Genomic DNA, 240,368 nt, shown 5'->3' with positions numbered 1-240,368 from the left:
TGTTCTGTGTGCGGTGGTGGGAGCAGCAGCAACGATCAGTTCAGCCATCATGCGCACGGTGTCTTTGGATGATGAAAGTCACAGAATGTCAGCCGTTTAGCCTTCACCTGCCCTTTGCCCCCCCCCCCCCACCCCCTCTGTTACTGTGGGACTTGTAATTCACAGAGCCACCACTTGCACCCAGGTGAATAGATATGGACATGGCTTGTTAATTCAACTGAATTTAATTTAAGCAGGAGCGAGTTTGGTTTTGTAGTCCTTACACAAAACGGCATGAATGTCTATTAGAGAATAACCAGTGAACCGTACTTGCCTTTTGTTTTTCAGCTGGTGTAATCAGTGTAGCTGCTCTGTGTTAATCAGTTCCACATCCCGTACCTCTTAAGAACACCAATAGTTTTTTGTGCATCCTCCTGCATGAGCCATGTAGTTATTCTTACAGAGTTTGTTTTCAAAAGACCTTGTCTGGTGCATATCACTTATCTCAGAGTATGCATAGCTATGCACTCCATTTGCCAGAAGCAACATGAAATATTATAGTGCCCAGTCGGATGAAATGTTAAACAACAGGCTGTCTGACCTCGAGGTGTTGTTTCAACTGCATCTGAGTCAGATTTGTTTTGCCAAATCACTTCCTTTTACTTTGAAATTTTCAAACCAGACAACTGGTTATAATGTATTTCCTTTTGTTTCTGCTTTGCTAATAGTGGGGTTACACCACTTAAACCTTTGCCTAACTACTTTCTCTGCTTTGATCTTGGGCAAGCACAGATGTGGTTAGTGACTCAATATTGCAAAAAGGCTTCATCAAATCCTTTTTCTGGCTTAGAAGTGCCCAAAGTTAACAACAGTGGAGCCAAGCAGGACATTCTTCCAGAAGAAGGCTTTACACCATTAAATGAATATTATGACCTTCTGGGAAATGTGCTTATTTAGGTGATTTGATCGGCGCCATGTATCTGTATATACAAGACCAAATCTAAGACTATAAGCCAAAATTCAGTTAGTTAGCAAAAAGACTAGAAACAGGAAAAGGCTACTCTGATAACAAAAGATTAAAAAAAGTAACAAAGGTAACAAAATCCACATGACCTTATCAGCACTCCAAAGCTCATAGCTCAGCATAAAAATTATAAATCAGTTTTAGGTTGGGCCATGTAACTGATTTTATTTTATTTATTTATTGTTTGGTTAGGAGTAAACTTATTGTTTGTTGAAGTTTTCTTATGAATAACAAAATTTAATGAGACATGGATTTGATCTCTGAACAGAACAAGTCTACTTTCTACTTTCTCATCTAACTCGCTTCCAGAAAACAAATGTAGCTTCACAAGTTGCAGCTACATTTGTCCAGTTCTTAAAGCTGCTTCTGCGTCTCCTCTGCAGGCTCCCAAACCATGTCTTATTGCTATCCTGATGTTCAGATTTCTCCAACGAGTTCATATCCACCAAGCAGTCAAGTCCTGTTTCATTTTTTTAACCCTGGGCAGGGAGGTAAAAAAAAATTGATATTCCTGTACTGTACTTCAATTTCACAACATGGATTATCCCTGAAGGAACGCTGGCAATCTAAGAGCGCCTAGGGCATAAGGGCTGCCACTTCACTGTCCAAAACCCAAAGCATGAAGTTCTGTAACTTTAATAGACATGTAGCAGTAGAGACTGTTAATCAATACAATGAAAAGGGTCCGCTTCAGCCGCGGTGATGTTAGAATATATTATATGGGAAATTAAAGGATGATATATTTTGATAAGAATCACTGATATTGACTGACCATGCAGTCACAGGGATGAATATTGTGTGAGGAGCATATTTTCATCATTTATTTGCCATATGGTTCAGCAAGGATGGGTGGAATAATTGCTCAAAACAGTATCTCATTTGCACATTTTAGCTAGCTGACAAATGGATAAAAATAGTAATGCAAGAGAATCAAAATATGCAGAAAATTATTTGCAAAGCTAATTAAGTTGGCTGTTAGTGACACTGATTTCATCTGCCAGTTTATGTGGATGACATACAGAATACACATTACAAAAAAACAAAAAAACAAAAAAAACACCTCAGGAATACAAAATGCTAAATAAATAATGAATGTGCTATCATTTGCTGGCTAGCATTGTGGTCTTTGTTGACTATCCTGGACTGAAATCTGGCTCTAATGTGCACATTGCATCCCAATGATTCCATATCTTTCCCCATTAGGTTCTGCAATATGTGCTGGGCTGATTAATGTTTTAGTTTTATTCAAAATATTAATTCCGAATATGAGGAGGAACTCAACTTATAACCCCCGAGTACTCCCAAGATGTTCTCTTTGGAAAATGGCTGCAGATTGCTGTTCTTACAAGCACCCCAGGGCCCCTTTTATTGACTGTGAAACAATGCTTTCACCAACACCCCCTCACCATTGCAGATTTACAAGACAGCCATCCTCAGCTCCTCGGTGTGTGTGTGTGAGGATGACTGAGCAAGTGTCACAGAGCCACCAGGCCTCCTTTGGGGGGACTGTCAGTAAACATGCAGAATACAGACTAGAATCCGATGCAAACCAGCTTCTAAGTTATGCTGCTCCTGACCTTTGGTGGACTTTGAGAAGATGGATGCTTCCCAGGCTATCGACAGAAATTTCAGGCCCGCAGCAGCAAGAGCCTATTTTTTATGTTTTCCCAGCCCTCGTATGCTACCTTTGAATGAATAAGTAAGCAGGCCGGATGACAGAGAGCGCACACGCAGGGCACATGTAGTCTTTAATGTATTTGTGTATAGATCTAGTCTTTTGTGTGGAATAAGTCACTTTCATTTGTACTCGGTTACCCTCTAAGTGTAACTTTAGATAAATTTGTTTGGATTGCTTCACTCACACAGAGTGGATGGAGCCTGCTCTTGAGTCCCAGGTTTTAGCTATTACACCAACATCCAGCCTTGATCTACAGCTCCCTGTGTTCTCACTGACTGCAGGCAGATATCTCTCGAATGGCTTACCCTCTGCTTCTGCAGATATTGTTCTGCCTCTGTTCGCAATGCTGATTTATCAGCTCTCATTTATCAGGCCCCATCCTGCCATTATTCTCAGTCCCCACACAGCAGCAGCAGCGCGGTCACAGATCACAGGGGGAAGGAGGAGGTTGCTGGATGGCGCACACTGAGATGAAAGTGACGAACGCTGTTTTTTTTTTTCCATAAGATGCATATCGGTTGAACATGAGATTTTCAGCTTGTATATGAACATTCAATGTCACTTTCTGCTGCCTGCGAGAGCAAGGAAGGCACTTCGCATCTTGCTGTGGTTTCTCTTGCATGAATGGTTGATGCACTCCACAAAAGACATGTGATCATAAACCATGCACACACATTTACTGACACCCAAGCCATCTCTTTCTTCTCTTACACACACAAGCACTTTTAGAATTATCTTTTTTATCACAACCTGAAAATAACTGAAAACAATTACATTAAACAACTATGCACTCTAGAGAAATATCTTTTGATTTTTTTTTTTTATTGCCCTGTAAAATAAAATATGTAAAAATGGAGTGAGGAAAAAAAAGAACGAAAAGGAAATAAAGGGGAAACAAAGACTCCCCCGAGAGCCTTTAGATTTATTCATGCTTTTAAACACTTGACATTCCATCACCCTCTTGTCATTAGTGTTTTATGTCCCTTGGCCGCATCCACACAATAACTGGATAATTTCTTCCGGTGAGAGCGAATATGTTATTGTGGTCTTGATGCTGACTAGTGAGGGACTTCCATGATCAGTAGCTAATAACCGTGCTACTGGCGAGACAGCCCTATGATCAATGTGCTGGAGATTGTACAATGGGGTCGTTATATTTTTGTCTATATGGAGGTGAAGAGGCCACTGAGGGAGAGGCCAGTCTTTCCTGTCTACTGACTCTATTGTTGTCACCCATTCGTATGGATAGCCGAGAGCTAGAGTGACAAGCCATCAACCAGGCAGGAGCAAAACTCCAGAGCGCAGTCAGTCAAGGATACATCAGCTTTCATTCACACATTGTCAAAGAATGCTAGATGATGATACGAGAGCACAGATCAATTCAAGTATGTTTTAATCAGCCCATTATTTGTTTGACATCTGTAAAATGTCAGTTATTACAAGAATTACAGCTCATTACATAGCAATGGATTAGTGATTCAAAATCATTAGTTAACTCTGATGTATATGTCAAAATGGAACTTGTGATAAACAGCAATTTTGAGCTCACTTTATTTCTTTACACTTTAAATTAAAAAACTCCATGAAAAAATAAATAGATCCAACTAGTATTTCTTTCTAATATGACGCTGCTCCAGCCACTCGCAAAAGGTGTAAAGCAGACTTACACCACGAATGGATGATGTTAAATGAGTTTTCACCCTGCTCTGGCTAATCTCTCTTTAGGCCATCGTTTTTGCAAATGCCTACTTCTCTTGATTTGACCCTTTACCCTCAATTCTAAGTGGAGAGGAGCTTCAAAAGCAGTGTGGCTTATACTGGGAACATCTTCACTCTGGGTTTCAGGAAGTTTTTACAAGCTGTGTTCTTTAGAAGTTTAAAGTCCAAGCACAGATTCAACTCAGGGAAGATTTCAGTGTCACATTGGGGGCCTACTGTTAACCTAGACTCTATGGCTCATTTACATTAACCATCCTGTTATTGCTGCAGGAAAAGAAATCTCCAGGCAGGTTGTTTTATATTAGTATACAGTCTGAACATTATCGAGCTAAATGGCTTTTTTGGTTGTATCCATGAAACACCTTTCTATTTTGCTACTGGCTGCTCCACTTTTCTATATCTAGCTCTAGAATATCTAATCATTCATCTTTTCTTTTGTTTTCTGTTTATCTGCACAAGTATTTTTAGCCAAAAGGAGCAGGACCGGCTAGCTGCACAAAGAAGGAAGGATCCTCAACTAACAAAAAAAAAAAAGCCTCCTTTATAGCACTGAAGCCTTGTATTATGATTTTAAAAATGCATACCTTAAACAAATACATAGACAGGTTAGATGATGCCAATTCCCACACTGCTACAGTAAGTGTTAAGTGTGTCGCTGTAGCGGAAAATATTACAACCCTAAACAATTTGGACTTTAACAACATTGATTGTGCAGAAAAATCTTTATATTCTGCTACATTATTTATATTTCTAATGTGTCTTCTTTATCAAACAGTTTTACAGTATATGTCTATTCTCCAAATCTATAAGAGAAAAGTGCTGCCTGCTACGTCAGGTTGCATCTTAAATCCCCTACACACACAACCTTTAAGATGCAACTCTTGGAAGGCTTGTTTACTCCTGCAGTACAGAGACTATTTCCTCAGTAAAAGAAAAGCAGTGTAACCAAAAGACAGATGTAGACAGCATTGCCAAAGCTTAGAACCCCATAAATTCTTCTGTTTATAAAAAATAAAAGCAGAAATGCATGCTTGCCAAGGCGGATAAATCATCTTCATGGATTTAAATCTCCAAACACAGAACTCAGAACTTCGAAACCAGTTTATTATCAGTATGTAAAACATATATTTTAGTCAGGTGCAGAAATAATAACAATGCACAGGACAAAGAAAAAACAAAAAATGTGTGCCTATTAATATTACTCTTTGAATAATGTTGTTTCTGACAGCAGTAGACTATACAGTGCGAGGCAGCAAAGAAGTACAAACACACAATAAATACGGTTGTGTGTTATATGCATGAACAGAGCCAGTAGGGGAGTGAGGTGCCAAAACAATAATTGGTTAATTGAATCTAAATTAGCAAATGGAAGACTGTATTAATCTATTAATTTGTTTAATTCAGTGCCTCAGAAAGCTTGTATATTTGTGAAATCACACATTTGTTGTTACATGACCTCATGAATCCCTTTAGATCATCAATTCCTTGTTCAATTAGACAGCTAACACTATTACAACAACACAAATTCATTCTAATTAAGTGTAAAATATGATACAAATCACGCACAATATTAACACAGGACAGCAGGATTTTAGCTCATTATCCTCATCTATTGAACCCACAGTGGAGCTGGTCAATTTAAATGCAACCCAGCATATAGGCTGTGTTTATTGATTCCCTTCATTTCAATATGAACTACAAATTGCATCATTATAGCTGATAATGTCCATACATAGTTGTGTGTGTGTGTGTGGGTGTGGGTGTGTCTGCATGAAGCTCCACAGCCAAATGCATTTTGACTTCAGACATGCTTTACAACCTCAGTGAAAAAGACATCAATAACTAGGTGTCCAAGGACTGAGACATCAATTGCATATGAGTCCAAGATCAATAATTAATTTAATATAACACACCACAGTTTGAGATCTGTTACTGCCCATTAATGTCTTAAAGAGAAACCACAGAGATGTCATTAAGACACATTAGTCAGGAAGTGACTTTGCAAAACCAACAGTTCCTTGGTTAGAGTTGGCAGGGAAAGAGTCATTAAGCTTTCATATGCATAAGCACATGTTAAACGATTCTAACAGAATTATTCTATAGGCAAAAAAATATACAAATGTGTAATGGCAGGAGTCAAGCCAAATGAAAAGATTTTGAAAGTATGAGTCAGAGGTGGAGGATATTGTCACCCTGTCAAGGAACAGCTCTGCATAATTGGAATCCTGATGTTTCCATGTAAGCTCCAACACCATAAGTGGCATGATACTGTTATCAGTCACTCCTTATAATAAAAAAGAGGCGAAGCTTGTCTCACTCCTCCGAATGATTCCCTCTTTTACGTGTTCCGTTCTGTTCTGTCTGCTTCGTGACGCATGCATCTGGTGTTACAGTTTCATTGTTCTGCACTGGGTTTTAGCAATGAGTCAAATATTTGTTACTCCACATTGTTTTTATGAAAATGCTGGTGAGACTCAGAGCAACATGTCTTGGTGGACGCTTTTATTCATTCAGTCATTTAAATTGTTTTAATGTAAGAAAAGATGACACTGCAAATGTTATAGAAAAACAGGAATATGGAGAAAGAGAAAAAGAATGATGTTAAAACAGTTCATATACTATAACATCAAAATGTCCTACTGACTTACCTCTACAGTTCATATTTTGATCAGCTGCAGAAAACAAAATTCGATCTTTGGTAAATATGTACTAGAAATGACTCTGTTTGTTTCAAATGTTCAGCACACAAATGTGCGTATTAAGCATATTTGGTGTATTTCATAGGAGAAAAAAGGGGTGACCAATAATCATATAATCTCATTTGACAAAATCTCCGCCAGCTCTAAAATGAGCCATTGTACAATACCACGAGATAATCTTATCTCCGACTGAATGCACACAGTGAAATTCCTTTAAGCACAGTGTAGCTATTCCATTTAATAAAGAACATTGTATGCATGACTGATCCTGATTACCAACAGGTAAACATGAATATGTCTCTTTATTTATTTATTTGCCCACTTGCATATGTATTTAATATTTTGCAGAGCCCCTGCTTTTTGTCCTGCCTCACAGAGAAACGGGACCTGAGTGGAGTGTTAATGCCCACAGGTGATGAGCCTATTTGGAGGGGCAGTGAATAACAAACGGGTGGATCACTGGCCATCTATCATCGTTGCTGGACTATTGGGCACAACCTTATCAAAGATGACATTCATATTTACACACTGGAAATTACAACATGATGAATGTCTGATACTGGCTTTCTCTGGTGTATTACTCCATATGCTTCACTGCTAACGATGATCCCAAAGATTACATCACAGAACAACTTCTAAAAACCTGTGACAGAGTGTTATAAACAGAAAAAAAAAATACATCATTTTAAAATGCCTTTATTTTATCTATGGAGTTGCATTTCTTAATTAGCTGGGTGCTAGTGTTAGTATCTTCATGTGTTTTCCAATCAGCCATATGGAAACACCCACACGCCTTCCAGGGCAGGAATGCTATCATGACAGGTCACTTAGGCTATATTGTTGATGGTAATGATGATGTTGCAGGAGCAAAACAATAATTTAAACACAGGGCTAGTTTTGATTGCGTTAAATTCTGACTACAGAATTAGAATGGTGATTTCTTCTACACGAGTAAATACGGAGCTGCAAAGTGGGGAAGCAAGTCATTTAAATGACTCAAAATATAAATGAACCAAAACAAACAAACAAACAACCAAACAAACAAACTATTACTAACAAATGTATTCAGTTAAGGGTGAACCTCTTCTTTTAGCTTATAGGAACAATATGTATATGGGTTATTCACTCTACTAAATTATAAAATGACATAACATATCAAGAGATTTTAAAGAAACATACTAAGCTTAACTGTTGGCTTCTCTGACCACAGTGCAACAGCTTGTATATTGTGCTGTGAGTTCACTCTTCTGTTGATTATTTTGTCCTGTGTCATTCTGCCCATTGCCCATTTGCCTGGTTGGTACCATTAACATCTGCAGCAACACACTGGCTCAACAGAGAGAGATTCTACCTCACCCAAAAAGACTCTGTAACGTTATTGTTCTAAAAAGCATTATGACCTGAGATGGAGCAAAACGCAAGTGAATATTAGAGCCCAGAAGGTTTTTTTTAAATACAGTTTGCTAACTTCTCCTAAAAAGGTAGGCACAGAAGTAAAGCTATTAGCTAACCTTAACTAGGCTAATTTAAGTACAGTTTAGTAATTTCAACATTTGATTAGATCTTATTCATTCCACTGGATACACACAGTGAAGTGATCCAGACTATAGTGCTAGTTAATGCTGTCATGCTTGCATGAACAACATGAACTATGAAATAAAATGTGACTTGAGATTGTTGAAAATGCATTTATAAAATAAAAATTGACTTTTGAAATAAAAGTTTAAATAATTAATTGAAATTATGATAGATTTATTATAAATATTTTAGTATTGAGTATTATATTTATAGTTAGTATCTGTTTAGCCCTGAATACTTTGCTTGGGGATGCATCAGAATAATGATTGGGCATCGAGCAATGGACACACTCTATTATCTAAATGGCGCATTTGATGTGAAAATATGGCTGGTAACCCCGTGGTTTTTTGGCAGGAAAAAGCCATTGTCTTCTGAGCAGCTGACTTGAATCATCCTCTGAAGTTTGATCATTCACCGTGTGAACGAAAGAGGATGGGGGACTCTTAAGCAGAAGCACTCTTCTTTTTTCGACCAATGGTAACATCTCTCAGCACCTGGGGACAGTATTAAGGTGGAGGCATTTCTTTGTGTTTCAGATACTGTGATGGTTGGCAGGGTTTACAGTGACTGACTGGTGAAGAGAGGAGACCCTTTGGATATGTGTGGGTAGGATGCTGTAGGAAAACCAATAGAGCTTCGTTTACTTAAGAGGACACCCACAGACTCCAGTGGGAGATGTTCTGACTGAGCTGCCTACAAAGCTGGAGGTGGCAAGAAGAAGAAGAAGAAGAAGAAGGAAAAAACAAAAAAAGCAAAAATAAATAGATAAAATAAATAAAAATAAAAATCTGTAAACTGTTTGCCCAGTCTACAGAGGGATACTATCTATCTGTTAAGGAATCTGCCCATATCCTGCTTAGCTATCTCAAAATAACCCAATTTAGACAATATTATACAGCACGAGAAAATTAGTCATTCTCAGGGCCCTGCAGGCAAATTAGTGGGGGACTTGTACCTGTGTGGCAATGCTTACAGGGATTCTGCTCAACATTCAGAGCAGAGTAAAACAGATGAAACAAGGTAACAGTTTCTGATTTGCAAATGCACATTTTCACACTTCGACACTATCGAATTGCTTCAGGGTATGTTATTGCACCTATAATGTTTTAGATATTCACACAGTTAGAATTAGTAGCAATAATCATGGACTGTAATAAATATCTCAACATCTAATATTCATGCAATATTTCTATAGAGTGGCTTTGAATACAACAAAACACAAATCCATATGTATAGCAGGACATGGTTGCAGAGAAAGTCTGCCCTGCTTCATGGGGGTATTAATACATGGGTATTACTACACCCATATGTTTATTTTGTTTGTTTTATTTTTACAGGTGAGCAGAGAGGTGGAAAGGCATTGACCCACTTCAATAATGAGGAACAATGAGATCCATCCAAAAGCAAGTAAGGGAAAGGATTTGACCATCCCTTGTGTGCAGTCTATATTTTATTCATATGGATATTAATACTGCGCTGGAGTTGGGATAAAGACAATGATTAATATAAATATCTTGACAAAGGAAGTGTCTCTAAAACAGTTTGCCAATTTGTGCTCTCTGGAACACTTTTTTAGAAAAGACAAAAACAGAGGGTGATTAGTTAGGGCTCATTGGTCTTGGAACAAATAAACAAATAAGTAATGTTTTATATATTCTTTCCTCTCATAAGCCCTCATCGCCCTCCACGCGGGCACACACACACACACACACACACACACACACACACACACACACACACACCCTTGCCTCCCACCCAAGAAGTGATACCCGCGATTAGAGTGCCGTTAGCTGAGCACAGGGGAGGTTCAGCTATGGACTGCACCAGATTTATGATGGCGGGGGGCCCACGCACCAGTGACCCTCTTCAAGCTGGCCCTTTGTAATGTTCCACCATAGATACAGTTAATGGATGCACACAATGAGCCTCAATGGCCCTGCAATGATGGATCTAGGGCATTGTGAAAAGCTCTACAGACAACCAGGTCTTTTAGACGCCTATCACCCAAACTTAGAAGTGGGTGGAGTGGGAGTGGAGCACACACTGCAGTAATGTTACTGTTTGGAGAAATATAATTGGTACACTGTAAGGTATTTCTGAGAGGTGTGTTAATTGTACATAGAGGGAACTGACTGGATTACAGTCTTGCCAAAGAACTGACCTAGAAGTGTCTATTGATCATGAACTGATATGCACTTATAAATTAAATATAAATTTTGTCAAAATGCTAAATACAAATGACACTGACAAAATGGATTGTTGATGCAAGATTACACTAGTAGTAGGTTTAGTAAAGTCTACCACAGAAATGGTTATGCCAATTATGTAAATAAATAAACAAAAGTCTAAGATATTAACTTTACTGTTAACTGTTTGTTTCTGTATTTGAAGTCTCTAATATTTTTAACCATATATTTTATTGTTTGCATTTGCATATATAATTCAAAATATAAATTTGTTAAGTGTTTGTCTATAAAATTATAGGCTATTGTTATCACATAGCAAGTATTAGATCAAGTGCTGTATTTTGAAATTATTTTTCACTTGATTGCAGGTTGTTTTGCCTTTTGCGCCTTTAATCAACGATCAATCAGATCCCTAATTGATGTGAATGAAAAATACACACCCAGAACAAATTCTGTGGCTTGTGTAATAATCACAAAGGCCTCAAGCTGCTGGATTATGAGTTAGAAAGATGACATCTTACAATGTGAGTGAATGAGCATTTTTTACTGATTTGCAGTACATTTTGGCTAACGCTTAATCACATCCACTTAACTACCTTTATTTAATTCCACCACCACATTACATTACATGTTTCTGCTTGCCCTGTCCCCAATCAGCTCCTCATCCCAGTGTGCAACCATTAGGCTAATACATGAGTCGTCTCCTGAACTTTGCCTCCACTTGGTGTGTAATGAGAGTGCTTAGTGGGTATGGGTGTCACATGCCTTTCTCCCTCCATGGATGCAGCTCCTACTGGCAATGCTCATTGCAGGGGAGAAATTTGGTAATTATGTACAAGTAGGCAGATTGTGAATGTGATACAGAATGGAGGTTGTTACCTTGTCAGTTTGATTACAATGTAGAGCAATAATTGGACCTCAGCCTCTGACGCGTTTTGTTTCGCATCTTAGTCACATATGATTTCTGCAGAAATAAAGGCTAATCTTTAAGTGTGATGCAGCCACAGCTATCACATAGCTGTAAAGTCATCATGAGCTGTGATATATGCTGCAACTATTGCTTGACATTTGTATAGTCGTTATGATTAATGGATTGTAACTGCATCCACATTCTATCCCATGAACTGCACCGTCAGAGAAACTTTATGTTGAGGTGATCTGTTTCACTACAGTGTCCTCCCCTCTCCACCCACCCACCCCTCTCTAATCACTGTACACAGTGTTCTCTTCCACTCAGCAGCTTTGATCATGCTGAGATTGTTTGCTCAAGCCTGTCACTGCTCTCTTTTTTTTTCCCTTCCAGTCAGTTTCAATGCCAACACTGTTGTCCTGAACTCTAGTGACACGGGTAAAAAGGAAATCAACAATAGGCCTTATTTGCAAAACAAGAGACACATAAATGTGTACTGAGAGCACTGCTAATAATGTGCAATCAAAAATAATTAAACTGCCAGTTAGACTGTGGCCAATCTTTACAAACATTTGGCAAGAAGGCTTTAGTGCTATGAGTCTATTTTGGCTTTGGATTCTGATGCCTGTCATGCACTAAACAAATGTTTGTCTTTCAAAGGCTCTTCCCAAACATTATGTAAATATAGACAAATTGGGTGTAATAAAAAAAGTCAGCGTATCATTATATTACAATGGGTATTACATTATTTATCTTTATTTTATTTCTCATGATTTTAAAAATGAGTTGTTCATGTTTTCAGAGAAGCAATTTTTTTCTTATCTGCTCTGTATTTATTGCATTTAGGAATGGCAGGCTAAGGCAAGCAAACACTACAAAAACTAGATTTACGTTTTCCATATAGCAACTGTTCTCATATAGTATGTCTGTGGAATGATAAGTGTATTTTTTTAATCAGGTTAAGTAAACACCAGCACCACTCAGCTCTTTCCTAGAGGCGTTCGCCAAATGTGTTAGTCCAAGGCACCGGATCAAGAAACACTTTCTCTTTTGAGATTGCTCTTTTTTTTTTGCCAATGTAGAAACGCTGCCAACGCCAAGAACCTTCCCTAATCCGAGTTCACGGTCACTCTGTGCATGCAGTCTGAGAAAAATACCAAAGCCTGGTGAAACCAAAAGTGAGAAGGAAAGAAGAATGACAGACAGAAAGGTCACATTGACTCCACAGCTAATCTCCATCCTCTCCAGTCAAGTATACGTGGTGACAGACAAATGAGCTCCTCTCAAATACATTAACACCATAAATAAATCCGCCATTATGCATCCCCATTTCAGTGCTCAGGTGCCACTGTAACCTTAAACAACAATCTCTCTCCCTTCTACCCTACTGAGCAATCTCTCCATTAGCTCTGTGATTTGGAGTCTGATGATTCTATCACCGTTGACAGTGACAAGGAAGGCCCTCATTATACTTTATACTCAACTGACATGAGCACAGCTGTGCACTTCAAAGAATTCCTGTATGTCCTTTTTGCTGCTTTCAGTTACTTTATCATCCAGACGCAATGACACCATGTGGCCAGTGAATTACAAGCAAAGGCGGATACTGTAAAAATATGTCTCATGAATTATTCTTCACATATATTTTGCTTAAAGGAGGGGTGGGGGTGTGTGTGTTCCATTTAAGAAGGAAGATATTCTCTTTGTGTCTCGTGAACCAAGGTAACTGACTGCGAGGAACCAGAGAACTAAAATGTGATTTGTAATGTCATAACAATTAAGCACCTGGAGCTGAAATGATGATTCATAAGCCACTCCGCTGAACTTAAACATTAAATGACCTTGATATTGAAATTACAACATTATATTTCTGTTCAAAGCGTCGTAGTGTCATCAATATGTTTTTCATTCCACATTAAGCTGCAGGTTTGCCTGACATTAAAACTAGTGGGCATGAAGCAGTGGATGTTCATATTTAAAAGCAGGAGATCAATCATATTTCACCTAACTAAGTGTGTGTATATGCGTGTGTGAAGTTGCGTTCTGGCACAGAGCATATGGTTGCTCTGCCAGTCCTACTTTCACAGTTTGGTAGGTGCCAAAGTAGTCAAACTGGTTTCTAACATGCCATGTGTCCCAATTGTTCTCAATTTGCAGCTAGTGAAACACAATGAGGAAAGTAAATGAGGAAAAAAAAAAAAATGTGTGGAGAGCACATTATCCTGTTGGTCTATCTTTGCCTCAGTCAGATTTGTTTAGCTAAGCAGCTTAAATTGCACATAGGGAAAACGTGTCCTACAGCATGAGCTGTTTGGTACAGGCATATTCTGACAATCCAACTATCTCTGTCTCTCCATTTGGCTTCAGCGTTGTGCTGACCTGATGCTTCTCCCTGCCGCACAGAGACCCAGCAGAGATAAATAGTAATTTTCTTCCAGTTCACTGGGCCCACATTTAAATTAAACAGCTAATGTCAAAAAAGGACTCAGTGGAGTTTCTGCCCTGCAGGGATCCTGAGAAACTTACAGCCCAAACTTAATTCCTGTCTCAACTTTTCTTTTCTCATGTTTCTTTTTCAGTTTTTGTCATAACTTCTACAATTTTCCATCAAAAGGTGTCAAGGTATCATACCAACATAAATTTGTAGTGCAAAGGTCACAAAAGCAACATTACTGTTGATAGAAAATTTGCTCACTTGTAGAGACCTCAGGCTCTAAATGACTCATTTCTTAACTCAGTACAAAGACTGGAAAAAAGAAAACACAAATCATTAAAACTCCCATATGAACCAATTATATCTTGTTTGTTAAACTGGCATAACAACAACAACAGCAACAATAATAATAATAGGTGTGCAAAATCATCATGCTGTCATTTTATGAAAGCTTATATGTCTTGCTGAACATTTTTTTAAACTGAGTCCCAGGCTTTGCTGAACGCAAACTTAAGGTCTGTGATCTGAGCTAACAAAACATGTATAGCTCCATATTTCTTGTACAAATGAGAGAGAGTACATTAACCTTATCACAAAACTCTCACCAAGAAAGAGAATGAGCAGAGTTTGAGGTTTTGTCTCCTAGCAGGAATTCATTTGACAAGCATATATAAAGCAAACACTAGCTCAACTTGGAGGAGTTTTGGAGTAGTTTTTTTTTTTTTTTTTAGAAAAGTGGAAGTAGTGCAGTGAGATAATGTGGGAGTGCAGTCTAAGACAGGAGGATCATTGGCTGAGCACTGGGAGCGACTGTTCCTGTCTCTCTGCAAAATGACCGTGTGTGTACAAAATGAAATCTTTCAGAAAATGTCTATTATGGCAGAGTAAAGTGGGGTCATATGACAGATGAGAGTATTGCTGTGCTTTGTGTTTGCATATGTATGAGATGCTTTATGTGCCTATATAGCAGTTAGTGTATAAGTGCTTTTTACAGAAGTGTATCCATAATGATACTCTGTCTTTCTCTCTCTCTCTCTCTCAGCTGCTCAGTGGAGATCAGTGGAGTGTCACAAGGGAAATAAACAGCAGCAGCTCAGCAGGATGGGCCTAATTAAACACAGCGCCTTAGCACTGCAGCCAGCAGATTACTGCAGCAGTCTAGACCTGACTAGTCCTGCCAAAGACCTGCCGTTGCCATGATTACCGGTTGCCACTGCAAGTGAATGCCAGGGAGGAGCAGAAGGAGGAAGTGGATGGCACCTACAGTTGCATACTGCATCCCTGCTCTGTGCTGCAGCTACACAGTATCGAGTTTCGCAGCAGTCAGTTAGCACAGCACAGAGGTAGTCTGGAGGAAATGGGGTGAGGAATTTGCTTTGTCATCATTTTACGAATGGAAAAAAAAAAAATCACTAAATGCAGAAAGATTACTGCCTGTGGGTCTGAGCAACCTGACGTGAGGCTTTGCTGCATTTTAAAGCTCTGAGTAGGGGTTATACTGAAGTTTATTTAACAAAATTAATATTGACAGAAAAATGTGAAAAGAACCCTATGAAAATACAAGACCATTTTAATAAAAACCCCTTAAACCCAAAATCTCTTGTTGTACAGCCAAGCAATGTTGACTGTTCCAGTTTCCAAAAATACCATACATGTCAAGCTGAATTTTGGAGAAATGTGCCTCTCACTCAGTGAAACCGCCATATAGCTTTAGTGAAGCACTGCAGCATGCATACATATTGATTTCTTTTTCAATCAATTTGGAATAAGTTTATTTTTCCAACTATAAAGCTAAAAAGTGGAAAACTGCATTAACTATTTTATATACCATTGGCATTGTTTTATATAAATTGTATAACACTCTATGAAAAATAACAGTATCACATCATACGCTGATCAAATATTTTAAATGTAAACTATTGATCTGCTAATAAAATATAACTGCTGCCAAATAAATACAGAGGAATACAAATACACAGTATATTGTATCTCCCTGAAATAGAAAAGTAGCGTTCAGTAAAACCAAAATGTAGTTCCTCAAAGTACGGTAAGTACCGTACTTTGAGGAACTTACTGAACGTACTTTCCACAACTGCATAATATAAATTATTTTTATACATCCACTACTTTTAACGAGAAAAAAGCTATTATATCTGTCAAAAATGTTACACTGTGTAAGTCCTATTTGCAGTGCAGCACAGGGTTTGTGTAATATGTCATGAAACTGGTTTCACAGGCTACTTTCTCCCACTGGTCGATGAACAGAGAAATGTTCAGCAAAAGTGAAATATCAAAGCTACCCTCGTGTGATTTACAATACCAGTCTGCAATGAGACCTATTCCTGACTCTGTTTTTTAAGGTCTCACAGGAAATTACGACTAGCTTTTGTGAATGTTTGCGTAAAGGTGTGAACTGGGTGGTTGAGAGTATGCCAAGCCTCAGCTTAGACCAATTGCAACGTTTCTGCAGCAGAACTCTGACTCAGGTCTCAGTTCCTCCTTTATTGAATAGTACATACTACAGAATGATGGCAGAGATGTTGGTGAGACAGAAAAACTTGCAGCTTAGCATTTCAATAAGAACAAAACCCACAACATATCTTGGCATGTACTATAGCTAAGGTATCTGATCTACTCGGCACTATATTTACCTGTTCTTATCTTGTATATTTAATTTGACCTTTTGACTCACTTAAACTGTCAAATAAAATAAGCAGTTCCGTCTCTTGCTCTATTCTTAAAACACTTATACTGCCAAATAGAGGGGAAAGGGAGGAAGCTCATTCCCAGTGTGATGTTTATCTGACATTTTCCACTGGCCCGTGACTCAGTGGGTTGTGATTGCTTGCAGAACACACTGGGCTGGCAGGGGCTCTCCAGCAGTGGCTATAGAGGGCACCACTTACCGTATTCTGCATTCCTGCATCCTGACTCACACAAGACCCAGTAATGACAAAATATTCCACCAGGATTGGGTTAAGTATTTAGACCCATTCATGGTCTTTGTTTCCTGCATCAGCATTGTGTGTGTATTTGTTTTTATGTGCATCTGTGCTTTTATTGTCCTGGCAAGTGCACTGTGAATTCTGTGCTGTTTAAATCCAGGGCCTAAAGGGTTTCTTTTCTCTTAATTAATAATTCACACCATCCAATGACTTTTCCTCCAAAGAAATCTCTCTCTGAATACTTCAGCAGTGATTAAGACATGCAAGAGATTATAGGAACCAGTAAATAACGAGGTACCATACAGTACATAGCATTTAGTGCAGCTGTCTAATGCATGACTTGCCCTTGTGTGGAGACATGTCAAGTCTGAGCTTCCACTGCAGATGCTTTAAAGTTACCGGATGATAATAATTATTCCAAGATTTTAGCTTTCATTCGAGCTCCTCTGATCATCTCACTGCTTGCCTGCTTAATGGTGAGTACTGAGAAGCTGTTCAGAATCTTGAGATGATTCTTGATCAAATAAAATGTATAAAAATCTATTTTCCTTTTCTTTTTTTTTGTACTTTCAGCTATTGGCTTGTGCTTCAGAATGAAAAAAGAGTAGGTCTTTCTGTGCTGTACAGTGTATATATCCAGACAATTATATGTGAGTTATGGAAGTCTTCACCCTTACATGTCATCCTGTGGGTGGGTTACAAAATATACTGGATTGTATGAGATAAAAACCTTGGTGCTATTAAGTGTAAAATAAAGATGTGCAACATACAAGGACAACTATGGTGCCAAAGCAACCTTGAAGAAACTTGCCTAAGTAGTAGATATGTGGCCCTGGCCAGGTGTCCTGGAACAGCAGGCGTGGATGGCACTCCTCCATATTCATACTTCTCATTCATTTATGTTTTACAGTGAAAGAGGGATTTGCATGCATATAATGTCACATCCACCTGCCAACTTTTCATTTCAAGTTTTATACTGGCCCCAGTTACTTTTAACAGCTCTTTCACCAAAGCCCAAAAAAGTGAAATTTAATGATTCCAGATGTTACCCACTAATGTATTCAGTAACTGTATATGCTGTGTGGGTTTTAGAGCATCTTGATGAGCATATTAAGATATTACAGAGCAGGCAGCAGAGCAAAGATAAAATAAACATTTTAAGAAGGTTATTTCCTCATTCCTGATTCAAGAACAGCGTTGAAGAAGTTGGGTCATTGCTGTTCAAAACCACAAGGCCTCTTATAATCATAGCCACATGTGGACCCAGGGCAGAGTCTGGCCACCAAAACCAGTAGTGTTAACAACCCAGAGCATTAGCCTTGACGCTTTTTCCATCAATTTGATGTAATTTTGTTTGTCTGCTTTCAGAAAAATGTTAACAGATAATTTGTCACATCAATGAACAGAAGAACCCCCCAACCCCTTCCAAATTCTCTTACCACATTCATACAGAGCAGCCTGCATGTGCTCTGTCTGCAACTGCATGTTACAATGTAAGTCAGCAACAAATAAACAATGCAATTAATGCACTATATATCATCTCTTTAGTAGAGAGAGTGTACCAATGGGAATGATCAAAAAGGAGTTACAGTTGCAGGATGTCCTTGCCGGTTGACAACAGAGCAATAATCATTTGCAGCACTGGAGGCTGTTTTATTTGAGATCATGACAAATGACATTTTGTACACATTTCACTAAAACAAGTTGTTGTCAAGAAGAAATCATATTTATTGCAATACAGATTCCAATTCATAATGATTAATGGTGCACTTGTCCGCACAGGATAAACAGTACTCCTAAATTTGTATTAAGTTGGGGAATTTTCTGTAACATCAAAAACCTGCATATCCATGATATCTTACATTAATATATAGATATTTATACACATGATATATTCTTTGGGGTGACTTTGAACACATACTATTATATTGATCAATATGCACACTGTTATTAGAATATACTAAAGCTGTAAGGTTAATTTAATATCACAAAGCCAATTCCCTGCTGATTCCACAGTCAAGTCTCCATTGTTATGAAGAGTCAGTCCCCTCTCATACTCCCTAATGATTTTGAAGAGCTTTTATAATTTTATTTTCAGTTTTTACTGATTTGTTTATTTGGAAGCTTCTATGACAGAAGTTATTTGATAGGATCAACAGGTAAGTAAGCTTCAACAGTATTAATCATTGTAAGGGAGGATTTTGCCTTTGTCCCTGGCTTTGTGTAATCACAGGGTCAGGCCTTTGTGTTTGCAAACTGAAACATGGCATTTAATGAGGATGTTGTGTCCCTGCTCTCCCGGCCACACTAATGCTGTCTTTATGTTTTCAGTTTTTACAGACCTTTGATTGGCAAATCTGTCATTGTTAGATAGCTAAATTTCTCACAATGTGCAAGAGCTGGTATTTCAAAAAAAGTCAGTATGTTTGTGTTATATACAAAAACTATACAGTGAAACAAAATGTCCCAGATATGGGGATAAACAGCACCTTTAGAGATAAATCAAATAATTCACAATCATCTAAATCACAGTTTCCTGATAAGTGCATATTTCTTGAATGTGGAGAGCTGAAAGCTAAACGTACCTTGAACTTACCTTAAACTTACATTTAAGGTAAGTTTACCATAAATTTACATTTAAACTAAACTTAAACTTACCTTAAACTTACATTTAAGGTAAGTTTTGGGTAAGTTAAACTTAAACTTAACTTACTCAAAATTTACCTTAAATGTCTCTTAAACTTGCCTTACCTTAAGCTTAACTTACCTTAAAGTTATCTTAAGTTAAAGTTACCTTAACTTAACTTAAAGTTATCTCTCCCTGCACTGTGAAACATTGTTTAAGGATTAATCATCCATTTATTATTGTCAGATAGGCTATTAATAAATTTTAAAAAGATCTGTGGCTCATAATTTAGTGTAGACAATTATAATGAAGGTATTCTTGGTCTGGGCCAAAATTGACCCAGACCACATTGTGAAGGCATGGAGTATGAACAGTATGTAAGGTCTAACCAATTGCATTCAAGGCATGGGTGTGACTCACGGGAAATAAATGCTGTATGCCTATATCCACAGCAAATTGATCTTTTTCCAAAAGAGGAACAATTCATTTGTGTTTTTATATCAATTATGAAGTTGAGGCTGTGCCAAACACCCACATAACTCATTCTACAGGCTGAAATATAACACCCTTATCTGCATGTCTTTGGACTGTGGGAGAAAGCACCCAGAAAAAACCCAGAAAGACATGAGGACAACACAAAAAGGCCCAAGGGTTGAATGGGATTCAAACACAGTTCTTGCTGTGAGGCAACAAGGCTAACCATCACACTGCTGACAAGTATGCAAACATTTCATATTTGGGAATGGCTGTGGCCCTACGCATGGGGAAAAACATATTGCCTGTCATTCTCATAACAGATAGTGCACTTCTTCTCTCCTGGGGAGACACCACTACATCCCACCATCCATCTATTTTCTATACCAGCTTATCTGGTTTAGGGTCCCTTTGGACTGGATGCTGTCCCAACCTGTAATGGCCAAGAGACATGTCACAAATTTCTATCAGATGACTCTAAAAATAAACAAGGTGAAAACATAACTTAAAAAAGGACCACTAAGGTTCTCCAGCCATGGATATCTGGCATGGATACACTAATGGTAGAACATGGCGAACATACAGATTTAAAGTTAGCAGACCTATTCACAAGAGAACAGAGAACTTTCTAGTTTTTGACATGCTTTAATTAAAGTTGGAATGGTTCCCTCTTGGCATTGGCAAATATTGTGTTTCTGCAGATCTAAGTCAGTCAGAGTAGCTGCTGGTCTTCACTGTGTGCTGACCTTGCCATGTTACACTCAAACCTAAACCACTGTACATTCACACAGGCTCTTGTTTGGACTAAGTAGTGGCAAAGGTCATCTGTGGAGTAAACAACTGGTAAGAAACTAGCAAACGCTTATTTAAAGCCTAAAACAAAAATATCCTATCATTTTTCAAGCTTTCCAAACATTTCCATGGTGAAACAATCACCCTTAAGGTGACCATAATAATAAAATAAGAAATACTGGTGGTTGAATTAGTTAGGCTAAAAAGTTAATGTTTAAAATGATAAACATAGGAAAGTGGTACAGTAACTGGGCTTGTGCCAGAATTCAAGCAATTACTGTAGATACATATATGCAACTATTTATCTTTATATGTCTCAGTGTTAATAGAAATGCCAGGCATTCCCGAAGGTATGGCCAGATAAACAATTATTTTAGATTTATGTGAAGTTATTTTTATTTATCTTATTTTTTTTTCTACATCATTAAATCTACCATATGTTCATAGTGTCCCAACAGGTATAAAGCTGATGCGTCTCAGTAGAGTTGAATATCAACTTGGACAGGATGGAGGAGAAGATATTAAGCTAATGAGTATAATTATAATTGTAATGGCCTCACTATTGTACTGTGTTATTAAGGTTCAGTGTTCTATTAATTCTGACCTCTACCTCTCTCTACATCATTCTCCTGTTGCTGTTCTCTTGGTGTCTGTGCTGAATGTGCACGCATACGGTTTGCATGTTTGAGTAATGAACTCGTGCATGCATATGTGTAGGTGGTTAGTGGGTGGATATGTAATCATTGTCAAATTGTACTCCTGCTGACCTGTCTTACTAATACAGCCGTTAAAGAGCCTTATTGTGACTACATTGCAGCATAATGGTTCGTGTGGATGTATAAAATGTATAAAACCAGAATAGAACGGCATCTCAAGTTCATCAATAAGTGTAAAATTATTCTCACACACACATACAAGTTAAATTTAGAAATTTACAACCAACAATAGACTTAGGAAAATTAATACCAGGTACCCCTTCTAACCCCGGGTCCACCTATGGTTCCAAAACTGTATTTCCAGATATATTACCAAAGATCAAACAAATTTGACAGATCAGACAAATTTGAATAAAGTCCGACAAAACTATATTTCATATGAAAGCAGAAAGTCTCACGATTCAAATGGTAGCAATTAAGGATTGAATTGTCACAGCAACAAACAGTTTCTTGACCTGTCCTGGGTGTACCCTGCCTTCCACCAGAAAGAAAGCTGGGATAGGCTCCAGCAGATCCCTGTGACCCTGGTTAAGGAATAAGTGGGTATAGATGATGGATGGATGGGCAACAGTTTCTTACTATTGTACAAATGCTGAAAAAAACACCACTTCTTACCTTTGCTGATGTGTACAGATCCACACCTGTACTGAAACAGCAAGTGTTGCATATCATTTTTTTCGTTACAATCCACAGAACATAGTGCATCCAAAAGACGTATTATCCTTGAGTAAAAGCCATAAAATCATCGTCCTTCACTTTTCAGTCCTTATTAAATAGTTTTAATCCCGCTTGTTTTACAGTTGATTTCGCCGTTTATTCACTACAAACAGAAGGTAGATTCATCAGGCTTCTGTGAATCACATGAGCCCTCACTTAAACTTGTTCGTTACGTTTTTCAGTGTAAGTCAGTACGAAAACCAATGGGAGTCACGACTCAGAGCAAAACCCAGTCAGGGGGAGAGAACAATTCCTAATGACAGTAAAATCAGTCAATCGCATTGTTTGTCAACAATGACTGACATATGTTGTAGCCAATGAAAAGCCCTTTCGAATGAGACGTCACACTGTATGGTTGGCAAAGGGGAGGGGGGATTGTACTCTTACAGTACTGTTTCCCTGACAACGCTGGGCACGCAGTGGGCGCAGCTACGGGGGAAGGGGTGTCATATTTCATATTTTATATATTTATATTTATATACATTTTTTATGAGTAGTTTATCTAGTTTTGTTGATTTGTATTAAAAAATCTGGTGTTTTACAGTTCTAAACATCCATAAAGTTATCTGGTTACATTGTACCAATTTTGGACTGTCCAAATAGTCCGCATGGACATAGTCTTACAAAAAACAATGCAGAAAGTTGAATTTTACCTTCTTTGTGACAAAATCTGGACCTGTATTTGTCCACAAGTGTAACATCCAAACAATTAGGCGAGGATTATTCAATAATTTTCATCAAGCTTGTGTCTGTGTAAGTTTAGTACAGTATGACCTATCCATACTCTGACCTTTTCACAATAAACTACAAAGTGTTTCCGTTCCAATGATACCAAACTCATCAATATAACCCTTAAAATGTAACGTCAACAGCTAGTTTAATTTGGGTATGTAGTTTTCCACCTTGTGCACAAAAAGGAGGGGGTACCTAGTGAACAGTTGGCTAAACATTATATCGGTATATCATTTACAGCTCCATAAAATAAGTTATGCTGAATACGCTGAATAAAATGACTTTAGGGCTAGCTGCTAATTAAAGCTAAAATCATCATAATTAAAATTGCCACATCCAACTCATCAACAAGCTAACAGACTGTTGCGTCCAGTATAAAATCAGATTGGGGTTGCAATTATTGATTAGCGATTATTTGGTTGCACTGTAAACAAATTAAAAAAAGGTTTTTTTGTGTGTGTGTGTGTTTGAATAAAGAAGCTTCACAAGGAGTGCCACCTGCCAACATCATCACCAAATGAACCAGAGCACAAATCTTAGTATAAAAATCAACATCCAGCATCGTAGCTTTTGTTGTTGCTTTCAGGACATTTACAGCTAAGCATCTCTAAAGCCAAGACATTTTTGTTTCTCAGGTGTTCATGGACCAAATAAGGGTTGAAATATGTTCGACCTACATTTGAGTCAAAGACTCCAATGGGATGGTTGTATTGCTCTGTGTCAGTTTTCTACTATTACTTTAGCCCTAAGTACTCGATAAGCTGATGGTATATCAGGGTGCTGTTGCTCAGAATTTGTTTTGGAATCTTTCTTCTTTCTGGTGAGAGAACTGTGCATGTGTGTTAAAACTTTATTCAGGTTTAATAGACATGCATTAGTGCATGCCAACACATGACAGACTTTCCTGAGGGACATCCTATTTGTACTCTTAAATTGCATGTTTATATCATCATTACACAGGAGACATTTTGCAATAGCAATACTTTCAACAGAATACAGTAACTATAAACAGACAAGACTGGAACCAAAATTGATCCTGTTATGGCCTTTTGAGTACTGCAGAAATCAAAAAGGAGAAAAATGAAACCACACCAAAATGTTAGTTTTTATAAAGTGCACAAAAACTTCATGTGTTAGAACACTTATGATTTATGAAGCCTTCACAGTATGGGGCCAGTATAGTTCATGACAGCTTGCAAAATCATTAATCATGTGATGTGTGTCTTGTACTTCCCACGGGGCTGATCTACTGTCATTGATCTTTTTTATGTCAACAGCAATAGGCCCCAGACACAGCCTGGAAATATTAAACTTTAAATAAAGATGATGGGGACATTTCCTAACATGGCTTAGTGGGACTGACTATTAAAACTTGTGATTGGATCATCCTATAACTCCACATGCCCTCTGAAACTGAGTCATCTTACCTATTGCATGAGTGGTCACTCTCAGTCAATGTAGATAATCCCTTGTTGGATTAACCTGGATGTTCACTGATGTAGTAAATATAAAAAGGCATCAGTTTGAGCTTTCATCTTAATTAAAGATCTGGCTCTGATTTCAGGCAGATTGGATTGAGGTGACTCTTTGATACGCATCACATTTATCATGCCCTTGTCCTCAGGTAACTTCAGTAGCACTGAGAAAAAAATATGATAAAACACAGGCATAATAATAATAATAATTATATTTGTTGCTGTTTGATGTGCTTGGCTCTTTGAATGTGAACAAGAGGAGCAATGTCACACTCTGTAAACCACACCACAGGGCCATTTATCACAACCAAATATTAATTCCTGTCACATAGATGGGCACATTGAAGCTTATGCATACAATGGATTACTAATTATAACTGTCTTCCACAATATAGCTCTTAGAATGAATCAACTCATGCCAGAGATAAATAAATTAATTAATTAAAAAAAGATTATGGACACACAGTGAGTCTGACATGCATAAATACATTGATCAATACCTCATGCAATCAACAACAAATAAGAGTTTCACCAAGACAGACAACAAACTGCAAGATAAATGCCACAACAGGTGCAGCCCAGAGTGTAGAACTCATGTATGCTTCTTTGCTATGTACTGCAGTGGCAGTACAATTTATTATTTTATTTTATTTTTATTATTATTTATTTTGCAAAGTTCACACTGCTAATGTCACAATTTCTGTATATATATATATTTATATATATATATAAATAATATATAAGTCCAGGCTGCACAGTCCCATTATGATAAGGTTTGATGTTTGATAAGGGTCAATAAGCGTGCAGGATGATGTAAATAAAAGTAAGTATATGCAATATTTCTTTTGTATGCTGATGATAACATAAAATACACAAATATAATTTACACTACAGTAATTCTTCCTTAGTGTTGTATTAATTGCATTTTGTGCTGTGCCCAAACTAATAAGCTAATAACCATTTTTCCTTCACCAATCAGATAATTGATAATTGCCTGACAGAGACTGAACTAAACGTGTTGCCATAGACTGTTGCAGAATCTTCCAAGCCCTGTTAAAGTTCAAAGAATAGCAATAACTCATAGAAACATGATAATCAAGTTTCACACTGTACACAATATGGACTGCAACCAATTTTCGGAGGAGATTGTGAGTAAAGCCTGCAGCGTTCAATGGCAATAGTGTTTTAATCACTCTGTCACAGACTTGAGGCCAGCGTTAAGAGCACAGTAAGACATGATGAATGATGGTTTAGGCTCAGCACAACTGGTGTGGTGTGCAGGATCGCTATGTGAAAAAGGCTGATTAGTGGCATCTGAGGGGATGATTAATTGATGCAAACACATTTCAATTTAACGGCTCTTTGATCAATTATTAATGAACAGATCCCCCCTCCAGCCTCCCCTTCTTTTATTATGTACAACTTCAATTAACAGCCTCTCTGCTTTGACCTATCAGTGCCCTCTTCTGCAATCCTGAAATGCTGGAGCTCAGGAAAGTATATCTTGTTAAGCAAAAACTTCATGCAGATTCATATGTGGGAGAATAATCCACTTTCACCTATGTGAACCTCAGTGAGAGGAGTTAAGACTGAACGAGAAAGACTATATTAAGATTTCAGAACATATACATTCTTGGGGAGAGAGTCACTGAATGTTGTTAGGTTTCTATCCTGTGATCCCCCTGTGAAGTGGATGGTCTCTCCTCCAAATTAATGGAATGTAACAAAACCTTGAGTCCTCATTTCAGTACAGTTATTTCTCACATTCCTGCAGAAGCTATAAATTGGTGCACTGATTTCTCTGCGGACCTCTAGGTAAGAGAGTACTCATTAATGTGCTGCCGGTAAGTTGGATATTGTTCCCCTGAAGGCATCACTGCCTTCATTCGTGTAATCTTGCTTGTCTTGTCGAGAAAAGAGCAAATCAAAAAAAAAAAAAAAAAAATGTCCTGGGGTCTTACTGTTAAAATGCTTCCAGTACCAGAAGGTTTTTTTTTTTTTGTTATCAGTGTTTCTGATTACCAGGTAGTCATGGTTAATATTTGACTCTCATTTGAAATTGGAAGAAATCCGCAACCAGAGGAGCAATGTAATGACTCTGTTTGCACTTACTCTAACATGGAGGTCAAACTTCATTAGAAAATGGAATATTTAAGAGGATTTAATCGATTCAGTTTATACAGCACCCAGGATTATTACAGTTAAAATCAATTGTTTGAGCATCACAAATTATGTTGGAGTTTATAACAAAGGTTCGTGCAATACTAATCCAGCTCTTCTGATTCAAGGTTTCTATAGTTTCTCTGACACCTCATGTGTTTCCCAAGAATTATGTTGCTGAAGAGTCTGGCTCTTTTTTAATTTTAAAAAATACCACCTAACCAATGATACTTCGAAACACATTTTAGTAAAAGGGCAAATGATGCCCTCCATATTATTTTATCGCAGTCATCTTGCCTTTTATTGGTATGTTTACTCTGAGGGAAATGCTTTCTACCCCCTGACTCTCCCCACTATAAATAATTCATTATGAGCCGGGGATAACAAGGGTATAAAGAAAAATATATGTATCGCTAGTGATCTGGGAGAGAAGCCAAAGGATATGTCCAACACAATTATGGGGAAAGAGGAGAATAATTCCTCCCATGTACTATTTTGGCCCCACTTGTCCCTTTGGCTGTGTTCTCAGATCATCTAGCCAGTGTGGATGGGTGCATTAAGATACACAGGTGGACTGATGGGGGTTGAAAGTGACCCTCTGCTCTCAACACTGGCGCAGAGCTGCAGAGCATCAGGCTAAGCCACTTTGACTCTCTCAGCTCTCTTAATTGCTCAGCGAACCTGGCCGCAGCATTGAGCTGCCTGACTTACTGGTCTCCTGAGAGTGTATTACGAGTACTCTGTCCAGCTAATCGCCTCCTTTGTCCCCCATCATCTCCACACAGTTTGTCCACACATAGTGACAGGCCAGTCATGATGTTACTAGCAACATCAGCTTCTACTCCTTATTTCCTCAATACACTATCAGCTGATGAAAGGATACTGCATTTTCTCTTTTCTGAAGTAATAAAAATATCCAACATGGATTTCTACAAACACTTAAATGAGACTTCCACTCTAACACACACTGGCAGTTGCACTTATTTGGCATCCCTTCCTTTCTGTAAAAGCTAACATCAACATTCAAGGGCACTGGGTAATTTAATTTATAAAGACCTGGTCAAAGTGCTCTTGTAAAATATAAGGAGATTTCACACTAAAAGGTGCACAACAAATACTTTTTTTTTTTCTGACAATGTACTCAACTCTTAGGGCCAGCACAGTGTCTTTTTAAAAGCATACAATGTGACAAATTAGAGCAAATGCTAATGCTAAAAACATTATGTGGTAAGAGCCAAAATGTCTCATCAGAATGATAAATTCAGTATTTTACTGTCATCCCTTGATCCAGACCAAAATGTTCAATGTTGGAAATGCATGTTCACTATCAGGTAAAAAACCCTTCTTTATTTGCAAAAGCAAAGGTATCTATCATAAAACTGTCTTTGGCACTGACAACACTCAATATAAAATGTTCAAACTCAAACTGTGACATTAACATTTATAGCAAAAACATATAAATGTAAATCATTTTATATTGAGTCACTCAAGGCAAAAAATTGAAAGAAAACATGCTGAAATAGGTAAAATCCAAACAAGGCTTGGGGCAAATTATGATACAATAATATTGTACGGTATGTTAAGCTGACTTGGTGAACTAGCAGTCTGAGCTTACAACCACAGCAAGGAGCAATAAAAAAAAACATTTTCTATAAAGTCAATGTCCTTTCAGAACCCTTTTCAGGAAGTGAGCCACGTTTGTTGTTTTATGATCGGTATTATAGATTTGGTTTCTTGGTTTAATGGTGTGTGAAAGACTTTTCATATACTAATTTAATAAAATAACTGTTTAATGCCATGAGACTGGTTCTACCCTGTTATTTTTTAGACTTTTCTGTGAACTGATGTTCCCCACCTAGCCTTTAAAAAGACTTTGTCCACGGACCTTCCCACTGGCTTTGCCCTGCACACCTGCTTCTCATTCCCTAATTACCCTGAATTCCACGCGCATCCCACCTGTTTGCATTTCCCTCATCAGCTCCTTGTATATCATATTGTTTTGGGATTTCTAACCACAGTCTTCGAGTCATCTGTCTTTTACCAGCTTTCCCTATGTTTATGATTTTTACTTACCTGTTTTGGACCTTACCAGCTATGTATTGTTGGTGTTCCCTGTTTTCCTCTGTTTGTTCTCTGACTATGCCTCCCTTTCTTTCTGCCTGATGTTGTCTGCCTGGACTCAAAATAAGCCTTGTTTTCTTGTGTTGTAGCAATAAACTCTTTGAATCTATCTGTCACCCTTCACCAAGTCATTCAATCCCTGGTTGCTGTTCTTTCAGGCTTTCTATTGTGCAGCTCATCTCCAGGACTTCCAAAGCCATAAGTTTCCTCTGTTGCTACCTCAATAAACACACACTTTCAACTTGTATGTTACGGGTTACACTAAAAAAAAACACATATTCACAACTAGCATATTCTATGTGTATGGAGTTGCCATCCATTATTTATAATATGAGATCATCACATTTTAATAAATAAAATGCATTATCTTTGCATAAATAACATTTAACACACATTAAATCAGTTTGGAAAAGCTGAAAGGTCAGAGGTAAAAAGGCAGCCTTTGTCATATTAATGCATATGGAACAGTGGTTCACTGTGGATTTCATCTCCCTAACTATAGTCGGCTTGGTCCCTTGGCTCTGCTCAGCATTCAGGTGTTGGTAACTTTATCATTATTAAACAATGAGGCAACAGCAGTGGAGTGTTGCTGAATTGTTTTACATGAATAACAAAGTTAAAAAGGGAAATGCTAAAAGAAAATAAGTTACAAAAAAAATCAAAATATTTCAAATAGTGCAGAAACTGTGCAAACGACAGGGAGGTGGAACAGAGCAGCAGCATAGATTCAGGACCACAGCTCCCAGTGAGTCTTCTACAATCACCAGTCAAGTCTTACAATATATCTGGTAGGCAGAAGACAACTGGCAGCTAGTCTGAGTTTACTTCTCATAATAATACTATATGGCTGTGCTCTGGTTGCATCACAAACATACTCAAAGTTTGTGACTAACTCAGACTCAGAATTTGAATACAGAAAGATCACATGAAAGAAAAAAACAAACGTCTGGCTCTGTGCTGTTCTGTTGATCTGTCCAGTGTGAATCTCACACTCTCTATGCCTCAGTATAGGTTTTCTGGTCATTTTTGAGACAGTTGCCGCATTGTTGTAGTATATAACTTAACACATTTATCATTCAAAGAGTGCCTCAAAAAAAGCAGTCTTCATTTTAAAGATAATGTTAGTTGGACTTAGCAGAGCAAATTTTGCAGTCTAGTAGAATGCTTAGGTTAATGCTAAAGTCACACATAGCACTAACATCACACAAACCTTAAAGTCCTCCATAGCTGTTCAAAATGATAATTTGTGCTTTGTAAACTGCTTCTTATAACCTTCCCTGTAAGTGGCAAGCAGGGCTGGTTTATGGACCAAATTTTGTCAGCTCAGATTAGAGAAATACTGTAGGTATAAGGGTACAAGGGCTTTAGGTAACCAGAGAGGGGTAGTATAGCTGAGGGGCACCATGTACTACTGTATAGATGAAAAACAGATAACATGCATGGATTGTTAGAACATTATGGATAGCAGATACGCTGTATGGATGAATGCTATTCTTTGCAAATGACCATAGCTCAGTCAAGACAATCTGCCCTTTTACATGAGCTACAAATCAGTATTTGAGATATGACCTTTAAAACAATGAGATATTTAACCAAAGGAAGTTGTTGGCATATAATCAGAAAATATGCCAATACATTATGAGATTGGCTGAAAGCATTAGAAGGAGAATAATGACAGCCTTGATGGCCCTTTAAACTGGTAAATCTTATAATGCAAACCCACAATCACATTTTTAATCTATTCCTTTTTCTTTCCCATGCATCAACAATTTCCACTTGTATCTCTGCTCACTCTAAATGTTTATGTGCACATAATTTATTCATCTGTGTTTGTTCACTTTTTAAAATGACCCCTCCCCCATGACAACCACCCACCACAGGAATGAAGGACAATGTTGTTAAAGAGGAAATTGGAGTGTAATTACTGGAAGCTTTTATTGCACAATACACGGTCTCCTCTTTTCATTTCAGTCTTTGCAGAGCTAAGAGTTGTTGATAATGTCTGCCAATGAAAAGTGTTCTTTGTGCTTTTAAATGAAGCTGTGCTTAGAATCAACAGTGCTAATGAAGACTCTTTTTTTCCTGCATATTGCCACACATCAGTAGTACATGGGTATGAGGGGTTTTCCTCTTTTATCACTGTGTGGCTTTCTGTCTCTTTGTATTTCTTTCTTTTGCATTTTCCCTCCCTTTCTCTATCCATCTCCTCCTTCACCTCCGCATGCTATTTCTCCCACCCCAACTTTTCCTTTCGTCTCCCTCTGCCGGCATCAAAGAGGTGCATAACCTGAAATGAATGCATGTGTTAATCACTATCTCCTAAGAATTAAATGATCTTCAACCACTCTGACAATTCATGTGCAAAAGAGAGCTCTCAGTATTCATAAGCACTGCGCTGAGCATTTACATGGATAACAGTGTCAAAACATTAAGTAGGAGGTTCAGAGAAAATGGCTCTTGCAGAAGATCAAAACCTTTCAGTCTTCTGTGTGAATTGGTTTTCCCCCACGTCTCCATTGCAGTCTAGAAATGTGTTTTGTAACGTAGATATGTTTATAAAAATGCACTGCTTGTATTAGATTTTTAAGTTCATCCTCTTTTCTTCAAATTTTCTCCATCCACTCTTTGTATGAGTCAATCACAGCAACAAACACTGACATCTAATGATTAAAATGATGAGCAGCGTTTCTGTGTGTTATAAAATATAAATAGTCTTATATGCTGGTTTGAAAATGAAAATGTGTACCACTAAAAAAAATCTGTTTTGATCAATCACATAAATATGCAATTACTAATTTTTTGGTCACTTGGAGGAAAAGGTAAACATTGGCATATTTAACTTTTACATTGTTAGTAAAATTATTAACAGTTGAATAGACAAAGAAATGTTAACATTCCTTTGGAGTCTTGAACTGAAGGATCAGATGATCTTTGTAGTTTCACTACTAGGATTGACACAAACAGATTCACGTGGCCCATTGTTTAAGCATAAATATTGATTGTAGCTGCTTTAAGTACTTCATCAGATGTTGCTGATTTAATTTAATGTTACATTTGTTAACATTTACTATATTTGCCTGAGAAGCCTCTATTGCATTAGGAAGACATTTATATTATTTCTTGTTTTCCTGCCATGTTGTAGCAGGTGCAGCCCATGCTGTTGCAGTTTGATTAGTCACTTCTAAGACCAACTGTGTAGAACAATTGAAACCTTGTCAATGAGAATCTGCCAATCTTGCTGTGTGCAGAGCACAGGAAGAAGTACCTCCTTCAGCCCTGCTCTCCTTATTGGATGGGGAAAAAATTCCACCACAGGATTCAAATTGTAATCAGAATTGTGATACAAAGATATGAATGAGGGAAAATCCAATTCTTAAGCAGGAGACATGTACAGTATATCATATAAGATGTGTGTGCTTTGCATTTGAATTGTTTAAATTGCATTTCTATCATTTAGGAGGAGCAGCAGTAGGTAAATGAGAAAGAATTATGTGGTCTGATGTTGTAGAAAAAGCAGATGTAACCTGTGCCTTACAGTGATAATGCTTGTACTGTATGCTTTCAAATGTGCAAAACTAGTCTGAACCCAAGGGAGCCCAAAAATAACGTCTGATGCAGATGAGCAGTCACGAGTAATTGAAAACATTATGTCAATTTATGATATAACATTAAGCCATCCTCTCTACACGGCTGAAGTGGTTTCATTTAGTCAAGGCAGGGATTTTTGTTGTTGATAATTTTGTTTTAAGGGAGCAACAGCATCAAGACTCAAGAAACAGCCTTTAAAGCAATCAAGAAGCTCTTCAGAACTGAGTGAAAGCACTGAAGTAGTGCTGGATAAGAAGAATTTGCTGGCAGACACAGAGTTAAAACTATAGCAGTAGACATGCACACAACACCTGGGAGAGGCTGGCCAACTAGACTATAAAAATAAACATATGGCCATCTATACACATTTTCAATATTAACTTAAGTGGCTTGAAAGACATTACTGCCAAATATCATTACCTTTAAATAATCATGATATGGCCACTAGTTATTAGCAAAATAAAAAGGCAGAAAGATTCATAAATTCCAATACAAAATAAAATGAAAAGTAAATAGAAATGCTGAAAGTATGAGCCTTTATAATTGGTATACTGGGGGGAAGATCGTTTTACAGAGCTGATACCCTCTTTCTAATAAATTCAAGTACAGGAAAAACAAACCATATCAAACACTATTCTCTCCCTTCCACTACAGCTGAGCATCTGAGCTGAATATTTGATTTACTGCAATCTGCTCTAATATTATTTACCTTATCAAAACCCAGTGGCATAGAGAGTTAATCTAATTGTTACAGCGTATCTCTCTCTTTAATCTTTTTGATGGCGATAGCTTCTCTTTTGGAATCTTTTCTATTTAGTATTTTGTTCTTAATATTTTCAGACATCTGATATTTTTATTAAACTATTCAGGATGTTTACTTTTGTACTAAGGGAATGTCCACTATGCAGTAAAATAGGCTTTGCTAACCTGAAACGTTTAATAAGGAGAGCTCACATGAAAGTGCACAGCATGTATTGAGTTTAGCAACACAGAGATTTGTAGGCAATTAGAGTGCGTCAGTATGAAGTGTCTTCGTTAGGTATAGGCCCATATGAAGATTGGAGAAATGACGGATTATTAGGGTGGTGTCAGCGGTGGAGTAGGCAGCTGATGGAAGCCTTGGACAGTGACGTTGGACATCATGAAAGTATAAAGGTGGTGAGGAAAGACTGGGTTGAAAGACAAATGGGCAGAAATGCAATTATAGTTAAAAGATGACCATCAGTGATTGATTGACTTGAGGACCACGGGAAGAAGGATCACTGGTCACATCTGGCAAGTGATGAAGTGAGATTTTACAGTGAGAAAAAGCAGATGTGACAAAAAGAAATAGACCAGCAGTGGACAGCAGCCTATAGCCCACCTTAACCCACTGAGGAACAAGTGGAATGTGAGGGAGATTTTCATTATTGAACTATTGCCTAAGCTTCATTAGAACTGACCTTGCACAATGCATTTCTGCAATTCACAGTCTAGTGGATAGGTTAATTTGAATTCAATATCATGCTACTGCTGTGAATGCCATTACACAGTAATGTTGTGTGATACTGTAGTGCAAACAAACAGTCTTCAACCTTCTCGTTGGCAGTGGATTCAAGTACTTCAGTTCTCAAGAACAGATTGTTGTCCTTGGAAAAGCACAGTGCTGATGCGCTATACTTTCAGAAAATCCAACTCAAAAGCCTAAACAAGCAAACTGTTGTGAAAGGGATGATGTGAAATCGGGTTTATTATCACTGGATTTTATTTTGAAAGATTTATGCTCAGTAGTTGACTTGAAAGTCTGAGCTATTAGAGCATTGTTGAACACACAAACTACAGTTTTCAGAATGGTTTCTGCTCCCTTATCACAAAAAAATTGATAAAGTTCTATTAAATATATTCAACTGATAAAGACCAATCATAAAAATCTTGAAACCTATATAAACAATTATTTTGATATGAGTTTTTACTTTACAATATTTATTTTTTAAACCTAATCTCTGAAGTTTGGCATATCCACCAAAGTTCCACAACATTAAAATGAATAATGGGCTGTTGAAGCTCACACAGTGGCAGGCTCCTGAGGCAGTGTGTCTGTTTATTTCCCAGAGTGCAGTTTGTAAAGGAAATTGGTTTATACTTATGAGCCATTGATCCACAGAGAACTGTACAGTTTGTCATTCAGTAGGTCTCTCAGACTGAGGATGGAGAGATAGTGCAGAGTCCGGAGAGAGATAGATCCAGATAAGTTACTTCCACTATCAGCGTAGTCTAGGAGGACATACTGTTAGAGAGGATATGAATGACTCACTGCAAAAAAGATTCACCAGCAATGCTAAATAAAGTACAATTCTTTGGATGTCCAAAGGTCAGGATGTTCACTGCTTGGACAAAATAACAACTTTTTTTTTTTTCCCACAGTTATGAAGTGGATTTAGCAGTATCGGATATTACATAGCATTTTTATAGTACGTTAAGGAATTGCCTCTGATATAAATTTTATGGCACCTTTTGAAGCTCACTAGATGTGGATGAAGCTGTTTAATAATCAGCCTATTCTCTCCACTCTTGGTAAACTAACAAATTTTCTTTGACAAAAGTGTTATTTTTCTATAAATATCTAGTTTGCTAAAACACATTAAAACATGTAAGACTTTAGTATACCAGCCAGTACAGGCCATATTTAGATGAAGAGATGATTTCTTGGAACATACTGAGCTTACAGATGGAAATGCATTCCCTCAATGGAGGTTTGAGATGATCATATGACCTTTTGATGTGTTATCCGCTGGAAAGACTTAAAGGTCGACACAACTGACTTTTAACAGCTGCCTTTTGAGCCTCCATGGGCTGAATATTGATACATTTTTGAATGGAGCATCACTTTAGAACAAAAATAATTGCCACTACCCTATGTTGTTCTGAATCAAAGATAGAGTATTCAGGAAGCAGGCCATTTATCAAATTATGAAAACACAAAGCAAATGAACCTGATTTTCTAGTCCCATCAAAAATATCTTTCCATGAGGTGCAATAAAGGAACAGACCATCATGAAAATATGAGAGACCACACTCAGACACTGGACAGTTATTAAATTTGTTTAAAAAAAATCAATGCACAGATTGCAACACTCATTGGAGGCATGACATTTTGGCCACTACAGTAGATCAGTGATGAAAATGCAGCATGAATATGAGTGTCTTTTCATTTTTTTGGAATAGGCAGCCAGGAAATTGTATCCACCTCAGCCTACATTTTGCCCAAAAGGGTAAAGTTATATCTGCACATATATTAGATTTTTCTGCTTTGATACTGATGAATTAACTCGATAAATGCCTTATTTGCAGAGAGGCAGTGCAGCCTTTTAAAGGAAAAGATTGCAGAGCTCGTAAAACCCATGCCCGACTATTTGCATTCACAATATGTCATTACTAACTCAAGCTTCAGAAGAGCAATTCATGCTAATGGGAGTAATTACACAGAAATTATAACCTGTCTGAGTGAAAGACTACAAATGAGCAGGCATGTGGCTGAAATAGGTGCTTCTCTTACAATCAACGAGTCTATCTGTGTACGACATACTTAACCACGGTGCTCTCTAAGTCAGTGTTCTTAACTACAGAGTTGAGGGGAAGGGAAAAGACTGACATTTCCATAATCTTACACTGCATTTGACCTTGTGTTACTTAATACCCAGCGCAGCTCAACACATTAAAGAACTCTTATCTCCATTTTGATAAAGTTGAGAGGGGGGAAGTGGATTTATTTTTTTAAAATTTTTTTTTCATGGAAATCCCAAAGGTTAAATTCTGCTTGCTCGATATTTAATGTAAGATAGTGAATTTGATGTAAGTGATAATAAATATATCCTTTCTGAGTGATACTGAGTCTAGTCCATGTTGAGGTTACTAGAATTTTCTCCACTGGTACTGCATTTTAGGGCTTAAATGATTACCAAAACATTTTTATTACAACTCCTAGAATCTCTGCTTTAAAACTTTCATCATGGAGCAGTTCTAATACACGAGCAGACACCATGTAAGTGAATGGAATCAAAAATCTAGGCTTGTGTTCTTGAATCCAGGGTTGCAAGGGTTACACCTGTTCAGTGTGTCCTCCCTATAAGACCTTAAATAACCACCAGTATTCCCTGTCCCCACTGAAAGAGCCTCTATTAGTACATTTGGACAGATGCTTGTGCTGTCTTGTAGTTCAACTTCCATCTTGTGAGAGGGATGCCTGCAAGGAAGCAATGACTTTAAGTCTTATCTGATATAGATATTCAATCTGTTACATCCGAAATACAGCTTGTTAGTGTGGCTGTGGCCTTACTGAAAACTAACATTTCTCATCCATAGGCCTATTCAAGATGGCTCTACTGAGATTCTTGTGCCAACCTAGTTTTGGCCAACAATTTCTTCCAGTTTGATAAGCGGTTCTATTTACAGTCAAGGGATTTCAGTGGGTTCAAGTTTTTAGACGTGAAGATAAGCTTCTTTCTTGTTGCAAATGTAGGGCATATGAGAATATTAAGAAAAATTACCACATTTGCAAGTCACATAACAGGCAAAACCTACTGGCTCAGGCAGTTTCTTAGCTGTGGGTCTGTTGGTCTTATTTACCTTCTCTCTCGGCCATGTGTGCATCAGTGCAATGCCAAAACAAGCAGCCCTGTTAGAACATGCATATTGGAGCACAGAGATTGCCTTATGCAGAAATGATTTGAAGTCATCTGTTGCAAGATATTTTAAAAAAAGCTGGTCACTTAGTCTCAGTAGTGCTATTACTGTATGTACCACATAACAGATTACAAAAGCAAGTAGATACCCTTATTTTACAGTACTTTTTTTGTTGTTTTGTACTTGAGAGAGATTTTAAGGCTTGTGTGTGGTGATGTATTGTATGAGTGTTATAGTGTATACATGGAAGAACACATTTTGGCTGTTGCTTCTCTTGTCCTGATTGGGCTTCACTGATAGGCTGACAGTCTGTTTATGCCTCTAGAATTACAGGTTCTGTAAGTTGTACTGAGGATGAACTTTTGACTGAAACTTTTACTTTTAGTAACATTTTTTCACTATGCCACTTTTCACAAATCTCTTTGCATCTGTGAAGCCTTTTCTTTGTCAACGTGCAGGCAGTTTTCTATGAATAAGCAGAAAAATCAGAAAGAGTAATAAAGGGAAGGAGAAAAAAAGAAGAGATAGACAGTATAAAGGATAAACAAAACACAAAAAACTGTCAAAGTTTTGGGAGTATTTTGTTTTGAAAGCTCCAGCACCTGCTGCATAAATCATAATTTTAAGTGTATTATGAATTTCATGCCATTTATTAGAAGCGTTATGTTTTGCCTACAGCATTGTTTCACAAACACACGGTTATTTGTATGTAAAGGTTGCTTCTGAAAACAATTCACATGAGCCTTTTTTCAGCTGGTGCCCCTGTTGGCAGGGCAGTGCAATTTGTGTCTATCCTAATGTGATTTCATTATGTTTAATGTGACTCTTTTCTGACCTACCACAGTTAGGCACAAACACTAGTTATTATGGTTAGTAGCCTATTGTTTATTGCAATTACTTAAAATTATCTTTCTGAAACATTAATGATGTCATAAATAAAATTCAAAAAGAGCCCTCATTGCAAGTCAGGCTATACAGAATCCTTTGAATAGTTGATAGATTTATGTTTTAGGTCATGAGGGGTTTTGGTATTTATGAGGACCATAAAAGCCATATACCTATGTGGGGGTTACCCCTGCATTGATGTGCTGTATGGACATAACAAAGAAATACAATGGCATATTGGAGTGGAATACACACTCACTGTCAATAATTTCAACCGCAACCCTGGCATTTCCAGAGAAAACAATCTCTGGATCTAATCCTGGACCTTTTTGGTAGGGTTGTGCAGTGTTTTAAAGAGCTTCATAATAAGTGGTTGGGCTTAAAAGCTGAGGGACCAGGGCACCACTGAACCCCCAATCCTTCCTGATATAACACAGTTAAATTATTCATTTGAAGTAATAGTCTTGCTGATGAAATATTCATCATTCTGTAATGAGGGATGTATTGATTTAAATAGCAGCACTTTGTTGAAAGCCTCTGCTTCAGACTGAAAAAAACAGAAAGATTGAAAGGTATTCTGCAGATCATCGTTTTGTCTTTTCTCAGCAGTGACACTTGTTCTGATTACTAATTAGGCACTTTTGTGTGGGGGAAATCATAATACCTTCATACAGTAGATAAGAAATCAGCGGTTACTGACAATGAAAACATTATTACGCCTTATTGCATCATTTCATTCACTGTGAACTTCATTTGCCCGAAGCACAAAAATGTGCAGACTATTCAGTGACCACTTGTATTATATTTTAAAATTGGGATGTTTTTTTTTCTACCACTTCAGAATATTTCATTACTTCAAAGACATGTTAGTTGTGACAGGAGTCCTACATTTTAGTTAAAAACAATGGTCCATTTTTGTAAGGGAAAATTACAGAACCATATAAATATAGACTTTTTATTATAATTATAATTTCTGAATACTTGTTTTGTTTTCATTCACTTCAAGGCCACATTAATTTGGTTTGGTTTGGTTGCAGTGCAAACTCTCTTTTGATAAACTTTCCCTCCGCTTTTGAATCTGCGTGAACAGCAAACAGAAACAAATGCAAGAGTGAAGAAGATGACAGGAAACCAGAGGTGGCTGAAAGCTAAGGAGGAACTGGAAGAAGAGGCAGCAAAAAGGGAAGTTTCTCTATCAACTTGGATGAAACTAGGTACACTACAATACCAATAACAAAAACAACATAGTATAATAATAATAATCAAAACAATAATAGCAGTCTAAAATGATTGTGTCTCTGTAACTATCTAGTTGTTTTTAATTTCATAATGTTTGGTTATAACTTCAAGAGATTTGATCTCTTCAGTAAATTTCTTATGCAAAGCTACCTCTTGTAATTATTTCTGTCAAGGTAAAATACTAGTAATACTAGTACTATTCAGAATGTCTACCAAGGAAATAAGGAACAGAATGAATATCAGGAAGTGAGTGACTTTAAATTACAGCCTGTTTAGTCTCAAAGCTGTACTTACTTCAGCTTTACATCAGCTTTTAATAGCATTACAGGCAGAGAATGCAAGTTGTAATAACAAATTGCTATTATTGTGTTGCCTTGGTCAGTGATTTGAAATTCAATTGATTTGTCTCTACAATATTTCAATACAAGAGAAAGGTCCATTGTAACAGAAAGGCAATACATTTTCTTTTCTATGATGGAAAAGTCATAAACATCTGTCGGTGAAACATTGAGCATGAAAAAGCTTTTTTCCCTCATGTGCAGAAGCATAAACAGTGTTACTGTGGACTGAAATACTGATAGTAGCTTTAATATTTATGCAGTATGGCTGTCATTGCAAGCAAGTCCTGTCAAGAAACTACTTCTTGTGTGACACATGATATTGGACAGATTGTCAAACACTTTATGGCATGGAACAAATGCGTTAGGATAATTTTGTTTATGGCAGTGGAAAATATGCAAAAGCAATGAATGGCAGTCTTGTGGGCCAAACTTAGAAGATGTAAGTTAAGGATGTAAAGAGGCACCATTTGTCTTAGGTAAGCACCAGCCTACTTCTTTTTCATGGCATAAACTGCTGATTAAACATGACATATTGAGGGGGTTGAACAGGGCCTATGAGAATTATGGCACTATCATAAACAAGTGAGAAAACGTGTCCCTTCTGGGTAGAATTAATTAAAATACAATGCTGTGGCATTTCTTTATTCTGCTGAATCAGTGTGCAAATTTATAGTTGGAAGATTTTACAGGAGCATGTGATTAAAGAGAATTATAGCAGACTTAAAAGCAGAAGTTTGACCTCTTAGTATGGTCATTACTGTAAGTAAAGTTCACTTCACATGAAACTGGGGATATAGGCATCCAGTAATACTATACTGATGGCTTGATCCCTCTTTAACTGAAAGTCATTATGAAATGAACCTGAATTAAATTGTGCAGAACATCATAGATAGCTCAACATCTTTGTAATAAGTGTAAAATAAATCTGGCAGATAGAGGATACTACTAACTTGCAGATGATGGTTGAATTTAGAAGGGGATTTTACCATGCTTCAGGCTGAATTAAAGTCCAAAAAACTTTCGTTTTAGCTACTGGGAAAAGTTATGTGCCCTCAACTCCAGTAAATATCATTATTTATAATGTGTAACTTTGTTTTACTACTGTGCACTGAGATTGTTTATATGCCTTGGTTTTTAGAACTACTGTGGCCATACAAATAAACTCATGAATGAATATGTAATAGCATATTCATTTTACTTTACAGCTTCTGTTAATCTAAAAGTTCTCTAAAACTGCATCTATTATTCAATAAGAAACATGGTAAAAACCTACATGTCACCTCCAAACAGAACACTGAAACAATCTTCCACAGTTGCTGTGCTTTATCTGCTCTTGAGGAAAGTGTTTCCCACACTCAGCTGTTGCTATGATGAACCAAGTTTATGTCTTCCTCCCATGGCCATTACAGGAATTTCAGGAAAAAAAAGTTAATTCAGGAAAAGAAAAGTGGAGTATTTAGTTCTTTTTTATCTTAAAATGTGGAGACAACATTTTGTGGGATACTGTAATTTTCATGGAAACAATTAGCACAGCATGAGATTTTATAGTCTTCCCCACAAATAGCCAAAAAAAAAAAAGCCTCCTTCTTTTCTAATCTAACAAAAGAACATTTTTGATATACTTTATATGACTTGATTATTTTTTCTGGCAGTATCCCTTATGTATTGTTGCTAATACAAATGTCAACACACTTTGCAATGTCAGTACAGCTCTCCTTTTGGAATATTCCCTGCAGCTGTGACAGAGCAAAGCTGCATAAAAAAAAACAAAAATAACCCTGCATAATAATAAATAATATGCAGAGGGCACTGTAAACAGTCCCCCAATGGGAATAAACAGAGAATAAGAGAAACCAGGGGAGCATAAAAAGACTGGGATGGAGGAGGATCCTGCTAATAACAGCAGAAGGGCAGTTTGGACTTTTGAGCGGGCGGCCCTTTGATATTAACAGCTTGTCAGAAATTTGTTGATGGCCGGTGTTGTGTTTTGTCTTGCAGAGTTGTTAACTCCATGTGGTTGCTGTGCTGTGGCAGAGTGTGTTTCTGTTTGCTGGTGATGCCAGGTAGTCTGGCTGCTAATTTGTTTGACATTTCAGATGAACTCCAGGGTCACTCAGGAATGGTTTAGGAGACTAAATAATGATCATTTCATTCATTCTGAGAAAGCTCACCACACGGTTGAGCAAAAGTAGAGGAGGCTGAGTTGAAGAGCCAAATGATGAAGCATGCTGTAGCCCAGTTGATTGATATTCTGCAGTTAGAGAGGTTATGTGGTTGCCGGACAGAGTAGAGAAATGGCACAGCAAATACAACACTCAGAAAGACAGTTGAGGGATTACACCAGTGTATTGGTGTTCCGAGGTTAAATGGATTGCAGCACAACAAAGAGATGAGCCAGTATTGAATATATGCACTTATACACCCATTTAATAAGAGTTCTGTTGAGATTAAAGCTCAGTAGGTAACACACAAGTATATTTTTAAACATGAGTTTCGTAAAAGGAACTTTAAAAACTTTTAGAGTGGAATAACAAGGTTTATATGAAGTGTAACATCAATAAAAAGATAGAAATGAACCTGTTTCTCATAGTTAAATCCTATAGACAATAGATTTAGGCCCTTTTCCTGCTCTGTAGAGGGACTGAGCTCTGATAAATCTCATTTATTTGGTAGGTGCCCAAGTGAGAATCAGTAATATTCGAAAGAATAAATAACAAAATCTGCATTTTGCTGTATAAATGAAGCATGAAATTAGTGATAAAGAAATGCTGTCTAATACAGAGTGATTTTGCAGCTATAAGCCTGGCCTTTTATGCCCAGTAGCTTATGTTGCGTTTTTTTTGTAGCCTGTGCTAGCAAAATCTAATATTAGCAAACTTTACATATATGGATACTGCTGCATAAGTTATTACGTTAGCTGACTTGGGCTACTTTTATAAGAGCATGCCACACATTGAGACAAATTAGATTTTTCCTATTTGTGGTCCTGTTTCATACATTCTGAGTAAGCTCACCAAACAGTGATGTATTTAAAATGACACTCTTAGTAAATGAAGAGAAACTCAATATACCATTATTCTAATTGCCTCTTGTGGCCACAGTGGCTGCTGTTCAATTCAAGTTACATATATGTGCACAAACACAAACCATAAATACAGCACTAACAGACAAAACACAGATTTCAATGGGGTTTCATACACTTTACCTGCAAATTGTTTAATACAGAAGAATCCGCATTCACCTATGGTTATCTGTTACAATATTGATCCATTTTTATTTGTGCATGTGCAATTGAAGGATTTAAAGGTTTTTGAAAGATATTTAGTATCTGGGGTATTAGAAGAATTTCCTTATTTCCCTTCCCTATTATTGGTGACATATGTTGTATATATATTTATTACATATGTCATGTAATTTTGCTTGTTCGTACATGCATGGCTAGGCCCTAATATGACTAATTAGTGTCTCAAACGGTCTGCTCTCTTATTTAGGTTCATCTTTTCTTGAGCCTGATTGTACAAAGAAAAGGGGTTTTCTCAGCAGAGATCCTTCATTTTTGCAGGTATGCAATTACTCATTTATGGCTTATTTTATGACTGCATTCATGTTCTTGTATTCACTGTGTATTAAAGATACATGTGTCAAAGCAATTTTAAGATTTTCTTTTTTTATTTCAGTTTTTTACAAGTTTGGTGGATGTTAACACACATATTTGCACCAGGAACTTCATAATTGGTATCTGCATAAAAACATAACAAGAGCAAGTAAAATACTGGGCACTGGAAATAAAATATATGGCTCACTATGATTACAAACTGCAATTTGATATGATTTTGCAGAATGCAAACCCATTGATGCATTGCTGTAATGTCCATGTTAGTGTTTTGTGACAGCTTGGTGGTTATGAGTGTGCTTATGCGATGTCTGGAAACACATTTTGAGTAGTTCCAGCATGTCAAACAGGACCAGAGTGCTCATGAAAGGAATGGAATTTTTCCTTGTCAAACCAAGTCGAACATATTTTCATCCAAAAGCAAGATATGTGTGTCATGTTCATTTGGTTGGAGCCATGATAATTTATGCAGTGACTGAGAAGATGCTACAGACTGTGGCATGTAGTCAGTTATACAACGTGTGGAAAAAAAAAAACAATGTTACAGTATAATATACTGAATTAGTGTTGCAATTCTGCTGCTTGGTAGTTTGCTTAGGTAATTACATAGACTTTCAAATCCCTTCCCTAAAATTCAAACGAAGACACAGGTTTAGTTTAAATCTATATTTTTTTTGTTTTTTTTTCTGTTTCTTAAACAGCAGTGTCTTGGAAGCAGCTCTGTGTGGGCAGAGGACACAGCAAAAGTGGAAAATATCATTTCATCTTTTAAACTGCTTGTGAAAAGCGAGGTGTTATCTAATGAAATCTAATGAAAACGAGAAACACTATTCCCCCTGCAGAGTGTCTGCCAGAAGAATGTCAGAACAACTGAGCTCTTGCCCCCACTGTCGCCTCTGCTTCCCTCTTTCATAATGAATTTAACAGGCTTCCATAACGAGGCCATTATAGACTCGAGCCTTCCAGCCGAACAGAGAATTAGATAAGAGGGCACCTGGACACTTCAGCAGCCATCAAAATAGATGCCAATCAAATTAGCCAAGGGCTGTGTTTATCCCTTGTTTTTCTCCCGAAAGACAAGACTATACAACCATCCCCAGAAGGTTTCTTCAACCCAAGTTACTGGTTTCTTTTTTTTAAATTTTATTTTCTGTTAAACAAGCACACCCTATGAAATATTCAAATCTATTTTTAGAAGAGAAATAAAACTTTAAACAACAGCCTTCATAAATCCAATACAGAATGATAACTCATTTCTAGGAGTGCACATACTCAAAAACAGCAAAGAAGGACAGCCTGTGAAAGATTTAATAAAGAAAATGCTCAGAGGATTTGTATCAGCAGTTAGGCTTTTCGATAAACCTTCAAATAAATGAAAACCTAAAAGAAGAAAATAGCAATAATCCACAGACAAGGCAGCACTTCTGTGAGGCTGAACTTTGAGCTAAAATCCACTGCTCGTATGGCTACATGCTAACAGTGATGATGCTAACACGCTTTAGTTGTTGAGGTATAATGTTTACCATGATCATTACCTTAGTGTAGTGTTAGTATACTAATATTTTGTTAGTTATTACTAAACAGTGAGCTTAATAGGAATGCCGTTATCATTGCATGTATTCAGTATTGGCCAGTTTAAATTTTGGACTTACCAATGTCTTTAGGATATGGACATCTATGATCAAGCAAACATGAATGACTATAGTTGACAACATTTCATGGTAATCCCTCAGATAGTCGATGAGATATTACTTTCCATTGTCAGCAGCATACCTTAAAAGGACGTGAGATGTAAAATGAATGTACTCTTTGTTGGCTTCCCCAGTATCAACTACAGAAACTTAGGAAGAGGAAGAAGCAAATGAGAATTTGACTTTTTAACCAAAAGTTTTCTAGGTTATCATTAGAAGCCATGAGAGAAAGAAAGAAGGGCAACAAACAACACAAGGTTTTGCCTGTAGGGCAACACAGAATCCGACAATTCCAAAATATCTGTCACATTTTGGGTTTTTTGTGTTAAGGCAAGTAAAGGTGGAAGACAGAGAGAAGCAGGAAAAAAAAAGAAGAACACTTAGAAATACACCTCTTGACAGTGCTTGACACCATATATTATTAACCACAGCTCTGAATCACTCCGTAATTAAGAAAGGAAATGGTCTTCACAGTAGCATGGGGCTTTCACATGTCATTTTTTAGCCTCCAGGTTTTTGAACAGTATCTTACAAGGAACTGTCTCCTAATAATTTCTCGATATCTCTCGATATGGTATTAAGTGGGTTTTATCAAACTGTCACTGCCTTAGTGATTGATTATATTCTCTATATTGATCCCAAATCTTACCTCTTCTTCAGGGTCCCTTTGTCCTGTGTAGCCCTGTAACCTCTGTAGCCACCGCTCACAGCTTATTCATGGTCATTGCATCCTCTCTTTTTTTCCCCTGTTTTCAGGAGGACTTGATTTCCTTCGTTAATGCTTTATAACCCTGACACTGTCTCCAGGCAACTCAAAGGCTCTTGAGCTCGTTAAGTCTCCATCCTCTGAGAGGCTGAGCTCCTTTAAGATTTTATGCAGTTCTAGAACCTCTGTGTGTTTCAACTGAAGATCAGATCATGTTCACACACACCAAGCACTTTGAGAATAATTAGAACAGTAATAGTGTTATGCAGGCTGAGCCCTCATTAAATTGCTGTTAATGTAGCTATTTGAAGCAGTTGGTTTTGACACTGCTGTGATGTTAGAGAGACAAGAAGCAAGAGAGGCGTATGACTGGTGAAAACCTCAACCTTTCTCGTGCACAGCTATATTTGTATTTTAGTATTTCTAACAGAATACATTTTGAAGTGAAGTAAAGCCACCTTGGATAAATTTTTTGTACAGCCTCTAGTACAGTATCATGTGGAACATTCACATTGAACACATCTGCACACGGATCAGTTTTTCAATTTTAACTGGCAGCTATAGTTACAGTGATGTTTTAAGATTACAGAGTTCAAGCTGAGGAAACATTGTGGTCCTGACAGAGGCAGAGCATGAAAGGATGGGTTAGATTAGAAAATAAAATCATTTGGTAAGGGTTATGAAAGAACACCATGATGGATGGATAATAAAAATGTCAATTATGCTAGATTTGTTTTGCCACATGATCATCATTCCTGTATTTGCACTGAAAATGGCTATATATCATACAATAAAGATTTATTGATCAGTAGTTCCATATGAACAAACTGTCAATCTTTTAGAAAACACATAAGGTCGTTTTCTAGGTGTGTTTAAAATAGAAACTTACCTGGTCTGTCAGATAAAGATCACATCAACACTGACAAATTGAGGGTAAAAGGGGTCTGGGTCGGGCACATGACCAACAGTGGGCCTGGCCTGGTTGTCAGATTGACCACATGCCTCCTCTATTAAATAAGGGATTTCCCTCTCCTTTTTTATTTTCTAACAGTAGTGAATGTGATTTGTTTTCTGGAAATATCAACAGTATGTTATTGCCAATTAAAAGTTTGGAACATCAGCGTAGGTGAGGTTGACCTTTATTAGTTGCTTTGAATGTTTGTGTGCCTTGTGCACTCTTTGTTGTAAAATACCTCTAGGCAAAGCAAATATCCATAGTAAGATATTTAAAGAAACCACAGTTGGGGAAAGTAGCAGTAAACAAAACATTAGATTTGTGTAGCTTAAATGAAACTAAAAGAGTAGAGGAGTTTTCTACAACAAACAGGATTAAGGTTCCAATCCAAATTCATTGGAAAACGATAAAATCATCTACATATTGAAATGCAAGCCATACTGCCTGTGCTTTGTGATATATGATGGCAGCACCCCCCTCTCCAAGTATGGTAAAATAAAATGCTGCTTTAATGGCCATCACTGAGTGATATAATAACATGGACATTAAAAATCAGGTTGCTGCACTGGATATCACTATGTTTTAATGAAAATAACATGTTAATACTAATGGTTGGTTAAATTATTTCCTGTTTATATGAGGATATGAAATTGTAAGAAGCTTTATTGTATTGGACTTTTAGGTTTTTTTCATATCTGGTTGGTTTTCCTTTGACTTTATTTAGGCCTCTATACCTCAGCTGTCATTTTTTCCTCTGACCACTTAACTGTTACACCTGCCAAGTACATGTTAGGGCCTATTGTTTCAAGCCTATGATGTGGTAGCAATAAAAAAAAGAAGATATTTAAGCTTCTTTTGTTATCACATTGGTAGTTTTTTGATAGCAAGCTGATCATGGTAAATCTTGACAAAACAAACTGTGAATGTGAATTATCTAGGACTATCCATTTTTGACAGGCCTCCCCAGATGTTTGTGTAAAAGCCATCAAAAACTCAATTGTTGCTCTCAGGGCATAATCACAGCAGTTGCAGTATTCTGGAGACAAGACAAAATACATCTAGTTTAAAAATAAAATGCAGTTTTGTGTTTTCTACCATTTCTGTGCAGTATATTTATATATTAGTAACTTTGGGTAATATTTCTGGACTTTTGTTTGTTTATAATATACTATATCTCATATACTGTATGGTAGGTTTCATCCATCAAGAACTGGGAAACAAAGTCTCCAAGATTACAGTGCCCTTTAGTTGTAAACCCTGGTTTCAAGCTCCACCGAAAGCAAACATCCACCACGGGAAGTGTTCTTGAGCAAAACTCAGATTCTCTACCCAAGAGATTGTTGTTTACACTGCTTTCTGACCTTCTTCTGGACAGGGGCAAGCTATAATTGAATTCCTAGGAGATCAATGCAGTGGAAAAAAAAAAATCATACACCATTACTGTGTGACTGTGGGAAATTGATAACAGAAGTGAAGTGTGTGAAGTGGCTAAAGGCTTCCTCCTGAAGATACTGATAAATCATGAGACTCAGCAGTGAATACTTTGAAGTATCTCACAATAGAATAGAATAAATATAAAATATATATCATGCAAATTGTCAACATGTCAAAAACCTTCAAAAACTCGATTTTACCACATACATTAAAACATTCATGAATATAAAATGTAGTGCAGATGGTGAGCACTGTTTCTGTTTATTACATTTCAGGAATCGATGTATTCATTTTAAACACTATACATCATGATGTTAGGAGAAAAATAAAGTGACCAAGCCTTTCAGGTATACAGAGTAAAATCCTGGAAAGGGCACTGGAAACCAGACAGAAACTAAGATCAGAATGCAATTCTACACTTATCCATAATAGTAAACAGTAAAAAAATTAAAATTCAAAGCCAGCAGTGATAAAGAACTGCAGTGTATGCTGTTTGGTCATGCTTTTTATTCATATGCAAGTTACAGTATCCTTGTTCCTAGCTTGTAATATCTCGTTTTTATTCAGGAATTGATGAGACTTGACAAGTCTCATGGGCCATTAGCAGTTGAAAATATGTCACAAGTATGGCAAGGATGTTTCACAAAAGATATTGATGTGCATGCTTTAATGGCACAAGTTTAATAAGTCAGGAACCAGGCATCCTTGGAATTGTTTTCTTAAATATTCTGTTTTAATTTTTTTTAAAAGAAAATGTTCCAAGGCAGTTTTGAATAAATAATGAGACACCCTCCTGGTTCCATGTGGAGTGAATAATACTCAGCATTCAAAACCTTCAACTGTGTCTGCCATTCTCCCATGTATACACACACACAAAAAAGAATCAAATGTTTCACTTGTACCACATTTTATTTTTCACTGACAATGGCACAATAAGAATCAAAATCAGCTTTATTGGCTAAGTACGTTGGACACATGAGGAATTTGACTCGTGTACAGCAAGATAAGGTCAACTCTTTGTTGGTGCGAGGAGAGTGGCACATTAATTAGTGCTCTTGAGAATCACAAAAATAATAATTCTGTTTTCTGAAAATCAGCCTTTCTCTTCCTCAAGTTATAATGTTTCACTCTTAGAGCCACAAGGTACCGTACACCTTAATGTAGTCATGGTCGTCTGCATCTGTCACAGAAACAAATGAAACCTGTGTAGTATCTCCTCGTGTATTTCAGAGAAAAATAAACTTTATTTTATAGGCTCTACATATCCATATTAATTTTTTAGACTATAAACATTTATAAGGGTTACATATTTTAAAAGTAAAGTATGTGCTTCTATCACCTGCAGTTCTAGCGGCTATTTTTTTCTACAAACAAAATACCTCAGCCTGATCATTTCACAAAGGAACCATTTGGCTCACTAAATATTCTTTAACATATCTTTGACATATCCATTTTCATACATAATCCTTCAGTCTCACCTGAAAAGTTATGTGATCTTTGCAGCGTCTACTGTTATACCTTGCCAACATGGAATTTAAACATTCACCACCACAACCCTTTCTTTAATCCCACATATCCATGCCAACAAAGACTCCTAGAACATACTGTATATTTTTGTAGTAATATCTTTGTAGTTTTTTTTGATGTTTGTCTGTTCGGCTTGTGCATCGTGCCACCAGCATTACACGAAACTTCAAATACTTCTGCAAGTGTCTGCAGCACGGCCCACATTTGTTTACACAAACTGAGTGACACAAATGTCCCTGGCGGTTTCTGGCAACTCAGAAAATCAAAGTTCATCCCAGATCACTCATATCAGAGATGTGTGAGTGGCATTCCTATTAAGAAAATATATAATTTCATGTGAAATTATTTTCCAGGCTAGACAGTCAGCATCTGTTTCCCCAGAAGTGATTGCATATTGTTCTGCATTTCAATATCAGAATACAAGCCATTAGACAAGGGCAATTGAATGGAGGTGTCAAATTCAAGAAGATCTATAGAGTTGATGGAGACAGAATACATATTGCTATTCTCAAAAGACCTAAGGGAGGAAGGAATCTGTGTCCCGCTTTGCACCTATGGTGTGATTTTATGACGTGCTATTGGTTAGATATTATTTTAAGAGTCTTGATAATAACACAAAAGTGCTGGAATAAATTTACTGTTACCTGATTTTCAATGTCTCTCTTTATCATCAATAACAAGTGACATTAAAGCATTTTTAGAAAAAATTTACATTCGCAAATATAGGACTGATAGCAGCATTGTCATGTGACCATATTTAAATAACCAGATATGCAAGTGATGCAGAATACACTAGGGGATCCCTGGATATTGCAGACATTACAGAGATAGCATGCAATCGCTGTGGCTATATTATCTGGGGACTGGTGGCATGCATCTTTTCTGACAACCTCACCAGTGCAATACAGTTTCATTACTTTCTATTCACGAAATTGTGCACATTCAAAACTTGTAGCAAATGTGCCTATTAAGATAACATCCAAGTTATGATGAGTTTTAAAATATGAACAATTGGTGATTGAAGCTTTGATTATTAGTCCTAATTAGATCTCGACAAATTCCCATGTCATGCAGATAAAAAGATGACTTGCGAATATTTCCACAGCTTGGAAATATTTTATTACTAACAGCAGAATTGTAAACCCTCTTCAGGCAACCTGATGGGATTTTGCAGCAAAGCTTCTACTGTGTCAGACATATTTCTTTATAAAAAGCTGTCCCACACCTTTCCCAAGGCTGTGCAGTCTGTCACCCAAATGGAGCGTGTCCATCTGTCCCTTCCCATTCACACTCTGTTGTTCTCACCACGGCTGAGCCCATCACATAACGCAGAGATAGTTGACAGCTGTTTGTTGATTCAATGCCACGGCTTATTTCCTCTGTCTGTTTGTTTTGATGTCAGCATTCAGCAGGATCAGTGGGTGAGTCAGCGTGTCTCTGTTTCAGGGGCCACTTTTGACATGAGGACACAGACACCACAAAGTAGTTGGTCTTTTTCTGGCATATCTGGCAAATTTTGAGTTGACTCTATAAGTGACTGGCTGTATGTGTTTATCATCAGTGGGGTTGAAATCACTTATGCAGAGGATGAAATAATAATAAAGTAAAATCATTTAATAGTGTTTTTTTTCTACATTAATACAGAATCCTAAAATGCTACAGTATGTACAGAAGTGATGTGTGTATTTTTAAGTATCTGAACGAGGCACAAGCACGCACTATGAGGCTGCACAGTTAAATGCTAACCTCAGCAAGCTAATAACAGCTATTTCAGTCCATCGTCGGGGGGAATCAATGCCAAATTGTATGGCAATTCATCGAATAGTTGTCAAAACATATCACTCAAATGCTGGTGGTGTTAGAGGAAAATTCAGGTGAACATCAGGTGCAATGGGACTCAAAAGGTGTGTCTCAATTTAGGGCTGCACCCTTTGAAGGCTGCATTTGAAGATTGATTGTGTCACAGAGTCATGACAAGTCACAGAAATAGCTGGTGATGCAAATAGGAAATCCTCTGTAGACTGGATTGTCTCTTTTTAGTTCAGCCCATAGTTCGGCCTATGTAGTCTACAACAGCTACGAAGGTTACGTCTTTCTCACCTGCATCCTTTGAAGGATACCGCCCCTGAACTGAGACACACACACTGTGAGCAAATCCGTGTTCGAAATGCAAAGATAGTCCACTGGCTAATTAAACCTTTGACCTGCTGCTGGTGATAGATGAAAAGTGAAGGAATTACTGAAGTTATTAAAATACTGTACATCCTCTAATTGTCTGTCAAAAATGTCAAGTCAGTTCAGTCATTTCAGTCTAGACCAAACCAACCAACTGAGTCATCCAGAACCATGTTAGAAATAAGGCTAAAAGCAACTTGATTTTATTTATTATTTCACTCATTACAGTTTTTTATTTCCAACTATTGACAGCGAGGACTAAGAGAGCCCATAGATATTTAAAACTATATATCATTAAAGGTTTTGTGACTGTGACCCTTGGAAAGGATACAGTACACTTACTATTCACTTTATTAACTACATATTCTCCTTTACACAAACGGCTCGCTGCTCTAAACAGTGAGTCATACTGTACCTAAATAATACATGAATGTAAAACATGCAGACAGGGTTGAGAGGTTCAGTAACTGTTGGACTAAATGGTTGAATGGACAGGATATGATCTAAGCAACTTTGAATGTGGCATGATGGATCCCAGATGTGTTAAATCCAACATTAAAACACATTCATGACTCTGAGAAATCCACTCATCACAGTGCCTTCACTCAATGTTGAATGGTCCCATGAGCAAAAAGCATGAACAAACAATCAGGTTTGTGGGAGAAAAACCCCTTTTTGCTGGGAGAGGTCACAGTTGAGCAAAAAGCTTTCCTCGGGCTTATAGATGACCCACAAAAAAATTCAAGTAACAGCTCAGTATCACAGTGATGTGAAATCAAACAATTAGTCAAGTGGTAAAATGGATAGACCACATCAGCAAAACACCATTTCAGGTTCCACTCTTTGACCACTAAACAAATGAGAAGAAGTGACTGTGGGGGATGCCATGAGTGAAAAGCTCCAGCTAGTCCTGAGGTTTTTAACGTAACAAGAGTGACAATTTAGATTAAACTGCATTAATGGGTGAATGAATGGCACAGCTAAAGATTTCTGAGAAACTATCATATCATCTTAAGACATTTCCATAAACATCAGTGTTGCCTGCTCAGTCCTCTATAAACAATGCTTGGCATGAGGTGAAGCCAAATGTTTACAGCATGAATATAGCATTGTGTTTTCAGACAGAAGTGAAATCCTATCCAGCTCTAAGACCATTAAGGCCTGAGTAGCACAGATATGGATGAGAGTCTGCTTCAATAAAATTATCCAACATGGCTGTAGTCAAAGTACAAAGGTACGATTTAATCCTGCCTCAAAGTACTCCATATTTTATAAAATTTACTGCACATAATGTATTTACAACAAGCAGAACATTAATAGCAATGCTATGAAACCATTTTGTGCTCTAAGGCCAATAATTATCCTTAATTGTACATTTGCTGATATGGTTACAAAAGAGCTTTTGGTGGCCAGTTTGTTTTGCATTTCATCAGCACAAAGAGCTTTAATTAAGAAGCTGTGGTTTGTGTGGTGACTTTTTAAAAACTGTAAATATTGCCCGATGAAAAATGCTCTATATTCATCTATATTCTGTACTACATCAGTCCTATTGCAATTTGGACACACAAGGTATTTGATGACATCTTGTGCAAATGAAAACAGATTTCAGAAATAGAACTTGGTACACTTTCATATCAAGCTATTCACAGCTCACGAAGGCTATTCTATGAATATGAGAAAGGCATGTATGACAGATACCACTGCCTTATTGTTACAAGACATTTACAATACCACATATCTGGCATTTTTTTCATTACATGGAACTGTCATCAGTGTCTGATATGAATGTGTCTTTTGTTAACAGATTTCTTGAATAGGAAATTTGCTATATTGTGGAGGTATAAAAAGAAAGAAACAGTCTTTTGAACATACTGCAGCATCCTGACAAAGGCTTGGGAAAATTAAAGTGAACACGACTTGTCTTCCCCAATAAGTACAGCTACTCCATCTTGCACCTTGATGCCCCTGTGTTTCATGCGAGATGAAAAGTAGAGCCACTTGCTGCACATCAGATTCATTGTGAATGACGTCTCCTGCATTTAAAGGAACATTCAATCTATCATGTGGAAGTGTTTCCACTTTTTTAATGCCGGGTTGTTAATGTTCTATACCAGTATTCTTAGTTCCCTCTGCAGGTGAAATCACTTGTAATTATAGCAGACCAACAAACCATTAGGCTGTAAATAACTTCAGCTGCATACTTCATTTTAATTTACAGTAAATTTTGTATTAGAGTAGATGATCAGATTTTTTTGGATCGTTTGCTGTATACTGCTGTATCGTGAGGAACACAGTTGAGCTACATGATTACCCTACTTAACTGATAATGCTTCAACCTGCAGACTTAAGCATTCTCCTCTGCTGAGGAGCATATTGAAATTCAGCCAGTGAAGACAGACCCACTGACTCTGGGCTATTTAAATGCCCATTTTACCATGCCATACCAACTACTCTGTAGTTTCCCACTTTATGAAAACTGCTTCAAGCAAATGTGGCAGAGCCCAGTGCCCTTCTGCATAGAGCTTTGGCTGAGTCGGCCCCAGCATTGGACCATGCTGGTTTTCATTTTAATAATTCTGCACCAGAACATCTTTCTCTTGTTTTTTTTTCTCCGTTGTTTATGCATAGCAAAGCCACTTCTAGTTTATGTACTTTTACAAATTTGCAGTTTTTTTTTTTTTAATTTATTTTAATAATTTCTTAAAAAGAACTGTGTTGCCAAAAAATAAAAAGCTGGGTTGTATTTGAGGGTAATCATCTTTTTAGGCTTATACATTGTAGTTCTCTTTTTGCTTAAATTAGTAAGGGCCAATATGTTTTTTACTAAGGAACAAGATGTGTTGCCGTTGTGGGGTTTTTTTTTTTCACATTTTAGTCACTCTCAAAAACTGACCCTACTAACACCTTGTAGAAATGGAAATAGGAGAAAAAGTTACAGTCCTCAAACTTCCTCCTCCAAGTGTTTGAATTCGTGCACACTGTGAAGTGAGAGGTCAGTTGCAGCAGATGAAGGTTTCTTAAGTGCAGCCAAGAAGATTGTTTTGATTTCACTCCTCTCACAAATGGTGAGGGATCTTTTAGATCCACCAAAACTCCTATAGGCAGGGTGTTAAAACATATTAAGCTCAGATCTTTTTCATCCTAAAAGTGGTGCAGGGTAGATTTTAGCAGAAGAGGTGGACAGAGAAACTGAAAATATGGAAGTAATTACATAGTCTAAGGTGTTAAAGTATCAAAGATCGAAAGGAAATCTTTCATTTATGCTTTCCACATTTCTCTGTACAAATTATTGAAAAAACTACGTTACATTATACACTTAGCCATTCATAATCAGGCAGTGCTTTGGACATGTATAGTACAGTATAGTGCTCAGTTCTGTGTTAATGAAGTCATTACTTATCCTAATGTTTCAAAGCCATTTCATTTAGCATTATCCCCTGTGAGTTTAGTTTTTTATTAATAATAGGTTAATATTAATATGGGTTTTTACCCCCATTCTTTCTGTCACTCAGTTCATATTGGCTATTGTATTCTGGTATTGTATCCTTGTAAGCACAAAATGTTAAGTTAAAGTATAGCCTCTACTTTGGTCCATGATTGCAGGACAAGTTGCTCATTAAAAACAGATCTTTTTATCTTTAAACTGGGAAAATGCAGCACTTTTATCAGTATGTATGCTGCTTTGTAACAGGCCAATCATGGTGACACTCAAGGTCTGGAGGGGGCTGAGGATGTAGTGTTGGATCTCAGCCACTTTGAAGCCTTCTTTGCAGCTTCCAAACTGTCCATTGTACAGTATGTCAGTCCTAAAGAGTTAGGGAGTCCCAGGAGAGCAGCATTTTAAGCCTTAAGATAGGATGAAAAAGAGGCACTCCCAGTGTCTGAGTTATATTTTGTTTTGAACTGAATTTGTAGTGCTGCTCTTGGGGCAGTCAGCACAATATTGTAAAGTGCTGGAAAGTTGAGTTGTGATACCACAACACCACAGTTCATCAATTGAGAGATGTGCACTCAGAATGAACCTTTACTGCACATTTAAAATGTATGAATATAATACCATGAAATCGAACAGTTCCACCTGTTCATTGCAGATGGAAACAAATTACTGATTTGTAGTACATAATATGCAAAGCCCAACTTGTAGCCACTGGCCATTGTTGTGCATGAAGAACAAAAAGAAAAAAAAAACACCATGATGCACATATTGATTTTGATATGAAGTACACACTCACAGGGAGCATTCAAACAAAAGGTCAAGAAAAAATGAGATGGAACTTTCTTATTATAATACTGACATTTTCCATTACATTCAGAGTCATGAACTGAATCCTTAGTCACCACTACTCCTTAGAGTAATGCAACACGTTTCTTCCATAACTACTTGTTGCTCAAGGACACTCTTTCCCCCTTATGGGTGAAGTGAGGCACAGTAGTTATCTTCTATTACAATGACAGCATACTATGCATTTCTATGGTGTGATGGGAGGAAAAGCCAAACTGGACAGATTTGAATATAAGGGGAGAGAAGCTCTTTTTTATATGCAATGTTTAAAGGCAGAAGAAGATATAAAGAAAAAAGAAGGCTTATTGGTCTGGATTATTACTGCCCTACTTAGTGAGACTGCTTTTGGAATATAAATACGGAATGGGCTCTTCCCTTGATGAGAATAATTATGTTGCTTTTTATTCAATCAGCTTTCCAGCTCAGCATGGGACTCAGGAGTCTGACTTGGATAGATTTTTCATAGCCTTTCAACTGCATTCAGCATCCAGCTAGTGGGAAACTGACATAAGAGGAGCAGGACATTTAGCTAACCCAAATAAACAGGATTACTTTGCAGAACCCAACAGGAGGACACAGCAGTTAATGTGCTGCTGTTTTCTGATATTGTTTTCCTGAAGAGAAAAGGATCCTCCACTCTAACCATTATGTGCCATAACAACATGTTTGTTTGCTTCACCCATGATCCTTCTTGCCTCTTCCCCCATTCCCATCAACAAATGACTTCAGGAAAGAGTGAGTTTAGCTACATGACACTGCTACAGCCATGAAAAAGGAGTAAAAAAAAATACTCCCAGCTCTCTCTGGCACAGCCATACATGCATTTTTACAAGGGCCAGATCTAAACACTTACTGTACATAATGAAGAAATCCACCATTACAGGTAGATGTTGTGAATTAATGAAATCCAGTGAACACAGGTCAAGCCACCAGAGTAGAAAGGACCATCCATTGTGCTTTATAGTATTAGCAGACACTATTTGTAGGGCTGTAAAAAAAAATGCCAAAAAGGTGTTGTAAGGTCATCTGTATAATACCAGGACTTCTCAGCCAAAGCCTAATAACTGACGAATTTCAAACTGGCATTTTCCACCTCATGAAACTGGCTATTTGAAATTACAGTAGGTAGCTGCCTGGCTAGCTACTGTAATTTCAGTTGTTATTAAAGCTAAAGTTCAATATTAAATTTAAGGCATTTACTTTGCTGTTATCAACCTTTGAAACAATCCTGAATGACAAGATAGTGATGTAGGCTAAACCAGCACTGTAGCCACAGTAAAACACAGTCAGTACTGGTGCTTCTGCTGTTCATTTACACTAACAGACTTCAAATAAAATGACTTTCCAAAATTATCCATTTTTTTTCCCGATCGTTCACCCCCACTTATTAGACCAAGACCATGTAGTACTGATAACACATCAATGCATTACAACTCATCACAAACAAATGTATTGTGGGTAATTGCCCACACAAAGTTTGTACAGTACATTTGTTTTATATAGGACATATATCGTCATGCAAACATGGCGTATTGTGGAAGAACTTTTCTTTTTTTAGGTCTTGGGTAACATATGGTTCATTTGATTATTTATTTATTTATTGTTGTAAAATACAAAGACAAAACGGAAATTGCAATTATCACATTGCTGGGCACAGTGACTTTCATTTGTTTTGACATTATTCCTTGTACTATGTATAGAATTGAAAGCGTTGCCATAATGTGTTGCCATGTGGGAAGAGTCATGGAGCCAGAGGCTAACAGACAAGCCAGTCGAAGCCAAAGTCAGAGCCATGTCCGCCCTTCACATGCACACCCAATGCACACATCAACAAGCCTACAGTACATTTTCAGCTACTGACTTTCATTGCAAATGACTGTTCTCTGAATGTGTCCAGGCTAAGTCCATTTATCACACAAAAGGGGGTTTACATCATGTGTTTTGCAGATTTATTAATAGTAATGAAAACTGTGATCTATATGCTCATCATTTCTCACAGTTTTTTGCCTAAGAAGCAGGTTTTAGCTCATAAATTTGAGTACAGTAGCTTGTGCCTATGGTGCATGAAGAGGAGGGTTTACTCCTACAGGGACTGGCCTTAGGCAGACTCAGTAATAGGATATGGTCTACAGCTCCACCTTTTCCTATTTCTCTCCTTGGATCAGCTAGACAGCATAACATGAGAGGCTGCAACAGGGAGGTAATGGGGAGGTAGTGGTTTGAGAGACAGCAATGATCAGCCCCGATTTCATGGGTATTATTCCAGCAGCCATTTAAAAATCAAACATCACCACTATTCTCTCCAGTGGGAGGAAGCAAGAATTTGAAAAATGACAAAAGGCTTCAAGGACAAGACCAAGCAAAAGGACCCTGACAGCCTAACTTGTCGTAGTTTTCCAGAGGATGCGGCAGTGTCAAATATGATTATTTTTTTTGACCCCAACAGAGTGACAGTGTGGAAAATTCCTATGGCGATTCTATTCCAGAAGGGTATCTCTGCACATTAAGTGACCTATATTAAGTATAAACAGTGTTTGACAGGTAATTATTTGAGACAATAAAATGGTAAGGAAAAGTTGCATGTATGTGAGTGCAAAGCTGAGTCAAGCCTGCAGTGTGCCTTGTGCTTGGCGCTCATCTGAAATATAGATCATTTTTATTTCAACACTGAACCCCCACTTATCTTTTCAAATACACTGTGCATTCATGGCAGTGTACATGGTTTAGTGCAAATCTATCTTGATAATTGTCATATGCCAAGTGGAGTGTGGACAGAGTGAAACATGGTCACACACCACCTAATATATTAAGATGAAAATTTAGTTTCATCGGCATTCACAACATCCGTGTACTGTAAATCATGTAAATTGAAAATGTGCTCTTTTGAGCAGTGATATTGCAGACTGCAGTGACAAGGAGGATATAATCATGAGAATGGAAGCATTAAAATGAGCATTAATATTGAATGGATCCGTCAATCTATTCTTGTCCTATCTTCACCATATTTATAGTCTTCTTACCTAATCACTCCACGTAGTACAATATGCATATTGATTTTTGTCAGTATTGTCAAGTACGCATGTGTATATGTGTGTTACCTTGGGGTGCTTGTTCACTAATAGAGTTCTTTAGTCACAGATCTGTGTGACAGGTGGACCTGCTGGCCTCTAGTGTGTGCTCAGTACAAGTGCTCTCCTGGGTGAGAAGCTGTCACATCCACTTACACAAGGGAACAATTCTTCAGTCTCTCTTCCTTTAAACACAACTACCTTCCACCTTCTTCCAAAAACACACCACCTTTACAGTTTCACTCTTTCAGATTCACAATTCAGCCTCCCGCACCTCTCAGCAGCACGCAAACACACATTGTTTGCATAGCCTACAGTGTGCACAAATAACCCTAACAAAAATATCAGTATGGTGTAAAGTTCATTGGAGACTCTGCTACTGGAGAGTTGAAATTTGCTGAAAATTAACTAGCGCAGATGTATGCTGGTGTCTAAAGGATATTTTGGCTTTCACGTTTGACCATAAATACACCCACACTGAGTAGCCTACAGTACATAATATGCATGCTTTTGCTAGAGAAAACTGTGAAGTGCATTATGGTCTATGCTGTTGAGAGCTGTCTCAGCAAAGAAAAGTTCTTTTCTGTGTTTTATACTTGGCAGACGAACCACGTGGGAAAGAAAATGTCATTTTTGTTCTGCATCAGCTGTATGTCACCATAGGGAAATATTCCTACTACGCATGCTTTCCAGAACACTCACTGTAGGCTACTAATTATGTAGTTTGAACTCAGGCATAAAGGAGAAAAGAGGCCCATGAATTTATGAGTAATTGCAGCCACATATTGTGCAACATGATTAAAGACATGAAAATTATTTTTTGAAGTAGCAGTGGCAGTATGTCCTTGGACAAGTGGCCATTGAGGTCTATCTCAGATCATGTGCACTGACACTGGGGATTATACAGTACATCTGATTAAATAGTGGTTATGTCGAGCAGGCACCATATATCTTTTCTGTTACTTCATATTTTTTTCAAAGACAGGAAGAAACAGCTAGACTGGCTGTGTCCAAAGGTAACAAAACCCACCTAGCAGAACCTCTAAAGGCCACTAATTAACACATTATATGTTCTTTGTTAAATCCGCACAAAAACCACAGTGTCAAAATAACATGTTTATATTATTTGCTTTTTCAGCAGGCCAGACAAGACAGTACAAAGTAATTGCACATGGCCAATAAATAGTTTAGCACATAAGCCCCCAAAGCATTGCAATATGTTTTGTAGGTGAATTTTGTTATCTGTGGACAGAAACAGGCTCGCTGTGTCCTGTTTTGTTTTTTTTTTCTACAGTCTTTGTGCTAAGCTGACAAGCTGTTGGCAGACCTCCTTTTATACCGACAGTAAGAGTCCTTCTATCAACAGTAACGTTTGACCACAGAGTGAGGAAGTATATTTCCTGCAATGTCACACTATTATCTTAATACAGACTGTATCCAATTGACCATAGTGTGATGTTGTTTGTTTGCCCCTGGTGCTGCTATTATTTGGCTTATAGCAAACAGCGGTGGTCTTGGATGTAGTATCTGGATAGCGAAGAGAAAAGATGCTTTATTAAATTTTAATGTCTCTCAGTTAGCTACCTAACAATGCCCCAAGCCAATTTTATAAGACTGTTAATAGAGGAATGACTGATAGAATTGTGAATAGTCTCAGACATTTGGTGGAGAGCTCATACTGTGACAGTGCATCCAACATTAAGTTAATATTATATAATGTCAGTAGGATTGTCAATCAGAATGTAAAGATGTGGGTTCATGTGAAATCTGTAGTTGGCAGGGATGTCAGTGTTTCAAAGCACATTGGCACCATCCTGAGGCATGTCAATGTACCTGCAACTTTAAAAAAATAAAAAGACCAGCAGCCTTATTCTTAAGGTATCTTGTACTAACAACGGGGGAATATAGTCAAATATGTAAAAGAAAACTAATTGAAAGACCTAATTTGTGTTACACTCATTGTTTATAAGGGTTTATAACATATTACTGTATCTACTGCATTACCATATAACTGCATCTATGTACAGTGCCCAAACGTGTCGCATAGCTAGACTTTATTTTAAGTACTCCAAGTCCTAGCAGTTCGAAAAACACTAGGTCATCCACCTCCCATAATGCAACTCAAGTGCATCTTTCAACACGTATGCTTTGCCTGATAAACACCTGTGTCTTTCAAACTTAAGTTCTCCAGTGTGTATGCATTAACTATGTAATTCTATTGTAAGGCTTTACTAAAATAACCTTAATGATTTTATCAGGGTTAAATTCTTTGATCCCTCCAGATCCACAGTAGCCCCTACCTGACCGTTTCCACTCACTAGCATGAACTGATCTCTGTGTCTAAAAATGGTTGAATGCCTTTTTAACAAACTGATTTTTCTCTGCTTTCTTTTTATTTTGTCTTATTTTCATGTCTTCTGTTGTTTCATCATTGCTTTGATTGTCTGGTAACAGGGACATCTGTTGTCTCTTGGGTACCCTTTGTATGGCCTTTAATACTGGTCTTTCTCTTTTAGGCCACCAGGTGGCTCTTCATTCTGCCAACAAGGTAATAGAAAGAATGAGCAGGTGCTTGTTTCTTTCTCTAGGCCCAGCTCCAACACCAGCCTATTTTTGGAAAATGAAGAGGAATAAAATGTTTTCAGGACTGAACTGGTGTGTGAGTGTCTATTTAAGAGTGAATGGGTGAACAGAGTGCAATGAAAAGGACGTGCTTGGCACTAAGGCTAAAGGGGCAATATTCAATGGCTCTTTACCAGAGGCTTATTTATTAGTGGAAGTACACTAACAAAAGGGCTGCATCAAGTAATACTTTATGTTGTGGATTCATTCAATTGGTGGAAACAGTTTTTTTTTTTTTTTTTTAATTTGAAAAAAAGTGCTCTATTCCTGTCTCGTTAGAGAGATTCATGGTAATCATTTATGGCAAAATACAGCAAGGAGAAACATCCTCATTCCAAAAGAAAAGAAATGCAGTCAAAAGCCTATATGAAACCACACTATCTGAAGTACATGGTGATATGTGTGTTAGTTTAATTAGTTTAAATAGTCAATTGTTTTTTTGTAACAAGTGTTATCAACTTCCACATTTCATTTGACCTTTTCTTAGGATTTTTCCTATTTGGAAATTCCATATACAAGACCAGAATCAGATAACTGCATTATTAGATGATGCTGTGCAACTGGAGACTTGTGATTCTGCTGTCAAAGAACTAATTAATGTTTCCTTAAGGGGGTTGGTGGTGGGGGTCCTTTCGCCTCAGTGACCAGGATTTGGCAGAAAGTAATTGACACAAAAGAGTGTTTGGGATTTCCTCTGTATGCTGGCTTTGGTTTTCAGTTGCAACTTGGGCACTACGGTGTAAAGTAAAATGTGATTTACCTGTGGAATATGTTATAAACACACTCTACCATAAATATCACTAATATCTTGTCAGCTGACATGACCGATGTTGATTTTTTTGGGTAGTTTATTGTGATTCATGCCTGTGAAGGATCTGGCCACACAACTCTTGTTTTAGTGTTGCCACATTATTCACCGTGATATGTGATTCAGTGACTGACCTTGGTCTAAACAAGAATATGTAGACATGTTGATCAATATTTATAGTGAGGCAAGTGCTATGGCTCATAATAATAAAATATTGATCATACTGGTCAACATAATAGTTGGAAGTCTCGAGGGATTTCTCTCTCACACCCTAATTTTATGTTTAGTGCCAATGCTGTGTTTTCTCCTCATCACTGATGAGTAGTGCCAGTGCAAGTTGATGGTTATACTATCTAGACTTCGAGATATCTTTCTCTGAGTTCAGCCATATTAGTGAAATAGTTATAGCAGATTGTAAACTCAAACTGAACCCAATGGACAAACACCTTGTGGAAGAGATGGGTTATAATCAAAAATTCAGTTTGAATGCTTTGCCTGTAAATATTTTCTTTTCCCTCTAATGTTGATGCTAGCAGACATCCTATTTCCTTCGCTTTGGGAGTTGAGGCTGATGGTTTGCAGCATCTGCAGTAGGCTCCTGTGGGTTTCAACCTGACAGCTTGTCTCTATGAAGGCTTGGTAATGAGAAAGACTGTGTTCATTCTGTCTACATGTGTCAGAATGACACACACACAAGTGTTTTAGGAGCTTGTGTACACTGTGGTTTCCCTTTAACTTTGCTTGACAAGTATAGCAACTGAACACCAGTAACAACATTCAGACATTTATCCACTCTCTACTCTATTTGTCTGAATGTGAAGTTATGATCACCAGCTTTTAGGTGTTTCTTTGTTGGCTTATGGCACATAACTTCATGTGCATGACAAATATGTCAAAAAAATGCCAAGCAACAACTTCTTTGGGTGCTGTTTTCAAAAATCCTAGTGGTCACAAAACTGTATCTTGAATAAAAAGGATTAGCACCCATGATAGTGATTTTGAATGTAGCGGTTGCAGAGCTATGCATATGAAGAACCAAAACACATATAGGGTCAGTTTTGTTCATTAAAACTTCTTTCATTTAAGCATCAATTGATTTTTTAGCACCTGGGAGTAGTACAAAAAGTTATAAAGACAATACAGAGTCATTATCACCTACCAGAATTGATATGGAGCGCATCTTAGCAAATAGCGCAGTATTAGCATTCATTTGACCAAATGTTTTTATTGAACTGGCAAATATATAAGTTTAATTTAGTTGTTTTGGTTGGTATTTCCTAAGGGAAAGGGCTCTTTAACTGCTGAATCCTATGATAAGGTTGATAGGTGTGGTGGGACTGAACCAAAACTTTGAATTTGCAGTGTAGAACCAATGCAATGAGCTCAGAGACATTTAAAACCTCAGTAAAATTGCAGGCACTTCAGAGTTTGTGATAATCCTCTGTGGGGTCATCCATACTAGTGTCGGCTTTCACATTTCACACAATCGGGATCCATAATTAACATGGACATATTAATAAGCATAATTTTAAAATTAATTTGAGGAAATTAATAAATAGTAAAAAAATATATCAAATTTTTTTCATAGTCTTTCAAGTTTCTGGGATCAGTTTGTAGTAAATTATAACATGTTTTTTTTTTTTTCTAATTATTGTGATTTTTGCCTTGTCTTGCATCTACTACTAGACTCTTGTCTACTAGGACTCAAAATTCAACAGGTGTAATGGGATGTAAGTGGCAATCCTGCCTGGGCACTGGGCAGGATTGCCACAAATTATTTTGATTGTGTGATAGAAGACCCACCAAAATGTTCTCTAGCTGTTTTTGGTTGGTTCTTGGTTTTAAGACTGCCACCATGTAAACAGCTAAATTATTATACTTTCTAACTAAGATATTTTTACTAAAGATGTCAAAAGGAAAATCATCAGTGAGCTAAGCTTTGAATAAGAGTATCTCAGTATATTGCAGGAAGTATAAGAATAGAAGTATTCTGTATTTCAGTGGTCTAATTATGACAGTTACAACCTGATGGCATGATCAGTTTGAAGCCTGTAGTGCTGTTTATTTGAGGTGAATGAAAATCCAACCTAATCTAAAGGCAAGGCAGGCACAGACATTGAAAGCCTTACTTGTATTCTTTTTTTTTTTTTTTAGATTTTTTTTTTACTTAATGTGAACCCCCATCTAACCATTGTTAAACATCATTTAAAACCCCACAAAGTGCTGCAAAGTGCTTTTTTATTTTCTCTGTGGTTGAAAAGGGATTTCAAAATGTCATGTCCTTGAGCCTGCCTTGCAATAAAGGCTGAAACTAAGTAATAGTGATCACTCAGTGGCTTCTCTGTGTTCTAAGTTGGCCCAGCATATAGAAAGCCTTTTAATTAGTCAGCACTCTCAAAGAGGACAGCTTGTAGCTGACTTCTTTCAGTCTATGATCCTACTCAACACACATATGAATTGATTGCATAAATAACAAAGCATTTGCCCTGTCCCGTGGGCATTTTTTGTATATTTTATTGAAGACCTTTGTAAACTGCTAGATTATTACAGTAGAGTATTATAGATTATCTAGAGGTTCAGTCGCGGCAACTGGACTTCTAGTTTTTAGGTCGAAACGTTTCATTACTCGTCCGAGTAGCTTCATCAGTTTAAGAGAAAGCTGGTATGGAAACTCAATTTATCTTTCAGGTTGGTTTCACTCCACCCCTAGCCCAAATAGACTCATTAGGTGAGCTATGTAAATCGGGTGAGTTGGTCTCTGAGTTGTTTTCACGTCACACCTGGCCTGAATAGGCTCGTTAGGTAAACAATAGAAGTGAGGTCAGGTGAGGGTCATTGGGATCTTATCGTAGCCTCATGTGACCCCCTCTGATTTGCTAACTGGCTGCAGACTGTGTCCTCCCTGGAAAACATTTGATGTGTTCCTTAATTTCCTGGGAACAGATGAAAGGGCAGCCTGGTAGATTGAAGAAAGGTTACGTCTGAGCCCTCCACCCCTGTTAAGTGAGGGTTTTTCCACTTGAACATATTTAGCTTCTCTGACTCCTCTCTCAAACCACCTATCTTCTCTGTCTAAAATATGTCTTCAAAAGAGTGTCCTGTCTCTTTTAAATAGAGGTGCACAGCTGACTGTGGTCCTGAGGAGCTGCTCCTCCTGTTAAGTGAAGAAGAACCCTTTTTTTTTTTTTTTAACTAAACTTTACAACTTTTTTTTGTTGTTTTGTTGTTAAATGTTTTATACCCTATTTTTTTCATACTTTATTTCTGAAAGGATCTGAATACTTCTTCCACCAATTTTTCATAGACCGTATTCTCTAGAAATTTAAGAGAGCCAGTCTCTCAATATCCATAATATGGATTTGCAATCACCAGTTCTGACTTGTAGTATTTTAGAAATAAACAATCATATGACATGTCAAACTTGAATGTTAAAAGCTAAAATTCCTTGAGCTGATGTAACAGGAGGCTGTAGTTGCATGAGACTGTGGATGCAGTCCAAAAACCCTGGAAACTACAGTATGTGTGTTGACTTACGCAGATCCTTTACAATCATTCCACAGTGTTTAGTTGCTATGAAAGCAAGATATTTATGATCTTGGTTTATCAGGGTCAGATCACAAATTGGTCTCGAGACAACGGTAGCGTGCCTGGTGAGGCTGTCTTTTCCAGGAAGAACAGGCACCAAATGGCATTCTCATTTTACAGGTGGACTTGAGGGAAGATATGCCATATGGAGGTAGACTGGTCATCCTTCGGTTTAAGACTCCACAACAACAGGGTATTAAAAACTTAGAATGCCACTGTACATGTTGGTCACATTTTACATAAATATGCAACACACGGCTGAGATTCAGTGTAAAAAGTGTGTGTGAGATAAAGAGAAAAGATGGTTGCTTGTTTACCATTGTGACAACAGAGGAATACAGACAGTGAGAACCAAAATGCATATACACAGGAAAGTGGGCAGATGCAAATAACTAACTAAGGCAGGCAGGTAGGCAGATACAAAACAGGTAACAGACAGATTGGTAAGTATGGACGCAAAATGTACAGCATGAAGTAGAGCAGAAGTCCACAGGATATGAAATATTTCGGAATACTGCAACTCATGTGTGAGAATTAATAAGGGAAATGTCAACAGGTAGTTTTTGATGTGTACAGATGGAAGATCTGGTGACTGGGAAAAGGAGAAAAAGTTCAAGGATAGACAATGGCAGGGGATAGAAAAATAGGTCAAAATCAACATGGCTGAAACAGGTATCATGACAGCCAATTTTCAAATGAGTGATTACACTGTTTTGCTACAGGTAGCTGCTTTGTGGGTTTTTTGCATACCTGCTGTCTTCCATTTGTTAGATTAATGTGAATAGCTATTTCCCCAGATACTCTATAACAGTATTAGCAGTGGAAAACTCTTATCTACCCACTGAATCTCTTTGAAGTGAAACAAATTGACTGAGATGGAAAGTGAGACAAGAGAAATGGTCTTAAAATTAAATCCCCAGTAGGTGACTGCAACTGGGGACAATGACTTATGCTGAAGATGATGCGATTTCCCCATAAAGGCACCTTTTGCCATTGGGTATAGTCACATGATACTATATGATATTATTTGGGTGTGTTCAAAAACCAATAAACATTTTGTTTTATACAGTGAAACATATGACTGAGTAAAAAAGGTACATTGGTTTTTGCCCTGCATTTCTACCCCAGCAATGAAGCCCCTTGCTCAAGCTAGTCCAAGTAGAAAATGTACTTCCATACTCTCTGGATGACTGAATAGGACTAATGAAGCTCACATTTCCTCTCTCCACAGCAGAAAACATCCAGATCTCGTCAAGTTGTTTTGTGCAACATCACTCTAATCTCCAGGTCTTCTGAGTGCTTCTGAGAGACAGCCAAGAAGGCAAGAAGAGTGGAAGAAAAAGAAAGTATGTGTGTGTGTTCAACAGATCATAAGATTTGCAGAGCCAAGGACTGGTCAGACAATACACAGGAAAAAGTTGCACTAATGGGGAAACTGAGTATATGCAGTTTGGACTCTGACATCCTAATTTCTTACAGCATATTCTTTAAACCTCCACACAGAGGTACTGGAAGTGTCCATAATATAATCAGAACCAAGAGGGAGACTAGAATCAGAGCCTGCAGGTGGGGTTGATTAAATACCAAGCAACTGCAGTAATGATGCAGCGATGTTTGCAGTGTGAAGTGTAGCTGCAGTCGCAGTGAGTAAAAGAACACGCAGTCTAAACAGATTAAATATACAGTACATTATTTTAAAAAGTATATTGATAATGCTGTAAGGAAATCAAATTTGTCTCAATGAGACTTTTTTTAAAAATCTTTTTTCTCTATTAACTTCATTTTGTAGTTTTTGATAGCAAATATATATAAATATTTAGTAATTGCCAAACAAAACTTCAGTAAGTACATTGCAGTTTTTTTGTGTTCAGTAATTTTGATGAAGTAATAAAGATTGCAAATACACACAGTTGAGTGAACAGCACTGCAACTGTGTATTTTTAGGTTGTCATGGGAATATTGCAAAACTTTATACATTGCCTTGGGTTATTATTTAATTTAGGACATTCAAATGATATGCTGTAAGTGAATAGAGAAAAGTAGAGTTAGAGTGTAAGCCCATTGTCAGTTTGGTTGTCTAAATTCTGCATTTCTCTCTGAGTGAGACTGAAGAATGACCCTGTACTTCTGTATACATTAGTTGCAATGCACCAAATGATTAATAGTTAAGCACCAAGCATCATAATCCCATTACCTAGGGGTTCATCTGCCTGTGGTTGTTGATATTGATATTGCTACTATATTTAAAGTAAACCAGTAGAAATCAAATTAAACAGACAACTGAAAACTTGGGTGTTGCAGTCAGAAGACAAACCTATCAAGGCTCCATTCTTGTATCAGGTTACAACAAGGCACAACAGAAGAAATGATTCAAACATTGTAAGTACCTTTATGATCTGTTGAAATTTGGCTGTACCAGAGGACAGGATACACATATACATTGTGTCCCATTCATGAGCTTATTCAGCCTAATCTTCAGTGACTAAAGTGACTCATTAAGGGCTCTGCTGGTGATCGCAGAACTTACTGTGCCTTTAGAAACCTGTATAAAATCTGTATTTGACATCTGATGAATGCCATGATATGAAAAATAGCAAATAACCACTTGTTATTAAGCAGCTAAAAAAAGTAAAGTGTACTGTGCAATATAGTATAGTATTATATATATATTGGCTTTATATCAAGATATAACATTTTCTATGCTTTTTTATGTGGGCTGGTTGGTTTAACATATTCCAGGTGAGGTAAGAATAGAGACACAGTGAACTAGGTAGGAAAAACAGAAGATGCAAACAGACACCAGGCACTTTATTGCTGTTTTATCACTGGTGTACGCTTCTGCCTCATATGGAAGAAATTATTACTTGGAAAATCATTCTGGTTGCATGAATGTTGGATGCATTCTATTCGTGCCATCCTCATGCATGAATGCATGATTACGAGATCTTACAGTTAGTGGCTTGTTTTTCTCTCTCTGTCAAAGGTCAAATGAGCTTTCAAAGGCAGATTGTTCCCATTTGCTTCATTTACTTCAATAAGAACCAACCCTTTAACAAGTGCTGTCTATCTGAAAGAGGCCACTGATTTGGCTCCTTGTCAAGCCTATAGATTATATAACAGCATTGGGATTCTCTTCACTGTGGCATGTTAAAAACTTGGCATGGTGGAGGGCTTAACAAAGGCTGTAGCCTGTGTCTAATGAAGCACAGCAGAGTAAGGAAAACATGTTTGTTACCAGAGACAGTTTGCTTAGTGCTGCCTTTGGTAAATCCCCAAGCTTACAGCTGGGGTTGAATACTGAAAAAAGTATAATTGACTGGTTGTGGATTACCATTGTATGAGTTAAACATTTGTCATGGTATATTTTTATGTATTTCTATGATTGATTTTATTATATGTATTTTTTTTTTTTTTACATATGAGTGAAAATCACAAATGCACCAATGTATTTTGACAGTGGCAAATTAATGTTGCTCTTTGTTTTACCAGAACAGTTGGTGTTGTAAAGCACATTTCAGATTATCCTACGCAGCAGCAGCCTTGTTGTTTTCCATAACTGCCAAAATATTAAATGAGACATTTTAAATTCAATATCGTGAGAAGTTCTCAGAATTGCTCTAAACAAGGTGAGCTGCGCCAAATTAAGACATCCTTGTAAATGCACATTAAGAATTCCCTTTTAACAAATTACTTCACTTTAAACTAAACAGCCTAATCTGGAAGACAGTTCTCTAATCAAACAGAAGTCACACTGTATCAGCAAACATTAATTGATCCAACTGTAATTTAAATGCATGCAAATCTGAAGAATTAAGGCAAGCTTTTAATTAGTAAAGGAGGGACTCCTCTGATGTATCTGAGCTGCCTGGAGGAACTACAGAAAAGAACTTCACACGATACAGAGAAACTGTTTTTTAACGATTTATGTAGCTCATTAATATTAAGGTTTGTAAAGAGTGCAGATTTAAATTTCACTGTGAAAGGAGTAAGCCTAATGGCCATATTTACCATTGTAAATAAAACTGTATCACATACAGTACATCATTTTCAAATTATGCATATGGCACAGGTTGCAATGGAAGGCACTTGTGTTTATTGTCTTATCCATGGTTTTTGTTTTGTTTTGTTTTACTTATTGAAAAGATATTGCTGAAGAGAATTTTCAGATTTGTATGAAAAAAAAAGCTTTTATGTTGTGTTTCCCTGAAGTGAACAAGAACTACTGAAGATTTCTTATTTATTTTAGGGAAGCAGATAAAAAAAGATCGTCCTGCCAACTGTGCCAGTCTGTGCTGTTGTTTTTAATGGACATGCAAGGGGACACAGTCTGGCACTGGTGAAGACTGATGACAATATATCTTCCTCTTCTTTCAGAGTAGTATGTCCTTGCAGCTTAGCTGAGACTACAACATCTCTTCTTTACGTAACAAAAATATTCACCTCTGTAATTTATGGTGTCCCAGGATGGATCACATTACTCTGATGTGCAGTTGTTTGCAGTATGCATCCATGATACCCCTCACAGTGACTCTACGTGTCAAAACTCAAGAGGTTACTGTCTTACCACCTTCATGTGTATCCAGTAGAGTACAGGTTAAGCCTAACCAACATTTGACCTTCCATTTTATTTAAAAAAATGTAATGCTACATGTTACATGTTATTGCATCTGCATTACATGTCTTGTGCAAGTGAGTAATAGGCATATTATTGCACTCACATGGAGGACAAACATAAGTCACCAAAGTTTGTTTTCAGCATTGTGTTCAACTGCAACCTAAGCTAGATTACTGATAGTGCAATGTCAAAAAAACACATAAGTAAATTAAAAGAAGGATAAAGGAAGAAGAGATTAAAAAGAGTTTCCATTTTAACAAAACTGTCTTATTAGGAAACATTTGTGCGAATAAATAATGTGATAAAAATGTATTTTTAAAATGTTCCTTCTTTGTTTTTTATTTGATTTTGATGTTATACAGGGCCCCATGTTATCTCAAAATCATTGTGTTTTTACTTATCATACTCCACTTATGTGGGGTATGTAGATTTGGCCAGACAAAATATCCTGTATGGTGCAAGTGTATTTGATTAATATAATCATCAAAAATATTGAGAATGAAAGAAAATTACATTTATAGCTAGATGGTCCACACCCTAAAAAAAGAAGTTAAGTGTGTTATGAGTTTGTAGGAAGAAGTGTCTCAAATGCTCACTGCAGACCAAAACGTTGATCTGTATTGGTCACTTACAGTAAAGTGTATAACCCTTCACAGGCTAGCAGTCCCTGTTTCCTAAAGATCAATATCAGAAGGGGATTGAAAAAAGGCAGGTGCAGTTTTTCCCTTTAGTACTTGAACTGACGAAAAATACTGTAGCAAAGTACTTTTATTTTGGTGATGTGAGGAAGATTAGATTTGATTAGATAACAAAGTCAGCTTAGATAAACAGATAAACAGAATTCCTCCTGTAGGAGCCTTGTACAAACACTAAAGCACTCGATCCGGATTGAACAGAACAGGAGTTTTGTTTGTTTGTTTACATCAAAATAAACATAGTTTACGTTTGGTCGATGCTGATGTTAATTCTCAGATTGTCAGTTTGTTGGTTGTGTTTTTTAGTGAAAACACAGAGAACAAGACCATATTTTAATAAGCTGCACAATAAGAATAAGCTGGAGTATTTTTAACCTCTTCACACAGTGTTGTACATTTTAAATGTGCATATTTTACAAGTAGACAATGTATTGTCTGAAAATATTTTATTTGTAAAGTAACTACAGTTGCTATTTTTTTTAGAAGTAATACATGTAAATACTATAATAGTAGTAATAGTAAATAATACAAATAGACTAAAAGGGAAATATTTGTCTAAAAATTTGAAGTTCACTAGTTCATTACTTGTTAAAATATTATCCAACACTGATTTTTATCCCATGGTATGTTTCCTCTCTAATGATTTTGCAGTAGTAGTGCTATAACAGCTGCATGTTGCTGTTCTAAAGTCGTTTAGAATGACAATAATTTAATATGTTTGAGAGTTTTAAAGTTGAGTGAACTGAAATAGTCAATATGTTTTTTAATATAGAAAATGTAATCTAAGGAGTATTTTTGCAGTCCTCCAAATATCAGTGCTTTTGTAAACATTGTGCTTACCTCAGCAGGTTTTCAGAGCTTTGAAATAACTAAGATGCTCAGTCTGAGTCAGTGTAAGGTCCCACTTCATGCAACAGCACTACTGTTTGCACAGCAAGCAAATCTTATGACTCCTCCCCCCTAGAAGACTGTTCAGTTCCCATGAGGTGATGCCCGGCTAGCAACTTAATAAAGCTGCTGGATGCAATCCCAGGGCACAATGTGTGGATCATGTTTGTCTGACAGATCTGGTCTCTGCTCCACTCCTGCGTTCACACATCCTGCTGCTTTTCTGTAAGTACTGCAGGTCACAGCAATTTCAGATTTTTAAATGTGATGAAGGGAGATATGTCTCTGCTGATTGAATAACTCACAAGGACTATTGAAAGAAAACACATCACACCCTATGGAGACAGAGAGAAGGCGAGCATGTTATTGCATTAGGTAAGTTTTAGCATTGAAACCCAGAAAAAGAAATGACTGAAGTTGTCACTGCAGTGTTGTTGCCTTAGTGATTTGCTGCATAAACTGTAATCATAATAATTTTTTATTTTCAACATGTACCGTAGATGCTAAGTACTCCTTAGCATTCAATAGTTACAAAAAAAGTCAGTTTTTCTTTATCTTGGTTAAAATTCAATGAGCGACAACAATCAAACTTTAGGTGTAATAATTTGCTCTATAGACAATGTTTAAAGAATGCTCTTTATGGTATTTGGTGATGGAAAGTCACTTGCTTAAATCCCTAGTAGAGTTATAAATGCTGTGCCCAGAGGCAGCCGTCCTGATAGGGTTCAGTACATTTTCAGCCACATACACTCACCAGGAATACATAAGTAGGCTAATCATTTTTGTCATTATTCTTTTTGCCAGGAGGTTCCTGTCCCGGTGTAACTGTCAGAGCATAATGGTGGCATTTAAAGGGATCTGGACCAAGGACTTCTGGAGGGCTGTGTCTGGAGAATACCTGGCCACTCTCATCTTTGTCCTTCTTGGTCTGGGCTCCACAATCAACTGGGCTGCAAATCAGGAGACGTCTCCCCCAGTTAACATAGTCCATATCTCTTTGTGCTTTGGCTTCACCATTGCCACTATGGTGCAGGGTTTTGGCCACATCAGTGGTGGACACATTAACCCAGCTGTCACAGCAGCCATGGTCGTAACTAGAAAACTGAGCCTAGCAAAAGCATTATTCTATGTGATGGCTCAGTGCCTGGGAGCTATTACTGGAGCTGGGATTCTCTACCTAGTCACACCTGCTGCTGTTAGAGGGTCCCTTGGATTGACCACAGTAAGAATCTGACCATATTCATCTGTATTTGTGTGTATGATGATTATGATGTTTTCTTACATTTTATAAGGAAAATCTTCTGTTTCCAAGGTGAACTCCAACATCTCACTGGGACATGCCCTTCTTGTGGAGCTTCTTATCACATTTGAACTGGTTTTCACTGTTTTCGCCACCTGTGATCCCAAGCGGTCAGACCTAAAAGGCTCTGTTGGCTTGGCCATTGGCTTTGCTGTAGTGATTGGTCACCTTTTTGCAGTAAGTACCTCAGTGGGTTAGATAAGAGATACTGTAGCTAGGAAATAACAATTAGGATAAGAAGACTAGGAAAATATTTACAAAAGGAGTTCAGATATTTTGGCTTGTTACCCTGTCACGTACTCCAGCAAAATTAAAAAATGACCATCAAGAGGATGTAGATTATTTACAGTGAACTTATACTTAGGTATACCAGCAGTCTATGTACAATACAACTAACCAACCTTCTATATTCTAATTGACATAATCATATGAGTCAACTGTAACACCAATTTAAAGAAAAAGATATTATATTTGACCCAAATGTCACTTTATCATGCACAGAAAGCTGAAGAAGCAGAATTATTGTGAAACAGTAGCAGCACCAAAGCATCTATTCTTCAGTGCGTGATATTGCACACTTAGTTATTCACACCCGTGTGCACATCTTTATTGGAGACTACAATTGCATGGCAACCATTCTCTTGGGGTTCCCTGAACCCTGCAGAGTAAATGAGTGCCCCGGGAAATAGATGTTACCTCATTCACTGCACAACCGGTTGTTTCTTTGGTCTGTTTATCAAACGCATACATACATATATTTTGACTTACGTAAGATATATTCTTAATGTATACGATATTCTCACACTAATTATGTTTAATCATTTAGACTGAAAACTATGCATTTGTGTGTCTTCTAGATTCCTTATACAGGAGCCAGTATGAACCCTGCTCGCTCCTTTGGGCCTGCAATGATCACACTTAACTTCGAGAACCACTGGGTAGGAGATACTTATCCTAATTTTATTTTCATGAGTTTGCATAATCAAAATATTACCCAGTAATAGTGAACATGTTCCTCTTCAGTATCAGTGATAGTGCTGAAGAGTTTTTATATGTAATAAATCAGTGTACTGTTTCAAATATTATGTCACGGTATCATGTTAAAATTCTTCTAATTATTTTGGACCTCTTATTTTACTGTCATGAAGAGGACAGGCTCTAGCACAGTAAGTTAGAATGGCATGTTGAAACCTGGTAAGGCCACAATTTCAGCACCATTGCCAGAACAGTAAAAACAGGTGTGGCCTTAATTCAAAATCAATGAAAAGCCTTTCACCCCTAGCAGTAAATTCAAAGGTGAGATGGCTTAAATGCTTACTAAAAACCATTCCTTTGATGATTAAATTTACCCCAAAAATGAAAAAAACTTCACAGGGTTATTAAAACATATTTAGAGGTATATTAGAAGTGCCTCTTGGGAGCAAATGCTACAGACACTGAGCTTTCTGCGTTGGATAAAAGTTGGCCCTCTGTTCTCAGCCTGTTGCTGAGCAGGACAGTTTGACAGCTCTGGTAATAATGTCAATGCTGCATTGTGTTGACAGCACTAAAATGTCACCCATGGGTACTTATTTACCACCTGACTATTTAGGTGTTTGTCTTGCTGTTTATGGTAGGTGTACTGGGTAGGACCCATTCTGGGCGGCATCCTGGCAGCTGGTCTGTATGAGTACCTGTATTGCCCTGACCCCGAAATAAAGAAGAGGCTAAAGCAGGTCTTTCAAAAGGATGAATCAGGGAAATACCGGGAGGTGGAGCAAGAGGACATTGCCATCATGCCGGGCTCCATCCACGCAATCGATCTGGAGAAAAGTGAGAAAAAAGATTCTTTCCAGGACTCGACAGGAGAAGTTTTGTCCTCTGTATGACTATCACGTGCACTGGAAATGGAGACCAATCTGTAGTCTCAATGACAATCAGTTTTGAAGTATCCATCTTGAGCCTGTCTCTCTCCAAAGACTTTGTCCTCAAAGCAGAATATGATTTCTGTCCCTGAGGCTTCATATCAGGGCTGAATTACTCCCGTCATTGTCATAAAGTGAATATGATGCTATGGCTCAATCCCACAAACATCTACACCCTGTTCAATATTACTCCAGAGGCCCTGAATGATTTTGTGGCAGTGTTGGCATGCGGCGCACGTTGTATGCTGCAAAATGACAGCCTGCAATACATTGTGTTAAGGAAATATGTGGAGGGTCAACCAATTATGGGGGGGGGATTGGAGAAGTGAAGAAGAAAATGCATGCTTGTTATTTTTGGATTAGTGTCACAATCCGTCCATGTATTGCATATGTAATAACAGGGAAGATTTTCCTTCTGATCATTAAGTACATTACAGGTTCCAAGTAATGTAAGACAGCTCTGACAAGCTTTATTATTACAGTTATATTACAGTGCTCTCTATTTTCAGTGCATGAGTCAGGGAAACATCAAGTTCAACCTTATGGAAGCAGTGTTTTCTGTAAATGTTTATCATGTCTATTAATATCCATCTCTTTTCAGTTTTATTTTATGATTTGACTTTCATCTTTAGATCCAGCTTTGGTTCCTGTAACAGATGTCTTATTTTTCATCATAGTGTGTTGTATTTCATGCTTAAATATTTAATTTATTGATAAGATATTTGGCTGATCTGTCTTTGTTTTATGTCCAAAAACTGCTAGTGTTACAAGATATAAAAATGAAAACAATCATTGTAATATTATATTGTGTTGTAATAATAAAGTTCTTTTTTAATTTCTGAGTTATCAGTATTTCTCTTTAGTATATTATGTTTTGAAACATGCAAACAGAATAACCCAGAGCCACTAAAGCCTCCACATATTTTTAAGACATTTAGTGACCACACATTTTTCACTTGACTCAATGATCAGTGATGTATTAGCTCATCTACCTTTAGATTATAACTCCCTGGGGCCAGATAAATGTCCATAATGTGTGTTCCTTATGAGTCAGACCTCTGAGAATAGATTCGTGTAATTCCATCAGCAGAGAGCACAGGAAATGATACCACTTTGTAATAAGAAATAGAAGTGATCTGTTATGTCTACATTTCATTTGCTAAAAGAACTGGTGCAGGGCAGAAATTATGAGCCCCGATGATCCTGCTGCATCAACCGAAGTCACCTACATCGTGAAACAATATTGTGTTTGCAAGTTGAGAATGTCGGTGTAATTCAAATGCTAAATCAAAATTTCTGTTACACATGGATGAGCTCCTCCTCGTTTCACCTTCTTCCTCCAGAAAGTGCAGTTTTTGTATGTTGCAAGAGCATTCCCTACTGGCCACAGAGTGAATCACCTACTGTGTAATAATTTGTATTTCTCCATGGGAGGGCAGCCACGAGCCTTGGATGTGCAGGTTACCCTGTAGACGCTGGTTAGACACAAGTCAGTTTTATTTATAAGTCTGAGCCACATTTCATTTGAAACTAGTCCATGCCCTTAATTCAGAACTGCACATGAGGATAAGTGTTGCATACAGTGGTCCCATACCAGGGACCTGGTACTTGAATAGAAAACTAAACAAATGATTACTAAAGTAATTTTTTTATAAACCTTTGTGTTCTTAGTAGTTTTATAATTTGAGTCAAAGAATATATTGGAATGGTTGTTTTCATTTGAACTTTAAATTTCAATTGTGTTTCCAGTACATTTCTGTCTTTAAGATTAAACATGTAACATGAGTACTGTGATTGTTGAGATTTAAATGAATGCTGTTCTGCAAGGCCTATTGGAGTCGAAAATGGACAGTACAGAATTTCTCAGCAGCACTATCCTGTACCTGCAGGCATGCTGCTTCTATCCCTTAAGGCTTCAGCAGCTCGAGGCCAGCACCCTCTCAGCTTCCCTTAATCATCTTTATGGCCCAAATAAAAGAGTATATAAATCTGGTGTTTCATGCATTGACTATTTCCCCTTGGGACAGATAATGGGAAAGGGCTCACCTGGTTTTGATTTACTGACCCTTGCTCATCTGCTCATCTGAAGATTAAACAGAGGAGGACAGGTGAGGATAGCAGTCCCTGTTGGATTAAGATTTTGGCAATTTTTCATATTGGCAATGGAGAGTAAAAAGTTGAAAACTATATTTTATCTGACTTGGCGAAAAGATTTTTAAGCAATTCTTTGAGGTACAGCTTCTAACTATTATATGAATAGATGCTGCAAATAGCCAATGAAATCTTAGGATTGTTGTCAATGTTGACAAGCTTCCACAGGTGCTTTAGTCACCTTACTGAGCAAAAAGTAACTACAAAGTGACAGTAAATAATAGATGGAGTCTCTTTTCAGCTCTCTGTTTGTTATAATCTTGCATGCATATCCTGATAATGTATGCATGAACAGACTTTACAGTGTCTGACGCCCTAATTCATTCATTTACATTCACATTTCTTGCAAATATAAACAATGGCTTTATGATGAAAATTCTACTATAACTAGAACATTGATTACACACCATGCAGATGTCGGAAAAGCATATCTTGAAGTGCATCTTATTCTTATCTATCTGAGAGCAGACAGATTTCTTGTGACATGAAAATTCAGATTCTAAATTCCCAGCATAAAACAGAAGGGGCAAAAGATAAAACACACACCTTAAAGATCATTAGCAATTAATATTTGGGGATTCATGAAGAAAAACAGCGTTAAACACTTGTTTAATAATTCATACTATAAACAAGAAAGTCTCCCACTTCCTTAATAATTTAGACGTAAGCTAATGTTGATTTATTCAGGAAGGTCTCTGCCACCAGCACCGCCTGGAGTGTCCAAATTTGAATTAAAGTAGGACAGTAGCAGGCGAGTCTGTAATAACATTTGTATAATTTTATTATTGCTCTGGGCTCAGTTCATTTCCTCCTCCAGTAGCTGCGTGAAATTGTTTGATTCTGGAAACTGCCTTGAGTCTGCGGCTCTGGGGTTGGAGGGTGGTACAGGAACAGGAAGGCATGCGACACTCTCCCTCTCCCTCTCTCTTTCTGTCTGATGCTGTCAGACACATAAACACACACACACACACACACATGCACAAACAGAGATAAATAACTTTGTTATTCAGGGTTTTGTAATACTGTTACATTGGCTCACTTAATAATTCAAGCTGTCTTGAGAATATGATTGATATTCTCACTCACCTTGTCACTTATGATAAATATTTTACCGCATTTATGTGAGATAGCTAAGAAGTGGAATAACTCATTCATTACATTATCAAATCATATAAATATGAGAGTTTTGTGTTTACTTCCCGTTCCAGCAGAGACTGCCATTTCTTGTTAAAATTAGTCAAAGAAATCCACTTCCATCGTTTCTGTGAAAAGAGTTGTTTTGTAAAGCAAATCATCTGATGAAATTCCAGCTTTTTTAACTTTAAAAAACATTTAATTGTATTTGGCCCACAAGGAAGAATTAAAATTCATAATCATTTGGGGGGGGGGGGGGGGGGGGTCTACTAAAACTATCAAGTCTTATCATGTGATTTCTAGTTTGTAGTGTTACTCTACTATATTGTGATTTTGTTTATCAACAGTAGAACTATCATTTCTAAAATGGTAATTTCCAAAACTCTGATTACTCTAACACAAACAATCAAGTTTGGGAGGTATTAGCTCATGTAACACACACCTGAGACCCCAGTGGCTTTGACACAGGAAAGAGGGGGGGGGTGTTCTGATTGGTTTCCTCGGGGCTCAGCTTCCAACTTCCCACCCGCACACATTCCCTCACTCCCTCCCTGCTCAATTCCTTTATGCAGAGCGACCCAAACTGCAGTTTGATGAAACACATTTGTTTGACTTAACTCTTGCTTTGCCATCACAGCTGAATCTCGAAGGCCTGTCGGTGTAATTTGGCCCAACAGCAGTTGGGTTAATGAGAGGATATATGTACAAGTGTGGGACTTGACCGGAGGAGCTGTTTTCCATTTGGGTTTGGTCTGCTCGTGTTATTAGGGAAACCTTTATTATTGTTGCCCTCTAGTGGGAACCATATAATAGGATTACATTTTATTAGAGCCTCCCAGCCTTACCCAAGCAGCCCCCCCTCTTGTCTCTCTTCCCCTCATAGGAGTGTCACTGACTTCTCTGTCCACTGTGGGTGGGATAGGTGCATTTGGGGCTGAAGCGGAAGTCAACAAGTGATACATACAATAGGGATTTTCATCCTTTCTTATAAACAAAAAAAAGTGACTTGTCAGTATGAAATCTTCATTTTCAATCACTCTGCAGATAGACCACGGTCTGATAGCAAAGTGAATCAATTTAATAAACATGACAGACACTTCTGTTTGCCATGCTTGTTTCGTAAACAGGAATAACTCCATTGCAACAGCAGGGCAGAGACACACTGGAAGTTTCTGGAGAAAAGCATGAACTCAGACATAACTATAGTGCACAGACTTGTTTGTTAGTTTTACTGTTAGGCATTACTAGCTGAACAAACGCGCTCCTCTGCAGTATAATTTCCAGTGTTACTGTTTAATCTTCTAGGGCCATACCTGATGGCATGATTTGGACTGCACTGTAGCAATAGAGATATTCTCTACAGCTAAATTTCACTGTGCCAAAGATTACATTTGATGAAAACTCCTGGCCTAAAACTGTGCAACCCTGCAGGGCAGATTGAGTCAGGCTCTGGAGCAACTTCAGCACTTTCCCTTATCCATCCCACTCCCTTACATAACCACAGGCCATTAAAGGGGTGTGGCAAGTATAACAGCAGTTATTAATATGGTCTGAGACTTGAACATCTCTCTCGGTCCACACTGACATTCATGGAGCAGGTAGGTCAGTGTCATTCAGTAGGTGCTGTAGCTGTTCACATGGTTTCGCCATATGAATATTATCTGATAATAGAAATGAAGGTTACAAAGGTGTTTTGCCAAGATGCTTAGGAGATTTCAAACTGCACATACCAGAAATTCTGGAGTATGTTAGAATAATGTTTCGACAGCACACAGCCTTTAGTCTTTTAACTATATCAAACCCCAGCTTGTGAAAATCATTTTTTGATAAAAATATTTACATATTAGGATAATGGTAAATTCCCAAAGACAACTTATATAAAGAAGAGACAGTAAATTGATGTCTATTCAACACCAAGTTCTATTTAATGTTTGCATGTATTAGACACCATACACTACTGGTCAGTCCAGACTAGGATAGGTGTATCTGCAAAACAGCTGCATGTAATAACTTGAGAAAAGGTGTGTTTTATTGTTTTTGAATTCAAGCTTTGACTCGTAAGAGGAAGAATGAGTTATTATGCATTAAGCTGCAACTAATAATTATTTCTTTTAATTACCGCACTCAATTCTACAAAATTCCAACAAGCCAAATATGTTTTCTAGGGTTCCTCTTACATTTCTTCTGTGTATGCTTTTATAACCCTATGATGTCATTCATGGTAGGAAGTTTCTGTTTGAGGCAAACTCACATCTGCAACCAATCTGGATAATTTGTTCACCAAAATATGGCGCAGCCAGCCAGTGTTCGCCTGCTGCAACAGTTAGATCCAAGGAAAATACTACCCGTCCTCAGCAGCACTAAAACAATGGCTTTGCTTTTTTGCCATTAAGCGCCACATGCATTGAAAGATCTCTACTGGTTAGTTTCAACAACAATTTAAATACTAAAGTGAGAGGATCCCCTTATGAATGGGCTCCATTTGCATAGAAAATGGATAACGTATGAGATTTTAAGGCCTGAGGCGTTCTCTGTTCACTATAGTTTATCTAATGGCATAAATATGTGTGCCTTGGTAGTGGAGGCTTGGTTTATCATGCACCAGCTGGTAACCTCAGGGGTAAATAACTTTATTTTAACACTTCAATCCTGTGTTTGTCTTCCTGTGGGACACGCTGGTCAAAAAGTGGAAAGTTTAATGGTCTCAGGATCGGATGGACAACTGATAGCTGGCTCTTCCTCAAAAGTAGTTCTGTTTATCATCTGTTAAAGATGCTCTGAGAAGGGAAATCTTTTGATGAAGAGAACTGGAAAAAGCTTTCGTTTGTTTGCTTGCATTCATCATTCCTTCATTCACTGGTCCCTTGACGTGGCATTCAAATGCCACTGTTGCCTGAACTTCAAAACAAACTTGGATTCAGTTTTCTCCCTGGATGAACATTTAAATACACAGCCTGTTTTGTAAATATTTGTCTCAAATGAATGTTTTCCCCATGTTCTTTTCTTATGTTTGATAATGTTACAATAACATGGCTAAACTGATTTACTCTCAGGTGCTGTTATAAACAGTAGGGGGCGCAAGAGTGGGTATTTCAAAGGTTTATTTCTTTTTTCCTATCGTGCATGACTGAGGATAACTGCTGAAAATGTCAAGAAATAACTGCCAGTTCTTTGTCCAGGTGTGCACAAAATAGCACTCTTGCCTCAGACAGGGTAATTCTTTATGTTTACATGAAGAGATCTTTAAAACAAAAAAGGAATGACTTTAAACGTTTAATTCCTTCACTGTCTACATTCCCCGTGTAATTCTAAAAGCTTCAGAAGTGCCTCAATCTTCCTGAAATCATGCATGGCTGAACATTTGAAATGAGCTCGCACATCACCCTCAGGCACTGATTCAAACTTGATTGGGGCAAGACAAGCTGCAAGTGCTTATTTATACAACTACGTCATTTGGAGGGTGTCCAAAGAGAGGAAAGGGACTGAAAAGAAGGAGAAAGGAGAAACTACAAAGTGAGAATTTCATTAACCACATTCTGTTAATGTAATAAGTTGATTCCAGGCTAATCAACAAGTTGTCTGATGCACATGTAGGCCTAGTGTGCATGGCATGTGTTAAAGAAACAGACTAGATAGGTTAGATGTTTGAGAGGTAGTGGGGGGAAAAAAATCAAAGGACTCCACCAACAATCTATATAATTATCATCATCTGCTGCTTTTCCTCCCTGGCAAAGAAACACTCCATCCATTTGTAGAAATCGCCTGAGGGAACGTTACATCAAAACTAATCATAACGATTAAAATCAGCTTCTCTGCGAGAGGGAGGCAATAGGCAAGTTGGAGGCAGGAAGAGTGAGGGTGTTGTAAAGGCAGAAAAAAATGATTTCTTTATTTGATTTTATAAAAACATAAACTCAACGAAGACTGAGGCACTGCTGCTGTGATCTCTTCCTTTGCTCGCAGTTTTATTCTGCAGATTGGTTTAGACTGGGGCAGAGACATGAGCTAATTGTATCCTGATCTTTGCCTTGAGGGGTTTCGGAGCCCTGGAGCAAGTATTCTCTGTATTTTGTTCTGTCTACCTTAGCCAAGCTATTGCATTTCTCACTGGTGTAGGAAGAGAAGCAGATCGTTGGCCAAATCGGAGGGAAAAGGTGCACAAAAAGATACTTTATGCCACTCTATGTTTCAGGTAAGCGGAGATTTATTTGGTTTGCTATTATTTCCGAGGCTGGATGGACTGGGACATTGAGGCGCAGCAGCTTTTACGCATGTGCCAAGCGATTCGAGTGGTACAGTTCTTAAAAATATTTAACCACTTCCTGGCTATTGTTCCTTAGTTACTGTACATATGTATACGGGTGACTACAATATACGAGGCTTTAGTGCATCTGATCTAAACGAACAGCGGATTAGACTAAGATCTTGTCGAGCAAACACTACTTATCCACCGTGTGAATCCGCTCCTGGCGCGTTTCACCTCCCAACACATCACCGTCTCCGTGCCGCTGTTGCGGTATAACTTGCTCTTAACTTACTCAAACCTGCGTTTGTCTCCTCCATAAAGATTTCTGAAGTCAGTTTTGTCGTGAGTTCTATTTCCTGGCTGCCCCAGATCTTCTGATGAAAGACGCCATTGTGGAGTAATTTTGCCGCAGGCGTTTTTCTTTTTCTGTAATACAGGGTGTACCTTTTAAACACGCCAATGCAGAACCTGAGGATTTTCCTTTAACTGAAACGGTAGCCGTGTCAAGAGAATCCTATTTTTGTAAACGAAGACAAAAACAGGAGTAAATTTTGCCCTTTCCTTTCCTATCTTGGCTCCGTGACCGCGCCGTGCGTAATCAACTCCAAGGTCCGGATGCAAATCGGCAAATATAGTTTACTAAGTAAGAATCTGGACCTATTTTATCTATGGGTCCATTTATTGTGTAAATAAACCTCTACTATTCTTTATAAAGTTTAAAGTTCAAAATTGTATATTATAAGCCAAGCAAAAACTGATTGCATATTCGGTTATTTCCACTGCGCTGAGAGGGATGAGACTTTAAAATATATTTATTAAGATTATAAACAAAATCCTCTAAGTTTAGATCACCTGTACTGAAAACCTATAGTTTCAGGGGGCGCCTGAACAAATGGGATGTTGAGATGTCAGGTCCGATCACTTGATGGCGCTGTGATAACAAAACTATACTGCCCTACTGTATGTACAGGATCTGTACATCTGTTTCCCAGTCAAATTGCACTTCAAAAAACAGACTCTGGTCTGGCAAAAGACAAATATTTATAAGACAAATCTGTAAGTCCACATCACATTTGTCACACTGCACCATCTGCTCTGACTTAGAGTTGCTTAACTTTAAGTGGAACTCCTGGGAGAGAAATACTGTTATTATATTTCATGTTATGGCTCTGCCACTCCCGTGCCCTGGGACACTTTGGTCTCTGCTAGTGAACATGCGCCACCGTCTCCAACAGCCTGGAGCAACACAGCGCTGATCAAACTTCCTTATCTGTGATGTCATGCTGATGTACTGCTACAGTAACTCCACAAAGAAGAGGCCTGCTGGTAATAGAACTGTGTCTTTCCCTTTGATGGGCCTATATGGTGTAGCATTACTATGATTTCAGACTTGGATATCAAATATGAAACTTTGCATCAGTTCTCCTTTTAGTCATTGTTAACAATGTGGCTGAAGTTCTATGACACTGCTGCTTCTGTGTATTCAAACTGAGATTGGATCATCCAGAGCCATCACAAGTTATTATTTCTCTTGTATGTCAGCTCTACTATGTAGATATTCTAATTTCACTTTAGGGAGCAGGTTTGTTTACTCTTGTAATGTTTTTATGTAGGTAACTTCTTCATTCTTTCATACCAAGCAGTTTTTACACTGAATATTTCTGCATTTGTTACCACAAACTTACAGAGTGACCTTTCTTACTGAGAACATCCATCCATCCATTATATATACCTGCTGGTTCCTATTCAGGGTCTTGGGGATCTGCTGGAGCTTTACTGAGAACATGATTTTAAGAAAAATGATCAGTTTGAAGTTGGGATTTGTTTGATTTGTTTGATGCAAAAATGAGACAATGTTGTACACATCCCTGTGATACCAGAACACTAAAAGTATATTTATAAAGTCCATACATTTTTAAAACACCAGAAAGCACCATCACTGCTGCAGTTTAAGATGTATATCACAAAAAGCGGGAGAAAAAATACCGATGATAACATCTTACGTTTTATTAAACTGTTTTTATTAGCAAATTACAGGTGTGCTTGGGCAATGTGAGTGGTCACTTTATAATGAGTAATGTCCATTTATAAATTACAAGGTGATACATACATGACCGGACAACAACCTTACATTATTTACCCCAGTCATTCTGTTATATGACAGTCACACTACCTGGTATTTTCCTGCTTCTATGGCTGCCAGTGACTGAAGTTAACCCATAGTCTGTAGTTGTCTGCGTGTGGACATTTGAAACAAATGGCCATGGGCTCCAGAGCAGAGACATCCCATCCAGATTATGTAAATACCAGTCTGCCTGCCTCGAACTGAATGTTAATGCTCTGATCTGAAATGCTAATTGTGTCTTGTGTGATATGTCGAAACACTGAAGAGCTGCATTGTGGGATAGAAAATTGAAAGCTAGTTTGTTGCTTATGCTGATCCCAACAGGCCCTTTGATTATTTCAATATCAGACAGATACTTGCATTTTTACCAACCCACACTAGCCTACTATACACTGAACAAGAGCTACAATGTTTCTTTCTTGATGTATAAAGGAAGATGTTAAAATGATGATTTTGCATAAAAGGCATGTAAGTGAAAAACCACAAGTGAAAAACAAAAGCTGTAACTGGAGCAGCCTATGTACTCCAGGCTTTGATGCACTCTGCATGTTTTAGATTTGTTTGTGCATACCGTGGTGCAACAAAATTACACAAGCTTGAAAAATGAGCAAACTCTCTAAACACGTATACGTTCCGTTTGTTTCAGAAAGGCTGGAACCTTTAGACACGTCAACAAACATTGTCGCATTTGTAGCATGGTGCTAAATGGGAAATGGCAACAGGTAGGAAAGGAGCTGGTGTGGAAGATCTGCAGTGCACGTGTAGATAAATCTGCATCAGCGGTCAGTTCTCTATCATGTTTACTGATGGTGATGCAGAGACCTTTGAACTTTCCTTGAGCTAAATAGGCAAATGACAGATAGAAGATGCGGACATCAGATCAAGAAAAAAACAATCTACAACACAATATCTTTACTTTCACCAACTCGGAATGATTTTGTGATATAAGCGCACATTCCGACAACCACCCACCCAACCACTCGTTCTCTTTCACTCACTCTTCTCTCTCCTCTGCAATTTTCCATAATGCCTTACAGATTTTACACTCAATCCACCTTTGCGATGACAAGGCTTTGAGGAAATCCAATTCCACCAAGCTGTTTTCAGAACTTACTCTCCACAGGCACACTCTCGTTTTTACACTCACTCACTCTCTCTCTCTCTCACACACACACACACACACACACACACCACCATCTCCACAAATTAGTCAGGGAACAAATTACCTGCATTCTGAGTGTGATCCCACGCACTTTGCCGGCTGCCTTACACAGGTCCCCTTTTGAAGAGCAGCCATGTGATTTCTCTCTCTTTTGCCCTGCAGGCCCCTTTGCCTTCTGCGAGGGATTCTGGAGTTGAATTTTAAAACTATGTATGGCTGCTGCCTGCGCTTATCAGCGCGTGCACAAGCGGCATGCAAATCAGACCAGGATCACACACCGCATTGGAGGCCTACACTCAAAGGCAAGCTTAATTGCTAATTGGGTATCTAGGTGTGAAACTCACACTGCCAATGAGAATCAGGAATGTGGATGTTTTAAGGCCAGTGGTTGAACTAATTAATTTTAATCTGAATGTTATTAAAAATTGTGGATTCCCTGCATTTTCTATGAAAAAACAGACCAGAAGAGTGCTGTGGCAGTACTTTGAACAGAAATTGGACATGTTGTGGTTTGGTTTTATATGATGTCATTAGCGTGGAGGTGTTGCAGTGCTGATGTGGTCATCGAGATAGTGTTTACACGCTGCAGTTAAAACACAGTAACTCAGACCTTTGTCAGACACAAAACCAATGGAATACTGATCAAAAGATGGGCTAATGGCTATAATGTGGCTTTGTGCACTTAAAGGACAGTTATATTTTATATTTATGTTGAAAAAAATGTTATTACCTCTCAACATATTCACTAACTGTGATTTTAGGCAACTAAAAATGCAACTGTTAGTGGTTTACTATGATTTACTGTCTTTATGTGGACAGGTTAAGGGGCATTTTGGTCCAGGAGCTTGGTTGAGTTTGTCACTGATTGAAATGTGGACTTCGTGGGACTGCTGTGTTGAATCAGGGTTTGACCTGCTAAACAAATGCTGCTGAACAATGGGTAGTAACATCCGGAGGAGGTGACGGAGCGCGGGAACATTACCACAAAAGGGCAAAGGCCAGCTGTGCCTGTGCAGGTCCAGATGTGCGCGTTGACCCGACTCGCATAAACGCACGATCACATTTTGTTAGGCAGGATTTGTTTTATTCTGAAAATGCGACACACATACCTGCCACTGAAGCAGCGACAGCCCAAAAGAGCCGCAGGCGCTACAATGCTAATGTTGTCGGGGGCTTTGACTTCTTCCAGCCATTGCAAAGAAGCTGCTCCGTGTGACAGCCACGGCGCCGCTCTGCCCCCGCTGTTCGCTCTCCCGCTTTTCACGCCTCTCCACATTTGGCAGGTGTGTTGGAAAAACTCGATCGCGTCCTATCTCTTAAACTTATAGTCTGAGCCGTAATGGACGAAACGGATATCATGGACTTAACGCATCAGAAAGCGAGAAAGCGACCGCGTCCAATCACTTCTGTGGATGAGTCCGTGCACGCTTCTCTCAAGCGGCTCCCGATCCGAGCAGCGGAGTGCAGGGAGCCCTCACTGATGTTCGCAGTCAGAGGAGAGCCTGTTCCCGCAGCATCGCTCAAGCAAAATGACCATTCGGTGACTTCCTCTCCAACCGCAGTGATGCCGGCGCAGGTAAACGCGTAAAGTGCTACACTGGCTGTGGAAAAGAGAGAAAAGACTGGAAGACTGAGGTCGACCGGTCACTTTTGCTGGAGGAGCGACCTGATACACTTCGCTTTTACTGAATGCACTGTGCCAATAGATTCTCTTCCTGCTAGTTTGTAAATTCAGAGTGCGCACTTATTGTCACGTTATTGCAATATCATGCGCGCACAGTCCTCTTGTTTAATGCTTTCCGGCTTTCATTTACCTTAAACCCATTTGAAGTGTTTCCCGAAAATCTTTGTAGTATCTAAATCTAGATCTAAATCTAGTCATCCTCAGCAGTATTTTCTCACATCTTCACTCAGGGTTTGAAACTTTTGGGTGTACAGTAATTCTCTTCAGAGAGCAGAAACTGTCTCCTAATGGTGTTTGTAGGTTAACAGGAGACAATTCTCCAAATCCTATTACAGTATTCAAATCAAGACTTGATTATTAAACGTTTCCAAGACTGTGAGATTGATGCTCCAAATTAATTTGGTTTTGGAGATTATGGCCCACAGGAGTGGATGCTTGTGCTTTGTGGCAACATTCAGGTCAAGGTCAGGCTGCTCTAACTCACAGAGAAAAAAAAAAAATCTTCCCTTTCACTCCTGGCTGTGGGATGTGTTACACTGTCGAAATATTTTGATTATTGAACTGTTACGATAATTAAACCCTCATGTGGTTTTTCTAATGGTTATCTTTTATGTGATAAATAGAATTGAAAGCATCTACTATAATGTGAACCTGCCTGTGTGATAGTATTTTCTCCATTCTGTTGTTTCAAACAGGATAATCGCTCCAGCATGTCCAGGCCCATGATCACACGGTCACCAGTGTCTCCCTTGAGTAACCAGGGCATCCCTACACCTGCACAGCTCACCAAGTCCAACGCCCCTGTGCACATCGATGTTGGTGGGCACATGTATACCAGCAGTCTCGCCACCTTAACAAAATTTCCAGAATCCCGGTGAGTCTGCTCTACTATGTATTTGTGTTTTAAATGTGTGATGGAGATAAAGTTTGTGTTTTTTTAGCCAGTAGCGAATGTGTGTGTGTAGAATTTTGCATTTATAAGGCGAAGAAATTGTGTTAGATTCTGGGTCTCACAGGGAGTTTAAGCCAGATGTTTTTGCCACCGTCAGAATTTCCTCACAGTTTAATGTCATCCTGTTTAATGTTTAATGTCATCCTGTGACATTAAACAGTCAAATGTCACATCACATCAAATCACACAAATACCTCATGGATGCGCTTTGTAGAAACACAGAGTTAATTTGAAATGTTTTCTACACATCACTTCTTTTCTCAGTTGCTTCAGGATTTAGCAGGTACTATGACAAAATGTCTCCTCTTTAAGTAAAAGCCCATAGTTATTTTGTGCAGTAAACAGTTTCTAGGAGTGCAGAATGCAGTGCATAGACAAAGCAACTTGGTTATTCTGACAGATGTCACAGCAGTAGTAAAGGCCCAAAGGGCATGAGGCCATCTGGAGGCTGGGAGGCCACACTGTCGCTCTGAGCTCAGGCCTTAGGGTGACTGGCACCCTGCCTGAGGCAACCAGCTACCAGCTGGCTTGGACCTATTCAGACCACCTCTGTTTTTAGTTTTTCCTTTCTTTTTCTTTCTTTCTGTTTGTCTGTTTTTCCTCATGTCTTTCTTTTTATGTGTTTTTCTTTCTGGCCGAGGCATGTATTGTGCTCGGTAATGTGTAGGCTAAACATCTGTGCGAAGGTGTGCAAAACATTTCAGAGCCTGAGAAAATTGTGTGAGTCACATCCTTTTGTACACTCTTGCTTCACTGTATCATTTTGGCCTCTCTTTTTTTCCATCCCTTCTCTCCCACTACACAGGGTGCAGGAAACTGAAACATAGTAGTACTCTAGAGAGTATATTTTTAATCATGTTATGAAACTTTCACATGGAGAATCAATAAATATGAGATTGTTAATCTTGACATGTTGCTCCCTTCCTTTCCTTTCTGCTGAACATGCCACCCCTCCCCACTCTTTGGGTAGAATTGGTCGTCTCTTTGATGGCACAGAGCCTATAGTCCTGGACAGCCTGAAGCAGCACTACTTCATTGACAGGGATGGACACATGTTCCGCTACATCCTCAACTTCCTCAGGACGTCCAAGCTCCTCATCCCAGACGACTTCAAAGTGAGTGGATGTCCATCCTAGAAACTGTAAAGTCCCATCAGCCAGTCAGCAGTCCTGCAACTTAGCACACACAATGAATGCTAAGGCTGTGGAATGCCTTTGGTTACTAGTCTCTCTTGAATTGCTGAAAATGGTTCCCATGCTTGAAACAAAATATGAGGGATCAATCCTAATGCATTTACTCATCACAAGATGCAATTTAATCCCTTCCAGCTAATAGTGGACAGAGATTCTTTGAGATATCTAAGACTAACAATAAGCTAAAGCCATAGAAATAAACTCTCTGGCACCGAATGACCACGTAGTATGCTTTCTGTTCTCGTGCCAAGTGTCCATCCAGGGTGAGTCTCACTGCATGCGACACATTAGCATTCCTTCTTTTTTACTCTTATGTGTCATTTAGTCAGTAATTACTTAACTTGCCCTGGGAGAAAACAAATAACCACATTATCTGATGGACTGTCCGCAGTGTGACTCAATCAGTGGAAAGTATGTCAGTTAAAATAAGCAAAGACAAAAGACAGTCTCAAGTTCAGATTGAGGCCACATTCACATTGGGTAGATTTTGAAAGGAGCATGAAAAAACTCCAGCGTGGTGCAATTTAGACCCTGCAGTCCTGCGGGTAAAGGATCTGCTCCTCTACCCCACACAACCCTGTGTTACTTGTCGTACTACATCTCCACTTTACGCCATATCTTTTGGAATTTTAGCTGAATGGTGTATTTGCAAGGGTTTACTGCTGATTTTTTGTAAAATTGTGGCTTTTAAACTTCTTTGTGTTTCTTTTCTGGTTTTGACAAAAAACATCTTAACCTTATTTCCTTATTCTGTTGTTGGTTATTCTGCTCTATAGTCGTCAGGTCTCAGTTCAGTCTACCTTAAAATCCAAGGCATAATGTTTTAATGCTTCTTGTGGAAACAACCTGTAAACTTTAAACCCTCACTGTGAGGGTGAGGTGGTAAATATTCTTCTGGTAGTTGTTGATTTATCAAAATTGTCATTAGACTAATATGAATCTACATCATATTTAAATGTGGCCCTGTTGAGTGAGCATTTGTTGGACATTTTTGCCTTTATTAGATAAGAGACAGAGTATCGCTGGCAGGAAATGGGAGAGAGATGGAGCCCCAACTCTAACCAGACATTGCAATTACATGGTCGACCTTAAAGCTCTGTAGGCCACCAGCAAGCCCCGAGCCTGTTCTTTAAAAATCAATTGGTATTGATGTTAAGACTGTTACTAGTTGCACTGGCACAATAAGTGGGCATAAACAGAGCAACAATATCCAGTAACAACATTTAAGATAAGATACAGTATTTTCTATGTTTCTATGTCAAAATTCCTCTTTTTTTTTATAAAGGCTGATGAACATATGTTTGTTTTAGCTGGATACAACACCTTTCTCCTGTCCCCTACAGGACTACAGTCTGCTGTATGAGGAAGCAAGATACTTCCAGCTGCAGCCCATGCTTGCAGAACTGGAACGCTGGCGCCAGGACCAGGAGCTGGGCCGTGTGTCCCGCCCCTGTGAGTGCTTGGTGGTGCGTGTCGCACCTGACTTGGGCGAGAGGATCACGCTCAGCGGCGATAAGGCCCTGATTGAAGACGTGTTTCCGGAGATTGGCGATGTCATGTGCAACTCCGTTAATGCTGGCTGGAACCATGACTCCACGCACGTCATCCGGTTCCCACTCAATGGGTACTGCCACCTTAACTCTGTCCAGGTAATTGTACCTTGTGGTAGCTGTTGGTGTGAGCATTTTAATATTCCTGAGCATTATTCAATAAGCCTAGACACTGAAAAAGTTAAAGTAACAGTTTCTATATTTTTCCATTCAGTTGTGTGCCTAAGTAAGTGACTGAGGTGATCATGTGTTCATTCAACTTCTTTTCATCTGCTGTTATAGTGTAGACTTCTAAAAGTCCCTGATGTCTGATTGCAAAATTTGATCTTTTTTAATCTAATCGAATCACAAGAACAGCCTGGCAGAAAAATATGCTCTTTGATGAGTTCATCAAAGCATCAAATCAGCAAACCATCATTACACAAGACAACCACCATCTTTACTTTTCTGTGATCTGATTAGAATAATGATTTCCACTTTGGTGGCGTAGCTGGTCAGATTCTGTAGTTTCTTCTTAAGTAACCCTTTGCCACACTTATAATGTGGTCCTCACATTATTCCCAATCGCATTCTGTCCTTCATGTGGATGAAAAATAGTTGCATTTGAAGTTAAGTGGTTTTGACTGTTTTAAACTTTTGATGTTAAGTGGGCATGTATATGCAAATGGTTGTCTGCCTGTACCCCTAGTGTGTCAGCCCATACTGGGGATCCTCTGAAGGATAGGCAGGATAGATAGGCATTATCAGCCTGCTGAAAGGATACAGTAAAGGGGCTAATTGTTGAATGCATCCCATCAAATGAAAGATTGACTGACACCTTGAATCATGATAGAGCATCACATGAATGTGCAAACTGTGGGGAAACTGGCTGACAGCAAAAGCAAGTGTGCAATTCAGGATGCAGTCAAACCCTTAAGACATGAGGAGATGATGCTTCTGATAAATGACCAAGCAAGATAGAGTTGGGCAGATCCATATGTACATGATGATGAGAAATTTTTTAAAGCTGTGCAGACTAGAGGTTGTTCTACATCAAAATAAATCAAAGTTATAAAAGTAGCTTTATCTAATAGGTTACTTTTTGTTGAGTAAAGACACCTCGAACTATTGTATTAATTAACACAGTTAAGGTGTTGGGAAGGTTGTATTTTCTTGGGAAGCAAGACTTTGACTTAAAGACTTTATTATACAAAGATGGATCTATAAATCCCTTAAGAACTAAAGGCCAGTGTACTCTTGACCAATTTCTGGCACATTAATATTATCTAGAAAGGATTTCATATTAATTCGAAGCTAAATTGTACTTGTAAAACTCAAACAAGTTTTTATAAAGAGAGCTGTTAAATTCAGAAAAAATAGTTAACATCTTTATTCTATATTCCTATATATTCTCCATGTTTTTGGCAATATTGTATTTCCCTGATTATATATTAATATTCCATTAATTCATTGATGGCAAAATCCTCAGATACTCATCAATAAATGGTTAAAGAGAGGCATATTTGAAAAGATTTCACAATGATTTGGACTGTGTCACCATCCAAGGAAGTCAAATCTCTATCTCCTTCCCAAAAACACACAAACAAACCCGTCTCTGAAGTGAGTGAGTCGTGGAGAACGAGAAAGAGAGTGAGCATGCTCCCTGGCAGGTTGTCCCCAGGCAGGGCCCATAATCCTGTTTGGTTATTAAAGCACGCCGGTGGTGGATGCTGTATCTGCAGCTAATGGAGGCAGGGCAGGGGTTTTGAGAAAAGGGGGGTTGGGGGGGCAGAGAGAGCTGCCAGCAGTAGGGGGACCTTTGTAGTTTTGGCGGAGGCTTGGGCCTGGGGGCTGGGGGAGAAATGGGGAGAGGGGGGTCTTGCTAAGCAACCAACACAGAGCCAAGTGGCAGAGAGAAAGCCTCACTGCTCCCTGGGGCCTCTTCGATGGAATGTGATCCTACAGCCCCCCTGGACACGTCTGTAGATGTCTGCAAGGCTGCGAGATCAGGAACAGCTACGCACACAAACACACATACACCAGTAAACAATGGAAATGAGGCAAAATGAGAGGATCTTGGTTTTGTGAAAGTCTCATCCAAATTCCAGTCAGGGGTTGTATGTTGCTGCAACTTACTCCCAATGCTGTTTCCAGTGCTGGACTTACCATTACAGTAACTTAGAAGTATATACCTAGAGGAGGGTCAGATGATTCACTGCTTTCCCACTTTGTAATAATAGACAAAAGGTTAGAGGGTAATGTTGTAGCACAAATTTTATGGTGGCTGGTGGATCTCCACAAATGATTTATCAGGCATCTTACCAGGTTGTAACTGACCATCAGAGACAAATGAGTAAGTGCTGCCCATCACTGGAGTGCTAATGAAGGGTGCTGGTGATGCTTTTCATCACTCTGACTGGTGTCCTGTATTACATCTGACAGTTTTCCTCTCTTTTTCTATTCCATCTTTTCCAGGTTCTAGAGCGTCTCCAACAACGTGGATTCGAGATTGCTGGCTCCTGCGGAGGAGGCGTGGACTCATCCCAATTTAGTGAGTACGTCCTGAGGAGGGAACTGAGGAGGACAAGTCAGCGAGGACCCAATTCAAACAGGATAAAGCAGGAGCAGCTGGACTAGAAACCTCCCAAGCAGTAGGAGGTGCTAGACTTTTCCATGGCAGCCAAACGCTCGATGCTGCAGAGCTCTGTGGACTCTGTTTTTCTTTGTTTTCTTGTTGATGTTTTTGTTTTCTTAAACTTGAGAACCATCTAGAGAATAAAAAAAGAGGTGCAACAGGAGATTTTTGCCATAAGAAGATACAAGACATTTGATAAGTTTGAGATTGCAAGGACATTTGTGATTGTCTAGCCCCCATAAACCAATTTAAAAAGGATTTATATCTTCTGGATCCCCAAAGTTTGTTTTAAAACTTGGAGCCTACATTAGGTTGAATATGATTTGTTGTTTAACCATATAAATTTAAATGGCTTTTATTGCTGAGTAGTATGTTGGATAGCTTCTCACCAGCGACTTGATTTAATTGTGTCACTGGCAAATTGGCTAAGCCTGTTTTTATCCCACATTGTAAAAAGGTCAGTAATGTGTTGCTAACAGTACAGAATGTCTCAGTTGTCTTAAACACTTAAGTTTCAACAAAGCATCCTTTTTCATGAACAACATGATGTTGAAAATTGTGATACCAATGAAGTGTTTTTTTTTTTTTTTTACTTTAATGGAAGTTATTTTATGCCATAAAACATAGCTGACGTTAGTATCATTCAAATTTGACACCACAGACCATTCTATTCACAGTAAAGAAAATCATTTAGTAAATTATTATGTCACATCTTTTGCATTATTTAATTGGATCATAATATTCCTGAGTCATGACTGTAAATCCTTTCATTGTATATGTGTTTGTGTTTTTTACATTGAATATTTTTAAAGCAGATTTGTTGCTTCAGACATGACTGAACAGATTTAAAGCGTATTGTACTACCCACTCCAAGATCATGTTTACTTGTAGCACATGTTGATATGAAGTTGAATATAAAGTATTTCTAAGATGACTGACCCACCTACGCTCCCTAGATTTGAGTAAAGAGGAATGTAGCAAAAATGTGAAATAAATCTCAACTAAAGTTGTCATGGTGTTTTGTTTGCTGTTTTTATTTTGCTGTAGGGACTGCTTTCACTTTTGCTACTATATGTCAGCCCAGTGTTGCACTTGAAGCACAGTGGTTAGATAGTAATTCCATCCATCCATCCGTCATCTACCACTTATCCTGGAACATTCGGGGTCGCCAGAGGCTGGAGCCAATCCCAAGTAGATAGTATTTTAGATAGTACATTTTAATTTACTTCACCTATTCTAACTCTTAAGATACTTTCTTGCATGCTAAACATGTCGAAAACAAGAGGCAAAATCTTTTACATTATGTAGTGGTTAAGATCTCTAAAACCAGAGAGCTAACGTTCACAAGACAATATTGTGCCTTGGAGGGTTTATGCCGGTGCATCAGTGACTACATGGGGCATTCTTTACTTAGTTATATTGAATAGAGCCGACTTCTCCACACAAGTGCTGTCAGTTGTGCTTCCACACATCCCTGCAGGGCCAAAATCCAAAGTGAAATCCCACACGGAGCCCTGTCGTCTTCTCTTCATCCCTTTTGGCAGAATCTCCACTTTCTTTGGCTATCTATGGTTTATGCTATATGTCTCCCTTTCAGGCCTTTTTGCCCTAGATTCCCTTTTGACTGACTGTTATTCTCATAGGCTAGAGGTGTAACTCTGTTGTGAGTGGTATACAGCAATGCTTTGCTCTCAATCATAAAATCAAAAATTTCTCTGCCTGCGTAAATAAGTATTCAGAGAGAAGGTATGAAACACATCGACTCTCAGCTAAAACTGTTTGACTGAATTAAACTCAGCATTCACTGACGGAGCATATTCTTAACTGAACTATGATAATACAGTATTAATTTTCAATTCACATCACATGTAGTTCATTTTTTAAAAAATTCTTTGTAAACAAAACACATTTAAAAGGGCATTTTCAAGAATTTGTTAAAATTCACAGGAATAGCTTGAGAATTGTGAATTGTGCTTACTTGCTTTCTTGTTGAAAGCAAAATGTAACAACATGGTATCACTCATCACTCTCATATCTATAAAATAACTATGATGCTACAGCCAACAGCTGATCTGATCAGAAACTCTTGAAACAGGGGGAAACTGTTAATCTGGCTTTGTCCCAAGGTACCAACATCCACCTATCAACACCTCTAAGGCTCAATAATAAGTGTGTACCAAACTAACCCAAACAAAAAGTGAAGAAAAAAGTGAGCAATTTCCAAAATATGAAATTATCCCTTTAATAAATACTATAAATAATAAATAAAAGAAAATATTGTCAAAGATTGGTGTAAAAGAGGGCATGAACACGTGCTTAGTTTAAAATTCAGCAGTACTTTTTATGCACCCTATGTGATTTTTAACTTTGTTACCTGTGGGGCAGCCTGAATATAATGAGACGCTGTCCAATCCCATCTCCTCTCACTTCCTGGATTCAGACTCACTTGAAACGGAATTAGAGATATCCTTTTCTCAAGACTGAGCCTGTTGGAGAAAAGATGAATAGCATTAAGAAACTGACTTCCAGTCCATTAGAGGACAGGGGTTTTGAGGAGAATAAAGTAATTTGAGATCCTCCTCTTCACTGTGCTCTGTCTCTGATCATGTCTCTTTCACTCACTTTCTCTCCAGTGATTATTTCCAGTCATCAAAAGGCAGAGTAGGGCCTGCAGAAATCTTTCCCTTTCTCCCCAGGCTCTGCTTACTCACCACTAGTGAAGGTCATTGGATGGACTCATTCACCTCATCTTCAAATCATCAGCCCTCACGGTGCTCAGTTCTACAGCCAAGTGCAAGCAGTGACTACTATTCGTAATGAATAACCTAACTAAATACACTTATTAGATGATATACTTTGTACTTTGGATCAAGTCTTCTTCTGTCTGCAGTTTTCTTTCTTTGTGTTGATCTGTAGGCAATATTTTTGTACTGTAGGTGCCTCCTACCTTTATTGAAAAAGCCTCTTGGCCATTTTATGCCAGCAAGATAATTATAAATGTTACCTTTGGCAAAAAAGCAAAACACAACTCCCACATCTCTCCCTTGCCATTGCTCTCTCTTTCTCTCTCTCGCTCTCTCTCTCTTTCCTTTTTTCTCTCTCTCTATCCTCTCCTCCCCCACCCTCAGCCGCAGGAGCTGATTTCAAATTTTCAAAGATATCTCATAGTGAGGCCATGAGATTGAAGGCTCATAAATACCTTTATTATAATATAATGGCCACATATTTCTAGTCATTATTTCTAGTGGGAAAATTAGTTCATCTCTGTGATGAATGCCTCCACAGTCTTTGGTGCTCTAAATGTTCTTACATGGACAATCGCCAGTAGGATAATATTTCAGTGGACACTCACTAGTGGTATAATATATCACAGTGGTGTTGGTTGAGTTATAGAAATACACGTCTAGCTCAGCGCCTGTACTGACAGGTTCTTGAGCTTCAACTTGTTTGAGAAGCATGTTGCATGCAAAGAAATCCTTGTTACTTTTGTTTCTGAGGTACCATTTGAACATATGATCCCTAATAATCCCAAATTTTCTATTTTGTAAGAGCCCAAGGCAACTTGTATAATGGCATTTATTTATTTATGTATTTTTTAGCATACTATAGTTTGTTTGACTCCTTAAGAATAGTTTTTAATATCCCAGGATACTCCGGTGAGTTATTATTACACTTCCATTGGGAGAGTTGGGAGATTTGTGAGAATTTTTTCATTCATACAGGACAGCCTGAGATATTCTGATTGAATTCCCCAAAATGAGTCCAGCTACTCATGAATCCTCCAATTCCCATAGTGCAACTTGATAGTGTCTTTTGTTAGACACCCCCTGTCAAACTCCACACTTCAAGTGTATAACAACAGCTTTCTGTTAAGACTTACAGCCACGCTGCAGATCTGTGAGGGTGTCCTTAATGCTAATGATAATGATAACTAATGTGATGATGTTAAGCAGGTATAATGTAGAGCATGCTCACTAGTTAGCTGTTTCAGCATGCTATTGTTATTGTTAATAAAATAAGATTTTGACTTGATGGTGTACAGAAAATTTAAGGAACTGAGAGAATGATAAAAATTAATCCTGAGAGGGACATAAACGCCTCTGCTAGAATTTCATGGCAACCCATTCAACTGTTGTTCTGAATTCACTCAAAAACCAAGCAGGCACTGGAGAAGACAAAAGAGGTCTGGCATACCCTTGTCTGAGAGGATATATTGTTTGAGAACCATTAATGACTGCACAACATTTTTTGCCAATCCATCCACAGGGGATAAGTGGAAATTATTGAGTTGCTGGTGGCTTTAGAGGAAAAGTCAGGTGACCACCAAACGCTCTAGAAAGCATCCTACAGGCACCAAGTATCTCTATATCAAAAGTTGTAGTAGAGAGTTTTCATTAAAAAACAAAAACGCCAACATGCTGGTGGCACGACAAGGGTTCATTCTCTGAGGACCATGAATGTGCAAAATTTTACTGGCATTGGAGTCATGGAGTCATGCTGCTAACATGGCTAAAAATCTGTAGGCCTCAAGTTCAAGCTGCAACTACTCAAGAGATGTCGCTTAAATAAATTTGTCAGGCTTGACAAAGCTTCTCTAGAGACAATATACAAATGTTCTATTAGGCTTTGTAGTGCTCTCTGACATGTAAAATCAGTAAATTTCCCCTTGAATAAAATAGGAAGTGAAAAAGAATCTTACTAGTTACTTAAAATAATGCCTTCTATCAGTTATCCATTGTTAAAATTAAAGGTTTCATCTGAATAATTAATAAAGGTCCTGGGAGTACATATTCCACTGGTTTTGCACAGTGATATATATCCTGTGCCATGCTACAGAAGGACGACACCATCATACCTTATGGTGCCTGGGCTGTAATATGTGACAGTGCTCCAAGTGGAGGATTTGCGGTAGTGTTCCACAACATGCCTCACTTTCCATTGTTTATTTATCAGTCAGGCCTTGAGTTATGGTGTGCTTGCAGTGAGGAATTTTAGACCGGACTATGGTCGCTTCAGGCCCCTTGGCATACACTGTACAGTGAGAGGGAATCATTTATATTCTACTCCGGAGGTAACAGAAGAACATGAGATTGGGAAACAGCTCAAACACCACTCTGCTTGTGAGGCTTAAGGCACAGAAAAGTCAAGCTGTTTTTCGGGAGGCTGCAGAACATATTCAAGCAAGTTCTGTTTTTCTTTTCTATTTTTTAAAATAGTTTCTACAAAAATCTCCTAATATATATGCTGCACTAGGCTATAGCTTATTGGTCACACATTTTATACTGAAGCTATATGGCTTGGTGAAGATGTGATGGAATGCTGGCTATTGCAAAATTTTCAGCACCAGTGAAATCTGACCAGTGAAGCTGCCTGTAAATGTTATAGGTGCCACATACTAACCTGTACTGAAAAAGCCTTGAGGGCGTTTTAACCCACTGAGGTAATTGCAAATGTATCCTTTGGCAAAAACATAAGCGAACTTGCCCCTTCCTTAGCTCCTTTTTCTTTTCTCTTTCTCTCTCCCTCTCTTTGTTGAGAATTAATAAAGGCTACCTAGTGTTGATTAAAAGGTCTCAACTGTACTGTATTGCTCACCAGTAGCACCCCTCCCTGCACCAACCTTTCACATGGGTAGACCTGCATGTTAGGAGTGCTCTAATGATTCTGGAGCTTGCCATTCGAGGGCCACCCATCCATCATAGCGGTAAGGGCCAGCGGCTTTATTATAATACAGAGGACAGATGTGCTCTGAGGCTATGTGGGACACAATAGAGGTCTTTCAACAGACCTATAAATACATGATCTGTCAGAGTTGCTGTCCTGAGGGCGCTCTCAGCCAGGCTCTAGCCCTCCGGTTGGCCATCACTTATGCTAAGATATGCGCCAGCCCCCGGGCTAAGGCTAAGGCTCAGTTCATTTCAGCCCCTCATCAACCACCACATTCTACCTCCAGCCATGAGAATAAATAAGAACAAGATGAAAAAAGTGATTCATTATGATGGAGAGCAAAACCTTAACAAAACAAACAAATGGAGGGAGTGAAAACAAACAGTGATAGTCTACTATTGACTCTTTGGCAGAAGCTTCTGACAAGCTGTTTATGAACCATGAGAGGATTTTGATCAAACAGCACACAACAATATGGGGGAAAAGGCTGATGATGTGTATTTGTTTTGTTGTATCACTAATATAAACAACTATATTCAAATTATGACAAAAAAACACTGCACATGCATTAAATAAAAGACATGTCAAGTGGATCGGTGTCATTTCAGAGGGAGACATAAAGCATCATGGTTTTCATCAGTGTTTCCTCCAGTATTATGTTTTTGTAAGTATATTTGAAGTGATATATGCTGTTCCTCCACCTCCTGCTCCTCTCCTCACCTTATCTCAGGTGAGAATCTCCTTTCACCGTTGCCTCCAAGCCAAGATCAACAATCTGGGAGTTGGGTGTGTTCTTTTGGAGATTAGTGTGGATGGAGGCTGTTGCATGTATAAGAATAATAAACAGGTGAACACTTTAACTCTGCATAATTCTTTATCTCTCTACCACCTTAATGTATTAAAATCATATTCTTCCTAGGGGCAGAAAACCAGCAGCAGATTATGTCCAGGGTATGGTGAGTGGAAATCCAATGACAAATCCCACCACTCTCACAACAATGATCACCTGGGCAAGAAGTTGCTATTTTACATGCTTTCACCAAATCCTGACATTTAAGGTTATTGATAATATGACTGGTGATGTGGTAATGCCATGTTTACACTGGAACACACTTTGCTGTATCTGCAAACAACACCTTACTCCAAACATATGTTCATGCACACACCCCCTAAGTTTTTCCTGTTCCCATCCAGGGGATACCTACTCCACCAGCCCCCTGTTTTGAGTACTCCAAGGGTTATTCTGTTCCCCTTGACAACCAAGCCAGGTTTATAATGGCTGGTGTTCACAGCTTTAGATTTTAGTGCCCCCCCCCTTTGCACACACATGCACACAACAACGCCCCCTGCACCAGTCTCATCCACCCCCCAGCACTCCCTCCCCGACTCACTCTTCTTCTTCTTCTTCTTCTTCTTTCCCCAGATCTCTCTTTGCCACAGCTGCTGCCTCCTGGCCTTGCCCAGAGGCTTCAGGAGGCTTCCCAGCTCCCTCTCCTTACCCCTGCAGCCAAGAAGGAAAAGCAGGCAAAGGAGGAAAATAAAACTTCAGGCATACCACGCAAGGCCATCTGGGTAATCTTGTTCAAAAGGCTTGAGGTGATAGCTGCAATTTACACAGGCAGAAAAAAAAAAAAAAAAAAAAAAAAAAGAACAGACCTCATTTCCATACCTACTAGCCTCAAGGAGATGAAATTGAATAAACTAAGAATTAGAAAAGAATTACAGTAAAACCAATACGGAATATTCAACATTAGTTCGTTTTGTCCTTGCAACACCCCCATCCTCACACATACATTTCCTTGTTTCCTAAGAAAGAGAACAGTTCAGCTGACATGAAGGTGCCACGGACAACTAACAAGAAAACGAGCGTCCACACTCACATGCACGCATACACCAACACAGCTCCCCTCAAATAAACGTGCAGACACACACAGCCGAGGGGAGAAACAATATTTGTGATGAAAGCAAATCAAACTGAAATCCAACATGTTAAAGTCAAGTTGATTAGTGTGAAAATGTAACAGCATCTTCAACTGGCATATCCCACAGTCATAAAGATATGTTAATTTGCAACTTAATGGCTGAAAGCATAATTTTGCTTATATAAACCTTGAAACATGCTGCATTTCTTAAATGTGCCTTAATTTAATGAAGTAAACAGCACCACAAAACAATAAATGCCCCAATTAAAGAACAGCCATGAAGAGAAGTGTCTATTTCCCATTTTGCCCCTGCAGACATATGTACTCAAGCGTGTCTGTGCATTTACCCACACACAGAAGCATATGTATTTGTGCAACTCATAAACATCATGCCTTCATCTTTCATTTTAGCATATGTGCCATGTTGTTTAAGATGTAGGTTATCTGGTGTGAGAACCAGTCTACATGGATAAGGCAGTATCACTGCATATTCAGGCATGTGCATGTGCTTGAGGGGTAGGAGTATGTGTGTTTCCATGCCGCAGCATGTGTAATTGTATGGTAGTGTATGTCTGTGGTGGTGGTGTTACTGCATTATCAGTACATAATGTAGTCAAGGTTACAATTTGCAAATGTGCGGTGTTATATGAACATATTGTGCATTAAAGGCAGAATGTGCCATCCTCTTTTCTTCCTTCTTTCTTTGCCTGCCCCTGTGTCTGTATGTCATCTGGCCTGCTTCGCACCCCTGGGGGGCATATCCCATCAGGCTCGCTGTGCTCCAATGTGTCCCGACAGACCTGATGTGATCTGAGTGGCTGACGGGTTTGTCCCTGCTGCCCACTGTCTTTTCTTTTCCTTACTTCACTCACACATGTGCCTAAGAAACATACAACCTGATGCAGGCTGACTGGAGTTTGCACCTAATCTAGAAAGCTTCCAATTGGTACATGTGTAATTATCTAGTCTAAAATATCTTCAGCATGCAGATGTCATGCTTCATACCTCACAAGAATAATCATGGGTTTAATCTTGAGTTTCACTTTCGCCATGGATAATTCAAGTGTGGAACATCATTGCGTGCTTCACTTCTACTTTTAGTATCCATTTGAATGAGTGCGTAAATGTGAATGTTCAATTATGAAACCCCGCTGGAGAGAAACAATGCCCTCTTGGTTCAGTAGCCATCTTACACACACATACACACACACACGAGCCTGAGGGGATGCAGAAAAAGTGGGGGTTGGATACCATAAGACGAGGGCATGAAACTGGGGCTTAGAGACAGAGATATACCAACTGGAACCTTCTACCTACAGGGTGTGTTTGTGTGTGTATCTCTGTGTGCGTCTGCTTGCATCCTTGTGTTAACACAAACTCACACATATGGAGGAAGCAAGTGTCATACTGAGGAAGAGAGAATGCTGCATTGGGGGGAATACAGTCTGTGGAGGCTGTGTGTATGTGTGTATGTGTGTGTGTGAATATAATCTAATTGCTTACTAGTGGAGGACAAAATTGTTCTGCCTGCAGGTATAAGCATGGGTGGTGCTGATGAGAACTGGTCTGATATCTCAATCCACCAATCAGCTATGCAGGGCCACCAACACAGCCTACCTCTTAAAATCATCTTCTTTATGTACTAATATTGTGTCTATGACCATAACATTTTTGGTTTAAAGTCACCATTGAAATACAACAGCAAGAGGGAGCATCAGGAATTTAACCTTTAATTAAAAAAAAAAGATCAAGGGGACTTTTATTGATATTTTTCTGCACACTTCAGGCATAGAGGCATAATGCCCCAAGTCCACAGTAATGTTTTTTTTTTTTTTTGATCAATGATTAACTACCTTAGACCTTAGATCAGCTTTAGGTGCTCTTCCTAAGCTAGTTTGTCTTGTGGCTAAAATGAACCACAACATGGAGGAAATGGCTTAGGGAGGACGGTGACGAAGCAATGTTATTATCCTGCTTGTGACCATTCAAGCAGCACAGCTCAAGTTTTTTTGCTTGAACTCAAGGTAAAAGTCCAACCAGACAGGTGCTTTCTATCACTAATTTGCTCTCAGTGACTATTGTAGAAATGATGGATGGTTTGCTTAGTTTTACTGTAGTGCTCAAACTTTTTCCACATGAATAATATTGTAGCTGTACCGCTTTAAGATGACACATAAGGTTGGCCATTTCTGACATGATGTTTTGACACTGTCGACTCGGAAAATTCTTCCTTCGAAAGCCCAAGGACATAACCGCCATTTTGGGGGGGCACATGTGACCCTTACACTGTCTGTGATCATTCCAACTGACTCGCCGACAGGAGGGGAGGGGTTGCAGGAGGCCAGGCAGGTCAGGAGTCACTCAAGTCATGTGACGACCTCAGGGCGTTGTTGGGAGTGACAGGGAGACCAAGAAGCAGAACTGTGGTGTAGCAAGCCCACGGGTAAAAAAGAGGTCAGTGGCCACAGGAAGTAATGCAAAAGTGCCCAGAGCTGCTGTCCTTAATGAGAGCACATCCCCTGGGGTGTATATCACATCAACCTAACTGCCACATGAAAAACACCAATCTATATAGAGTGCTGCAGGCACAGGAGAGCAGCCATTTTCATGGTTCATTCCCTAAGCCAGGAGCCATCTTGTGAGGTAAACAAACCCAAGCACAAAGATGTGCACCTTGGTACAGGGCCGTTGTTGTTCCATCACTCACACACATTGTGCTCTATGAGTCCTTGTTTGTTTGGTTTGAAAGATCTTGACTGCTTGAGTCTCAACAGGAGCCTCTCCTAAGCATTGTAAATTGATTTATTAATAAAGTTTGTGTGCTGCTGAGGAACAGAGGCTAATAAAATAAGAGCCCTATAGGGTGAGTGGGAGAAATACATTTGAAAATAAACTTTGAGTAACTCATTAGATTAAGAAAATTATAAGAATAATAACCCTGAGCACTGCCTGGGGAGGGAAATCTCATTAACAGGTTTTTCGATTCCTCCTTTCAATACATTTGTTAAAAGTGCCAGGGAGTGTTCAATTATCACCCGCCCTCTCACCTCCAAGACATAGGGTGACAAGAAACCCCAGAGAAACCTGCAGGGCCAGGGAGGGGCCATGCACACAAGAACGTGCACGCATACTCTGCACTCATAAGCACACACAGTTTCACTTCATTCCTCCTGATTAATGGGTTTCCTGACCATTTGTTTAATACTGTCAACAAACAAGAGAGCTGCAGGGCTACATAGGCAACACAATACTACCCTTGAATGAAACACACACGTATATTCTCAGGTTTATGTATGTCCAACTGTTCGCATCTAAAAGCAGAAGCTTTTTCCTATTGAGTCTTTTACAAAAAAATATTTCTGACATTCTAAAGAAAACACTTTCATCCAGCTGGGTTCGATAAGAGCAACCAAAAGCCGCACCTATTTTTTTTTTTTCTTTCATGTGTTTCCAATCTTTGTATTGGCCTTTGGGCTACACCCTCAAGGCAGGGGGTTTGGAAGGCTATGTTTGCTCTGGAACCATTTACCATACCTCCTCCTTCTCAAGACATGGCAGAGTGCCTGAGGGGTTTGCAACTCACCCCACCTGTAGTGCTGTCCCCACCCACAGCGCCCCCACACTCACACTGATACACGCCCCTGGTGGCAGTCACCAACGCTCTGCAGCATTGGTTTGTGCCTTTCAGGCCTCCAGCTCCAGCAACTGCTTGGACAGACATCACACTCTGGAGCACAAGATTCACTAGTTTTACGTCTCATACACCACTTTGCATGGCACAAAGCTGGTCAATTGAAACTTGAGAACATATGTTATAGCAATGTCCATCACCAATTACAAGCTAGATATTTAAAACTAGAGGTGAAATGCTAGGTAAGAAGAAAGGTGAACTGTCTGCTCTATGTGAAAACTGTATCATTTCCATGATTATTTCTGGTACCAACTGGCTAACAGTTACCTTCACCAGAGCAACACCTGGAGCTAACACATCTTGCCAGCTGATATTCCTTAAAATAACATCTAAGAACCATGCAGAAAAGGCATAAAATGGACTTGTAATAACTAAAAAAAAGCTAATTAAAAAGTAAGTTTTATGTTGAACCATATGTGGTTCAGTCTATGAATGCCATATTCTGAATGTCTTGTACAATAAATAAACAACTTATGTTGCGTATTAGAAAAAAGAATAATTACAATTGTTTATACTGTTACATCAGTTAAAATACAAATTCATTTCTAAAAAATGTGAATTGGATACATTATACTGCTTTTGACAGTTTGACTGATGTGTTTTATGTGTGAATTACTTTGCGTCTGATCCAAACAAAACTACTCAAATGGAAGCTGTTGTGGAGTTGAGAATATGTGGTGTTTTCAAAGCCATGAACCTCTAGAAAGGGCAGATCGGCCATTCTGTCCTCAGGTAAGACTTGAATTGTGATATACGAATGCAGATCAAATAAAAACCTCTAGGAAAAAAATAGGAATGTTCCTATGTTGAAGAATGTGATTAAATAAAACATTGTAGACAAAGATATATGATGGCTATTTGGTATATTTACACTCTGTGGGTTTATGCATCTGCTTGTATGTAAAGAGGCAAGATGATTTGTAGATAAGAAAAATATATAAAAAAAAGAAAATCTTTTAGCTGGAGGCAAAAGAGAAGTCATTTCTTTTCTAGCCCTCCAGCAACAAACCTGGCATCATTCATTTCCATTTCTCTGTTGCCTACGCAACTGTTGAAACTGCAGCATATGCTTGGCTTGTTTCATTTTATATCCAATGGTTATAAAAAAATGGCATTTAGTGTGACAGAGGGAAGGGGAATAAGTAAAAAAAAAAAATCAATCCTTTGAAAATGGATTTCCATCAGGGCTACAGTGTCTGATGTGGTGGTGAGTTAAAGAACAAGGGCATTCTGTAGCATTGATGCAAAGTGCCAGACCAAACTAAGACTAGACAATGTCATCCAACTAAAAGCTGCAGCGACAATATTTTCAGACAGGCAGTGGCAGCCAAACATCTGCCACCTATTAACAAATAAACTATTTTTGACCTGTAGATGTAGTTTCTTTCCTAGTTAGCATTTTGACTTGTTTTGGTAGGAAAGGCATAATTCTTATTAATAACATTAATGATGGTTCTGTTCTATTCAGACATTGTGCCAGAGTTAGCCGTGACAGTAAGCCAGCATGAGCAAACAGGACCCTGAAACTGAAGAAACTTGAAATAGAATATTCTAAAGGGAACACATTCGATAGCCTTCGAAAGCTAATGTGACACAACCCTAAATTGTTTAGTTTAGTTTATTCCATATAAATGGAAAAACAAACAAAAACAGCAGCTATAAAACAAGTTAAAAGTTAAAAGCTTTAACGCTTTTTGCTTGTAGATGGTGCGAGTTAAACAACTCCCTCTGGTGGAGAATCTACAGCATGCAATATGTGAATATGACTGTGAGTTTTTTTGATTGTTTGTATGATTGTCAGAACTGTTAAAAAAAAACAGATCTGACAAAGCAGTGTTGCTCGCAACTATTTATGCCCTGTTTAAAAATAAGGATGTGTTGTATAGCATATAAGGTAAATATCAAAACACTAAACCAAAGTGAGTAATGGTGCATTCATGTTAGAATGTAGAGCAAAAAAACACAGGCATCCACATACACACACACAAGCACAGTCAAAGTTTTAGTGCTTAGTTTTGATTCAGCTCTTCATTAGCCACAGGGCCCAACTCCGGTTAGCTCCAGTATTAGGCTCAATTAGAACAAGATCCAATTAGAGGGCTCCTTTCCCCTGGGGCAAGGAGAGGCAGGAAATGGAGACTGAGAAATGTATAAGTCGACAACATGCGGACACAGCCAACATAAACAAACTTACTTTGTTGATCTCTGCTGTTGCTACGCAGGAGTCCTCTGGGAGTTAAAACCCTGCTAGTCTAAGCTATGAGATAAAACAAAATAAAAAAAAAAAAAAGCCCTGCAGCAAAACATGAACTCTGTGAACACAAGGGCTCCGACACCATGAAGGGAACGTCTGGGCCCAGAAAATGAAAAGCCCACAGGCGTTTTCCATTTACAGCTAAAAATCCAGCACTAGCTCCTAGCCAGGGTTAGTATCAGACTCTCAAAATGAACACTTACACTATGGGGGGAACAAATGAGTAGCTTTCTATTGTCGCTCTATTAAATCTGTCGGTTAATAGACATATACCTTACTTCTGACAGAAATCAATAATGTACAATAAGATAAAGGGCAGGAATGAAAGGAAAAGAAAAAAAGGTATAATTTGTGGAAGAAAAAAAAAATAAAGACAAAGATCCAGTTGTGTGATTGTGAGCTCAGTATTTCTGTCCTTCTATCCGTGTGGTTAGAGGTGGTGATGGCGGCAATGTTGTGTGAGCTGTTTGGGCTTGCCCTTGCCTCAGGCTTCTAGTGTTCCTCCCCCAGGCGGTATGTGAGGGAAATGGTGTGTGGTGCGAGGGTAAACCTTGACCTGCCTGCCAGGAGGCTGCACAGAGAATAAAATGAGCACAAACAAAGCAGGGGAGAGAGGAGGAGGAAGAGGAGCTGGAGGAGGAGGGTTGTCAGGCAGCAGCGGAGGAGGTATATGGCTTTACTTGTGTCACCGCCTTTTCATTGCTGTCTGAGCTGACTGGCAGGATACACATCATACATCCATGGCAGGACACACACATCTCGCTGATTGGGAGTGCTCAGGTGTTGTGGGTGGCATCCTGGTACACGGCAAAGATGGAATGTGAAATGTTCCATTTCCCTTCATGCTCTGCCAAGTTGTGTTTCAGGGAAATATGGAAATCCCATTATGTCACATGCCTAACTTGGCCCTACAAACTCTGAAACTCATTTGTGAAATTGGGCTCAGATCATAAAGAGTTGCAAAGTGGTTTTGGTCTTATAAGTCTGCAGAGGACATATTTGTTGAGACATCAGTGAAAGCGAGGTTATGTTTCATCCCTGATTTAAAGTTAACTTACAACCAACACACAAAACGACAACTGAAAGTTGCAGATCTATTGTGTTGTAAGTCTTGATTACGATTACCATAAATGTATAAAGACATGATAATATGCTCCTCTTTATCTGGCAAGGATTACATGAATTTCTAAAGAATTATCGCTGTAAACCAGTATGTTGACAGATGTGTATATGCTATATCACTCTGCTTACCTGTGAAAAGCCCAGTGAAATCCATTACATACTTTAGAGACAACTCATGAATGGAATAATTAGCACAGCATGCTTTCCGCCCGGCTGGAAGTCTCTCTCGATAATGAACAAAGGAAAGGAAATTAGCTTTTGTCTCATAAAGTCACAACTTCAAAGATCCCTGCCATTGCATTAATACAGCCATAGCCTGCAGCAGCATGGAACAGAATAAAATAAGCGCTCTCACTCAGACCCCATTCCTATCAAGGTCTTTCTCAGGACAAATACTGGGAGATTGGCTCTCATAGACCACACACACTGGCTGGATCAATAAAAGAAATTAGAGTAAAGAAAAAAAGTTATGCAAATTTTTCTAATCCAGCTCTCGTAAAACAGTGAAAGCCATAGTTTTTTTTGTGGATTCTGACACAAAACATGTTTCACATCACTAAGACAAATCTCAAGGTGTAACACTATTTCCATGCAGCTGGATGTACATTTAATCACATCAGGTCAGCACGTTAGCCTGGGGATTTCCAGCTGTGGCCTGGGCGACCTGCAACCGTCGTCTCGCCTAACCACTGTTCACGTCAGCTGCCCTCAGGAGTGTGAGTGGTACACTGATCTGGTGCTGGGTCAGCCAGCCTGGCTCTACTACATTACGGGACGATGAAAAAACACCCAAACAGCTAAGTGTTTGTGGTTAAGCTGACACATTTTTATAGTGAAGGATTCAGTTTAAATGAGAAAATGAATCAGTGTGAGGGGGTTGTTCAAACTCTATGCAGTGGAAAACATACCTATGCAAAGAGAGACCACATTGCTGAGAAATTGTAATAAATATGTAGCATTTCTAAATATAATATTATTCAAATGCTACTGCAAAATGATTGGTCTTTCTAACTGTATGAGCAACACCCTCCCATCATCAGCAACATTTTGTCCTGACAATTGTTATTACCATTGTCTCAGAACCAAAGGAAGCAGCAATAAAGACCAGGGCGAGGCAAGCATTGTCCAAGGCACTCTTCCCTTCGCCTATCTGCTCCTTTATCTGCCAGGATCCGTTGTTAGTGCTGGCAGTTTTCCTCTTCTGTCCTCTGGAGAGAGGTGGCTCTCAGCTGGAGAGAGGTGCCAGAGGCTATGCACTGTCTCCATTGTGTGGAGAAACACACGGAGGACTTGAGAGACTCAGTGCAGGTGCAGAGAAGAAGAGTGAGAGGGAACACACCTGAGGGGGGTGTTTTTTTTTTCCTCACAAATTTTTCTCTCTCTCTCTCTCTTTTTTTTGTTTTTGAGGGGCCTTTTTAGTGTAGGGACATTTGTTGTCAGGAGGACAGATTTACTGGAGGTACACTATACTGGAGGGAGGAAAAGGGCCCTCAGTTAAAATGCTTTCTCTCTAACTGCCAGAGACATTTGGTTACAGACGCAGGCTGCCAGAATAAATAAAATGTTCAGCATTGAGGACAAAATGCAGGACAGTGTTATCCCTGCCAAGCTACAAAAACAATCTTATGAATGCAATAATTCAAAGCGGCACTTAATATGAATGTATAGTATAGTATGATGAGGTTTAAGGCTGGTTCCATGAATAAGGTCATGTTCCTTACTTCAATCACACCATAGGTCTACCAGTAGAGTCAGGACACAGCAAGCCAAAGCTGATAACCTCACCTCAGACTGGGAGGTTTCCTGTGAAAGTGATCCTTTTACTAACTGTTTGTTTAAAAGCTGACAGGCTACAAGAGTCTCAGTGACAGCATCTATTCATCTCAGGGTGTCAGAATGAGAGAAAGAGGGAACGAGGGAGGGATAAAGAAAAAGGGTGAGAGGAGTCAGATGAAGAGAGATGGTGAGAGAAAGGCCTGTAAAGAGTAAATGGCAGGCTGGCGTGCCTTAACAACAGTCTAGATTTACCTTTAGCTTTGAAACATCTTCAGATCACCCTAATAGCAATTTCAGAATTTCATCTGGTGAGTGACTGAGTGAGTGCTGATGTTTTCATCACTTTGGTTTTAATTATATGTCTCACTCAGCACAGTCTTCCTTCTACTCGGCTAATTTAGATTGAGATCCTTCCAGGCTTTCCCCTATCTTTCATTTCCCTCCCCTCCTTCTCTCCTCTTTGCATCCCATCAGCCCCTTTGTAGAAAAAAAGAGGAAGGAAAAAAACCTTCATGTCTGTGACTTTCTTGCCCTCCAGCATATGAAGCCCTCTTTTATTTTGATCATCGCAGCACAATGGATTCATGCCATTCTGGCAACTTTATTCAGTATCAGCCCAAATTTACATACTGCTTAACAAGTTTGTGCGTGACTGTTGATGCCTCTGATCAAAGTGCTTTTGGAAATCTTTCTCATCTGATTTTTTTCCCGTCCTTCATTTCAAATGCATGCTGCAGACAGGCATCTTTAACTCAGAGGCAAAGAAAGGTAACCTTAGTGCTGCACAAGCCTAAATGTCATCCAACAAGGAGGGCTCATGTCCTGGGGATAAAGATAATGTAATCTAAGCAGTATACAGTGTGACTGTGTGTCTCCGAGTGTGTGTGAGAGCGTGTATCTATGCTAGCCTCGGTGTTTGTTGGAGGCTTGGGTTTGGGGGCGGAGGGAGACAGGGGATGACAAAAGTCAAAGCAGTCATGTGTCATTTTCGGTGCTGAAGGGCTAGGACCTGCCTCCAGGGCTGTCCTCCCTGTCAGACGCACTCAGATATCTGCGCTGAACTCTTTCGCTGTCTCTTTCTTTTGCTCTCTCCATCCTTCTCTGTCTTTATCAAATGCACGCGCATATATGCAGCTGCATGTTCATGCCCTAACACATGCACCGATTCTTTGCTTCAAAGTGGCATGCAGTAATGAGGTAGCAACAACAGCTGTGTTACAGAAATCATGATTTAAAAAAATCCAACCATAAACAGTTTTTGATGTGCAACCTGCAGTGACTCATATTCCTAAATAATTGCACCTTTACCACCTCTGCCACAGGAGCAGGACTGGAAGGGACAACATTTGTTCCATGACCAGTGATACAACACGTATCCCTGTGAGGGTGCATTAGGACAAGTGGGAAGAAATTTTTGATAATGATCAGGTTGTAAATCAAGATTTCAGAGGCCACACTACAAAACTAATGGTCCATAAAATTCCCATGGGGATAAAAGAGAAGACTGCACAGAAAATGCACTGTAGCAAACCCACTGCAGGAGCACAGTAACCTCCACAATAATCTCACACATGCATAAATATACATGGCTACTAGAGCAAACAACAGAATTGAAAACATTAAATAACTGAGAAAGAAAATGGATTCAAAAATACAATGAAAAGGGGGTGTGGGTGGAAAGAGAGGAATCGTGGGAATGCAAGATTGCACATCCCTCAGGCAATCGAATTATCCTATGGGCCGATGGTTCCTCCTTATGCGTCGGCTGACATTTTCCTGTAACCCCATCCCCAGTAATGCTATGTGATGTGAATGACTGGCTTCTGCCACAGCCCTGAGAGGCCATGAAGCCCTAGGGCCATTTGTTTTTGGCCTGCAGCATCCTGGGAATTGTTTATTTTAGCTCTGTCTACTCCTTTTTGCCTCTCCCTCTCCTTTTGCTCACTCCTCCCTCGTCTCTCCTGTTCTCTCCATTCTCCTTCTCTCTTTCTGGCCTGTTGGTGTCGATTTTCAATTAGAGGAGGATACACTCATATTCTTCTGCGAGACAAAACGCCTGACAGTTGACTCTTGAGGGGTAACTCAAAACCATGCCTTTAGTCTCTTCCCACAAACTGTTCGTATCTCAACACCATTCAGAGGGCACAAAGGTAAATGACAACTGAAGCTGACGTCGTCCCTCTGTATATGTTGCTCTGTGTGATGATGATAAGAGTGGTGGGTGTGTTCATGAAGAAAACAGTCGAAAATCAAGATGTGCTGCGTGTTGTGCATGAGAAGGAGAGAGAGAGGAAAGAGATTTAAGGACAGAGAAGATGAGATGTGTGATATGAGATAATAGAATGATATTCATAATGTATCCCTGGAGGTATAAGTTAAAAGAGAACATTAAAAGAGAACATATTTTGATCGCTTATGGATATCTAAGCCAGCACATCAATATGCCCAAACTTTACTTCATACTGCAGAGCCCTGAGGGGCATAAGTGGGGGCAGACCAAACCACTATACACAGTGTATGTGTGCAACTGTTGACATGTGACAAGCAGAAAAGGGACAGTGTTGAGAGCGTAGCCTTTTATGACCCAACACACTCTGACAGCTTGGCCATTGCTGGAGGACATAAGCAATGTTGCTTTTTCATCTGACAATTTTAAGCAAAACAACTCTCCCTCGATGGATTCAACTGCTCAGAGAGCCTTTGTAGCTGTGTACTAAAGCACAGGAGACAAAAACATGTCAGTCTCTCGCCAATTCTGCTCTCTATTAAACATAAGAGTCACACTGTCAATCAGTAGGACAAAAAGTGAGATGAAAGAGTAAGCGATATGATGTGAACACTGTGTTTATGCAACACTGCACTCTGCTGGTAGAAGGTGATAATGAGACTGTCTTAACAGAGGACCAACGTAACCTTATAGAAGTACCCAGAGAATGGTAGTATCTGAGTGCTTCTACCAATGAAGCTGTTGACTTATTTGGACCTAAGGACATTCTGCACTGACAAATTTGAAACATCCCAGGAGGTGCACACTTTAAAACACAGCCACAGGGTGGCACATTAGAATGAAAAAAAAAAAAGAAGACCCTCACAGTAAAGTCTGCCTGTGACTTGGAGAGGAGAGCAATGCATATTGTTAGAAAAGGGTCAGTGTGCTGATGTTAAACATAACCAAATACATAAATCAGTTATGAACATGTGGGATGTTATTTTTTTCCCCATGTATTGAGAACACACTTTGCCTAAAGTGTATGTGCATGACAGATGAAAGGAAAAAAAAAAATGTGGGCACTATTTTAAAAAAATCTGTTGTGTGCTCACATTAATAGTGTTCAGTACTTGTATGTGCAATTGGCCTGTAAGCTGTGTTTGTGTGCATACAAACAACGCACTCAGTCGAAAGCCTGCAGCAGCGTGCATACTTGCTTGGAGAGTACATGTCCTCAGGCCTCGATCCTCCGTCGATGACCTCTGGTGAAGCCATTATTTTCTGCATTAATGATGAGCAGCAGCTAGCGATATGAGAGATGGACTTTGTCCTGAGGCACAGAAGCACTGATTATGGGCAACAACAATGCCCGCAAAAAAAAAAAAAAAAGAACTCAAACACAGAAAAACTCTTCCCACAAGCATTTCAAAACACTACGAATCTTAGCAACAGCACAGAATAAGCTGCTTTTGCTCAATTGACAAGATGGATCAGATAGCCTCTGTGACTAGAGGATTACCCAGTATAAACTTTATTGAAGTTTACCTGTAGCTTGTTTTGTCATCCAATAGATCCAGTATCCCTGTGTCTGCAACCTGTGCACCAACAAACCAACATCATAATCTTATGAATCCTGCCACATCACTGTATGGCAATTACTTATTTACATAAGACATGATGGATTGGTCTCCTAGGATTTAATGACATAACATACGGAAGTAATGTCAGATGTTTAATTGATACTCTGACACCAGCCCAAACACCAAACTCAAAAAAGCCTCACAAACAAGACAAATTGCAGACAAAGTGCAATTGCTCCAGTCAAGGCAGCCAGGGCACCCACTCAGGAAATCCTGGCTTGGGGAGATGACTCTAAATGAAGGACTTTACTATTCACCATTATGTCTTTGGTGAGAGTCAGAGGGAACCCCTGGGGCTCTTCAGCACAGCACAGCACAACTTTTCAAAGGGCTCCAGATTAAAGTCACTGAAAGTTCCCACTGGGGTCTGAGGCCAGGATCCCATTAAGCAGCCCTACCACACCGCCGGCCATAATTGTGTCGTTGAGAATTCAGAGGAGCGGTTGCTTGATAAGCGAATTTAGGGTGAAATAAAAAAAAGAGAGGCAAAAAAAGGGTCTCGTTGGGCCACCATTAGACACTTCATTCGCTCATCACTAATTTGTTTTAAATGACTAAGGGAGAGGTGAGCACTTTATAAAGCAATCCAAGCTACTTTTTTCTTTCCATTTTCAGGTCTGTGCGACAGAATGCTGATAAATGAAAAACACTGCAGTTTATAGCCTCACACTATACTGCCGCTAGTGGTGTTTTAAACTGTAGTTATCTTTATCGCAGTACTTGCTTTGCAGTAGGATAATCAATAAAGGGGTGAAAAAAAAAAAAGTAGGAACCCATTTTTAAAGTGCCACTACTCTCATCTTGAAAAACCCAGTCAGTTCATCTCTACTAATTATTATAAGTAAAAGTACCAAGTAAAGCCATTTTGTACAATTGACTGTTTAAAACTACTTTCACAAATCACAAAATTTTTACAAAATCAGATTTTTATTAGGTATTCAGTTTCATTATGTTTCTGACTGCTGCAAATTTTTCAACATTGAGACTGATCGCCACCAGAGTTGCTTGATGAATGATATAAAAAACATCCTGTAAGTATAGCTTAGGATATAAACTCTAACTTGAGATCTATTTATGTGCTTTTACACATCAGTCAACTCAATAGCTGGAAGTAGGTGAACCTGCTATTCTTTGCAAATGGTACAGTAGCATTCAGAAATGTATTCAAAACATTTCTGATACATCCACAGATCTCAAGTTATGATTCAACTCTTTAAAATGAAATAAATGAATAAACCCTCTGAAACTGTTATTGTCATCCAAGTGCAATAAAGAAAAATTCTTTGTTAACTGCTTCAAGTGGATTTTTTCTGCTTCTTCTTCTCTGCCTCTTCCTCTTTTTCCTTTTCAATCTCAGCAACCAGGGTCTCAATTTCCTTGGATTCCAAAATCTGTAAATAACAAAGGCTATTAGCTTATAAAAAAAAGAAAAAGAAAAAGAAACAAAATCCAAACATTTTCAGCATATCACCTTCAATGGCTGATTCCGTCGGATAACAGCAAGTTCAATATTCTTTCCTCCTGATTGGACAACCTGTGACAAAATAAATAACTGTGAAGTAGCATATCTGAGCCTCAGACCTCAGATTAATAATAGTTTGTGCCTCCCGCCCATCCTTTATTTGTCATTCTTTATGTAACAACATTATAAATATTTGGTTGGCAGTGAGGTCATCTTATTGTAAAGAGATTTAATTATTCAATAAATAGCATAATTTTGAGCTTACCTCAAGCAAAGCTTTGATAGCCAACTTGATTGCCTCATTGTCCCCAGCAATGGCTTCATCTGTGTAATTCTTCTCCAAGAACTCCCTCACAGTTTTTGCACTACGACCAATTGCATTTGCCTGATATTTTTCAAGAATAACACAAATGTTAAATCATATAAAATTTCAAACTAATGGGGTACATGTTGCATAAACATATTGCATAACCTATGTACAAAGAGAAAACTCACTGACCTTCCAGGCATGGTACGTTCCTGATGGGTCTGTCTGATACAGCCTGGGAGTTCCATCGTAATCAAAGCCAACAATTAATGCAGAGATGCCAAATGGCCTGCGCCCATTGCTCTGAGTGTAGCGCTACAAATATGACCAACAGACAGATGTGACAAGCCATTCTTAGAAATCTGGTGTTAGACATAATATCAAAAACTAGACAAGAAAATATAAAATTAACATTCTTGTCAATTCAATTAAAAATCATTTTTAGTAATAAACTTTGGAAATTAAGAAATGAATGGAAGTACCTGTTTCAGTGTAGCTATATAACGTGTGATGTATTCCACTGTGACTGGGTCCTCAACAGTTAGCCTGTGGCTCTGGCACTCAACACGAGCTCTGTTTATCACTATGCGGGCATCTGCTGTCAGACCTTAAAAATATTGACACAGGTTAATAAATGAGTACACACCAGACAAGGACAGTACAACAAAAGTGTATATGATAAAATCCTAATGATTGATGTTGATCTGAAATGATTGGTGTATCTGAAATGACTTTAAGAGTGGTTCGTCAAAGTGAGCTGTGAGATGAAATATTAGGTGTTACAAATGATTTAGGTTTAGAAAATGCTTGTTTGTCTTAGTTACCCGCAAATGCCATGCAGACATGCTCATCCAGGGCACATATCTTGCGAACAGTTCTTTCCTCCTGCAGCTTTGCTACAGATTTCTTTTCAACACCAAGGACAACAATGTCTTTACCTCTGATTCCCACCTGCACAGGAAAACAAACAAACAAAAAGGATCATCAAACCTGATTTCCTAAGATTGCAAATTTTGAATAGGTCTTTTTGCTTCAGCTAATCTTTGAATTGGGTAGGTTGCTTTTAAGAGAAACAGTAGTTACTGAAGTGTTTCAGGCTTAAAGTTTGCATTGTGAATCCTTAAATGCCCTTCCAACATATTAGTGTGCCGCCTAGTAAAAGACTGTTTGACACAATCCTTCTACTTCCATGCCAACGTGTTGTTTGCATTGTTTTGTAGTATAAGCATTGGTGTATTTTATTGTTTACACATTTTGGGAGAAAAAGATTCAACTTATGTAATGGCTGAAACAAACATTTGAAACATATGAACTAGCGTTAATGTTAGTTGAGGTTATCACAATGAAACTGAAAGTACTGAGAGTGACACAGCGACAAATGCTTGCTAACATTAATAATACTTTAAATTGACACTAAGTGACATAGGTTCGGTACATTACATGTGGAAGTTACAGACTTACAAGTCAACAAGGCTATAAAAACAACAGTTTCGTGTAAAACTAGCTAAACAAATGACGTAACTGTTACAATGACTGCTAGCTTAGCAGGCTGGCTAACTAGCTACCGTTTGCTTATGTTAGCATTAGCATTAGTTTCATTGCGGGACTTACCGCTGTGGAACCTTTCTTTACTGCTTCTTGTGCATATTCTACTTGAAAAAGATGACCATCGGGAGAAAAGACAGTAATCGCTCTGTCATATCTTGCCGCCATTGCACCGCAAGACACGCACACTCACAGAAAAAACCGGAGACTTCAGACAGATGATTCAGCTAGTTAGCAACGAGCCGCTCACACTGAAGATGCCGTGTATAGAAAACAGCGCCTGCGCATGACCTCTGAACTCGGGTGATACCAAAACTAGGGTCCACCAGAGAAGAATTGCTATTAAGAATACAGTGGAAAATTGCACAATTTGCTCAACTTTTCTGTAAATCAATTAATTTAATTCAAAAGTTAATACAAGCAAGAGGTTATTTCAATACTAAGTTTTATTTATCCTGTATATACAAATTCGATGCTGAATAACATGGAATATAGAGGCAATGTGGAGTAATTTAAATATATTAAACTAAGGACTAATAAACACTGCTATCAGTCATTATGCCTAAAGCTGCATCTAGTGTAATTTGTATTTTATAGGAACAGTAAAATCTGATGTGCGTTTCCCCTTTTTTTCGAGCAGTCCATTTCCCGTGGCCTTTTGGATTAGAGCTAGACTGTTCCACTATATAAAAAATGGGTGAAATTTCAATTCAATTGAGCCACAATGCTTAAACTTTCAACTAAATAAATAGATTGGCTAAAACAATACAAATTACCTGAAATAAAACTGAGCGCCAAGAATCTCAGTGTGATTAAAATAAACAATATTTATCAACTATGTTTTCAAACGTGCTTTATCCCCCCTAGAACGGACCACTGCATTACGAAATTGCATCCTATTCTGAACTGCTTGATCTGAGTTCTACCGATTTGTTAAGTGTGTTAGCTACTTTTGACTTTTATGCTCTAGTTCAGTTTAATTTCATGCAGTATCACCATGTCGATGACGTTCGCACCTCACAGACAGCGTGGGAAGGGTGATATAACACCCGCTGGAATACAAAAGGTAATTCATCTTTTTAGCGCGTCGCAGAATGGAGGCTATGGTAGCACACACAGTTAGCTTGTGGGCTAATCAGTGCCCATCCAAGTCCAACTGTGACTAGATCGGAAACAATGTTCAGGGTCAAAGCGCGGTGAATATGAACCTCTCTGGAGTCAGGACGCCATGTGTAGATGACTGGTTGAAGGCCGATTTACCGGACTAATGTATAATTGTTTTTCAAATGAATGGAGGCCCGCGGTTTTGTTAGCTGAGGACAGCTAGCTGGCAAGACGCGTCTTTTGTTAGCTAGTAACGCACACTCACATTTAACAAAAACGCCCCCATCTTCTCTGTTCTTTTCAAACTGATTGAATCACACAACACCCATCCGAAATAAATGGAATAATTGCACCAAAGTAATTTGTGTCATTCATTTAAAATACAGTGTTGTCTCATAACAAACGTGATATAAATATCTCAATTTACGATTGCAGTTACTTGACGAAAACAACCAGCTGATCCAGTGTATAATGGATTTCCAGAGTAAAGGCAAAACAGCAGAGTGTTCACAGTAAGTTATGAAAAACACGTCACAGTCATGTTTATTTCATTTTGACCCAAAACCTGCATTCACGACTCTCCACCTGTCCAGGTATCAACAGATGCTGCACAGAAATTTAGTATACCTGGCCACGATAGCAGACTCCAATCAGAACATGCAGTCTCTCCTCCCTGCTGTGAGTATTGATCCTCCTACAGCCTGACAGGTTTTCATGTTAGATGTATAATTTTCCACTTGAAATATTCAAATCTGGCAAAAGAAATTGCCAATGTACAACATCCTTTTTTGTTATGTGATCTTCTGCATCTACCCTCAGCCCAATATTAATGGCGAACAGGTTTTCTGCTGGCAGCGTTATGAAAAATGTAGTTTAGTGTTTTTGATTGAAAATCCTTCATGTGTTTTTTTCCTCTCTTGCAAGTTCAACAACTATATGTAATTAAATGACTGTGTTAGTCCTGCCTAGTTTGGCATTTTAGTTTTTAATAGATAAATATTTAGTGGCAAATTTTCTGTACAAGTGTCATCCTAACACATCATAACGGCTGCAGTAGCCCAGATGAGTATTACTATTGTTAATGTAATAATAGTATGTTTTCAGTTCAGTTTCCTGCTGCTTAAAACACTGTCTGTAATGCTTTTTGCAGTTTGATGGTCACTGACTGTAACTTAAGTGAGTGTGGTTTGTTTACTGATTGTCTATTAAACTACATGGCTGTTTTTTCCTTTTGAATATGTAGTGTCTTTTTCTCATTCTTGATAAAGGTACCTCACAGCTTTATGTGAGGTACCTTATTATGTTGTTTTCTACAAAGATTTTAGCTGTTATCAGTTGGTTTTCCATGTGTTTTCTCTTTTGAGCAGTTGAGGCTCAGATGTGTTTCTACCCAGCTGATGTGTGTTTATGTGTCCATGTTGTGTGCCTGCAGCCACCCACTCAAAGCATGCCCATGGGTCCTGGTGGGATGAACCAAAGTGGACCTCCCTCTCAGCCTCCACATGGTCACAACATGCCCTCTGAGGGTATGGTCAGCGGAGGCCCCCCAGCCCCACACATGCAGAACCAGATGAATGGACAGATGCCTGGTATGTGACCCTCATACACCCCCCCAACCTTCTCTCCCTCATCTTTCTCCCTTCTCTCATTCCCCTTCTTCTCCCTCAGTCCCTGTCTTACTCGTGTTGCCTAGCAACACCAAAGAGCTGTGAGGGAGGTCGCTTAGCTGAAGGATGATGTCACCCATTTACCAGCTCTGGTGGTCTTGGACATGTACTGTTTGATTACAACTGTCCTGTTTGTCTGATTTATCATGTTACTTTTTAGTGTGCGCTGTAGTTTGCAAATTTATTTCATTATGTTCTGAAAGCAGTTTGATATTGGGTTTTGTTTTATCACACAGTGATTGCAAATTCTAAAATGTAAAAGTCTTGGAGACTGTGTGGTTACCTACACTGGTTGATGAAAGCTTCAGTTTGAAGGATGCAAACATAATTAGAGTTGCTTACAGTTTGGCTGAATCCCAAATGTCCAACATGTCAGAAATGTAAATGATTTGCTGGTCATATCTGTTGTATGGGAACACAGCCTTGGATTACAGTTGTCCACAGATTGGCTCAGTGCGCATACACTATTGTTTTTTTTGTTTTTTTTTTTTTTTTTTAAAAGAGAGTTATGGTTATCGCTGCTATTGTTTTGCAGGTCCTAATCACATGCCCATGCAAGGTCCTGGTCCAGGTCCCAACCAGCCCCCGAACATGCCCACTGGCTCAATGAATATGCCTCCCAGCAGCCATGGCTCAATGGGTGGCTACAATCATACTGTGCCTTCCTCCCAGGGCATGCCTGCTCAGAGCCAAATGAACATGACCCAGGGCCAGCCCATGGGAAACTATGGGCCCCGGCCAAACATGAACATGCAGCCCAATCAAGGTAAACACCTCATTTATTAGTTCGTACTTGGCTGTATTGATTTCCAGTACCTTCTCGCCTTTGTTGTTAGTTGTTGTTGCATATCATTTACTCACCTTTGATAAAGTGTGTACCTCTTATGTGGGTTTTCAATCTAGCACAGTTTGAGAGTCACCTATTTGCTGGTGTACCACAGGTCCCATGATGCACCAGCAGCCTCCCTCCCAGCAGTATAACATGCCTCCTGGTGGTGGCGGACAGCATTACCAAGGACAACAGAACCCAATGGGCATGATGGGCCAGGTCAACCAAGGGAACCATGTGATGGGCCAGAGGCCAATGCCACCGTACAGACCCCCACAGCAAGGTATACTGCTCAAAGCGCATTTGTTCAGTGTGCAGTTTGAGAGCGTTGGTATTCTTCTCCCTACCCTACCCTCCTGCATTTCTTACTATTCCTCTATTTCTTCTATTTCCTCTTTTGTAGCTCACAAGCATCTTGATGACTAAAGGTGTAACCTGAAGCCTCCAATTATAAATTTAGTCAAGTGACCAAAACAAAGCTTTTTAACAAGAACTAGCAGCAAGGAATTCATCCTCTCAACTCTTCCCCTCACACAATCAATCCAACACCACCTTAAATCTACTATATGTTGTGTGTATGTGTATGTAGGACCCCCTCAGCAGTACCCAGGGCAGGAAGACTACTATGGGGACCAGTACAGTCACGCAGGACAGGGAGCCTCAGAAGGTAGGAGAACCGTGCAGTCACTTGGGAGAAAACGAACAAAAAAATGAACCCAGGAGTTGTGTTAAAACACAAATGATGCAAAGAGACTGTGCCAAAAACCAAAATTTCAGTTTCTTCATTATTTTCTGGGAAATCAAAGTGACTATGGGCCATAACAAAAAGATGGTAGCTGATTTGAGGAAACATCCACATGCCACAGGGCACCATATTCCACAAGGTGTTTTAGCCCCCTAGACAAGTTAGCACCCAGTTTTGTAATTCCACCCCCTCAGCTGGTACTGTACCTGGTTTCTGGAAAAAGTCAGGGACAGAGTTTTGTGAGTTTCAAAGGTCAATGCTGTATCAAAGAGGTTATACAGTAAAATGTCCTTCAGATTCTCATTAAAAAAATGCCACATGCTGATACAGGGTTTATTACTTGCTTGCATTTTGGGGGTAGTACCAGTGAGCCTGTTTATATTGTTACCACTCCTCAATATGCCAGTTTTGACGGACGTGAAGCACATTCCCCTTTTTTATGCAGCGCTAGTGACTTAGAAATCACCAGATACTTTTGAGAATGATAAACTGCTGATGTTCTCCAAGTTGCTGTGGTTATGAGTAGCATTACACAGGAGCCACAATAAGATTGCAGATTCATAATATCGCTTTCTCTTTCCTTGTCACTTCTCACTGTCCTTTTGTCTGTGGTCTCCAACATTTTTAAAATAGGTTAAGATTTGAAAATGGTTTAGTGTGATACCACCTTTTGGCTTCACATTTACATAACTAGTGTCAGATAGTATCAATTTCTAATGTGTTTTTGCTGGGTATGCTATAGACAGCAGTTGTTTTTTTTTTTGTTTGTTTTGTTTTGTTTTGTTTTTTTAATGGCTGTATGTGCCAGTTAATGCTGTGTTGGCAAATTTCATGTGCACCTTAAGCACCATCTGAAATCAATGGAAAATGTGGACAGGTAATGTTAATTTCTCTTTATTCAGCCCCCACCTGTCTTGTCATGCTGTATATGTTGACATGATGTTCACGGTCCCTGCTGTTGCCCCCTGAAGGTAACGCCCAATATGGCCAACAGCAGGAAGCATACCAGCAAGGCCCTCCCCAGCAGCAGGGTTACCCTCCTCAACAGCAGTACCCAGGTCAACAAGGCTACCCACCACAGCAGCAGGGTTACGGTGAGTTAGATCCTCTTGAGCAAGAGGCACCTATTTGGCCAGTAGGCGGCACTATCATCTCTATTTTTTTCACTTGTTAAGTAGTTGATTGGTGGTTACTGCCCCTTGGAAGTGTAACTGCCAGATATATGTCAAGACATCACCAAGAACAAGGAATTAAAGGACCACCTTAATGAAAGGTTAGGGGTTGGAGCTTGGTGGAAGAGAAATTTAATCAGTAGTAGTGGCTGGTACCACATTAATATTTCTCCTGGTGATTCAGCTTGATATGACACACTGTTCTGAGAGGGCAAAGTGTTTGTAGACTTTCAGCCAAACTTTTTGAACTTGCCTTTAATCTTCTTGGATTAATAGTTAAAACTGTTTAAAAGAAGTTTTAATGCTTTGAAACATTTTAGGACACATTGCTGTCATCACAGAAAAAGCCAGCTGCAAATTATAATAAACACATTTCTTAGCTGGCTTATTACTTTTAAATTCTAACTTGAGGGTATTTACATTGAGTTCAGGCTTTTGAGATTAAGCCAATATGAATAAACTGTACAGTGTCTAAAAATGTTTTACTCACAATGTAAGTATTGGAGTTCTTACAACTCTTTAGGCTTTTTTCTTCATCCCATTTTTCACTGAAACTTTCCATCACTCACCCTCAGTCTGAGCCAGAGCTCATGTTAGTAATGAGCCAGCAGAGAAGCAGAGGCTGTGAGGTGAGATCCATCTGGCACACACACATCCTTTCTCTCGCAGGCCCCCACAAGGTTACGCTCAACAGCATAAGGCATTATGAGCGCCTAACGATGCTGCGTGGGCCTCATTTGACTTCAGCCCCAGTCAAGCTTTTCTCGGTCCTTCACAGCATCTGCGTGGATAGCTACAGTGTATGGGGGCTGATGAAGTGATCTCTTTTTTTTTTTTTTTTTTTGTTTTGTTTTTTTAATGAAGCCTGGTTCTCTAATGAAGACCAGCAGAATCTTGCTGATGTCTCCTTCCATTAGGGAACCACTGCGTGGCTCCAACCTGACTGACTTATTCTCATTCATTCCTCAGTCAGGCGGTGTGGAGGCAACCTAAACAAATGGGTCTGACACATCCACCATTCTCTCTATGCCATCCATGAGCGTTTTTCATCGCAGCCTATTAGTGATAGTAAAATAACAGGGACTCCCCAGAGTTCTCAAAATAACAAGTAGGAAACGTAGGAAATGGTTAATGAGAAAGCAAAACTTGGACCATTTTGGCACTGGGTTCCTTTGTGTGAATCTAAACCCAAGTTTGATTGTCACACCTCTTTCTAGGGAAGATAATATGACCTGTGTTAAAAGAAAAGAAATGCCCAAGGGAAACTGCTGGCTAACCAGTGAGGTCTTTTTAATGGATATTTATGTTGTTGTACAATGCAGTACAAATTGTTCTGTGACTACATGCAAACAGATATTTCAACTAGAACTGGTCTTTTGGGTGGGCTGATGTATGTGGTTTTCATCCACGTTACCAAATTTTTATACAAACTGTTCCTAGGTTCAAAATAAACTGCCAGTACCGGTGTGGTGCCAGAAACACAACATCCTGATGATGACCGATTAGAAGCAGCTGAATTCACAGCTTGTGTTGGTTGTTTCCAGCAGCATTTCAGATGGTTTTAAGTTTACTCAAGGCTGTACAACAGCCAATATTTTATGAAGTAGTATAAGAATTAATTAGATCATTGAGTCTTTTGTTAAAGTAGTAATACCATAGTATTAAAATACTACATACTTGGATTCGGTACAAAGGTATTAGCAACAAATACCAGATACTAAAAACATATGCCTCAAAATTGTACTTAAGAGTAGTACTTGAGTAAATGTACTAAGTTACTATCCTCCATTAATTTTAAGTTCTCATTTTTGTCATAGGTCCCTCCCAAAGTGCCCCAGGACAGTATCCAAACTATCCTCAGGGGCAAGGACAGCAGTACGGGGGCTATCGCCCTCCTCAGCCTGGACCCCCACAGGGTCAGCAGCAACGCCCTTATGGTTACGACCAGGTGAGTCTACCCACAACACTGGACACTCACAGAGAGTTGGCTCTACATTGACCTTAGTTCGTCCTTTATTATGTTCATTGTCAGTTAGTTGTAATTTTTATGTAGTTCTAAGTGAGACCAGATAGAAGATAAACATTAAAAGGTAGTATGTTATGCATGCTATCATCATATTGGGGGTTAATTCTGTTCTTCCCAAAAAGAGTGTATGTGTTAGTATTGTCTTTCATTTGTTAACTCAGTTTTGTATCCTGGCTAATGTGGTGTGCCATTCCAGTGAAATATGAGGGCATTAGGAGGATTCTTCCTTAAACGTTATGCAGACTGCTGTAGTGTTTAAAGGGAGATCTGTTTGTTGCCCTGTATTTCCTGTGGTCTTATGTGGGGACCACAGCTACACTTTGATATCTTTATCTTTGAATATTTAGGGGCACATGAGGAAATAAAGACCCGGGGATTTGAACCCCTGACTAGCTCTGTAAGAAGCAAAGGTAATGGTTGCTGTGAAGACCTCAAAGTCCAATCTAGATGTTTGACCACCTAGCCTTAATTTGCGTTTGTTTTTTCTGTCTTTTTTGTCTTTATCTTTCTTCCATCTTTCTCTTTTCCTTTTTTAAATCTTTTTTTTTTTTCTGTTTACTCTTATGTTTTGTTATTAACCAGGGGTCGAATTTTAAGTCTTGAGGTCCAGAAACACAGCATGCTTAGTCTGCAGTAAGACAGCCGAAAGCTTGCCTGTTTTGGCTGTATCCTTAATAACTGCCATTTTATATCACTGGTTTTGATTATTAATGTGTTCATGATAAAACTGTCAAAAATATTTGTAAAATGTTGTGTATTAGAGTTGTTTCCAAATTTGTTTCCACTGCACTTTTCATTAATGTCTAACACATACTTCGACCCCTGTTTAGAAATGCATCAGTTACTCCTGTTTTTACACTGAATTTGTCTCACTTTGACCTAGTGTCCACTGTTAATAAGGAATATTGTCCTCAGCCATGCTGCTGTAGAAACCTGAGGTATCCACTTAGTCTTTAGCCCTCACAAGCTGTGAGGTTTTGCTGCCACCTGCTGGTCAATACCAGCAAATGCAGCCATAAATTATGGTTTGCAGTACGATATGGTTGAAATCACAGATGTTTGCCTGCACCCTATTGAGATGTGTACATATAAGTTTTTACTCCATGTTTTTTGAGAAGAGTAACATAAATCTATCACATTTCTCTCCACAGGGCCAATATGGAAATTACCAGCAATGAGAGATGGTCACAGCAACCCACACTGCTCCGCTCTGATATGTCTGAGCTTTGACCTCTGGTCAACCATTAAGCAGACTTTAATGATGGTTGCAGCTCACTGAGGTTCTCTCAGACACGACACTCAAAAATTACAAAATACGTTTCCCCCTGTTTTTTGGGCTCCTATAAAATGTATTCTGTACACTGACTTGATAATGTCATGTTAATGACACCCTCTGATGATCTCAAAGCAGCAATGCCTTAAAAATGGAACTGCCTTATCCTATAGCATTGCAGAAACGGGCTAACAGCATTTTGGATATCAGAGATGATTTAAATATACAGTTTCAATCTACTGTGGTGCATTGTTTCTTTATCCTTCAGCACCCTCTTCATAAGAAGCAATAATGCCAGCAGTAGGGAAATGTGTGGGGGCTTAGAGATGAAATAATGCACCAGATGAACTTCCCGCTAGGCCATGGTACATGTCTTGATGTATGTGATAATGTAAAAATATATTTTATGCTTTTTAGATCAAGCTAACTTTGTATAAGATTGGAAACTAGTACTAAAGCTGTGTTATTTCATGTGTATGTCAGTGTTTTTTAAAGATCTGTAATGATCCCATCCAGCAGATTGTCCTTTTTTTTTTGTTTTGTTTTGTTTTTTTCCTTGTGTATTGTATTCAGTTGAATCTGCAACTTCATTGATGTGGACATGCACAGAAATTCCTTGAAGACAAATACAAGCAGCATACCTGGAATTCAAAAATTGATGTCTGAAACCAGTTAACTGTTATATTCTGTGTTGAACTATGTTTTTAAGTATAAAATTTGGATCATGAATGAATTTTTTTTAAAACCAAAATCAGTCAGAATAATAGTCATTGGCATTTGACATATGTGCCCAAAGAGGTGATATGTAGCAGATGCCGGTAGAAATTGTAAAGTTAATACTCTCTGGAGCCCCTTTTTCCTATACATAAACCTCAATCTTGTCCATTGACTGCAAATTGGTGAATGGGAAAGAGCAAACATGCTATAATAAAATATTTCTGACAAATACTCTGTTTTGCTAGTCTTGTGAATGCTGGAATCCCTTTTCCCCCTTTTGACTAAATGTCTAAGTTGATGTCATTCAAATAGTGTTGTGTGTGTGAATAATAAAGATCGTTACTGTCAAATATGTACCATAAGATGTGAAAATAATGTTCTGAAATTAATTCCTTGACTTCACAGTAAAGACTGGTTGTGCAGTTTTATATCACTGGCTTGATATCTGTTTTATGGTGCATACTTTATTGATCCTATATGTACAGCAGCATAAAGAAGGGGAATTCAATGTCCTCTGGTATTGTTTATATGGCTGTTTTAATATTTTGCATTCTGCACCCCATCAAAGTGGTGGTCACATTTGTGTCATGGCAATGTATAACTGTACATTATAATAAATTGGAAGCATCTTTAATATGTTTTGACTTGTGTTATTTTTAGCATTTAACCATTTATTGAGATGTTTTTATTGAACACAAAAGTGCAACCATTCATTCTGAGAGCAACATAAACAAGATGTGCACTATTAGCGCTGTCATAATATGACAGTATGATATAATTGTTTTGTCTTCATCTGCTATCCGGTAGTAAGCTTCCAACTGATAATGACCCTGCCCTACTCAGCAGCAGGTCTGCTTTGTCCAGATGCATCCAGAGAGGTCCAGAGCACATTTACACCCAAAATTACCTTCCGTGTCCCTCTTTCCCTTTCTACTCCCTCCAGAGAGGGAGAGGGACTACCTGTCACATTGGGGGGAGTGATACAGATGGCACACCAGATGTGTGGCCAAAGCACGTGATGGGAGGGTGGTGTTGGTGTTAAGAAGGCCACAGACTTGGGTTGCCTTGGTGCCAATGATGAGTGTTAGTGTGTGTAGATGAGAATGAGTGCAGGAGGAGCGCTTTAAGAAAAAGAATGAAGTGTGAACTTTTAGAGTTGGCCTGTATAAAATTTCCGTGCATGTGTGTGCATTTGTGTATCTCTGCTCAGGTTTAGTGGCATCTCCTAGTCACCCCACCATCCTGCTGCTCCACAGCTGGCCGCCCCACCCTTCCCAGCTGCCACTGGGGCTCCCTCCGGCCCCTCTGCTTGGCAGAGCTGCCGATTTGGGCGCTCCCCCACCAGTCCTCCCTGGCAGCTGCTGCCCTCAGCTGCGCTCTTGCAGACGGGATTGGGGTCGGACAAAGTCACTCCTCCTGTGACTGTGTCTGGGGCCGTTCAGGGAGGATGAAGAGGTGGCAAGGAGACTCTTACATCCTATGAAAGATCTTCTTTAATGCTCATTAATTTAACTCGGTAACGTAACATAAAGTGAAGCAGTAGAGGAGTTCTGATCAAGTATTTTTATAGTAGTTTATTAATGACTAACATAACTAACTGAATATTACAAAGTGTGGCCTTGCAAAAAAGATCTTTTTACCTGTGTAGAGCATACATGTTCTGTGATTGTCAGGAAAATAGTGAAGGGGCTGAATCATTTAAGAGGATGATTATCTTGTTCAATATTTTGATAATTATAATTCAAGGCACCTTTCAGAGGAGGCTCCTAACCACTGAGGGGAAAATGACATTGTGATCATAGCTGGCAGGCAAGATGTGATCTCTCTCTCTCTCTCTCTCTCACTAACTCTTCCTTTCACTCTCTCATACCCACACTCTCAGTGTGACAGAAAGTCTATGGGGAGGTATAAGAGGTAGTTATGGGGGGAATGCAGCAGCCTCCACAGTTTAATTGGAGATGTGTCACACTAAATAAATGGTGCAAAAACAAGCGCTGACTGGAGGCTTGAGGGAGGGGCCCTGGGGATGCAGCCTGTTTTATTGGGCAGGAGCTTTGCACCGCTCCAGGGTGAAACAGGGCTATGCACTGCTGAGATACCCTCCAACCACCAAACCACCAGGCCTCCCAAAGACTACGGTGGAGGAAAAGACAAAGGCATTTCACTCTGCAGAAAAGCATCTTATTGGTGCAGAGCAGAAGGCGTGGGTGAAATTGGTGACCCGATTGTTCCTCATCCAATAAGGAGCATATCATCATCCTCATCTGCAGTTTCAGTTTCTGCATCTTGGCAAACAGTTCCGTAATTGTAAAATCTTGAGTAAGCGTGGTCTGCCTCACTTGTTCTGAGAGCTTATGTATTATGTTTCGACAGGACGCCAGCCAACTGCCTCCAGCCAATACCATTTCCCCGTGTGATCCATATATGACCCAGGGAATGTGTTTTCCAATATTTTATCAATGTTGATATAACTGTTGTCTTGTTTTGTTCATGTAGTGAGTGTGTGTGTGCACCTTAGATTGCAGAGTTCATGGCACGAGTTTTGATTTACCTCTACAGTGTGCTGCAGTAATTGGATGTGACACAATTCTCTCTGCTCTCCCTGGGGGATATAACAGGAATCTGACTATTATGGCCCGAGTCATGAATATGTCACGACAGCTGCAAACAAAGGCCTGTGATTTGGATAAGACTCCTCTGTATGTTGTCTCTGTACTGATATATGAGATAAATGCTGCAAGGCTAAATGAGTTTTCTGTAAAGCAATTTGCAGTGTTTACAAAGAATGATTAATTGCCATTGTTTGTAAAAAAAAAAAAAAAAAAGACAATGTTCAATATTACATGTTCATCATTATGCCTGCCAGATATATACTTGCCTCACAGATATTTGTGCGAGCTATTATATCTAGTTTCAAAACAACCGAAAAGAGTTTTTGGACCTACATACACAAATAGGGTGATCCCCTAGAAAGACATTGTTTTGCATGCATCTGATGTGCAGTGCTTTGTTTAAATCCCATCATTTGTTGAGGGTTTAGCCATCAAATCAAATTGAGTGTGCTGTTTTGTATGTGTTCTAGCCTCATAAAAGCAGTCTCTGGGTGAAATAGCAGGTATGCTGATATCAGTATTCCCACAGCCTGCATAATTGCTGTAATTTGCTTTCCCTTTGGGTAATCTGTAAACATGGCTGTTTTGATGTTTTTGGCATCCTCCATTGGCTGAGCTCTCTATTCCTCCAGTGGAGCCCCCATCCCAGCCCAGGGTGACACAAATAGATCCTTCCCCAGAAGGCGCACGTAGTTCCACATGGGCACAATCAATACAGCCCAGCCATCACTAGAACTGTGGCGGTATTAAAAGCACCCCGTGTGCTGATTCTCACCTCGCCGGCGTTTTAGGGAAATAAAGCTATTGATCCTCCGGGGCCTCTGTCAGAGCATTAACCTGGGCTCACAAATTAGAACGTGTTCATCTGGACACATCTGCCTGCGATGTTTCCAAAAAGCCAGTCCCAGGGAGAGAAAAGGAAGGCTGCGAGGCCTGCTGCTTCCAGTGATGAGTAGAGCGCTACTTGACGCCCATGTTGGAGAGGGGGAGGCGCCTCAATGCCCAGGACTTCCATTAGAGGCCCAGGATGGTGGCATGGGTCGATGTGGTAAGGTTTGGTTGGGGGTACTCCATCTCAGATCAGTGTGATTCCTTCCCCCTGATGTGGAAAGAGAGGGGGATGACCCACAGTAAACCTGAGCTCCTGACTGGAAGGACAATGAGGGAAAGGGCTGCTTGTTCCAGCAGTGCCCAAAACATTGCCTCTTTTATACAATTTCATATCAACATCCAAAATTTACTGTACATCATGTTCTGTCACAGAAAAGCCAAAGAACTATTCAAATTTTAGACTTCTAAACTGAAGATCCCCTCTAAAGAACATTACAAACAATAAATATCGCAGAATTTATCCTCTTATTTGAAATACTATATACAACAACTCTTGGCTTCAGTATTACAATAAGCTGCAATTTCCATTTTCAGAATATGTTTTTATTTGTCTGAAAAACCTAGGCTTATACCTCCCTCCATGGACACTGTAAGGCTATACGAGTCACTGATTCAAAGATGTCACTTGCTGGGGAGTCATACAATTCAGTAATTATATTTGACTAGAAGATCAGAAACTGGATACACAGAGATAGAAACACAAACACAGTTTTGTGCAACTACGTGCACAAACAGTATTAGCTAAGATCCAGTGACTGCTTCCCTTTTATTCTAACCATGTCTCTCTGGCTGCAACCCACCTGTATTACAGGGGTGACCCCTTCACATTTTATTTTGACACAAAATATGCCAATTCTCCAGTTTTATTTGACCTCTAAGCCACCTTCAAATTTCACACACTTACCAGGGAGCTGAGTTTGCTGATGAAGAGGAGCTGTGTATTTCTCTAAACAACACAATTCACCAGCTACGTTCACACAGAGACACTTTGGAAACTTTCCCTGTTTTTCTCAGCCTGCCCTAACAGTAGGAAGCTTGGAAGTTCTCTGCCCCAGTTCTCCATGTCCTTGAGAGTTGTGCCTTCAGGCCAGGGCTGGTGGGGTCCCGTGGTGCACAATGTGTGCTTCTCACTCAGACTCCCGCTGTACTCCGCCGCCCCTGCATGGCTCTGGAGAGTTGCCAAGCTCTAAGGGATTGTCCATGCAAGTAGGGGAGCGTGCATATTACCACTGAACAGCTTCAAACATCTTACTTCCTTTCCCCATGACAGTCGACCGGATATAAATCACTTTCCTGGATTGGCCCAAGATAATGGGATGGTTGGGAAGATGTTATTATGAATAAACAGAGTAATTGCCATAAACACTTTGACGTAACGTGCAAATGACTGAATACCTTGGTTTTACACATTTTGCTTTTGTAAAGGTCAAATACTAAAATGGACTATGTGATGTCAACTCAGTGAAGTTAACAGAAAAGTATAATAATTTGTATCTGTATAGGTTTGACAAATCTCTTTATATTTTATTCAGTACATATGCATTATTTTTTTCTCTTTTTTGTAATTAATATGGATACTGGCCGAGAGCAAAGATAAAAATCCATTTTCTGATATTTTGTCCTTGGATTGGGCAACCAGGGAATTCACTTCCCCTTTTCTCTTTCGTTTCCCTGGCAAAGGCATGGGGAATTGGTGGGATGAGAGGCTATTCCCTAAATAGCCCATGGCAAGAGGTATCCTGATTAGCATGCTGCCTGCTCTCTGGCAGCAGTCCTCCAGGCCACCAGCGCTATCACTTACGTGCTGTTTGTATTTGTAGTTGATAGTGTGTGCTGTTATAATTGGAATGAGCTCAGGAACCTCGTTTGCTTTTGATCCGCTGCCAGCCACTCAGAGTGCTACTGGGCCACAGCTCTCACCTCAAAACTCCCAGTGGATTATGGGAAACTGCAACGCTTATGTTCTAAAAAGCGCCTGACAGCATCTCACTCAAGGTCGAGCAATACAATGGCAAGTGTGGGGAGTAGAACAAAAAAAAAGATGGAGGGAAAAGTTGAGGAGATATTTGATGTAACACTGGGCATTGAGTCGAGAAGTGGGAAAACGGTATTTCAGACTCGTGAAACTAAGAGCCAAATACCAAAGGACCTATATGATTGTTTGGGATAGTTTCAATAACGCAGAAGGATATGGAGAATTACTACTCTCTGAAGACCATAGTGTAAATCTGCATTTTATGACCACCTGTGGTAGTTATATTCAGGGTGGGTCTGTGCAAACAAAAAATATATAAGCACCACATCACTCATTTTCATAACAGGTATTTGACTTGTCATTGCAGCACTTTACTAATAACATTATTATAATAAATTTTAGTTTTTAGTCCTGGTTGATTTGGCACCACCTGTGGTTGTTGACAGGAACAACAATTATAAATGCATTGTTTTATTTCAGGAATTTTATCATTTGCATGTGTGCTTTTCCTTACTGTGACATGTTAAAATGTCTTCAGTGAAAAGGGCCATCACAACAAATTCTATTTCTGGCTTTTATTAGAAAAACTTTTTTTTTTTTATGCATCACAATCCTTTCATTCAACAGGCATGATCCAAGTTTTCTTTCCACAGCATCACTCGATGGATTGCATCAAGAGCTGTAATGTCAGATGTGTAGAGGACTTTCTAATGATGTATGCTTGTGGTACATTTCCTTTCACTCGCTGACATTTCTACAGTTTGATCTGCTGCCTCAGCACTTTCCCAGAGTGGACCAGCTCCAAAGACGTATGAGAGTTTGATGCTCCCTTGCTGCCAAATGCCAGCAGACCAATGAAAAAAGATATCTGAAACTACTAAGCTCAATATTTAATCAAGCGCTGGGTTACATTTGCTGTTTGATTAGGTAAGAGAATTCCACCTCCCAGAGACTGTGATTGCTTTGAAAATATTTGGCCAAAAAATTAATACTCCTTTTTTGAACTGTGTGCTCTCAGCACCAGTAACAGTTTATAATTGTCACCCTTGCATTTATATTCTGTTATAAAGGTCACTCATTTTACTGTTTTTCTTTTATATCTCCTCACTTTTCAAATTAAATTATCATTATTATTATTATTATTGCTACTGTTCAGATTTTTACCATTACCACTGATGTTTCTGTTTTGTGTTGTTGATATTATTGTCCTATTCAGCATTACTGCCTCATTATTGCCCATGTTTTTTGACCATAAGTCCATCTTGTCGCATAATAATCACCCAGGACTGCAGAGGGTCACCTGAGAATAACCCTGATGAGCTTGTTTCAGGAGGGCATTACCACTGGTTAAGTACAAACACCTGCTAAAATATTGGCAATTAGGACATAATTAGCTGCTAATGTATTTCTAATCCGAAGCGGGCCATAGATTTGTCTTTTTTTGCGTAGACTCTCTTTTTTAATGTTCTCCGTTGTTATTGTTTTCCTCAGGTATTTGTATCCCGAGAACATTGACTAAGTGCCCTAGTTCATCATATGCAAATGGCTTATTAATTACACATGCATTATACCCGTATTCAGAAGACATCAAAGGGCCTGCGAGTCTTCAGATGGTCCCCCTCTGTACCACATTCAGGTTACAAATGCCTGCGTGAGCACTTTTCTGCATGCCTTTTCGGGCAGAATAACTACATCCTCAATTAAAAATTTTCACAGGAACCTCTCTCTTCTTCCCTCCTAATATTTGAGAAACACCTCCGGTGGTCTGTGGTTGTTTGGTAACCGCAAATTGCAAATAATCGTATGAGTCTAGATTACATAGCATTATTAGAAAGCAGTGACACAGTGAGTGTATCTCTGTAGCAAAACCAAACAAATATTTGCTTTACTACATGAGAAATGCATATAGTTGTTTAGTATATGACCTAATTAAGCTGTACCAAATCTCTCCATTGATCAGCTACTTGATCACCATAATAGTGTTTTGCTATCAATGCTTCAGCCTGTGCTTCAGACATTTCTGTTCTGTGTGTCTGCATGTTTGTTCTATCTATCCCTCCCTGGTGAGTTCTCTGTTAATGACCCATACAGCAGGTGTCAGAGTGTGATTTATACAACCTATAATGCCTCACATTGATTAGCAGTACAGCTCTAAAGGGGTGCCAGTTCCAAAACTCAGGTTAGAAAGAAAAAAAAAAAACACATTGCACACCTTCTTAGTGCTGTTCTATACAACTGTGCATCCTATTTTTGTATGAATATCAGCAAGTCAACCTGTCCGATGGCGTAGAGGGAGCTGGTGTGTGCAATCACTGTAACCCTGGGCAGTCCTCTGTTATCAGTCTCTGGTGGGCTGCTCTGACTGGGTGCTGCAAGCATAATTAGCACAGCACTCACTTTGATGATAAAATGGGTAATAGAGCATTCCTTCCCTCCCCTGCCTACCTGATTTCAACACCGTTTATTGATCTAATTAAAATAATTCAACTGTTAATGGTTTGGTTTTTTTGTTATGGAAAGGAAGTTTTGATTAAAGATACTCAAAACTGATGATTAACAGCAGACACATAGAAGATATTTATTTCAAAGGTATATTTCTTGTTTCTGTTGTATTAATGCTATCAGTGCTTAAATGTGTTAACTTAGTTCTGAAAATAAATGCCCTCTGAAGTCATTTCCATACTGATATGTTCAAACTGCCTATGGCAACTGAAAGAAATCTGACTAAAGATACTCCAATGATACAGAAGTGCTGTGGATTACTGATACTAATGGCGAGCAAATTTTCCTTTTCATGTATAGGGGTATATGATGTACATCAAAGCCACCAGGTGGGGCTGATTCTTTCAAAAATAAATCCCACTTTTTCAATTTTTTTTCTATTTCTGAGAATCACAGTAGAAAATGCCAAAGTGAGGTGTTAGTCTATGGCATTTTGTATGGCACCTTCAAAACTATCATTTCTCATTAGAAGACCAAACTGTTTGTGGTTGTCCTCATTACTAAAAAGGTAGAGCTCTACCCCCAAAGGTAATTCCATCAACACCAGAGACAAATCTATCTTAGGTGCTCTATTTATATTTCTGACTCTCTGCCACAAAGATTTATTCTGCTCTCCTGTCAATCCATCTCTCTAATGGGCAATGGCATCCCTTTTAGTTTAGATGGCTGCTGTGTGCGTGTAACGTATTTGTGTGTACATATATTTGTGTGTGTGTGTGTGTGTGTGTGTGTACATATGCACATTCTTTACCACTAGGATTTTTTTTTGTAAGAAAAAAAAAAAAACAAGTACCTCGAAGTCATAGAGCTCGTCTCATCTCTAAAGAGAGTCATCTTTAGATACAGAGCTCAGATGTCATGTAATTAAGATGATAAAAAAGCCTATTTGCAAATCCATGGGTTATTAATGTGGACTAATGATGCTCAGATCAACTATAAGATGTCTGCTAGTTATGGGGTTAATCTCCTCATTTTGGAAAAAGCCATAAAGATAAACATCTTTAAACAGAAATGGGCTCATGAAAATCCCTAGAGATCTGCATCCTAACTTCATAAGAAAGTTTGAAGGACCAAAAATAAAACTGCTGTGCAGACTAGCATGGCCATTTTTTGTAAATTCTTAAAACAAAACAAAGCAACCCAAGTATTGCAAGTAAAAAAACAATTATTAAAATTTTGGCTAATTGTAATACAACATCTATTATTAAATACATAATACACATGAAAAAATAGATTTATGCCCCAAAAAAGTAGATTTAATCATGAACTAACATAGCACTTATTACAGTTCAAATACAGATTAGTTGTAACAGAGATAATTTAAGGCAACTAATTAAAATAAACTAATAAATAAATAAAATTCATGAACCTGAATTAAATCACAGTTAAGCTATGAAAAGCTGATTTTTGTAATTAAGCTAGCATATTCTTGACTTTTGTTAGTATATCTGTGCCAGATAACAGGTCAGATAAATGCTGCCTTCAGGGGATTATGTCATCGTAACATAAGGCTCATGAAGCTAAAAAAGTTTTTATCTAAGAAATGAAGATACACAAAGTTGTTTGTTATCACTTATGGTGACTGTTCTAAACTCTAAATTAATATGTTTAATCACTTCTGAATTTCTCAAATGGGTAAATTCATGAGGAGGAACCTGGGGTTCAACTGAGTGTATGGGTGGTAAAGATCCTCCTAATACAGTGAACGTGTAAATGTCATGCCTTCTGATGACTTTATCATGAATGCTCTGATCATTACATTGTCATTAGTTAGCAGACATGGTTGCACCTCGTTAATGCACACAAACAAACTGAGGAGCAGCAGATAATGTGTGGTGGTGGTGTTTAATGAGGGTCCACATTTGCATACTGGCCTCCACCCCCACTTGCAATCCCACCCCACTCTCATTTATAAAAATAAATCACATTAGAACATCACCAGCTAATAAAGTCGACTGCGGCCCACATCCCACGTCCCAGTGATAGCCAAGTCTCAGTGCAGAAAATACATAAAGCAGTCTCTCAGGATTAGAGAAAACCTATTATACAAAATTCTCATATGGCACTGGAACATTCTTCATATTAACACTGTGCTGCTGAAGTAAATTATGCCAGTTGTTGTGCATGCTACAATCAAATAATCTATCGAGGAATCTCCTCTGGAAGTTGCAGTAAATGTTGAAAGTCAGCCTATCCAATAATGCAACTACTTAGAGAAGTCAGATTTAATTACATATCCCATCACTGAAAATAGAAGTAAAATAGGAGTGTGTTTGATTTTGAAGTAGTTTGTAATCTTGATTGCGCATAATTGTACAGGATACCACCTGAGGCGAGCCAGTTTCACTGCCATTTCTACATTATTGAAAAGCTTTGATTTGGTGAAGAAAAGATTGCTCTTTGATTATGAAACAAATGCAATTAATAGCAACGCTTGCATTTTGAAGTCTGGAGCAAAGCTTGCTAAATATGCTTCCCTGTTACCATGTAGTGCTGACGGTGAACATCACTGCCCAAACTAGAGAGGTCAAGTGCTACACCCTTGTAAGAGTGCTTTGTCTTGTGCCGATGTGTCTGTGCCAGTGTGCGCACATTTATGCCCCCAGGTCAAAACCCACTAAATAAACAGTGTGTTTCCTGATGCCTAACGGTGTGCACGGCCCATGCACCAGTGATGTCAATCCACCCAGGACTTCCAGTGGCCCCACTTCGCTCACTTACTTACTCTTTGGCTCACTCCATCCTTCCTTCATGCTCAAATTGACACTTGGTGCAGAGGAAGGCAGACAGGGGGCCTCTCCGCCCTGCGCCTCCAGAGATGTGGCCCAGCTGTCAGCCGTCTAATCCAGTCCAACCTCCCTCTGAGCCAGGCAGGAACTCCAGGCTGCTCCCCCTCATCCTCACGCCTAGAGGCACAGCAAACAGCCCTCGTCAACACTACACACAGTAGGCTAGGCTGTGTGTGTGTATGTGTGTGTTTAGGGGAGGGTAGGGGGGCACTTTGCTAGTCAAATTACTCTTGACCATTCTTTATGAAAAGCACACCCATGTGTAGAAGGACAGACAACAGGTTATTGACATTATTTTGACATGCTGCATACTGGAATCTGTTTAATCATTTGTCACACATCCGTATTCCAGGAAACCACTGAAAGAAATTAAGGATTTTTGATTTTTAATGACACTGTGTTGTTTGTAGCACTACTACGAAACAGCCACAGGCAATTTAATTATTTTTGTTTCCAATCAGTTCTCACAATCTGAACAAAAAAATCCCCTGGCAGTATCATCTCCTTTTACATCATAGGTGTTACTGTTGGCATCGTTACTATGGAAACAACTGTACAAAGAAACTGGCATATTGACAGATTTAGATACAGTAGCACAGGCATGAAGAGTGCTCACTACTGTCTTTTCACATACAGCACTTTAACCTGACTTTGAAACCATGTATTCATGTATTACAATCATAGAAAACTTGATAAAACATAGAAACAGCATTTTAAAAACATGGATTTATTTTTGGGTGGTTTGTGAGTGCTCATGGCACAGTTGTGGGCATGTGTGTTTTTCAGGAGTGTGAGGGTGTGTGTGTGTGTGTGTGTGTCTGTGTGTATGTGTGTGTGTGTCTTTCGTGTGGCTCCCTATGGCATTCCCAATATCAGTATTCATGTAGATGTGTTTGATGTGTTTGAAGCCACGTAGCATACCTTGGAACATGACAGTAAACATGGCAGAGGCTCTCCCTCAGTGGAGCAGTGATGCACGTCACCCCTCAGAAGTGTGTGACGGGTGTACAAACCAAACCCACCGGGCCAGGTCGTCCCCTGGGATTATCCCCTACTATGCTGCTTTGACTGGCTGCATGTTGCTCAGTGCTACAGTGTTCAGAATAATCCCACCCTCAGCCTGGAAAATAAAAGAGCAAAGTAAAACAGGAGATAAATAAAGAAGACAAATGCAAAACACAGACCTGTGACAAGTTATGGAACCCACTTAACTAGTTATCTGACCCACCAGCAGTAGATGTCATGATATATCCTGTTCTAATGTTTTCCCACTGTTTCATCCCTGGAAAATCACTAGTGTATGTTTCCTGCATGCATCCCTTGGGAAATTAAAAGGCACACTATGCATCTCAGGAGGATTCCCCCAAGAATGAGAATAAAGCAGGCAGCATGAAAGAGTAGTGTTGGTGTGAGGAAGTTATTGGTCTGGCAAAGAGATTGCCAACACATCAAAATAGCATCGATGTTGAACAAGACAGAAACTTGCACCATTTACACCTGCCAGAGAGAGCGAGAGAAGCCATCCTGACATCGAAAATTTCCATAGCCACGTACACACCACATGATGTGAAGTGCAAGAGTTGACGCTTCATGTCAGACAGAATTTCGTGAAGTGACATGTACAACATGTTCACATGACAGAGGTGCTTTGAATGTTGTTTCGGGTTGGTAAGATAAGTCATTTGTATACAGCAGCAGTTTTATAATATCACACAGTAAAAGCTTTGAAAAGAGCATCTTGTGATCTGGGACAGCAAGAAACTGAGTTATTCAACAATTTGACAAAACAGTCAGTCGGTCATGCAAAAAGTTATTAAGCTTATTCATGTGTATGTTACATTGATTATCAACGGCGCCAAGAGTGATGTTATAACATTATTACTCCCAGTAGTGGAAAATCATCTCCAGTCTCACCTGAGACATAATGTAAGAACAGATATATGGCACAGATTGGAAAACACCTATTCCTTCAACACTTTAAAAACAATAAAAGACCTGATTTTAAGCAGTAAATCCTATTTTGTTTTCTGCTACAGCATAGATATCAGAAATCACAAACCAAATTAAAGAATTAGATTTTTTAAATTTTGGTTTTGTGTTGGCATCCACTTTCTTTGGAATACTGTTAGTTCTCAGTCTGCAGATGGAGAGCTTGTTTCCATACAGCCAATCAAATTGCTTAGTTCTAAACCACATTTGCATTAAGCAGTAACCTCTCAACTCTATTACAGACAGCCATGGTGACTAACAGCCGTACAGGAGCTGGCCACACAGCAGAATGAACCAGAGCCTTTGAATATAACCTATATTAGCTTTGCTGCTAAAGTCTTCTTCTTCCCCACTTTGCAAATGTGAAGACATCTTTTCCAGCACCCTAGCTTGTTGGATGAATTAGCTGCTCTTCTGCAGCACATTAACCATCATCTAAACTAACTGCAAATGTGACTTTGGTTGTTTACATGCTGCTGTGAACCTTACACTTTAATTTACCCACTGCTAACAACATACTGTCTGCCCATGGCTTATAAACTGCAGTGCAGGTTTGTTTAGATTCACTTGAACATTCACATTCACAGGTTTTAATAAAAGCTATAGCCTACTGCATATTGACCACACTATATGTGATTAGATTTTTTTTGTAGCATACTGTATTTCAAGTTAGTATACAAGAAATAAACAAACTTAACTGTTTTATACTAAGAATAAATGGTAGAATAGTTCATCAGAGTTCATCTTTTCAATAAGTAAGCCAATTAGTTTTTACAAAAATGTTATTCTATGTGTTTTCTGTTCCTGGAGCTGTTTTGTATCACCCCAGTCATGATTATAGTAGCTTGTCTATTTTCTTCATTGTTGAAGAATAAACAGCACATACAATTATCATGTAGTACGGATTTTGGACACAGCTACAGTTTTTGCTGTAATTGTTTATAGTGGGAAATTCAAGTTTTCTTTCTGTTTTCAAAAGGCTTTTTAGCATTTCTAATGTTAATAGAATTGCCAAGAAAAAAGTGAAAGCGGGAAAGAAAACAAGACAGAGTGAGGTGAAGGGATAGAGAGGAGGAGTTGGTGGAGGAGGAGAACAGTTCACTGAGGTCAGGATGACAGTAAAGAACAGATGAGATGGGGCTGAGGAGTGTTTTGTAGGTGGGATGTTGTAGGAAGGTGGGAGTGAATGGAGTGGAGTGAAGGGGGGAAACTAGGCCAGTGTCCAGACTCAGAGCACCAAAGGCCCAGCGTCCCTGGATGCCCCGTGTCAACCTTCTGACAGGAGAGATGGGACTATAACACAGAGTTTTTTACCACCAGACGCTCCCTGTCTCCTCTGAAGAATACCCCTCTTCCTCGACACACTCACCAGCCAGAATTTGAGGAGAGAAATGCACTCGTTACAATAAGGAGGGCACATGGCATGGGACCTGAGGCTTTGAGTGCCGCCTCCTCCACACTCTCAGTAGAATTAGGATCTTTCCTGCAAGTACAGTGAATTTCCAAAGTTGATGTGCAGTAAATAGAATTTTTGAGGCAAGTTCACCCAACTGGGGTGTATGACCAAACAATATTGTTCTCTGCTTGTTGACCACATAAAAACAACAACCTTATTGAGCATGAATACACGTCTCTGTGACAGCTGAATTTGAATATTCCTCCTCACCCCGACAGCCTATTCACTTCCCATCTATCCCAAAGATAAAGAGGACTTATTGTCAGGCTTAATCAGGTGGTCTGTTACCTTGGCAATTAAAGCCTTGTTAGAGATATAAAACCTTGAGACTCAAATGGAGAGTCCCTGGCGAGTCAAACCACTGAGCAAATCCTTAAACCAAACAACCTTCCACTGGGAACACTCCTTCTCTGAGGATAGATGTTTAATTATCTCTGCTTGTTTGGGGCGGAAAGGAAGAAAAAACTGTTTCACTCCCTCTTGTTTGTCTTGAAAGCTCATGAGTATTTATTGGAATTAATTGAAGTGGCAATCAGTGTGCTATATTTGATTGCCACAATGTATTGACCTAAGATTTGAAATATATTGAACAGTTTGTGCAAGAAGCGAGAGAGCCCATCACGGTGCTCACTGACCGAACAGCACAATGAACCAAAATACAGAGATTAAATCAAGGTTTAAAATATTTCCTTAAGAAAAGATAAATCATTTAGATGTATTTCTGAGATATTAAACAGATTTTGTGTTCTTAATTTACCTAAATGAATTAATCTTTAAAATATGGTTAACTATGAACCATTTATCATTTATTCCCAATTGATAAAAAAACACCTATTTTACTGTTAGCTTTCCTAAACTAGGCCAACTATTTTCCCAAATGAATATTCCTTTTTTGGGGGGGGGAAATAATGCTACATATTTGAGAAACATGGAGTGATAATTCATCATTATTTAATGATCTTCCACAGACAGTACATCACACAGCACAGGCAGCGACAACAGCTGTGCAGGTTCTTGATGGGCTAATTCTCAGAGACTCAACTTCTCTGCATGTTCAGGAACACATAAACCTTTGACCCCTTCTTTGTTGTACAGTGTAGTTTTTTTCTTTCTTCAAAGATGAGTTCTGCTCCACCCCTTGCCTCCTTTCATCTCACCTTTTTGTCTGTTTCTTCTTACCTCTCTGACATACTCCTCTAAATGGACTTGGCATGCATCCCACTGTCTAACAAAGGTATGTGTGTGTGGGCGGTGTTTAGGGAGGTGAGACCTTCACAGGGACACACTAATCAGCTCCAAACCAAGGCCCAGACAGGGAGGTACTGGACAGGTGAGTGGAACCACTCACTACACCTCCTGGCTGATCCTTTTTGTGGTGGGTCAAATCAGCTCCATCTTTTATGCCCTAGTGAATCCTTCACCCTGCTGTCGCCAGTCACCTGACGTCCATCCCTGGTATCTGGGCCCTCCCTTAGGGCCTCACAGAGAGGATATAGTGAGCAGCTGCTCTACCATGGGAGCCTCCTGAATGTACCTTCTGCTGTGCCCCATGTGTGTTAACCTTTTCTTTTAATTAACGTGGTTTCAACTCCCAACTCCCACCACCATGGTCTGGAGAGAGGTTCTTGGGGCTTATGCAACTGTCAGTGAAGTGGGGGAGTTAGCAGGGAGCAAGAAAGGTAGTGGGCGGGTGGGAGTGATGAAGGTGAGATGGGTGAGGAGGAGGTAGGATGAATAATGTGTGCTTGGAATGGGATCGAGGGTTATTCTAATCCTTCAGAGCCTTCCTTATCCACATGCCTTCACACAACTGCAACACATTCTACACAGCTGCCTATTTTCTAGAGAGGATCTCGAAGTAACTTGGACAGGCCAATAGGAAGCTGGCTGTTCTTAATTTGCAGTACAGCTCATTATACTACACAAAAGTGAAAGTGTGTGTGTGTTTTCTTTCTCCAGGTTAGAATGTGTGTGTATATATATCATTCAATCTGTTGAAACTGTTAATCAGACATTGGTGCCACTTCAAGGTGAGTCTGGCTGAATATATATAATGTTCAGGATGATATTCAGCCCTGCAGAACAGTTACATGCTGTAGCATGGTTAACAAACAGCATATAGAGATGTGAGCAGGCTTGATCTCATCTTAGACTGAAGATCTCCTAATGAGAGAGTGGTAATGTGCAAAAAAAAGTCACTCTCATTCCAGTTAAAAAAAAAAAGTGTTGAAAGGTTTGCTAGCTTGTCCTTTCATCTTGTGTGGTGGTGCCAAGTGGAAAATGGCCATCTTTCACCAAGAGGTTTTTATGATCATCTTGGCTCATGGTAAGGCCCCCAGGGGACCTTCTTTCTTGGCATGTTCATAGTGGTCACCATTTGCAAGAGGCTGTGGAGGTCAAAGTCATTTGAGAAACACATAAAACCCCTAGAATGATTTTTGATCGCACTATGAAACTGCCCCATTGTGGTTAAATGATATTCTTCATGCCAGTAACATGGAATGACATTTTCGAGAATATATAGTTATGCAGTCAGTTAATGAGTGTAGATGTTATAGTTCTTTGAATTTGATTGTGCTGACTAATGGTATGAAATGGGTTTTGGTGCAGGTTCCAGAGGCACAGGTGATTATATTGTCACTTAAGCCAACAGCTCAGGACATGATGTTGCAAGTGAGGGCTATGTGAGTCTAACATCTTGTGACCTCAGTTTTATGATGAAGTAAGTAAGGGGAAAACTGCCAGGACCTTCTCCTCATGAAGACCCAGAGCAAGGGCACTGTCTCCCCAGCCCCATAGATCAGCCAGCCCTGAATGTCAAACCGCACAGCAACCGCTGCAGTGCCAGGAGTCCCCCTCTTCACTCCCTCTCTGGCCCGTGATCTGCTGTCTGGTGACACCACTGTGCTAATGACCCGGTTTGGGAGTCGCTCCACGGGGATCCTTGGCTTGGGAAGATGGAAGTTGTGGATATCCAGCTGGAAGGTCACAGTTGACAAGGACCGCTCGCTCTGCATTCCCTCTACTTTGTTGACATCCCTCAATTTGCAAGTATCTTGAAACAAGAAACCTTTCACTGACCCTTCAATTGTAGCAGGCATGCCTTTAGTGACTGTCACATTAGAAATATTCTTATGTGATTTCCATGCAATTTTTTGAAATTATATGCACTATTTCTTGGTAGTGAAAGCTACAGTCTTTATGTGAGCTGCATACATACTACATGATAATTTTTTGCTCCAGTGTTTAATTGCTCAACAATCTGGATAACAGTGAAGTTGGAAAGCAGCACTCACGCCTTGCTTGCCAACTCTGAAGCCTTCTGATTGTTAGCTCTCCATGTTGTTTTTGTTCTTTTTTTAATCAGTTTACTGTGAGAGTATGCCTCATTGCTCAGAGAGGGCAATGTTTTCAGTCACTCTCTATCTTGACTTTTTTTTTCCTCAGCCTCAGGAGTTTGGCTTGTTGGAGCAGAGTGTAAAGTCCCAGGGGAGCGCTCCTCTGGTGATGGGGGCACTGCCTCGACCTCACTCATGCTGGGTGTGGGTGGCATCCAACTAGGGAGACACACAATGGAGAGCAAAACTGAAGATGGTGATGCTTCTGGTGGACTCTCCCAGGACTCAGCCTTATTCTCAGGGTCATGCATTCCAGCAATCTCTGTAATTATAAGCAAGTAAGAAAAAAGTTGAATCTTCTGCCTTTCTCAAAATGAACGTGCCCCACTCCTCAAGGGAAACATTCACATCTCTGAGTTCTAGTAGCTGGATGGGTTTTAATGAGGCAAATCAAGAGTGTGTGTGTGTGTGTGTGTGTGGAGGGGGTGGGGAGGGTGTGTGTGTGTGTGTTGGGGGGGGGGGGGGGGGGGGGTACATGCATGTCTGCGTATCTGCCCTCTTCTAACGAGCGTAATTGACCGACTGTGCTTTTAAGCCGCCGTTTTTCACCATTTGCGAGAGTATTCCACTAAATAGCCTTCAGTGATTATTATTTCTACAGGAGACACTTCATTGGGATTAAAACTTTCTCTGACTTTTAAAGTTCAGTTACTACTTCTGTTTTTGGACAATGTGCTGTTGGAGCCAAACGGACAGAGGGTGAGCAGGCCACAGGTCAAGAGTAGCTGCTGACGGATCCCAACACCTGAGGGCCACAGATTCCACTGAGGAACATTTCACCCTGCTGAGAGGCAGAGTGAAATGTCTGATGCTGCGGCACACACGCTCGCCATGTCGCCTCTATGTCTAACTAAAAGCTATGGGTGGTGAAAACATCTCCACATAACTGCTCAGTTTAACTACAAATACTGCAGTAAGAAGCTTAGGTGATCTGAAAACAGACTGTGCTTTTGTGTGTTTGACAGCAAAGCCTTGAAGTCTAAATGTAGCGTTTTTGCAGGGCAGCACATGAATATACTAAATATGCACCTAAACAAATAAATCAATGGTTTTTACTATTAGTCTTTTGCAGGATCATATGGGTACATACGCAAATTTCTGGCTGACATTGTTTTTTTATTGCAAACATGTAACGTTTATTTATTATTATTATTATTATTATTATTATTATTTATCTTTACTTGATTCCCTTTTCCCCCCTGCTCAGAGGTGAGGCTTGAAAAAACATTTTTGTTGATTTTCATTGTGCCTATTTGCTCCCAAAAAATTTATATTTGATTCTCCTTTCCATATTTATAAGGTTATCCCTGAGGGACAAGCTATGTCAGACAGTTTTTGGAGCATCATGAGCAACATCTCACACATGAGGTTTCTTCCACTTGAAGAGATAAAAAAAAAACAACAACTTCTGAGCAAGAGTGTACTGTAACTTAGAGACTGAACTGTGCAAGCACCGAGTCAAGACAAGCCTTTTCCCAGTTACTTTGTCACTAATGAAAGTAGCAAAGAGCCCTGGAGGACTGAGGAGCACTGTTTGTTTGTGTTTGAGAGAGCATTCGAGAGGTATGGGGAGTGGGGGGGGGGGGGGGGGGAAAGGTGGTAAAACTTTGGGAGAGCCGCCTGACAGAGCACTGAGACAGAGAGGGGGAACTTCGGAGCATTGTTAAGATTGAAGTTTTAAGGCAGCTGAGACCTCCTGACAGATTCCAAGCACCTACAAATAGATGTTTCATATGTGTGTGTTTACCAACTTTACTGTAGTTTGTGAGCGCTTTGAATTTACCAAAGCACATCATGTCAATCTGTGTCATACTTTGTTTTATTGATCTTTCGCACACATTTCATGGCAGCCTGTGGGTGGGGAAATTATTTCAAAAGCAAAGCATGTGAATTAACTTACAAGTTACAAATTGAGCAAACAGAATGAAAAAGCCTTGACATCATATGTAGGTCTGAAGTCCCTACTTATTATGTTTAATTCTCACATCTATGACTGATTAGGGACAGAAATGAAAAAATAACAAATCTGTTTTAAAATTAGAGTACGGTAATGGCAGTCAGCTGGTAGATATCGCTTCTGTAGCTGTGAATTTTCTATTACATTTACATTACTTTGTGCTTTGTGAGTACCTTAGATGTCTGTAGAAGTATATGGCCTCATTATGAACTGCAAAGTAAAAGGTAGGAATACCCAATAGAATAAAAGCAGCCTTATTATGTACTCACATCATTAACTTTTATAGTTACAGTTAACTTTTATAGTGAATTTTCTTTAACAAACACAGTGAAGGCTATCAAAGGTTCTTGTTAATTTTCTTCTTTTACACCAGACTGTATTTGGGAGCTGCCCTATCGACTGTTTTTCTCCTTCCCTATAGGTCTGCAGCAAAAACTTTGGTTTCCTATTATTTTTTGTCTGTGTGAATCAGTAAGACTAGAAATGCACTGAAAGTGGGAAAAGCAGTTGCGTGACTGTGATTTTTAGATGGGGCCCCTGGCAGAGGCTACCTCCAGGCTACGGAAAGGGAAGAGAGCAGAGTGAGAAGCCCACTGCAGGACTCCTCTCTGGATCTCATTTTCACATAGCAGGGGTAGTAAGAGGGCCTGGACATCCACATGCAGGTGAGGGTGTGAACCAATTCTCTGTGCTGAACATTTTTATAAAGAAAGAAAGAAAAACATGTGCAGCTATTTGCACACGGGGCCTTCGAATTAACTCCAGGGTTTGCTGGTTAAAATTAGTCTCATTGAGGTGCATTTAAATTCTAATTTGAAGCTGAAATAAAAAAAACAAAACAAAAAGGAAAATAAAGACTAGAATATTACTATTAGAATATTATTAATGAGTATGAGGTTTATTACTATTATTTTTATTTTACTCATGTTGAAATAATCAGTACTTTATTTAAAATCTGAATAAAAACAAAAAATAATATTCAGATGATCAGGATAATAATAATCAATAATCAGGAGAGAGCATATTATAATCTAATATGTAACAATCATATTTTTTAAAGCTCCAAATAAACTGATCATCACAAAATTCTATGTGAGCCATTACATGTCATACATGTCAACAGCCCCAAAGAAAATGTCTTTCTGCTTAACCATTTCTACCAGAAGGGGGACCAGTCCGTCTGCCGTAGACGGAGAGAGGCCGACGGCGAGCTGAGGCAGAGGAGACGCCAGGGTGAGCAAGCCGACTTTGGGTTTAGAGTTCGACTCCGGATCCGGGGACCAGCAGATCCAGCAATCCGCATCTTGCCATGATCCCTAGGATTTTAATCATGCCTCTCTGTCTGTGTGTGAGTGCAGGCAGGCTGACAATGATTTCCTCAGTGATTACGTACAGAGCGAGTCCCTGCGGGGTAGGGGCCCCCTCTGGAGCCATCCTGATGGCTTTGGGGGCCTTGCTTCCATTTTCCATTATTATGTGGACTACCGGAGCGACAGCGCAGTCCAAGACCTTGCAGGTTTGTGATGAGGAGGGAGCTTCCATCTTCTCTCTGCTTCTTCATCCTCTTTTTAAGAGCAATTTAGACGTAGACTTAGATCAGATTCCGAACCTATTTCATGATTAGCTGACTGGAGTGAGAAAAGGAAGAGTCTATAATAGTTTTGATGCTGTTAGGTGGATATGAAGTGAAAAGTGTAATTATCATTTTTCCTCTTTTTTTTTGGTTTTGTTGCAATTTTTTGCACTCTCACAGGAGGCGTTTTGCTGATGTCTTTCTCACGCGGATGCATTTGAGATGAGAGGCGAAAAGCAAATATTCCGCTTTTATTTCTAAACGAACATCATGCCTACACGCGTGTGTGTTTTCCCGGAGAATGGAAGCGCATGACGGGATTACTATATTCTCACACTTTTCCCGATACCCAGCTCAACTAAACAGAGTCGCCTATACCGATCGGGCTAATTGGATTTTCTAACATCCACCTACTCATCACAAAATAAACAGCACATTCGTGTTTAGACCTGCGCGGCCAGGGCTAAGTTGCTTTCTGTAATGGTAAAAAGGCAGCCGCGATTTTGGTCAGTGAAATTTAGAGAGACTACACCTTTAGACTATCCCGTCTTACACAAATTATCAGACAGAAACTGAGCAACTTCAGCGTTTTTCTATAGGATGTCGCGCCGCAAGCAAGCTAAACCAAGATCACTGAAAGGTAAGTGATAAGCATAACGTTATGTTTGCTGGCTCTCAGAACATTTGATTTATTTATTTATTTATTTTGAGCTGATGCCAAGTCTAGACCAACATCAACTGAACTTATCGCTCACTGAAATGTAACTGTCTTCCCCTCTTTTTTTTTACGCATTTAGAAGTGTCTCTCCGTGTTATGTTGCGCATGGGATCGATTGCACACACGTACTACTTGGCATCAGGGGGGGTATGTGTGTTCGTGTGGGGGGGGGGCGAAGCTTTAGTTCAGACTGGACTGTAATGATAGTTAAAGTGCAAGGGCAGGGCATGGATAATTTAGAGAGCAACAGCGCAGCGCGACGCTGGCAAACATCTGGATATGTTAAAGACGCTCCTGCTCGGAACTTAAGCCGTCTGATGGAATGGGGTGTATAGTCACGTGACCCCCCCCCCCCCAACTAAGGAGGAAACATTTTATATGTTGGGGAAAGGGAGAGCTGTTTGGTGTGTTTATGGTTTTGCGTCTATAATGTACAAAAGATAAATCAGAGGTGGGATAGGTGCTTTTTTTTTTTCTTAATTAGACTCATTAACAAGTTGTGACCCCGAATGTATCAGCTCCAATCTGAAAAAAAAACCCAACAAAACTTTATGATGCTTTTGTTTCATATCAAATCTCTGCACTGCGTGCCATTATATAAACACTACATAATGTTTATTGTTTTTGTTTTTTTGTTTTTTCTTTATTATTGCTTTTTCAACAGTTTGATTGGTGGTAATTTGATCATAGGTTTGTGTCTGAGTGTGCATGTGTGTGAGCGGGTGAGAGAGGGGGAAAGAGAGAAAGACAGCAACATGCACATGCACACACACACACACACACACACACACACATACTGTCACACACACATGCATGCACACTACTTTTCTCTCTGTAGCATTTTGGTGGGGGATCTGCTGGCTTTTGGAGGTTGAGCTCCAGTTCATCTGGCAGGCATTGTATTTTGCTCAGCAAATAATTGTCCACAATTTCACATTCCCAGCTTGTGGTCTGTGGAGCCCTTTCTCGCTCCCCTTTCGTTCTCGGAAGTCTTCATCTCAAAGGAAGATTACATGGTCTGCAGTAGAACATTCATGCAGCCACCATTTTAAATCAATACCCAGGAGAGGGTGGAAATGTGAGTGCATGCACATCTTAAAATTGTCATATTCTGTTTCCCGACCTGCACTGCTCTATTCACCCTAAACAGCTGTATACAAAGATTTCCTATTTTCTCAAACCAGATTGGCATTGACTGTTTTTTGTTAGTCGCTGTGACATTTGCTATTCTCAAAAGACACATCACTTATATATAATCGTCTCCTGCCAGCATGCCTACATGCTACAAGTGTGTGTGTGCGTGTGTGTGTATGCATTCAGAAGAACATCTGTTAAGATTTGTGTACATCTATGTGTGTGGCAGAGAGGGATAAAGAGTGAGCAAATCAGTATGCAAATCAACTCAGAGTGATGACATTGTTTTGTTATTGTCACAAAAATTTAAATTAGAAAAATGTTGCGCGCAAAACATTCAGACTTTCATGTCTTCATTCTGACATGTCTTCATTCTGGGCTTAGGCAGAAACACAAATACGTCATAGATATTTCCCTGTCCTGGATCAGACCCAAGGAAGGCCAAGCAGATGTTATTTATTGTTCTTTGTCTATCTCTGTCCTCAGGGACAGAGATACACTTATACAGATGTCCACAATAACTTTCCTTTCCTTTTTTCCAAATATCTGGTTGACACTGCATTCTCTACTATTGTTTGTAGAAGACATGAATTGTCATTATATTTCTATACCTTACTCATTTTTTTAAAAAAAAGTGTCATCTCTTAATTTGTTTCTCTGTTTCTGTATGCGTCTTCATGTGCATACACGTGTGTGAGCCTGTGTACTCTATGTTTTTACAAACAGAATAGGGTTTCAGAGTTCCGGTTTCACTTTTATAGGTTGTCTTCTGCTGACTCGTGGCAGTGGTCAGTGGCATGTGGACGGTGCTCTTATTTTGCACAGAAAGAACACGTTGTTCTGCGGATGGGAAAGTAAACAGAGGTGTCGATGGAACATGGAGGCAAGGTAGAACAGGCAACATGTGTGGTGGTTGAGTGACTGCAATGGACATGCTGTATGTGGAGGAGATGAGAAAATAATGCTGTGACAGTTGGCACTCTTTTTGTTCCCATGTGTACCCCAACACACACACCCACTTCCTCAGTATTGGCTGCTTGTGGGAGTCGAAGGTTATGTTTTTGGTCCCATCGAGGAAAAGGGCAACATTACAAGTCCCGTTTCAATTAAGTCTGAGAGACAGATCCGGCTACGTTATTGCTTGGGGGAATAAATGGCACAGGACGAGACCATACATCATTCGCTTATATGCAAACACTTCACCCAAGCCACTGGCATTTACTCAATCCTGAGCCTTCTACATTTCTCAGCTGTAGGCACATTGTAATTTTGTTTTGATGTGCGGAGGTCAGCACATTGCCTCAGTCAGTGGTGAGCAGCGAGGACGGAGGATCTCACAGCAAATCCTGCATGTAGCGTGTGATGACTGCCACGTTGCCTGTCCTACAGCACTTCCTGAATAAAGTGAGACTGGGTTGATATTTTCATTTGGAGCACAAATGACACTCTCAAGCCTCAATCCTGATGTGTTTATTGGCTGAGGAGGAAGTTTCCAGGTCTGTCATCTCCATATATAAATATATTTTCGCCAACATTTACTTCAAGTGGTGGTCATCATGAAATCAGCGCTGTGTCATGTACAGCTTAAATATTTGATGTTTTTCCAGAGCCGATAATTAGGTCTTTATGTGATTTAAAAGTCTTGCTTGGCGATGCAAGAAAACAAATATTATTTCATATTTTAGACGGTTAGTTTATGAAATCTGTGAAGAGCATATTAAAATAAAAGATTTCATAATTCACTGTTTCAAGTTAAAAAAAATTCTGCTGAGACAGATCAGATGTGAAGTGCATTTTTATTCTCCTTCATATCAGGGAACTGTGAGTAAAAATTGCTGTTGAATTTTGACCTGTCAAGGAAAACTAGAACAAATGTGTATTTTTTTAAGACCACATTTGTCATAGTTTTCTTTTTGGAGAAAAGAAATTTGATCATGCCCGTTATGCCCACAGATGCATAGCCACTTTCCTTATGATAAGTAAAGGCCTGTGTAACTAAAAAAGTGTGATGGCACCTTTGAGCTTGAATAATTTTGTCAGAGAAACTACTCAAAAAGTAATTTTGATGTTTTTAATACATGCTGTATTCAGCGTGTGTAACCGTAGGTATGTATTTATAGCTTCTTTTTTATTTGTACGGTTAAAAACACAGAAATATACTATTTTCACCCTGTTTTTTTAATCCCATCTATTAACAATTGCGTCATACTTCATTTATAGTAAGCTGCAGCACTCCACTCTGTTCACAATTAATGATCTGTGGCATAACACCCATTAACACTTTTCTAATGTGACACAAAAATATGGTTAGTATTATCATTAAGGAAATTATGATGGAGCCGTGGAAAAATCCCATTAGCACGGCTGTCAGTGCTCTTGACATGCAACTCAGTGTGTTGGACTGGGTGTCACGGGAGCTGGCCGATATCTCTTCTTATTCCATGGCATGTGTCTCTCTTCTTGTCATGGATTGTCTGCCACATGGTGATTCAGAGACAATGATTGATTTCCACCAGTGCTGCAAATGAAATGATATGTTGCTGGGCTTATTTGCATGTGTTTCATTAGCTCGTATGAATAGCATATATATATATATATATATATGTATATATATATATTTTTTTTTTTTTTTTGTAATTTTGCAGTAATGGTATAATGAGATTATCAATTCATGACATTTTTATATTGTTAATAGTGGAGATATATTTTTAGAATTAGTGATCTTTGATTTGCTTACAGTAAATGGGAATATATGAAGGATTACAAATATTATGCAATGTGATTAACATGCTCCTCTATTGCAAATTATTTATGACACTAATCACCAGTTCAAATAATGCTCATTAAGAAAGTTATTCATGTGCAGTGTGTGTCCTCCTCTGTCCCTTCCCAGCCCTAATTGAGGAGGGTTGACCTCTTGACCTGAGCTAAATTGAGTTGTAGTCCCTGTGGCGAGCGTCTCCTTCCCGGTCAGTCAGGGCGGATTACACAGCCATTGTGTTCGGCACTGTATCGTCCAAGCTGGCTGTAACCAAGCAGATGAGTCACGCATATCCAGGAACACGCTCAGGGCTTTTTTTTTATGTATGAGAAGTGCTGCGATATACTCATACACACTAGCACACACACACACAGAAAAGTGTCTCAATTCTCATATAAAAGCACAAGGTATGTAGAAGATATACACATACGTTTGTGTATATACACACTTTTGTGTATATATACACGTTTCGCTCTAGTCTGTTACACAGCAGGGATTCATTTGATGGATTAGGAAAGGTCCAACCTGCTGAGAGTTTGTCATGTTTTGCTTATCAATGTCTATGAAATCATTAATTTTTGCATTTGATATTTCATGGTCCGTGCACGTGTTGATCAATGTGTTTTATACATTTTAGTTCTGATTAGTATTTTTTTTTTTTTCATCTTGCATTTTGTTTTTGCTTCTTGTTTTGCTGTCCTATCTGTAGAAAAGTAATTCATCCCTAAAAGGAAATCTTATGTCTTGGGGATTGTCACTCACCATATAATGACAGTTACTCTACATTAATTTTTGTGTGCGGCCAGTGTGTTAATTAGTGCCCTTTAATGCTGTGCCACTTGTTGTGGGATTATGTTTTTCCTGCTCCGCATTTTGAAAATCAAAGGAGCAGTACTGAAATGGTCCCATGAGTGTTTGGTATTGTATCAACAGAACCTAGCAGCATGATTACAGTTTGTCACCGACTGAGTGATGCACTATACCTTGTCAAACATTAATTAACTGATAGCAGCGATGCATTAACAACAGTGTGGGCTGAGTTGTATTCACTTGAAGTTATAGTCATTATGAGGTGATCATGAGCTTTAGAGCACATTAATTAAAACTGTCCAGCTATTTGTATTTGTACTGTGTTATGATTGTTGATCAAATGTCCAGCTACTATGAAATATCACAGGAGTTTGCCCTTACTTGACAGCTCGCACTCTATGATCGCTCCTAGCTACCTATTAATTATCTAGAAGACAGGTGCAAATGAGAAAAGAATTTGCACCGTGATGGAAGTTGTTTACTTTAAATGACAAAACTTTTAATAAGTTCACAGTGGTGACAAATCATCACAAACTGCCGTTATGTTTAAGTTCTTATGGCACTGTAAAAGAGAATTTTCTGCCTGAACTCCTTCATCTCACCAACAGGGACGGTAATCAAAACAAAAACTCCAGCTTTCACCACCAATCTCTGATAGAACCATGGGGGATTTATTAGGACCCCCTATCCCTAGCCCATTTAAATGATCCGAGATTCAAGGCGCTCAACAGTGCTGGAGAAACTCATTAAACTCTCAGGGCGTCAGTCACTGAGGCCTCCTTTAACAGGACAAGGTTTTTGTGTTGGCTGATACAACCCTTTTTGGTTGCTCAGAGGGATGTAGCACCATACTGTCCAAATATGTCTATTCCATCACTTTTAATTGATTTTGCTAATTAATTGCCAGACCCATGACCATTTGTTTTGCATATTTTCTGTTTAAGTCAGTTAGATTTGTTACTAAGAAAAATGTTTTTTTTTTTATCAGAGACACTATTATATTTAATATTGGCATTTATTTACAAAAGTTTATTTTATATAAAAGTTACTTGTAGAAAATCCCTGGAAACTCATTTTGACTGGTCAAGGCCTGACAGTGGAACGTAGTTGCTCCGTCGTTTGCATCTTCATAAGAAACAGCTCGACACTTTCCTCTTCATTTTTCACTGAGGTTTGACACCCTGCATGACACTGACTCTTGCTCCCCTGAGGGAAAGGCTTCTGCCACCATAGGATCCTGCCTTAATTATGCAAAGTACAGGATATTTTGTGCGATTTTAAAAGTGCGCCAGTTTCTGCTTTGGCAGTCACTGCCACACTCCCCTACTGGGAGGTCCTGTCAGACTCCCCCTTCCTCTTTGCCCAGAAAAATGAAAGGCTAGAAAGAAAAGACATAATGGAGAATGCATTTCAACTGCAGGGGTGGAACGCAGAGGCGTAAGAAGTCCTCAGTGAGACCCTCATTTTACATGGAACAGGTGGGAGACTCTTTTGTTCTCTTCCTGCTGTTAAAATCCATTTTACTTCTTGTACTTGACATGCCACAAGGAACTCTCACCAGTTTCAAAAAACTACAATGTAAAAGGTTCTTACCTTTTACTAAACAGAAGTCATGTTTTTCAAGGCCAATGCTGTTGTCAAAAAGTCAAAAGTGGTTTAGTTGCCATGCACCTAATGAGTGGATCTGAGTGCCGATCAAGCCGTCACTATTTTGTCAGGCACCCTGTTAAAGAGCAAAAGCACTTTGCAGCTGCTTTGGCTGTTAAAACACATAGCGTGAATATATATTTTACAAAATTTATGTTTTTTTTCCATTTAAGTTTGGATCAGAGTCAGCTAGGAACGTCCATATTTATAGTACAAATCTTCTTTTTGATATTCATCTACTTTAACTAACCAAGGCACTATAAAAACCTCTTACTAATGCAGTCATCAAGGTGTTTTTCACTTGGTCACTGTTGATGTTGGGAGGACGTTTCATGGGAGGCGTTCATAATTCATCACGTCATTACCCAGTCCAATATGTTATTTACGTGGGTGGCTGTTTGCCTTGTTGCCAAGTCTCATACATATGAAAGGCTTGCGTGGATTCCCAAACCACAGGTTGAGCTGTCGAAAGCTGTTGAAATCTCTTGGAGTTTCCATACAGAAAATCTCAATAGTAAATAATAAAAAATAAGGAAATCTCAATGTGTCTAACTTGTTTTTCACTGTTAACTGTTTCTTTTCTTCTTTTTCTTCCCCTTCTCTTTTTCTGGCAGTAGAAGACAATGTGACAGAGGACCAGCACAGTCCTGGGCAGACTGCCATTCCAAGCGGTAATGCTCCAATTCATATTTCATCATTTTCAGCTGGAAAGTGGATCATGTGTCTGTGTGTTTGTGTGTGTGTATCTGCCTGTAAAATCTTAGGTGGGTTCAGAATGATATAAGGTATGTTTCCTGTTTTTGAGGTTTTGATACTGTAAGTGGTACAGTTGCGTGGGTTTTTATAAGAGAAGGTCTGAACACTGCATGCATACATGCAGGTGTGCTTAAAACTGTCCTTGTGTTTCTGTGTGTTCCTGCCGTTTTTTTAGACTCTTTGTTTCCCAACCCTCTGTATGATGTAGAATAGAGCTACCCAGATGAATGTGTCCTGTCTCCACGTGTGCCATTCACAGTGGCCCTCCAGGAACAGAGCTGTAATTCAGGTCAGGCTAGCAGAAAGCCCCCTATGAATGAAGGCTGCTCCTGATGCACCACACTGTATATTTTCATTTCATTTGTCTCTGGTAAAGGTTAAGTCTCAGGCGTGGTTATTTTAAACCCGATATGGATGGTTTTGCCCAGCAGGCTGGGGACCCTGGGTACTCCTAGGCTGCCATATTAGTCCAGCATTTACCCATAGCTTTCTGAGTGCTCCTGTGAGATATACAGGGGCTGCATGCACCACTTCAATAGATTCCAACTTTTCTCAGGTGCTTATGAGTATAGTAGTATGCTCTGAATTCTTGTGTTTGTGATTGCTTTACAAACCTACACTTTTGTGCTGAGCAGGTATTTAGAGGTAGATTTGAGAATCTATATTATATTCGAACTGATGCAGAGTAATGCCTCCGATTTTCTGCTGCAAACAAAGTGCAGTGAAAGTGTTTTTGACATTTGGGATATCTCTTTCCTATGTGTGCAAACGACCCTTTAGTATAATTGATCACAAATCGCAGTAATTTCTGTTGTTATAATTTTGCTCATCCCTGGAAAAGCAGAGCAATATCTATCTGCTGCTGTGTTAATGTGTATTGATAGATATTGGTGGGTGGTTCTGTGGAAAGAAACTGCTTCCTTAGCCCATCTAACCCCAGCTCAAGGGATGAAGGACTGGGCATAAGAGGCAGTCTTGCCTCAGAGACCTCCTGTCATCCAGAGCCAAAGCAGAGCTAATGAGTGTGCCTGATTACAACGACCCCCTCAGACACACGAATCTCCCCTCTCCCCATCCCTCCACCACCTCTATCTCCAGAGTGAGGGGAGACAGCCGCCACATGATCGATGTCTGCCTGTGGAGAAATCAGGAGGGCGCACAAATTAATTTCTCACTTTCCTCATTTGACTTCGTCTGACTGATTTATTTTTTAACCCCCTCTCAGGATGCAGCTTGACGAATGGTCAATGAGAAAAGAGTTGTTTGTGACAGTAAAATTTTAAGTTAGTGTGAGGTTTCTCCTGCTATTTCCCAGTATGTCATTGCCAACTTTTTGAATGTTTCATTGCTGCTTGTGTGCCACAAGGTCTTTATCGTAACAGCAGTATGCATTCTTATGGTTAAAACACTGCCCAATCAAGCCCTTTTTAACCTGAAATTGAAAAGCAGTGGAAAAGCTTACCTTCTTTTCATGCATTTGCCACTTTGACAGATACGGCCACAATAGCCATTAGACTCCTGACAAGCTAAGGGCTTAATCAGACATGGTGTCAAGATCTGCCTCATAAGTACACCCCCAGATGTGCTGTTCTGTGACTCTGCAAGCATTCTGCAGGCCCTGCATCCTGTTTCTCATTCATGTTTGATATGTAGCAAAGGCAAAGGAGAAATGCTAACAAAAGAGGTCCTCTAAAAGATAGACAGTATTATGCATAGTATACAGGGGCTGAAACAGTGTGATATCTGAGATTTAATGAGGCAGTGTGCTTTTTTACCCAGAGAGTGTCGAGTAGGCTTAAGATCTGCAGCTTGGCTTTACCACTGTGCTGCCTGTGTGTAATTATAACCACATGCTTCATGCTTTTTCTTCTCTCTTATATATACATCCCTTTCTTTCTTTTTTTTGCTCTCGGCTATGTCAGATTGAGGGTGTTTTTTTGGAAGAGGGTGTCTGCTCTGCAAAAGTGGAGTGGACTGAGGCAAATAGAAGCATTACAGATAGATCTGAAGGGGTGTCTGGGTGGCCATAGTGCAGAGTAGTGTAGCGTAATGGTGCGGTATCTGAGACTCTGGCTCTGGCTGAGGTTGAGGCTGCCCACAGATCAATGTACTGCAGGGCTCAGTACAGCAAGAAGAGGAAAGGACCCTTTCACTCCACCACTTCAGAAAATCATATTCTCTATTATTCATTTCCTTTGATGTTTTACTGCACTAATGGCATAGCAAGGCGCTCCGTTCAATATTATCACTCTCTGAGAGAGAGCGAGTGAGACAGGGTGAGAAAGAGAAAGAGAGCATTTGGTATGTTCAAATGTTGTTTCTCATTCAAATTCTTTGATTTCTGTTCTTCTTTGTGAGCTCATATCTTTTTTGGTGCCGAGATTTTAATGGTGGATGATGTCGTCTATATACCTGTGATTATATGTGCTGCTTCCTTCATGTAGTGCTCTGTGTGTTGTCTTCATTTTCTTGCATGTTCTTAGTCCTCCTGCAATTTTTTGGCATCTCTTCTCCCTTATCTTTACCTCAGCATGCATCATAATGTTTTCATAAATATACTGCATGTTTATTTGGAACTATAACAAGGTGAGACACATTTTCTGGCAGTATATCACTTTAAGTCTTGTAATGTGTTCAGCGTTTTAAGAGAAATTGCTTTTGACAAACACCTCTGCTAATCTACTTTCAAATTTCAAATACATCAAAATACTAATCAGTAATTACTTCCTAATATGAATCCGGGGATTTGAAGCAGATATCAAATTGTACACGGCGACCATATGAACACAAACCGCCCCCATACAAATTTTTGATGATCGTTATCAGTTTGGCAAGTGTCAAACTCACAGCCTTGTTGTTGGAGCTTGACATTCTTTAATAATGGGGGCTCATTGGATGTGACGGTTTGGAGTGGAGAGCTCCAAATCCCATTCACAATAAGAAAGATACACATGGAATCACATGTGGCATTAGAATGTAGTGTGACCTATATATGGTGGTGCTCTGCAAAAGTTTCAGATTTTTAAATAATGAGGTGCCGGCAACCGTGTGAAGGTTATTCAATCTTAATGTCCTCCTATTTCTGACAGCCTCCCTCACTCTGATAAAGGAGCGTACTCACCTTTGATCAGGCCCGCCGACATGTGTCGACAGAAGCTGCTCGCTGGTTAAAATAAATTCTTAATTCGAACTTGGGGGTGGGCGGTTGTAGGGTGGGTTGCCGGGGAGCATCATAGGATCAGGGTCTCTGGGAAGTGATGGGGAAATGAGGAGATGGGTGAGCTGGTAATGATGTTTTCGACACCAAGGTCTTTCGTTACGCAAAGAAAGACTGAATCGTGATGGAGCTAGACATAGTGTATCTACAGGCATGTTAGAACATAGCCCTGAGTGATTCTTTGTGTTTCGTGTTTTGGAGGCAGGAGGCTGACAACCAACACATGTTGTATTTCAAAAATTGCTTAATACCCAACAACAACTTTTCTGTGTCTATTTCCCTTGTTTAATGCACTCAATATTACATTTAATCTTTAATCTTAAGGGTAGCCATAAAATCTCCAGGAATGTTAAAGGCAGTGTGTGAGTTACATTTTTAGAAGAAAATTCTACTCAGTTCAAACTCTGCAGGTTGGCCAGACTCTTCAGTCAACCTCTTTCTGTTTTTGTTCTTTTGAGTTTTCCTACATGTTCATGCTCCTCACCCTCTGGTCTCCACTGGTCTCAGTGTGTGGGCCAGACAGGGGGGGACGGGTGTAGGCTTCTCTGCTAGGGACCACAGGTCCCTGGTGGGGCTAATGGAGCAGAGAAGAGGGTATCAATTAAAAGGTTATAAATATTTAAGAGCAGAAATATTCAATAATATAAGGGTGGGGGGTCCAAGGGACTCTTCAACTCACAAGATGAAAGTTGTGGGATGATAAATGTCACTAGGCACCGTAAGAAAGAAGTGTTTATGATGGATGGACTCAGACTCTGACAGGTATAACATGGCTCTAAACATGTCAATCACTATTCAGATTTACACATTTTATTAGTACAATACTAATGTGTTTTAATACTATAAAGAATCAAAATTCATCTTTAAGACTCTTTCAGTCATATCTTCATTATATTGCCCTCGCAGGTTATTTCTTGCCCTGAATTACAATCATCTTACTTCAAGCTGACCTTATCAGAATATGGATCAGGGGTCAATGTAGCTTTCCTCTTGTCCATGCCTTCTACACGAACAATGTCAAGATGATTAATAAAATGAACTGGAGCGTTAGGCATGATAAAAAAAAAAATCTCAATATGCCACACATATCACATATTCCACATGTGATCGTCAGCCATTCTAAGCATGCATATTGATCTGCTGTCCAGGCTGTGGAGACTGGCAGAGGAGGGTGTCCTGATCTGATGGATTACTGTATAAGGCCCAGAGGCCCAAGAACCTCAGCATTGATGTGGCGTTTTAATCCCATGGTTAGACGTGACCTTGGCGTACTGACCCCCCCCCCCCCTCCCGGCCCCCTCTTTGCAAACATGTAGCTGTTTACACCTTCAACGCTTCATCACAGTGATGCATTTCTATGGAAGTATATAAAAAACAAAAGTCCAAACAACCCTTAGAGTGTTACTCAGTCTACACATCAACATTTGAGGCCACATAGGAACAAATCTGTAAGAGCAAAACTAGACTGAGTGCAAGAAAGAACAGAATAGTGAGCATGATTTGAATATGCAAGATGAATTAAGTAGCATTTGAGTGAGCAGTACTGATTCTCACACTCCTAATGTTCATAATCACTTTTTGCACTTTTGACCATGAATCACCCTGACAAATCATTGTTCCTATTCTATTTTCTGAATCAGAAATTTTAGTTTTTACACATAATTTTGTCAAAAATATTTTTTGTGTGTAAATGTATAGTAATATTTATTATTATATAATGGATTATTATAACAAGAAAAAGATGGAGTCAATTCCATATAACAACATGACTGATGTATTAGGCAGGAAGATGTGTATGTGTGAACAAGGTGCTCAGAAGCTATCAAAACACGTAAAGAAAACAGAGACTCAGAAATCAGCCTGCACATGATCAAGATTGGGTGCATACGCTCTTAAATGTTAACTTGCAGAATGAATAATGCTCAAAATTTGGTTTGTGCACTCTCAAACCTTTGGCATCAATGTACTTCCATATAATGGAAGTGACACCGCTTGACCGAGAGCAATGACCCAGTTTGGATTCATTGGAATTTTTGTTTTTTCACTTGAAAAAAAAACAAAAACCTCAACAGAGGAACGAAAATTCTATTTCATTGTATCTTTCCCACCTTGTCTGATATTTTTTTTCATTTAGTTTTTAGCATAGATCGATTACCCTTGAAACACATCAACTTAATATGAAAAAATAGCATGAAATGCATCAGCATTGGGCTACTTCAGATAAAACAGGAAATGCTTAAATGTAGTCATCAATTGGACCAAGGACCGAGATGTAATATAAGAAAAGTTAATGATTCATAAAGGCCATTGGAAAAGAATATGAAAGTCTTAACCTACTGCACAGCCACCCTGTAAATAATGTGTTCACATTTCAGTGCATATTGTGAATTCTGTCTTTTCAATTCTGTGTGTGTGGATGAATCATAAGTCTATATTGTGTGGCTTTTGGCCTCAGTCAGAAGTGTTTCCCTCAGAGCAAGAAAGGCCTGCATCTGTGAGGATTGGGTTGGGATTTTCATTTTCTTGAAACACCTTCTGTTCTGTTCTGCATGGTCCCACTGGGGACCACAGTGCTGATATTTTTAGAGGGCATGTTCCGAGAGCCTCAGTCGCCAAGAGGGAAGGACAATGGAGGGTGTGATGTTACATCAATACTTGGCGCAAGTGGGGGAAAGGAAAAATCCTGGGTGGCCTTGATGAGTTCTGGAACGCCTTTCCTCAAGGAATTTTACAGTTTAAGTGCACCCTTACAGGAGGTGGACTTAAAATGGCCGCCCATGTGTATATACACCTGATATATATACACCCACACCTGCACACACTGGTGCCGCACACTCCTTGTCCTCAGGTACTGTTAACTGTGTGCTAGGTGAAAAAAAAAATAGGCTTTCTCCTGTCGCTCCCCTCTGGAGTTTCAGGACAGGCTGAGGAACACTTGCATCAGTGGGGCTTAAAATGGCTGCCAGTGAAGTGCAAAGGCTCTTCTTCCCCACAAAGCCTTAACCAGGATGACATGATTGTTTGATTGTAAGTATGGCTTTTTAATCAGTCTCATTGTGAAGTGTAATGGTCACAGCAGGGAATGAAAAGGGCTGCAGGCCAAGCTGCCTATTTATAAGATGCTGTTCCAAGCCAGAACTGCATTACTGTGCCTCTGAATGAAGATGTTTATGATATACTGTGAGTGAACAATGCGTGGTTTGATTTGTTGTTGGAACATTTAGGATCATATGAAGAACTTCAGATTAGGCTGGTATTTTGAAAGATGATTTCTAGTCCTGGTTCAGGCTAGTCAGTTGCCCACCCTTGGCACTGCTGCAGCACAAAGCCAACAAGAGACAAAACTGCAGATGGATTGAAGAATATTGATGTGCGCGACCCGCGGCTGCCTGCGAGCAAGGCTGAATAATTTAGGGAAGTGTGTCGTGACGACAGCCTAACACACAGCAATCTCAGTTTTGTGTGACTTACTGTGCTTCACTCTATACATCCACAATTCTGGCCGAGATGTCTGGATCATATGGCAAAGTCTGCCTCCTTTGATAGACGCTGACTGATGCAATTCAGCACTCACTGGCAGAATTTCATATTTCTTTGGTCCAGCCAAAACTACAACCCAGGATTTATTAACTACACATATTCCCATCAGTCTAGTTTCATATACTGAAGTTTTGCTTGGGTGAAGCAGGGCAAACACAACGTAAAACCATTTCTAATAACAGAAGTGTGTGTGTGGGTGTGTGTGTGTGTGTGTGTGTGTGTGTGTGTGTGTGTGTGTGTGCATCGTGCCACCCTCTCTGTGTGTGCTTGTATATCTTTCACCCTCACCTGCCCAACAGTTCTGTTATGGCATGAGTGGTTGAGTTACAGAGGCCCAAATTGAACCTGCATTTTTATTACAGCTTTTATTATTGTTTTTATTAAATCCAGAGTCTAGAAATCCATTTTATTGTCACCCAGAGGAAGCTCTAGTACCTTACTGTGTGGGTCACCCCTCTGACTATGTGGTGCTGTCATTTCCTGTGGCTTGGCAGATCCAGAGTGCGCCCTCGAGAGGGCGGCGGAGGATGGTGAGACCGGGCGTCTGAGGAAGAGGCTGCTCTCTCCAGAGGAAGGAGAGGAGGGAGAGGAGGAGGACGAGGAGCCTGCGCTGCACAGCTGCGACAGCTGCCGGCAGGTGTTCGAGTCGCTGAGCGATCTCACCGAACACAAGATTAATCAATGCCAGCTGACAGGTAAACAACGTTCAGCCCACCGAGCCTCCCCTCCATTCTGCCACTCAGCTCTTCTCCCACTCCCACTCTCGCTCTATGTCTTCACCAGAGAATATGCCACACTATGTGTGTTAGTACACTGTGCCAAGGGGAGCACAACGCCAGACTACCAGTTTCCTTGGTAGATATCCAACACACACAGGCTTCACCCACAGCACATGATTTATATGTGCTGTACATCAATATCTACAGACTTGACATACAAATAGACCTCATAATAGATGACTGTATAGTATAGTATGTATATTTATAATATGCACATTATGACCTTGCCTTTTTTACTGTAACATTTTATACAGCGCCATACCAAGTTTAACATTTCACTGGTGTAACATAGAGCGATGAGTTCCAGCAGTAACAAGACCACCAAGTGGAAACAGATCCTTGCTCCAGGAAAGTCCCTCAGTTGGTCCCAGTGCTAGCTAGCTGCAGTAGTAACACCTACTGGGACTGAAAAAAGAAGGATGCCATTGGCAGACTGTGTCATTGACCTGTTGATGGATGAATGGTGCTATAAATACCCTGACAAGGTGGCAGACAGAACTAATGATGTGAACTGAAGGTTTGCATGTGCTTCTCTTGGACTTGCTGTCCTCTTTTACACATCCTGACAGGCTCACATAGAGAAACACCATCTGATACACATTTCCCAATGTTTGGTCACAGACCTTATCTATTCCTATCTCATGTAAAAACATAAATTGAACAGGCTGAAATGTAATAATGCTCTTTCTGATGTAGTACAGAAGCTACATCTCAAAGTATTGTTCAAGAGAAAGCTAGTGTAGTCTCTGTTCTGTTTACATTCAAGCACAGTTTGATTTCATATTTTGCAACCCACAATCACCAAACCACAAATTATAGGGTAGATATCCCATGAGTTTTACAAAGATTTTCCATTAACTGTAAGACAGTCTCACAGACCATGTCCTGGTGGTTGTTGTGTGTGTGTGTATATGAGCAGTCACATGTGTACTCTGTCATTACCACTGGTTTTAATTTAAGCAGTAATGCATGCATGTTCATCGCAAGAATGAATTTGTGTGTACAGACATGCTTGTAGGCATGCATGTATGTGTGCATTGGGTGTTTGCATGCTTGCAAATTCACAAAAGGTTACGCCCAGTAGACTAAAGGTGTGAAAATCAATGTGTTGTTCACTTTCACATTATTGTCATCCAACAAAAGCATCCATTGGTTTGAGCAAAACTAAGTGCGGAACCCCGTGTTACCCTTCTTTCAATATAATCCCCCAATTCTATCAAGACAAAACAGATTCATGGACAGACTGGAAAACCTAGGAAAGAAAAACACAAAGGGCATTATTTAAGACATAAGGGGACACATGCTAACACTGTTTGAGTTAAAATTCTCTTTTAATTATACTTATTTAGTGGTGTAATATTTAGGAAATAGTCAGTAATGTTCTAAGAATTATGTATTTGATTCCGGGGCAGGCCTTTTATGTTCAGCACCCTTGTAATGTGGTCATGACTGACTCAGCCATATTTTTCCTATAATTAAGCCTAGCTTTTATAAATGTCAATCTTACGGACAAATAACTCTTAATTGCTCAATGATGAAAAAAACACAGTTTGGATAAGAGCCCCTGTGGAAACCAAACAAAAGAATCTAATTGCCATTAGGGTATTGTGATTGTGCAGAAACACTCTATTAGTATTCAAACACAGTGGGAGAAAAGAAACTTCTAGATGGCATACTAAGTACTTTGAATGTGTGTGCGTGTATGTGTGTTTGTGTATTTTCTGGAATATGGGAGGAGATTTCCTATGTGGCATTATGTAGACATCCATGACCAATTAATCTGCCTTACATCAAGTCTCTACTCACAGATGGATCCTTTATTAGAACCATTTTCTAATCAACCACCAGCACCTGCTAAACCCTCCATTTTTACAATTTCAAATGTTTTATTTTTGGTAAACAAATTGCAGAGCTTGACTGGAACAAATCCACATATGGAGATTTGCTTGCTGTTCCCCAACACAACTCAGCTCGGCTTTTTCTCCCAGCCGATATCCCATAAGCGTACACAATGTATTACCATTACCAGATACTGTATACACATATAGGCTACACCCTCTACCTCACATGTTTTTTCTGGGCCTCATTATATTTTGAGCCTATGCTCTATAGAAAATACAACTTTCACAACAAGAATGAGGCTGAGCAGACTAAATAAAGTCTAAACAGATTCTAGCTGCATGTTGACTACGCCCAATGGACAGAGAGAAAAAGAAAGATGTTACATGTCACAGCGATCAATGGCAGCCATTGTCTCTCCCCTGTCTGGCAGAGGTATAACACCTTTCCATGCACTTAAGCCGTGACCACTGCAGTGCGCTAAGGGAGCGCATGGGTATGGATTGCCTCGTGTCCCCGATGCGATCGGTGCTATTGATCGTGCTAATGCTGGACTGCAGAGGAAGGCGAGAGCCTGAGAATGGGAGCAAGGGAGAAGGAGGGAGATGGGGAGAGAGAAAGAGTGAGAGTGCTGCAGGAATGCATCCCCAGGGAGCTTCTCTTGGGCTGGGGCAGGGCTTCAGGAATGCTCCCCTGGAGATCCTAGTGAAGGCTAGGGCAGGGCTGGAAGAATGCTCCTCTAGAGAGTTGAGAGTGGAGGCTGGCTGGGGAAGGGCTAGAGGAATGTTCCCCCAGAGCACCCCTTTAACTCTGGGGCAAAGTGGAGGGGGAGAGTGCTCCCCCGTCCCCCTCTGGCTCCAGGATGGCTGCAGATCAGGTTTCCGTGTGGGGATCAGCATCCTGCCGACAGGGCTTTAGGCTGCCCTGGGGAACAGACAGGAGGCTGGAGGCACTGCTATTCCACAGGCCTTTCCAAAAACACTTCACAAATGCTTTGTCTCACTGTATTGTCTGTACACCCTTTATTGTTACCAAACCTTCTTTGAGAAATAGAAATAGAGTCTGTAGTTTAACTTTTGTTCTTAGTTGACACAAGACATGGTAATATGATAGATATGAGATTGCACTGGTAGGTAAGGAAACATGCCTTCAAACCTACTCACTAAAAAAAAAAAAAAAAAATACTATCTTCCTCAGCTCATTTCCACTAGTGTTTACTAGCTAGCCCTCACTGTAAATAAAAATAATACCACTTGCTCAGACTTTATTTCAAAAGATTGTATTTTCACAAAGCCATTCACTGTCAGTCCTCCAATTCTGTGTCTCTGAAAGTATTTGAATAGCCTAGTGCACACATGGGCTGTCAGCCTGGTGGCCATTCTTTCATTACGGGTCCAGCTCCCTTGAGCAACACCTTTTCTTGTGTCCTTCACTAGAGGAGGGGCATAGCTGCTCCCCCCAGAGAGATCCGTGCCCTGCTATTTTAACCCTCTGTGAGATGACCTTTTTAATAAGTGTCTTTCTCTGTTTTCCTGCCGGCCACTGTGAGAGCAAACAGAGCATGTCTTCTGCTTCCCTCAGATAAAGGAATCAATCAGAGAGGGTGCAACAGAGAAAGAGAGAGAGATAACTGGGCCATATATGGATTTATATTATGTAGATTTCCCCTTTCTTCTTCCCTGTAGACATTACAAAATGCACTCAGCTTCAATAAAATACATTTCAGATTTATGAGAAAAATACAAATGAAATACTAATGCTCAGTGAAAAACAATAAGATCTGCTCACAAAACAGAGGATGGTAATATGATAGACAAATTTCTAATATGAAGTGTGTCTTTGCGATGTGAAATCAGACGCATTTTTAAACCCACTGACATGTTTTCCCTCTTCCCCTCCCAACCACAACATGTTTCTCTGAAGTGTTTGAATTCATTTACATCAAGTCTTTGGGTCAGCAGCATGGAAACATTCAGTAATACCCTCAACTATGAACAGGCTCCTGGCAGTCCGTGTTTTCTACTAACTGTTTCCAACAGGCTTCTATTGGCTATACAGTTTTTTTTTTTTCAACTAACTTTGTGTATTGATCCAACAGCTGCTTTGTGGCTGCCAAGAAGAATGTGCCAAACTGCAAAGACTTTATTTGCTTCAAAAGGGCTCACATAAGAGGAAAGAGACATGAGCAAGACCTGATTAGCCGAACTCTGAGCCACTGCCGTTCATCAGAAATTCTGCTGTGTCTTTGCTGGGGTGTCTTGCGACATCCTGGTACAAAGAGCAGCACACTGATTACAAGGCTTTGAAAGGAGGAGAGGCGGTCAGGGGAGAATAGCTACTTCTGCCATACGCAGCCACTGAAAAGAGACCTCATGCTAGAGTGAGCTCTCAGAATTGGGATAGAATTTTTTCTGTGTGTATGTGTTTGTGTGGGGGGCATGCTCAATCTGAGTGTCTGTGGAAGAAAAAGACATAGGTAGAAAGGGAAAGAGAGTATTAAAGTAGATGTTTGACTCCACTGCGTAGCATCCCTGTGCATTTCCTCTCTGTGCGACAGTGCCAGTAACATTAACAGGAGTGTCATTAGGAATTCAAAGCATATGCCCTCGTGAGGACGCCCTCTTTCTTTCTCCCCAGCGCTTCACACTGCACACATTATGCACTGTATAAAGTATTTATTGGTCTTTGTCAGACGAGGACGATGTTTTCTGTGGAAAAACAATCAAAATTAGAATAGAGGAACCTGCAGTTTATGCTTGTATTTGTGTGTTCAAGGTAGAAAAGACAATGGCCAGCACTGCAACCCTAACACATTCCATCTTGCTCAATCAATCATCTGCCCAGGCATGCAAACACACAAGCAGACGCACATTACCATGCACGCGCTCACACGTGCGCCCTCACAGCACCTGCGTGCTTGCACTGTGTATTTCAGATGACATGTAATTCATTGCAGAAGAGGCTAAACACATGCTGTGACTTCATCCAGTTGACCTCTTTCTTAAGTAGGTAGCCCCAGTAGCAGGGATGACATGTGGACAAAACAGAAACAATCTCATGTGCTCACCCAGAACTACATGCACTGAGTGAAAACACTATATCAATGACACTGTTGTTATTTCCCCTTCCACTATGTAGCATCCCTTTGAAACTACTGACTTCAGTTGTGTGACAAAGACCTGGCCATGGAGTGGTTGTCTCGGTTACGCTTGCTCTCTTCATCTCTCCCTGGCCCTGGCTCTGACTGCTCTTTGTTCACTCTCTTCCTCAGCCTGCAAGTCTTTTTCAGCGGCACAAGCAGAAGAATGGCACATTAAATCTTAATAGGACTGCGTCTGGCCGTGTTGAATTGCAGAGCGTGTTAAGCCGGCGCTTTCCTCCCCCTTGGCACACGCTTGTGGAAGTGGAAAACAATTGAATAAAAGAAACCGCTCCCTCCCTTTGTAACACAAGTGACTTCGGCTGCTCTGTTGAAGCTATGAGACTGAACTGACTCCGGCTCACAATTGGCTTAAGCCCTTTCTGACAAACTGTAGCATAAATTACATTAGTCCTTTTCAAAATGCATAGGTATACATGGAAGGCAGACACAGAAGTTATCCGGCCACCCATAATGAAGCTGTTACATATTCGCTTTTCAGTGACTGTTGGAAAGTACTGCTATAAAATGCATAGTACTTGCTGGATATTGAGCAAAATAACCTGTTCGCTCAGGCAAATAAAATAAAGTAGAAGAGGACAAATTAGCCAGGAGAAACACATGGAATGTTAGGAAGAGACAGAAAAGGGAAGTTGAGCAGGAGAAAGGGTTAGGTAGAAAAAGGCAAAGTGCAGAGAGACACAGCCAAGGTAGGGAGCCAATTGTAGCAGCAGCGAGGTGAGTCCAGGCCTGCTTTGTAAGGCAGTCAGAGGTGGTAATTAGCCAGTGATGAGTTGACTGGTTGTGTGTCCAGTGCACAGCACTGCTGGGTGGGGCTGTGGGAGGTAGATAAGGCCAGCAGTGGGCTTATCTCAGAGAAGGACAGGCACCAGGCCTGCCAGGCAAATCCACCCACAGACCGGCCGCATTTTATTAACAACATCATTAATGCCAGACAGGTTATGTGCGGTGGCTCGGAAGAGAGACAGGAAAAAGTAAAAAACAAATAAAGTCTCAATTCCTGTTTGGCTGGCCAGTCAAAAGTACATAGGCACCAGCTGACGTGTTTTGAAAGCAAGGAGCTTGTGGAGATGTTTACCAGGTAGGCAGCCAACGGAAGGGCACGGAGAGCGAGCTTGGATCTTACCTCTGGGTTTTTCTCACTCTCCTCTGGGTCCCCAGAATTCAAATGATTTTCTTTTTTCTCTTTTAAACGTGGGACTGCTCACCAGAATAATGATGAAGTAGATACAGAGAAACATAACTAGACACAAAGAAAAGGCAAAAATGTATTTTAAAAATTATGGACATTCTAGGCTTGGCTTTGTGAAATGATGAGTTTGTTTTTCTCCTCTCTGAATCTGCATAGAACCATCAGGCGCAATTAATTTAGCTGATTTGTACCTTTTTAATTTATAAAGCACATTATTAACAACAAAAAACACTGTTATGCTGAAATACACTATTATGCTTTTGTTTGCAGTAATCTGATTTCCTTTGCTCAAATGACAAGTTAACAGGTGTCTGGTGTGTTATGTGGCAAAAGAACATTCACTCACTCTGGTTTGATTTTAGAAATAATCATGTGAAGTGTGTAGCATGAAAAAAAAGTCATTTTATAATTAACACTGTATTAGCATATCAAATGCCAGAGAGCTTTTCAGTGGCATGTTTCTCTATATTTGAGACAAAGACATTTCATGACCCTACATGTACCTCATACACAGACACCCAAAAGAAGCATGTGGAGGCGTTATAATCATCTTAATACCTCATAATGAAAAGGTCATAGGATTTTGCCTATGTCTTTGTGGAAATGTGCTGCACATTGATCCCCATAGGGTTTTTTTCCTTAGATGACTTTTGCCAAACTCACCAGTAATGGTAGGAAAGGAAGAAAGGAGATGGCGGGCGGTGGAAAGAGTGACCAGTCCGTCAGGTTTACGTCTCCCTGCAGGCTGAGATCTGTGGAACGGGACCACAGGAAGGAGCAGAGCCAGCTGTGACGGCATCCTGCTAGCCACTGTGGTTTAGGAACTTTGGGGTTAAGCTATCACCGACTCAACATTTCCCCCTCTCCTCTACCCCTCCCAGGGGTTGTTTTAGTTGGCCAGGGGGTAGTGTTTGGGTGGGGGCTGCTAGAAGACTGTGTAGAACAGCCACTCCTATACTTCAGGATATGGGGAGTTCAGCCACCCACAAGGACAGGGATTCTCAAATATCATGTGAAGTAACACATTTGTTCCTTAGTGCTAATTGCCATTTTCAGACTGGAAGGTGGGTCCATAAATTTAGTTTTATGGGCAGGATGGGTGTCGTTTAAGGTCTCCAAGGCCACCAGCTGGACCCTGCTTTGGCAGAGGGAAAAATGTGTGGTGGTACAGAATGTAATGCTTTGACAGTAAAGCCATGCTGTCAGTATTACAGAGACGTCCTCTTAATGTTAAGAGCAGTGGACTGTGGGGGTCCAACAACCACTGAGAATGTAAAGGTCATCTAATCTATTCCACCTCCAACCTGCCTGACTGATCGATCATCCTGGAGGAGTCAATCGATTTGATCAGAGAGCCTCTCCTATGAGATTGCCTCCCAATGAGTGGCTGCGATTCTGTGGAATGCTGCAGAGTCTGCCAGCTTGGTACATGCCTCTGCGATAAACAAAGACATTAAAACCCTTGATTAAATAGTAACTCACCACCTGTGGTAGCCATTCTCTAAATAAGCCACTGATTTAAGACAGCAAAGAATATCTACTGTTACTATCACTTCATGATATTATCAGGATCATTCTCCATTCACTGCATGTGCACTAAAATCACATCAACATGCTCCTGCAGGACTGATTGACAGCCAGGAGAGATGGGGCTGTAGTAAACAGAATGGTAATCTTTATATTAGGACATTATGTGCCCCCAGTCAAAGCATGATGCATCTTTCTCATCATGAACTTGGTTTGTAGAACACACCCCACAAACAAAGTCAACAGACAAAACCATTGTGTGATTGGATTTTAATCCAATTGCATTATTATTCAGGCCTCCCATTGGCCGTTCATTACTCTCACATGGAGCCTGTGTGGGTTGTTATCACCCAATCAGGCTCAAGACTGTATTCTGGAGAGCATGCTTTCGTTTGCATCCTTTAAACCCTGTGAGCCTTCACTCTCTCTGGGCCTGCCAACGGAATACCTAATTCCAAAGTAAACTGATTGCTCTTTCCAACAAGATTACATTGTGATGATGTTAGCCAAATGAGACTGCTATTCGGATGCAACCAGGGCAGGCAAGGATGCTTACCGCAAGATGACTGATCAGCATGTTAAGAGAAATAAGGTTGGGAAAAAAAGAGGAAAAAATGAGGGATAGAAATTGAAAGAGTGTGAGAGTTGTGCATGTGGGGGTAAGCAGAAATGTAATTTGCTTCTCACCTCAGGCGACTGGGCTCTGAGGCCAGTAAATATGCAAACAAGCTGAGTCTGGCCATCAATATGAAGACCCTAGATGATTACTAATCTCCACCGCAGAAGTAGATTGAGGTCTGTTCAGCAGCTCCATGCTAGATGAGGAAAAAAGACAGAGCCCAAAACTATATCTCCATATTGGCCCCAAACATTAAGTGCGACTCAGAGTTGTTGGTATTTTTGACCTTCAGTTTGAGAAGTAATATAATTTTTATGGTGCACACAAATCAGCAATAAAGCAGCTTTAAAATGCCTTGAACATACACTGCAAACCTTTTATAAAGTATTCAGTAATCTTGCATCATAATTTAGAAGCTAATACTATAATTTCTCAGTAACTTTGAACCTTGTTCTTAACTTACCCCAGTCTTTTCATCATGGAATACTCCTTGTCTGATATGAGCTCTTAGATGTGAGGCCCAGTAGTTTACCAGCCCATTGTCATTCCCCATTCGTAATCCGGGATAAAAAAAACCTATGGGACACAGACCAGGCTTTAGTCATTAGGTGTGTGCGTGGCTTACCCAGACAGCCAGATAAACCAGATGCCTCGGGATGGCCAGGGGTCATCTCTCTGTGAGAACACGTTGTTGATGTCCTTGTTTCGCTCTACCTCTTCTTTGCCTTCACTCCTTCTCTCGACCCTCTTCATCATTCTTTTCTTTCGTTCTCTCTCTCCCTTGATTGCTCTGCACAGTCATCACAAACACAGAGGTCCATGATGGAGCTTAGCAGTCGAAGAACCTGTCAGCTAAAGGGAAGGGGGAAAGACAGACAGGGGAGTATTTGTGGCCCTAGGTTGAATGCCTGAGGGTGTACTACGTGTGCAGGATAGTTAGTGTAGAAGGACGCACCACAGTCTGCAGGTGAATCCTCTCATTTTTGGAAGACTTAATGCATTTGAATCATCACCTCTCAGTGGGGGTGAGGGGGTGTGTGGGGATGCGCTATGACTCTTACAGAAGAAACCTTGATATAAAATGCGGCAAAAGTTGTGTCTTTTTTATTTTTTATATTTATATACAGCAGGAGAGCCATGTAAGAACAATATATATTCTAAGAATGTCTTCCCAGTCCTAAACATAATTGACTATTCCTTGTATTTTAGAGTGTGTTTTCAGCATTGAGCTTTACCCTCTGCAGTGAGTGCACAAGGCTTGAGGATGTTTACCTGGCATGGTGCCTGTTGTAGCTGCCCTCCTGTTGAGGAAAAGCAGGTCAGGCTATAGCTTTGTGTTTGTGTGTGTGAGCATCTTTGAAGTTGTGTATGAGTTTGTGTATGCATATGCTTTATGTGTGTGAGGAGGAGAAGAAATCATTAGGATGGAAAGGGTCAGAAGGTCAATTAAGTTCATCCAGAAAACAGCTGAACATATCTCCAATGTAAGCATTTATTTTTCAGGAACAGAAAGGGTGGGCAGATATGGGAGTGATGGGCGGTGGGTAACTGGGCTCTCAATCCAACTGAACCATCCATCTGCTCAGCCATCAATCTTTACGCTTGCTATCCCTCTGTTCATTTACTCATCTGGCCATTTATCCATCCTTGCCCGTGGCCAAAGGGCGATGTCTCTTTGTGGCCCTGATAATCTGGGCCAATTTCCTCTGCAATTTATTTTCCAGCCAACCACCCACCTGGTCAAGCAGCATCAGGCTTTTCAAGGTAGAGCCACTCAGCGCAGCAAGCCCCTTCCCACCAATCACATCCTGTTTTTTTTTCACCCTCAGTCTCAGACCTTTTGTTTTTTATGTTTTGAAGTTTCAGTTCGGTACTGGAGTAATGCAGCCATTGCTGTTTCCTTTCCTACAGTCTCTGACACTATTCAGAAGCCATTGTTTACCTCTCATGTCCTAACCCTTCTCCATCTTTGTTTTCTATTATTGTCTTCTATTTCTATCAATAACTCTCTCTGCTGTCTCCCCTCTTCTTCTTTCTTGTCTCTCCCTCCCTCCATCCTGTCATGGCTCCTCAGTATTCTGCTGCTGTCTTGTGTGGAGTGATTTTGCCCAGACACGTCTGGCTCTGGGTAAAGTGCGGTCCCTAGAGAGCACGCTCCGCAGCCCCCAGGTCGCCGGCACCATGAATACATTATGATCCCCATTTCCATCCTGTTGCCACGGCAGCACTTTCGGAGCCGCAGGGCGATTAAGACGTGTGCTGTCAATACCCTGATATGAGTAGAAGTTGGATCTGGAAACTGCCCTTTGATCAGATTCCATTCACCTGCCTGCTATTGGTGGCTCCAGTACAGGAAGACAAAGAGAAGGTCTTATGGGCTTTTTATTGCTTTGACAAGCTCACCTGCTACACATAAGCATAAGCATGCATCCATCCCCAAGCTCATTTTCCCACCTCTGTGCTTTATCTATGTCTTTCCTGCCTGAAACCATTTCCCTCCCTTATTCTCACTTCCGTTGCTCCTCCCAATCGCTGTAGTTCAGCTAAGGCAGCATTATACGCAGTCTCTCTCTGCTCTCTGATATTCAGCTTTCCTCACAAAGGAAGCAACTCCCTTACCTTTTATTGTTTCCTTTTTTCTTTGGGGGATGATGTATAAAACATGGTGCCTCAGGTAGAGGATGTTGGGTAGGAAGCCATGTCCCCCTAAATGGCCAGCCGTGTGCATGCGCCTAACACTTCACTGAGCAATCTGTCAACATGTCAGCAACACATGTTTTGTAAAAAGCCTCTGGTGGGAGCCAGGGGAAAAAGGCACTCCTGCCAGACCAGAGAGGAAATGCTTTTTTCTCCTCTATGCAGTGGATTTTCTATTGCTGGTGCTTAGTCCCACGGGCCCCCCCCCCCACTACCACCCTCCTCTCCCCCACACATACACCCGTTGTCTGCACTTCAGAAATTTGAACTGGGGACCCTCGAGGGGCTTTACTGGGAGGGTGGGGGTAGGCTGGGAGGGAGGGGCTCCCTCTTTTTCAGAGAGTATGAAATTGTGAAGGTATATTGTGGCAGGTCCCCAAGCGGTCTTTTCTAATACCTGAGTTTCTGGCGAAGCTGGAAATTACCAGCGGCTCCCCCGAGGGACGGCTTTATCCACACCAGGAAGGGGAGCAGAACTCAGTGGGGAGGTTACTTAATGCATGGCTGAAATAAAAGAATTTCTGAGAGACAGAGGCTGAAAAGCTAGCTTTTTTTCTTTTTCACCCCCCATTCCCTCTTCCTCTCTTTTTCCTCCCCAGTAGTATAGTTTACTACTCTCTGCCTTCTCTTGAAGGGTTCTAGTTTAATAAACTTTCAGAGGATCCTGCTGGTGCAGACAGCTAGACAAATACCCTTGTGTGTTCTCTTTTGTCGGAGATACAGCTTTTTGTTATGTTCTTGCAAATTTGATTTCTCCCTCTGTCTTTCGTTTTCTCTGCCGCCCTCTGTCTCTCCCTCTTTCTGCATTTGTCTTCATCTCCCTCGTTCTCCTCTCGCTTTCTGTCTCCCTTTTCGACACACACGCACACACATACACCACACACACAAAGTCAAACTCTGTCTCTTGTGGTTGAGTTTATTGTTTGGTCTGTCTCTTCGTTCTCCCCCTCTGTGCTCCCTTTTGTTTTCTGTATGTTTTGTTGTATTGTGCAGAGAGGCTGAGATGCAGATAGAATGCAGACAGTTTGCCCTGGGTGAAGAGTGCGTACAAGCACGCTTGGTGTCTATTTCACAAAACACATTCATCTATTTACACATGACCAAATAAAACGCTACTCTTTTAAAGCACAGGGTATACAGGGTATACTTTTATCAAACAGATTTGATACATAATATTTTGGGTGCAATTTACCCATCTCACTATATGGCCTTATTTTCTCCTCACTATATACCAGGGTGCCCTTTACCTTGGTAATCAACACCTACCTAATGTCCATGGATCATTAATCTTATCTTGTTCATAACCCTCAAAAAAAACAAAAAAAAATCCTATCCCATATATGAAATACCTCTATTTCTGCTTTCTCTCTCACTCTTCCTCCCCATCTACTGTTGGTAAATAATTCAACCTTTTCCCTGTAACAAGTGCTGGCCTTAATAGGGAGCAGTACCTGTAGTTGGGATAAACAAGGCAGCTGGCCTCACCAGTGAAACAGAGGGATTTGGGTTTCATGAGGGCAGAGGAATAAGTCGTTTCCTTCTGAAAGGCAGAGCAGACTGGCTGACATTAATTAAACCCTATAGGATAAAGGTTATGTGAGGCCTAACAAAGCAGAGACCGTGCATGCATGCAGGATGTTATGTTGGCCGAATCTTAATCAAGACTTCTTAATAAAGCAACATGTGGGAGCTTAGGCATGTTTAATATGTGTGGTATGTTTACGTTGTTCGGTTCCAAAATGTGTGTTATTGATGTAAAGAAGTGACAACATTTCATTCAAGAGAAGAAAGGCACTATTCTCTCTTCCATTCACCTTCATTTGCAGATGCCATCTGATAATCCAGAACCGTTCTCTGGATATCACTTCTGCAGCATTTTCAGCATCCTGATAAATAATAGACATAGGCAACTTTCTGGAGAGTTCCATGTTTTTAGAAAATGTGTTGCCCAGCATGCTTTGTGGTGCTAGGTGTGCGTTACCAGAGATTCTCCCATGGTGCACCTGTGACTAAGTCACCTGACCTGGAGCTTCAGCATGGAGCTTGGGTGCCATAGCTCATCTTTTACAAATTACCCAGGGGGCTGTGCACCATCTCTGTGCCCATATCTCCTCCCTGCTGTATGCATAGTGCATGGGATCATATTCCCCAGCTCCAACTCCTCCTTCAGACAATGAACAGCAGCAGAAATGACATTCACCTCACTAACCCAAGAATGCTAAGGAAAATACAAATTAAGGAAAAGAAAAAACACTGCACTGACCTATTGGCTTTTTCTGTTTGTGCTGGGTGTATGCTGGTTAAAGAAAAAAAGAAAAACAGCATGGATCCTGTTGCCGGGAAGTCAGGGTTCTGTGTGTCATCAGGACTCCAATGGTAACCTTAGAACACCTCTTTTTCTCACTGTCTTCCTGACTCGTCAATTTATTTGCATGCCAAATTTAATTAAAGGTCACCTTATTGGTAATATTCTCTTGATATTTAATGTAGCCAAGCATGATAGCCACTGGAGGAGTGATACAGGCTTTATTACCATCTCACTATATGCTGTTTCTATATTAGTGGCAGAGTAACACTAGCTCTTTCACTGTAATGGCATAATAGTAATGTCTTCTCCTTTCATATACTGATAAAGGCTGATGTCCTCTCATCTACAACAGCCCAATGAAAAGTAATTAGCTGATATGGATGTTGCTGTCAGTGATAACTGATATTGGGGGACTATTACATTCACTCTCCTGAATTATGATCCTTGAAATGGGTTCATCACAGTAAGCTGCACATTCAGATAGATGTGAGATTACCACATATAAGAAGGAAAACTCCATATAACTGCAGTAGAGTAGTATTTTCAAAGTTATGAGGACAGCTTTACAAAATGGTCACAATGTCCAAAAAAAATCAAAAAGATTTAATGCGGTACAGTCTATTCCATTCTTCTCCTTTTATTATAACACATGACTCAGCTCTACTTGATTTATTCACCTAATATTGTTTATAAAGCAGATTTCAAATGTAAAGTCACACTGGGCATCTGAGATTTTCCGCAAGTTTACTTGTCTTGAATGGATGATAATTCATATGGGGGTGTTGGCAGTCATACTGAGTTCCTCTCCTGAGAGAGACATAAATAGCCTCCCAGGTGGTGGTGTGTAACTAAGTAAATGGTTACTAAGCCAAGGAAAGCTGGGCCTATATAAATAGGGGTAGAAGAAGTATCCGCTGAGGTGCTGGAATGAGAGGAGGGTATTCAAGAGTAAGATGAGCCTCAATAATCTCTTTTAAGGATTATTCTACAGTGACCCTGAAAGTTTTTCACTATGTACATCAGCATACAAACTTTCAGCAAAACAATCCAAGGGAAAGTTGTTTTTTTTTCAACTGATAAATAGATAAACAGGAATAAATCAATGTGAAGTGATGGATGAATAAGTAAAATGCCCTGTAGTCATTTGTCTGGTTGTATTCAGGCCTGATATTCCAGCCCTGTTCTACAAATGGAGATGAGGTTGAGGGCAGCAAAGGAACTGCTTCATTCGTTGAGGTGTATGCATGTGTGTGTATTAGTGTGTACATACGTGGGTTTTCATAATACTCAGTGTTATTAAGATATGGTGATGAGCTGCCTGGATACCAGCAGAAAACAATAGAAGGGAAAACAAAGCAAACCCCTAAATCTGTCTGCCATTTGCGCTCACATACTGTACACACATGTCATGAGTATTCTGGCACAGTTACTGGGCCAGGGAAGTGCTGGTCTGGGGCCTGGCCCATTCTCCAGAGACAACCCCCTCCGCCTCCTCCCTCTCCGCCCCCTTCCCCCTTCCTGTGCAGTCTGTAGACACAGTCTGAGGCGACAAGGTTGCACAACAGCTCACAAAACCTCCACTTTACAAACATGATCATAAAAAAGCCACAGCCTGCCATTAAAAATCTGTTTAAGAAGAAAAAATAATTAGAAGGAGTGTGATAATTGTGTCAAGGGGGACATAGATCAGACAAATTATGGAAAGAACCAGAAAATCTTGCCGTGGCTTTGTTACTTTGCTGTTGGTTCATTTCAACATTGATCCACCCTTCCATCTGTCATCCTTTTCCTGTGCTCCTTCTTCAACTCTCTATTTCTTTCTTTCTTTCTTTCTCCCTTTTTTGGATTTGAGAGTGGAGGAGCCTTCTGGCTTTAACAGAGAGGGGATGAAGATGTTTATTCATCTGGAGGGTATTAGAGCCATGATTAAGGAGAGGAGGGAGTAGTAAGGCTGATGCGACGGCTGCATCGCTTGTTCGTGGGCCGCCTGCGGGATTCTGGCCAACACACCAGGAAAACAAGAAATGAAGAATGAAAAAACTTGTAGTGAAATTCGATTCTCTCGGGAAAGGACAGAAGTTTAATTTTTAGCCGTCTCGCTCGCTCTCTCATTCTCAGTCTCACTCCCTGTCCTCACAGCAAAGCTAATTATTAATGAATGCGGTTTCTGTTGAACCTTGGAGAGGTGTCAGCACTGCAGTCACTGAGGGTTAAGAAATCTTGACATTTAAGACAGGGATGCATGAAAATACATCGTCTTGCTTGAGTTGAGGCTTGTTTTTCTTCCCCTCCCTCTCTCCTCTCCAAAATGCATGTTTTCTTCTCCCTCCTGGGCTGTCTCCAGTTGTTTTACCACTGACAAGCTGGGATGGCATTGAAGAGATATCAAATAGAGCCACAGTGCATTAATCAGGAGAACTAAAGGTCATGGGTCAAGAGACAGGGTCAGGCTTTTCTGATAAAATGCTAATGCTAAGGCTAACACACAAGTCCATTGCAAGGGTTGTTTTTCCATATGTGTGATATTTCTTCATCCGTTACAGTAAGAAAAAAAAGGTGTTGGTATATGACTTATTTATGGGCGTTTGGCAGAATAACTGCCCTTTAAAATATTCTCAGTGTATATGAAACATAGATCCGAGTGTCTGAAGTTACAAGTGAAATTATTCTTAGCTGAAGTCTAGCCCAAGTTTTATGGGTCACTAGGAGGAAGTTTGATTAAAAAGAATTAGACGCTATTTTCTGAATTCACTGAGTGCTGTGCTTGGTTTCAGTAATGGATAGCTCCTCTTGAAACTTGCAGAGCAAACCCTATTTTAATGAACCGACCATACAGTAACTCAGCATATTTCTATACGCACAACAATTTTTTTCTTTTCCAAGCTGATCACATAAATCACATTTCTGTGAGTAACGAAGAGCAGGGACAAATAAAACTGCATTCAGGTAAACTCTCTCATGGTGTGGGAATAGCAGCAGAGTAACAGCATAGGACAGTACATCACAGCGCTGCAGCATCACTTACGGTGGCTGACTAGCTGAGTGGCTAGCTGACCATCCACTGAGTCCTGCGCCTAGTCTGCCGCAGTGAAACAGCACACATACTGTACATACACACCCACGGAGTCTCGCCTGCCTATTGAAGCCCAGCCCAGCCCAGTCCCGCCTGGCCCATCACTCCCATAGAGCCAGTGCATTGAGGCAGGCGGTGAAGGGGCATGCTGGGGGACAGATTGTCATCCTCCTTTCTCCCCCTGGGAGGCTCACTGTGTTTGCTGGTCCAGCCAAGACCTGGGGAACAGCCTCCTTCCTGTTTGTTGTAGTCTACCTGAAGTGGTCAGCTGCCCTTGCTCTTCACAACACCAGCCGTTCAGTTCTACAGGAAATGACACCACTGCCACCACACCTCTCCTACACACAAACTGCTTCACCTAAATCCTAAACACAGCTCTGATCATCTTGTCAGATAACACAGTACTTTCCCACAGAAGATCAGTATTCAACTCTGGTGTGAAATATTGTGTTTTACAGTATATCCATGACCCTACCACAACCATAACCTTGTGTTTATTATTGTAACCGTGACAAGGAAAGAGATTTTAACCAAAACCACAATCTTTTTTGAACCCAGCCAAGTAGTTTTTGTTCCTAACCCTAACCAAGTTGTTAGTGTGCCTAAACATAATGAAATCATGCTGCTTCTGTAATCATAATGGCATGTTTGTGGCAGTTTCCATGACAATGGAGGTCCATTACTGTGTCACTTTTAATAATTCAAACACTTCAAATGAAGCAAATTTCAAGTGAAACAATAAAACGTCAACATCAGCCCTTGAGCCCACCCACTGCACTCTGAATGGTAATCTATTATGAACTCCAAATTCACCTTTTTTAAATAATGGTGTAATTAAATCTCTCAACTCATTGGCAGCAAATAGAAGCACTCCTGACAGTTTTTTTTTTTTTTTTTTTTTTGTTAACCCTGTCTTTGTGACTTTATAACACTTGCTTCTAACACAGAAAAATACACACCAGACCACAGGCAGGGCCAAGCATAATAATATTAGACTGTTTCCATACAAACTGTGTAAATAGTCATTCTTATTATAATCTTTTGTTTATATGAAGTGCTGATAATATTTATCAAATAGTAAAGTATCTTACAGTTCTTATATTTTATAATTTATGACATTGTTAAAGGCCTGGTTAAACATATATGGCTTCATATGAAATGATAATATGTATTTGTTATGGAGGATAAGTAAGGTGATGCATAGATAGCATTAGGTCATTTCTGCAATCAAACACCGTAGTTATGGATTGATACATGAGCCGGTTTTTTTGCTTTGAGGCAGCTCCTACATGCAGCACATGCATTCTCTTGTATATTAGAGGGCTGACATTATTTACAGAAACATTACCACTGATTATCTTCCTAAATATTGATTTTAGTTTTTCCATGTTGGTGGAAAAAAACGTAGATGAAATGAGGCATATTTCAGTCATATGTAATGGAATTCCACCCTTCATTATGTCTCACTATCATGGAAGAAAAAGCCAAGTAAAGGATGACTGGCCGCCCTACTTTTCTTCCTCTGGCCTTCCATTTGTCTAACTTTCCAGGGATGCCACTGGGGCACTGTGATTTCTGGGACAGTGACCAAGTGCTCCTGTCTGAGCTGGGGGACGTGGGTAATGTGGACAAAGTAGTTGACAGTTTGCCTCTTCCCCATGGTTGAGAGACAGAGCCATGAGAGCCAGAATAATGGACACCCAGACCACAGAGTCAGGACAGTGCTTGATGTTCCAGCTCTTTGTGTCAGGCCCTGTGTGAAAAAATCCCCACTGACTGCAGTTTGGGGGAGTGTGCATTTCTTCTCCGGGTGTGTGTGTTGATATGTGTTTTGTTGTGCGTGTGTACATGATGTTAGGCTGGAGTAACTCGCTGCTACAGCACTGATGAAACCCCGGGAAGTGAATCCTCATTTCATCTACGGTTTTTCTACCTCGTCCAGTAAAAGATAGCATCCTTGTGCACTGCTCCTCCAGTCGTCTCGCTCAACCCCTCCTTCACATCCTGTAGCATAGTGGATTTGATTGATCTGTAGCAAGGGGGGAGAGGGACCTGACATTTCTCAGTGATGTGTAAAAAACATATTGTGTTTGCTAAGAAAAAAAGAGAAAAAGAGAGAGAGACAGGCTGAGTACACACACAACACACACACATACACACAGATCTTACTATATTTGAGGCTGAGTTTAATAAATAAAAAACTTCCAATTGTGCTTATTTGTGTGTGTTAATCAGTTGCGTGCTGCAAAAATCCATCCATCTAACCACCTGGCACTTTTTCTTACAGCCACTGGGAATTGTCAGTGTTTCATTTTGACTGGATTTGATGTCTTAAAACAGGGATGTAGCAGGGCTACTGTGAGTAAAGCCCAGCACTGGGCCTATTCCAATAGCTCTGTGTCCTCTGAGCCCTCAGTCCTGAATCAACTGAGTGATTTGTTCATCTAGCTCGAATTAGTCCCAAAAAATTGACACCCCGATTTCTCCACTCTCTTAGTCTTAGCTAATGTAAAAAAATAAATAAATAAATAAATCTCTTGCCACCTACTCTATTAGATCTTAAGTGGTTGAGTCACAAACAAGGCCGTACATGATAGCGTGTTGTTCAGACACACATTGCTATTTGGGCATCAGAACAGGAAAAGCGTTGATATGACACATGCATTGTCTCATGGGAACGGCTCACTACTTTTCCCAGTAACTGTAAAAAGATCCTTTCTGTGAATATGAAGTGGGGTCATGGTGTTACATCAGACAAGTTGTCAGCTTTTTGTTTATTCAATGAATCCCCAATCCCTGATGTGCCACAAATACACTCACACAAACACATCTCTTATGACAAACACTACTGTACATACAGATCCCTGGTACGCCGCACAGGAAGATAAGGTTTGGCGGCTGAAAGCATGGCCATGCTTTGCTTCACTAGAATGGCCTTTGAACAAAGTCTTGTTTTCTACAGAAGTGGCAGATGAGTGATAGCAAAAACACTTTTCGATAAGATAAGGTTCTGGACCTGGATAACAGTTTGGCTTCCTAAATAGAAGCAATGCACTCTGTTGCTGTCAGGCAGTGATAAGCCATCTTGAACTGCTTCCAAGACGTCAGACATGAAGGTCCAGAAGCCAGCAGTGAGCTAGTCCCAAACCATGGTCCATGAAAGGTTTCAGTAGGATGTACTACTAGACAAAAAAAAGATACACAAATGCGTATATAGGCAAAATTGTTTAAACACAAGATTTAGACAATGATGACAAACAAATATCCAATTCTGTTTATAAAAACTGTAATTTGAACTAATAATAATTAAAAGTAATTATGTGTGTAAACCTTCATTTAAGATCTTGCATACTTACAATAAACATACAATACTTCACAACAGCACAAATAAGATCATTTCAGTCTAGGGTTCGTATTTCTTATTTTCGCCCACATGATGTGAAAAATTGCACAACACCTCCAACATCTAAAGCTTTGCTTTTCAACTGCAGGACACTTCATTTTGTCAATTATTAGTTTGCATTTTGTGATATTGTGTTGTCGAAAATACGTCAATGCAGCACTGATGGTAGAAAGACTAATCTTTGCTGAGTGCATATGCATTTTCAAAATGTTATACCAGATATCACACAGTAGCTTTACCCGCGTACATGAGATTTTTGTACAGTATTGGACTGCTAGACTGTGGCAAATGTCTTTGTTTACCTTACATATGAATTCAATTGGTCTACCACCCAATCTCTCACACAGCCTACACTTTTGCAGTCTAGTCTCTCTTGCACTCAAATGCCACTGTGACAGAGTATCTGCATTCAATTGGAATAATTCTTACTATGTGTATAATTTAGTATTTAAAATTTGCCTGCCTCTGTGTTATAGTTCAAAGGGAAACGTCATCATGAAAATGAACAGTTTGCTTTCTTAAAAATATAGCTTGTCTAATTCTGAGGTACATTAGTTGCGTAAATCAAAACATTCTTTAGGGGTTCTGAATGCTATGCTGCTGTGTACAGAAACAGCAAACTGAAGTATTCCCAACATTAAGGATCTTATTTGAACAGGAGTATTTACTCTGGAAAAGTGTGCTAAAAATGAACATAGAGGAAGTGGTGCAGAAAAAGAAGTTCAGACTGGCTCAGAGGAAACTGAAACCTGCGTGTGAAGGGAGAATATTTAGTGGTTACATTTACAGTACAAGGAAAAAGAAACACTAATTTCTATAGGATGGCAAATGCCTGTATTTACCTTACATAAATAGTTTGTATGTATATATTCTGTGGACTTGGCAAGCTAAACTATATGGTAGTTTTTAAACAGTTTTCATTTACTGTAGCTTAGGGCTGAATCTTACTAGTAAATATGGCTATGGTGCATGTCATGCCATCCCCTATAGGAGCACTCCAAATGAGGTTGTTTTGTTCCATATAGCAGACATTTAAAAGAGAAAAAAGGAGGGGGTAGGGACAGAACTCCCAGAGAGGGACAGGCCTTAAGATGGAGGTCTTCCTCCCAGGACGTGACAGGCTGTTGGCTGGAGGATGCTCAGGAAGGCCTTGGCAGACCAACAAAGACAGCCCTTCAGCTGCAGGGTGTAGTTTTTCAGGCCCCAGCATCCCCTTTGGCAGCAGCACAGAGAGTGCTGGCGTGCACAGGCCCCCAGCCCGAGAGACAGGGAAGTAAGGCCCATTCTTTTATTTACTCAGGCTGCTGCTGAGGCCTGGGCATTTCTTGTCTGGGTGAAGAAGGAAAAAAAACAAGTCTGTCTCTCGTTCCCCTTGAGACCTCCTGAGGAAGATTGCTCTTTCATCTATAGTTGTTCACACACTTGTTTCGGCCATTTCGCCATGTATGTTTGTTACTGTGAGTAAGTTTGTAGTCTGTACAGTCATGTTCTCAGTCTGTATGTGTGTGTGTGTGTGTGTGTGTGTGTGTGTGTGTGTGTGTGTGTGTGTGTGTCTGTGCATAAGAGAGTAAAACTGCATTAAGGCTATGTGGGACAATTGTGCCAAAAATATACGGTTTTGATTTTGACTGCCTTAAAGCAGATGTAATATTTCTTTTGTTCTTTCATGGTCATCACTGTAAGACACAGCACTCAGAGACCATGTGTTTTACAGAAACTGTGTTTTTTGCTTTATAACAAATAAACACACTGTATTCTACTGTAAGTCAGATTAGTATGATGATACACTCACCACGTCAAATTCAGAGGCTAATTAAATACATCGTTATACTGTAATATTAATATTATGGCATTTCTTTATAATATAGCATATTTTTCAATATTCCACAAGCCTAATATTAACAGATATATTTGCCCACCTAAACATACAGTGTGCTAGTTGAACTCAAGCAATGTTTGCAACTCCCACATGCCCCCCACAGATATGACTTTATGTATGTGGCTTATTGGAGTAACGGCACTAAATAAATAATATACATCAAGAAAAGAAAAAATGGAATCAAGTTGTCCTTACAGCTTAGTAGTGTCTCAAGGCAAAGGCATTCTCATTTAAGACAGCAGAATTTCATTTAGCCTTGTATACAAGCCCATTTATTTGTTTGTTTTATACTATTGTCTCAAAGCCAATTTGTTTGACTGTAAGGCATTGGCTGGGGTCATTCGTCTTACACTGTCTTCTTCTCCTATACCCTGGAAGGCAGTATGAGAGAGGGCAGAGCCGCCCCCTCTGTGGAGGAGGGCATAGCACTGAGTCACCCATCCTCCCTCAAACAAGAGAGAGAGAGACACAGAGAGAAAGAGAGAGAGAGAGAGAGTGGAAAAAAACATGGAGACGTGTGAGAGATAAAGCAAGTAAACCAAGCAAGGTTTGCTCCTTGAGTGAGATGTGTGTGCAGAATGGGCGCCTTGCCAGGGGTGGGTGGTTTCCGGGAGGGCCACGGTGTGGAGGTGGGCTCTCAATGTGCCGCTTTCAGCAGTTTAGAGGGGCAAGGGAATGGCCTCCGACCCCATCTGTTTCCTGAAGATAGGCCCTGATGGGTGTAAGAGCTCAGAGAGGGCATGATATCCTGACAAAGGGCAGATCTCCCAGCAAAAACAACAGAAAGGGAAAGAGAGAGAGAGAGAAAGAGAGAGAGAGAGAGAGAGAGAGAGCGAGAGACTTAGATTTGTCAGCTGAAGGAGAGTATAGAGGTTGGATTCTGGAAAGAGCCTGTGCTTTTCCTTCGTCCCTCTCATAAATCTCTGCAGTTTCCTCTTGTTTTTCCCATTCCAAGTTTTGGCCTTTTGACATAGTTTTTTTTTATTTTTTTCCTGAAGGGGTAGGGATTACGTTGTTTTATTTAGGTAAGGAAGTTCACAGCACTTAGAATTCAGCAGCGGGAAGAAGTGCTCTGTAACCTTTTGAACCTGTGGAAAGTGATGAACTGTTTTCCATTCATATCACCATACAGTGAACCAGTGGAATGGAATGTCAGCAAAGAAGGAATTTGAATAGGGACACATTAAAGTACTTGTCAAACAACGTTGATGGTGTTCACTGGTCATTCTTTGCACCTGCTTGTCCTTGAGTGATATAGTAGCCACTTGGTTGCCGTTCCCCATCCGTTTCCTTGTCCCCCTTTCCCCTCCTGCATCTACACATGGCACATTCATCCATCCAGTGTCAGTTGCCTCATGGCTTAGCACAGAGCCTGCTGACAAATATGGTAATAATGCATAGCTGTTGAGTGATCCCCTGAAAAGCCTATGTTTCAAGAAAATTGTCTGTTTGCAGTGAAAGGTTCCTAAAGGCTATGCTTAGCTAAATTGGTCTAACTTCTACATATATTCTTCTCTTTCACTCAAGAACTGCTTTTCTTTGATTTTTTTTTTTCTTTTGTCTTAAGGTCATTTCAAGGGTCCTTGTTTTTAAAAAATATTCCAGTAATTGTTAGGGAATAATAGAAATGTTCTAATTTACCTCATGTCGTGCTTACATCCTAAAGTACGCCCATTGTCTTGTGTTGGCTTTAAATGTCAGAGAGATTGTGTGTTGAGTCACAGTGGGCTAAGCCATTACATGGCCACATACAAGGTTAATTGTAGTAAAAGTATTTTCACTTATTCTCTTCTCTAATTATACTTTAAATTGCAATTTAAATGTAACTTTTTAGATAACACCTAAGGAGAGGTATTGTTTCTGATGAAGAAAAAATGGTCTAAGTTGCAAAGAATTCTAAATTCATACACCACAACCTCATAATTACTGACAAATAACACCATGGTGGCCTACCTTTTCTATTTGAAATAGCGAGACAAATGAGTTGCTAGTTCAATCTTACAAGGCACCTTTCTTACTCACGCTCCCCTTCACTCTGTTTTTTTTCTGACTTGATGCCCTTTTTTTTCTTTTTCTCTTTTCTTCTCCAGATGGTGCCGATCTTGAGGATGACCCATCATGTTCTTGGCCAGCATCATCTCCCTCCAGTAAGGATCAGACTTCTCCAGGACACTGCGAAGACTATGATTTTGGTGAGGACGAAGGGGGACCTGGCCTGCCATACCCATGCCAGTTCTGTGACAAGTCCTTCAGTCGCTTAAGCTTCCTCAAGCGGCACGAACAGAGCCACGGCGATAAACTCCCTTTTAGCTGTACCTTTTGCAGCCGCCTGTTTAAGCACAAGCGCAGCCGAGATCGACACGTGAAGCTCCACACTGGTGATAAGAAGTATCACTGTGGAGAGTGTGACTCTGCCTTCTCTCGCAGTGATCACCTCAAAATCCACATGAAAACTCACGCCTCCAACAAACCTCACAAGTGCCCTGTGTGTCGCCGTGGCTTCCTTTCCTCTAGCTCTCTCCACGGCCACATGCAAGTACACGAAAGGGGCAAAGATGGAAGCAGCTCAAGCCTTTCAAGAGCTGATGAATGGAAACTGAAAGAAACACGCAAATGCAGTCGCTGTGAGGAGGGCTTTGATGTCCCAGAAGAGCTCCAGAGGCATATCGCTGAGTGCCACCCTGAGTGCTCTCCATCAGAGGATGGTGGCCTGGGTGCCACCCTGCAGTGCATCTACTGCCATGAGCCTTTCGGTGATGAGGGCACCCTGCTGACCCACATTGACCAGGCCCATAGCCGAGATAGGAAGGGTCACACCTGTGCTATCTGCTCTGAGCACTTTCTATCTGTTGAGGACCTCTATGCTCATATGGACATCCACCAGCTCCCTGAATCAAGTAACCATAGTAATAGCCCTTCCTTGCTGACTGTGGGCTACACCTCTGTATCTAGCACCACTCCTGACTCCAACCTCTCTGTTGACAGCTCCACAATGGTGGAGACAGCACCACCTGTGCCCAAAACAAGGGGCCGGAGGAAGAGGGCTGCTCAGAATACATCAGACATGGGAGGACGTTCCTCAAAACAGCCTAAGGTATCCTACAGTTGCATCTATTGCAACAAACAAGTATTCTCCAGTTTGGCTGTGCTTCAAATTCACCTTCGAACCATGCATCTGGACAAGCCAGAGCAGGCTCATACTTGCCAATTTTGTTTGGAGGTTCTGCCCTCTTTACTAAATTTAAATGAACATCTTAAGCAGGTTCACAATGCAGAAGATCATGCTGCCCTATTAGCCAGCTTGCCTGATGCCCTCCTTCAGTGTAACTTCTGTCCTGAAGTTCTGAGTGATCTCAACGCCCTCCAGGAACACATCCGCTGCTCCCATGGCTTTCCTAGTCCTGTGGCCAAGGAGAGTAATGCCTTCTTCTGCCCCCAGTGCTTTATGGGGTTCTTGACAGAGGCTACCTTGGAGGAGCATGTTCGTCAAACTCACTGTGATGGGGGAAGCCTGCGCTTTGACTCCCCCCTGGCTGTAACTCCAAAGGAGCCCATAGTAGAAGTGTACTCCTGTTCATACTGCACCAATTCCCCCATATTCAACAGTGTTCTGAAGCTAAACAAGCACATCAAGGAAAATCACAAAAACATTCCACTGGCACTAAACTACATCAACAATGGAAAGAAATCGCTGTGCACTCTCAGCCCCTCTTCTCCAATATCTGTGGAACAGACCATGCTGAAACAAGGCAGCTCAGCCTCACGCACCACCAGTGAGTACATATGTAACCAGTGCGGAGCCAAATATACCAGCTTAGACCTTTTCCAGACTCACCTAAAAACTCATCTGGATGGCCTGCAACCTCAACTCACCTGCCCACAGTGCAACAAAGAGTTCCCCAACCAGGAGTCCCTGCTGAAGCATGTGACAATTCACTTTACTATTACCTCCACTTATTACATTTGTGAGAGCTGTGACAAGCAGTTCACTTCAGTAGATGACCTACAGAAGCACCTACTAGACATGCATACTTTCGTGTTCTTTCGTTGCACTCTGTGCCAGGAGGTGTTTGACTCAAAGGTGTCTACCCAGCTCCACCTGGCTGTAAAGCACAGCAATGAGAAGAAGGTGTATCGCTGTACCTCCTGCAACTGGGACTTCAGACATGAGACTGACCTACAGCTACATGTCAAACACAGCCATCTGGAAAACCAAGGCCGTGCTCATCGTTGCATTTTTTGTGGAGAGTCCTTTGGCACAGAGGTGGAGCTGCAGTGCCACATCACCACTCACAGTAAGAAATATAACTGTCGCTTCTGTAGTAAGGCTTTCCATGCCATTGTTCTTTTGGAGAAGCACTTGAGGGAGAAACACTGTGTGTTTGAGGGGAAAACACAGAACTGTGGTGCTAATGGCTCTACTGTAAGTGGTGGGGATAGCCAGCCTAAAGAAGATGCTGAGCTACAAGGACTCCTAACTAACAGTCATGGTCCAGGTGCAGTAGGAGGATCTGTGGTGGAGTCCCAGAACAGCCATGATGGAAGTGAGGAAGAGGTGGACACTGCAGAACCCATGTATGGGTGTGACATCTGTGGGGCTTCTTACACTATGGAGTCACTCCTCACTAATCACCAGTTGAGAGACCACAATATACGCCCTGGTGAGAGTGCCATGATGAAAAGGAAAGCTGAAATGATAAAGGGCAACCACAAGTGCAATGTCTGCTCCCGCACCTTCTTCTCTGAGGCTGGGCTAAGGGAACATATGCAGACCCACCTTGGGCCTGTCAAACATTACATGTGTCCCATCTGTGGAGAACGCTTCCCTTCTTTGCTCACCCTGACTGAGCACAAGGTCACCCACAGCAAAAGTCTGGACACAGGCAGCTGCCGTATTTGTAAGATGCCACTGCAAAGTGAGGAGGACTTCCTGGAGCATTGCCAGATGCACCCTGACCTGAGGAACTCCCTGACAGGTTTCCGTTGTGTGGTGTGCATGCAGACAGTCACCTCCACATTGGAGCTCAAGATCCATGGTACCTTTCACATGCAAAAAACAGGTACAATGTCCTCAAACCAGCCTATAGGCCGCAGTAATGCTATCTCTCAGAACCAGCAGCAACACCATGCCCAAAAACTTTTCAAGTGCGCCTCTTGCCTCAAAGATTTCCGGTCCAAACAAGACCTTGTGAAACTGGATATCAATGGACTGCCATATGGACTCTGTGCATCCTGTGTGACAGCAGCTGGTTCCAAGAGCTCAAGCCCAACAGTGAATGGAGGGAGGCAACAGCAGCAGGGTGGAGTCATTACGCCAGCAACAACTACAGCAGCATGGATCCAGGGGGAGAGTCTCAGTCCTGGAGATGGGAAAGGCAAAGCCGTCTCTTCATCATCTTCATCCTCTTCCACCTCTTCATCTTCTGCTGCCAAGACACGATGCTCTAGCTGCAATGTGAAATTTGAGTCTGAAGCTGAGTTGCAAAACCATGTCCACACAGTCCATCGGGAACAGGCTGGGGACAGCAACAGCGGGCAGCACAAGACCCCCCAGGTGTCACCCATGCCCAGAGCCAGTCCTTCACAAACCGAAGAGGTATTTATAATTTGCCTTTGTGAAAGCCTTGAAAGAGATTGTATAGTTAATGAAATAAATATTCATAAATAGTTTTGTTTGTTCATGTTAATTGGCAAAAATGTTTTTTATGATATTATATTACCTTTTATTTACCATTTTACAGAAGAAGACATACCAGTGCATCAAATGTCAGATGGTATTCTACAGTGAATGGGACATCCAAGTTCATGTGGCCAACCATATGCTGGGTAGGAGATAACTCTTTGTGTTTCATTCATTATTGTCTCTTTTGCACTCCTTCAACAAAGTCATAAACAGTGTTTGTGTAATATCTGTGTATATATGTATTACTACATTGTAGCATACATTTAATCAGTGTGGAAACAATTTTGTTTCCATCATTGATGCAAAATAACAATCAAGGAAAATTCACCCAGTTTCACAACAAATATTAAAATTTTAAACACATTCATACACAATCTGTTTATACTTTTGTTTAAAGGTGTATCACACACCAAGCATTTATGTGATATTTGTAATAAAATATCGACCCTGTCTCATTCAGGCTCACAAGTATCTGGATCACATCACCAAATAGGTGGAATTATTTTAATATTTTCACCATCAACTGCATCCCCAGTGTTTTGCATCTGTAACCCCATGTTCTTCATTTTCCCATGCATGTGAATGGTATATTTTGCATGCTTGTGGAGCAGAATCTCTCTACTTCAAAACACTCTGTTATGAAAATAGTTTGAAGTAGAAACATACTGTACAGGCTACTGAATATTTAAATCATATTTTGTTGAAACTGTGTAAAATTCCAAATATTATTCTACAGTTTTTCACGTAGTTCTTTACATTCTTGTTTGTTTGTTGTGCCTGTTCACTTGCACATTCTTTTTAGATAACTGAGATCTGAATACAACATTGAGTAATATACTTCCATGCCTTCTGCATTGACTAAAATTAACTGAAATAATTGCTAATTTATTGCATGCATCACAAAATTATCAAAAAAAAAAAAAAAAAAAAAAATCTCTTTTCACAAGATTCCTAAACAAAGAGTACTGGTGTAACACTAACCTCCACATTTTCAAAATGTCTTTACTTTTGGTTGTCATTTATATGCAGGCAGAATAATTTGTAGAGAACAGACAATTGGAAAACAGGTTTTCTTGCCTGCAGTAAGTAGGCGTCTGAATTCCGGTCTCACGTTCCTTTATTCATTCATTTATTCAGCTCGTTTGGCGGCTCTTTCATTACACTGCATTATCTGTTGTCTTCAGTGGGAGAGAGACTCATTGATCTGGAACCAAACCGCTCTCTCTCTGTTTGGGACACGCTTCTAGGCGCAGGTGAATTTAAACACGGTGGGCAATTCTATCAGGACTGGTAGGCAATTCTATCAGGGACCCACTGTTTGTGCATAAACAATCAGAAGCATGTGATTTGTGATTTTGATGCTGCGGTGTATTTGCAAAGGAGAGAGACGAGCTGAGAGTGTGTAGGTGTGTATTTTGTATTCATCTTTGCGATCTGCTCACCCACTATTCTACTGGGGGTGCCTAATACAGTACCATGCCAGCATTAGTCCTTTCTCTCGCAAAGGCAGGCACGGAGCACACTGGGAGGGTAGAAAACAAACCCCCCTACTGGTTATTTTATGTCTTTCAGCCGCACAAGCACACAGTTTCCCCCATAATAGTGGAATTCAGACAGCTTAAGATAACAGGAGGATAGGTGATTGGGTTATTGTCTGATGTCTTATTTCTCTGATATGCCATTGCTTTGTATTCAACATGATCACGGGTTTCATCAGACTCCTCAAAAGGGTTTCTGTTAAATGCAGATGCTTCTGTGATCTGTAAAGTATGGGGAAAACAAAACTTATTGTAATGAAAATTTGGCAGAAAGATGAAGTTATCAAGAAATGATTGAATTTTATAAAACAAACAATAAGGAAACATGAATAGAATAATGGAAAAAAAATAAGTTTGAAGGGGTATGAAGAAAAACATATGCGCCAGGTTAGTTGTATTACAACACTGACAATCTCGTAGCTTTTACAGCTTTTGAAGAACTCGTTGCATTTTAGTATAGAATGGGGTTAAATTCACTCTAGCCTATAATCACTGCAAAAACCAATGCGGGCCAAGAACAGAAAAAAAATACTAATTTGGAAAAGCTCTAAATACCTTCTCTACTGAAAAAAGGGACACTTTCTCCTTTTAATGGCCATCTGCACAGGAGAGGGGAAACAGGGGGCTGGGGTCATCTCCGCTCAGCTGTCAGCGTTATTAGCGTAGGTAATGGAGCAGACGCTGGATTCATAGGGGTGTTGTTTTCATCCATGCCCCGCTCCATGGTGTCAGTTCACACTGATAACTCTATATATAGTGATGTGCCGTGACATAACCATAGTGCTAAGTGTATGGAACAACAAAACCTGAGCTTGTCTCACCCAGACAAGTCCATATTAGCAGCCTTTGTAATACAATAGTCTCCGAAAACCAAGTGCACTCAGCCTCCACCCTCACCTCCTCCCATTGGGCGAAGTGCTTGTGGCTGCCTCTTCTGTATGACTGCCAGCACATTTTGATGCATAGATATTACACTCAGATGATGACGGTCCTGATTCAGACATAAAGCGCAGCTTTGGTGCCCAGCTACTCGACATTTACTATGATAATGGAGGTAAATGAAAGCAAAGGTGGTGGCCATGGGTGCAGAAGGGTGTGTTACAGACCAGCCCCAGCCAAGCCTGTGAATGGCCCCACGTGTCTTAAGATGGAGGCCACAGCCTGCTAGGGCCCAGATGGATCAGTACACATTTGCTGTACAGCTGGTCGCTCTGTTTGGGGACCTGGTGTGATACTCCTATGGAGAAAAAAAATGATATCGCCACCATCCAAGGAGCAATTTAATAGCAGGCCAGAAGACAGCTGGCCACTCTTTAGTTTAGAGTTTTTTTGGCATGGCACACTTACAGAATTGAGGGTGTCCGATTTTTCTCCAGAGACACACAGATTTATACAGCTTTCAGCTGCTGCAGTCACTATCAAATGTTTTATTTCTGTTTTTCTTTGAGATTAGAAAACAAATATATCCATCAGGTCATTTTACTATGTCATTCTGTAGTAATTGCATTGGAAATTTAATATTTTATAAAGTCATCCATTTTTTTAAGAGGACCTTTGAAGGTCTTTCATTGACACAAAAGCCTGTTTGGTTTTATCAGCATGCCATCATGCCACCCCATCGCTTCACTTTGACCCCACTGTAAACTATGACATTTGGAGCCTCATAGGGGGCACATTTGGCCCATTTATCGCACTGTTTCAACTGTCCCTGTGTGGATGTTCAGAGCCCTGACATGTTTTGATGCACAGGTTCTGTCTTAAAGGGTTTTAAAGGTGAAAAGGTGTTTTGCTTTTCCAAATGCATCTACTTTCAATCCAATTCTCATCTTTCTTGTGTATCGCAAGCAGTTATTGCCAAAGTGGAAGTGCTCTGAAGAACAGTTGTAAACAAACAAACCAAACCCCATCCCAGAAGCGTTTTGGGGTCACCTCTATGGATTTTTTGGGTCGGTGACAGCACCGAGCTTGAAGCCAAGTCAGGGAGGTGCCTTCTCTCACTTTCACAGAGAGGAGCCGGTGGCCTGGTCAGCCCAGGCAGAGGGGGGCACTGGAGGGGTGGAAAGGTTCGGGGGCGGAGAGGGAAAGGCACATTTGCTGTACAGCTGGCCGCTCTGTGTGAAGCAGGCACTGTGGGCCGTTTCAGAGCTGGAGAGGAGAGCAAGTGAGAGGCCTTTAGCTCTTGTCTAGTTTCTCCTCCTCCTTTCTGTACTCTTTCTCCTTCCCACCGCTCTCTGTCCACTATCTCTCCATCTTCCCGTCTCACTATCTAGCTCTCACGTGTTCATATTAACCGAGCTCCAACCTGGCATAAACATACTGTGTTGGCTGTGAGTGAAGGAACAGACAGGAGGCACACTGTAACAGTATTTGAAGCTGAAAGCCTTGTTGTGTTTCTTGCTAAGGGCCACAAATTATCCTTGACACCTATCCTCTTGTCTTGGGCCCCAGAGCAACTTGGCCAGTGTATGTTGATCACTGTCTCTGCCCTTGTGGCAACACATTTACTACTCCATTAAGCTTTTTTTTTTTTCTCCTGGTACATAAACGGAATATAGCATTTTCATTTTTTTTTGTATCGCCCCTACAATCCTCTTTCATTAGTTATGTCTGATAGTGTTCCCTCCATTTTTTTTTTTTTTTTTTTTGGATGCATTCATAGAGCGCATACACATGTAATCTGCTAACAAACATGGCCAAACAGTCCTCATTTGACTCCTAGGGGGCTGGATGAGAGTCAGAACTCAATAGATAACACAGCACAGGAACAGGATCAATCTTATGAAATAAATAAGAGAACAAGCTTGGACCAGCCAGTGGAAACAAAGGAAGTCATGCGTGCCATATAGTAAGTCTGATATCTGCCTGCTTTTATTAATTGGTGATTAATAACGCCTCTCTGTTCGTTAGCGCAGTCACCTCCCGTGCAGCCAAGTGTGTTGCTGCTAATATGCAATTATGCGCACCTTACTGCTCGTTACATTATACCTCTCCCTGACTAATGTGGCATCCATGAGGAGAATAGAAAACAGTGAGCTGCAAAAATGAGCTATCAGTAAGATTCTCACATTTACTGTGTTACCTGCCTGTCTGGATGGAAAACAAAAAAGAAGTTTCTTACAAATTCCTCAATATAACCAGGAGACTGCATTAAAACTTTTACAGCATTGCAGAGACTGTTTTGCTCTTCCTGGTGTTTTTGTTGTAAAGCAGAGGTAATTGACATCACCATGGGGATGCTCTGTTGCTAGGCCAGACAAGCTCAGTCTGATGTGGTCCTTATCTATTGATTTTTCTGACATTTCCCCACACCTCACAGACTAGGCCAACATGTGAGAAAATATCTGATGATCTCAGTTCATACAGCCTGTTTGTACAAACTCCGAGCGAACACTCGCTGCCCCTCACTGCATTGCAATTGGTAGGTTGATGTCACCATGGTGATTTGGGGCAATTTCCATTCAGTGATTGGCCAAACTGTGCTCATTTGCTGAGTTAATCATTCTAAAATACAAATTACCATCTAAATACAATAATACAGGCTTGCATAAATCTGACAATTTTTTGTGGAATATAAAGATATCACCTAATGAAGCATTCACTAGACTCTCCTATAAAAGTCTAGTTAGGGAATAAAGGTAGGTTCTTCCCGTGCTTCTGCCTATGTTTTATTGATATACGGGAAGGATGTCTCCTTTACAGTGTTAATGCCAACCCTTGTTCTGAAGTGAAGCCCATAAATACTGAATGATCAGAATTAACCTCTGCATTGCTCCAGCTCCCCATGGTCTCTAAGATGTCACCAAGGCCGTAGGTGCATGCACACCCCTGGTCTGATGGGGTTGCTTAGCAGTCTGACTGGAGGGGGGCTTATGGGAGAAGTGCAAACAGACAGTCCTGCCTTAGTAAAGGTCAGAACTGCAACCTACACCTCTCAAATCCCAGTCTGGCCCTGATGGGACCAGGGTTCCAGGCATGCCTAGAGGTGCTTGTGGTAAGGGAGAATTACAGTCAGAGAGAAGTAGTGCTCTACTGCTGAACTGCATTGCTTTTAGAGGTTGTCAGCACCAATACTAGTGTGACAGATCTGATCTAACTTTGTGTAATGGCTCTTAACGTGGCATGTTTTTGGAATGACATGCACGCTGGGACACCAGCAGCTATCATATCCTACCGCATAGGAAAGAGTTTCAATGTTGTTCTCAAAATTGTTGTTAAGTACACTTCATAGGTGTAGAGAGGTTTGTTTTACAATACAAACAAACTCCAAAAGAGTGCCGCAAAAAGTTTTCACTCTCTTTATGGAGCACAATGGTGGTTTTTCAAACTACCATGTAACAAATGACCATCCTCATCAAACTTTGGCTGTGTGAATGGCAGACAGGGGAGGAGAGGGGAGGGGGATAGGGTTCTGAAAGGCCCCCCAGCGTCAAAGCCTTAATAATCATGTGAGCAGCGCTGGACTTCATTACCCTCCTGTTCGACAGGCCGAGTGCCAGCCTGGATTGCTGGCTGGCTGTGGCAAGGTCAACGGCGGAGGAAAAACCAGTTACTGTGTTACTCTGGAGCGGAATGGAGAGGGGCGGCCATCTGTCAGCTCAGGCCTGCCATACCCGCAGAGCAAATGGACACGGGCGGCTAGAGGAGAGGCCACAGACACCCATAGAGCTAAACCCAGTGAGCATAACACTGAGGCATGGACACAGATCCAGCCAAAGAGATGGGCCTTGGTACCACTAAAACACATATATATACACACTCGTAGTGGAGAAGTTGAGGCTATCTCTAAGAAATTTGGCAGCAGGTTGTGTGTGTTTATGCATGTTTGTTTTTAGTGTCAGCGCACTATTGGGCCCCCACTGTTTTAAGTCCAGATGGCAAACCATTTGATAAAAAGTTGATAAAAGTTTTGCTTTGCTTGCAAACAGTAAATGTTTTAATCATGGTGCTTCTTTATGAAGACAAACTCCTTGTGAATATAAGTGCAGAAAATGTTATAGCTTTTAAACCACATTTTAGATTTCTGCAGGGATCACAGGCACGGTGGAAGCAACATGTTTTCTTTTTAGCGATAACACAAACACTTCCATTTGCGGTATACTCAGATGTCATGCTCTTTCATATTAGACTGGTTTTAATGTTTCACCTTGCTGGTTGTTTGTCGGCATGTGAGTTGCACCGGCCCTCTCTGTGAGGACCTTTACGATGCCCTCTGGCCAAAGTGGAAGAACCCTGTGGAATGTTCCAAAGCTCTCTAATAGGTTTCAGGTGCTGCGGGCCACCAGCCAGCCCCCCACCATCACCACACTCTGCGTGTCTTGTGTGATAGGACTCCCCGCTCAACAGTCAAAGCACTGCCATTTCTCCTCTAAAAGAGAAAGGGCAAAGCAAAAATACAAAATGGATACTCAGAATTGTTTACTGTAAGAGTTTTGTCATTGTCACTTCTTTAATCTTTATCTGGTTCACACTTATCCCCATTATCAGAAATTTTTAACATTTAATTGCTGGCTGTAGCTGTTTTTCTCACATGTGTGGCTGAAGTTCAGGTAGAAATGCAATTTGCATCTCTGCCATCCCACAACTCAGCAAAGATAAGTTCCTCCTTGTTTTCCTCCTGTGCCAAGAGTACTGACCCCCCGGCTGGAGCATCAACATGCTCCGGAAAACAGGGAGAGGGAGATGGTCCTGGGCGATTCCCCTCACATTAATGGAAATCACACAGGAACTCCCTGGATGAAAGCTTTATTAGTTATTAAGGTTTAATGTTGATATCAGTGCTTATATGTTTACTGGAGCGCATGGTGCTGCTGATGTGGAATAGTCAGAGAGGTGCAGATTTAGTAAGGAATTAGTGTACACCCAGGATTTAATTAAGGGGATCTATTTCCATCTTGTTAGAAAGAGATAATGTGAGTACTGCATGCATCATAGGTTAACATATTAAATGCTGCTCCTTGTTACAGTGTTATATTCACTACAATACCACTAGTAAATTATAGAATTGAAACAACATGCAATGTTTTGCTGGAAGAATTGTCACTTAAAGGTAACTTTGAGCACATAGTGTAAGGTACTGACCTTACTGTGCAATGTGCCTTGAGATTCATTTTTATTGTGATTTGGTGCTATATAAATAAAACTGAAATTAAATTGAAACCATACCTTTTTTGCTATTTGAAGTAATACTTTTGCTAAATATATCTTGTTGCGTATGCAAACATGTGATAGTGAGTAGAGGTAAAATGGTCACACTTCCACTCTTATCACGTCTTTTTTCATTTTCAGCATGACCGCGGAGTGTGAACACTGAAGCGACATGCACTCTTTGTCTCTTCATTTGTCCCACCACTGCCTAGAGATGTAAACTTTAAGCCACTCACTCTCTGATTAATCTTTAACATTTATAATTACTAATTAAGTTAGTAAGAGACTTTTAATGTAGTCTTCCTTCAATGGGGAACAGAGAGGACAACAGATCATTAGCTTCAATAATGAACGCGGATGAGACAGATAATGGCCTATGATAGGTGAATTCTGACAGTTATATTAAATGAGGCGAGTATATGGGAAATGTTATGCACAAGTAGCACTTCATAGACCCAAAGGCACACGGAGACAAGGTGGTGAAGTACTCGGCTAACTCCAGACAGGCCTTAACACATGATAAAATTTTAGGGATAGGTTGTACTTATGTTTTTTCATATAGTCATGTTGACATTACCATGCAGTATGTATCAGAATGTTGGCAATTGAGTCAACTCCAGTTTCAAGTACAGATTTTATTTATTTATTCACACTGGTTTCATTGAGTTTTGGTCTCCCTAATGCCTTCGGTGTATCTCATTATCACATTATTGCATTAGTGTCTGCATTATCCTGGTTGCTGTAAGTTGATGCCCATTAAAAGAGTCATTTCATCTCAGTTTTTTTTTTTTTTTACCTTAACGACGATGCTACTCTGGCACATTCCGTGAGCCTTCCCACATTGGGGAAGGTGCTTATGCCATAATGATTATTATCATTAAGAAGATATTAATGTGCTTAGTGTTTGCGACCCAGCTGCTCATCATGGCCTGAGTTGCCTGCCGGGGAGGGAAGAGAGCTGCTGCCAAAATGGACATTGCACGTAGGCCACTGCCCACCTGTCCAGAGGTTTCAGGGTCAGTGGAGGTCACACCTATCTACCTCCCTGCCCTCTGCCGAACTGGAGGAGGGACGACTCGGAACATAAAATTGGAGGAGATGAATTGTGGAGTGTAGTTGAGGTGTTATCAAATGAATTCCTGTAATTTTTAAGACTCGAATGCAAGCAACCTCCTCTCACACTATATCAGCATACATATTTATTATAGTTATGTCACTCTGCTGAGAAGGGAAATGTATGTTTTCCCTGTAGAGATTCATGCCACATAATTATTCATCATATTTCAATGTTACTATTATTTGTAGCAACAGAGCACTGATAATAGATTTTTTTCAAGAAATCAGACTTTTGCAAATTTGCTTAGCTTCCTTAATTGTATTAATCAGATATAAACAGACTTCCACAGTGTATATAATTATTTGTGTCATAGCCAAGGGACAGTGGCGGGATTTAGTGTGATGACTCTCGTTTTGAAGCATCATATACAGAGAGATAGGTGGTGTGGGGCTGAAAGCAGCCTGGCTCAGTCTCCTCCAGTCTCTCAGTTTCAAATTGCTGCTTCATTAGGACTTGGAAAAGAAACCCATGGTTACATTTAATCAAACGAATTGGTATGGCAGACCCACATAATCAATCACAATCCTTATCCAATATGCTCTGTACCTACCAAGCTGGCTTGGAGAAAAGTCAATTATGGCCCCTCTCTCTGCTCCTCTGCCGGGGTTGTTGTGATATTATACTGTTTCTGCAGGTTGTTTTCATTATGCAAACATGGACTGTATGCATCTCAAAGATACAGCTTTTTCCTATTCATATAGCTATTTCCTAGTTTCCTTTTTATACTGCTCATTCTTGTATGATGCATGGACTAGGGGTTTATCAGGGAGTATGATATGCCATATCTGGAATAATCAAATTAACTATTAATGATTTTTGCTCTCAGTGTAACACTTTTGTTACACAGTGGACTGCAGTCAGTTATGTTGTTCATATTTCATATGGTTCATGTCCATATGGATATGTTCTCACTGTCTCGCTCCATATGAAATCATTTACAGTTTGTATCTATAGGTGTTCTGCTTCGCTGTATCCCTGAGTACATATATGCAAATGCGGGCATGCATACTGTGCACTAAGAAGCATTCATGCTCACATACTGTAAACACACTCACATACTGTACACACACTCATCACTCAATCTAATCCTTTTTTTTTCTCTTTTCTTCATCTTGTGTGTTCTTTCTCTCTACCTTTTACTTCGCTGTTCAGCATCACACACAATCAACATGCTGTATATAATAGACACAAGCAAGGAATTACACACACAGGCACACACACAAGGTAGCTAGGCTGGTGGGGGCCATGGCTGCAGCTCCTCTGCGCAGTCCCAGAGTGGCTCCCGGGGCTCGGCTGCCAGTTGTTTGCCAGCGTCTCCGGGTGGAATTCATTCAAATTAAAGCGGTGGAATGAGGCCCGAGTCCCAGAATGCCTCGTCCCTCTCCTTCATCAGCATTCCGCCGATGAGAGTAATTAAAGCAGAAATTAATTCTGCTGTAAGCAGAGGAGCCACAGAATAACTGATATTAGAGGCTGGATGATGAATGCTTGGCATCAAGGGATGTCTCAGGGGAGGAAGGGGAAATTCACAGATCTCTTTTTCTTTCTTTCTTTCTTTCTTTTTTTTCTTTCTTTCTTTCTTTCATTCTTTCTTTCTTTCTTTCTTTCTTTTGCTCTCTTTTCTGATTGTTTTTATGTTTTTAGTTTATATTGTCAGAATTTCTCTCGTCCATATGTCTCTCTCTAAGTCTCTGCATACTACTTGCTCCTTCTCATATTTACATTTTTTTTCATTCTCAACATGGCAACATTTGTCCTTCCGCACTGCTTAAAGACTGCCACAGAGACCTAAAGCCATTGGCTTTAAGCATGACTGAAGACATCACCACCTCTCTCACCTCCTTTCACAGTAACAGTATTTCACATTCTGTCAGCACCCTCCTTTTCAGTCAACAGACATATTAGAGTTTACTGATGCTGCAAATGCTAATACTAACACTAATGCTAACACAGCCAAATTGGAGAGTGCTTCCAGATGAATTGTACAGTACCAGAGGCATACACTTGAGTGTCACAGACACAAATCAAAATCAATGTAACTGGTAATCAGAATGTGAGCAAAAAAATGCATAATTATTGAATTAGACTGTGTATAGAATGGCTTGGAGCTCTACACTGTGTATTATTTTTAAGACAAACTCAAAGTTTGAGACTGAACCTTGAAGCTCTCCAGATGATGTGATATTCCACCCAGGATGATTCAATGATCCCCCACGTCCCCTGACGCTTTATTTTTGGAATAGCACATCTTTAGCAAGAGCAGTCACAAGACTGAAAGACAAACAACTGAACTCTTGAAACACTGAGGCTGGGTGAGGCTGTCAGTGAGACTGTTTTCCTCTCTTAGAATCAAACGGAATTGAACAAAGGTTAGCTCTTTGGGGCTTTATGGTAATGTGATATACGATGCTGCCATGGAATTTGCCAATGCATGTCTTAGCACTGTCTGACTCTAAGGAAAGACTGAATGGTAATTATGCTGACCTCTGCCCCTCCCTCTCTCATTCTGCCCTCTGGGTAAAAAGCCTGAGGAGATAATAAACAATAGATAGATTTGTCTTGTTTATATTGCAGCTACCGCACTCTTAATGACACATGAGATTGGGCCCTATTTTGAAAATAATGCATGCCAGGATCCGCAGGTAGTTGTACTGCATTTTTAATTGGTTTGTGCAAGAATATCTCAATCTGATGTAAATGAATGGAAGAGTTTCTTGCTGGTATTAAGAATTTAGCAGGCTAGCATTAAACACAGAATAAATTATTAGAAACCCTAACAGGCCCAAATACTGGACAAAACCTGGACAAAACCTACAAACCTGTTGATGAGGCTTGGTTGGGAGCCCGAAATGCTCAAGAGAAGACTTAAAATACTGAAATACTTACTTAAAATATAGAGTACAGACAATCTGCAAGAGATTTCTACAGTACATGCCATATGATAAGAGACAACAAAATGTCTCATCATAACTCTAATACTGATTATTTACATTACTTTTAACATCCACATATCTATATGATGGATTGATGAAATATATTTGCTCTGTAAATGAGTAAATACTTTAAAAAGGTTTAATTCCATCCTTATAAATCTTTTATAGGCAGCTTTGTTACAGTAATAAATGCAGTAGCAATGCATGATGTGCTGAACCTTAATTCAAATATTTAATATGGGAGAGAAATAGGTAGAATTTTTTTTTTATGGTCGATGTTTGATATTGCACTGAAACTCAAATTCTTCAGTATAAAAGCACAATATTATTCCACCTGCAATCTTCCATGTCATTTGGCAGTTTCTGTTTCCAGTCTTGTTTTTTCTTTATTCCTTTTTTTGGAAAAACCATATGAAGCATGAAACAGAAAAAGTAATCATACAGTAAAGCAATTGTCTCTAAATTATTTAGTAATGGTGTCTTTTTATAGACACAATGTTTACCTATGGACCTTACTAAAAGCTTGGTACTTAGCAGCAGTTTTTAGAGTGTATCTCTACAGTGGATCATATTGCTGTATGATGTTTCTCTCTATCATTCAGAATGGCAATGCTGTTATGAACAGGGACGGCATATCTTGATGTCTGCCATCCTGCAAATGGCGGCAGCATTGTTTGTTTGTCTGCTTTGTTCCATACACCAATAAAAATACACTCAAAATGAAACCTTGGTGTAACGATGACCTTAAACGCAATGACACGCTTTCCCATAACATTGTCCTGTCCAATAGTCCAGAACTCCCCTAAGAGGCCTTACAGCAAGTCTAGGAGGAACCAAATGAGAGAGAAATCGATTACTTTCCTCTCTCCACTGTCTCTGCCCTGGCTGAATTACTGAAACAAGATGCTGCACTTAGAGAAGTCTTTGGAGAGGGAGAGGGAGAGGTGGGGGAGAGAGAAACACTTTTAGGGACATGGGTGCCATTTAGACTAGGACCATCTTCTCACAGAAAGCCACTAAAAGCAGCGAATGATCCTCTTCCTGTCCCTGACTGGGAGGCGGTTAGCCTCCTGTGGTTAGGTGAATACAGAACCTACTCTCAGGTTTGAGGTCAAAGCAAGAATATTAATTTCTAAAGTTCAAGAATGACAATCACACGCATATACCTGTGTCAGTTCATCTCTAACTGGAACGAAGCATAACACAGTTATGGTATGTCCAAATGCATGAGACCAGGCTTCATGGCCCCACTCTGGATGTTGTTTTCAGACTTCCTAATGTCAAATGGGTGTTGTTTAACATCCACACCAGGTTTTATTGTCTGAACTATGAAGATGAAAATGAATCCCGCTCGTTTGGTAGACAGAACGTAGTGCTTAAGGGACCCAATCCCTGTAAGTGCCATTAAGTGAAAATTGCCGTTCACATATTCCACTGGTTTGATTAATTACACTCTCTCATGTGCTTTCATAAAGGCCCAATGAAATATGGGAAGCAAATTGCATTGTGTTCCTGTATCCTGTTATGTAAAAGCAGTTTAATTATTGACACATGTTTTGCCACCTGGCAGGGGGAAGGATGGTTGGACATGAATAGAAATCATACAATAGATATTATGGACGGGTAGAAATAGCACTTGAAATAGCATGTGTTTCTGTACCTGTGACTCGATTTATGTCTGCGTCTTCACCTCACCTGAGGTCCTCCTGCTGAATCTGAGCATAGATGTGATCAGCTGGATGTGTCACAGTTGTAAGGAAGGCATTTTGTGAAAGTGATTGCAATTTAAAACCTGTTTAACTTTGTGCAGCAGGGCTGCTTTTTAAAAGGTGTCTTCTTATAAATATGTAGTTAAAGAACTATTTTGTGAAGGCTACACATTTTATTGGGGGACTAAAAGATCACTGCTGGCTTTGTGTGATAACTTGAGATCATTTGATCAGAGTAAAAGCTTAGACACTGCTTAGTTACTGACACCCTGCTACTTTAACTCAAAGAAGCAATGCCAAAAGACAAGCAAATCTGCAGTTTTATCATCAATGTCTTTATTCCCCTTTTCTTGCCTTTTTCTTTGTTCCCCGGCAGCGTTTGTCAAGAATAGTGCCCTCTACTGCCACGGAGATAGAATAACATCACAGCGTCAGGGCAGTGCATCCCTTCTGTTATAACCAGTAGTACTACTTAGGCTTCACTCTATTCGGTATTCTACAGTGTATGTGGAGGTATTAGCTCATAAAACCCTCCTACTGTCATATGAACCCACTGCTATCCCCAAGGTCTATATGAACAGCAGGGCTCTGATACTTAGTCCCAAGCTGTTCCTGTTTGCCCAAAATGATCAGGCCTGGCCTCATGCTCTCTACCTGATCTAGTTGACTGGGCTGTGTAAGTTAGGTAGGCAGTCCCTGTCTCCATCCCCCTCCTCCCTCCCAATATGCACTTGGACCCGGGCTCAGGCTGCACCTTTTGTGTTCCACTGGGATAGGGGGGCCAGATGGAGGAATTTGATTAACCAGCAGTGGAGGACCAAATGTTCAATTGGATACAGAACCAGTTGGAAGGCGGGAGGGAGCGAGGGATGAGGCGGGGTAGGGGGAGAAATCTAAAATGGCTGGTCATGTGCACTGGCCAACACTTTCCAAAGGGGAGCCCAAACAGACACTGAGGTGTAGTAATGCAGAAGCCCTTTTCCAAGTACCAGCTGGGCCTTTTAGGAGCCTCTATCCCCACAGCAGACACTCAGCAGCCTCAGAGCAGCTTGACTTTACCATATGTGGAACTTTTTTATGCTCCACCTGGTTTCCCCAGGGGACCTGTGCCGCTGGGACGCCGGAGGCAGGTGAATTGCTCTTAATGCAAGGCACTGAATCACTGGGCCAACAACATGAGGGAAGTGCCTAGGGAGAGGAAATGGATCTGCAGAAAGACTGGCGCGGACTGGCGCGACCTTGGAGCCAGTGCCTGCTATGGAGCAGAAAGAGGCCGTGAGATGTGACACTGTGCCGCCATTCACCACACACTTCACTAATATCCACACTTCTATTTCTTACATAATATTGTGTATCATTTTACAAAGTGCTTTTTTAAATGGAACTTAATCCATTTGAAAACTAACTGCTGCCTCTCAGCTTCCATTTAAACCTCTGTGCCACTACCTGTGTTTCTCCCTGTCTCTCCCATTTCCCTTTTAGCTGTTTCATTCAAGCTTCATATAGATAGATTTTGGAATACTGGTTTTGTAAATGCAGTGGGATACAAATATATTTTATTATAAAGCATTTTCCCTCCTCAATCTAATATTCACATTTTTCCCAGGTTGATGTATTTTTCTTAAATCCATATTATCAGGACAGGTAGGTCAGATGAGGGAGATTTGGCCTGGACAGGGAGCGTGTGGTCACTCTCCTGCTTGCACCTGTCTCACTGAGTCTGTGGCACAAAGCCAGAGGTCAGGGGTCACCACAGGGGGCTGTCAAGGTCAAAGGTTTATCACTCTCTGAGGGGTCCTGGAGCCATCAGTCAGACCCTACAGTACACACAATCTGCCCAGTTGAGTTTTTTTCTTCCCCCACTTTTTCTAATCCTTCCAAATGGCTCGGGCAAAACTCCTGACAGCAGCAAGAGAAACAAACTGTGGGGTGTTGAGCTCTAAGCCATCAGCTGGAGACTTCACTTTGAAAAGATTCCCTTTTACTTACTGCCCTTTCCACCAATCAGAGAGCCCGCCTGAGTCCAGGCACCCAGAGCAGCTGCCCTCTGACCCTGACAGCGGTTGTTGGTTTATTTTGTTTGGGCATTTTTAGAGAGGATGAGGCTGCTTTTGACAGGTCAGGCAGCAGGACTTGGATGAGGTCTTTAGCAAAGACAGCCAGAGAGGGAGGATTTCACAGCTCAAGAAAAAATCCAAGCTACCCTTAGTTGGTGTTGCTCTTCCACTATTACACTCATAGTGCTGGAGAGGCTGTCATATTCATTGAGACATGTGGAAAATGGACCATTCTGGGGGGAAAAGAGGGCCCATTCATGCAAAGTCAATTCCATCAGGCAGACAGAAATTCCTCGATACTCCTGTTTATGCAGCTGTGCCCTCCGATCAAATTACACCAACCCTCTTGCAACACCAATACCCCCTTCTGCCCTTTTTGCTGCTCTCCCAACCTCCTCCAATACACCTCAAGCCTCAGATGGGTCCCCCACTTACAGAAGAAAATGGCAGAGTTAAAGAGACATGAGGGGGCACGTAACCTAGAGTTCCACCTACCCGCAGCAGTCATTGGAACAAAGGCACAGAGCTTGCATGGGTCGCGTGAGGAAGTACTGTCATGTGAGGGGCAAGCAAAGGAAGCATATCCCGAGAGAAGAAGTACTAACCGTCAGGCTGTAGCACCAACTCTGACAGACCGCAGGGATTGGACCCGCCGCATTGAGCCTGTCAGCTGTTCCAGCAGCACAGAGTGATTGCAGAGTCCTCCACTGGGACTGCATTACTGAAGGCTTCTCTTCTCTGCCTCTGTTTTATTTTTTTGGGTGGGGAGGGCAGGGTTGCAAGTCTGTGTGTGAGAGAGGGTGTTGAGGGGTATAATTGAGAGCACAGAGGGAGCTTCGTCTCTCCATCTTATGATTTGGAGGTGAAGACAAGCGCCCTCGAGGGCCCCCTGTCAGAGCTTTTGGGCGCGCTCAGTGCAGACTTCAATAAAAACACACAAAAAGAATTCCCCCACAAGGGCGCCTGGCTGAATTGCTGACGCCAATGTAAAAGATTCCGTTTTCTGTGAATCATTTAGTACGCGACCCTGAGCTCTCTACACAACGTGACAATAACAGGAAACCCCCTTCCCACCCGTCCTTCTTATCATGAAAAAAATAAGAATTGCAACAAACCCAGAGAATGCTGAATTATTTTCTTCACACATAAAATTTCACACATCGATCACCTTCTGCCACTCCTCCATTTTCCTCTTCCCCTCCCACCTCTCACTCCTCTTTTCTTTTCTCCTCTCACTGTATTCCTGTCATGACAAATGTCAAACACAGTCAGTTAGGAGGGTGTTTTTTTCTTTTTGGTAACCAAAAGCTTGCCAAGTTGAATGTGCGCTGGGACAAGACTGCTGCGGAAGCATCACATTGGAGCATCAGCATCAGATATTTCTGTGAAAGTAACAGAAATGTTTGAAGGTGTTGTCACAAGCTCACAGGTTCCTGCTGTTTGCGTGCACCAGAGGGAAATGGCGCCTTCTCAGCCCTTTTGTCTCCTCCTTCCCTATTGTTGTTTTTAAACTTATTTCTCTGTTTAGTTGTTATCACTTTTATTGTGGTTAAGAATCTCAGCATGGCTGTTTTTTGTGGGTTTTGACAGGGGGGGTCGGTGTTGTAGTCAGAGTTAAAATTAGAGGAGTTGCTTTCTGTGTGACTTGGAGACATGTCATCTTCTAGAAGCGGTGGGGAGTCTGTCAGTCACAGCCATGGTGTGTTTTAATCATCTTTGTCCCACTTGGAGAAGCGCTGACGGTTAGAGTGAGGGTTCCCTCCCCTGGACAATACCAGTATGCTAGAATCTCATACACTCTGATGTCAGACGTAGCAACCAGTTAAGAAATATGAGACATTTCTTCCTCAAGTTAATCCTGCAAATTCAATGGGGGAATCAAGCAATGTCTGGTGAATTTGAAGACATATCACAAGTGTGTTTGAAGGTTTTTGTGATCTTTCAAAAGATATGACAACTGGAAGGAGATTGGCAACAAAATAGCAGGAGTTTGTCACTATAATAAGAGAATGAAGCTGATACAATAATCAAAACCCACGACGTCTTAGAAGCTTAATGAACGAGGGCTCCCCCCAAGCGAGCAATAATAATAGTGTTTTGTAATTCTATAGCCCTTTTAATAATACTCCAAGGAATTGTAAATAGACACTTCTTTGTAAAGCAAAGTAGGTTAGATTGCAAATTATATAGTGATGTATTGATAACGGGAAGTGTCTTTACAGTGCATCGCTGAGAGAGAATGTACATCAAAAAATCCAAGGTACTGCAGGCCACAGCAGGCTGCAGATTTCTTTAAATCTGTGCAGAAGCGGCCACTACACTACACCCATTCAGCTCACTCTCCTTTAACCCAAGCCCCCATCTGAGCATGCTCCCCACAGACCTCTCCAGAGATACGGCCTCTCATTTCAGAGAGCATCCTCTGACATTCTTAATGGACAAGTAGTCTCTGTACAAGGCCAGGAGAGCTCTCACTGAAAAGACTACTCTGAGCATGTCTGGGCTAAGTACTGTTTTTGCCTCTCTTGTCTCAGGTCCATGTAAGGTTGTGTTTATGGGTACAAATTAAACAGAGCTGTTAGGTGGCCACAAACACAGAGAAGAAAAAAGAAGATTCTTATGATGATAAATTGAGCAATTTAAAAAAATGAAATTCTAAATTGGCCCAGAAATGTGTGACAGAATACATAATTGTAGAAAAAGATGTTAAGATATTAAAAGATCACTTACAAATATATGTAAAAGTTGTGAATCCTAATCATACAATCCTCTCTAATTGCAGTTAGATTATGAAGATTTTTATGTACATTTTAGGTATTTAATGTTCACCAGAGTGACGTACGCCACTAAATTGAGCTTTAAATAGAAGTACTTAGAAAAATATTCCTACAAGCCCCTAAGCAATTAGTCCAGCTGCCTGCCTTTGTCCACCTACCCATTGTGTTCTTTGTAAAAACCATTCTCTTATACCTCCACTTACTCGTCCTTTGAGACGCCATTGGAAATCCAGGGCTCTGAGTTGAACCCACAGTTGGTTTAAGTGTAATGAAATGTATGTCATGTCTCTGGCTTTCTCCCTCTGGCTTACCCTCACCCCTAGCCCCCTGAAAGCACTGCCTTTGACAAGAAGGCCTCTGTGGCTTCTTCTGCAGTGATCTTTAGCCCCTTCAGGTCCCATTGACTATTTCAGGACGTCCCTGAGATTTGAGGGTGGACTCAACCGTTCACGCATGCTTCAGAGCATTGACTGAGGAGAAAAATAGACACATAGATGGAGGAGAAGCTTCAGACAGTTAAACCAGCCCTACGGGAAATCCTACTCTGATCCTAGCCACATTAATAAAAAACGAAAAACAGATAGCCTCTTATCTGATACTATTAATGTTTTACAGTAGGCTTCTTGAAAAACACCAGGTTGGCAGTGCTTATTATGCACATTGTGGACCTAGCTATATGGTCATTTACTCTGTGGTTTACACTGTTCATCAGGTTATGTGTTCTGTCCTACATTGTGCACATAATAGAAACTATGGCAACTGAAGTCAGGTGCAGTTTCTGCAAAAGGACACAAGCTGAGCCATTCCAGATGATACAAATTTAAATGTGAACATATTGACTCTGTTCCTAGTATCTGTTTATTTATCATATATTCAATCTTTATGCAGATGCAGGGGGTGTGCAGCTGATGCATGGAACACTTATCTTGCATCTGTACGTGTGTGTGTTTATGAGGTTGTTTATGCGAGTGTGTGAATATAGATGTGTTTGTTCTCATGTGTACCTCTGTGCACGGATGTGTGTCTGTGCATGGATATTGCAGCTTGGAGAGAGGTGTGCATGTCCACTATATTAGACAGAACGTGTGAGGGGTGCCTCAGCATGTGTGTACTGCTGTCTGTTTAGAGCTCTCGGCGCCAGCAGGGTGCGCCATTCCAATTTACCCATCAGCCACAGAGGCAGGGGGTAAAAGCACGGGGCATCGCTGTCGGAGATTTCACATTCGAGGGACAAGATTACCAGTCAGGGGACCCCTGTGTGGAGGTGATGAAGGAGGGAGACTGCAGGGGAACAGTATGGGGGAGTTGGGACTGTTGGGGGACAGTGGAGTAGTGAGAGGGGGAGGGCAGCATGATTCAACATCACCCTGGAATCTGTGTGCTCTCTGTTTTCTAGGGAGCATAGCTGCCAAGCTGCACATCTGTTTGACACCAGGCGCTGTGGTATGGCAGTCAGGGGCTGTCTGTCCTGATTCACATCTCTCCATTTTTTCTAGAGATCTGGGCAACTGCTGAAAATCAGTGTCTTTCGAGATCCTTCCAAAACTGTGTGATGTGTAGTTTTTATACAACAAAGACATTAAAAAAATAAGTCTTTCATGTAAGCAAATTATTTGTCCTAATCTTTGTTTTTTTATTAATTCTTTCTGCTGTGAATGGGAAAGATTTGTGTATGCTAAAATATTAGAACATAATTATGGCATTGTCAAATGGTCTTGCATAGTTACCTCAGACCCAGAGACCCAGCACGCTGTCGACCGTGCTCACTCAGCCTGTGTTTGAGTGTCGGCCAAGTAAGCTATGACTGCTCCAGAGGCCCTAAAGCCTGTTGGGAAGACGGGACATTCCAAACAGCATAACTCATTCTTTACACCCTCTCTGCTGCCATTAGTTAATTATATGCAGGTGTTTTCCTTTCTCGTTTTTTTTTTTTTTTTTTTTGTAGATCTAATGAAAATGTAACCATAAGTACATAAAGCCAGATAGAAGGAGAAAAGGAAGGGGGAAACAGTGTGGAGGAAGTGGCTGAATGTGCTGTGTGAAGCAAATTATTGCCCCCATGTAGATTCATCAGTTCTCCCTGCTGGATTAAGGAAGGGCCTTTCTAATGAAGTTCGCCCCGTCAAAATGAAGGGACTAATTCTGATTTAGCTGAGGTAATGAACTTCCCCTCTCCTAGTGAGAGCAGCACCATGGGGCGAGGAGAGAGGGGTAGTTGTGAAGGGGGGCGGGGGCAAGGGAGAGTGGCAGCAAGAGAGAGAGAGAGAGAGAGAGAGAGAGAGAGAGAGAGGCAAGATGAAGACAAGACAGGAGACATGAAGTGAGGACAGAGAGATAGAGGTAGAGAGAGGAAGCTAGGTGGAGAATGAAGAAAAAAATTATGCAAAACGCCTGTCTCGTATTTGCTGAGATGTATTAAATTTCCAGTGCGGGTGCCTGTGTTATATAAAATTATGCTAATGTCTCGTGGCCCGCTGCGAATGGCGGCTTGCTGGTCCTGAGCATGCGTGGCTGGCCGCTACACGGAGCGCACTCAGTGGGACTCAGCTTTTCTATTAAGGAAAACCTCTAGACACCTGATGATGAATTCTCTCTCACCAAATGTTCCCCCTTTTTTGTGTCGAAAATATGAGCGCTTTTCTAAATGACTTTGGAGAGCCCGGCGTGGCGCTTGGCGGCCTGCGTCGAGCAAGGGGGAAAGGAGGTATGGGGGGGGGGGGTCCCTCTGCAGCAGGCTAAGGGAGTCAATTAAGGCAAGCACTGATAATTATAAGCTGGCAGAACGCAGGGGCTGGCTAATTGTACGGTGTTCCATGCCGTGAGCCCAGCCAAGGGGCCTCTCTGCAACGCTCTCTTTCCCAGTTCCTTTGTGTGGACCTCAGAACCCAGAGAGCCACATCCCTCAGCCTGACAATGCCACACTTAGGCTGGCAAAAGAAGCATGTGCCCATAATTAACTTTTTACATTCAGGCCACTCACTCTTTTGAGAGCGGAAAGAGATTTTGGTTTGATTCACACTTGATTTTGTCTCTCCTCTTTTGCTTGGTGGAAAGTTTTTCCTATTTTACTGTTTCATTGCTTGTTTGTCATTTTTTTCTCACTTTTGCATAGCAACTTTCATTGAGCACAAGAGTCTTGGAAATTCAGGGTGTAGGCACTTGACCTTTATTTCCTTTTAACAAGAAAATGCCCAGCAGTTTAGAGTAGGCATGTATAGAGTAAATTAGAACATTTCAGTGCAGAATGGTGTTTGTGTGGCTGCAGGGGGTCCAGCGCTCCCATGCAATCCATCTCAGCAGCCTGCACTGTTTGTCCCCAATGGACCTCCATACCTGCCTGCAGCTGCAGCGCCTACACATCATTCCTTAACAAGTATTCAGCTCTTGCCTTTGTTGTTGTGAATTTCTCCCTTCTCTTTTTTTTTTTTTTTTTTTTTTGCGCTGCCTCTATGACCTACACACTGTTCATTTGACTGAGTTTTAGCCATTGTGGGTTTCAACTGGTAGAATAGCAGGTAAAGTGGTCCAGGCAAAACACAAAATGGCAGACTGTACAAAGCGTACTGTAGCGCCAAATCTTGCTAAAACACCAGTTTCATCTTTCAGTTTTGTCTGTCTCCCCTTTGGAAGGCTGTGAGCTGATACAACAAATTCATTGCAGTTTCAAATCTGAAAATAAATACATATATGCACAAAATCTGGAATAGCCAGATTTTTTGCCTCCAGAATTTTAAAAAGTCTTGACATGTCTTACATACTCTAGGGGTAACTTACTGCAGTATGTGTTCTTTCTCCTACTCTTGTACCGCAGGGTTTGAGTCACACCGTTGCTGTACATGTTCGTGTCCTAGAATGAACACTGGTATAATGAGAACATCAATGCCTAATCTCCGAATTTTATTGAAAGAAATGTAACAGGCTACAATTATACAAAACATAAAATCTACAAATAGAATTTCAGTCTAATTTTCTCTTTGGTGACTGTTTGCCACGTTGCCATAACACAGCTGAATCATAAAAGCTTGTGTATGCCTAATGTAAGGTATGAGAAGCACAATGCACAGCAGGTTCTCCATAAATACTGTGTAGGAAGTTGCACATGCATACATTTTGTGCATTTAAATCTGCTCTCAGGTAATCTCAAATAAAACAGTTTAACAATACAATTACAATAATAAAACTGTGTCTTTTTTCTCTTATGCATTTAATATTAACGCTCTAGTAATGACTACTGGCTTGAGTTTCCATATATTCTGCTACACAGTAAAAAAAAAAAATCAGAGTATTGCTAAACACATGCACAGGGACTCTTGGCAAATAACTCAACTGGAAATGTCTGCTCAGTGCGTTTATGTTGGGGAGAAGTGTCCTGTTTTTATCCCCCATGTTTTGTGAACTCCAAAAGGTGTTCTAGTCGACTAAACCTTTTGTAACATCCATTCAAGCGTTACGCATGTTTATCTCAACACAAAAACCTGTCAGTTTGGTGTTTCTACCTCTGGCCCCGTAGCCAGGGGAGCTGTGAGGCGGTTAATGTAGGCTCAGAGTGGCTGATCCTAGCAGGAGCCTAGCCCTGCTCTGATTAGCACCTCCAACGAGCTGCCATGCATCAGAGCTGACACTCTCCCAGAGACATGTTCCCCCAGAATCCTTTGCTCTTGCTGCGCGAGGGCGTCACCACTACTGAAATGTCATAGCCAACGATCTCCCCCCTCTTTCTCCCTCTGGAGGTCAGAAAACGGCATCAGGCATGCACTGAACCTGGGACCCTGACAAGAGGGTGTCATTTGGTACTATCCTTAGCTTATCTTTTACGTTTCGCTTTTCTCTTGCAGGCACAGAATGTGTCTTTTACATGCCCACTTCCCTACAGGCAAACTGGAGTAAAGCTTCCCCTTTCATGCTGTGATAGTTTTCCAATCTCTTTGATTTTATTAGCTATCACTCAACCACATTTCTATCACTGTTCATGTAATACATTAACTCTTTGATAGAATGGGGTGAATTTTCAAGGTGCCATGATTAAATCTTGTACTTTAATTTCAACATTTTGCACTCGATTCACTCTGTCCTTCTCAAACTGTGGAGGCAGGAAATAGATATCAGTAATGTTCCCCCCAGGCACCAGTTCTCCAATCAGCTTTGGTCCAGGGGGAGTCCATCCCTTTGTGCTTCCACCTACCACCTTCCTACCCCCATCCCCTGCCTTCTCCAGGCCTTAATGGGCCTTGTAGTGCTTCTGAAATGAGTTTGTTCCTTATGAGCAGTGCTTCTACCTCAAGAGAGCACACCGCACGGAGGTGGAGTCAATTTGTATTCACCCATAATTCCCTGGGCCTTAATCACTCTGATTTTCCCCCCATTATCTGTTAATGGATAGTTCCCGCGGAGAGAAGAGAGAAGTAAACCCACCTACTGTTTACAGGCCTGAAGCTGTCTACTCTGCTACCATCCACAATCCCACAGTGGGTTGTATATACAGCAGTGAGTCTACTGAAAACCAAATCTTCTTGGTTTATTAACATACAACTCCAACACCAGGCTGAATAGTGTGAGACAGATGGTGAAATAAAAAAGCAAATTCTTGCTAAAGGTGAATTCCTCATGAACAGGCTCTCTTTAAACAGCTATATCTGCTTTTATGGCAGGCCTTGACAGTTTAGAAACTGGGTATTGCATTGACCTGTTAGTTTAACTGGAGCAGCTTCGATTACTGTGGCTGTTCTGTCTCAGGCTTTCCAAAACAACCCATTCCTGTCTACTAAATATTCTAAATTTGTTTTCCCACTTGTTTACTCATTACTTTCAGCAACGAAGTGCCTTGATTGATGTCCTTAATATCATTTGTTAGAGTGTGCTGCTTTGGCGACACAAGCAGCATGGGTCCCTCTAAGAGTGAGCTTCAGAGAACCATTCACTATGCCCCAGAGAGGCGTGTAAATCTAAGTATCAGATTTGTCTCTTCCAAAGCCAAGTGCTAAAAGTGAACCTGAATTCCCCTCCAATTCAAACAGCTCCTCTGCAGAAATGTTTAAATAGAGTAAGGGGCAGTGGTGGTGGTGGGGCGGTGGGAGTGGAATAAGCTGAGGGAGAGTTTTTAATTAAGCAATGCCCTGCGTTATACTTAACTACACACTATTATCAGAAACTTAGGCTGTCTTTAGTTACTTTAGTTTCAGTCTTTTACTCACTGTCAGTTGACGACTGCACATTTATACTCTGAAATAAAACTCTATCAAATTCACGGGCACTTTCACCACGGCCTTAAACTTACAGAATGCAGTACGCTGTAGCTATGTCGTCGTTACATAAAGGTTTCACTAAACTATGCGAGCCAAACCTGCAAGCCCCAGTGTCCCAGGCAACCTTCAACAGCATATGAACTTCAGCCCAGATGAAAAAGTAAACAGCATGAAGAAAATAAAGACCATTCTTTTTGAGACCAGTTTTTCCTTTCTCCCTTTCCTGTCCTCCACATGGGAGAGATATTAGGCGCTTGTGTTTTAAGGAGCTGTGAAATACATAAACCATGAGCCACAGGAACGCGAGGCCCTGTGGATATGCAGATGGGCTTACTTTGCTGGTGTCAGGGATGCTTAGAGGGAGCAGACACAGGAGCAGTTCTCATCTAAAGGATTTTCTTAGGAGTGCAGAGGGACAGGGTGGTGGCAGTGGAGAAGACTCGGGAGACTCAGAAACAGAGAGTGGGAGGAGGGAGAGAGAGACAGATGAGGATAGAGAGACAGAGCTGACAGTCCCATGTGGCCCTGTAACTATATCCAGAGACTGCTCAGTGCATAGAGAGGGGTGGGGGCTCACACAGAGCCATGCTGATTGGGCAGTCCTGAAGAAGAGCTGGGGGAGCAACAGGAAGTGACCTCAGTCCAATGAGGCAGCTATAGGGGAGAGCGAGCTGACTTCCTCCCTTGGCTCGCAGTAAGAAAACGGCTGCCAGCCTGATTCAACCCCTGTTACACTGCTTAATACACACCCAGTCCTACACAGACTGCATTACAGGGCCTAACAGTTTAGTCATGAAAGAGTTGCAGTCAAATCTCTATTGCTCTTTTCTCTTTCCATCTGTCTGTATTTCTCTATTACTCAGCACTCTTTCAGTTTCAGGTTGTATATAAATAACATGCACAACACATACAAACACATGAGGCATCTAGTAGCAATATATATATATATATATATATTCTGAATATATATTATATACAATAAATACATACTGTATAGTCATGTGGGGTTATATGTATTCCAAACAACAAACCCCATTAAAATACCAGATACATTTAAATGCTCCTAAATATTGTCATTTAGTAAAAGCCTGATATGGCTCATTCCTCTGTGTCACAGACCACTCTTGTTGTCCAGAAACTATTAAAACGCATCAGTGAGCCACAACATTGCATTGGATGGCATGCTACTTCATTATGATGAGTATGGGCACTGCAGTTTCTTGAGTCTATTTCACATACAGTACATCCGGCTATACCAAATATGTATAGTTCAGCACTGATAAAAAAAAAAAAAAAAAAAAAGAATGCCAAGCTTTTTTAGGAAATTACTGAATTACTAATTTAGAAGAGAACAACATCAGACATATTCTTCAAATGTGAAGCATACTGTATTTATATCTCCTAGCCACTTTCCCCTGATGCACCTGCTCACAGACACAAACACACACATGCACACACACAAGGTCAGTCAGGCAGGTGCAGAGTTATCTGCATAATGAAGCAGGCCAGGTCTCCAAAGGGACAACGTTTTGCACTAGGGTCAAATGAGGGCTGCGCATATGGCAGAGGAACAGATCTATGAACCCTACAGCAAGATTGACCTTAGTGTGCACCCTCACACAGACAAGCAAACTGAATGGTGATCAAAGAGGGCAGTGATCCTCTTGCAGGGCTGCGTTGATGCACTTGTGCCATCCTCCTCCCCCTCTTTCGCTCATGCCTGCTGCTACACTCAGATTCACACGTAGGCAACAGAATAGCTCATCTGCCGAATGCATGATTGCAGAACAAACCATCAGCTTTTTCCCTTTTTAACTACTGTGAGCTGCTTTGATCGGCCCCCACCAGACAGTCAGGAGGGAACACAGCTTGTGAGCTTGTACTGATGCACAGCTTGTTTTTATATGCTGTAGACACCACCTTATGTGGTACCATGCCATATGTTTATGTTATTGAGAGGAGCTTGTAAAAGAACATGTGGTAATATGTTACAGTAAAAAGTTCAATATGTATTCACTCCCACTGTTTCTTTTGGCACTGCAGGACATGTTTTCCTTCCCTTCTCTTCCTAGAATACCAGGGGTCAGTGGGTTTCAGCTGTCACTGTTACTCAGTATCAATCCATAGGTGCAGAAAGTGATATACTGTACCACCTATTTGTTATACCGCTCATGATGTGACAAGGTCCATCATGCACATGGAAAAATTAAACTTCAGTTACTTTTACAAACAAAATAAACAAGGTTTTAGAGTATACAGAGTTTGTATATATAGTAGAGAGATTTCAGTTTGTTAAACAACTTTTGTCATGTAAGATTTACATTTACATTGCATTTACATAGAATTAATCACAAATTGGAGAAAAGGGAGGTTGTTGGTGAGTCAGCAGAAATTAATTACAAGGCAGGAGGCGTCTTGTTCACTGAAGGTTACTGTTTTGTTTTATGGTACTGTGTATTTGTTTTGGTAGATTTGCCTAAAGCACCTTCGATTAACCCTCTACTAAGATCCTCCAGGACTTGAGCTGGGCACAGCTGGTTAGGTGGATTGTTTATTTGTGCATTTAGTACCCAGGGCCTATGTAGTGGGCACTGGGATGTAGAGACCTGGGGATAAGCTTTAGCCTGACTCCTTGGTGCATACAAACACCCCCCCTCTCCCCAATTCCGCCCTTCCACCCCCCACCCCCCCCCAACTTGCAGTACCTTGCCTAATGTCAGGCTTGCCAAGAGTCTGATGGAGCAGTAGTTCGTCCCTATGGCAGAGTGTATAGGCCTTTTATTGACACACAGGAGATGCACAGTTCTCTGGAAGTCTGACTCAGCAGATCACTGTGCCGCAAATGAGCATGCGGGTTCACAGTCTGAATGACATTTATTTAAGCTATCTCGGGCCACATCTGAGGTAGTCTAATGTTGAGATAGACGTTTGGGGAATTCTAATGCAGAGGAGATTAACTTGGAATCACTCTTACTGTTGAAATGACTGTCTTATCACTGTATTAAAATTGTTGACATGTGGGCATGTTGTACAGGAGAGTTGTGTTGGCAGCTTTGACAGTCAGTAAATGTCTGGTGAAGAAGTGATGGGTTGAGTATTTTGCAGTAATAGTAATAACCCTTTGCACTGTTTAACATTAGATTATTTGATTATTCTTGATCTATTTCCATTCATTTTCCTGTGAAGCACAAAATGTTTACTTCATTTAGACTTGCTTCAAATCTGTTTTAATTTGTAGATGCTAAAAAATAAATAATTTTGCATATATGTTAATCAAAAAGATGATGCTCTCCATGTTCAAAGTGCAAAGGCCTCATCTGAGCGATAGGACCCCAGCTGGTCGTCCAATTTATACCTGATGGGAGCAGATCACACATTATATTATTTCCTGTCTCAGTCATGAAAATCACAGACAGGAGCCTTTGCCGCAAATTTGGAGAATTTAAATTTCAAATGAAAGAATAATGCAAAAAAAACAAAAAGGAAGAGAAAAAAGCAAGGCGTGCTGTTCATGCTCTGTTTATTTTCTTTATGATTTTTTTTTTTTTTTTTTTTTGTCTCTACAGAGGAAGGATTGAACCATGAATGCAAGCTCTGTAGTCAGTCATTCGACTCGCCAGCGAAGCTTCAATGCCATCTGATTGAGCACAGCTTTGAGGGCATGGGCGGAACCTTCAAGTGTCCGGTCTGCTTTACAGGTGTGTATTGTGCATTCCGTTTGTGTGCATGCAAGCGTTTGTGCATGATGGGCTCGCAATCCGATGAACAGGTAAAAAGATTAGAAAAGCAGGGTTTGTTTTTGTGTGCGTGGTAACTTTTCAGAGACATTAACATATTTAATACGCAAAGCTTTGCATTTCCAGGCATCTTTTTTCAGCGTGAAAAAGGCAAATGGGTTCTAAATGAGTTGGGAAAGGTCAAGCAAGCAGGTCGGCTAAAGCTGAGAACAGTTTGCTGCATGTGGCTTTTTTATTTAGTCAAATTGCCTCCAAATCAAGGCCAAAGAAGTGTCATGAGGTGAGAGGGGGAGAAAGAAAGTGAGCGGGGGGGAAGACAGTGTGAGCTGAGGGGAGATGGGGGATGGAGGAGTAGGGGAAAGAAAAGGAGATGTGCTAATTGTGGATGGCAGTGGTGCTGATAGCTGTAATGATCTCATCTGTCTCTGTGCGTGGAGGTGGAAGGACCGGACTCCTCCTGAGAGGATAGCGCCCTCCTTCAGTGTCAACAGGGTTAACTATCTCTATAATGAAATCTGCAAAGTCGTTAACTTCAGCTCTTCACTCTTTCTCTCTTCTCAGCTCTTTACTCTTCCTCACACTTTTTAGTTCCTCAGCTCATTTCCCTCTCTTGCACTTCCTGCACCCCCCTTATTCACCCATCGCCCCCCAAAAAACTGCTGGCTCCTCCACTTGTTACATCACTTAACATCATTAGCTTATTTTTCATTTTGTTCAAAGATCCTTTCTCACATTTTTACCTGTTCATCCACCACACTATTCAGCACCATATTCATTTTTCTGATCTCTCTTTCTCTCCACTCCCCTCCCTCTGTGCTCTGCTTCGCTCATTGCTGTTTTAGCCTTATCTCTGTTTAGCAGTAGCCTATTGATATATCTCCACCACCCCTTCCACCCCTCACAGGGGTCTGGGCATTTAATATACAGAGCATGCTTCCTTCATCTGAGCCTTCATTTTCCACCGCCAGCTTTGACAGACAGGTCCCCCCTCTCCCTCCGCGTCCATATCGATCACGGTGCATGAGAGAGAGGGATGCTTAGAGGGAGAGGGGAGGAGGGAGAGACAGAGTACACCCTCAGGACGGTGGTCGCAAAGCAGACAGACAGATGGGAGAAGGCCTATGGTAGAGAGGAAGGCAGGATAGAGAGGACTGAAAGGCCTCCCTCTGTTGGGGATGCAGGGGACAGGCAGAGCTAAGTCAGAGCACTCAGAGGAAAAGAAGGAATTGAGAGATCGGCTGACAGCTGCCCTTGAATATATTTCTTCAAGTTGAGACTGGCATAACATAGAGAGAAGACATTATTTTAATACCACAACATGACCTCACTTACAGTACATTATTTAATGAATGTATGTATCGCTGGGAGGCTTATTTTATAAATTTTATTTTATTTACAGTGGAGCATTCATAGCTTTTAAATACCACTACTATTACTACTAAAACACTACATACAGTATGCCATTATGATCATATATTACTATTTTGCAACTGTAGATATGTTTTGAAGGAAACATCAAGCCAGGACATGATTACGTTATTAACAAAATCGTTATCATGTCTTATCCTTAGCCAGAAAGTTGCATGAACCTAACCTTCTCCGGGACCAAGGATACAAATCACTGGATTCCATCATAAAAGTAACTTAATAATAAACATTATTTCTAGGCGACAAGTTTGTCATAAACTAAGTTTGTCAGCAAGTAAATATAAAAATAATCCTTGTGTAGAATTAGTTCCCAGTCTGATCTACCTCTCACCCCTGTGACCTAGCACTTGTGGGACGCAGGGAGTGATTGTCATTTTTTGACACGCCTCAATCCACACCGAAGGGAACGGAGAGAGGACACATCATACCACAAAACAGACTGAATGTATGGGGGAAAGTAAGTCGTAGATGGTAGATAAGTACAGACAAAATAGAGGAGAAAAGGAGACAAAACTTGGAGGAAGCTGAGGAGGTTGCAACTGGCAAGTTTGGATCTGAGATGAAAGGGAGGGAAGAGGAGGAGGAAAAGAGAACTGTGTAGGGGAGGGAGGGTAAATGGAGAGAGGTCCATAAGCCCCTGGATGATGAGAGGGAGGCTGACTCTCCCAGGACAGATTTGACAGGTTTCAGAAGTGGGGGAGCCTGCAGCTAGAAGTGTCTGCCTGCACCCTTAGGAGCAGTAGTGAGGGCTGGTGTGGAAATTGTGATTGGGAATATGTGCTTAAGACAAACAAAACAGAAGAAAGTGTGCCTGATGAAAGTCTTATGTGCGTGTATGTGTGTATACACATTTCTTTTACTTATGTCACAGCATGAAGTACAAACTTCACGATGCACTGCTTTTAAATCAGCAAGAGTCTGAGAAATACAGTAGTTTAATTAGTTTCTGTTTTTTGTTTATTTGTTTGTTTAGTTGGTGCCCAAGTTTTGCTGGTGCGTGATGTTAAAATTGTGACATCTTGCATCCAAAAACAGACATAGGCTTAGCTTTAAATCAAAATTAGTACTGTAGTAATCAGTAGTAATCAGCTAATAGCTCCAAATCAACTTACACTGTGGACTTGTTTGTGTGGCTTCACTAGGCTGATCCAAGTGTTCTGAGGCAACTCATTGTAAACTCTTGGATTAAGGAGAAACGAACACATGTAGGCTAGACGAATAAATAAATGAAAAGGAGAGGGGGGAAAAAAGGATAAACTTTTTTTTCCTCCCTGCACAAACAGCTTAGTATTGGTGCAGTGCAGCCTGCAGAGAGCACCACCCTGCCAAAATAAAGATGAGCTGGGGCCTGTAGTAAAGCAGACGTCTGCCATGGATGGCCCCTGAGATCTAATCAGAGGGCTTAATATCCCCCACAGCGAGGAGACCTTGGCCCCTCAGCCCCCTCAGCCCTGACACCCCTGACGCCCAACCCAGCTCAGTGCTCTGTTCAGCTCCGCTTTGCTCTGGCTCTACAGCCAATAAACTCCAAAAAGTTCTCTCTCTCTCTCTCTCCTGCTCTCTGTCTCTCTCTCTCTCTCTCTCTCTCTCTCTCTCTCCCTCTCCCTCTCTCTCTCTCTTGCTCTGTCATTCTCTCTCATTCTCAGCAGGGAGAGTCACAATGGCCAGCCACTGATCCTGTTTGGATGTAGTTTTGGATTATTTCTTCTCTGTTCCTCTATGTCCTTATTTTAACCCTCTAGGAAGACATGCCTCTGTTCCTTCTCTAAATGGGTATAGCAATAGCATTTGTCATATTTGACTCATGCTGCCAAATACTAGTACAATGTCCCTTCATTGTCGGTTTCAGCTTATTTCTTCATTTCATGTTGCATGCTAATTTGAAGAATGATGATGAAGATAGTGAAATTGAAACTCTCACCACTAATTAAATGACCTAGGCATTTAAAGATGTCAGAACTGAATTATATAAATTAGCTAAAAAGTTGTTGAGCTTCCATTTGCATCATTGCTTTAATGTCATAACTCTAGTCAGTATTTATTATGGTCTTACCAGAAACTTCAAGGTGCCATTAGGCTCTAGCACTTCAAGTCAGCTGTCAGTGTCCACTTACAGGCATATGAATGAATGCAAAGAGCTACAAATTGATAAATGCGTAGTTGATTAAATGTGTCTGCTACAGGAACTGGACCCGATACATGTGTAAACAGCAAGCAACAGCTAACTTGACATCTCGTTGTGTTTAGGCCTATTGTACAGTATTTGAAGGCCCCCCAAGTCTCAAATCCATTTTTATTTTTGCTGTATTGACTTTTTCCTCCTCTAGCCAAAGACATAATGAAGGCTTCCTGCAGTTGCTATGACCTGCTTCTGAACAGTATATGCAGACAAAAGGCAGCTAAGGAAAAAAGCTATTGTTTATCAGCGATTTTTTTTCTTTTAGAGCATGTATTCCCTACATAGAAAATTGTCATAACAGAGGTACAAATACACGTGATGCCCAGGGCCTTAACCTTGAGCTGAAATGTTTTGTAACAGACTGTAAAACCAGCCATCTATCTGCAGTTATGTTTGTCTTCATATTGCTGTGGTCATTAGTTTCAGAAATGGACCATGGAGTTGTTGTTTGTTCATTAGAGGAGGTTTGTTCATTTCTGGTTAACATGCTGCCATGTTCCAGAGACAGCTGTCACCCAGGCATTAGCAGTCTGAAAGCATCACCAGAGTGTGTCTGCTTTGGATCTAAACTTTTATTTCCCAGGTCAGGAGTGTGACATTCAATGAAGCCAAGTGCGTCTCAAGTGTACACAGCTCAATAATTAATAACCGCTCTCCCAGGTGAGCTCAAATTGGGACACGTTAATGTTGCAGAGCCCCGCCACGGGGCTGCAGCGACCCCAAAGCCATCTCCAACAGAACGCCTCACCTTTTGTGGCTGTGCTTTTTTCCTCTCTCTCTCCTTGTGGCCCCACGGTGCATGCATTAGAAGAAAAGTTATTTTGAGCTGTAAGAAATTCAAATGAAGCCCCCACATGCTAACTTTTCCAGAGCATCCAGACCTTTGAGATTAGACAGCCATCCTTAAAGCACAAGGGTCTGGGATAACAAACGGGATGTTTGAAGTGCTCCTTGGAGAATGCAGAGAGAGACACACACACACACATGCAACACACACCCACTTAAAACACACCATTGCATCCCCCTAAGCTTCTCGACATGGACTATGGCTTAATTAAAGCACAAATGTATGGTATATGTTTTAAGTGCCAGTGAGTTGTGTGTTTATATGATGGTGAATGTAGTCTGAGTCTTCATGAATAAGTAGCGCAACACCATGAATATTTATATTGTCAATATAATTAGCGATGTAGACTAATGGAGGCCATGTTTTGCACTTGAAGCCATGCCAATTTTTTGTGGTTGTTTATTTTCTGGCTTGTTGTCCCCACAGTAGTGCTAAATAAAGAGCATCATTATTCCCAAAACATTATGCATTCACCAGCTCTAGTGCCATGACCACTCTAGTTTCACTGTTAACATCTGAATTGTTCTCAGTGTTTATTTTTAATTATATATCTCATAATAGTGTTTTTTTCTATTGTTGATAGTGCATTCATTTGTTTGTAATTAAATCATTTTCCTTGCCATTTGACATAGCCTGCCTTCAATTTTTATTCAGGCAGATGCAATTATGATGTTGCCTTTGTATCTTTAATGAAAGAAAAAAGGCCCCAGTCTAATGTAGTGCTAGTCAGTGATAAGGAGCACAGAGTAGAGGCATCTTACAGTGACACATTTATTAAAATATGGCAGTAACAACTCTACAATTTGTGCTAACATTTATACATTTCTTCTCTGTCCCTGTGTGTCCCTGTCTTCGAGCAGTGTTTGTCCAGGCCAATAAGCTCCAGCAGCACATCTTCTCTGCCCACGGCCAGGAGGATAAGATCTACGACTGCTCGCAGTGCCCCCAGAAGTTCTTCTTCCAGACAGAGTTGCAGGTGAGCCTCGGGGTGGTGGAGCAGAAGGGCCACCAGCAAGAAACTGTGGCAGCTAATCACACATGACAGCTTAACAAACACTAAACACCACTCACCACACTCTAGCTATCCCCTCCATCCCAGCTGGGGTGAGAGACTCAGAAGGAATTATTTCAGTCCGTTTCCAAAACTCATTTGTGATGTGCAGATATGATTTGATTTGCTTATTAGACCAGCAGAGCACTAAAATATCTGGAATTAGAGGATTAGTGGAATGTTCGTTTTTGAAGAGGTAATTACATATGGTGCGGAGGCAAAAACACAGTCGAGTCAATACGCCTGCATCTCCTTCCTAATCACAGAGGAGACCTCATGGCTAAATATGAGCTTTGTCCTCTGGGAGACCATATCTGCCCTTCAACAAAGTTAGTAGTTGGACTTATGAACTCGCAATGTTAGAGAGATAATCCATTTTCTAGCAATCTTTTTCTCTGGTCCTTGGAGAACCTGAAAAAATGAAACAGACCTTATTATATTATTTCACTGTGGTGGTGTGTTCAAGCAGCTCTTTTTTGTTAGGGGGATTCTCGGCCGTACACATAGCACACTTCTCATATCCAGATCTTTTTTCTATTACCTTTTGAAACTAAATCATTAAAATATGAGCAGTCTATAACCAACATGTTCAATCCAATCATTGAAATTATTCCTAATTTGTCTTAAAGCACAGAGAGGATCCAGTAGCTCCTAAGCACATCCTCTAAGTAGGCCTATCTGAAAACTTAGATTAGGCTCGCTATGTATTAGCAGGTAGCCAGAGGAAGTATCCAGGGCATGGCTGCCCATTGATCGGCAATGATTTTCATATTGAGATTCAGGTTGTAAACACAGAGGCGTGTGTCTGCCAGGAGGAAGGTGAATGTGATCATTATCTGCTGGTCATTGGAGCACCGCAACCATGAATAAAACAAGTCCTGATCCACCAATATGCAAGTCAACCACAGAGAAGGTTATTTAACAAGCCTCATGCTCCTCCAAACTGCAGATGTGGAGACTTTTCATTCATGCCAAGGCCTCCTGTTTATCACATTTTCATCACTCATTGGTATGTGCGTTCTCTATATAGCAAGGGTTGTTGCAGGTACCTGTAAACAACCTCAAATAACCTGGGGACGTTTTCCTACTTTTTTTGTTTCACATTTTTTGGAACGAAGTGATCTCCACCTCCTGGAGGTGTTGTTTCATGCATGATTATATTGTTTTACACTCTCTGTTAAGAGACAAGAGTAGAACATGAAAGACCTATGGCACTTCGGTGTGAAACAGGGGGTTATGAAAGGAGAACAGGAATGAGCTTGGGGGATTAGACAATCATTATGCTACTAAAGGCAGTCCCATGGGAGATCATGCTCACATGCTCTCAAACACATATGTAGATATATATATATGACATATATATATATATATATATATATAGATAGATAGATAGATAGATTCAAGTACACATGCTATGCCTCTGCAATGCATGAGTTTTGTATTCATTTATTTATTACCGCGACTATCTCAAGACTTTATTAAGGCTTATTTTCACAGATCTGTCTTTACTTTAGGGTGTCATTCACAAACTTAGTCATGCTTTTTTCACAAGCTGTTGTTAAAGCCTTCAACAAATATTACATGTCGGAGTCTTGCTTTTAGTTGGTGTTTGTTTGCGGATGCCATTTCCCATGCATCATACTTCAAAATGTCTCACTGACACGGGGCAGTCGTTTGTCAGTCTGTCTGAAGTGGAGCTGTCTTCCAGCAGAGAGAAGTGGAAGCTCTCTTTTTTTGCCAAGTCTTGAGTTTGGAGTTTCTCCCTGTTTCTCCCTGACACTCTGGCCCACTCGCCGACTGCCTGGGCTCCTCATCTCTCACAGTAGTCGGAGGGGTCAAAGGGCCAGTGCAAGCTGGGAGAAGGAGCGGCGAGAGGGAGAGCTGCCACGGCAGGTAAAGGGAAGCAGGAACGATATTTTATTAATTTGCTGCTGAGATCCTGAAACAGACCAAAGGCTGTGACAGGTATCCAGTGCACCGCTCCACATCCTCCCCCACTGCCTCCCCCCATGAACTCTACCCTGCGAGGGGCTAGCCAATTTTCGCCAGCCTGTCGAGATGGATGATGGGAGAGCATCCGTCTAATCAGCCCTCCTAGGACCCCCCGCCCAGCCGACCCCCTCAGACCAGCCAGATTGACTGACTCCTGGGCCTGTGTGCCCCAGAATCCAGATTCCAAAGGAGAATAATCTCTCTTGCTCTTCATCTCTCTCCCTCCATTTCTCTTTTTCCTCTTTCTTTCACAGACACAAAAAATAAGAACTCAGATGCACAGACCACCATTCCACTCAAAATCCTCCAGAGGACTCGCCTCTACCATCACACACACTCACATGGCCTCTGCCCTGTGCATCCCTCTCCCTCATCCTATTAAAATATGGAGCAAAGTCTAGATATTTCATGAGGTGCTGATGGGGAGGGCAAGCAAGCTGGCTGTGCTGCGCTCTGTCTGACCCTCAACAACTGCCCACCCCTTTGAGCAGCTAGGAGATGCACCTTCAGTGCTGTATATACTCTCACCCAAATAAAACCACTGTCCTCTCATTTTAAATGCAGCTGTCCCCTTATGAGAAAAAAGCCTCCCTGGGTTCGTGCACAGGCAACACTGCAGTGTGAAACGTGATAATAAACGTCCTTTTCCCTTTGCACTGGCTTCAGATACTGTAGCTTTTCACATTGCAGAACGAACTGAGCCACTGACAATGCTGCTAGGCTGGATTAATTAGCCAGATTCATTAACTGATGGATGTGCAGTATTAGCCACAGCTTAAATCTGACATTTCTCTGAGTGCAGTTCATTTGTGAGGAAACACAAGAAGTTCAGCTCCTCCAGCGATGCGGTGTAGTGGAGGGCTGCAATCGGAGGCTTCTCTCCCAATGATCCAAATTCCTCCAAAGACAAGACAATGAGATTGAAGTTACACAACAGTGAAGATGACATTTTCTGTGTGAGATTCCCTTGTTCCTTTTAAGCTGGGCTGTCTTTTATTCTCTCCATCCTCCAATTTCATTATCATTCTCTGGAAGTGACACGAGATTGTAAGTCATGTGTTAAGTTGTGCCACGATTGACAGTGGAATGGAAGAACTGCAGTACTGTATGACTTCTCCGTCTCCTCAGACGCCCGCAGGACACGTACCTTAATTGGAGTGTCTTTTAAAAGGATTCCTTCAAAGACAATCCAAAGCTCCCTGGCCTTAATGAGTGCTGAAAGTGACAAGAGCACATCTGCATCATGTTCTACTTCCCCACACAAATGAGATTCTCCTCTCCCCGTGTGATAGCCATTATTGCCAAGCTGTGACCAATTCTACTGTTTTAATTAAGCATATTTATAGGCTTCACGGTCACCAGGTCAGTGTAAACAGCTATGCATGTCATAACGTCCATCTAAGACAGAAAATAGGGAGAGAAAGGGGGAGATGGACAGTCAGAGGCAGTAGGAAATGCAGAGAGCACAAGAGAAAATAAGCTCATTAAGTGTGTTAAATGTAAAACACATTAAATCAGTGTAATGCATTTTTATGTTGTAATTATAATACGCAGAATTATTAAACTGGTTCTATGAATGATGTCTCTTAAAAATAATATTTTAGGCCTTTATTCTAATCCTTCTTTTTCATGACATATTTGGAATGGCATTCTTAAGTTTGAAGCAGACGTAATTCTCCAGAAGTTTTTTTCTTTTCTTTTTTTTTAATGAATTTTAATATATGCCCCCAAAAACACCTTAACTGCCCCGCGTCCCAAACATGTCGCATGAAAACAAAGCTTCATGTGTCTGTCCCTAAGCGGTTCTCAAAAACCCCATTTTCACTGACTATCTTGATCTGCCAACTATGACAGCTCTTCATGCTTTTGAAAGTTGTATATATATTTTTTTCCTTTTATATGACAACTTGTTTTCTTCTTCATCACCCCAGGTGCTCAGAATTCTGTCACTGTTTCAAAAAGTTGCACTACAAAATAAAAGAACAATGAATTAGGGAAAAAAACAGCTGCTTGTAAGGCACCATCATTAATATTTAAGCTTATTTATAATTATGTACAACACTGTACGCACACTGCTGCTGCACTGTAAATGGGGACATAAACACCCTTAGTGATGTATCACAATAGTGGTGTTCTAGTTCTGTAGGTGTATCAGAATTAGACAGCATGACAGACCTAATGATCCTGGGAGGATATTCTTTGTGTGTGTGTGTGTGTGTGTGTGTGTGTGTGTGTACATCTGTGTGCATGCTGTATGTGTTTGTCTTTGTCTCCGTCTCTCCTAGGGTCTGATATGTGCATGCAAACACATTGTCTGGAGGGAGACATGACAAAAACTCCCAGAAGCCTTTGAGCTGTTCTTTTTCTTTTTCCTCTGTTGCACCACTGGGGAAAGTTAAATCCAAACAAAGAGGAGACACTTGGTGTACTGTGCTAGAATCCATCACCGGATCTTTCCTTCAAACATGTCTCCTTTACTTTTCTTAGTTGACTTTTTGAACAACTTTGATAAATACAATTTTAAGCGCTTCTCAGGAAATTCACTACAGGTTTAATTTACTGTCTGTAGCGATTTGATTTTCAAGTGTCTCTTATGCTGTTGATGTTAACAAAATGCAGTGAGGCCAAAATAAACAACATTAAAACAATTATTCCCTCTCGAATTTCATATTCGCACATCGCAACGGCAAAGTAATTTAACTCTTCAGTTTTGATAAAAGCATGCTGAATGACACCAATTGTTAGTCAATTAGAAGCTAATCTTCTGATTTGTTCCTCCAGTTTGATGGGAAAACATGAGAGTGCAGATCAGCTCCTGCCTTCTCACAGAAACATGGATATGGAGGAGAAAATTTAGTCCTCAAAATCTCCGCATTTCTGAAGTGGCATATCCAGCAGCACAGGAGAAGGAGGGGGGTTGGGGGGAGGGAGAGTGCTCTGTAGCATCCCTAGTCAAAGTCTGTCCCTGACTGAAGTGGTTAAATGTGAGAGTAATTGTGTTTTGTTTCTGGGACTGACATGTGGAACCCCATGGACCCCATCTCCCTCCTAGTGACAGGCAGAGATCCTCCCCCCTCGCTCTGTCTAATTAGAGGATGTAGCCCAGGGCTCATGTCCCAGGAAGACCCATCCCCCTCCCAAGATGGCTCCCCTAAGAAAGCCCTTAATTGGGTTCTTTAGTCATAGTCTTCATTTTGGTTGGAAAGGCATCTGTGTGTTGCTATCACCTCAGAATACAGTTTGTATCACTCTCTTGTGTTTTTTTCTTCCCCTCTTTTTTCTCCCTCTCACTGGCCCTCTGTCTATTGCTTTCCCTCTCTCCCTCTCCCCATCTCCCACTCGCTCCTCACTTAATGAGGCCCCATAATAACACAGCAGTTGTGCAGTTGTTTTGCTACCTCAGTCAAACAGCGGGATCACTGCATAGTGTGTTTCTAGTACCATTCACTTGTCTACTTAGACAGGGTAATGAGTATCATTTGGAGCTACAAAGCACCAGCCCACAAAAAGGGTGGTCCGTCATCTCCGGTTACACCTCAGAAGTATTTGGTTGGAATAGTTAGACATCTGATCAAAGCATTTCAAACATCTTGGCTTTATTAAACTTTTTTTTTTACAAGCATTCAGTGAGAATAAGACTGGACATGAAATGACACACATGGAAAACACTGAAATCCATTGCTGTTGTCGTCTTCATCGTAGCCTTGTGCTGTTACAGTGTGACCATGACTCGCCGAGCATCTCACTTCAAACAAGACAGTCTGTTACCAAGGAGACCAGGCTGGTTGTGGCACAACAGTGTTTGGGGTCAGCCCTCCCCATGGCCTGATAAGTGATGACTGTGGAGAATGCCGACTGCTGTATTATTTATTTATTTGATTGTGTTCTTCATTGGCTAAACTAGCCAGCAGTAAGCCTGGCCTGAGGTCAAAGCATAGAAGGATTACTCCCTCAGTGGACTGGTCAACAGTAGGGAATGCACAAAGAGAGAAGTGAGTCAATACTGGACCAAGTTCAACACACCATTAAAGATCAAGGCAGAATGCAGCACTCTTGTCTTTCTCCACAGCCATTTTAAAATGGCACAGAATTGTCACAAAACAGCCCAAAACACAGCGGAGTCATTACTGATTGAAGCCCATTGTTCATCTTTCAGTCATTACATGAACATAAATGAGCTTAAATATGCAAGTGATTTGCTTTCTTAAAGTCGCCCTGCAGTTTAGAGCCTCAAAGAAAGACCACAGGTTCTTTGTTTTAGTATCATTTGGTGGCGTTCTCTTATGCGTTAATTAAATTCCTGAGTGATGACTATGGGTATGCACAGGTCTCAGTGGTTTTGTGCACACTCCCCATGCTCCAGATGCAGCGATGCAGTCTGTATTTCAGCCACACAGGGTAAGAGAGAAACTCGGCACAGACTGATAAGACCGGAGCTTAGAGGAGGTGAATGTTTCTAGTTTTGATTATTCTTGCATATTTAGATTAAAGATAATCAAATAATACACTAACGGGGCTTGTATATAATATAATATATATATACATAATATATTAACTATATTGCAAAGCATTTTTATTATGCACTCTGTAAGTGTCTAACTTTTTATAATGCACCCTTCCTAAGATTATAGATCTGTTACATTTTAAATGCTTTTTTTTCTTTTTTTACATTAGAATTATTTAGAACTTGAGGGCTACGTAATGCAGCAGATTCTGGTCAGTTCACTGGCCAGTAATTGTACGCTTGAGTAAAAGGCACCGCTTGATAAACCTGGATTTAATGTTACATGCTGGATAACACAAGCAGGCAGTGTATGCTCTACAGGTATTAACATCATGCTAATCAAATACTGTTAGAGCTGCGATTAAGCTTTACATCTGATTACCGTCTGATGTTGGACAATGTGAAGATTGTCTTTAATACAGCGAGATCAGATGAAAGAGGGAGTGTGTCTGCTTGTCCACTAGCCCTCCTATGCAGAGCTGACGAAAGAGATGCACCTCTGTTGCTTCAGTGTAGACCGGGTGCTATCGATGGAGACCAGAGCAATGGGGAACGACATAAAGAATGATTAGTTAATAAATCAACTCCCCAGCCTGCTTACATTCTCTACTCTTCCTCAATTGTTCCCCATCTTTTTTTATCACACCCTCTTCCTCTCAGCGACGGCATTAAATTCCTAAGACATGTTGCACCTGTTTGCATGGGTACACAAAAACCCCTGCCGGGTGTTCTCCCTCCTCTTCTAGTATCCCTGAGGGCGTTGCAGTAGGGTGATGTAATCAGATGAAAGTGGTGGTTTAACTGTGGCACAGAGCCGGAGAGAGAATAGGAGAGGAGGAAGAGACTTGCTCCGAGCCAATGCAGCCAGTCTTCATAAAGGAGAAGTGGGTGCGCATTATTGATCAGAGCAAAATTTAATTTAGTGGAGAATTGACTGCTATGGTTTACCTGAACACTGCTGGTAACTGGGCCCTGCAGCAGGCCTGTGTGACCAGCAGGTGGTTGAAAGGATCGAGGAGGAGATTAAGGGTTGGATAGAAGGAAAGGAAATGGATGATAAAGGGAATGGCAGAGTTTCTGGGGGAATAGGATGGCATTGAAATAGGGAGTTAGGATGAGAGCTAAAAGGCTTAATGGAGGGCATCTAATCCTAAATTGCAGTGATTGTGGTGTGACACCATTAGTGACATCCATCTGCTGGACATTTTGGGCATTTATCTGTGTAAGGTGTGAATTGTGTGTCTCACATCTAATTTGACATTTGGGGTTGTGTACTGTAGGTATTTAACTTAACCCAGCACTGGTGCAGAGGTACTTGAAGAACTTGACAAGGATGAAGATTGGAAAGTGAATTTCCACCCTCCCTCTCTCACTTCCACCCTCTGTACTCATACACAGAACAGTTTATAGCTACTCTGCGGAGTTCAGTATCCACAGAGATAAAGGTATCAGTTTCATTTTCTTTCAACATTTTTTCCCCCTCTTTTCCCCTATTTCCCTTTAGTCTGCATGGCTGCCACAGCCACTGAAGTCGTTTAACACCGTCCTTGAGAAAGCCCTCAGTGAGAAAACTCCTGGCATGTTTAAGGAAAAGGTAGACTGCAGTGTGTGTCAGACAGAGCTGGGACATGCAGAGGGGGGAGCCATTCCCCAGAGGGGTTATTTTCCCCTCTAATAGCTGTTACGAGCCCTACATTATATCCAAGGAGCTACGTTCCTTTGGGGTCCACAGACACACAGACACATACACACCTAGATGCATCGGCACACTCACACAAAGGCATGCACACTCAGTTGAGCACAAATTTCTTTCTCTGTTTCTCTCACTTCCACATACACATAGACACACACAAACGGGCACACAGACTCAGTCCTAGCCGCTTTGCTCTCCCCGTGTCAATATCCTGCCATTTGAAGTCACGTACTGCAGGGGCTTCTGGGAGTCACAGAGGAGCCAGGCTGACGGGTAATGGGCCGCATTCATTAATAAGGTTGCCGTGCTCCTGTCCCTCCTCAGCAACGCCAAGGATGTCTTCACCAGGGGGGTAGGGGTTTGGTGGAGTATGAGGAGGTGAGGTGGAGAGGGAGAGAGAAAGGGAGAGAGCAAGAGCGAGAGAGAGAGAGAGAGAGAGAGAGAGCAAGCATCCCGTGGGGAGTCTCCTCCCAGACTCACTTAAAGGAGCTTTATTTCAGCAAGAGAGGAGAGAGGGAAGCAGAGGAGCTGTCCGGGGCCGCCTCTTTAAAAAAGAGAGAGCAGGGCCCAGGCGAGCCACGCTAACCCTTACAGGGGTCATACTCCTGCTCCCCGTCAAACAGCTTATTACCCCACCTGTCGGGAAGTAATCGCCCTAGCTGAAAGGAAAACTGTCGAGGTGTTTAAACGCTTTATATGGAGGCAGCTGAAAGGGTAAAGAGGGAAGAAATGAATGTAAGGGGGGCTAGCAGTCGTTTCCAAGCACTGCCCGAGGGATTTAGTACCAACCGGACTGAAGGGGACTGCTTTGGTAAACCTTCTCATTGAGGTTACAGGAATCATTTTCAATTATCTCTTTCTCACAGTTATATTCTTAAACTAATTAAGCAGTAAAAAAAGTTCTTTTATACTTACAGTTAGATACGTCACTTAATTCTGCATCAAGAACAAAATGCATATATGCACCTAGGTGTGTGTGTGTGAGTGTGTGAGTGTGTGAGGGTGTGTGTGTGTGTGTGTGTGTGTGTCTGTGTCTGTGTCTGTGTCTGTGTCTGTGTCTGTGTCTGTGTCTGTGCATGCATGCATGCTGATGACTATGTGACAGGTGTGTCTACTCCATGCCAGTTTAGAGAGTCCAAGGCCGTGTTTTAAACAGAGCGCAGCAAGTGGGGCATGTAGTTTGCATTAAAGGGATTAGCAGTCACTTCAAAAGATGACCTGGATTCAGCCCACCAGGGACACCAGTTACACACCCCCTGGTCCACACTCCCTTTAAAGAACCTGGCACAGCTGCCCCACTACAACCACTCTCAAAAGTCTGTGTGTGTGCCTGAATAAATTTGGGAGATACAGCAAAACAGAGTGATACTGTCAGCTTGTTATCCTGTCATAGTGAATTGTGCATCATTACATATTTACAGACATGTGGAGGGATCAAATTATCAACAGCTTCACCTGCACCTGAAGTAGTTTGCACCTTATATTTGTAACACATCCAATACATATAGGCTGTGGATAAACAATAATCCAAGGAAGATATTCCATCAGGTCTGCCTTGTTATGGATTCTATTCCATGGCCTTTGATCGGGAGGCAGGGTTTCTGAGGAAATAGATGTTATCTGTTAGTGATCTTGTGCTTTTGTGTTAGACCAGGACTTAACTATGCTTAATCCCAAAGCCAACTACTATTGATCCTCAGACAGATTTGACTTCTGTGCAAGTTAATTGGATCTGGATAATGAAAGTCTAATACTGATGATCTTCAAATGTCAGAAGGCAGTGCTAATCAGTCAAAAACATTTGACATTATTTTGTCATCATCCTTGTCTTGATAGTGTCTTGATGGTGTATTGTTTTGTTTTATAATATTCTTTAAAAATCTGTAAAAAGATTTCAAATTAATTTCATGATGCAAGAATATTTCTGGCCTTGCCATAAGTAACGACTAATCCCTGTTTAATGAAAAGAAAGAGAACTGAATGATGTGCGTGTTGTGCAGTATGTGATCATAATGTTTCCCCTGTTTCTTTTTGTGTCCTTGCAGAACCACACGTTGACTCAGCACAGCAGCTAACATGGAAAGGATCCGCTCCGTGGCCAAGAACGAGGCTCACATGATGCCGAGAGTAGTGTCTGACCACAGATTACTGTCAGTGTTGTTTCCCACTGACTGTCTTGCACTTAACTTTCAGTTCTGTTACACCACAAGGAACCACAGCAAGAAAAAGAAAAGTAAAGAAAATAAAACAAGCGGAAAAAGACCTTAAAAGAACCATCTATGTTCTTTACTGACCATTATTTCAAAAATAAAGAAAAAGCCAACTTGTTTGTACATAGAATTCTTCATGTGTTGCTTAACTACAGCTATATTGCAATCTTATACAGTATTTGCCAATGTACAGTTCAAAATATTTGTCCAAAAAAGACAAGCAGAAAAAAAGATAAGTGATATTGTCAATCAGACCAGATGAGACTCAACCAGTTGTGTAAAGGAGAAACAGGGTGCCACTGAGAGTGTAGGAAGCCGAGGGACCGGGGAGTGTTGTCAGGAGGACTCTTTTCATCAGCGCCACTCCTTCTGGGCAGTATGTCACTCTAAATCCTGACATGGTCAATCATTATGGGGTAGAAAAGCTTGATTCACCAGCATAGGCTGAGATCTTGTCTGTGTGTCCATTGTAACATGGCTGCCAGAGGACCAGCTGAGAGTGCGACGAATCTGCACTGCTGCGCTGGAGTTCAGATGAAAAAAAAGAAAAAAGAAAAAAGAATAAACAATACAGAGAACAGAAAAACAGGACAGGATGCTGATATATGCAAACGCAGTGACACAGATTTGGAAAAGGCTAGTTCCTCTGGTTGGCTCGTGAACAGAGGCGTGAAGCTCCCATGTGGCTCTCAGAGCATGGGGAAATCTCCAGCCCACTGACTCAACCTGTACATTTCTGTTGTTAATGTTTACTGCTCGTTGAAGCCTGGAGATTACTGGAATTTTTTTTTTTTTTTTTTTATGTTATCTCTACATATTTTTTTCCGCAATGAGGGAGTAAATCCATTTGGATTTGGGGTCATGAAGACTGAACACAATTTCAGTCTGTCTCGGGGATATATTGTAGTTACAAAACTTCATCCCTGGCTCTCCTGGAGAGTGCCCAAGTACTCCTCTTTTTTCTTTGCAGTGTCCTATTGCTCTCTGCTCAAGCTGGAAGCCACTGTGGCATCATACAAAACTTTAAACCATTCTGTCATGTAAATGTTTTGCATTCATTGAACCTGAGATGCACTTTTGTATGAAACTTTAATGTTTTGACATTTTGATTGAGAATTGTTCGTACACAGTTTACAGGAAATCACCAACTCCTGCAGCAGAAGTACAGTTATCTCCAATGTTATTAAAATGTATTGTACAAATAAGGAGTTCTGTATTTGGCAGACCTCGTTTTTGTGTTGCACATGTGATGGAAATATTAAAAACTGTATGAGGAAATGGTTTCAGTGTCCTTTCATTGTATCATATGTGTCCAAAAGGCATGTGCGTGTTTGTGGTTTGTGTGTGTGTGTGTGCGTGTGTGTGTGTGTATACAATTAACCCATCAGACAAGACCTATGACAGTATAAACATCATCATCAAAAGTGTACTCTGTTTTTTTTTCATTGTTTCAAATTGCGTCCTATTTTTTCCCACTCCCTTGTGGCTCTTGCTAACGAACATCTGAGCATCTTAAGGGAGGTCTGGGTTATTAATGACTCCATTACCCATCACCCTGTGCGGTCCCATTCTACACACCCTTGCGCTAGGTCTATTTAGGGAGCCTCCAGCACTCCGGGGGATGGAGGAAAAGATTCTTCTGCCTTTGCCGAATGGGACAAAACCCATGCAACAACATCTGTCTGTCTCAGCAAATGATTCATCAATAGTGACACATGAACAGTATAACATTTGCTGAAGCTTTTGCTTTTGTTTTGAAAAGGCTGAGCACTGTAGCTCATTGCACAGTAACTAGGTTATACTGTGAGTAACAAATGACTTTAAACTTCATTTGAAATGCACAGCAGGCTGTATTTCATACTGTATGCTATATACCATTGTGATTCATTACGCACCACATAATATATAAACCCATAAAACATTTTTTGTATTTTGTAAAGCACATGCATAATCAAGCTTTCTGAAGCTTGTCTTATTGAACTTTTTTATTTCAAGCATAACACCAAATGTGTAAGATATAAGTCTTCTATTATCTTTCATTACATTACTGTAATAAGGGTACGTAGAGGAATGGACAAGGCCCTTTGGCAGTGACAGACTTCCGCAATAGAGATGGAACCCCTCATCCAAATCAGAGATGGTATGGCCCAACATTAACTGTCATACTGAATGCAAGCTGGGCATCCATTAAACAACTTTGCTAGCATCTCCCTGTGCCAGGCACTTTTAATAAGCTTCAAGGGCATTTGAACGGGTCCAGAACTTTGCTTTGCCAGAGATGGACTGGCCCACATCATCCATTACGTTAAATTGGGTGGCGGCCTCCAGCTCATATTTATGATTTAATTAAATTCACTTGTGAGGCGTATCAGAACCACTGTGGCCTCCCTTTTAACGCCAGCCTAAGCAGCAAAAGACACACACACACACACGCACACACACACACACAGCTACACACATGAGTGCATACACAAGCGTTGTGTTTCTGACACTCGCCCAAGTGTGAGACTTTGTGGGCGCTTTGGCAGGGGCATTCTCAAGGGTTCATTTAAAGCAATATAATTACACAGCCCCCAAGTATTCTTCCATCAGAAAGCAGCAGAATGGATGGCTTGTTCCGAGATAACTTAGCCCGGCTGATCCTCTATGGTGTCGTCGCCTGAACATAACCTCAACGCAAGTGGCACTCAATGCTGCTAAGAGCCTGGCCAGTCCTTAGTGAAACTGGGCAGTAGGGCCAGATGTTTGGGAGTAGCTAAAATGCCATTGTTCTTGTCCAGGATGTGTGTGAAATAGCATTTTGCTTTTTTTTATTTGACAGCCTAATACCCATATCCTCTAGAGGAAAAGTGGCAGCCTGTGTTAAGACTTTATTAAAGAATTATGAGATTCTACTGAACCTGTGCTGCACGTTGCTCTTCAGGAAGCTGAAAATGTGCCACTTTTCCGGTATGAGCAACCAGCACAAATATAAGTATGCATTCATTGCTTGTCCCTTGTGTTCCAGTGTCCTTGCTAATGCGCTTCTTTTTGGTGCAAAATTTAGTTTGGTGAAAACTCCACATTGTTAGGCTGTGCATTCCTTCCACTGAAGGAGACCTCAGAGACCTCTTATGGCATTCAATATGTGCACCCAAGCATGAGATCCAGATCCATTTGGCCGGGAGATCCGCTGGGAGTGTCTGGGGTAACCCAATCTCTCACACTCCACGTCCACAGAGCCATCTTTTCACTTCAGAACTGTGTCAGCAAAATGGACGCCTCAACCTCAGTATAGAGCCACGCAACAATGTTTATGGATCTGGCACAAATGCCTTTGCTATTGTCTTTTGTGTAGTTCCTGTCTAATTTTGTTTACTCACTGTGTCTGTGCCATCTAATTGCAGTAACATAACAATAAAAACACTTTTTCAGGTCTCAGGTAATAACTAGAAAAGGGGCTCATAACTGTGAATATCGCCTTCAGGTTAATCACCCTCATCATTTAAAATACACAAGAACAAAATAGAAAATGTAAATAAATGGATTTCATTCTAAATTCAGAGGTGATTTATGTAATGATTTTTAATCTTTCCATCCATTTTAAACCATTCTTAACGAACCACAAGGTCACATGGGAAATATTGCCTTAAACTCGTCCCAGCATTCATAGGGCCAGAAGCAGGGTACACTCTGAACAAGTGACCTGTCTATCACCAAGCTACAGTAACACACATATACAAACATAATCATACTCTGCCCTCCTTTGTAGCCCCTCTTAATGATCCCCCCTGCCTCCTGAACTGGGAGAGCTGAAGGTGAGTATCCCCCTCCAGTCATCTCCTTCTGCCTCACCAAAACATGCACTGGATTCTTTTATTTTTTATTTATTTATTTATCTATTTATTTATTTGGACGAGGAAGGATTCTCAAAAATGTATTAAACACCAAGCAATAAAATATAGACCAGTGGGGTCAAATTTGCTGCAACTCTCCAGGCTCCACAGCAAATGTGGCCAGTATGATGAGATGAGGACAAGGGAAGAGTCTAACAAAAGTAGAGAAAAGGGAAAGAAAGTATCAATAATGCAGCATACACTGTATACAGCTGACAGTAAAAATTGAAAACACATTGCCTGAGAGAGTGGAGGGAACACTGAATTCTGGGCTGACTCCCTTGTATCTCAGTGCCAGAACATGAATTCATTGGTTAAATTATTTTAGATTATTGAAACCAGTTCAAATGGTTCAGTGCACTGGGTGCGTATGACCACATGTGCAGAAATGTCAACACAGATTTCTGCACTATTCAGTGTGCTGAATGTCTTTAGCCATGTTTTATATTGAATAGAAATCTCTGTATATGTAAATAATCTCTGCACGGACATCTGCCATGTGTTTATTTAACAAACACATGGCAGATAAACACTGGTATGTTTTGCAAAAAAAAATGTGAAGATGGAGGCCAAAGTAGAATACAAAAACTGCATTCTTTTTTATTTTTGTTATTTATTTTTTAAAATCTCATGGCTTCATAGTGTCAGTTTCACATTTATTTTCCTCTTGTTCACTTATTGGTGATGAACTAAAAAATGGTCCGTAATAGAGCCCCAAAGGAGAACAAGGGCCTCATTCTCCCAGTCTTCTCCTGTTCCCTCTCCTTCTTCCTTTTTTTTAAAAAATGTTATCCTTTTCTTTTTTTAAAGTCAGGGCTTCCCATCCATTCTTTCTATGTTGCTCATCCTTCACTATCGTCTCCTTTCACCCATGTCAGTCGTCAGCACTCTTAAACACCCCCCACCCCCTGCATCTGTTGTATTGTAAACAGCTCTCAAAAGCATGACAAGGTCTCTGCTCATG

General features: G+C 40.3%; 5 protein-coding genes and 1 long non-coding RNA gene across 16 annotated transcripts; 4 read left to right on the top strand and 2 right to left on the bottom strand.

Moving 5' to 3' along the window:
• The first annotated feature begins 72,455 nt into the window (after positions 1–72,455).
• aqp4 (aquaporin 4) lies at positions 72,456–76,134 on the top strand. 2 transcript variants are annotated; one of them, XM_026313511.1, is made up of 5 exons: positions 72,456–72,719; positions 73,149–73,566; positions 73,657–73,821; positions 74,502–74,582; positions 75,261–76,134. In XM_026313511.1, exons 1-5 carry the CDS (start codon positions 72,682–72,684, stop codon positions 75,510–75,512), a joined length of 954 nt encoding a protein of 317 aa, XP_026169296.1. In that variant the 5' UTR covers positions 72,456–72,681; the 3' UTR covers positions 75,513–76,134. The 2 variants fall into 2 exon arrangements, with proteins under 2 accessions (XP_026169296.1, XP_026169295.1); XM_026313510.1 differs by having other exon boundaries at positions 72,461–72,569.
• Positions 76,135–80,418: 4,284 nt separating this feature from the next.
• Positions 80,419–95,372, top strand: kctd1 (potassium channel tetramerization domain containing 1). 3 transcript variants are annotated; one of them, XM_026314458.1, is made up of 5 exons: positions 80,419–80,431; positions 88,746–88,924; positions 89,973–90,117; positions 91,539–91,844; positions 94,200–95,372. In XM_026314458.1, exons 1-5 carry the CDS (start codon positions 80,423–80,425, stop codon positions 94,359–94,361), a joined length of 801 nt encoding a protein of 266 aa, XP_026170243.1. In that variant the 5' UTR covers positions 80,419–80,422; the 3' UTR covers positions 94,362–95,372. The 3 variants fall into 3 exon arrangements, with proteins under 3 accessions (XP_026170243.1, XP_026170242.1, XP_026170241.1); XM_026314457.1 differs by lacking the exon at positions 80,419–80,431 and adding an exon at positions 82,684–83,025; XM_026314456.1 differs by lacking the exon at positions 80,419–80,431 and adding an exon at positions 87,324–87,942.
• LOC113134891 (uncharacterized) lies at positions 94,371–107,920 on the bottom strand. Of its 2 annotated transcripts, none has more exons than XR_003296101.1 (3): positions 107,834–107,920; positions 96,734–96,845; positions 94,371–94,492 (listed from the first exon to the last, which is right to left on the bottom strand). It is a non-coding gene; the product is annotated as an uncharacterized LOC113134891 (long non-coding RNA). The 2 variants fall into 2 exon arrangements; XR_003296102.1 differs by lacking the exon at positions 107,834–107,920 and adding an exon at positions 100,747–100,794.
• A 7,628-nt stretch (positions 107,921–115,548) lies between these two features.
• On the bottom strand, positions 115,549–118,227 carry psma8 (proteasome 20S subunit alpha 8). Its single transcript, XM_026314602.2, has 7 exons — positions 118,021–118,227; positions 117,234–117,360; positions 116,892–117,016; positions 116,602–116,724; positions 116,368–116,487; positions 116,112–116,174; positions 115,549–116,031 (listed from the first exon to the last, which is right to left on the bottom strand). The coding sequence occupies exons 1-7, from the start codon at positions 118,120–118,122 to the stop codon at positions 115,936–115,938; spliced, it is 756 nt and encodes a 251-aa protein (XP_026170387.1). The 5' UTR covers positions 118,123–118,227; the 3' UTR covers positions 115,549–115,935.
• A 608-nt stretch (positions 118,228–118,835) lies between these two features.
• ss18 (SS18 subunit of BAF chromatin remodeling complex) lies at positions 118,836–128,123 on the top strand. Of its 3 annotated transcripts, XM_026313903.2 has the most exons (11): positions 118,836–119,020; positions 119,494–119,570; positions 119,652–119,736; positions 120,491–120,647; positions 121,261–121,491; positions 121,667–121,837; positions 122,144–122,221; positions 123,271–123,393; positions 125,289–125,419; positions 125,845–125,907; positions 126,649–128,123. In XM_026313903.2, exons 1-10 carry the CDS (start codon positions 118,952–118,954, stop codon positions 125,860–125,862), a joined length of 1,140 nt encoding a protein of 379 aa, XP_026169688.1. In that variant the 5' UTR covers positions 118,836–118,951; the 3' UTR covers positions 125,863–125,907; positions 126,649–128,123. The 3 variants fall into 3 exon arrangements, with proteins under 3 accessions (XP_026169688.1, XP_026169687.1, XP_026169689.1); XM_026313902.2 differs by lacking the exon at positions 125,845–125,907; XM_026313904.2 differs by lacking the exons at positions 122,144–122,221; positions 125,845–125,907.
• Positions 128,124–148,413: 20,290 nt separating this feature from the next.
• Positions 148,414–236,800, top strand: znf521 (zinc finger protein 521). 5 transcript variants are annotated; one of them, XM_026313124.1, is made up of 8 exons: positions 148,414–148,572; positions 156,317–156,370; positions 163,707–163,907; positions 187,779–191,284; positions 191,430–191,514; positions 219,455–219,586; positions 224,940–225,055; positions 235,365–236,800. In XM_026313124.1, the coding sequence occupies exons 4-8, from the start codon at positions 188,135–188,137 to the stop codon at positions 235,392–235,394; spliced, it is 3,513 nt and encodes a 1,170-aa protein (XP_026168909.1). In that variant the 5' UTR covers positions 148,414–148,572; positions 156,317–156,370; positions 163,707–163,907; positions 187,779–188,134; the 3' UTR covers positions 235,395–236,800. The 5 variants fall into 5 exon arrangements, 4 of the variants coding, with proteins under 4 accessions (XP_026168909.1, XP_026168908.1, XP_026168907.1 ...); XM_026313123.1 differs by having other exon boundaries at positions 156,314–156,370; XM_026313122.1 differs by lacking the exon at positions 148,414–148,572 and adding an exon at positions 148,579–149,269.
• The last annotated feature ends 3,568 nt before the right edge of the window (positions 236,801–240,368 follow it).

Source organism: Mastacembelus armatus, chromosome 17 (genome assembly GCF_900324485.2).
Source record: "Mastacembelus armatus chromosome 17, fMasArm1.2, whole genome shotgun sequence".
NCBI classification, from domain to species: domain Eukaryota; kingdom Metazoa; phylum Chordata; class Actinopteri; order Synbranchiformes; family Mastacembelidae; genus Mastacembelus; species Mastacembelus armatus.
This window is presented reverse-complemented; position numbering and strand designations above follow the sequence as displayed.

What these genes read in the sequence shown, in the direction of transcription:
- psma8 (XM_026314602.2), bottom strand. Translation starts at nt 118,122, where the DNA reads ATGGCGGCAAGATATGACAGAGCGATTACTGTCTTTTCTCCCGATGGT. An exon ending in TAAAGAAAGGTTCCACAGCG is followed by an intron (nt 117,361 to 118,020) that starts GTAAGTCCCGCA and finishes TTTCCTGTGCAG; the next exon opens with GTGGGAATCAGAGGTAAAGA. An exon ending in TGTCTGCATGGCATTTGCGG is followed by an intron (nt 117,017 to 117,233) that starts GTAACTAAGACA and finishes AATATTTTTAAG; the next exon opens with GTCTGACAGCAGATGCCCGC.
- aqp4 (XM_026313510.1), top strand. Translation starts at nt 72,478, where the DNA reads ATGCAATCCCAGGGCACAATGTGTGGATCATGTTTGTCTGACAGATCT. An exon ending in GGTCCCTTGGATTGACCACA is followed by an intron (nt 73,567 to 73,656) that starts GTAAGAATCTGA and finishes TCTGTTTCCAAG; the next exon opens with GTGAACTCCAACATCTCACT. An exon ending in TGATTGGTCACCTTTTTGCA is followed by an intron (nt 73,822 to 74,501) that starts GTAAGTACCTCA and finishes TGTGTCTTCTAG; the next exon opens with ATTCCTTATACAGGAGCCAG.
- znf521 (XM_026313120.1), top strand. Translation starts at nt 149,230, where the DNA reads ATGTCGCGCCGCAAGCAAGCTAAACCAAGATCACTGAAAG. An exon ending in TAATCAATGCCAGCTGACAG is followed by an intron (nt 163,908 to 187,778) that starts GTAAACAACGTT and finishes TTTCTTCTCCAG; the next exon opens with ATGGTGCCGATCTTGAGGAT. An exon ending in GTCCTTCACAAACCGAAGAG is followed by an intron (nt 191,285 to 191,429) that starts GTATTTATAATT and finishes ACCATTTTACAG; the next exon opens with AAGAAGACATACCAGTGCAT.
- ss18 (XM_026313902.2), top strand. Translation starts at nt 118,952, where the DNA reads ATGTCGATGACGTTCGCACCTCACAGACAGCGTGGGAAGGGTGATATA. An exon ending in CACCCGCTGGAATACAAAAG is followed by an intron (nt 119,021 to 119,493) that starts GTAATTCATCTT and finishes TTACGATTGCAG; the next exon opens with TTACTTGACGAAAACAACCA. An exon ending in AGGACAGGGAGCCTCAGAAG is followed by an intron (nt 122,222 to 123,270) that starts GTAGGAGAACCG and finishes TGCCCCCTGAAG; the next exon opens with GTAACGCCCAATATGGCCAA.
- kctd1 (XM_026314456.1), top strand. Translation starts at nt 87,706, where the DNA reads ATGGACGAAACGGATATCATGGACTTAACGCATCAGAAAGCGAGAAAG. An exon ending in CCGCAGTGATGCCGGCGCAG is followed by an intron (nt 87,943 to 88,745) that starts GTAAACGCGTAA and finishes TGTTTCAAACAG; the next exon opens with GATAATCGCTCCAGCATGTC. An exon ending in GCCACCTTAACTCTGTCCAG is followed by an intron (nt 91,845 to 94,199) that starts GTAATTGTACCT and finishes CATCTTTTCCAG; the next exon opens with GTTCTAGAGCGTCTCCAACA.